Here is a 262,111-nt window from a genome sequence, read left to right as displayed (position 1 = left end):
CCTGGCGGCGCTTTGAGACAATACCACAAACACAAGCACAATAGGCGAGCTCTCCTCTATTGTTATTCATCCCTTTGCAGGGCCAACGGATTAGCAAGCGCTCCAGCACCACTGCTCTCTGTGTGCTGTGACAACACAGGACGGCATCACTGGGGCGTGCTTTCTGCTGCCTGCCACTAACGCAGTGGTGCCCACGCCAGAGTTGGAACTGAGGCCAGTTACTTCAGGGGAAGAGTCAGTTACTTCAGGAGAGAAGAGTCCCCAGTTATGTCAACTGCACAGTGCCTGACCAACACCACAGATCAGCACATTTCTCTGGAGCAGAGGACACCTGACAAGTCCTGTGTCAACAGAAAACCAATTGTTTGGCATAGCAGGGTTTAAAGTAAGAGAGGAAAAGTAACCACTCCTCAGTATGTTTCTCTCAATAACTTAAGATTGTCATTCAAAAATCGGATGATTTCAAATCCATACCAACCCATACATATATCTGTTCACATACAACAGTCTACTTAAAAAGCTCATAGCATGGTAGTTTGCACAATATCTGCCATTGTAGATTCCATCTATCAATCTATGCATGCTTGTTTCAGGTCTTTTAATTGCATTTTTGAAGCAACAATTACAATTGTCAATGAAAACAAGAACCACGAATTATTAAGGAATCCTTGGTTAACATTCACTGCCCCTTCCACCAGCGCATTGCACATCTAAATTGCATGGTCTCTCTAAACACAGCTTCTGTTGTGTGGGTAAGGAGGTCTAAGCAACTGTAATGTTGAGTTCAATAAGACAGGAACGTATTGTCACTTTGGAGCATCCAGTGGGAATGCATAATTTGTAATCACACACCACTTTCTCAAGTAGTAAGTACAACCAAAGGCACTGATAATGACCACAAAGCTCTGTGATGTATAGGTTACAGCAAGCTACAAGATTTGTAACAGACGCATGCGATGCTGAAACATTGTAGAGTTGTGTGTAGCCTACAAAACTCAGCGGTACACTGTAGCGAAATAATGAAACAATTTTGGCTGTCCACAGCGTTAATGCTGGTTAGGGATAATTAGTCACATGTGAGCTGTGAAGTCCTGACGTGACTGTTGAAATATTAACACATCGTGTTTATCGTAGGCTATGAAAGTATTAGGTTCGCCTACTTAAGCTGCGTAATACTACTTTGGACTACTTGGTTTAACAGGCTACATGGAAGGCAAATTGAACGTAGCCTACTTTTTAATGATAAATAACACTGTTGCATTGAAACGTGCAACTTCTCTTGTCGTTCACTTACAATGCTAGCTTGTTGTGCTAACTAGCTCCAGTTACTTACCCGATTTCTCGCCACATACAATCCTGGAAAGTGAGGAATAAATCAGGATAATTCCATAAAGTTTGCCGTTTCCGTACATCTCAGCTTTTAGCCGCGGCGGAACAGCAATTTGTTTGATCCGTTCGGTTTCATGGGACCTTCTTTGCCTGTGCCGATGGCTTGTTCTGAGAGTGAGTCGAAACGCGCTCCTACAGCTCTCATACTAAATTCCTTGAATGAACTCTTCCGTGTTTTCACCCACAGGCGGCACCCAGCGGTCACTAAACCAGTCCAACGGCTTCTGGTGTCAAGTGATATGTCCAGATTTACGTAAAGGCCTACCAGCAAGTCTTCAATATTTGTTTGTCTTGCCCTTCTGTTTGGCGCTGCTGAATAGACCGCGTTGAACGCAGTTAATTTGTCAAGTAGGCCAATTGGAGAGGATTGTGAAAGTAAACTTAGGCGATTTTACTTGGGAAGCACCAACCTGTGAAAAGCTCACTGGCTCACAGCTTCAACCACAAAACAAAAATGGAAAAAGAATGGAAAACTGCAGCCTACCCCTATCATCCCCTGAATTTCAATTCTTCTTACCCCTGTAATTCAGTGTCACACAGCCTACCATCATCAACATATTCTGAATGCCTTTTTAAAAAAATCCGAAACCGCTAAGCGCAGTCCACCTTACCGTGATCACAGAATTCATAGTTCACCCACCTCTTATTTTACCACTACACCCCCGCTTATATTATAATAAGACATGCTATATTGACAATGGATGTCAGACTCAATAGGCTACTATAGGTGAACCCATGTTAAATTGTTTGTAAATGCTTTGCAGGTTAGTCTGGAAAGGTCCTATGCCCGTTTCCAAACTTCCCATTTTAGGATTTGCAGTGAAGTAGGCCCCTCTAACTAGTGGTTAAAGGGACACCAGGCAACGTTTTCGTGTTAATTAATCATCTTTGTATGTCAGTATATGGTTAAATGACTCATTACGGGCGAATGAAGGCTCTCTCGCCCACCCCTACTGCCTGTAGAAAGAATATCCCACTTGCAAGTTCGGTGTATCCTACCCGCCGACCGAAGCAGGATCAGTTTACAGCACAGAGGCAGGCTAACGAAAGGCTAAGGCTAAGAAAAGGAAAAGAGCTTCAGACCTGCCAAATCCCACTTTAAAGGGACACCAGGCAAGCCTGATGCTTTTTCTCTACGAAACTCCCCCTCGCTCGGTCTGAAGCTCTTTTCCTTTTCTTTGCGTCTTCCGTCAAGGGTTTTCGCTGCTTCTTCACTGCTCTGCCATTATACACACGCTTGCAACAATCTCTAGCGTTTTGTTAGCCTGCCTCTGTGCTGTAAACTGATCCTGCTTCGGGTCGGGCGGGTAGGATACAATCAACTTGCAAGTGGGATATTCTTCCTACAGGCAGTAGGTAGGGGCGGGAGAGAGAGCCTTCATTCGCCCCGTAATGAGTCATTTAACCATAGGCTATACCGACTTACGAAGATGATTAATTAACACGAAAATGTTGCCTGGTGTCCCTATAACATATTGAGTATGGTGGTGTAGCAATACTTTTTATTGACAAGAATGGCTAGTTTCTTGGTCACCCCTGTCAGTCAAAATAACCCCCATATTGATTTGTACCAGGGGTGTACAAATTAACAGGGGTAAAACATAACTCACCATTTATTTTAACAATACTATCGCGCTATATCGTTGGTATGAAGTAGCCTAATATATGTATTTATTAATTTATCTGATTATCTGGAAATGTATTTATTAATTTATTATCCCCCCACACTTTAACACCTGCCTACAATAATAACCACGTTTACATGGCCACTTTTAGGCTACGTTTATACGGTGAAGATGAAAAGAGAAGACGCAGAAGTCTCGTCTTCATTTTTTTATTCGCGTTTAGACGAGCATTCTCAGGGGGAAATCTTTGTTTATATGAAGAGGCAAGAGTATGTGATATTCGATTGGATATGCATTCCAGACCGCTGGGTGGTGGTGTGATAGAACCCCGGTACGTCACGCGCAGACATTCTAATTTGACAATTTAGCCAGAGAGGTAATCAAGGATCTTTGGTTTAGCTGTTTAGACGGAGACGCAACCCGGGTCGTCTTCAAAACTCTACACTCTGGAAGCAGTCTTCAGATTTTTGCGTCTTCAAGCCCTGATGGCGGGGTCGCCGTGTAAACGAAAGGCACTTATGATAAAATATTTTGTCGTCTTCCTTCGCAATTGTCCTCGTATAAACGGCCCCTAAATCCGATTAGAAACGGAATAACGGCTCAATCGGAATAAAAAAAAATCTCATATAGGCCTAAACACCTCAATCGGAATAAAAATGCCTGATCCGATCAGAATTTTAATCGGAATGAAAGAGGTGGTGTATGTAGGCAGGTCCATTCCTATTCCGATTGAACAAATACGGTCAATCGGATAGTCTGCTGTATCCTCTCAAGAAAAAGTAGGCAACAAGGTTAATGTAACCATTACAACCTCAAAGACCAAGCATAGAACATCCAAGTGCTTGGACTCACTCTGCTATTGCTTGTCATCTCAATAACATATAGGCCAAAGAGTCCAGTCCATTCTGATTTCTTGGTGCCAAAATGTCTGCTTAAGGTGAAAGAGAAGCACTTGTGTCTTGTCTGAACTAAGGCCATTGATATACTGATAAATAGGCTACAGGGTCAGATCCCAAAGAGGAAACATTAGTATTCATTTGATACTAGAATATCATGCCATTTTTACCTTTTTAGCAAAGAAAGCCCTTTACCCTGTCGAAGTATCCTTGAGAAAGACACTTAACCCCAGTGCTCCTGATAAGCAGGTTGGCGCCTTGCATGGCAGCCTCCGCCATTGGTGTGTGAGTGAGTGTGTGTGTGTGAATGGGTGAATGTACGGCATGACAATGTGAAGCGCTTTGGGTGCTCGCAGGAGTTGAAAAAAGCGCTATGTGCAAGTCCATTTACCATTCTAACCATTTTATAGATGCTTCAGGCAAATAAAACATGTAACATCAAGATGTAAACTCTAGGCTGTCATACATTAAAGATTTGGTGAATTTGTTGAGAAAGAAGAAAAAATAGAAGAGATACTATAGACCCTTTCAACAAGGTAAACAAAAACAATGCTTGAACGTTCTATTTGGGCCCCAATCTACTTCCTCTGCATTAAGATAACATATGGAATGTTAAAACGGAAGTCTTGTGGGGCCAACTATGATGCTGATAATGGAACTCTCTTGAAAGGGTCCATAAGCTCAACTCAAGACAACTCATGTTAATAAACAGGATGAAAAAGAGAAACAGACGCCATATGAAAAGTGCTCTCTAATTATGGGGGGCATTTTATTTTTTCGTTATCTTCATTAACATTCACATTCTCAGTTTGGTCAACACAAAAATATTTTTGCACCTCAGTAGGCCATTGTCAAAATCTAAGGATATTTACATATGGCCTACAGTTTTTTTTAATCCTGGCTAATGGCATATTTGAGGTTGTTGCTCCCTCTTGTGGTGATATCAGGGTAGATGGAAACGTCCTTGCGTGATAGAAACTCCTGAAGTCAGGCCATTCTGGCCCTTAACTGATTAATAAAATATAAATGATATAAATAGGCTTGGAATTTATCATCTAACTGTGAAGTGTTAAAATGTTGCCTATGCATTGCAGTATCCTTATTGGGAGACTACCTGTAACTGTGTTTGGGAATCATTATAACAGCAGAGAGCACTGTTGTCCATCTTTTGGGCTTCTGAGAATCCTGTCATGGATCGACATTTCTTCATACAGTATATTAGGTATAATCATACCTCCATTGACCACATTATCATTGTCTGTGTTAATATTTCAACTGAGGTGGCTTTATGAAAATATGCTGAATTTTACATCCAGACTGATTTTACTGCAGTTAACAATTATTCAATTGTCCAGAGCTTGGTATAGCCACCTGCAAAATACATAAACCAACAACACAGATTATTTAATCTACACATCAACACAAAAAACACATAAATAACTGACATATCAATCCACCTACACTAATACGATTCACTGTTCTGTTCAATCCAGTCGCAACGTTTAAATGAAAAATAATGGATTTTTAGTCTCATTGTATTTTCATGAAAACCAGTTAATACTGGCATAATCAACACAAATGGTGAAATAACATTACTGTGAATGAATGAAAAAGGCCTATGTCACACCCACATAATGAGTCTGATCTCTCTATGACATGTATTAAGGTTTATAACTCAAGGACACATTAGAGGTTTCTGACTGAACAGATAAACCCATAGACCCAATAAAATAGGCAATACAATAGTAAGTAAAGGAAAATACAAAGAAGACAAGGTTCATTATCCTGATTTTTAAGTCCTCCATTGAATGTTTTATCTTCATATTTTCACAAAATCTATAAAGGATTCAAGGCAGGATCGGTGGTTGTGTGCCCGTATCCATTTTCTATTATCACCACTTACCTTCTTGAATCAGCTGAACCTTGATGGTCTTTAAAGAGGACTTTTATTTATCCCTTGCATGCCCCTAACAGGACAATATCACCGCTGTGCCATAAAGAGTTTAATTGGTGAGTTGAGGACATAGTATGACCACCGCAAGACTGGTCTTACATCAATAATATGATTGCCTGTGCCCTACAATATTCCCTCTCAATATAAAGAGATCTTGAGACTTTCATCATGAATGTCATCAATATGAAAATGAAAACACATAACCTTCTTCAACCCTCCATAAGTAATGCTATCTATGCCTTTTCATTTTATATTCATTTTCAGATTTTCATGAAATTTGAAGGTGCGGTGAAGCATTTTAGATTTTATTTGGCACTTAATACCATTGCGATAGATGTTGATGTCCTTGTTCACTATATTGTTTTGCTTTTAAGGTGTGCCTTTTCCGTAAGTTCCCCACGTTCAATCACAATACAGCTTTGTGTTACCATACTTTTACTTTTACTTTCACATACATTTAATTATATCAAATATCAAATATGCATACCTTCAAATAAGTTGAATAAGTAAGACTTCTGTGAGTCAAATAAACTGAATTTATTTGACTTCAATTCAATTTGAATCAAATCAAATAAACTGAATCCACCTCAGACTGAAGCAGAGATTTGCTGCAGTGAGAACGTTACTTTAAAAAAGTAATTAGTTATAGTTAGCCTACTCACTACTTGTTCCAAAAAGTAACTGAGTTAGTAACGGAATTACTCTATGATAAGTGTAACTCGTTACCAGGGAAAGTAACTATTTGCGTTACTGTTACAAAAAAAAGTTGCTATGTCAAAGAATTTGGATTTTTTTTTAGCAGTTTTGAGCAGCCAGTTGAGTAGAACAGACAGGTGTTTGTAGGCTACATAACTTTCGATATGTATTAGATAGATAGAAAGATAGATAGATACTTTATTGATCCCCAAGGGGAAATTCAAGATATTGCACATCAACAGACCTACGGTTGACTTAGGCCTGTGTCATAGGTTTTTGTTGTGAAGCAGAAATCTAGCTTTTGCTGCTTGGAGGACTTCTTTGCTAGTGGATGGCGAGCTATCATCTGTGGTGGAGGTATCGGTGATTTTGGCCACTAGCTTTAGATTAGAGTTGCTTACAACGGATGTCCACAGTCTTCGCTCCTGGACATAATGTACACCTTACATGCACGTTCTTGCCTTGATGAATTTAAAGTAGCCTATATCTCCACCTTGAAAATGCCAACTTTTCGGATTGCTCCTGACTTCTGCTGTTTCGTCGAATCTCTATTTTAGCTGTTGCGTGTGTGTGTGGCACGTGTGCTGGCAAGTGTGTAAAACACTGGCTCTGATTGGCTATCATGAAACAGGACTCTGCCTTAGCCAATCATAATCGCTTACGTCGTTATTAACCCACCTCCTCACTAGCTGGGTGAGGAGGGTGCGTTCGGATTACAAATTCAATCAATGCATAGTAGCGCACGGCATTTAACGTCCAGTAACGTTAACGGCGTTGTAACGACGGGAAAAGTAATTGGTTAGATTACCGCGTTAGTGAAAAAATAACGTCGTTCCTTAACGCCGTTCTTTTAAACGGCGTTATTCCAAACACTGTATGTAACACGCTGGGATACCGCAGCACTCATGGATCCTGTTAACCAATCTCTTTCAGGTCTCCAATCTGCACCAAACCCCTTCCTCTTTATGGCACGCTAATATCCCACCAATATTTAATTACCTGCACGTTCCTGTACCATCCAGTTGTTACACTAAGACGGTAGCAAATGGTGATAAAATGGATATTATATTATATTATATTATATTGTATTATATTATATTATATAACTTGGCTTTCCCATTTAAACAAATCTAATCAAAATGTGGGACATAGTTAGGATCATTAAGTGTTCAAGTGTTGTGAGTGGTGAATTGCAAAGCTACAACTCCATTCTGATTTTCTTGTAAGTGCAGTGTAAATTCCATGAGGGCCACTAATAGACAAAGTATGAGAAAGGTCATGTCTGCAGAACAAATGGATGTTTTATTCATAGGGAAGGCTACACAGATCACAGATATCACCTGATAGCAAAGAGCATGTTGTTTAGAATTCAGCATGAGGCGATCACAAAAATGGTTTACAATTAACAACACACTTCCTCCCTTGCCTGGAAACTATGGGTCAAGTTTGAAGTCCACACTTTGTTGTTACTTCTGCGAAGGTGGTTATGGTTTTCAGCTTGGTTTGTTTGCCTGTTTGTCCATTTGTTTTTCTGTCACCAAAACGAACTGCCCACTTTTCATGAAACTTGTTGGAGGCAGCGAGGGCCAAGGAAGAAGACATTCAATTCTGAATTGGATCCGAATCCTGGGCCAGACCCAAAAATTATTTTCCACTTTCGTTAACATTGCAAGATAGGGCGTATGGCCTTGGCGGTCTCCGAGTGCCCTTCTAGTTGTCGGTGTGTTCACTTATTGGGTACATTTTTCCTTTATTAGCAACAGACTCACACACATTGCTGTGAAATGTCATTTTTCAGAGAACAACAGGGGGAATGTTGCTGAGACCTTGGTAGCCTTGGTAAATGTACCCTTTAAAAAATGAATATCTTTTCACCCTGTTTGTGATTGAGAGGTCTCCCTGCAAATCTCTTCATCTTAGTAGCAGAGTTAGTTTTTCCAAGGTTGCAAACCAAGTTTTGCAGCGTATTTCATCAGATCATCATGATCTAATACAAGTCACATACTCATGTATATATGTATGCATTTGGGTTATTTACTAAAGGTATCCATACAATTTCTATTACCTCTTATCTCCTCAATGTACCCCTTTCTCCGCGTACCCCATGATGCTGCGCATTCAAATCAATGTCCTTGACTCAGTGTGTAAAAATTAACACTGTCTGCCTGAGCTATTTAGCACTGGTGCCGCACATCTATGGCACTGTGTGTCCTTGTTGAGCTACAAAGCGCAAGGTTGACATCATGACTCACAGGGGAGTAGGGGAGTCTTTCAGACAATAAGAGACTGGTGAGAGCATGAAGCATTCTCCATGTTTTTGAGCTTTACAGACTGCTCTCCTCTAATGGACATTCAGAGCAGGCTTTACAGAAATCTTTGTTATGGTCAGAAGATAAAAACAGGCTCAGTGTGTGTTTTTCTGGACCTCATACCAGATTGCCTTTCATGTTTGTGAGGTATTGCAGCCACAATAGCATGTATAGATGGGATATGGCTGGCTTCATAGATCTTTTTTTTTGCCCCCCCCCCTTGGAGGACAACTTTATTTTTAATAAAGCATTATATTTTTAATAACATACACAATCTAGTTTAGATTCACATTCAGTGCATTTACTGTTGTCCTACCAAACCATTCACCCTGTTTTAGTGAGACCCTGGATCCATAAGGGAGGGGGGAGATTACAGCACCACGTGCAGATTACATAGCACGTAGCACATAAAACATGACAAGGTGACAGACAGACAACAGAGGGAAGTGACACGGGACGACAGACAGAACTGATAAGACAGAACTGGACAGGGCGGTTGACAAACACAGGGACGTATTACTAGTGATTGGGTAGAATGATCTGTAATTCACATTGGGTGGTCACGGTTGCGGTGTTGAAAGGGCTTGGCAAACATGTTATGCATGAGTGTGGACAGTGTGTGCCTGTGCGTATGTGTGGTAGCTGCAGGTGCAAGAAAAAAGGGGAAAAGAAAAAAGATCCTAATAAATAGGCAATGATAGATAGATAGATAGATAGATAGATAGATAGATAGATACTTTATTGATCCCCAAGGGGAAATTCAAGTGTTCAGGGATCTCAGCATTACGAAACCATGCAGCATGCAGAACATAAACCTAAGTCTATCATTTATATTTGGTTTCTCCATTATTTATTATCAGCTTTATGGTTTCTCTGTAAAGGTAGAAACTCTTCTTAAGGATCGTGATTTTGAGTCTGAATGGCTTTCTCTACCTATGTCTGTCTGCATCTGACCATGCATATGATATTCTTACATTCAATTTTGTTGATCGGTGAATGTTCCAGAAGATTCAGGAATGTTTGTATTAATGTCACCCTTATAGAAGCTCAGCAATTACTCTGTCTAATGCTGGGAAGCCAGGTTCAAAGGCCTTTGCTATTGTTGGGCTATAAGTGGATTTTTCACAAGCAACCTGACAGAGTTGGCTTTGTGGTTTGCCTTTGTGAGAATAATTAAAGTGTAGCCGTGTCAACGTAACCGAGAGGAGAGGGTCGTGGGAGTATCTCAGCTGTGCTGACACACCTGAATATGATCCACACCTGAAGCTATACAGCATAACTCCAGCCGTTTGATTTGTGCTGTGAAGAATTTTCATTTATTCTGTCTTGCCGCACTGTGTAAAGAAAGGTATTTCTTCAATTATCTGGGATCAAATTAGTGAGCTACTGTAACTGAATGGCTCTGCATTGTTAGATGTCCAACCTGAAAAGCACACACATCTTGGATCTTGACTTCACATCAGGGTCCTGAGTGGGCCTCAGTATGGTACAGGATGAAATACTTTTCTCAGATTCAGGGTTTTATTAATGCTATTTCATGACAGTGACTCTTATTCAACGTCAGTGGTATCAGCTTCAAAACAATTTATTTAATATAATATTTAGCCATGTTGCCTTGGCTCTATCTCGCTTAGCCTCAATATTTTCACGTGATATGTTAGTAATATATAATAGCAACTATGTCAGAGTTCTATTAAATAATAGACCTTTTTGAATCCCTAATACCTATAAAAACAGCTCAGAATTGATTACTGTGACTGTATGATGAGTCTTTATCATCACGTTCAACAGAAAAGTAAATGTTTATTGTTCTGCAAACAAGCCTATGCATGGCACAACCACCCTCTCCACATGTCACGTGCCCTTGAGTTGCGTCCAGTGTGTGGACGGCTCCAATGTGTCCCGTTGTTGTAAAAGACAACACTGCTCCTCAGCCTGTGGCCACAGCTGTCTGTGCTGTAAGAGTATCCCCAGAAGTGCTGTAACACAGAGCATCAATCTCCGCCCGGCTGACAGGCGCTATGGCCACCTGTTCCCCCAGTGCCGCTCGGCCGGCCAGGGCCCTGCCACGGCTTCGTGTGTGACAGCCAGTAGCGTGTCCGTGCGCGCTACCGTCCTCCTTCATCTGCGCGCCAAATGTGTGCCCACTTTCATCACCAGCGACAACCTGCACCATTGTTTCATGGCACCGACAGTGTATATCACGCTACTCTCAGATAGGTCACCTCCTGGCATTTGTCTTCGCCATCACGAGATCAAGAACCAGTTGTGCATTCTTCATTGCTGGAGATGGTAAACAATGGCCTTTGTCTCTTTCCACTTGCATTTGAGTATTTGAGATTACCATCTCATATATCTCATAACGTCCCGACAAGTCTCACAAAAGATGCATTGAGGTATCTTGTCAGCGTTGGATCTTATTTTCCGCACGGTGTTCACCCATCATGGCGCTGGGCCGCTCTGGAGCATTTCTCCCACTCATGGCTGTTAAATGTAATATCAGACAGCAGCGTGTAGGCACACGGGCCATGATGGGCCACATTGTTGGGTGCAGTGGAAATGACAGCATAAATGATGATGAAGAAACAGCTGACCCAGAGAGTGCCACTGGGCAGCCTGGCTGGGGTCGATTTAAAACCACATTCAATCAACAGCCCTGACCCATGACCATGTGTCATAAAATCTGTATACATGAAAGAACATTTAAGCACATGCCTGCTATACCGATTCAAGTACAGTATGTGCTGAGCCGATATTCAGTTACATTAGCCTTTTAGTGAAACACACGCTTGGCCGTGGGCTTAAAGCATCAGGAAACCACGACACTGTGAACTATAAGCACTTCAATGATAGGGCTTTTCTTCTAATTTCCATGCTCACTTTCCGGGTAAAATGCTACAAATGGATTGTGGAAGTAATTCATCTCATAAGAATCAAAGAGTTTGGGTCCCAAAAGCTATATCTCTATTTTTGAAAACATTAATAAGTCATGTTTAATTGTGTATTTCAGGTAATATCAATAAAATTGCAGTTGTTTTTTTGATTGAGTAAAGATAAATTAAATAACAATAACTCAATTACAGTTCCACTAAAATTACTTGGAGAACAACATTCTATTAAACTAAACAACTAAACAACATTAAACTGGAGGATATAGCATTTTGGAACCAAACCCTTCATGTTAATAAAAATAGGAGTTGTGGGTTCTAAAGGGCTGCATGATATTTCATTGGACAGACAGCATATACAGTACCTCAACTGAGTATTGCATTGTTTCTCCCCTCTCCCAAAAAGGTTGACAAAGTCAGGTCTCTGGTTTGTTGTAACATTTTAGAACACTATCATTTTAGTCCTTGTATTTGGCTTTACCACTCCTCTCATAGCTTCAGCAAAAGGACACTTAGCTTTTGACTAAGATCAAAAAGGTATGGATTTTTCTGCCCTCTGCAACCTTGAGCATAGTCTTCCGACTTAATGATGTACGTTCGGCCTCTACTTCAAATTCTCCTTTTTTAAAACACATTTCTCAAATCATCTTCTCTTTATACGAAAGCTGCCTTATGTTTTATATCTCTTACTATTTGTCTTTTATCAATATTTGTCTCATTTGTTTTGTTTTAATGTATTTCATGATTTTGAACAATGGCATTCATTCACTTATAATTGATATCATGGTTCACAGTTCACAATCTCTATTGTATCAATCTTTTTGGTGGGAAGCACATCTGCTACCAAATCTGGTGCTCCCACCTATCCGATCACCTGTCATCCTTTCTGTTTCACCCTCATCCCCATTTATCTCCTTTGTCTGTTCTTCTCAGTTCTGACTTCCTGGTCATACCCCCCCACCCTGTTCACAGACCCTTATACCCCAGGGCACAGGCCTAATGGCAAGGCTGTTTTGGAGCTGCCTCTTAAGGGCTCCTCAGCAGGAAGCTTAAGGTTCTCATGTTACCTGGCCAGGTAAGACCATGTTTGTTTACCATGATCAGAGTCAGTCCGGAGGTCACAGCACGTGAAAAAGTGACTTTGGGAGAGTGCAGGACTGTTGACATTTCGAATGGCTGATACTTAATCCCAGCATTGTGTGAGATCGAGCAATCGACTTACCATGCCCCAAATATTCCTTCACTAAAGCAGAGGTCCACAAAAGCATATGTGCATGAGCAGAGAAACTCTTTCTCTGTAATTAGTATTTTGTCTTCCCTGTGAGAGTTGACAACCTGAATTCCCTTGTTCTGTCCCTCCTTTTCCATGCTAGCTCCGTGTTGTGACTTCACAAGGACAGTGACAGATGTAAACATTGTGCTAAACATTACAAATGACACAAACAGATACCCCAGCGAGATGATGAAAGAGATGACAGAGGAAAGCCAGCACTGGCAGAGAGACCGTGCCTCTTTTAAAAGGAAGATATACCACCCTTACCCACCGCTCACTTTCAAGAATCTGGTGGCAGTTAAGATCTGCCGTACATCATCTTAAAAATAGTGATTGCTCCAGTAGGAACAATTTATGTTACAGACACAACGTGACATTGAAATGTTGGCACAGGAAGCTTATTCAGTAGCCAAGCTCTTCCTGCCTTGGAGTGCCTTTAAGACAGCTGGGGTGTGGGGTGAATGTGTAGTGGTGGTTAAGGGGGGTGGGGTGTGTGTGTGTGTGCGGGGAGGGCACTCCTGTTCTGACCGGAACAGACTTTTTGAGACTTTGCATTTCATAAATCAGATGAACCAGCCGCCGCTGGCACCAGCGTCCACTTGTCCAGTGTGGCCTGTCTGAGCCAGAGCTCCCGTCGTTTATCACCTCTGCAGCTTGGAGGTCAATGCCACCGGACCAGTAGCAGCAACCCTACTGAGACTTTCAGCCTTAAGTGGAGGGCCTAGTTAGTGCTCCCCCAGATCTTGGTGCCTGGGAGCGAGTATGTGCTTGTATCCGGTTTGAGAGGGTGTTCCCGAAATTGGATTCCAGCACCCTGCACATATTTCTGTACTCGCATTTAGGTTTTCAATCTCTCACTGCATTATGCTGTGGACCTCTAATCGTCGAGCTCAATGTGTGGCACTTCAATTTAAATGCAGCCGTCAATTAGCCTAAGTACTGGCATGCACAGCCTGCATAGCTGGAAATCTTAGGGGGGAAATCAATCTAGACCTCAACCACAGAGACGTAGAGATGTAAAAAATATATAAAAACAAACACAGCATTGAATGTCTGATCATGTTCGTTGCCAAAATCACATCTGAAATAGCAAGTGCTACTCATGGATAGTTACTGAATAACTGACTGTAAAGCACATTGGCATGTTTGACATGCAGTCGGTCCCCGGTCTGACAAAGCACTCAGTCAAGTCCAGCTGTGGGCACAAGCTTTGTGTCTTTATATGCATAACCATGACAGTTTTCTCAGTTGCCACCACAGACTCCCCATACGTGCACAATTCTGTTAACTGCATTGTTAACAATTTCAAGTCTGTGGTTGGCAGAGTTGTAAATCTTTCATGGGGTCCATAAACAAAAAATCAATGCAATGCACTGATTTCCAGTATACAGGAGTATACAGTGTCGGACCACTCTGGCAGTGTGGGGAGTGTGTTCAACAGCTGCTTTTCCATTGACTAATTCCTTCTGTGGTTCTTTTTTATAAGACACACTTTTAGTCAGTAATTGCAATCCTGACAACATCTATTCTTACATTCTGTGATTTGTTCATATGGCCCGTCAATGAATTTGTTGACGCATGTATTTCACTGGTATGCCATGTGCCCTGAAAATTCAGCGTGTTTACGAGTGTGTTCACATTCACTTAAGCTGTCTCTGCACCCCACACACTTTCAAAAGGTGATTTCAGCTACACGGCAAAAGATGATAAATTCCTTGTGTTGTTAGTCAACTGATCGGCATCCAAGCCCAATTAATATATGACGCAGGATACAACAGAAATGCACAATTCACTGGAGAGAGCCACAACACACTCTGCATCCTATTCTCAAAGGCACTCCATCACAATACAACATGCACTGTACAACAAAGGTTACTCTCGCAGCTACTCTTGCTTGACATATGACATATTTCCATAATAGTAATATAATCATAATAGAAGCTGTTCACAATCAAGAGCATAAGTAGCTGTTTGTTCAGTCTCTCAAGTTTCAAATCGCTATGCTGCCTGTTAAAGCACCCATAGTGTTTAACAAATATTCCCTTTTCAGTATGTTCTTTCAGGGAATAAATGCCTCATTCTACCTATTCCTTTTATCTGACATTTTTGTCAATTGTTTATATTGAATGACTGTTTCTTTTATGTTGTACACTGTAGCAAAGTGTTTTAGCTATGCGAGGAATTCCCAGTACAAGACCTGATGATTCTGTTCTATTGTATGGAGTGTTCTGCCCCAGTTAAAATGCAAACAATGTGCTGTGAGGTGAAACCAGATATCCTCACTTAACACGGCCTCTCTCTCAGCCCACTACATCAGCCTGGAGAAGGGAGAAGAAGATGATATTCCAGAAAGGAAAAGTCATCACCTCATTCTCTTCCCTGTCCATTAGATGCAGAAGAGGAGCAGAGTTGTTGTCGAAGTTGTTGTCAGTCGGCTGTGTAAATGATAAAAGAAAAAAGGCCATGATAGGTTTTTAATGTACTGGCCATTGTTATTGTAGACCTATAGCCTATTTTGCATACATAATATGTCTGTAGAAATAAATACAGTACCCAACTTCTGTAAGAAATAGCAGGTATTTGACTATCAGGCCTTCTATTCATGACTGAGCTGACTGTGTGCTACTCATCAGAGTTCAGAGCTGGCAAAAAATGCTGCATCGGTCGTTGAGCCTGTGATGGTATGGTATGTATGATTTTGAGTAGAAAAAATAAACAGAAAAAGTAAATTGTTTTTTACTTAATTGTCAAAGAATGTAAAATATTTTTGACACTGTGAATAATAAAAATATGAATATTCTGCTACAGCTTTGCCTTGGGAACATGTTAGCGTTCTGATTCATTTATATTCATTCATTTATCTGTTTTCTTCTTTAAAACAAATACATAAATTCCTGAAGCAAATAAAAAAGATTAGAGGAGTAGCCTACAAGAAAGGCATGACTAAACATGTGACACAAGTAGATAAGTGGCCACGTTTCGGTTTGGTTCATGTTATGCTCAATATTATGCACAGCTTGATCCAAATAATAGCCTGCAAAAGCTAAATTAACACCTTCAAGGTGAAACAATCTTCCCGACGTAAAATGGTCCTAATGAGAGAAAACAGCCGCCCATGCCTCAACAATGTACCTCTGAGTCCCTCAACTCTAATGCATTCGCGTTAGCTCTCTTCGCTCCAGGGGAGTTTGGAGTGATTATGTTAACTAATGTGAAAAATGCCAGCGCCGGGGATGTGAGAATCTTTAGCCATGCGGCACATGTGGATGGTCTGAATGTCACACAGAGCTGCCGTACAGCTTCCGCATTAGCGAGGCTTGCATTCCTCAACCCGAGTTAGTGAAGCAACCTAACTCACGTAAGGCCATTGATGCGTCCGCCAGAGACCACGGGCCTGGGTGAGTAACTTTACTGGACGCCAAAACTCTCCGGGGATGCATCAGCACCAACGCGTTCGCCCTATATTCCCTCACAACATTACATCTGTTGTTAACGGCTGCGAGTGCGGGATCACATTGAATTAACAATCGACTTCACTCAAAACAGGGCGGGATAGGCGGTAGGTCCAATGCATACACATGTCAACGAATATGGATCTCAGGTATGACTGAGCGGTGGCACCATGCCTTAAATTGAGTGCATCCTGCAAGCAACCATGGCACAGACACCTTTCCACCTTTCACACAGTTACTTTGGCCGATCAATGCCGCTGCGTTCTGGAGCATTTATTCATTGAAACAATACGCCCATACTTGCTTGCTGTTTGCAGTCACATATTCTGTAACAAAGCAAGATCAACACTAAATGTGTGAGGGAATATCATTGATGTTCCAGTGTATTTTTTGGCCTAGCAGTAAGGAACGTGCATCCTCTGTTCCTGGTAACATTCACAATATGAGTGCGCTGTTTAGGATGTTGAGACTATGCTAGAAAATCTAATAATGTAGCCTAAAGCAATGGGTCGACAGTGGTCCGCCACCCTATTCCTACCCTATCTGGACGTCTTCCTAAATGTATGATTCCATAATGGTCCGTTCATTCATCAATGAAAACTCAATATTACAAAGACATGGCTATTAGACACGTGGCTTTCACCTTTTGCAACAACTGATTAGGCTACCTGAAGCCTGGCGTCAGTCATATTGATCAAATCAATTAATAAAGCAAATCAATTATCGCATATTGATTGTACCCAATTAGACCAATGTGCTTGATATATAAGATACATGCTGATTAAAATTCCTCTGAACAGTTTACCCGTGTATTAAAGTGCACTGGAGCTGCCCTGCAGAACGCCTGGTTGTCCCACTAGTGAAGGGCACGCATAGTGACAACTGGCCTGAGATCCCTCGCTCTCTCTCCAAATAAGGAAAGGGGTCTCTGTGTTTCGGGTCTAATGTGATTGACAGCTCGGCTCTTGCTCCAATTAGCACCCAACAATTTATGAGCTCCTGGTTTAAGATTATGCGTTAACTTCACAAATATTCAAGCCACGAGAACTGCAGCTATCGGGTATCCTGTTTCATGTTTCTTCGGGCTGGCCGTTTAAGAAACACAGGACTGAGTGTGGTGATATGTGCCTCGCGCTCACCAGCCTCCAAATGACCCCTTCCAAAGCGCGCTGTTACAAATAGTGCCGTCATGCTAAAATTGGTACAGTAACTGGGAAGGGTATCTCAGAATTTACACCTTAATATGTCAGTAACAATCTGTAAATGTTTTCATCATAAAGTTTCTACACTTACAACAGTACAACATTTACTCCACTAAAAATACAGGCCAACTAAAATGACCAAAATCGGCAATAAATTGCTCCTGGCCAACAGCCTTAGTGGATTTGTTTAATCTTTGCATAATTATATTAAAGCCCACATTAAATATCAATCCTGTCGGTTGGGAAGTTGGGTAATGACCATGTTCCACAAGTTTTGTCCAGGAAAATTAGGTCTTTGTTTTACCCACAGTAGCATGACAAGAGAAGCACTCTTGCTTCCTTGTCCTTCCTCACTTTTGTCAGAAGTTTATATTAATCTACAGGCAGCTGTCCAGTATTAAATGATGGAACAAAACAAAAGACCTTAGAGATATGACATATGGTGGCATACTAAAACCCCTTTTGTTTTCAGCCCTGGCAATCATATTTGTACCAGGTTGTGTTTCTGGCTGTCTAATGAACATGTTATGGAGACTGCATTAGTTCTGGGATTTTTGCAGGACTTTCTTGATGAAAGAAGAGTCTTGTGAATATACTGACAGAGAGCTATTGAAACTCCATACAACACTTGCTTGGTTCAAGCAATACTGTATGTCCCTTAAAGTACTTCACTTAATGTAAAATGCAATGGCAGAGTTTAGTGTCTGCTAAACCACTGAAGGCAACAATAGCACAGAACATGTTGACCGTGAAGAGAAAATAAATGGGTTGAAGCGTGAAAGTAATTTGTTGAAACATTATGCTTGCATTTCTTTGAAGTACTTGAGAGGTTTCGTCTATTCAAATCTGCCAGTTATGAACTTGAAATAACATCAAAGTATGTACAATATATTTAATGGACATGCGCTCAGGAAGATTGATGGTTCTCAAAAAAAAATGAAAATTCTAACCTTTTTCCAAACTGACCATACAGAAAACATTTAGTATGTCTACGAATGCTACTGAAACAACACAATGTTTAGGGGTAATGCCAATATCTACAGTCTGTTTTTTTTATTACACAGGTCCATTTGTTATAATCAAAACAAACACAATTGTGACTTTACTTTAGGACTGAAGGAAAACAAAACTTTTCAAGGTAAATATATTAATGCATTTTACATATCAGGACAAACCTGAATAGTTTTGCCAGTGTCTGGAAAAAAAAAACACTGCTGACCTATCAACATCTTAAATGGAACAATTTTCAAAGCTACCTCAATCCACACATGGGATCTGCCTTGAGGCAAGGTTTACACACTCATGTACATACATGTATATATACATACACACACTGCTTTTTTGACCCAATGTGTGTGTGTGTGTGTGTGTGTGTGTGTGTGTGTGTGTGTGTGTGTGTGTGTATGTGTGTGTGTGTCTATCCAGTGTTGGCTCCCCCATCCCCCTCGTGTCGATCCTGAATCCAAAGCCCGACCAGTTGTTCCCTGTGGGTGGAGGTCCAGATTTCACAAAATAGTCCTTTTATGAAATCCAGAGCCTATGCTTGGTCAAACGCTACTCAGCGTGTGTGTGTCTGTCCAGTTTCAAAACAGTTGTCATTGACAGCTGCTGTGAGCAATATAGATAGAGTCCAGTGGCTTCAAATAGCCTGTGCTTTCTTCAGTCCAGTCAGGGAATGCTCTGCTCTCATCCTAGTCTTTTTTCCAGCATCGTGAATATTGATTAAAAACTTGTCAAAAAAGACAGTCAAGTCTGTTTTCCTTGATAAGGAAACAAAAAAAAAATGTAGGTGTCCTTTCCCAAACTGTGTATTTCCTCCAAAAGAAAATGTCTGTGTATTTCCTCCAAAAGAAAATGATTTTTTTGTGTGTTTTCTCTCCCTCTCTTTTGCTCTGCCTTTGGAGTGCCAAGTGTCCTCTTATTTGTATATGTTTAAAGCATTCAGCTGTCAGTCATACCACTGTCCACTTCTGGCAAGCTTTTCCTCCAGGATCATAGAGCCCCCTTCCCTCCTCCCATAACCCCCTCTCAAACTCTTGCTCTTAGGCCATTGAGGCTCAGTAGGGGTTTTTTGTTGCTCGCGCTAGTCCGATCGAGGGTTCCTGGTAAGGGGTTTAGCTGAAGATTTGCCCTCCTCTGTGGTATAAGATCAGCTCAGGATGGTCCCGCCACAGAAGGTGTAGCGTCGAGCTGCAAGTGAGATCAAAATCGGTTACAGAAAAAGCCTGTCAAAGTCTACAAGGCAGAGAGAGAGAGAGAGAGACACTAAGGCCAGTGGAGACAGGAAGGGCAGCTGGGCTCTAAAACCAGTATAAGTCCTTGCTCTTATCTTGTGTTGGAATACCTGTGAGGCGAAAGAAAAGAAAAGAGAAAGAGGAGGAAGAGAGGGCAAGAAAAGGAAATTAGGAAGAAGAAATACAGCCGGCGTTTCATAGTAGAAATTAGAGGCCTGAAGCAGAGAGCATGAAAGTGTGAACTGCAGGTAAAAGCACCTTGACGACCTTGATAACTTCAAAGTCGCTACTGGGTCTATTCTCCTCCACACAAAGGTTCAGCATCACGGTCATACTAAAGAAGTCTCTCTAAGCCGAATGACTGCTTTAGAGCATCCTGTTCAGACCTTTAAACATTTTACAACTGTCTCCAAGCTCAAAGATTAGTTAGTTTCAGAGCCAGATAGCCTTCAAGATTGATAAAATATTGCAAATGAGAAACCGTCGCCTATCTCTGAGTCTTTTGAGCCTGACAGGGGGCCATTTAGATTTTTCAAGCACCTCCATAAGGTTGAAGCGAATTGTTACTACCCCAAACTATTGTTCATTTTAAATGGTCCTGGGCTTTTAACCAGGGACTGTCAGCCAGCTGGTGGGCCTCAGTCTTACCTGCGTCCACATTGAGGCCGAGGCTCTGGCCCATCTCGGAGCCCGTGCTCGTGAACGCAGCCGTCCAGCTGGAGCTGGTTGGCTCGCTCTTGCTGATGTCACACGGCGACGAGCCCGGCGCCGGAACAGAGGCCGGAGGCAGTCTGTGCGGTCGCACGGACGGCACCAGGAGCGAGCCGTAGCGCGGGTCGAAGTGCGTCCCATAGACGTCGTGCATGCCGGGCCGTGGGTACGCCGAGCCCTGGGTGCTGATGGCGCCACCGAGCGAGTATGGGTGGTGGTGGTGGTGCGATGGGTGCCAGGGCTCCTGGGTCGCCTGGTGCAGGTGACTGTGCAGCGAGGCGGGTGAGTAGGGGTCGGCGGGGAAGGGCAGCTCGGAGTGGGAGGCACTCAGGGCGCTGCTGAGAGATGCGCTGACTGACGGCTGGTAGGCGCTATTCCAGAACGAGGGAGGGAAGCTTCTCTGGTTCATAGGAAATGATCCATCTGTGGGGGAAAAAAAGTCTCTTGAAATCAGGGGCACTGAAAAATGCTTATGGCATATTGTAGCATCCCTTCATACTGCTGAGGTTTGGAACACAAATATTCTTTCAACCCTTAGAATAAACTGCAGCTTTTTCCGACACAGGTGTGCCATAAATTAACATACTGTAACTGATTTACTCAGAAACTGATTTCAACGACATTAACAATATTAATGTTAATATTACATTACATTACATTAATGTTAATATTACATTACATTACATTTGGCTGACGCATTTACCCAAAGTGACTAACAACATGGTTAACAGTTTAAGCTTTTTAAAGCAATTCTCTCAACAATTCTAGGATCATTTAAAAAAGGTAGAGTACAATAAGAAAAATGCAGCATTGCATGAAAGGGCATCAGGGTTTGACTTTTTCTACATTGCACCTTTGTGGTTCTTAGACGAACCACAACAGGATACACAGTATTGTGTACCATAATTACTGTTTGCTCAAATCAACATTTAGCTTAGTCCACTACAGTAGTGTTAAGGAATTTAGTTCAGTTGGACTTGAGCACCACTGAGCTTGCTGTAAATCTTTAGCGCCAGTGATGGACATTTTTTTCGCACCTGAAGTTCCTCGTCATAACACATGTGCGGTGAAAGATTATGCAGACATGACACAGTGCGTATACGGGCCAAGTATTTCGGGTGTTAGTGCGATTCCCACCTCTCCAAAAAGAAGTACCTCGAGCAGACTTGTTACTGGTAGAGCTTGGGACGTAACTGCTGGACTGGCTGAGAGCGCGACTGAAGTGCTCATCCACCACCGAACTGATGTCCCCCTGGAAGTAGGTGAATAGCACACATCGCGAGTTGATGTATTCTGCTTCGGGAGGATGATCCTTCTCTCTTGCACAATCCTCCTCCTTTATCGATGCCCCGGGCAGGTTGGAGAAAGAACTGCCACCGCTGACGCCTTCCTGCGCTTCTTGCATTTTGGAATAAAACGCCAACTTCTGCACACAGACGAAGATTAAAATTCAGACGGTGAAATATTTGGTGTTGGATATTCATGATACACTCCTAAAGACGAGGCTGTTTTAAAAAAAATAATAATAGGAGTTTTAAGGTCTGACATCTATGAAGATGGATATTTCTGTTGAGTCAGCGTCTGTCCTGTTTTATCGGTGTTATGCATTCTCGTTGGCAATTAAAGAATAACCACATGAAAGATGAGAGGAGCGCGTCACGCAGATAGCAATCTGGAGAGGGGTTTAACACGTCAGGGTAGAAAAAACAATGATAACAAGTCATATGATTTACTGTGTGTAAACTAGAACTTACATTTCCGAATCCTTTAGATTGCAGTTCACTTAATTTCTAGAGGACATTTGCAGTATTTGAAATATAGGCTATACAGCTAACGGTCTTAGTCTCAAACAGGGATTTGTATATTGACTGTGAGAGGTTTAAGGGAAGTGGCAAAACCTTAAGAGGACTTTAACGCTGCACGTCTTTCATGGACCAAGACGTCTTCTCCAGTCACATTGTTTAAACAAACTGAGATTTCAAAAATCTTTGCTATTGAAGTGGGTTGTTCTTGTGAAAGTGGAATCATTCTAATGTTCATATTTTAAATTATGACAAAACACTGTAATAAAAAACGTATTTCCACAAGTAATAAAACAACTTAAACTAGCGAACTTGGTTGGCCAAAATATGCTACGCAGACCTGACTTTGAAAAAGTTTGGATTATTTTTAATAATATAAAACGCAGTCATACCCCGTAGTTACAGTTGCGCTACCAATTAGACATATACGAGAATATAACAAGCATGATGGAAGTGATTCAAACTAAAGCTAAATAATAATGACACATCTGTTTCACCACGCAGAGTATCCTAACAACTTTAGTGCAGGCGCTCTCATACTGCAAAATTATTCTCTCTCACACACACACGCACGCACGGACATACACACAAACACACACATACACACAATATTTCCTTTTGGGATGCAGAAGCATTAGTTAATTATGATTGTTAATTATGATAAACTTCTTATTTAAATATCCACACCATATTCGCACAATTTAGTGTATCATCATTCAATGAACACTTTTCATGTTTTTCTTAAATGCCGAATGGCCTATACTACCTATTCCAATTATCTATTCCAAATATTTTCCATAGGCCTACCTGGTGATGGTAAGGGCTGTAAGCTGCTGCAAAGTAGGGCTGGGGTGGACCATACACTTGATACATAACATCCAAGCAGCTCATGGCGAAAAGACAGCGAAATCTCATGTGTAATAACCAATCGAAAGGAGATGAATATTCATTTAGAGAATAAAACTTAGCTTCCTGCTAATTCAAAGAAAAAACTAAAAAGTTTCAACTGCCGCAAAGGCGCGTTAACGTCCGAAACAACAGCTACCGTTACTCACGACCAGTGTCAAAGCGGGACCGAACTGAAGTGAGGAGGTAAACCAACTGTGTCTTGACGTCTCTCTGCATGAGTGTTCAGTCCACCAGTAGTCCCCCCTCCCTCCCTTCCCCAGCCCACCCCAACAGCATGTCTCATACAGTTTAATTAGGTTACCAGTTTTCCTTTATTTTTTGGAACTTTTGACTTTTCCCAAATTTATCCAGCAAATTATAAGTTGAAAATTGAAGTAGGCTATATAGTTAGTGTACACTGCACATTATGCTTCTTGGTGGAGATAAGATTATTTTTCTGTTTTATTCACAATTTCAGTACTGCAGTGTCAGAGAAAAAATTAACATGTTACTGGTCCTCCAAAAATGAGAAAAGGAGAAAAAACATCCTCTGGAAAAAGGACTTTATGGCAATTCATGTCTGGCATTCATTAGCTCACATCTTAATGTAGCCTGCAAACACAATATGTCACATAAACACAATTATAATTACCTTGCCTCTTTTAACTGGAGTTGATAGGAATTTTATGTATTTTTTAGGTATTTTAGGAAGCCACTCAACACATAAAAATGACACCAAGTGAACGGAAACACACATTGGCTTTTTTGACCTTGAATTGACCTATTACAATTGTGAATCTATACATAGGTATCCAGGCATATATCATTGACCAAAACTATTCAGAAGGTTGAAATTAACTCATACAGAAACAAATAAATATGATAAGAAAACATGGCTGTGTGACTGTTCTGTTTAAAATGCCATGGTACTTTGGTACCCTGTCACCCAGAGTTCCTTAGATTCCAAAGTCAAAGGTCAGATAGTTTCTTCCCAGTTGGTGCCAGGGTCAAAGTGCAATATATCAGTCATTAGAGTTTTTAATTGTCAAGAGAAGACTTGTGCATTTTGAGTACATTCAAACAAAAACACCACAAAAAAGTACCCATATTGCTGGGCTTGGGAAGAGCATTTTATTATTTTATTTGGAATTTCACAGGAATGCTTGGCATTCTTCCACTCAATAAACACTCCATGGATTCAGTCACCCATCTTATCAGAACACTGTCCCGAGAGCTGCAGTTTAAACCTTTAGGCAACTGTACAAGAAATGTTGACAATGATGTTATGACTATAACAGAGGGTAGTTATTTAATATCTGGGAAGTGCTCTCATAGCAAGCGGCAAGCATCATGATGGATATATACATCCAAATGATTGTCTATATGTGGATTATTAAACATAGGGCCAATTATCATTGCAGAATGAAGATAATAGGATGATGATTTTGGAAATACTGCCTCACATCCAATTAGTAGGATCCAGAAATCATTCTTAAAGAGTGAGCACAACGGCTGCACTTCTTAAATTGCAAAATGTCAAACAGTTAGTCCAACATGAAACACAAGCTCTTCACTATGTCAATATCAATTATAATGTGGCTGACACCACAAGAGACTTGTAATTTGATTAGGATTTCTGTAGTCTCCTGTACTCTCCTGTGGTTGTTCAGTTTATGTTTTTCTAACATTCGGTGTTTCCTTTGGTCACTATAAACCAAAGTGGTGGGGTTGGCTGAAACATGACCATAGTGAAAATCAACCAACCATTCAAACAATACAGTTGACCTGAGTGGCCCACACCCCCTTCTCTCTTTAACACACAATTAACATCTCTGAATTTTCACTTGGACACTGACTGGTCCTACTGAGTTGGAAGTAACACAAAGGTTCGAGTCCTGGAATGCAGCCGATACGCTGTTCCCCTGTCTTCTCTACATACTGATGACATTGTCACAGGCCTTCAACATACCTCCTTGAGCCGTTTACACTCACACTCTAGAAGCCTAACACCCAAATGAACCACAATGGTATATCATAACTATTCATTTAAAAGACAAGCCAGTCAGTATTGCTGATTGATTACAACATAAGGACATGCTACCATTTGTTTCAACAACACAATAGCCAAGCAAAGAGTAATGATTCAAGTTGCGTAAGTTTGAGGTTGGCCTGTTTTTGAACATTGACATACGTGTGAAAAACATGAAGACATAATGGCATTCCACCACCACCATCATCTGCTTATACATGTGTTGTGTGTAAGTGTATTGCAGAAACTAATACTAAAAATATTGCACTCAAAGTCTATGGGAGATAGTTAAAATGATGCTAGTCCAAGGTAAACACAACTGCTTGACTATAATAGGTCCTCTCACACGTTGTCCGGAGTGCTGTCACACCTGTTGGTAGGATTGTATTACCACTCACCATAACTCTCCATTTCTGATGTGACAGCTCTGAAACAATAGGAGGTTCTTTGGCCTGTGTAACCTGACAAGGTTTCTATTTCTACCCAAACAGTTTTAAGACAAGAAGTCTCTAAGTGTTAACACCCAGTTAATAGGACCTAACTCTCTGAGGCAACATGGCATTCAACACATTTAATAGAAGGCAGGGCAAGATCTGAGATGTGTACGTGTGTGAGAGTGAGAGAGAGAGAGAGAGAGAGAGAGAGAGAGAGAGATAGACAGAGGGAGATATATTTTTTTCTCCAAAACCATCCTCTGTACTCTAAACTGTCTTAAGAGGAAGGGTCCCCTGGCTTTCTGCCGTCCATCGCCTGAAGGGGCCTTTGGCCTCGGCCACCCATTTACAGGTAATCTGTCTGGGTGCATCCAAGGAAGAGGGGTGCAGTGGGGGGGGGGGCAGATGAAAGGGATAATAGACAGAAGCTTTGCTGGAGCAGGTCTGCCATGAGGAAAGAATGTAAACATGTACTTCAGAGAGAGAGCGAGTGAAGAAGAAAAAACACCTGCATTGTGTTATATCTACAAAATCCATTTCCCTATGCCAAAGTGCTTATGAAGACGCTTTTTAATCTAGCTTTCTTTGTTAATTCTTATTAACTATTTAATGTTAAGCATATTATATATATTGCAGTGTGTAGTCCACAGCAGTGCAAGAACTCACATACTAGTGTGACACAAGGCTGAACCCAGTCTTACTCACTGTGACCACAACAACTGTTGGGGAATGAGGGGGGTTCCAGTATGAAACACGAAACAGAGAGGGTTCTGTTTCAGATGGGATATTGTGACACCTGTCTCTGACCAACAGGCCTTGGCATATGCCGAAGACATTATTGCACACAAGAGTGTGGCACCGACTTCTCTGGGCAAACACACAAATCAGGGGTGGCACGGAATGAAGGGTCATCACACTGCTTTGTAAGTGACCTAAGGTCAGAGTTAACCATTTTGTCCGAGGTGGTATATGGCTCCACAACCACCTGCAGTTTTTACCACTTATCCTGGCTGGTACTTATTTTACTTTTGCCCAGGCCCCTGCAAATGTGACTTTTAACTTACAGTCCATCACATCCTATTAAAGCCTATAGCTGAACTGAGGATAGTGTTAGGCTAGACCGCCAAACAATGCCAGTGTACTGTAGTCTTCAGCAATAAGCCCCTAGTAGGTGCCAGTGTAGTCTTCAGCAATAAGCCCCTAGTAGGTGCCAGTGATTTTAGAGCAGCTAAGGGACGTTGTAAAACCCCTCTTAGCAGTTTGAAAATCACTGGAATCTACGGAGTGGCTTACGTCGATTCAGCCAATCATAATTCAGGACCGGAACTATCCTTTTTTATCAATAATCAAACTATCCTTTTACTCAATAATCAAGCCAGTTCAGTCTTCTGTTCTAGTTAGTCCGCAACTGCTGAGTCTATCTGTCAAGATCACCTTTCTATACAGACATAAAATGCATGGCCTGGTTTCACAGGAGTTAGGACGATTCTAAGGGCCCAGCACTGACAGGCTGATGCACGCCACCGTAGGAGGTACGTTTGACTCCTCAAATTTGTGGTAGACACACACCTGTTGCTGCTACTGTGCCATGATGTCATCACTGACAGCACGGCGGAAATCAGGAAATCCAAACACAGGGCCGACACACAGGACTTCAGCTGTGTGTGACTCTGCTGCTGCTACACACACACGACAGACAGGCTCTCTCACACACACACACACACATTATGCTCTCTCTCTCTCCTCCTTCTCCAATACTTTGGATATGCTCAACAGACATGTTAGAGAATGTGCTGCTAGGAGACAGGAGGGCAATAAATCACACAGAAAGTACAGTCAACTATTGTGCTAAAGGATGGCTTTTTGGTTACTGGAATTTATCCATACTGTGTTAATATAAAAGGTTTATTTTATTGTATTATATCATTACATTACATTACATTTAGCAGACCCTTTTGGACCAAAGTGACTTACATATGTCAGCTATATTACAAGGGATTACATTGTCCCCGGAGCAACTTGGGGTTAAGTGCCTTGCTCAAGGGCACAACGGTGGAAGCCAGGAATTGAACCGACAACTTTCAGGTTACTGCATGCCAGCCCAGCTCCTTAACCACTACACTACCATCACTACCATTTGATGATAATAATTCAGCCACAAATGAATGGAGAAAATTGTTAAGGAAGGACACCTTTTTGTTGTTCAATGTTTTAGGCCAAACTTTTGTCAACTTTTTTCCCCAGGTTAATCCCCTTTCAGTGGGTTATTTGGTTATTTTGAATCCATTGGGTCAAGTCATAAAGTGCTTTCAGATATAACCTCCGGAGTATATGCTGAGGTTTGTCAAACGGAGGTCCTACCCTTCGGATGATTCAGATATGATGCTAACCTGCAGACCTTATACTGACCTTATACGGACGTATGTGTGAACGACATACACGCACATTACAGAATCTCCATGTGGTTGTCGAAGTGAGGGGTGGGGGCTTGCAGAGTTCACAAGATGCGAGATATGACAAAATATATGCGACCGCTGCCTGTCACAGCTGCTTTTTGTTTACAAGGTATGCATTATGTCACATAAGTGCGCACTTGAAATTGACCTACAGTATTTGTATGTGTGCTTCGAATAAACACATTTATCTGTTTTCAACATTATGTACCAACCAGAATTACTTGGCTATAGAACCCCAAATCTGGTCTGCTTTGGGGAGAGAGAGCATGCACAAACTCTATGGTAGGCTACCAGCCAATTCAGTAGGCTAACTCAAGACTTCAAGGCCATCATACAACGTTTTTAAGCAACAAACAAAATACTAACATAACAGTGAAGTTGTTCGTTTTTTCATGGTTTATTTTTTCCAAAAGCATCCTCTCCCCATGTGTCTACTGCATTTACATAAGGAGCTTGGAACAAAGTTGAGTTTTCTTCGTTTTCATTTTCTCTAGGCATATATGCTCAACAAATAGCTAGCTCAGCAGGTCATGAGAAGGCTATCAATGAACAGAAAACCGTGTTGGCTAACAATTGATTAAATACTCCTGTTATTGTCGTCAACGATGTCGCTGTAGGCTACTGCCTTTTCAGCGCCTTCTGCATATTATGATTCAGTCTTTTGAATTCGTTTGGCCTTGCCATGCAGTTGTAGGCTACAACGTGCCGTTCCCTTCATGTGTTCTATCAAAATGTTGTATGCCCTCATGGACAGTAACTTCGTGATGTCTGCATCTTTCCAGGTCGGAGATTTTCTGAACAGCACTATGCCACTCCATCATAACACTGGCATTTCAGTTAGATCTAACCACATGGACGCACGAAAGAAATGTCACCAACAAGCCCTCTCACTAGGTGTGAATTTTAACCGCATGTTCTACGCCTCGTTCAGACACAGCACATTTACATAATGTCCGGAGGAAATACTAGGGGGGAGTAGTGGAACAACCGGCTAAATTCGGACTTCCATATGACCGGTTATGTCGTTCAGATATACGGCCCCACCGTTTAACATCGGCAGAACCTCCGGTCTTACACGTATGTCTGAAATCGCTTATAGAGGCAGGCATTAAGGGCCTGCCCTTTTACTTACAAGAATGGCAAGGCTAACATTTCCAACACACAGTCAGGCTGTTTTCTTTAGAAACTCATTCACCATTTCCCTCAAGAAACCTTAAAAAGGTCAGGGACTGGTGTGCTTTTGGTTGAGCCTACATACTTACTCAGACACTTTTTAAAAGGGACAATACATGTTCATTGTGGAGTAATATCTATTATCATGATTGAATTAGACATCCTTTACAATACATTCAAGATTAATCTGTTATATCAACTTTCTAAAGCTCTTTCTGAACGCCATCAAAAAAGGAGTTTGAATTTGTATTTGTATGTAGCCTACTTAAATGGAAATAAAAAGAACTTTCTGAAAAAGTAGCTGCAAGCAGCAATGATGGGGCCAAGCAGTGTAAATCAGAAGAAATGAATGTTCGTAGCCAGATAGATTGTAATGCACAAATTGAAATTGAAGTTTGAAAATAAAAGTTGGTTAAATAATGTTCACTGTGCACTGGGCTTCTGTCCGCCCCGTTGGGACTTATTTTCCAAAAATGACTGGCGGACAACTCATTATCCCTTACTTAGGCTACGTTCTGCATACAGCCCTGCGACCATCTCCACACCCCTTTGTCTTGATGGAATATCTCACACACCTTACCAATTACCCTACAAAGACACAAATAAAGCATTCCACCGTACAATTAGCTGTTCTTGAGTAAACCGGTTTAGATATTGCAGATTGCAGATTTAGATATTGCACATTTCTACGTTGTCTCCAACATTGGGCTGAAAATTGAATGTCACCCCAAAATGTGCCTTCCATGGTCACGGTATAAGGCACATTCTTCATCCAATGGTTCAGTTAAGACTTCAGTGAATAGAACAATTTATGTCGGTACATATATTTCTGTAAATTGCTAAGCCATCCCACCATCATAATTCTTATATTGCTACAGTGCAACCGGAAAGCTGGTTACCAGTCAGACTAAGGCCCTTTGTCTCTGACTACTCAGTTTGGCTGGCAGGAAGGCTGTTGGCTGATCTAAACCGTTCCATTTTAGAATGATGGAGACTACCGTGCTCTTGGGCACTTTCAATGCTCCAGAAAGTTTTTTGTATCCTTCCCCAGATCTGTGTCTTGACACAACCCTGTCTCACAGTTGTGGAGTCTTGGAGCACTGTGTGTAGATTGATGAGCAAAAAATGAATTGAATCCATTAAGATTGAGTGTGAAACATGACAAAATGTGGAGAACTTGAAAGGGTCTGAAAACCTTCCGGTTGCATACCACGTACACAAATATAAATACATATTTCTACTGGCCTGCTTCCTGGTTATATGTATGCAAAAACATGAAAAACTTTGTGAGACACAAATTGTTTTTTGGCTGATATAAGAAATATGCAAACAATATCACATAGTGCATACCAAGATATCCGTAGCCTAGACATGCATGTATAGATGGCCCCTACAATGACCAAGAACTTAAAAGTAAAGGTAGTAAAATTAAACTGAAAATTGCCCAGGTCCCAAAGGGGTAAATAGTGTGCACTTTATAAGACCAACATCCAGGGGATCCATAAGGTTGATATCAATACGCTAATACTGACAAAACTGACAGTGAAGGGAGGGGGTTAGGTGTGCGTCCCCTAACATGTATTCCCTCCTCAAACACCCCTGCAATGCAGTGTATCGAGTCAACATGTTGCTGGCATCAAATTCAAAATTAACATATATTTTCCATGAAATACCGGTAGTCCAAATTTTCATTTTCAACGTTTGATATGTTGATATGTATGTCCTTTTTGCTGCTAAATATGGGTTTAAGAGACTTGTATATTATCACATTCTGTTTTCATTTGCATTTTACACAACATCCCAATGTTTGTTTTGGGGTTGGAATTGTGATTGTCATTTGTAACTCACTGTGCTCAAAGTTACAATACATTTTTTAGTTTGAATTTATTTATTTATTTATTTATTAAAGACGGAGGGATTATCCCCATCCCTCCGTCTGTTGAAGATTCTCTCTAGGAACTTATGTACCAGTTTAGCAACTTCTGCAGCTCTGAGAGCAAGGTAATGTTTCCCTGTGATAATTTGGGACACTTATGTTATTCACAGGCAGAAGTGACAGGCAGGCACGCTGCTTGGCTGCCCCCTGCATTCCTCAGATGTATTCACTCTGTGCAGAGGCAGACTACAGCCCTCCTGGGCGGCCCTCAGTGCACGCTTGGCACCTGCTAATGAAATAGCATTGTAAGGTAAAGTGCATCAAAATGTCTCCTTGCCATCCAGATGGTTGTGTGCCAAGTTGGCCCTGGCCTTGGTGACTGGCCCCACCGTGGATTCCCCTGATATAACCAATCACACATCGCTCATCTCCTGTTGCATTCTGAGGTCATATTTTCCTCCTGCCAAGTTTATTGAGGTGAAAGGGGCATTTATAACTGGGGTGAGGGTGAGGTGAAAGGCTAGGAGGGTACTGTTGAACTGGGGCATGCGTGGCACCACGCGATGAATATCGAAAGGAAAGATATTTGTGCCACATTTTCACAGGGGCAAGAAATTCCATCCAGCTCAAATGTGTTTTGACTGGCGGCCTGGCTCCTCGTCAAACCCATGACTGTCACCCCCGGGCTCCTATTTCTGGCCACAGACCTGGCCATGGAGAGGAGCGAGCCCATTAGCAGTTAAAATTAGGGCGGCCCTGCCTGTAACAACACACGCTCACTTCCAACAAAGGAGAGACGTGTAGACGACGGAGGAGCTGGGGGACTCAGTGTCATGGTAATGCGCCATCCATCACCAGGGGGTCCTGTGGAGGGGGAGACAGCTGGGTAGGGTGCATGGGGGACTGGGGTGGGGGTGTTAGGGTTCTGATGGGAGAGAACTCAGCACTCATAGCAGTGTTTGTTAGGTGTATCACATTAAGACGAAGCTGGGTATTAACTGACATGCGAAGGCAGACAATGGCAGGGATATGGGCTAGCTTTAAGATCAGTGTCTCATTGCAACCACGCAATCCAGTCAGTTGACAACAGACCCAGATCTAATCCTAAATTAGGAACTGGATTGTTGATCAAAGGATCGCCATGGGGCATAACAACATCAACTTATTCTGAAATCAGTTAAGGTTTAAAATGTTGAAAGCAAATTCGGTGCAATTGTAATGTCAGTCCATATTTTTTGCTCTCTGAATCTATCAGAGAGTACGTGTTTATTCATCTCTACATCCACTAAATCCATCACACTAGATGAAAAAAATCACTATGCTAGAAACCTTAAGGGGCTCGACAGCCACGCAAACAATCCTGCGCAATATAAAGTGATTTGCTTGAGTATATGAAAGCCTGAGCAGACCAAAATGGCCCTGCACGTCCTTGCACTCTAAACCCTCCATTGTGGACTTCATTTCAACACCTCTTTTATCTGGCACTATTGGACCCAACAAAAAGCATAGCCCAGAGAAAATGAACACAATTTGTTATTGTACAAGTCAGAACCACCTATGCTCTACATGAGAGGGGGGGGGGGGGGTGTACAGAGGAAAGAGAAGCAATGAATAATACTTGTCCCACCACATTTTACAGTATAAAAACATGGAGCTGCCGATAAACTGGACACTAGTTAAATAAGAGCTCATGGTTGTGTTAAAGCACAAATAAGGAGAAAACTATTTATTAGAAAGCAACAATAAGGATATTGGCAGAATGTGCACTCCAAGTGTATTCTGCTAATGTGTCATGGTTGGAATTTGGACTTGGTGGATGAGACCAGTTTCAGTTGCCCCTTATTCATAGGGGCCTTCATAGACAGATGTGCTAAATCAGTTGGGGCTGTCTACTCACCCTGTTCTCGCATGACTTAGCTGCTGACATGGGTAACTGAATGTGAATGTGTGTTTGGCTGAGGCGATCCCTTCTCCCACACCGTCTTTGCAACCCTGGCCCCAACAACCTCCTGGACAAACAGCTCATCTTACACACCATGTGCCCCCCCCCATCACAAAGGTAAAGGTGGCCCCGAGAATGCCTCTTCGCACCACTGGAGTGGAGGGTGCACACCGGCTGCCCACTCCCTGCGAGGGACGGAGGGAGTGATTGAGATGGGTGTGGTGTGGAGTGGAGTGGGCGGGGGTTCATATCTCCCCTGTGTCCCAGGGAAGTGGCGAGGGAAAATGTGAAAATATGACAGCCATCCTGCGGCAGAGAAATGAGCTTAACAGACAAGCAAATGTGAGTGGACGGCACACACACACACACACACACACACACACACAGACAAAATGTGTTGGAGCTCCTGGCCGCGTGCGCCACTCTGCGACCTGGTAGTGACTGAGGCAGCTGTCCTGTCGTTTTTGCCCTTCTCTGTCACTCATTAATTTTCCACAAAGTCTCCCAGTGACAGTGCCCTCATAGTCGCCATACTTGGACACAAGGTGCACGGCATATGCCGCAAGGATGAAATACAGAAGTTGTCACGTTCTTGTGTCTCTGACAAGTTGCCACAACAACTTAGTGTGACAACCAAATGTTCATGGATTGCTAACATAGAGCATTTTTTTTTTTTTTTAAAAAAAAGCATTTTTTGATTTCTATTGGTTATTTATAGAATGCTCTGCTTTTTAATGTACACTGAGTTGATCAAGTTACGAATTCCAAATCAATAAGATGTTACTGTTAAAACACAGCGATCAGACATGATCAATCAAAGATATTTCTAATTAGCACCTTTCAGCTTTCAGGTAGCATGACAGTTCTCGCAATGGTAAAATGATATGCACAGTATAACAGCATAGATATCAATTAAGAAAATAAGAGCAGAAAATGTATCATACCACAGCAAAGCCAGAAAGTTTTAGTGTTTGCATTAAATAATTGTACACATCAAAATAATAAAACAAGATCAGGCCACAAGACCACAAACCAGTCCATGATAATTAATGCAGAGGCTCATCGAACTCTGGCTTCTGCCAAATTCCCCGAAAACATTTTCTGAATATAAGCAGGGAGGCTTTGCTGGCGTCCCTGTTTGATTAATCACAGCCTACTCTTTGGGATTCTGAAACTGTCTCTGAGCTATGTAAATGAGATATGTTAATGAATAGTGTCTTTCATTACATGTAGTGTGAAGCAACTATTCCATGTATGTCTACCTAGGCTTCTGTTTATGATCAGAGTGTGCCAAGCATCCAGACTAAATGAAAATATACACTAGAGAAACTATCCCAGGCATCTCCCATAACAAGCTGCAGAAACTCTCTAAAGCATTGCTGCTATGTTGCAGGGGAATCTTGAGAATCTTAAGCTTAAACCACCATGCCTTCCAGCCTTCAACAGGACCTGGGACGAGAAGAAGGGGGTGCAAGGGGGTGTGTGGGGGGACGAGAAGGAGGGGGTGCAAGGGGGTGTGTGGGGGGAGTTGGGTGGCAGAGCTGTGAGTGTGTGAGGGGGGCTTGGGGCTGAGTGAGAGATGCGGTGGTCATGGGGATTCGAATAGTCCGCTCTCACGATTATAACTTTTCCAGCGTTGTGTCTGCTGGCACTTTCCACTTGACAAGTTGAGAAGTGATTTGCTGGTACTGTGCTGGTGTGCAATACTAGGCATTTCCTCGATTAATGCCTACTTTGTCTACTGGTGTGGTCCTCTGGCCCTAGTGCCTGCCTCCACTGCTCTGTTTAAGGTGATGCCCAGAGATCACTAATGACAGAAAGCATGCGAGGCTGGGGAGTAACAAACGTACAAGCCACCTCCACAGACCTGTGCTGATTGGCCGATTGTCCAATGTGTCTGTTCTCTCAGAAATATGTTGGGGGCAGTTCTGCCTTGAGTGTTAAATAGTGTTGCATGTGCATTCACAGGATCATATTCCGCATGACCAGAATTCCTGATTCCTTTGGCGTCTCAATAAAAGTGGACACAACTTGTAAACGAGGAAATGCATATCGTGTGTATCCTCTCTGCCGTTGATGATGGCCATGTTAATGACATTGCTGTAGCATCTGGGCGACACATAAACACATTTCGGCGATATTCGGGCCATTTGTGTCACACAGAGTGATTTATCAGTTAAAAACATAATCACAAGTCGGTCCGTTGTTTTGAAGCCAGAATCTGTTGATGTTTCCTAGAACTTCCCCAATGTGAAAAATGTTGGAATGGAACAGAAAACACATTTGTTTCCTTTGACAGCGCACTGTCCCTCCTTACTGTCAGTTACTCACTGATGATGACACGTCATAACTCTTGATATGAACTCTGTGGTGACTCGATCAGGTTTCATTTCAGTACTTGGAAAAGACCTTTTATGTCGGTTGCAGAGGTCCTGTGACTGGCGTGGCCATCATCTTGCAGTATTTCAGGATGAGGTCAGAATCTTTTTCTTTGCTCAGGCGGTCTGCCAATTTCTCGACACCTGCCTTGAAAGTGACAGCTCTATGGGCACCCCCATGAATCACCAGTCATGTGGTCAGTCCTCAATGGTCCTGGACAGGCCCCAAGTTAGAAACAGCCCTGAAACCCTAGTAGGACAGCTGAAAAAGAAAACGAAGAAACACGAAGGGCCAAGCGCACGGACCATGGGGACACGTGCTTATGCTAGCGTTTGTATGCATGTACGTGTGTTTGTGAGGTGTGTAAATATGAGGCAACTGTTATTACTGTAGATCAAAGGTCACCAAAGGGTCTTTAGGTGGGTTATGAGATTTCAACGTCTTACATGTCCCCAAACTTGGACGGTTCTAGGAAAACGCTGTAGGTACAATACAGGTTCTCAACTCAAACATCGCTCAGTAATTGTTTTGTAAAGCACAAAAGGTTGTTATAAAAGAAAATAAAAACAGAAATATCAGAATGACATTACATATATATATATATATAGAGAGAGAGAGGGAGTATATATATATTTGCAAGTTCACTATAGGCTGTAAAAGTGATGCTGTTGTTGACAGGAATAGCGATTGAAAATTCCGGTTTCCTGGGCACATCAGCCGATGCTTTATGAATCTACGGTGCAGTTGCTGAGGGGCTGCCCAGGCATTCGTCAGTCAGAAGTCACACAGGTCATTCATGCTGCTGCTTTAAAATGCATAATTATGCAGACCTAAACACAGCATTTGAAAAACATTTCTCACATTTGAGCTTTTTTTTGGATAACTGGAGTGTTTGTGAACCAGTGCTTCGTTAGTAGAGTATCTCCCTAATTACACATCAAGAGACATCTCCTAATTAAGAGTGATTTTATGTCCTTTCATTCTTCTTTGGGAAGAAAAGGACCCCCCCCCCTCCCCGACACCTCTTTTCCCCCGACAACATTTTTTTAGGATCTCCAGAGACTTTAATTGAATACTCATATAATGCTATCGCCTTTAGGTGACACAAGGAACACAAGAGGCAGGCGAGGGGGCGGTGCACTGAAAAGGAGCGTGCCAGCCGAGAGAGACATTTAGAAATGGGTTCAATAAGCGCAGACAGATCAGTGTGCAGCACGCTACTCATTCAAGATGAAACAGGTGCAAATCAAAAATGATCGCATCTATGCGCTGTTGACTTCATTTTGTGTTTGTTGGGACAACATGCAAGCCCCGTTGTCTGTCAATGTCTGAGAGCTCCTTAGCCGTGGAGACTGGTGACTTGCAAGGAAAGGCCCTCACTCCTTGTCCAGATGCAAGGCATGAAAAGGAAAAGAAATGCCAATGAACAAAGGGACGTGTTTGTTGTTGAAGACAAAGCCTTTTATAAAAAAATGTATGAAAATATTTGGACAATTTGAAAGTCTGAAGGCCTTAATTAATTTTCATTTCAACAATTATGTTGGTCATCATCCCCACACAAAGCAAGAAAAAGCAATAACTCATGAATGTGAGGCAAGGTAAGAACAGGCTATAGCCATGTGTAAGGCAAATCACACCCAGCACCACCACCAAGTGAAGACATTACAAAGGGTTTGAAGTCTCTGTTTTTTCCCCCCATGGGTTTCTAAGCAACTTATAATAGAAGGTCAAGCTAGACAAGGTAAAGGGATAAGTCAATAAACATGTGGCTTTTGAGCAAAAGGCAAGATCACTGAAAATCTGGTAGGTGTAAAGAAAGCGGATAATGACACTGAGGGGAATAAAGTGTAAATACATCTCAATCAGCAGTATATATAGGAAATATTAAACAGAATGCTTCATCAGGTATGTCTGAGGTCTCTCGGTTCCATTAGTCATGATGCGTCTATGGAAATGAATATTTCGAGCGGTCTTGTCTCCCATCAAAATGAAATAAAAAGAAATAAAAACATGGCTGTGCCTTGGGCAGCCATAGATCCACCAGGGACAATGTCACAGAACTTCTCTACCCATTCAAGGAGAGTACACAAGTGAGTGGGTGTTTTTTTCCCCCTTCCCTTTTTGCACTTATTCATTGAAGCTCAAAGAGGCTGTTCCTAAATGACAGGGCCACTAGTCCACCCTTAGTGTGGATGCTGCACAGACTTGTGCATTGTTGGACTAAGGACACGCAGCAGAATGAGCCCAGGGGATGAGAGAATATATACAGTAAACTCAGCATCAGTGGACAGCAATGTAAGAATTGCACTGCACAGAGAAAACCTGTTTTCCTTGTGGTATATGACAATAAACACTTTGAACCTTGAACCTTGAGTGTATGGAATAGTGCTGCAGACCTTTGGAGATTTTCTGGGGAAGCATCAGTCCACCGGGTATAAATGCATTTTAAGTACAGTACACACCATGGCCATTCAAAAGGACACTATTAGAATACATTAACCTTCTCTTGAACTGTGTTGTCATTCTTAAATAAACTTATTAAAAAAAATACATACCACACCAAAAAAAAACAGAATGATTTATGAAATGTATAAGCTGCATAGAATACTCTATTAATATACAGTATAATATACGTGTGACGGTTGGTGCTGTGTAAAGATCATCCCCATGTAAACTAAATACCTTTCCTATATCCTTGAGAGGCACTTTTGACCACATCACCACAATGGATACAACGGGCCTTTTCCCTCATCTACCCAACAAAGCCCCAATGCACCTGGCCATTTCTCCTGACACCACATGTCCTGCAGCCACTGAACCTCATCTGGGCTGCCATAGAGACCAGTGGGGGCTCACAAAAGCAACACATTGAAATGGATCAGCCAGGCTCAGGGTATGCGGCACAAAAAAGACATAAAGAAAAGCCACACGTTTGTTTGCCTTCACACCTCACCAAAGCCACGTGCAAGATGGAGATGAAGCGGAAGGAAGACTGTTGAAGAAGGACAGCGCCGAGATTCTGAGAATGAAGGCTCAAGGGGCCATAAGACATAAAGATAAATAAAGACATGTGTACACAGTAAATTATTTTTAATATTAACTTTTAACAATATAAAGAAAACTATTTTTAATTGTGCAAAAATGTCATTTCTTTTATTGTATCTTAAATACAATTAATTTTACTGTAGCTTATAAAAAATAATGTGACCAATGCATTATTGCTCAGTATTATGACAAAACATTTATGTACCGTTGGCTGACAGAAAAAGCCTTACCCTAATATTTCTAAAGCTAAAGATTAAAAAAAAAAAAAAATGATACAAATTGAGATAAAATGACATCTGTGGGGGATTTGATAAGGCAGCAAATCCCTGACCAGACAATTGGAATCGGGATGCAAAATCAAGGCCACCCGTAGACCTTCATGGAGACGAGGAGGGCGACAGAGGGAGTTTGGAACACTCTTCAGATTTAGAAACTGGAAAAGCTCATTGTTCTGAAAGAAGAAAGGTGGGCAGTTACCTTCCCCTCGGCCTTGACCTACACATCATGGATTTAAAAAATCCTACTTCAGCTCATCTTGTCTCATCTGCATATTGTGCAATGAAGAGTTTAAACTACCAGCTTATTATTAACAAATTGATTTGTAAAATGTATTTTGTATCTTATTTCAGTAAAAAAAAATAATATAGATTCATAATGGTATAATAAAACTGAGAGAAAGATTAAATCATCTGAATTACAATAAATAGCAATGTTCAGATTTGTCAGGTTACAATATCATATATTATGATATAATGACATTACCTGAATTATGAAAATATGTCATTCTTAATACACTACTAATTCTCTGAAATAAATGCATCTGAAACCTGATCAATTTCAATGTCCTCATCAGTGCGTGTTTTCCTGTATGTTTTATTTTAATTTTATTTTTATCATATTTGGGTTAAGCTAAATTATTTTGCTAGTTGGAATAACCTCAGATTTATTTTAGAAATGGTGCCACAGTGGTCCACTGAGCTGATAACAGTCATAAGACTGTGTTCAGCAATTCTGTCACTGCATGTTCACAGATCATACACATACAAGCATCACATCACATTGTCCAATGAAAGAACAGACACGTCACATCTTTTCACAGCTATTCTCCATAAAGATCAAAAGCCTTTATGTATACAAATGTGATAATACAAGCATCTATATGTTTGCCCCCACCCTAACCCAAGGAGAGCCTAATCAAGTATAATAAGTGCTATGCTGCTGAAGAAAGACATACTTATTGACATCTGCAGTTCATCCCGACTAAAGACTTGTTTTCCCTGGATGCTATTCAAGCACTCCCTGCTTTGTAGAGAAGGAGAGATTGGAAGCCCAGAGAGATCCACTATAATCTGCTCGTGTCATGCTAAATCTGTTGCCTATTCTCAGGATCGAAACAATATAACAAGGAAAGCTGTTTAACCCTAAATTAATTTATGCAATCATTACAAACAAAACAGTAATGAGGAAAACATACCAGAGATGTATTTCACATATTTGGACAAAAATGAAGGTAAATGATACAGCAACATTTAAGTTCCTTTCACAGCTTAATTTTTCAATAATCTTGCCCGGTCTTCAAGCAGAGAAATGATCTTGTGTATACATATATCAATAAACACGTGAACAGAAAAGCAGATTTTCCACTTTTGTCTATTTGTAGTAGTCTTTTTGTTAACAATACAAAGCCATTAAAAATGTCTCCATGTCACACTGTTACGATCTGACACCTCTGTCCAGTCCATAAAAGCTCCCCCGTGTGTGTTTGTGTGTGTGTGTGTGTGGGCGATTCTGAGCTCCTTTTTCCTTGCTGCCAATGAGTTATTGGGTCCAAGAAATTCAGTGCCAGAGCAGAGAGTGCTGTGAGAGTGAGATTCCCCCAGACATTTACCACCAATGAGAGAAATGCCTGCCATGTCTGCTACTGCCCTCGGCAGGCACTTACACTGCCCCGCTGCTCGCTTCAGGTTAGGGGCCACACCGCTATGGAATTCCTGACTACTTCATGTTAGTCACAACCTATAAACTGATAGACAGGGGCTTGCCACAGCACCGGGGGCACACTCACAAACAGCTCCAGCCCATTGGTGTAATCATGATCTGATGATGATGATGATGATGATGATGATGAATGATGATGTACTTCTGGTACCCTGCATTATTAAATGAGAATGCCAAGAGTTCCATCCATTTCTGGCATACAGGCTTGTTTGTACCTGATAGGACATTTTGAAACATGCGATGGAACTGGTATAAGGGGTATAGCAGTGATGTATAAACATATGTCAAATAGTGAGAGAGCTTCAGGGTCAACAATATCCCCTTAGTCAAAGTGAACACTCCATTGTTCCAAAATATTATTAATATTATATTAAATATATGACACAATACTGCTTTTAGTCTGTCTTTTAAAAGTTTTAGATGGAACATTTTCCTTTGCCATTAAGCATTTTCATTCTTATTTGCCAATTGAAATTATCATAATTTATTAATGCAGTGTGCCATTTGTACCTGCCAACATGACAACAACAAATAAATATTGGTGTAGCCTGTGTAGTTCTGTGGAGACCTGTCAATGAAACTGGTTACAAGATTGAATGGGAATTCTAGTAATGTACTGCCACCTAGTGGAGAGTCTGGTGAAGGGTCGGGTGTAAGCAAGTGGCAGAGGAATATTTGTATTTCATCTGTACCAAAGACATTTTGTATTATTGACATATGCTCTAATGTTATTTATGTCAATTTAGGACAATTGAGAGGTGAGCAAGTCGTCATCTGCCTAATAGAGAAACTGATCAACACACACACACACACACGCACACACACGCACGCACACACACACACACACACACACACTCCACTGCTGGGTTTTACATTGCAGTGTTGCTAACAGTGGCAGGGTGCTTCTCCTCTCGACACAGACATCTCAAGTGGACAGGAAACATAAACACAGACATCAGCGTGGATATTGTGATAAATATCCAGGGGCTTCGTAATCCACACACCATCTGAGAGACCACTGACAACCTTTTATTGCTGATAAAAAATGTTTCCAATGTTTGGGTTCAAACAAATTACACACAGATATGTGCTCTGTGTGACATGAAGGCTGGGTATAGAGCTTTCAATTTTTCATCTCAACTCAGTTTTAACATGAATAATTATTTAACATGCTAAACCTCACAAGATTTATAATTGCTAATTCCAGTTAGTAAAGTGCCACATCTTAATTGATTGGATGCATCCTGGCTATTGGTTTCTGTATTTCCATTTTGAATCGATCGATATACCAAGGATGTCTTTGTCAAATGAATGACATTAAATAAAACCATTATAACATTGTACGCATATTACATAATTAATTCATAAACTGTTATGACATGAAGTGCTGTACCACAAATTAACTGATTTGGATTTACAGAGAGAACATGTTTTTAATGTTTTTGTTACGTTAAGAGAAATAAAACCAACACAACAGTTGTTATTGTCTGTGACAATAAGTTGAGCACCAGCAGATGTGTGCTAACACACAGTAATGCAAGCCCATATACCAGTATAAATGTAATGTTTAGCGCCTGCTAGAGGATCAAGCACCAAACCTACCCCTAGGATAAATAGCAAACAGCAAAACATACTGTAGTTTATTTGAAGGGCACTCAGAAAGTGTAGACCTCCACCAAGGCCAAAGTTTTAGGTTTTAAAAAGTCCTGGAGATAGATCTGCTTCAAAATGTAATGGGTTCTTCCAAGGCCAGTGCTACTTCTCTCCACCATGTTTCATCGGCATTACATCGGCTAAGTGGCTTTGTTGACAGATAAACAGACAAAGAACACACAAAAAGCAAGGAAAACATAACTGCCTTGGCAGAGGTAAATAACCTTAAAGGTAACTAAGGTGAGACAAAACTGACAGATAGGCATATTCTTCTTAAAATTCAGAATGATAACCTAACAATCTAACAAAATAGCAATAAATATATTTTCCTTACTTATGTGCCATGACTGAACCAACAGAGAAGTACATCTGATGAATTAAGTTTAGACCAAAACAAAGACAGAGAGGTGTAACTTATTCTTTTAAACTTCAGAATGACAAACTAAGAAGTATCTAACAGACATCAGTCATACATTTTCCTTATTTTTGTGTTATGACTGAACCAACTGAAATATTTTAAATTAATTTTAGAACCATTTAAAATCAAGTGTGGTTGGTTGTATCTTTACCAATAAAGCATTTAATTTTAAAATAATCGGACAGTATGGTCATTATATCCTCCATGTCCTCAGCTGCAGGCACAGACCGTGGGTCCATTAAGTGTGCTGTCTAGTGCCTGGGAGCCCAACTGAGCTGTTGATCTTTGGCCTGAGTGTTGTACATATGGAGCCTCTGTGGCCTAATGCAAAGTTCTGGTTAAACATTGTCCCAAAGTTTGCATTCGGCCTTCTGTTGTTTTTACACTAAAGGCCTGGCAATTGTTGGGGGCATTATTGACTTTGTAATTAAACTATTTTAACGTCGGGATTTTGTAATCATTACATTTCTAGCCATCTGTTCCAGTCCAAGGGCTGAAATGGATTTTCCCCAAGAGCAGATAAAGGATAGCACAATGTGGCCAATTTTATCATTAAATTTGTGCTGTTTGTTGGACAGGCTGAAACCTTCATGTCACCCTACAGTGAGCAAGTATCAAATTAATACATTTAGATGGTAAGTGTTGCCTTGAAATTACATAATTTCTGCATACAAATGTCTTTTCCAATCTAATGGCACTGATTATGGTTTTATTAGTTTCCATCTGCTCAAAGACTAACAAACCTCAATTTAGAGGACACAAGGAAGAATACAACGCTGCTCTCCTCCAATAGTCACAATGTATAAACAGCTTGCTAACGCGGTGGGATTAAACATCTCTTATTGGTTCTGTTTTTTTTGGTCAACAAATTTATCAGCCCATATCTTCACCCATTGTACAACGGTGAAATCAAATAATCTCTCTGCTGGCAGATAAAGCTAAACTTTGATCCAGGGCTTCTTCAATGGGGCTTCCGGACTGTAATCTCTGGCTTGACCTGCATGGGGCTGGGCTATCTATTAAGGACCTGTGTGGTCTGGGCTTCAGAGTGGATAGATAAGGAAGGTGTGCTACTGATGGACCACATCACTGACCTCAGTAACTCCCATTAGAGACCACGGTGCTTGTGTGAATCTGTGAAGTCTTGCTGTCTTTCCATCTCACTCTTTGACAAAATTGTTGCTTTTTACATTCATGACACAGTAGCTACAAACCACTAACACTACATGAATGGATAAAATCTTATATTTATTTAATTCAAACAATATCAACTTAGTATATATTTCAGACCCATTCAGTCAAAAAATTAAATAACAAAAAACAAGTTCTCAGCAAAGTGAGTACAAATCTTACCAACCTATTTACATGATGCTACAGACACACCTCTGAAATAATATAGCCTAGTGATTAAATATATAACAGCCAGTTCATGTGCTACACACTTCCAATCTCCCATTTCCATTCTTGCATTGCAAAGAAAATCCTCTGTAACCTCCAACAGTGACAGGCTACAGTTTATCTACTAACAAATATTTGACTGCAGCATCTCTGTAGAGCAGGGTCTCACCTGCATGCACTGATAGAAGTGTTTCAGTTGGGTGGTCTCTGTGGGTCAATTACGCAGGGCCTCCCGTTGAGCCCATAAACACAGTGTTGATGGGGGGGAGTGAGGACACTATTTGCCGGACATCAGACGAGCCCTGGTGGGAGAGCAGTGCATCCTGGGAATGGTACTGTGAGGACGTTCCATACATGCAGGGAGTGGAGACAGAGGATGGGAGGGGTGGGACCACAGATGAACCTTTGATGGAAGCAAAGAAGAATAAGATGGAAACATTTTGAAACAAATGAAAACTGGTAAGCAATCAATGGCTGATGATGCACATGGAGCATCATCAGAAAATAGCAAGGTATGTTTTAGATTCTTACAAAAGATTGAGCAGATAATATTAAAACCATATTATAGGAAGACTGCACTGAAGGTACTACATCTTTATGTAGCCAATAAGTAAGCTCTGAATAGCTGTAGGTCTCCTCGTGGTCCTCCTGCAGTCTGTTGTATGTGTGTGCTCTAAAACGCTAGTGTTTGTACACAGCCCTGGAGCTATAATGGGTAAACAAACAAAGGCCTCTGACCAAGCCAGGAGCATGGCGGTGAGTAGGCTCATCTAACTGGCTCGTAAACAACCTTTTTCCAGAATAGTGACTGAGCCTTTAAAGTCATCTAAAGTGAGCCTACTGTACCTCCAGAGGAGCGGCTGACCAGGGAGGGCTGCTCATTGTAATAGGAGCCAGCAGGCTTTCGGATGGCGTCATCCAGGATGTTGAGCGGGTCGTGGACATCAGCGTACGTTGGGACGGAACGTATGGTGCTGACGCTACTGATGACAGACACATGCTGGTCAATCATGGAGCCCATCCTCTGGGCATCATGGTAATTGCCGCTGCCATAGTAACCTAAAAGGCAGCGAGATTTGGATGTTGAAAGGAAATCTGGATTGTGTACTTTCTGTTGTCAAATAAAAAGAGACCTGGGTCTATAGCAACATTCCTCATCTAGTAGAAACAGTATGTGTCAAAAGTCTTGGCATATTTATAAACAAATCTGGTATGCTGTGGTTGACCTTCAAAAGAGGTTGCATTTCATAAAAGATGACAAACTGCTTTAGAAAAATAATAGTGCTAAGCGACTGATAGACTCTTTCAACAAACCAACATCTAAATCTACACATACATAAACGGTTCATCCATCAGTCTCTCTCACCACTTGATCCTGTGCTGGTGTAGGTCAGACCCTGGCAGGCTCCTCCATTCAGACCGCTGCTCACAAAGCTGTACCCTCCAGAGTCCAGGAGCTGCACCCCCTGGGCCTCCACCGCTGCGTCCGGCGTAGCACTGTAACCCACTGCCCCCCGGGGGTTATACGAAGACACCACACAACTGGTGTTGAAGCAGTCCTTCGCCACTGGCTGCTCGCCAAAGGGGGTGTAGCGGCCTCCGTCTGAACGCATTGAGTACGCTGGCATTTGGCTGTGGGCCTGGGGCCTGAATGCAGGCTGGTATGTGGTGGAGGGTGGGTAGAAGCCGGAGTTGGCCAGAGCCAGGCCCTGGTACACGGCATCTGGGCAGGCCTGGCAGGGGAGGTGGGGCTGAGGCGCCATGGGGCCCTGGTTGATGACACTGCCTCTGTTCACGAGGGCCGGGGACACTGGAGGGGTCATGAGAGGACCACTGCCCTGAGAGAAGTCCAGCTGACCTGTGGTGCAGAGGATGTATGAAAGAACTCCTTATGCACTGCTAACTTTGTCTACAGAAACATGTAAAGCATTTTAATAAGGGCAATTTCGAAGTATGCAGATATGAAAATATTATCAAATTATTTTTTGTGTAGTTCTGATCAAGGACCAAAGTGGATCATCAGTACCAGAGAGGGGAAAGCCATCCGAGTCTGTGCCTTGGAACACCACCATATTTGCTCCTACGACCTGCTGACTGCCACTGAGAGACATGTACGGGTTATCTATGTGTGACTCATTCTTAACAGACGAATCGCCGGAGAGAACACTGGATTTATTACGATTGGCCAGGAAGCAGGAGCTAGGAGATGCAGTGAAGGCTGCTTTGCTGGCATCTGAAATATTTTGAGAAAGGACATTTTTACTACATTTTAATACATACATGTTTAATATAACATAACATAACATAACATAACATAACATAACATAACATAACATAACATAACATAACATCACATACCTGCATTTTTCATGTATTTTTCCAAGAGATTCTGAAGATCTTGCTCCTTGTCATTGTTGAATTGTGTCTCAATAGCCAAGAGAATATATTCATCTAAGAGCATTCGAATGAGGTGAAAAGAGCCTAGAAAAAAGTCAGAAAAAACATGAGACACTAGAAACAATATAGTTTGATTCATCTTCAAATACCAGTGAAATGCCATTGTATTACAGGTCTTTTAACCATGTGTCTAGCTTTGCATGGTTATGTTGCGTTGAGGATTGGTTACTTGGACAAAGCTGATTGTGAATCAGACCAATGACTGTGCTTATCTGGGAAGGGTCATACAATTCTATGGCTATAGTGTTTGGACCGTAATTTCCCGACTATTTGCCACGGATTATACATTGACTTTGCAAAATTTCTTCAGCTTCACAATGGGGCTAATACACAGGAAATTACTGTAGACCAACAAGTAAGACAATTCTTTTGTGTTTTAGCCGTTCTGTGCATGTCCTAATATTATGTCACACAAGGCACAAAAAAAGTAAAATATTATAAAACAAAAAACTAGTTACACTAGTTACTAGAATAACAGTCTTACCAAAACTTGTAGCATTGTTCAGTGTGAGACTATGCATGATTCGAGCTCCAAAGAAACTCCACTTGAGAAGGAAGTCCTGTGCTCTCTTTTTCACTGACCGCCCATTTTGCTTGCTAGGCTGGAGAGGGAAGTCAGTGTTTATCAAAAAAAGAGTTTTGAAGCTGTGAAAACATCTATAGTGAAAACCTATGGAATGACAAACCTTGATCACTTTTTGTTCAACTACAGTGTCCAGCCATTCAATGAAAGACTCAACTGTGGCATTTTTCTTCAGGAGGTCTTTCAAATCTTGGAACACAGCGACAGAATCATCTGAAAAATGTGAAGACATCACAACATGGACAAAAGCTCTCCAAGCTCATGTCAGAAGAGTTATTTTCAGTTTCCACTCAAAAGTATTTTGTTAAAATTCTCACACTCTGAGTACAGCTCGGAGTCTTTGTCACCAGTTGATATGGTAAGGAATGCCTGGGACCCAATGCTGTTCAAATCCACCTTGTCAATATCTGCAACCATGGAGTTAACCACATTTTGGTCAAATAATGCTGGTCTGGCAATCTGGTAGAAATCAAAAAACAAAATGGCAATAAGAAACACTAGCAGCCAATGGCACATGTACAGTAGACTGTACACAGTAATTAGAAATGAGCTACAATATGCACCTGGGCAAGATGAAGGAATGACGTCTGCCTCTTCAGAGAGGACACAAACTGTCGTGCAATGGGCAGCTTTTTTTCTGATAGCAGCTCTGGAAGATTTTCTAAAGATGACACCATCCAGTTTTCCCAGTTTTTGGCAAAGTTCCGTATATCTGCCAAGAGACTAACAGGCCATTTCACCGATTAGAAAAATACGTGCAGATGGAGAAACCCCCCCCCTCAAGTCAAATTTCATGAATTCAAATTAAGCACAAATTTTCCTTCATTGAGTGTATAGTATATCTATTGGCAATGGAAACACACCTCTCAGGCATTTCCTGCATTGTGGCGGGGATAAGGACATCGGTGAGAACCTGAGGAAGAGAGGAAAACAGTATTGTTACTGATTCACTGGCGATATGTCAATGTGAGGTCTATGTCAAGCTGTGTTTGTGCTCGAGAATAGAGGGGAGGGCACCTTGTAAAGGATGGAATCACACACACAGAAAATATCAACTATGATGGGGTTCTCCAGGAGGGGCAGGAGATGGTCGGGCATTCCCTGCCAGAAATGCAGCAGGAAGTTTTGGATCTGCCGGCGGGGGACAACAGTGAACACAGCATAAGAACACAGAACGTTGAGGGGAAAGTACAATCCTCTGAATCAGACTGAAAGTACCTCTTCAAAGTTCACATTGATGGCATTGTCCAAGATGCACTGGCAGTGTGTTTTGTACATCATAATTAAGGTATCTACCTATAAAGTGACAAAGGCACAGACATGTATTGAATTGATGAACAAAAAAATAAAATATAATCACATAATGTATGAAAGCATTCAAGCTGCAAGATTAATGCCAACAGTTAAACACACAAACCTTCTCTTTTGATATTGAACCATGAAGCACTAAATGTTGTGCACTTGGAAATTCTGGCAGCAAAGTTCCGGTTTTTGAGCTCAGAGAATATTTACGCGTGAATCCTCCCTTTGGACATATACAAAATACAATAAATAAGCACTGGACCCAAAACAAATTCCCCATGAATATAAATTCCCAATTTCCCACATAGCAATTCTATTATAGATGATATAGATTTACCTCATTTTTGAGTTTGCTTCCAGAAAATCTGAAAGTTGGTTAGAAATAATTAATTTGTAAATCTTAAAAAGCAAGTCGTATTACAAATTGAAGAAAGACCATATGTTATAACGTTTACCTGGTTAGGCCTTTTCCCGAGTATACTGAATGATAATAGGCACTGCTCTCTTTAATGCCAATCCCATAATAATGATACCTGTAACAAAGAATGAATCATGAGATGATGCTTGGAGATCAAAATAAATAAACATATAAATAAAAATAAACTTAATTTACAGACATGGCTACCAGCTTTATAAGCATTCAACTGAAAACATTCTCTGCAATGTTGCAAATAAATGTTTTAATCATGTAAATTATAAAATAGTGCCAGTGTTGTGTAGTGCATTACATGACAGTACATTACTCTTGGAACACTGTAAACAACAGAATGATCAGAAGCAATGTGATCTGCTGTGTTTTTGTATTCTTACTTTGAATGGCCCCGTGTGCCAAGCCTTCTGGTTGTTAACAGTGGAAATTTTTGTCGTATTGTCTGCAAATAGTACAGACAAGGTCAATACTCACACACATTAAGTTAATATTTTGTAAAAAGTGATGTTTCTACAACATGCGTAGAAGGACATTTTTGCAAGACATATATTCATCTTAACCTTCCCAAAAGTGGCAGCACAGGCAGGATCCAACTTCTCCTTGCGGCAGAAATCTAAGTAATGGGCATATAGGATGCATCGTGGCAAACAGACACCCTCACATACAATGTAGTTTTCCTCAAGCCTGGAAAACACAACAGTATTACATTATCTATAGTCATAATTAATTCAGTCAATCATATTTTAACATTAGAAATGAAGTTAAAAGGAGTAATGAAAAACACTCTTCTACATCTACATCAATGAAAAGACTTTGGGTTAGTATACCTCGAAAATGTTTGATTCAAAGAAAATAGAAAGCTAAGCATGAAAAGTCTTTCAGAATTAAAAGTCTCTCATATAATTTTAAAAGCACACATATAGGTAGAAAATATGACAAAAAAATGAAATTAGTACACCACTCTAAATAGATGTAGGCCTGACCTGCAGCACAGAGAGTAAAACTCTTACCATTGCAAGGTCAGCTGAGTCTGTTTCTTTTTGTCTTTGATGATTTGACTGATGCTTTTCTTGGGCACAGACTCTTTGAAAGCTAGAGTCTTGGCATACTCTAAGGTGTCCAGGTCTTCCTCAGATGATATAGATCCATTGCTATCATCAGCTTCTGCAAAGACGAGTGTGTCAGTCAGACACAGAATAACAAACCGTTTGACTATTTTTGTTTATTTGTGTGTGTGTGTGTGTGTGTGTGTGTGTGTGCGTGCGTGTGTGCGTGCGCGCGCGCACGCGTGTGCGTATGTGTAACCTTTGCATTCCCAAAATGGAATTGTCTAAGCCTATTTCAGTGGCTGGCAATTAATAGGCTAGCTTGTCAACTTCACAAGCCATGGTCGTCATCTTGTTAAAAATAAACGTCACCTGATTTAATTCCCGAATCTTCCTCCTCATCAAACCTGGAAAATGAATTACTGCGCAAATCATGACCACACAGTGATTGAACACATCCAGTTGTGAGATCCAGTGTGAGATCCTCGGCCGCACAGCAGATCTTCTTGGAAGCAAGTGGTTGTAACAGATGGCAAGTAGCATCTCTTGTTGGGCTGCAACTTGTTCTCTTCATTGGCATGTTAATCATTTAATACTGACAATGTATTCGTTAAACTGTGCCTCTTGATCACTCCATCAAGAATTACACTAAAATGAACTACCTGTGCTTATTGAATCCCCACCATCCATACGCTGTGTGATAACCTCGGACACTTTCTTAGTACAAAAATAGTATCCTAAAGTGAGAGAACCAATAGCCTACGTTGTCAACAGGCCTGGTGAAGCCTATTTCTTAATCCCAAAATCATCCAAAAAGTCAAAGCGTAAGGTCATTCTAGGTAGTAAAATGGTAGTTTTGCTTCCGAAAGTACAGCCTGTCTTGCACCACACTGAAAGCTCAAAAAGCCACCCACCAGCGTTAATTAAACCTCCGCGGATACCCCACGTCACAGAGGTGAGTGCCTTAGGTTCATTTATCATATTTGCAGAAGACGGAGAGTAGATTCGGTTTATTAATGATTAACTAGAAAGGCCATCATCTCCCCACAGCTTCGCCTCGCCACTCGCCATCTCAACAGAGCCTCGTTCTGTTAATAATACAAACAACCACAATTTAAGGTAGGCTACTTACTAATATAAATGTATCCCACACAGTCTAATTAAACAAAGACCAACATGTCAAGCGTATTGACCTAATCTCGTTCAACAGACCTAGGCCGCTATTTCTGAACTCTGTATCTAAGACCTTAAAAATAAAAACAGTATCAATGTCTGAGAAAGCAAGGGGAAATGTCCCCCTCCAGTGTCCAAATGCAAATCTGCATCCCGAATCGGTTGAGAGGTTCATATCATCAACTATCTACACGAACATTGTTGGCTGAATCTGCTTGTAAAACTGTTGAGTTGCTTACTTAAAGTATGACACATCAATATCTTTACTCAAAATCTTCAACAGATTCGATTCAACTTTTGAATAACACAGCACCTGCTGGATCCCCTGCAGTTTGCTTACATACTCGATGAGTCAATGAACGAAATGCGCGCATAACATGAGAACAAAAATCAGAGTGAGCACAGAAATAACTAGGAAAAAATGTCCGGTTGAAGAAAGCATCTGAGTGGGCCAAAACAGAAAGTGAAAGGATCTAAAGGATGAGAGAAGATTAGAATTACTAAATAACGCACCAAAATTAACAAATATGTGGAGTGCTTCCACGAAGTTCAGCAAAAAGTTAGGCCTAGGCTATTGTGTGCACTTCCCACCTTCTGGCAGGTGCAGGACAAAAAAAAAACTTACTCGAATGAAAAAATATATAATGTCCGCAAGTAGGCTAACACATGCTTTTCACTCCATATATTTAATGCACAAAAGGCAACCTTTCGACCCTGCTGGGTCTTCTTGAAGAATACCCAGCGGGGTCGAAACATTGCCTTTTGTGCATTAAAGAGCTTTAATTCGTGCAAGCACTCAAATGAAAAAATATATAATGTCACACTGATTTTGACTCCCATATAGGCTATTTAATGCACAAAAGGCAACGTTTCGACCCTGCTTGGTCTTCTTCAGGCAAGGGTGGAAAGGTTGCCTTTTGTGCATTACAGTACATAGGCTATGGGAGTCAAAAGCAGTGTTGCGGACATTATATATTTTTTCATTTGAGCTGCTTCCACGAATCACGCCGGTGATCCACTAGCATGCGATGCGAACTCCCCAAATCGCGACACTACCCTCCATGAAGACGCTTTGATGGGCGTTCCCTTTTGTAGATGGGTGGAAACGGCAGGGCAAGAGCAGGTAGCCTAGTAAACAACCAAACAAAAAATTTCCCTCCACTATTTTGAAATTACCGAAGGAAAGTCACATCTATAAATTAGTTTGCAAGTTGGGCGGTCATTTCAATCATGACGTTGTCCCTGTAGGATTCTAGCCACACATCATACAAACACGGAAATGTAGACACTGCTATGATTAATTTCTCTCATCTGCCATGTTTCTGTACGTTGGCGTTAACCACACTACTAGTAGGGGGCCTATGGGATTCACATGTTCATTTTTGGAGAGTATTATATCTTTGTTCTAGGGGTTCTTAAGAGTAAGAAAAAACATGTCTCCATTTTTTTTGAAGGTTTTGAAGGACCCAAATCAAAGGTCAAATTCAGAAAAGGTCCAATATGGTTTTTTGTCCATAAACCTCACATTGCTGGTATTATAGCATAGGGTTGGGTGCCTACAAGGTGTGCAAAAGTGGGCCACATAAACAATACAACATTATAAAACATTTTTAGGCTGATAATTGATCTCTTTAACAAGAAATTGTGCCTAAAATTCTCAAAATTGTCCGCTAAAAAAATAATACTTCAATATCAATACAATCAATTCATGCCTATTAGTGTGCTTGAGTGTAGGCCTAGCCTGCTCTGTCAGTTCTTGTCTACACCCATTCAGAGCACAAAGTGCAGACTGCAGAGATCTCTGTTAAATCAAGTTTAATAGACTTAAAGGTCCAGTATGTAGGAAATAATGGAAAATAAACTGTAACCATTCCAAAAATTATCACCATATGTTGTCAGAGAGTAAGGAAACACGATGAATTGAAGTAATGGCTTATTTGACAACATTACTCTAACTCAGAAAAACCCCGTAAAACCCATGAAAAAAATGAGTTACGGGGCGGAATCTCTTGGAATTTTCGTTTATGTTTTGAACGATTAATTCTAGAATAGCGTATTAATAATGGGCTAGCGCATCCTCCTATTTGGGTTGCCAAATTAGAAAAGGCCAACTGTCAACAGTTGTCAGTTGTAGTCATGAACGCCTATGAGAGGCAGGCAAATTTCCAAAATATGTTACGTTGGTTAGAGAGGTATTTTTTGTTTTCACAGACTTTTACATAGTACCAGCTGAAGTCTGTAAGGTCTTCCGTAGCTTATGTAAGTGTGATGAAAAGAAAGGGTAAAGGATCAGATTGACAGACAGGTGTGTGTGTGTGTGTGTGTGTGTGTGCGTGTGTAACAGAGAGAAAGAGAAAGAGAGACACTACCAGCATGGATGGATTATGAACTTTCAGGCCCCTGGGCCCAGTGCATTTTGGGGATGGCCAATACTTTAATTCAATCAGATTCATAGCCTATATGTTGATATGATGTGTTGATATTGAGGCAATGATTCCATGGCTTGGGCCCCCTGACTCCTTGTCTCCCCTGGGCTTGGGCCCGGTAGGCCCATGCAGTAATCCATCTTTGACTACCATTGACAGTTGGCTGATGATAGCTGGCAGTGATAGAATTTAGAATATCGAATAACCTGAAGCACATAGTGCTCTGTTCTTCATGGTTGGTGATATTAGTGACCTTCTAGCCTTCTACATTTGAGCAAGCACATTTTCATAGTCCATGGTGGAACAGTCTAGTTAGGTTATATTCTGAGCTGTGTCTTTCTGTTAGTCAGGTGATGGCACACATATTCTAAAAGAAACAGATTTTGGGCTATGTATCCAGTGGCAGATATGTGTGGACTGGTGAATGAACCATCACTAGAGACCAGGGTAGGAATTTCACGGCGGCCACGACGGCCATGGCCCTTGCGTTTGCCGTGACGCCCCTTTGAAAATCAGAGGTTTACAGGCCACGGTGGCCTTGGTGCCCCCTTCTTTCAATATTCTGCTTTGCGTCCTACTAATAGCGATATATATTTAGCCTATGGCCTGTCAAAACAATCTTAGCATTCACAGCGCAAATTACGCAGTGGAGGAAGTTAGCGCAAGAAAGAAAGTGCGTCCAAATTCATCCATTCTTCTCAGTTGAACTACTTGCGAAGTAGCCTACTCATCACACAGACATCACAAGTATCACACGAAAGAGCTTTTCTCAGCTTTTAAACGATGTCAGCCGCTAATTGCTGTGATGAACGGTTCGCGAGAAAAGTAAATAATATCATTCAATTTAATCATAAATTCTACTTAAGGTTTTGCGTCCATCTCCCTACCCATTCATCTCGGCGGAATACTTCACGAATCCCTCGTTTAACACATGACAAACCATATATCAGAATAAACAGCAGACCTTACCGAACACAAATGTTTAAAGCAGTCCCCTGTACAGTTAGCCGTTCCAGAGGAATTTGCAGTAAATTTCAACATACATGGATGTCTCCAAATGTGGGCTTTAAGTTTTACACTGTGTTTAAATTGTTCCATATCATTTCATAACGGGCCAAATACAAAATAAATATTACAAATGTCGCCTAGATATCGGTAAATCAGAGGACAGCTGACTAAGAGTTTGTGAAAGTAGCCTTAATGATCACAAACTGCTAAGCATGCATCTAGGCTATTTGACTTTCTTAAAGCTGAGCTGTGCTTAAATTGTTCAATACATGATTTCATAACAGGCCAAATATCAAATAAATGTTAAATATAGCCTAGATATCTGTAAATATTAGATGATCAGATGATTTACAGTTATATGTAATGTGTCATGTTTCATGTTTTTGTAATGTTTCATACAGTGATGCAGGTCTATTGCAGTGAATAGGCTAAATACAACTTTTATAGCCTACTACTGTATAGTTAACGTTGGCCTTAGTGCCCTGACATGTGGCCTTTGTGCCCTCCACCAAATATGCCCAACTGAAGGCCAAGTGGCCTTGCCCCCAGAATGTTGAAATTCCAAGCCTGCTAGAGACATATGCCAAATTTCTTGTTTTTGTCCATGAGAGAGTATAGAGATGGGGATCATAGATCAGCCAACGATTACATTGTTACAGTGCAGTTATCTTACAAGAGAACAAAGCAGTTTGGCACAGGAACTGCTACAAATCCACCTGTAACAGTGAGCATCTGCAGCATGCTAAGATTCGCCACTAGAAATCATGTGAAGCAGGCAGGACTCAGTGTCTTCAGAAAAGAAGTGGTAGACCATCTTCTGAACCTGCAGCAACACCTGCAACTGCATCAAGTCCATCTAGAGGGACTTTGTACACTTGTTCAGCAGCATCTGCTGCCTGCATAGATAAGTGCTTCTTCTGTCAGAAGCAGACAAAAGAGCGTCTTCATGAGGTGTCCTCTTTCAATGCAGGCAACCAACCAAGAACTATAAGTAATATTTTGAAGTCAATGACTTTTAACACGTAGCCAGTGTAAAGATGCTAGGATGGGGAAAATATGTTCATATTTTGTGTGTGTGTGAGCAGCTGCATTTTGAATAAACTGTTAGATCTTTAGACAGGTATTATTACAGCCAGCATAATAGCATTGCAATAGCATTGCAATAGTCTATCCTTGAGATGACAAAACATTAATTTCTTGGCATCTGGTAAGGAGAAGGACTTCCTTATCTTTGAAATGTTCCTTCAATGGTAAAATTAAGTTTTGGTGATCTGCCACAAGTGTTAAAAACCTGGGAGTTATAATTGACCAGGACCTAGCACTGAGTAATCACTACTTAGTGCTAGGTCCTGGTCAATTATAACTCCCAGGTTTTTAACACTTGTGGATGAGGTCAGTGGAAGATCACTATATGTAGCCTGTGATGTGGATAGGATATCCCTCATCTTTTTGAACTAAAACCGTGATTTCTGTTTTATCTGAGTTCAAAAGCAGGAAATTATTCGTCATCCATGTCTTTATAGCTCTTATACATGTGTCAAGTTTGGCTAACAGGGTTAATTCATCAGGTTTTATGGAGAGGTATAGTTATGTATCATCTGCTAAACAACAGGGGCCCCAGTACTGAGCCTTGAGGTACTCCATATTTTACCATAATCTGGGTAGATGGTTTATTATGGACCTGTACAAATTGTTGACGGTTAGGAAGGTATGATCTAAACCAAGCGAGTGCTGAGTCTTTGATGCCTATCAAATTTTCAAGCCTAAGTAGTATGTCATGGTCTATGCTGTCAAAGGCAGCGCTGAGGTCCAGGAGGAACAGTATAGATACAAGGCTAGGTTTTTTGTGGGTGAGCTTAATAACAGATGTCTTAAACGACTGCGGTAATAATCTAGAGCAAAACATTATCCAGGAAGGGGAGACCAGTCTTAAGAAGGTGAGTACAAATAGGGTTTAGTAGACTAGTTGTAGATTTTGATGAGGACATTGTGGAGGTGAGATCTAATATGTTGTGTATATGTAAATTAATTAAATGTTGTTTGAGGTCTCATCTGTGATTCAGTGATTTTGCTATCTTTCAGCAATGGAGTATGTGTATTTGGTGAAACTGATTGGTTATTGATCTTATCTCTAATTGTTTGACATACAATCATACTGTTGAAAATAATAAAATAACTGTTTTGTGAACTTTATTCAACATAGCCAGTGATTTAGGCAATATTTATGGTGTTAATTATAGTGAAATATACAATTTCACAAAAATAGGGTTAAAACAGGTAAAAAAAATGGAGACATCATTTTTCTCCATGTTCAATGACCTCTAAAAACAGTCCAACCACTCTCCGAAAATTAACATTTCAATCCCACAGAAACCACATAGGCCCCCTGACTATACCGGAAAATTAGGTTTTGTTTAGGCTACGTGATGATGGACCTCCCCTGCGTATTGTTCTGCTATTGGATACTCGCCTCGCGATGGACGGATTCATTTGCATAAAGTTAGGGATTACTTTTTGACGCGCCGCAGCCACAGCACTCGTCACACCGCATACCCAGAATCCTATGCGGGTGCGGAATTCGCTTCTCATAGAAATGAATAGGGATACTGCGTCGCGGAGTTTGCATCGCATGCTAGTGGATCACCGGTGTCGCTAGTGTTCATTCAATGCATGCGTGTGCGCGTCTGCGCGAGAAACTGAAACCACTCCATAACGTTGGTAGCAAAGCTCCCTTCAACCTGTTGAAAGGGTTAATTAACTTAGGGTAACTAACAACCTAGGGTAACTAACAACATTTAATAGAACGACGTGGATTCTTGCAACTTCCATAAAAACAGAGCAGAGACTATTTAATACACTGTCTAGCATTGAGTATGCCTATAGTATAGTCACATTTGAATATAAGTGGCCAAAAGCTATTGTAATAATTAGTCTTCCTGTCCAGATCAGTGATTTACGCCTATCTGCACCGCCATTTGCCATACACAAAAGCTGGTATTGTTTTTCCTGAATCCTTACATTCGTAAGGCATTAGAATGAAATTTCACTGAAAAGCATGTCATATTTTCCTTTTGCCAACCATGCTTCTCATGCAAGCATCATACAGTACTTCAGCATACTACAATTATGTTTTACATTAGTAAAGCTGTCCTCTGATGTGCATGTTTTCACAAACTTTTTGTGAACAATGTTAGCACTTTTTTTCACAATTTGACTGCTTTGAAGTACATAACAATGTAGCATAACAATAATAATTGTGATAATGATAATCATAATGATAATTTGATTTGGAGGGTCTATGACCCCAGAGTCTGCCATGACCGGGCCTTAGGTCAAAGAAGTTTGAGAAAGGCTGGTATAGGCGATACAGGGCCTCCTCCTGGCACATAGCCCCGGGCCCACAACTCCTTAATACGGCACTGCTGCCCAGGGACCCTTGCAATGATCCTGTTTATATTAGGGCTGTCAATCGATTAAAAAAATTAATCTAATTAATTACATACTCTGTGATTAACCTAAATTAATCGCATATATAATTTTTGCTGTGAAAGTATTTTAAATATTTAAATTCAAATGAATCATTGAATAATCGGCATTAGTGACATTAAAGTTCAAAGACTCTTTTATTATTATTTTCACTGTTCAAATAATTGCCATAATAATCTATGATATGAGCTAATATGCTGAGGAAATAAATTCATAAGTGCTTCGGTAAGAAGTTTTTTTTTTTCACATACAAGGCATTTCAGGCCACAGATATAACCTAGGGGACACAATGAAAATAAATTAACACTCCCCTCAATGTCAACACTTATTTCTTTGCATTGATGTGCGACTATAGAGTTGATGAACTCCGGCAAATTCCTTGCTGCAGGACTTTATTTTGAACACTTAATTTTTTATCAACACCATCAGGCCGTTTTTTTTAAAGTAAATGTTCCAATCAATGATCCAGGCAGCACGTTTTCTTCTCTCTCCTTCATTTTACAGTCTAATTTTTACTGACTAGAACGGCTTGGGGTCAAAGGTCACACGGAATCGATTAATCTGCACAATTTTTTTAATCAGTTATTTTTTCTGAAATTAATTAATTGAAATTAATCAGTTATTTTGACAGCCTTAGTTTGTATATTTGTATATTTAAAAAGACAAAATAAAAGACGGTAGAATAATTTAAAGACAAGCACTGGAAACAATCTCCATTGTGCTCACGATTGAACATCCCTTCTGATATGTGACCCTGCCTTATGTAAGAAGCACCTTATGCAGACCTCACAGGCATGTAAAGAAATCCTGTACTTGTGAAGTACATGATTTGTCCGGCAGGTGGCAGATTAATAATACTTCAGTATTAAATGTGAAAATCTATTGCTCATTAACTCCACCCACCTAACTCAAATTCAACTTGTGCATGCTTTTCTATCAGTGTGGCATCTTCTGTGACTGGAATTCCTTCGAAGAGGTATCTATGTGTTGTCTTTTGGATAAACCTTAACTTCAGACAAAATGTGTATTCTCAGTTTGTTCTGCTCATGAGTTAAGAGTAGCCCGCAGTTGAGCTTGCAACTTTTAACGAGCACATGTGCCTTTACATTTGCTAGCAAGCTAGTAACATTAACTAATGCAAAACAGTGTTGGTAACTTATTTTCTGTAAGTTAATGGCAGTGAAACGAATGCTAAACTCGTTTTACTTGTACTTGAGAATGGCATATTTTAAACTGTTCACTCACTACTCCACTGTGTTAGGCATTATCTAATGTTAGCCTTAACATTAAGCTAGTTTAGTATAAATGGCTAACGTTAGCATATATCACGTGCACCACACAGGTTTGATGCTAACATTGCAGCTAGCACTGTCATACCTCTGTAATGAGAACATGATTGTGATAAGTGATAATGTATTATTTTATGTTTGTTTTTAGCCTTAATTGAGAATGGGATTGGGAAGAGTTGATTTGCTCTGTATCCAGCACGTGTGCATCTCAATGTCACCAGGTCAGGTGACGGACATGTGAGTAAAGGTTAATGTTAATATCAGCAACTTCAGTTTAACCAGAGAATGTCTAATAGGAGACGGGCTCTGGTTTAACGTTAGCAGTCAGGTCAGATTAGCTACATTGTCATGTGCGTTTTGTTGGAGAGTCCGTTGAGGCTAGGCTAAAATGTTAACAAAAGGCTTATTCGCAAGGATGTGTATTGTTCGTCTGACATAGTGATATTATGTTGGATATTTCAATTAACAGCCAGATGCTATTGTAAAATACCTGGGTGGTCTGACATTACAGCTATCCCATGTTTGAATATCACAGGCTGACAAGAGGATTTCGTAACTAAAGTGAGCAGCCATTGCGAGTTTTTCATGCCACGTGATATTGTGCCCAACATTATATCTGCAAAGAAGCAGCAATTAGGGTCCTGTCTTCCCTAAAACTCAACCAGTCATCTCAGTCAGTTGTTAGTCATATGCAGCATATTTGAGGAACTTTAATCCCTGAAAAGTGCGATGATTGACCAAACTAATTGCATGCAAATGCGTTTTTTTTAGATGACGTGCGTTGGTGATTGATACCCAATTTGACTCACGAAAGGTAATGACGGTGCAAAAGTCTATCATGTTTTATCCAACATTCACAGTTAAGAACAAAATGATTCATTCCCCCTGGCAAATATTGATTTAAATGTTTATTTTCTCTTGACCAGTATGTTTGTTCTGACTGGAAGTTGCACTGCCACATACCAAACTGTTGTAAGACAATGTGGTGAAAAATTACCAAAAATTGTCATTATTCATACCCTTTTTAAATAATCAATGCAAACATCGTTATTTGCATTCACAGCTCTCAAAATGGTTCTTATCATACCTACCAAGCCTCTCCATGTTTCCACAATGATTCTAGACCGCACCTGTTTAGCAGCAATCTGGGCTTTGAACCAGGAACGATTCTTTGCCATCACTCTGGCCTTGTGTTGACTTTTTTTTTTAACAGATTGAGGTCTGGAGTCTGGCTAGGCGACTCTAAAATGTTGATATTGTTCTCTGTTAACCATTTCTTGCCTTGTTTGGCTGTATGTTTTGGATCATTGTGTGGTTTAATGGTCCAATTCACCTTATTCTGCGCGCAAGCATGGGGGGCGCTAGCTTTGCCCACATTGTCTCCGAACTTCCGATTGAGCAGTAGCATCCATTGCGATACATTGAGATAGCAGAGCTCTATCGAGATGACTGGCACCATATGTTATAGGTCATCCTAAAGTTAGGGACGTTTATTTAGGATTTTGGTGACTTAAGACATTTGTTATACACCTTTCCTATCTGAAGTTAGGAAAACACTGACTTTGGAGCGGCTGTTCTGTAATGACTTTCTAAACTAGTTACAATAGATGCCAAACAGATAAGGATTTGCGAGTTTCTCCATACGATACAGCGGCCACTGCCGCATATCGTCTACCCACTCCGTAGAGGTGAATAGCCTTGGGTAGCGAAGTACAATATTGCAATCTGACGTCCTGATGCCATTTGTCATTTTCCTCCTAAGTTATCCTCTCCGTCCTCTTCTGCCGTGTTATCCCATTGAAGCTAACTAGACATAGCTAACCGACCGGAAGTTTAAAGACAAAGTGGAAGACGAGACATTTTTTAAAAATGGGTGGGGCTGAATAAGGTGAATTGGGGTAGGTCTCTCGGCAGACTGCCTGATCTTTTTTGCCAAAAATCTTAATGTAGCCTTTTGTTTTAGTGTTACCATTTTTGAGAAGGTCACCAGGTCCCATTGTCTGAGAAACACCCAAAACTAATACATTTGTATAGCTTTTCTCCACTGTGGGTATGGCAGAGTCCTGCACGGGTCCGATTTTGTAAATCTGCACCCGCTTGTACCCGCAGTCATTGAAACTGCATCCGATCCGTTTTCCGACAGCAGCACTAATTAAAATCTGCACCCGACCCGCTTAAAATAGAACTGACACCCGACCCGCACCCGAAATAAAATCAGTTTAGCCTGCCACATTTTAGACACACTTACAAAAATGTTTATTGCCAGGTCATACAGAAGTTATCACACGACCATTAACACAATGACAACAGCCTAAGCTGTCAAAAGAGCTAGGCTACCCTATAGGCTATATGAAGAACATGGCTATCAAAACACTGAGTGATAACATTTTAGGCTACCAACCGGCCTGTGCATTAGGCTACTTAACTATAGCCTACAATTAGGTGGTTGAGATGTGGTTTCAATATCTAATGAGGGCAATTTTGGCCTGTACCTTTTCCTGAGGGGATTAGATCCTGTTTGTGGCGTGGTGTTTTAAATTGCTGTGTAAAAAAAGCACATCGTCCACGGTTGACTGTTTCAGCTGACTCCTCCGCTCCTGGATATAACGTATCCAGCACAAGAGAAGTCTTGCTCACTTGCAGCGCTGGATGCAGGGATGGCGAGGATAGACCTCGCAATCTGGGCAATATTAAGGAAAAGGCGAGCATGATCTTGCCACCATGACAAAACGTCAAAAGGGTCATCTTTTGGCGTTTTGTGATCGATGTAAGCAGCCACTTCGTCCTGGTAATGCAGGGCCTCGTCACTGGAGTCTTCTACGTCTGATAAAGTCCGCCGACACTCGAACTCGCTTCTCCGGTGGGGGGCGGTGGCACTGCTGTTCAGGACTTCCACACTTATCCTTGAGGTCTATGATAAATGTAAACAAACATTGCAGTGCAAAATAACGTTATATATTGTATAGGCAGGTGTAGGTAACGCTAAGTTTGGCTATGTCTAATAATGGAACCTAGGCTGTGTAGCCTACTTTGCATTAACACTGACCTTTCACAAGGCGCCGCAACTCGCTGTGCACGCTTGTCACTTCACTACTGTCAGCAAGTGGCTTCAAACTTTTCAGTTTAGGATGCAGGAACATTGCAAGTCTATGTAAAAGATGAATGAATGGAGCGTCAGGGTTTTCGATGCCTCTAAAGCTTTAGTGGCTTCCTTAAATCGCTCCAGGAATGCAACAAAGTCGGAGAGAACCTCTTCATCCAAGTTTGTGAGGCGGTCAACTTCCCCTTGCTCTTCCAGAAGTGTGCGGATGTCTTTATATTGACTGCTGATAGACTCTAGCATTGTATGCAGGGAATTCCACCGAGTCTCTACAGAGTTTTTAAGAGTCTTTTTCAGGCGAGCCTGAAGGTTGGTCTGCTTGCAATAGGTCACCAGTGACTTGGCCGACTCAATCATAGCTGCTACTTCTTCTCCATACGTATCCTCCTGGGATGGTTTGAATGTAGTGTACAGGATAGTGTTGAAAATATGGGCAGCACAGCTCAATCTGGTCACTGTACGCAGGGCCGTAACTATATTTGCACCCCTGTCTGTCACGTAGACCAGTTTGGAGTAGAATTCATCAATGCCAAATTTACGCAATACGCTGACGATGGCTGGTTCAATGTTGTCGTCCGTTTTACGCAGTGAACTGTCCCACTCGGGTACAGAGCACTCGTTCAATCAGCTCCCACTTATTGTTTATTTAGTGCAGAGTAACACACAGGTAGCCGATTTTTCTGTAGTCGTCATGTCCACATGTCCAAGGTTACAGCTTCATTACTCCTCCCTAACTGCATTTTAAGTTCTGGGATTATTTTTTGGTGAATCTCCTCTGCATATTTATTAACTCCACGAGAAACCGTAGTAGGGTCAGGCAGTAGTTGTTTAGCATCCACACGACCAGCTCGAGCACCAACAAAGGGTCTAATGTCATTGCATACAAAGTTCACAGACAGTCTGGTTATGGTGTCCTTATCATCTCTATGAGGCACCTTAAGTTCTGTTCCCTTTGAAAAAATACTGTTCGATAGAACTGCTTGGTTTGCTACCACAGTTGTCTGCGTGTTTCCTTAGCGATGAAGTTCCACATTTTCGGCTATCAAACCCAAAAACCTTAAGGCAGGTTTTGCATGCAGCGAAGCCTTTCACAATATTATTTTCTAGGGATGCACAATATATCGGCGGCCGATATATTATTAGCCGATAAGTGAAAAAATGAAAATATTATTATCGGTCCGATAACAGAATTCTGGCCGATAATTTGCGCCGATATTTTTCAAAGTCCTAGGCCTACATAAGGTCCGTCTGGCTACACTGAGCTACTTGGTTGGTTCTACTTTTTCCTCAATATAATGTCAGCGGTGTGAATGTATTTCACCACTTTAACAAAATCTGTGGATATGCGTTCATTTGGGAATCTGTGCATCTCAAAATCCTCTCGTGAATGATCCGCCATTTAACCTTAACAGAGCGGAGCTCAGCCCTATCTAGAGCCGTCTTGTGCTGGTGTGTTTGCACTTTACCGCGCTGGTCGGGGAAACAAATAAACAAACTTGTTAGTGGGACGAGTACATAAGTAGGCCTAGTTCTAAGTTGTGTTTTAGTATTATATTTGCATTACTTTAACTTGGGTTTTGTATTATTACCTAGAAATATGCTAACCATTCGTGCTTCAGTTCCAGACAGGTCATCATAATAAGTTATTAAAACCTTCGGGGCTAACTCCTTTCATTTCTGCTGCAGCAATTTGTGCGCAACAGAGTAGACGGACATAAGAGACAGTCTGAGGAGTTGCAGTTTATTCAGTTACCCGCAGTTGAAACTAAACTTAAGTTTAGTCTCAAACTCTGATTTGGTCGCTATACTGTAGCTTATTCCAAGCTGAGCCGTTTATGAGCGTTTAGTCCTAAATCAAAACGATTCAAACTCTCTAGCCACTCACTCGCAATTCACTGACGTCAGGTTCACTTAAAAGAGCCACACATACTGTAGGGCTAGGCTACTGTTATGTTGTTGACTGCCGTACTATTGAGGACTATTATGAGTTCTGTCCATCATTTGGTGGTAGGTAAAATTACTGCAATAAAATTATGCTTATTAAATGCTTTCCCCAAATCACTTTTCACAATTTTTTTTTCAAGAGTAATATTATCGGTTATCGTATCGGCCTAAGTGAAAGTAGGCCTAGAGAGTTCTGGGAAGGCGCAGGCATAAATAAACTGATATGGATTTTAAATTATTTTATCAACTTGAAATACAGACATATTCTTGTGGATGTATTAAAATATGCGTTTGAACGTGACTGTTTTAAAACCGTCTTTAGACCCGTGTTTCCCCCTTGTTCCCACCCGACCCGCACCCGTATCCGGCACAGTTGGATATTTTTCACCCGTTCTAACAAAATTTGCAGGTCACCCGTCGCGGGTACCCAAACTCGTGCAGGACAGGAGCAGTTGAAATTTTCACCCCATCCCAAAATGGATCATTTGGTCATCATGCATGCTGATCATGGATCACACTTCTCCAAACATGCACAACACAGCTTAACCTTTATAAGGGCACACCTGGATAAAGAATTTAGCTTTCGCTGGCATTTTTTTGACCCAGGGACGTGGCCTGAGTTTGCCATAAAAAAAAGAAGCATTAAACCCCAATGACACCATGTCCATTTTAAGTGTGGGGGTGAGAAAATTATTATTTTGGGATGTTTTCCAACCAGTGGGACCTGAGGGGTATTCCTTCAATGTCGCTAAAGGCCAAACCTCGCTTATTTCAATAAGACTCGCTAATTTTATTGAGTTCCGTTCCATCAGTGTTGTTTATGTGAATCCCAGCTTGGTAACTATGGGAATTTATGCCACAGAACTAACCTGGGGCTCGTTTCTAGAAAACGTTGTTGGCTAACTTGCATTGCAACCTTGGTAGTTTGCTCCATCGTTCTTGGATTTGGTGTTTCTAGAAAGGGTAGTTCGAACTCTCAATCGCAAGCAAGGACGCAAAGTTTGGTCGTTTGAACTACTGCCTCTGGGCAGTCGCACTTGTGTCGTTCCTTGGTAGTTCCAGTTGGTGTCCGGAGTGCCAAAATCCAACCGCCTAACCAAAAATTACGAAGTGGATGTTTATCTCATGACTCAATGATTATAAGTATATGTATATATATATATACTCTTTTGATCCTGTGAGGGGAAATTTGGTCTCTGCATTAATCCCAATCCGTGAATTAGTAAAACACTCAGCACACAGTGAACACACAGTGAGGTAAAGCACACACTAATCCCGGCGCAGTGAGCTGCCTGCAATAACAGCGGGGAGCTCGGGGAGCAGTGAGGGGTTAGGTGCCTTGCTCAAGGGCATTTTAGCCGTACCTACTGGTCGGGGTTCGAACCAGCAAACCTCTGGTTCCAAGTCCGAAGCGCTAACCAGTAGGCCACGGCTGCCCAATTGATCTATCCTGTAGCTTAATTATAGTGCATGAAAATGCACTGTTCTGTTATCCGAAGTCTTCTTCTTCTTCTTCTTCTTCTTCTTACCAAATTTCTGCGTCTAATTCAGCTTTAACCGTTTAACGTAGAAACTTCGTTCAAACTTTGTAACGTAGGTCTTGAAAAGGACACGCGGGGAATGTATTTTTCACTTTTGTAAACTTTATATTTTTTTAGATATTAATAAAAAACAAGCTTATTTTTCCCCATAGACTTTATATTAGCACTATGACATCACAATGGACTAATTAACTTGATTTGCACCTGTATCAACTTCCAGCTGCTCACTACTAGGACCCATCAAAGGGCCAGTTAAACTGATTGCACCTGTATCAACTGCTTTCTGCTTAACCCTTAGAACCCGATTGACGCAAAGTGCGTCAAAAAACACACCCTTTCTTCTCTGTTACATTGCTCCGCGACTGTTCATCACAACGAGATAAAACCTTTATTTTATGACAGAGAAGAAGTGAGGCTTTCCAAAGAGACTACGCACTTGTCTGTACGATCAAGTATGAAAATAAAAAAAAATCATGAAATTAAATAAAATTGCATCATATTTAAAGTCTATACTTCTCGGCGTTCACCTGCGCACCCATTACTCTCGTTTGAATTACTCGCAAACCCGTAATCGCATAGATATGGCAAGCATATCAGATGAAAGAGGAGAAACAGGGCTATCCATTGGTACCACGGATATCGATCTTTCTGGCTTATAAAAACAGACGAAGTGATTGCAAAATATTAACGATGATCGGATATATATGCCACGTATGTTAGATGAAAGAGGAGACACAGAGCTATCATTTGATACCAAATACATCCTTCTGGGTTATAAAACAGACGAAGTGACAGCAAAATAATAACTTCATATAGCTCAACTTACCCCACGTTTTTGTCTGTTTTTGTGGCAAAGCATGTTTATAATCCAACGCTATCGTGTGTTTCTCTATGGCAAAACATGTTCATAATCCGTTTTTGAGATCCTAGCAAATTCCTGCATGGCATCCAAATCAAGGCTCACATTGCATCCCAATTTGTTCAACAGAGAAACACCTTTTTTGCCTTTACTTTGTTCATGGCAATGCAGTTAAAAGTTGAGAATCATCATGAGTGCATACACCATAGTCACACATGCTAACAGGCAAACTTGGGTCAAGTCAGGTCAGATCAGTTCGTTGTCACGGATATGGAGCTGCAGAATGGTCATTTTTCATCGCTAAATAAAAATGGCATTTATTTCCGTAAATCACACACCACATATTTCTGTAAATTGCTCAGCCCCAGAGTATCCCTCCAACATGGCAATTATATTGCCCGTTTCAGGACAGTCTGCCCTACACACACATGAAATGCATGTAGAGCTATGAGCTTGCTGTGGTGAGATACAGGTCAAAATATAAGAATTTTTATAATATGATTTTTATATTTTAATTCTTTAAAAATCCAAATAAAATCAATGCTAGTACTAATACATGAAATGATCTGGATAGCCTAGACTCTGCTGAAAAAAACAATATATAATATGTGTGTGTGGCACTTACAATGACCAGAATAAATCCTTATGAATAAAGGTAGTGAAAATGCCCTAAAAACAGCTTAGGGTTCTAAGGGTTAACTAGGCCAACTCTCTCTGTCTCTCCATTCTACAAGGATATAAGGCACATTCCATCCAACTTTCTATCCATTCATCCTCTTAAAACCATTCACTCATCCACCCATTAAACTATACATCAACATCCATTAAACAATCTGCCTATCAACATCCATTCAACTTTCTGTCTATCAACATCCATTACATTATCTACATTCAACTTTTAAACTATATACTCTGTCTCAGGCTTTAAGCATACAATCTGGCTCTCTTAAGACTATTTCCTCTGCCCACAACTGTTTCAAAATACATGTCCTCACTACAATAATTCACTATTAAATAATTTAACTATTTAAACTACTCAACTATTTAACTGTTCAGCCATTTCAACTGTCAGTTGTTATCAACTATGACTCCTGACAACTGTTTCCCAATAAAAGTTTGTTTGGCATTTTATGTTAATATACAGTATGTTATGCTTTTTTCATATATATTATATATATATATTTTCATGCACTGGTAATTTCCTCGAAATTACATTTTCTAGTTTTCATTAAGAGACTGTCTCCCCGACCGGGCTCATTCTTGCTATTTTGTTAATTTGAGTATTGACTTGCTTTTTGATAAGATAGTATTATAATCTTCAGACTCTTAAAATCAGCACAGTGATAAATGGTGTAGTGGCTAAAGCAGGTGACTTATTGTCTCAGTGTTGTAGGTTCGATTTTCTTATGAAGTGAGATTGTCCTCTTGCTTCTCGCTACCTGCAGGTGAACTAGTGTGACACGTGGATTCAATTGTTTTTGACTGATGTCATGTACCTATTGGTCTCTCGATATAGAGTAACTATATGCATAAATATTTATGGTCAAAACCTATCGTCTCGTAGGCCTACTCTTACTCAGAAGTGAAAAGGAGAGCTAGAATGCAAACTTCGGTGGAGTGCGCAAAGCGCTGCCGTTAAGCCACGAGATGGTGAACAAAATTTGCTATACCTTCAAATTCGTGCAGGCTATATATTTTTTCCAACATACCGGTAGATATTTAACACAAATAATGACTCATTGGTTGGCTTAAGTTAACTGTTTTATATGCTTGCAATAGGTTTAGGTTTTTGCTGATGGCAATGACAATGCCAGCATCAATCACTCGGTCTAAATTAGAATTTAATGTCGACAGGCCGTAGTAAAAATTTCTAGGGGGTGGGGTAAAACCCCAATCAGTCGGAAAACGAGTCCAAAAAGATGGTTCCGTCAACCTGTGCTTTCATCACCTGTAGCCTACAACTTCAAAAATAGAAGTAGAAACTTTTTTTCCAACAGTGTCACCAAGCATGGATTTACATATTCACTAGCTCCAAATAATTAATGGAAATTATGCGACTTCAAATGTTTTGACTGGATGTGTGTGGTTCTAGGAATCTTGCTACTCGGTGTCATTTGCGTTCTGTGATGGTGTAACGCGTAGTGAGACGGCATAGTAAAGGAATCTTTCGTGTGTGTGCAGGTTTGCTTCCCACATAAAGCATTTAGGCTACACAGCTTATCATGATCAAGGCATTTTTAGTTATACTCTTTAATGAAAGACATGTCCTAGTATTGATAAAGTGTCATGCACATTTGGTAGCCTGTTCAGTGACAGTAAATAGGCTATGCCAGTGGGCTACATTATATCTTATGCAAGCCAAATGTAGGCCTATAATTCTGTAGCCTGTACAGGCTGCTAATAATTAAAACCGCTTCATGTGTCGACGACTGTTCATGAATGTCAAATAAACTGTGTGCTACACAGATTAAATGACTAATTGAAAGCCATTGCATTTCAGATAATTATATTTCACTAATTATAGTATATAATTATATTTATACTTTGGCAGAACTATGAGACTTATGGGAGACATTTAATTTATGACCACCTCTAGACAATAATTTGGAGTTAGTTACCCTTAGGCTATGTCTATAATTTTGAATAGCCTATGTCAAAGTTGTTTTTTGAGTTAATAGCCTACTATTTATTCATTCACTCATTTTGTTCAAGACTGAAGTCAATGAAACTTGCCATTCATTTCAAACCATGATCATTGTTGTTTAAATGTATGCTTACATTATCGGTATTTTCCAATTTATGTAGTCCTAGGCTGTCTAGACTATCTAATTTTTTTCTGTCTCTGTTCAATTTGATGGATTTCGATGAAAAACCTGTGTTTGCCGCTTGTAAATCGAACAGAAATCCTCTAGTATTGCCTTCATGGTACGACATATATCCTCTTTTCGTCAATCTACTGTTTTGGTCTACTTTTCTACCTTGCGCATGAGCCGAGATGAAGCTTACCTACACCTCGCTTGAATAAACGAGGCCAAGATGCCGCTAACTTGAGTTAATGGAACGGCTTCAGCCCCAACTGAAAGTCTACGCTAGTTCAAGCCAGGCTATTTCTGTTAAGCGCTGCCTTCATTAGCGAGGTTGACGCCTCAGGTGACCTCAAAGTAAATGATAACACTAAAGCAAGGGGCTACATTAAGATTCTGGGGGAACCGATCAGGCTGTCTGCTGAGACCTGCCCCAATAGGCGGCATTGGACCACCGTAAACTGCAACCTCATCTCTCAGTCCCAGCTAGAGGTGGGTCGGTCGCGAACGAATGAGTTATCGAATTAGCCAATGAGGGGCATGAAAGCATAGCAACCGTTTCCATGAAAAAAACAAATGGGCTAATGAGACTAGTGGGAGAGCATACGATAAAAAATAACGATAATGGTTTAAATTAACAATTCCATTTTGCATTTCAATATTGGCATTTATATTTAAATATCTGTCTAATGGTAAATACATGCTGTCTTTGTATTTTCTGTGTCATGCCAGGTTAATAAATGTCTCTTCAATCTGTCTCGTTCGTTCATTCGTTCTCACGCCAAGACCCCCCACCTGTTTCACTTCGGTCTGTCGTTCTCGTTGAGTCAGTCACTCGTTCTTGGCTAGAAGCAGAGTGATTATGGCTCTGTAGCCTAGGCAAAATGGGGACTTGGGTCTTTGTTCCTTTATGAATGAACACATTTTTAAAAAAGAAATTAGCTGATCTAGCCGTAGTCTACTCCATTTACCTTCAATATGTCGATTTAATGTCGAGGTGAATGAAGTTGCAGCTCGTTTTGCACAAACGAGAAGCTAAGAACCTGCATTCCATGATTCACCGCTGAACTACGTTGTACCCGAAATGCGACTGAACGAACGAACTAACTATTCAGAACGAATCATCTTGGCGAACTGAACGACGCAAACTGTTTCATGAGAACGAACGATAAAATCCATCTCTAGCCCCATCTAGATAACTGCACACATCTAGGAAACTATATGAGAGACAGTAATGTCCGCTAGTTGGTAAATATCAGCAACCAAAGTCTGAGGTATAATCAAAGACGTCAATGCTACCGACCATTCACTTTTCTTCTTTCTTGTCAAGTATGTAGCCATAGCCTTTCCACAGCAGTGACACCCTTGTTCAGGAGAAGACTGCAACCAGTGACGTGACCACTATGCGCGAGTATAAATGGTTTTGCCACTTTGTGAGGTCACAACTGGTGCGCACAGTGACCAATGCGTTGAGTATAACAGTATAATGGTACGTTCAGACTAAGCGTCTTTTTCGCAGCTGCCAGCGTCCGTTTTACGTTATAATCTTATTGAGTAGACAGTGTTTTCAAAAAAGTCGTCGGCTTCTTTTAAAACGCGACTGCAACCGTCTTTCTTCAGCTCAGAAGTTGAGAAATATTCAACTTCTAGCGGAAAAACACGCATACATCATGCTGTCTTTTTTACAGCTGACCAATCACAAGCGGATAACCGAGACCTTTGGTTTCCCATGACAACAAGTAAAAAATGGAGAAGGTGACCGAGAACACCGGTCGAGAGACTTGTGTCTGAGCATAGGGAATTGTTTGACATGACTTCACAAGTTTACCATAACATACCAAAAGCAATAGCCAACCCCAATTTTTCCTTCCACGATATTTTGTATTAACACGTAACGTTACTCACTTTGCCTATCGCAAAAAACGCTTCCGGCTGCTTTTTGGAACAAGAATGCTGGCAGATTTTTTTTTTTTTCAAACTAAAAAAGTGGTCTGTATAACTTCTTTTGTCAGAAAAAGACGCTTAGTCTGAACGTACCCTAAGGCTTTTAGGCTATCAGCTAGTTCAAAAGTTTGACTTCTTAATGAAGATATATAGGGGTCTTCATGTCTCGACTGATGTTGAAGTTGATGTTGCATATGAACAACTAGAAAATGTAATTTTGAGGAAATTTACAGTGCATGAAAATGCAAAACATATATTAACATAAATGCAAAATAAACTTTTATTTGGAAACAGTTTTGGGCAGAGGAAACAGTTGGCGGCAGTCATAGTAGATGACAACTGGCAGTTGAAATGGCTGAACAGTTAAATAGTTGAGTAGTTTAAATAGTTAAATTATTTAATAGTGAATTATTGTAGTGAGGACATTTATTTTGAAACAGTTATGGCCAGAGGAAATAGTTGAACAGGATCTGTAGTTTAATGAGTCAGATTGTATGCCTGAGGCAGAGTATACAGGTGCTGGTCATATAATTAGAATATCATCAAAAAGTTGATTTATGTCAGTAATTCCATTCAAAAAGTGAAACTTGTATAATGTATATTCATTCCACACAGACTGATGTATTTCAAGTGTTTAATTCTTTTAATTTTGATGATTATAACTGACAACTAATGAAAACCCCAAATTCAGTATCGCAGAAAATTAGAATATTGGGAAAAGGTTCAATATTGAATACACCTGGTGCCAAACTTATCAGCTAATTAACTCAAAACACCTGCAAAGACAATTGAATGGATGTTGATAGGCAGGTTGTTTAATGTATGTTGATAGATAGTTTATTGGGTGGATGAGTGAATGGTTTGAAGAGGATGAATGGATAGAAAGTTGGATGGAATGTGCCTTATATCTTTGTAGAATGGAGAGACACAGAGAGAGTTGGCCTAGTTGAGCAGAAAGCAGTTGATACAGGTGCAATCAGTTTAACTGGCTCTTTGATGGGACCTAGTTGAGCAGCTGGTCGTTGATACAGGTGCAAATCAATTTAATTAGCCCATTGTGATGTCATAGTGCCAATGCAAAGTCTATAGGGGAAAATTGTTTTTTGTTAATATCTCAAAGTATAAAGTTTACAAAAGTGAAAAATACATTGCTCAAGTGTCCTTTTCAAGACCTATGTTACAAAGTTTGAAAAAAAGTTTCTACCAGAGAGGGTTCAAGCGGAGCGAGAGGTGCAAACGTTCGACAATTTCCGCGTTCGATTATTGCAAGGGAGGGGGGAAATCCCTCTTTATGCAGACCAGAGTAAGCCCTCGCTGCACTAATGTCAATGGAGAATAAATGGGCCATTATGTCTTTATGGATTTGTTGAGGGTTTTTTGGGAAATTTTGTCATAATCTAGTGTTTGGGATCATTTCAAGCCTAATAGTGTAATTTTTTTAGTGTTTGGATTTGTTCACATGACTAATTAAATTATTCATATCATGTCCTAAAGAATGATTCATTGGTATCATACATGATTATAGACAATAATATTTTGAACGCAATTATGGTTATCTGTTCTGATTGCTTATTATGAGAGAAAGTTTATTTAGTGACGAAAGGTGACACTCCCACTTATGCAGACCGGAACTGTCCCATTTTGCTCCCATAGTAACGAATTACGTTGCTCTATCTTGCTAGTAATCAAGGATCTTTGTTTCTACGTTAAATGGTTGACGCTGAATTAGATGCAGACATTTTGGTTAGGAGAAGAAGAAGAAGACTTTGGATAACAGAACAGTGCATTTCATTCACTGTAATAATATATTCATAGAAGCAACAAGGTCGCCAAGACATCATATTTTTGTTTTCATGCTAACACAACATGTAGCCTACTGTGGGCAGTGCTTCGACTTGGCCAGCTTCACTCGCGGGCCGCGCGTGAGATCACGCGACTTTAATTTCTATTTTCCCAGTGAGACGCTGCAACAACCCAAACAACCGGTAGATGGCTCAAGTGAGCAGGGTGTCTCATAAAAAGAAATGGAGCCTGGAAAACCCTACACAGAGTTTACTACAGACTTTAGCAGACTGGTTTAGAAATAATTTAATAGCCAGAAATATGCCTGCCCTGCCCTAATAATGAAATATTTGGTTAACTGCGAGTGAATCCCGTTTGCAGCCGTAGAAGAAACGCAGGACAAATTAAACATTCTGGTTTTCTCAGAGTGCAACGATGATAGACAGACATCATTTGGACAAAATATAGAGCATATTAACCTCCGTTGCTCAGCCAAATGCCTTCCTGTTACGTCCTGTTATCACGGAGTTACATGATTTTTGATGGTCACAAGTTTACTTCATTAGCGGTTTATTTTTTTTGATTATTAAAGAGTGTTTTTCATTTAAAGGTTTGACTTTGTGCTTATTCAGTAGAGCATTTAGTGCTCTTCCCAATCCCAGACGTTCACATTGCATGTTTGTTTGTAATGGATGCAACCGCAAGATAGGCTACGCGTTTGACGGCAATGAGTTGTTAACAGACATGAACCAAGACATATAGCCCAGCAGCAATCTAGGGACTGTTCATTATTTATTGAAGGGGCCACCGGAGGAATTTTGAGTGCTTCAGTCAAAAGTTGCATGACCCTCCCTTGCCTGCTAGAAATTGTTCAATGACCCTCCGACAGAATTGTTAAAAAAGACATGACCCTCCCCTGCCAATTGTCGCTGTCTTCCGCCCGCGCTGCTTTGCGCCACAGCCACACACTGTGATAACGTTCTTAAATCAATCTTTCACGTGAGCTTGCATGCTACCAATTCTTCCTTTTCAAATGTGTTTCGCCTGTTTGCACAATTTCACAAATAATCATGTGATTAATAATAGGCTATGACAAATAATCCCTGTGCACGGGGACCGAAACAACGCATGCCAACTTTTTCCGTGTTTCTCACATATTTTAACTTTCCCCCCTCTGTCTTGCCGTTTTAATGTTTTCCCGTAGAATATCCCATATTTTAATACTCTCATAACAGCCCTGCATTGGGCCTGTCTCTGTGTTGCCCTGTTGCTACCCCTTGCCCTTCCAACAAAACAGATGTCTTCAAATCATCGTTTTCCTTGCTTGAAGGCGAACTTAGAGTGATGTTAACCTATTTAAGTTTAACGGCGTGATTGTCGTGAGAGCATGATTCATTGGCGCCTGCATGTTCGGCCTTATGTCTACGTGCGCACCTGAGGCTACTCGGCTACTAGAGAAAGAATTTCCCTGTTTGTATGTTCACTTCAAGTTGGCCTACCATAACTTACCAACTCTGCATTGTAGACCCTAACTGGCTGTTTAAATTTTTCTGTGAAATAAGCAAATGTATTTGTTCAACTTTATGAAGCAGAATTACGCACTAGGCTACTTGGAACATAACACATTTGACAAAGGACAGATGTATGTTATAGTGACAAAATATTAACTTGTTTTCCCCATGCATTTATTCTAGGCTACTGTCAGTGACTGCCGTGAGAGAAGCGGGTTCTGTGTTTCGTTCATGTCAGTGACTGACGTGAGAGAAGCGGGGTCTGTGTTGCGTTGCGTTAATTTATTTTCAATTGGGCATGCCGTGCCGTGTCGTCCACAGCTCAGTTCTGACAAAGCCAAATTTACTCCTTTTGAAACAATGAGTGCGCGCGTTTGTATGGTTATATTGCTTGACAGGGGGGATCCCAAGCAGCTTTCAGCCATAAGGCTACTTTGAGAACATTTCCTAATTCACCCGACACTAATATTCAAAATGTTGAAAACTATTTCGGTGCAGCCTATTAACTGACCACCCGATTCACGTTGACAGGGGGGCCATCAGACATTTGTGCCCAGTTAATCCAGCCCTGTCCCCAACAAATCACACCTTCCCACCAGCTGTGACCGCTTAAAAGAAGTCAAGAGAACTCCTAACTCACAGACCTATTCACAAACCGGTTTTGTGGCATTTCGCCTGTTTTGAAATCCTATGCGGCTACAGGAGCTTCCAATCGTGAGGAAGCAATTTTGCATTGTAGGCATAACTAACATGCAATAACGCCACCAACAACAACCAAAACTAGGCTACTCATTGTCAACATGTAAATCAAATCAAATCAAATTAAAATGTTCTCTTTTGCAAACGTAGGCATAGGCATAGTAACAGATTAATTTAATAGTGTTACAAAGAACTACATCAATCCGTATGTTTCATTAGGCTACTAGGCTATTTGTTTTGCCTTACTCTTGATTCATTTAGGCTAGGCCTTTTTATTCAGTTATTAATCATCTTCTGTCCTTGTGTAGCGCACGCATTCTCAGACCTGTCACCTGCCACTCATCGTAAGGGAGGTGTGTGGAATCATTCCCGCGTTACAATCATCAGCCAATCCGGTGGTCACTTCAGTCAAGCTCGAGCATGAGTAATAACGTCATCCATGGCAACGAAGACTCACTCACTCTTAGACTGTTAGTCAAAGATTCTAGAGCGCTCAGCTCGAGAATCTGTTCAGGAGTTGTCATTTTCCCTTACTAAGAGTAGCCTAGGTCTGAAAGGCTTTGTGAATAACTTAAGAGAAACTCCTATAGCTAAAATCTTTTATTGCTATTTAGGCGTAGCCTACTCCTAGTGGTAAGATAAAAGGCTTTGTGAATACGGCCACTGGTGTCTAACCCAATGCATAGCCCATTTACACAAAATAATGGTCGAATATTAGGCTACTGATGATCATTCTTATTTAAGAACATGCAGAGCACCAAAAACATCTTGCTCGTAAAAAATCATCATACCGCACATTGTGGCGGGTCTGTTATTTAACCTACTTACTGTAGGCTGCGCAAACAACAGGCCTTTATTTTGGGCAAGCCTGCATCCGAGGCAGGCCTTCTGTTGAAGAATTTTATATAAAGCCTGCGCTAACAGTAATCCTCCCGCCCCCGATACCACAGCTGTGGATAGTGTGGAATGCAAGTAATAACACAATCCAATGTGTATCTCAATTGTCCCCAGCTGACCACCTCACACATTTCTCTAGATTTTGCAACGACCTTACATGACACAATGCCATAAAATGCCAGTGTTTAGGACACCGAATAATGTTTGTAATGATTAGGGTTGCAAAGGTGCGGAAAATTTCCGGAAAATTTCCGGAAACTTTCTATGGGAAGTTAAGATGGGGAATTTTGGGAATATTCCAAATTGGAAACTTTCATGGAATTAAAGGAAATTATGGGAATTTACGGGAATTAACTGGGAATTTTTGGTAATTCATACAAACATTAATATTTTGTTTCGTAATAAGCAATATGATTTGTTTGTTCGTATTTTCGCTTAGCTTAGCATACAAAGCTAGCTACCATGCTAGCGGGAATCCCATTCTCTACCTATGGTTTACTAGCGTGCTAAGATAGCAACACTGAAACCACTGAACTGCCCAAGATAAACCACGCCACTCAACAACAAAATCCGATTGGTTGGAACATTAACTGACTATCAGTTTGTTCAGTTAAAATCCCAGAAAATGGTAAAAAAAAAAAAAATATATATATAATGACACAACATACCACCCTAACCAAACCTTATAGATCATTTAAGTTATATTTAAGTTGTCAAGCTTAATCAGACAGATTAATCATCCCATTACAGTTTATGCAAAATTATGTACACCCATTTGAATGAGGACAAAAGTGACGACAAACCAATAACTGGGCAACTCTGTTTGCAAACTTCCCCCAGTTTCACATCAGTTATTCCCACATGAGATGACATTTTCACTGGGAATTTATTTTCCCCATGCACATGAACACACCATAGGTTTCCTTTATGTCTAGTAGCCTATGCTGATTGCTGTGTGCATGGGATTGACGTATGTGCAGGGTAGAAATTTGACTGAAATTGCATGAAATCAGGTTGTTTTAACTAATATTATGCTGCAAGATGGGGTTTCCAATACATTTCCACTACATTTAAGTTCCCTGTTATAGACTAACTTGCCATATTAAAAATTCCCAGTTTATTCCCATTATTTCTCGTTTATTCCCGTTCATTTCCATATATTCCCGTTAATTCCCATGGAAAGTTTCCAACTTTAAAAATTCCCGGAATTTTGCAACCCTAGTAATGATACCAGTTAGGCCTACGTTCAACAGTAACATAAGTGTAATGAGCTATTCATTGTCGAAGGTGCACGGTGAAGTGTAATTCTTACTTTGGAAAACAAACATTTGCCGATATCATTGGATAGGGAATAGGCCTTGTTTATTTTTTACGTAGCCTACAATGGCCAGTTCAGACAAAGCCGAAATTACTCATTTTGAAACATTTGTATGGTTATATTGCTTGACTAAATCCCAGAGAGTAGGCTAGGCTACCGCACCCCACAGTGATGGGCCTAGCGGTCTTACGCGTTCAGTGTGGGGTATAAACAAGCTGAGAATTTAGCGGTGTCACGTCTGCCTGTCACAGACGTGGGGAGCTGAAGCTTGGGATACAGTTACTACAGTAACAGTATTTTATTTTACTTCTTATGGAATATATATTTTTTTACTTTTATAAAGGCTTTGTTTGAATGCTGTTGGAACAAATAGTAGTTGATTATAAAGGCAACTTTCTGTTGCAATATTCTGTGTGTTCTGGACTGCAGGTAACTTGTTAAGCCAGTGGTTCTCAAACTTTTTCTTTCATTCCCCACTTTGATCAAGGAGGCATTGACTGATGATAGGGGAGATAACGTGTTATCCCGAGGCCTTTGCAAGTCAGCATCTCCGACGGTAGTCTACCCTATTAAAAATATAAGTTTTCGATGTCCCAAACGGAGAGCCATACTTTATTGTTTTAACGATCTCTATGCTACTAAATTATTGTGATTACGAGCCAGTGGTTTTCAAACATAATGCGTGACTCGGACATCTATGCAACAGACTCGTATCGTCCTCGCATTCGAGAGCTTCGTGCAAAGTAATAAGCGTTGAGTCGAGATGTTTGTGTGAATGAAACGAAGCGTATAGGCCATAGTGTGACATGCGTAAACCAATGGTGTAGAGATGACGCCACAGGGTTTTATTTAAGAGAGCCTACGTTTGTATGTAGGCAATTTATATTCACAATACTTAGGCCTACTAAAATAAATAGTATTTTATTTGTATTGGTTGTTTAGAGTAAAAAAAATCGGTCAGTCTTAAAGCAAGTTTACAACCGGCAAGTCGGTCGGACTAAAAAGGGAAAAAAATAAATATTTGGGGTGGTTCTAAATTGACAGGGTTGGTCGGGTTACGGCAAACAAAATTATTTTTAAGGAAGGCCTGACAGTGTTTTTTTGCGCGTCTGCAGAAGTCAGCCAAATATGAATGTAATTCTGCAGCATAAAGCAGATGTATTTGTTTATTGTACAGAAAAATAAAAATGACATGTCAAGCAGTCAATTGACTACATTGCAGTCAAGAAGTAGGGCAAATTAATTCTGAAACCAAAGCGTGGGTCATAGTTGTCTAAGCCTCTATTAAGCCTGTTAAAACGCCGCCAGATAGTATCGGCAACAACATTGTTTTCTGCAGAAGCCTACCCAAGGCTACAGATTAATTCTGAACAGTTATTTCTCTACTGGCTCAATTATCACACCACTGTTTTGATTACCCCCAACACTGACAATAATGTAGACAGCAAATTTCGATTTCGATTTTCGTTACCACCGTGTAGTCAAGCCTTAAGACATACCCAAGTAGCCTAAATCGAGGTAATGTTTAATTATGCATGATTTATTTTGTTATTGAATTTGTAGGCTGGGATTACTCTCGGCAAGTCTCCTGCTTTTTCAGTAGGGGCGGCAGGCAGAGCGATGTACAGTGGCAGAGCGACGCATAGTGGCTGAAAGTGGTACTAAAGCTTCACGCAGCTTTACGCCTCGTAATGCGCGACTGAAGTGGTCATTTGAAAGCGATGCCCACTGTAGCTGCCTGGTGAGGCTTACAAAGAAATGTACCGTCTAAAAATGTGATTCAAACTATTGGCCTGTTGATTAGCTGTTAAGTTTGGGTGTTTAAGGTTGCCTTCACACTTGATCCGTTTAACTGGACCGAACCCGAGTGCAGTTACTCCCCCCTAGCTGGTCACTGATCACATTTCTTTTTTGTTTGTGCACCCGGGTCCGTTTGTGTCATAAATACAAGCTTCTTTATGAATATTGCTTGGTGATGCCACTGTTTATTTTCTTGTTTTGGAACGGATAGCATTCACACCTAAGTATTGATAGCATATTTTTACTACCATTTTTCCTTAAGACTCAGTCAGGACGATGGAATATCAGGATCCAGGCTTTTATTCTTTTCAATGAGGGGCCAGTGTCCCTCAAGGGAGAGGTACAAGCTTGTGTCACCCCATCATGGGTTTCACCAGTATTCTCTAACTATACAGAAACAAGTCTACCATATTTAAGTTACACACAAAGAGAAGGAGTGACCTACTTTGAATATGCAATGTAAAGGTGTGGTGGAAGAGGATGTGGCCTTTTGGTGCCATCAAGTCTGGTCAGCTTGTATTGTCTTTTAATTAAAAACTACCCCCTTTTCTGGGAAGTTCTTCAGAGGCCTGACCCCTCACTGTTTCTACAAACATTAACATTTCACACCTGGTGATAGGCAAAGGGCCAAAGGGACAGGCTTTTATTGAATTTAAGGATAAGCAAAGGATACTCTGAATATACAGACCAAAGACACAAGAGATACACATGTATACAAGAGATACACATGTATACAAAAATCACAAATGACCATAAGAAGTACACAGTATATACCTTTACAGAAATGATTCTGATTCACAACACTGTCAGTATTCAAATCTCACCAGTGTTCTAGCGAACCGTACCCCAGACCACTGTTTTCTGGTGGACTGAGGTTCAGCCTCAGGTCTGCACCCAAGTTCAGTAGACTGTTCATATTATTAAAATTAACCGTATCAACTGTCCAAATGAACTCTGGTTTGATTGTGCCCTTAATTAACATCTACAGTGGTCTATTCTAAGTTTGTGGGGCAAATAAACAACAAATTATGTTTGTGTAAACACCAATATTTGTCTAGAAAACTTATCATATAAATATTTTTATGTTATGCCCGTAGCCCCTGCCATCTTGGTCAGACTTTTTTGGTAATGTCACAAAACGTAACGTGGCCTACTGGTTAGCGCTTCGGACTTGTTACCGGAGGGTTGCCGGTTCAAACCCCAATAGGCACGGCTGAAGTGCCCTTGAGCAAGGCACTTAACCCCTCACTGCTCCCCGAGCTGTTGTAGCAGGCAGCTCACTGCGCCGGGATTAGTGTGTGCTTTCACTGTGTGCTGAGTGTGTTTCACTAATTCACGGATTGGGATACGTATATATACTTATACTTATACTTATACTCATACCAAACACACAACCACTGAACTGATTGGTTCTCCAATTTGGTTTTCATTGGCATAAAGTTAAGGATTCCCCAACACTGTTTCGCTTTCCTTAGTCAACTCTCTCTCTTTCATTTTGGCCAATCAGAGCAAATTTCACACAAATTCAACCTGAATGAAAGTTAAGCAAAATATGCTACAGTGGAAACCTACCGTTAGTGTGTGTGTGTGCACTTGAATGAAATATTTAAAAAGATTTTGCATATGACAATCATGAAAGAATTATTTTTGACATGCCTTTACTAGTTTGTCCAATACTGTTTGGAGTATTACTATAACAGAGAATGTTTGTTACTTTTTCCAGAAACGTACGGCTTCTCTACCATGTTCTCTGTTCCTTCTCCAGACAAAAGGTAAAAACTGTTTTACATTGAACTAGGCTAGCAACCACTGTGAAATTATGGTGAAGGTTTTATAACAATATGGTGAATATACACTACTAGTCTAAAGTTTTGGAACTCTTTTATGTGTCTCTTTCATAATATTTTTACAGTGTAGAACACAACTGAAAACTCAACAATGAAATAACACACTTGGGAGTTATAGAGAAAATAAAAAATTGTACAGAAAGCTAGGTTAAATGTTCCATATTTAAGGTTCTTCAAACCAGCCTGGTGTAACATTTCGGAACACCATCTTCCTTTTACTTACTATTTTTACACTGCAGAACAAAATGAGAAATTCAGCGTTTCTCTAACTACTGGTACGCTTAGTCGAACTAGATGTACCGCATAGCAGTACAAAATATGACCGACTGTGTATGCTTGTGTGTGTGTGTGTGTGTGCTTATGTGCTTGCCTGTGTGTGTGTCTAATTGTGTGGATGTGTGTGCATGCGTGTGTGTGTCAATTTGTCTCCATCTCCTATAGAGCCTGACCAATATGGGATTTTGAAGGCTGATAACCTATTTTTGATTTTGATATTTGAGTTATTCAAAAACTGCTAACTGATATATCGGCCGCTAGTCATTTTTAATACAAATTTTAACATGTAGAAATGTTCTCCCATAACAAGGTTCTAATCAATGTGGGGCATTATGTATTTGAATAGGCATAACTGTCTAGATTCCTAATGAAAGGCTCTTCATATACAGTAATTTATTTGTTTAAGAAATAAAAGAGTGTATAAAATAGAAAGAATAAGAATAAAATAGGTCTTTGTTCTGTGATAACCACATTGCCATAAACTACATTGTGAGCAGTTTATTCTTGCAGTGCCCGTTCAAACATGCTATTCCTGTAGAAAACACATAGCCCAATTGCATGCCTGCAGGTAGGCATGCTTTAAAAATAAGATGATGGAAAAGCATAATTCCAGCTAAGCATTCAATAAATGTGCAGTGAGCAGAATTTAGGCATGGCTGCATGTGACATTTTTTTATAGATCAAAATGATAAGCCTAATTTTGAGTTAAGGCTATATGTCTATTGTTAAGCTTATTGAATAACTTTATGATAGAGAAGACAAACCATTTTGTGGAATGATTCATCATCATATGAAATTTGCAACGATGTGAATTAAAAACATTCTCTGGTAGGCAGCATAAGTGACATCTCACTGTCTGCCAATCGTTGTCTGTAGCTGTGGCATTCTGAAACGTCCTTAAATTCGGGCCATTAGCATATCGCTCGTTTTAATTTGGGACCTTGCAGTTGGAATTGTCTTTTGTTTATTCAAAGTCCAAAATAGGCTGGGCTATTCCAATTGTAAGTTTATTCCACATAATTTTTTCGTTGTTTTGAACAGACACTGTATGCCCATGTTTGTTGGCGTGTTTTTGCAAAATTCGCGGAATCATTTTATGCAAGCAAACTGCATACTTAATTGTTGATGTCTGACATGATAGTCATCCAAACATCCTACATTTGGACCCGTGATTCAGTGCTGCTAAAACTCCCCAGTCTCTGGTCTCACCCTGGTCTTGCGCTTAGCTGTAGGGGTAGTAGAGCGGAGAAAGCCAATGTATGCTACTTTTACTGATATATTTAATGGAGATGCACCGATTGCAATTTTTTGGGCTGATTCTGATTTTTCAGAGAGTTTAACCTGCTGATACCTGATACCGATTTTAGCCGATTCAGATTTCATTTCTTCTAACCATTTTCTATCTTTTCTTTATGTTAATATAGAAATGTAATCAACTTATCAATAATTAAATGGCTGTTAAAAAAAAGGAACCGGTGAGCAGACAGATTCTTTTTCAAGTCTAACTTCAGCTGCAGTATCAAACTATAATGCTTCCCAGTGTGGGACATTCATTTCACACACTACTAATATTAATGCACTGTTATGGAAGACCCATTTTCTCACATCCAATATCCAACTAAAAATACAAAAACAATTTTCATGATGCATTTGAACATGCTATCATCGAACATATTTTCATATGCATTGATGCATTTATGGGAGGGCGAGGGAGTAGGCCATCACGTAAACACAAGGGAGGAGAAGTGCTAATAGCGATTATGTGTTCCACCATATATGAAAACAGCGCACGTCTGTTTTGCGGTGAAAAACTTAAACTTAAATCCAAATTCCGGTTAAATGCATCAATTAGGCTATATAAACTTTCAGAGACAGCTGATTCAGTATTCAGAGCGTCAGTTTTCTACATTGTAGGCTACTATGTCAAAAGCAACTTTAACTTTTGTTTGCCTTTCTAATAGGCTACGTTTGTTCACTTTCACAACATCCACTTCTCAATCTGCTAGACTAGGCCTAGTCTACGTGCAGTAAATAGTTTGAGTATTTTTTAAGTAGAGTACTACTAAGGCTACTGTATGTCGCTGCTTGTTGACATCTTATTATCATGTAGCCTATGATCGCTAAACTTTGATTCTTTTTAATGTCGCAATCGGTTATCTCCGTTCAGCTGCGCTTGTGGTTCAGCTGTGGGCACGCAATTAGCGGCAGGATCGGGCAGTGATGAGCGATGTTTACGTAGCCTAATGAAGTGACAGCTTAGTAAATTTCACGCAATATGGCAAAGCACAGTGTTCTACATCCAGCCCTTAGTGTTGGCTTGGTTGCTAGCTTCTTCAAACTTTGCAAACTCAGCTGGGTGTTGTTACAATTGTGGTGCGCAAGTGCATTTGACCGGCATAAAATCAGCATGTCTCAGACTGACCGGCCGGTCGCTGGTCATGGCCGATCACGTGAAAATAGGCCAATTCCGGTCACCAGCCGATCAATTGGTGCATCTAATATTTAACAATGCATGCATTAGGCCTACGTAACAAAAACAACCTCAAACTTGGCACTGCACGTAGTCTAGCGTGTGAGGGAATGAAAGCTCACATTTATTTCGTGTAGACTTTTTGTGGTCTTAATGCAACATTTTACAAAGCAGCTGACATGGCCACCATGGACTGTGAGCGAGTCAACAACAGAAATATATTATCACATTCTGTTCTTATTTGCATTTTACACAACATCCCAACTTTTTCTGATTTGGGGTTGTATATGTTATTTTTAACACAAAATTAACCCTCTAACCGCCCATGTCGCAATATTGCGACAAGCGTCATTAATGAATAAAACAGACGATAGACGTGAGTACAGTGTAAAATCTCATTTGTACTCTTGACCACTAGTTGACAGACACCCAGAGCTTCGATTCAAGCTCAACCTTTTTTACCAAAGTTTTCAGGAAGTTCGCGAAAACACGTGAGAAACACACGAAGAAGACGTGCATTTCCTCCATAACGCGGAAGCGATGCGGGCCTTAGTTTTGCACAAATTGAAGCAGAAATACACCAAAAATTCACGTGTGATGAAGTCTTGGGTCTGTTATTCACCTATTCTGATTCTGAAGGAGAATATCTGCCTTTTGGAGAATATGATCGATCGTCTATTGACTGATAGTCACGGAGCGTCTGTGAATGGAGGTGCGTCTTTTTCGACAGTGTCCACTAAGTATACCATGCTTATTTCGACCCTCTGCCCAACATGGCTGGATGTGCCAGTGACAGTAGTGATGATAGTGTCCGTAATGGACGTGGTATAGACAGCAGGGGTTGTAGAAATAGGGCTCTGAAGAACTTCAAAGTCACCCGCGATATGGAACTGATTTGACCAGGCTACTTTATTGTATAGTAGCATAGGGTTTGTGATTATAGTAATAGTTTACTATTGTTGGTTTACATGTGACTGTTTTCCTGTTCATTTGGTATGTCGGTGAAATCACAAAAAAAGAAAGTAAAACTGCTCAAATATGTTCAACATCTAGTATTTACTGAAATGTGCATATTCACGGTGGTTTCCATCCAGTGACGTCATAATATGCAAATTAGATGAGTAAATTTACCCCCTTCATAAACTTCTGGTCATACTCAATGATTTTCACATTTACAGTAGGACTATCTCTGACCACTTGCAAGCCATGGCCTTTTGAAATTTTGATGTAAAAATCTAATTTATATTTTTTAAACCCTGGTGGCTAAAGGGTTAAATGCAAGTCAGCACAATGTATTTTGTAAGCAGTTTATTTAGCCTAACTGTAATGTCTACCACCATGCTAACTTCACTGTTAAGTGGCGTGACTGATCTGGCTTGTGATGTAAAATGACCTGTACCTCATGCATTGATTTGCATACTGTTTTAATTGAAATAGCCAGACATACAATAGAAGACAGAAGTAAAGCTTGATCCTGTAAACAGAAATGGAGAAGAGACTGAGTTTTTTTTTTTTTTTTTTTTTTTTTTTTATATGGCTTGTTAGATGGTGTAAACATTGAATGCTACCTGCCATGGCAAATATTTCTCGCCAAATATAAAATCTACCCGCTTGGCGGATGTTAATTTTATATCCTGCACGCAAACCAATGATTGCTGTAGTTCCAGACCAGACCACCTTACCTTGCCCTGGTTTGCTGTGATGGTTTATATTTTACTTATGAGACTGAATCAATACACTACAAGGATATTGTACAAGGCTGACTTTGTGATTGTATTTATTTAACAAAAAGCAGGAAGAACTTAATGTGAAATCTTTTGTTATTTGTCTTTCTAGGTCACAGGACAGTCCTGAGGTTACTGCTCCAAGTGCTGAATGGTCTGTGGAAATCAAATTAACACATGTTGACTGCAACCCCGCAGACATTTTAGTGCACTTCCAGGGTCAGTATGTGTCAACTTGTGAGTTAGACTACAACATACTGAGAGTAGAGATTCAGAATGCAGAGAAAGTCAGGGGGCCTGTGGATGTGGGAAGACTTTGTTTGGTGGAGGATGACCTTACTGGTCGTTGGTACAGAGGAAGAGTTCAAAACAAGCAAAAAGATCTCTTTGATGTTTTTCTCATTGATCATGGAAATGTTCTGTCAATAAGTGACAACCATTTGGCCTGTGCCTCAGAGGAGTTACTCATGCTTCCCCCTAAGATTGTCTGTGGGTTTTTTGCCAATGTGTTACCAGTGGGTGAATGTTGGACACCACAGACCGGAAAGTATTTCTCCTCATTGATGGGCAGTTTCATAAATGGTTACATCCATGCCCTACTGCCGCACAAGGTCCTCATACTCGAATCACCTACTATCACTAATGATTTATCCAAACTTAACTTCGGGAGATCTGTTGATACAGGCACTTTTCTGTTGTTTGTGGAAATGCTGACTGAAGTTCCAATTAGACCAGACTGTGAACAAATCCCTGATCTGTTGATCAAGAATCAAATAGGACAAGGACTATCTTTCAAACCTCCATGTGTTCAGGGTGTTGAGAACATTCTCTCATGTTGTGGTCCCAAGCAGACAGTTGGAGAAATGGTAAAGGTGCGACTAAGTGCAGCAGTTAACCCTAGTGCATTTTACTGCCAGATGATCTGTGTGGAAGAAGAACTGAAGTTAATGTCTGAGAAATTGGCACTCTTGTGTGACTCAAAGACTGAAAACATCAGGGATGCACCAGAGGGAAACCTAGGTCTGCTCTGTGCTGTTAAAGGCAAAGATGAAAAATGGCACAGAGGCTATGTGCAATTTCTGCCAGTAAATTCACAAGTTAGAGTTCTGTTTGTTGACTATGGATACTGTGAGTTGATTAAGGTCAAAAATATCTGTCCACTTCCTTCTGATTTCCTGATGAAACCAATCTTGGCTTTCCCATGTGCATTGTCCAGTGTCACTCAGGAAAATGAGGATTTGAAGAAAGAACAGCGTGATTTGCTCATGAAGGGACTTCTTGGCAGTGCTTTGAGTGTCAAAATCAATGACTTTGACAAGGAACACAATTTCTATCATGTGACACTGTGCAGTGTTGAAGTTGACCCAGAGGTCAAAACAGAGGTAACGCCTGACATTGTTGCACAGACAAGTAAAGTGCATGATCACAACATGACCATTCCTTTACGGTGCACAAATGAGACACGGATCATACCAAGCAATATCCCAAAGGAAGACTTTGAAGTAGGTGCAGTGTTTGAAGGTTATGTGGAACATGTTCTCAGCCCTGGCAACTTCTGGATAAGAACTGCAAAGCGAAATCAAGACTTTGAACACTTGATGAACACATTGGCTGATTACATTAGTACATTACAACAGGAAGAGGACCTTCTTGAAAATCCAGTGCCTGGCACACTTTGCTTAGCAATGTATGAGAAGGATCTACACTATTATCGTGCCATAGTCACTGACATTCTGGAAAATGGAGCTGAAGTATTTTTTGCAGACTTTGGCAATACTGAAAAGGTGCCAAGTTGGCTTATTAAAAAACTGCCTGAGAGTTTCACCACTGAACCGGAATTTGTTTTGAGCTGTGCTTTGGCTCATGTCCTTCCAGTGGAAGATGTTTGGACTGAAACTGCAACAAAATACTTCAGGCGTACAGTGTCAAACAAAGCCCTTGAAATACACATCATCCACAAAACAAATGATCGATATCTTGTGGACCTGCATGAGATCGGCACACTTAACAAAGAGAGCCTGGGACTCCGCATGACAAACGAAAATATAGCACTGTATTGGAAATACACACCAACAACTGTGTACTCTGTTTCTGTGGGAGAAGATTCGAAAAAGTGTAAGACAAAAGCCCTGAAGCCAAAAGCTTTGAATAAAAAAATCAAAGAAAGAACACAGGAAAAAGTCACAGAGAAAGAATGCACAATTAAGGAAAAGGCAGAGAATCAAAAGCCTGGCATACCAAACAAATTGAAGATGCAGAGATTCAAGCCTGGAGAGGAATTAACTGTGCGGTGCTGTAACCTTGCTTCCCCTTCAGATTTTTGGTGCCAGCGTGAGAGCCAGATTAGCAATTTGACCAAACTGATGGAAGAGATGCAGGTGTTTTACCAGACACATGAGATGCCGTTGATGCCAGGTGAAGTCCTTTGTGCAGTGAAGCTAGTAGAGGATGGCAAGTGGTACAGGGGCTGCCTCCTTTCAAGAAAACTGATTCAGTGTCAAGTGGCCTTGGTGGATTATGGCCTTGTCATACAAGAGCAGATGACTAACCTTCAGACACTTCCTCCAGAATTCAATCAGTTGGAAGGGCAGTCATTCAGATGCAGCCTGTACAATTTGATTGAACCTACGGATGGAAAATCCTGGAGCAATGAAGCAAGTCATTCACTTAAAGAGTTTGTTTTTGAGAAGTCTGTGAGTTTGAAGTGTACCATTCATGCTGAGCTATATGTGAAGAATATAGGCTTGTGCAATGTTGTTGACCTTCACACAACTTCAGAACAAGCAACGACATTCCTTGTGAAGCAAGGGCTTGCAGTGAAGGTCCAGCCACTGAAACCTCTTATCCCAACAGCTTACCCAGTTTCCTTTATGTACTCTTCCTTCGGCCTCACACCTGGAAGCAAAGAGAAAATTTATGTCACTCATGTGGCAAGTCCATGGGAGATATATTGCCAACTGTGCAGAAATGAGGAGGCTATCGAAAAACTCATGGAAACCATTGCAAAAGAGAGTGGTGAAACACTGTGTTCGAAGTCCGCTGTCAAACCAGGAAGCCTTTGTCTTGCAAAATACTCTGAGGATGGGAAATGGTACCGAGGGATCAGTAAGCCTGTCCTGTCTAATGAACTTCTGAATGTGTTTTTTGTTGATTATGGAAACAAGCAAATAGTTGAGAAAAGCAATGTTAAGCCTCTAGAGCACAGCACAACAGATTTGTTGATGGCTCCTATGCAAGCCTTGAAGTGTAGCCTTGCAAATAATCCCAAAGGTGAAACCCTGGCAGAGGTGAATACCTGGCTAGAGAACATAAGTTTAAATAAGCCAGTTCAAGCTACATTCATGGCCAAAGACAAAGATGGAACGTTCAGTGTTGACATGTTCGATGGTGACACCCACATCAATGAAAAAATCAGAGAGGTCATTTCTGCCCATGAAGTAAGAGAGAAGGGTTCTGCTACTGATAATGCAAATACTGAAAGAGTGCCACCTCAGAACCAGAGAACTGTCAGAGCAGTACATGATCCTGGACACAACAAAAGGTCGCCAGACAAGCCAGAGCTCAAAAAGGTCTTTAATAGGGATCATAAGTCCTTCAAACACCCAGAAAGTAGAAGTCCAACAACCCCCAGAAAACAGCCAGAAAATAAAACAACTGGAAGTAAAAAACGGGACTGTGAACAGCTCCTCCAAAGTCAAGACTGTGACTTGGCGCTTCCAAAACTTGACTCTCTCCCTGAAATCAAAGTGAAGTCTGGTTTTATGGGTGTTGGGTTTGCTTCCCATGTAAATTCAATCAACAGTTTCTTTATCCAAATGCAAGAGGATGAAGCAAACATACTTAAAATGGGCGAGGATCTCAATTGCTCATCATTTAAAGAGAAGGCTCAAAATGTCAAATCAGAACTACACAATGGTGATCTTATTGCTGCTGAATTTGAAGAAGATGGTGCTCTTTACCGTGCAGTTGTTACTGATGCCTCGAAGAGACATTTTTCCATTGAGTTCATTGACTATGGAAATGTAGCTACTGTTGATCAGAGCAAAGTTTATAGACTAACCAGTGAGTTTTTGTCTCAGCCCAGACTATGCATACCATGCTCTCTTGTTAAGACACATTCACTTGTGAATCATCCCTCCTTTGAAGCTGTGCTAAAAGACAAACCTTTTGAGGTGGAATTTATCAGACTGACTGGGACACATTGGGAAGTTAAAATGGATCTGAAAGAATTCAAGCAATCGGAGCATGATACTGAAATGGGAAAAGAAGTGACCCAAGCCTCAAATGAAAGCTCCAGTTCTTGCCAGTCTGAAAGTGGAAATAAGCATGAGACAGAATTCAGAGAACCCAATGAAAGTATGGTGGTCCAAGAAAAGAGTCAGTTGAACCGGCAACCCATTTCAGGACGGACCAGACGCAGGAGAACCACCTATGTCAAACGACATGGATATGTTTTGATGCAAAGAAAAACAAAGAAACAACACCAGAAATTACCAAGCAATGTGTACACCAATCCCACTGCATTGCAAGTTAATCCTCCTGATTTGGTGACCTCAATGAGTCTTGGGACACATTTGCCTGAGAGAGCCCCCTCTGTCTTGGATATTGTTCCCAATAAGAAAGGGCCATTTTCTATCTCCCCTGCAAAGAACAGAGAAATCCCACAGCTGATTGCTAGAGAGGGACAGACTGAGGAAGGAAATCTTCTGACAGTTTTAGAGAATGGAGAGCTTTACATCCAACTTAAGAGTAGTGTTGCACAACTTGTTGCCCTTGAAAATCTAATTGATGAAAGTGAGCCAGAATGCCACTTTGTCCCAGTGAAAGACGTGGCAGAAGGTCTAAAGTGTTTGACTAAATCAGTCAATGATCAGTGGCGCCGAGCAGTTGTGCGTCATGTTTGGATTGAACAGAAAAAATGTACAGTTCAGTTCCTCGATTATGGTAGCACAGAGGAGATATCAGTGGGATGTCTCAAACATCTTCGTGATGATGTCAGTCAGATGCCAGAACAAGCAATTTATTGTAAATGGAATGGATGTGGTGCACCCATCACAATGTTAAAAGAAATTCTCAGCCCTTTAGTTGGTCAAACTATCAAATTGATGTTTGTATCCTACTCAGAAGCCCTTGAGCTTTGGAGTGTTGAGATCTTCATGAATGAGCTTCTCATTCAGCAAAAAAGAACACAGTATTATGATCATGGCGAAGAGCAAAGGTCACATGACTCCTCATCTCATAAACATCTTGCACAGACAAAAGAATCTGCAACTGAACAAGAAAATCAGCCCCGAGAACTGTTCATGGATCCTGTTACAATAGGGCAAGAGTACTCAGGTTTTGTGGCTGCTGTAACCAACCCAGGAGAATTTTACATTGCTCTTGAGGATCAAGACCACAATGTGATTACAACTGCTGTGTCAGACGCATTAGAGAGCTTACCAGATCTTCTAAGCACACTACCCGATGCACACCTTATTCCTGGAGCTGCCTGCCTGATCAGGCATAAAGATACAAAGAAATGGTGCCGGGCAGAGATACTTCATGTTGACGGTGCATCCGTGGTGATGAATCTTGTAGATTATGGAGTTTGTACACATATTCTACAAGAGCACAGAGGCAAACTGAAAATTCTGCCTGCTGAATTGGCCAGGCTGCCAAAAGTAATCTATCCATGTTTACTGCGAGGAATAAAGCCAGCCGATGATGGACAGTGGTCAGATTGTGCTGTTATCTTTTTCCAAGAATTCATATGTCATAGAAATCTTAAGATTTTCTTCAGACAGTGTATCTCAGAGATGCAGTGGGAAGTAGATATTCTGATGGATGGAGTCTGTCTTGCCAAAGCACTTGTTGATGCTGACCATGCCTTGTACATTGACCTTATGCTTGGACTTAGATTTGAACAAGAGCACTCTCAGAATCTCAGAAGTTCTCCTGAAAGACAAGTCACAAGCCATTTGGCTGACACTCCTGACTCAAAAAATCTGGGTACCAACGATGAGCTTACAGTAGAGATACCTGAATTGACGCCCGAGGGAGCAGACCTGTTAGCTGATCAGAAAGAGATGGAGGGGAATGCACTTGCTCTCTGGAGATCTGAAAAAAATGGAAGCATCTCCAACAGTACGAAGGAATCCACTGAAACAAACACTGGTGTCAAACAATGTAAGTATAAGCCAGTTAATACGTAAATATTGTAATTGGGGATGCTCCGATCGATTGGTTGAGATTTGAACCAATATCGGTACTGGTGCTTGAGGTTCGGTGTCGGTATTCAGCGGTACTTGTTTTTGGTACCTTACCCTTACTGAATCTGTAACACCTTGTTTGTAACAACTACAGCATTTAATTTAAGTTAAGGAAGCAACTTTTTTTAAGCAAAAAAACTCCATTTATACATTGAGAACATTTTTAACACAATACAAACCCCTCTCATCCACCCTCTTCCCTCTTAAAGTATGAACATATGAACAGTGGATAGTAAACATTGTTTTTAAACAGACTCAATCAAACTCAAACATAGAACAAATAATTAGTCTATTGGGGTTATGTGATGATAAGGCTGTTTTAGGCCATGCTCATGAAAAAAGCAATCCAATGTGTTTTATGCAATTTAACAGTAGGTTATCATCCCCTCCTTCCTATTTCTATCTTTAAGTTACTTAGTTTCAGTCAGTCTTTAACAGGGGTGTGTAGGCTAGTTTAAATGAGTGTGGTCGTTCGGTTATTCTTTGACAAATAAAATCTTCCATGCCAACGTGAATTTAAACTTAGCTCGTTTTAATGCAAAGCATTGTCCCACCTTGACACGCTAACGTTACGCATAGCCTATCAGGTTATCCGCATGTGTAGGCTAACCAGCAAACTGTAGCCTACAAAATGAACGGTACACTGAACGGTACCGGTAGAAGTACAGTGTTCGGTACACAGCCCTAATACTCAGTCATAATAGTTTGGTCAGAGTACTCTGAAGGCCAATCAGAAGAGCAGATCAGATGAAAACAGCCTCCCGTCATACTCCCGTTTTCATACTCCAGTAGAGCGCTACTGATGACTTCCATTCATGCTTGTTTACACTGAATAGCCTACAAGCTAAAGTTGAAAACGAAAGTAACATTATTGCCCCCATCAAATGCAGATCCCTGTATTGTAGGCTAGTGACGTAGTCGTTACTGCTGATATTCTTACTGTTTATTTGCCTGTCTTTCAAAATCAAGTAGGATCTAATAACACCGTTTACACATTAGCGCCTCGTACAGGTGCTAAAGCTGTTACACTGTTACGTTACAATGAACTTCCTTCTCTGAACGAGCATTGGCAGACTCAAAAAACAAAAACAAATCTCATGATGGCCTGTTCCAAATGAAAAGCCCCTCACCCCTTAATACATAAAGGCATAAGGCCTCTTCAGTCATGAACTAATAAACAAAGGTCAGGCCTACATGATGAAGAATATGATTTATAAACAGATAAATTGCCTTGATTTAAATAACCTATTATGGGGTCATTTACAATAAATTTCCTAGGCTGTGGCAAGTTGTGGAAGGGAAATGGGCTGTTTGTTTTAGTAGTAGTAGGCCTGCAGTATGGAGTTAGATATCACCATTTGGATTTGCAACAGATGGATTCACAAATAAATTACATTTTGCAGGATACTTGATATACAGGCTAAATGGAAATATGACTATGCATGATTTTATAAAAACAAAATAGAAAAATAAAACAGACCAGCAGTAAAGCAGGCACTAATATTCTTTACATTTAGTTTCCCCTAAATGTTGTCAGTCATTAATCTTTGGAACTGGTGCCTTGGCACGTGTAACTGTTGGCTTTATCCCTTTAGCCGTCAGGGTTTTAAAAAAACACTGGATTTTTACATCAAAATTTCAAAAGGCCATGGCTTGAAAGTGATCAGAGCTAAAGTCCTACTGTAAATGTGAAAATCATTGAGTATGAACAAAAGTTTATGAAGGGGGTAAATGTACTTATCTAATTTGCATATTATGATGTCACTGGATGGCAACCACCTCGAATTATGCACATTCAGTAAATACTAGATTAGCAGTTTAGTTAGTTTACTAGTTTACCAGTAAATACCAGATTAGCAGTTTTACTTTGTCATTTCACCCACATAACAAATGAATAGGAGAACGGTCACATGTAAACCAACAATAGTAAACTATTAGTATAACCACAAACCCTATGCTACTATACAATAAAGTACCCTGGTCAAATCAGTTCCTATCGCGGGTGACCTATTTTTGTACCCTGCTGTCTGTACCACGTCCATTACGGACACCATCATCACTATTACCACTGGCACCTCCAGCTATGTTGGGCAGAGGGTTGAAAAAAGCATGGTATGCTTAGTGGACACTGACGCAAAGATGCACCTTCATTCACAGACGCACCATTACTATCACTGTCATTAGACGATCGATCATATTCTCCTTCAGAATCAGAATGGGTGAATAACAGACCCAAGACTTTATCACACGTGCACTTTTTTTTCAACATTTGGTGTATTTCTGCTTCAATTTGTGCAAAACTATGGCCCACATCGCTTACGCGTTATGGAGGAAATGCAAGTCGTCTTTGAGTGTTTCTCGCGTGTAATAAGAAAACTTTCACAATCAAATCTGAGCTTGAATCGAAGCTCTGGATGTCTGCCAGCTAGTGGTAAAGAGTTCAAATGATATTTTACACTGTAGTCGGGTCTATCGTCTGTGTTATTCAGTAATGTCGCTTGTAGCAATAATGCGACTTGAGTGGATAGAGGGTTAAACAGTTAAAAAGTTAGTGTAGAGCCCTTCACTTTCTTTCAATGCCCATCCTGTGATCAGTATCGGCAGATACTAATTTCAATGATTTCAATGATCAGTAATTAGTGATTGGCCCCAGAAAGCATCCCTAATTTTAATCTAATTAGTAAGCAATATTATATCCTGAGTTTTTAAAAAAAAAAAAATTATTGTTTACATGCCATTGAATTAACAAAAGTATGTGTCTACATTTTCTCCACAGGTATTCTGCAATGAAGAACGTCCATGTGAAGGTACCATGGGTTTCAGACACATAAACAACAACACAAAAGTCGCCAATATAGATCTGATATACTATTGCTTTAATCATTCTTAGGCATATGTCACTAATGATTAACAATAATTTTAGTTAACTTAAATGGTAGTCATCTGAGATGAATCATTTTGCAGAGCAATACAATTTAGACTTGTGTATTATAAATGATACAATACTTTGACAAAGGTGTATATCTTGAAAACACTTTGCTTTTATAGACCGTTTGCTTTTATTTCACCATGTTGAGTCCTACTGTTAGTATTTTTTTATGATGAGACCAGCAAATTAAGATCACCCCTTTTCCATATTTCATGTGCATTGTCCTCTGGTTCAAGTTTTTTTTAATATATAATTTTTTTTTTTTTTTTTTTTAAAAGCACAACTAATTTTGTTACTGAAATGTGCCATTTTTGTTGGAATGTAATAATTGAAGTTTATCTTGAGCTTGTTCAGTTTAAAACATTTACTTATTCCTGAAATATATTATGGTTGGACAGTTTATTAAATGTTCATTAAAATCAAGTCTGAAACAGTGTTAAAGCCTTTCAATGGAAATGGCAGAAGTAATGCATGTCTGCAGGTAATAATTTGAAGCTACAAATTAAAACTGGTGTGTAAGAAATTGAAAAGTGATGTCAGAAGTGGGATTCGAACCCACGCCTCCAGGGGAGACTGCGACCTGAACGCAGCGCCTTAGACCGCTCGGCCATCCTGACTACGGATCAAGAAAAATTAGTATTTTAAAAAAATATTTATGAATATATGTGTGATATTACGTGTGTAAATAACTCGTTTTGCTGTTGTATGTATGTAGTCTGTTGCTACTTAATCGTAGTGATGAGGGATACATCGGCGAGTTTTCACATAGATCGCCGAGTACTGTCGGTGCAGGGAAAAAATTAAAACCGTTTCGTAAATTTCGTTTTCGTTTTTTTCCGGTAGTTAGTTTATTCGGTGACTTCGAGGAACGGAGATCTATGTGTGAACTGGATTTCTCCTTTAAAATTATTTAAATATAAGCAAGTTAGTCATTTTGTTTTAAAGACTAACGTAAGTATTGCCAGGGCTCTGGTATTGTTAGTGTGTAAGAGAGTGAGCAAAGCACTACGGTACAGGTTCAGTACAGGATGAGTCACGTAAGTCGCGCTTCTACCACGTGACCAGTTTCTATCAAGTGTCATGCACGTCATGTGATGCGACTGGTTCCTGCTACAGCTGCCGGAGGAGTTGCTGTATCATGTCGGATACGTCGTAATATTTTGTTCCGGAACAAAACATGGGGTCTCTATATAAAATATATACGGTGGTATCTTGTAAATTATCAAGTGCTTTATGCATTTTAACAGTATTGGCATATGTCTCTGTCACTGAGGGATCCAGTGACGGTCGCTGGTTCCAAGATCTGTGCAGGTGAGGACTGGTTAGCCCGCGCACTAACGTTATTTATTATAAATAGCCATGTCTTAGTCTGTCCCGTAATGTGTATGGAGTCTTGCATGCTTGGTTATTCTCTGGTTCTTTCAACTTGCATGTTTGAGTTGTGTGTCACTAGTTAGCCCCATTATCAGTTGGCTAATGTGACCATGGCATGAACCGTTTGACGTTAGCTAGCTCTGAGTGAAGGGTCAACATTATTACAAACCACTGCTGACAATTTGTACATTACTATGTTGAGAACCTACGAGGTAAATCTTGTCGTTAACAACTGAATAACGACAACCAAAATGACCGACCTTTACCTAGCTAGTCTGTGTTATGTCAGTATGAGAAGGGAATCTCCAAGTGCTTGCTCCAACAAACTGGGAACCAAGCTAAGCAAACTTTCAGGTTACGTTTCATAAACTGACACAACATTAGTTCCTTCAAGTGGTTGTAATTGGCACAATAGTTTTAACGAAACATTTTAGCCATGGAAATTGCTCGCATGCATGACGTGTATATAGCTTATTGTTATTCCTCAACGTCCATCTCTGCTCTCACCTAACCTTGTCCGCCTGGCAGACGTTTCTGAAAGTCTCGATACTGTTTCCCCTCCAATCCAGTTACAAATGGGAGGCCATCGACCAGGACAGTCAAATGAAGTACACAATGAAATTGTGTGATAACTCTCCGGACACACAATGCGGGGAGGGGTCGGCAGTCTGTGCCCACAGTATTGCCAGCAAAATGGACACAACTGTGGGTGAGTTAAAGGAAGCCACAGACAACTGAGGATGTGGTTTTTTTAAACAGCCGGTTTTAGGTAATTTGTGGTCTGATGATTTTGTAAGAGTCAAGGTATTTTGGGACTTTTTATAATGCATCACTGACTACAGTAATTTTGAACTTTTATATAAGATCAAAGTATCTATAAAGCCATCATGCATATGTCATTTAAAGTGTCTAAATGTAGACATAAAATAACGTGTTGATACCTCTGCTGTCACAATAGCCGTCATCATGCCAGACATAAGATTAAAAGGAATGTTGACCATTTCACATGCATACAGTGCGATATTTAACAGCATGGTTGTAAACATGGCCTTTGGCCCCTCTAGAGGATCTGTTAAATGTTGGAACACAGGGCTTGGTGTTAGTCAGGTGACCACAGTTAAATTCAGCACAACTCAAAATTGTGGAAGTTGGAAGACTTATGTCGGCTGTCACATGATGTATTTATCATGTCATGTCCAGTTGCCCCGGTTAGAGAAGAGGCCTAAAGGGTCAGTCGGCTGCTTGGACACTTAATGATACAACAAACCGTACAACCGACATTAACTAAATACCTGTGTATAAGAAGGAATGACTGTTTTTACAGATATTGGTTTGTTACAGTAAATGAAGTACTGGAGCTGAAATGTTCACTCTGTTGTATCTGTTCACTCTTTGCGACTGAAAGCTAGTTTTTCAGTGCTTGTCAGCTTTGACATGACTTGATGAAAGGCTTTTGTGAGTGTAGAACATTTATGTTACTGAAGTAGAGATATTATGGTTTGTTAGGCCTGCCTGGACACACCAGTCAACAAGCCAGGAACTAGGTCACTGCAGTGAGACTGAATGTTTGCTCATGTGATTACAATAGACAAACAATGAGCATACATGTTTCGGTGGTTGGGTGGTGGGACGCATTTAATTTTGGATGATACACAGAATGATATGACGTCAAATGTGGAACTTTGAATGCAAATTGTTAAACAGACTCTCTGTATTGGTGTAATTGCAGGGTCAGAAACCGTAATAAGGATATGAAATTGCTTGCTCAGTTCAGTACATTAAATGGGGGAATCGTATTGCTTCTCTGTGTGCTATATTTGTTTTCTCTTTCTAGATTTAGCTGTCAGGCTGTATTAGTTTTACTGTTTTGTAGTCTTGCAGGTCAAATTCTCAGGCGGTGAATTCCCCTGAGCATAAACCTCAATGTTAACTATCTTGTCAGGAAGGGGAAAAGTTCTGCAAGATTTTGACCTTTACTCAAATGCGTATGCTTTACCCAAAGAGTAAAAACAAAAAAACAAACCGGTATGAAAGATTTTGGTTGATGGATTTATTTGCAGAAACAAAAGTTTGTCCAAACTATGTCCGTAAATGTTCAAAATGTTTTGTGTTTGTGAAACATGTCTCTTGGTTTCCCCTCATAGGTGAGCTGGGCTTGAGTACTATATCGCCGACTGTATTAGATTTCAACAGCACACAGAAGTGTGAGGGCGGCAGCGGTAACATGCAGACCAGCATCTCTTTCCTTTGCGGGAAGACCATGGTAGGTGGCAGAACAGGCAGAGCCGTGTAATAATGAAACTCTGTAGCTGAGCCACTTGATGAATGGGTGAATAACCTCATGATGCAGACAGTTGCATTTAAATAACCATGTGTAAGATTACACTTCAGCCAACACAAGTTCAGTATCTAAAACCAACAACAGTTTCCGTTCTTGTGGTAAATTGGTTTCCAAAGGAAGCCATACGTGTCTGTACGAGGCGTCAGGCACACAACAAACCATCCAGCGTAACTTCTTCAAAGCAGCTGAACTGTTTTGAACAGTTATCTTGAGCAGTTGCATACAGTCCTGGTGCCGTGCTGTGATAATGACGATTAAAGTGTGGCACAGTCCCACATTTTGAAGTTATCAGAAGTAATAATAATAATATAATAAGCTTAATTTGTATAGCACCTTTCATACACAGAATGCAGCTCAAAGTGCTTTACATTTGAAGCATGTAACACAATAATAGTCAGTCAGTCATTATCAATCACTATAAGTAGTATAACCTGCAGCTAAGCAAACAAAAGCCTTCTGTGAAACCACACTATGTACAGTAGTGTCATAGCGCTAATGATTCATATTTGCTTTTTTATTCTCTTTGCTTTCTTGTTATAGGGAACTCCAGAATTGGTCACTGTATCAGAGTGTGTTCATTACTTTGAATGGAGGACATATGTTGCTTGTAAAATAGACAAGTTCAAGCCCCACAAAGAGGTGAGTGAAACTGATTGTGTGTATTTTCAAATAAATGCCTTACCTATGGGGGGTTTTCTATTGAACTGAGGGATTGTTTCTGTGGCAAATCTGTAGCTGTTAGGCCTATCTGATAGGATAGTCATCAGCATTAAATATGTTAAATGAGTTATATTATGTCTATACCATTGAACAACATGTTACTAATAAACCAAGCAACCAAAAACCAAACGAATGAATTAAGTGATTTGGATGTATGGTCTGTGTAGGTCACTGCAGATACTGTCAATATGCATGACTGTCCACCAAACAGAATGCCTGTGTAAATGGTGTTTCCTTTATCAGTGCAATTAAAATGTTCTCTAACGCCTGGAAAATGTCGGCCTGACTAAGCCCTCAGGGTTTTGGTTGGGTGATGGGGATGGGGAGTCTGACTAATCTAATCCACAGTTTGGTGTACCACACCATCTCCTACACTCATTTAGCGATTTCTAAACTATACAGTGTAATGAATTGTAATTTTCTGCCTTTGTAGATTTATGTGTACATTCATCTGTAAGCATTATTCTAGGAAGACCAGCACTGATTGTGTTTGCTTGGTACAAATGTGTTTTTAAGGTGCCCTGCTATGCATTTGACTCCGATGGGAAGAAGCACGACCTGAATCCCCTCATCAAGATCACTGACGGATACCTGGTTGATGACTCCGATGATGACATAGACTTCTACATTAACATTTGCCGCAGTTTGAGTGAGTTTCTTTTTCTGCTGTCATCTTATGTGCTCAGCAGTAATATCAGTGTTTTGAGAAGAAGTACAAGGAAGAAAGGCAAGGTCCACAAAGTTTGGTTAATGCAACCTGGATTATATGTTTTGTGTTTACCATGTGTCGGGAGGTCAAAGTATAGACAGGAAACCTATAAGCAGAAAGCTTGCCATACTCATCTCTATTGATCCGTCCACAACTTTCAATCTATGCAGTCTCATAGGGCCAGATGTGTATTGCATGCCTGAAGGTCGTCTGGCTGAATTACAACAGTTTGTGAAGCAGAGTTCAAAGTAGGAGCAGTGATTCAGACGTTGAAAGCACATTGTAGTGTTAATTTCGTCAGACGAGACGAGAGGAAATATGTTCGTCAACGACCTTTTTTTTCATGACTGAGACGAGACGATGACGAGACGGCAGTAATGTCCTGAAACACTGACTAAGACTATCTTAAGATGCATTATTGTTGTGAAAAAAACGAGACTAAAATGCTTTGCATGAAATAAAAACTAAGATAAAATCTCTTCATTTTAGCCTACAAAAATGAGAAGACAGAATATCTAGCTGTTACGTTTTCAAAATATTCAGAATGAGTTCATACGCAACAGCTTTCCTGTAGGCTAGTCTACGTGCTGTTGCTGCAACCCTGTGGCTGCAACACGAAACTACATGGAACAAGAACACTGGAGATTTCTGCCAGAGTTAGCAACCTAAGCTTTATGCCACAATGCTACATACCCAGAAGTTGAAGCTTCTCTCATACAAATTAACATCCCCCAGATGTCCATACGAAAATGTTCATCATGTAATGTCAACTATTTAACTAGTTAGACTGATGATGCAAAGTTTGCTAGCAAGTAAGCTAATATGGAAAGTTAAGCTAGCAAGTTAGCTATGGCTAAGATGGAGAGTCTGTTTGGGGAATGTGTTGTGTTTGGGCGCATATCGCCATCTAGCGAGGCGGAGTAAAACATTAATACTTTGGTCTACTACAGTGTTTCTCAAACTTTTTCAGTTTCAGGACCACTTAACTAACCCTAGCAAAAAAAAAAAAAAATTAGATTAGACCTACTTCAACAGTAGTCTATAATTAGTCTACACTACAGGCCTACTCACTGAACCACCTTGCTTATTGTCTTTGCACTTTGCTTATTGTGTGGATTCATACAGTATGATTTAAACTGGCATATCTTACATAGACAGTGTTGCAGAACTGTTTTTACATACAAGTTGGTTCAATATTGCAAACAACTCATCTATATTATATTTTTCCACGTCTGCTCGCGGACCACTTGGGATAGCTTGCGGACTACCAGTGATTCCCCTGACCACACTTTGAGAAACACTGGTCTACTTAATATGACAGTGGTCCAGTCAAATCTTTTACTGTCTATGGTCAAATCCCAGCCGAGCTATAACTGTAGCTCGACTTACCTATGCATGTAAACATACTGACTGACAAAAAATCAGAATGAGTAATTATAACAGATGAGTAGTCCTGTGGACACACAATATTGTTGGAAAATTGAGATGTGTAAAAAACACTATTTGACTCAAATGGTAATCAGAAATAATTTGTTATGAAAAAAAAAAGACTAAAATGTGTTGACTAAAACTGACTAAGACTAAGATACCTTTAGTTTTCTTTTGACTAAAACTAGACTAAAATGACGAGACTTTTAGTCGACTAAAACTTGACTAACAAAAATGATATTTGAATGACTAAATATGACAGACTAAAAAGGACATTTCATCACAAGACTAAGACTAAGACTAAATTAAAAATAGGTGACAAAATTAACACTAGCACATTGATGGTTCTTTCAAGAGAGGATGAGTTTTGGAAGGAAGTGCTACATGCATAAGAGTTCAAGGGTGCAGCACGCACATCCAAATCGTTGACTACTGGGTGCTGGGCAGGAAAGCACAAGCATGTGAAAGAACGTAAAGTCCGCACACCAGAATCTGCTCCTTAGCGTTGTTTAATGGTAGGCTATATCACCACATGTGACATTTCGGGCCCCAGCCCTTCTCGTTGTGTGTTAGTAGCTATTGTCTGATGAAGTGCTACAGGCATAGTCTTGTGTATTCTGCCATCATCTGGTCACTATCTAACCTTGTGCTGTTCCATGCATCTCACTGCTAAACTGATGGTCACTCAGGATTTTGTTTTTGTATGTCTCCTTTCCTCAGACCGTCCACAGGCATGCCCAGAGGACTCAGCTGCCTGTTTGACTACCAAAGGAGCCTCCTATAACATGGGCATCCCCTCCAAGCAGCTGGAGCTGCTGTCCAATGACAGGTACCGACACTGTGGAGCTCTTGGCTCTCATAGGAATGTGCATGCTGGATGATACTGATACTGAATGGCCTGCCTTTCTGTCTGCAATATCATATCAGTTATTAATCTAACATTCTATTTGTGTGTGTTCTATACATCTAAATTTATACTACCAGACCTGAGGCCTCATGTACAAATACTTCTGTGGAATTCATAAACCTGGGAAGTAGCCTACGTACAAAAAAATAATGTATGAAACTGTGTACACAGCATTCCACCCAGCCTTTAATCCCAATTAATGTGAAATTAAGTGCACATGCATGAGCACTACACTCCACCCTAAATCATGCTCATTTTAATATGCTAACTAGAAGGCCACTTGAGAGTGCAGACCTCTGGTCAGTGTGCAAGTAGGTGACCGGATTTGCATAACAGGGTTTGATGGGGATTTCGAAACAATTTTGCATAACTGCATTAATTAAAAAGTCATCAAATCAGTTGTGTTCAAGTAAGAGACCACATATCACGCACCCAAAGTAGAATAAACAAAGTTGATCGTGGCCATCTTGCCACAACATTGCGATTTCTGGATCATGTTCCTATAATTTGCCCAAAAGTGTGACAATAATGCAAATGCTTACTCCAGGAAAGTCAAAAGTATGCAGTCAATCACACTAAGTCAAATAGCTGCAACTCGAGCTTATTAGTCAGGCCATAGCTAAGTATATACTTGGATGATCCTGTCCCATAGGCTACTGCCATTTCTCGCTGGAATAGGATACCCTGTTGACAATACATGTAAATTCCCTGTGGTAAGTAGCCTACTTAGTTTTTATAAAAAAAAATCGGAGATATGAAGGGGAAACACGTCTGGCAACATGTTCTCATGTCAATAAACTATTGATACATCCAACCGTGAGCGTGAAAGATGGCGTACACACACGCAAGTTTTGTACATGAGGCCCCTGGTACCTTGCTGATAATGTTTGTGTCCATGTATGCTCTGAGTGTCCACTGCTTTCCATACTGCATATCTTCCACATGTCCATTTAGAGTTCTTTTTGGTTTGGTGGAACAAATGAAACTTTTTTTTTTATATGTGTGCAAAAAGTGCACTTATTTTTGTTCTTCAGAGTTAGCAGTCTGTTGATTTATCGATCCTAACTGTTGCTTTCAGATTGAAGCTCAGATATGAAGACTCACACATTATCCCGGAGTTCTGTGATGGACATAAGCCTGCTGTCACCATCACTTTCATCTGTCCATCAGGCAGGCAGGAGGTAATTGCATTATGCTTTCTGTTTTATGTACGAATCAAATCCCTAATTGTTGTCTAAAAGTACGTTTCATAATAACACTCAGAATGAGTTTTCTGACTACTGCAAACATCCACAAATGTAACTAGAAATGAGTTTGTAAAAGATTATTTGTACAGATTATCATTTATTCTCTGGACCTCAGGAGCAGGAAGGTAGATCAGATAAACAGGAAAATCTTTAAGGGGTTCACTCGGCAGGCATGGGAGGCTGTTAGATAAGTGTTACAGTAGTCAAGGTGTGAGAACAATGGCCTGGACAAGGAGTTGCGTAATGTGTACAAGGAGTTGCGTAATGTGTATTGCTTAATCATTTGTGTTTCCCTTTTCTCATTGGATTGTCTCTGCTTGCTCTTCCAGGGCAGTGTTCCAAAGATGACTGCCAAAACCAACTGCCGCTATGAGATTGAGTGGGTGACTGAGTATGCCTGCCACAGGGACTACCTGGAGAGTCACTCATGCAAACTGACCAATGAACAGCACGACATCTCCATCGACCTCACCCACCTTACCCTTGGCCGTGAGTCCTACTGACCGCCACCAGTCGGCATTGCTAATCAACCAACCAGTCAGCCAAGATTCCAAAACCTTCACCAGAATGAGCTCACACATGTTAACAGGCTGATGATGTAAACTAAATGTCAAATTATGATGGTGGGAGTTATAAACTATTATTATACAGCTCTTCACAATGCTAGTAGAACGCTCCATTGATTTGAATGGGATTTCCTAACGTTCTACGGTAAAATATTTTCATGTAATTACCGCTGCAAACATATAATTACCGCTGTCAATGGCAACGGGTTTTGTGCTGCTGATTTAAGTTTTTCATATCACTCCGCAAGTAGTCTGGTCACTTCTTGCATTGAAACTTCATTCAAAAGTGAAAGCAGACGGTTGATCAGCTGTGTTCTAAAGAATGTTTGATTCAAGTTCAGCGTGTGTTGCAAACTATTTGTTTCTCAGCAAAAGCCACGACGAAACGGTAACAAATAAGTGTAAAGAGACATCGTGGAGTTTATTTTTTCGTTTTGGCAAGTAGCCGTATAATAAGCGGGATAATGTATAGAACACCGGTCATTATTGGGAAAATAAGTCCCTTCAGGGTGAAGCAAGACCCCTCCGCTGGCGCGTCGGGGTCCGGTTCGCCCTGTCGGGACTTATTTTCCCAATAATGACCGGCGTTTTATACATTATCCCTACGTAAAGTCTACTAGCTTAAGAATGTCTTCTGTAACTATTGTTTTTCTTAGAATCCTTACTAGAAAGCATTACCCACCCATGTTGTGCAGTCCATCTCCTCCCACCCAATTAAATATTAGGACCCCTGTCTTGGAGCTCATGTTAACATGACATCTTTCCTGGACAGATGCGGACGACCCGTACCACACTAAGAGCAGCGAGGGCCGAGATGGCTACATCTACTACCTGAACGTGTGTGGGGAGATCAGCGCTGGGATCTGTAAGGACGAGAAAGGCTTCATTTCTGCCTGCCAGGTGAAGGAGAACGCAGACATGAAGAAGGTCGCTGGGAGATACAAAAACCAAACCCTCAGGTGCTCCTTTCTCTCCTCATGGTGTTTTAAGGGCAGCAGTGGCCTACTGGTTAGCGCTTCGGACTTGTGACCGGAGGGTTGCCGGTTCGAACCCCGACCAGTAGAAAGCGGCTGAAGTGCCCTTGAGCAAGGCACCTAACCCCTCACTGCTCACCGAGCGCCGCTGTTGTTGCTATTGCAGGCAGCTCACTGCGCCGGGATTAGTGTGCTGAGTGTGTTTCACTAATTCACGGATTGGGATAAAATGCAGAGACCAAATTTCCCTCACGGGATCAAAAGAGTATATATACTTATATACTATATATACATGTTCTACCTGAAGGCCGTGTGCCCATGGCTAGGCTAATTGGACACTGTCTTTTCTGACTTTTCCAAAGCTAGTATTTTTCTCAGCCTCTCTGTTACGGTTACCAAAGCAATTGTCATGGCTGATACAGCTGTTATTGCTTAACAGTCTTGGATGTTACAGCTATCCACTACAGTTTTATCAAATTACACTGTACTCATTTCTGTGTGTGTGTGTTTGTGATGTACTGTAGATACTCAGATGGTGACCTCACATTAACCTACCCGGGGGGCAACAGGTGTACCTCTGGCTTTCAGAGAATGACCATCATCAACTTTGAGTGCAATGAAACCGCAGGTGTGTTGGTTTGTGTTGTCTATTTCTTTCTACTAAACAGATAAAAAATGTCTATTCTAACAAATCCATTGCAGGTAGAGAATTTTTTTGTCTGTATGTTGTCAGAGTAAATTTGATTGATGGCGAGTTGTTGCCCTTTTGTAGAAAATGATGGCAAAGGCTTCCCGGTGTTCACTGGAGAGACTGACTGCACATATTATTTTGAGTGGTACACTGCTTATGCCTGCGTCAAGGAGAAAGAAGACCTTCTCTGCCGCGTCACATCGGGCAAGAAGCGATATGACCTCTCTCCCCTCACTCGATTCCCTGGTAAGACTATTAGAAGAAGAAATTGTGTGTTTTGTGTTTACGTGCTTGTTTCAATGGCATTTTGTGAGTGTCATAGTTTTAGAATAAATCATTAGACTGATGCTCTTGGTCACGTGTGTTTTAATGGTGAGTGTCATTCCAGAATCAGAAACTCTTCAGAACTGGGAGGCAGTGGACGCCAGTGCTGCGGGGTCTGACCGGAAGCGCATTTACCTCAACATGTGTCACAAAGTCCTCCAGCAGGGGGCGCTGACAGGCTGCCCAGATGAGGCTGCAGTCTGTGCCATCGGTGAGTGCACCCAACAATGTAGCCTTGTCCTGTGAGACCATCTGAACAGGAAGGCTCTTTCTGCGATGGAAGCGCGCTGATACTGTATAAGCAGGGATCCCAACCGTCATGGAATTTCTGGAATATCATGGAGTTTTAGAAAGTCTATTCCAGACATGGAAAGTCAGGGAATTTTATCATTTTTGGGGCAAAGTCATTGAATACCAGGAAATTTTGTTGTAGCAGTTTAAACTTTTCTTGTCAAAATACATTAATGCAAATATATTTCCACACAGAATTGGTGTAAATATGCTTTATTAACTTTACTGCTTGCTTGAGTAGCCCAACTGTGTTTATTCAATGCCCATTTATTCATCTCCCACTCTAAAAAAGTAAAATATTTTTGAACGCTATATGGGTGCTCTGAAATCATTGGTCGGTATATTGTACCATTCAATATATAGTAGGTTATGGAAATTCAGGGTTTTTGTCAAGTCATGGAATTTTACATTTGACTTGAGTGGTATAAGTGTGTTTTGGGCAATGAAACCATATTTCCTGGCTGTCCAAGAGTGCTGATTTTTTCTTTGTGTTCCGTCTATCTCAGGCAAAGATGGCAAACCCAAAAGCCTGGGCAGCTTCTTGTCTGCACCTCAGATGGATGGCAACAGCATTCGCCTCATCTACACCGAGGGAGATGTCTGCAGGAAGAACATCAAGACGAGGACCATCATCTCCCTGAAATGCAAGCCAGGTTCAAGATGATTTTAACTTCATATCAGATTAATTATCAAGGGTTTATGGCCGTCTGAGCATTGCTATGATAAGATTATAGACCCTTTCCTTTCAAGAGTTCAATTATCAGCATCATAGTTGGCCCCACAAGACTTCCTTTTTAACATTCCATATGTTATGTTAATGCAGAGGAAGTAGATTGATTGCCCAAATAGAATGTTCAAGCATTGTTTTTGTTTTTATTGTTGAAAGGGTCTATAGTACACGGGGGGGCGCTGTGGCACAACAGGCTACAGCGCTCATACCATATATGGTAGGGTTTCTCAACGGGGCCGGTACCGCCCCCTGGGGGGTGTTCATACAACCTAGGGGGCGCTAGGAATTGTTTTTTTTGTTTTTTTACATTTTAAACTTCCATGGTTTTCACATATTTTTGGTGCAAAAATAGGCTATTTTCATTCATGGGTTTCTAACCCCTCTACCATCCTAGCTGCATTTTACTGTTTATCTATGCTCAGTGGTCATACAGTGCAGAATTTGTTTTGTGATTGGTTGGATTGTTGCGATGTGCATATGTTGTTCACGTGATTATTATTTTTTTTTTTTTTAAATTGTGGGTTGGGGGGGGAAGCGGGTGCCAGAGGATCAAAGTAAGGTCAGGGGGGCGTTTGCTCAAAAAAGGTTGAGAACCACTGATATACGGGTCTAAGTGCCCACGGGGACCCAGGTTTGAATATCCCGGTCCCACCCCATCTCTCTCTCCCACTTACTTCCTGTCTCACTCTTCACTGTCCTATACAAATAAAGGCAAAAAGCCCAAACTATATATATATATATATATAAATATATATAAATGTTCTAGTTGTACCTGTTAGAAGTTCTAGACGTTTATGTGGTTGTTGTTGTGGTGGTGTGTGTGTCCGTAGGAGATTTGGAGAGCGCCCCCGTTGTGCGGAGTGTGTCGAGCGATGAGTGTATTTATGAGCTGGAGTGGCACACCGCGGCAGCCTGCGTCCTCTCCAAGACTGAGGGAGAGGGCTGCAAGGTGTCCGACCCACAAGCAGGTCAGCTCTTTGTCACGTGAAACGGCAAACAATTGACAATGTATTTTTAAATAACTCAAAATATCTCATACATAATTCAAATTACTCAACAAATATTTTATTTTTCAGCAGTAACATATTGAACGATTTTTGAGTTCTGTTAGCCATGATGGCTGGTTTGCGCCCCTTGAATTTCTTCTATCCTTTCTCCATCTCGCTCAGGCTTCTCCTTTGATTTAACACCTCTGCGCAAGGCCAATAAAGAGCAATACAGCGTGACTGGGGAGAAGTATAATTACCTCATCAATGTATGTGAGGTCGTCACTCATGAGAAGTGTCCTTCCAAGTCAGGGGCCTGTCAGTTGGAAAAAAGGTGAAGTCCTGTTCCTCATTTTCATAAAGCTGTCGATTCTGCTGCAGTGCTATGGTGCAATGTCTGACCAGATCTAATGTACGTCACCACCACTTTTACAACACACAGGTCTCACTGGACATCACTAAATTGATCTGGCTCAGTTCAGAGCCATCAGTGATGTCTGCAGAAGATTTTGAGATTTGCGTGTGTGTGTGTGCGTACGTGGCATGAATCATGAACGCATGTGTGGGCGTGTGTGTGTGTGTGCGTGCGTGTGTGAGTACTCGCACTCAGCTGAAAGTAGATTACTGGCAATAATTCTGATCTCATGCCTCTTACGTTTGTTTACAGTGCTAAAAGCGGCTGGAGTCTGGGCGAGTTCAATAGCAAGCTGTCTTACTACGACGGCATGATCCAGCTTGTGTACAAGAACGGCTCCACCTACAACAACCCCCAGCACACCCGCCGCTCCACCCTCGTCTCCTTCCTGTGTGACCGGCAGGCAGGCATGGGCAAACCAGAGTTCCAGGTAAACCATCTGGCGCATGAGCGTCATGCAGTTCACACTCACCTCCCCTCAAAGACCTCCTCCTAAAACCCTTGCGTCACGGGTAGATCTACGTTTAACTTTGTATTACCACACTGTTACTATTATACGAGCTGTTTTTCTCTTGAACATTTTGGCAGAAATGTATCACATTGCCTAATGCTTTAGTCTGAGATCAGTTTTGCTTTAGCAAATCAGTAAGTAAGACCAGATGCTATTGCTTTAGCAAACATACTGGCTCATGAAAATGTAACATTTGCAAGTTCGAGGCCAAACGCATACTACTCTGAAGGACAGGTGTCCTTTTGAATGTTTAGAAGTTAGGTTAGTTGCTTCTGTATAGTTTTCTCATGGTCAGCATCTTTTGACCTTAACAGGCGGAGGACGAGTTCACCTACAACTTCAGGTGGTACACTTCCCTGGCATGCCCGGAGAGGCCCGGGGAGTGTCTGGTAACAGACCCCATCACCCTCCAGCAGTATGACCTGTCCAGGTAAGCCTCTCAGCCACTGCTCTTTACTGACAAACACTCAAATTGGGAAGGAAAAACAAAGTTTGTTACAACATAGAGAGGCTGAAAATTGTTCACACATTGTGACTTGGAACATGTGCTCCAGAATAGTTGAATGTTTGCCTTGACTCATAAATCACTCTGCTATTTATTGCAGTTTTGCTAAGCTAAGCAGGCATCTGAAAATAAATGTGCTGCTCTGCACATGTTGAATCACGGTGTAGTGAGCTGCAGAGTTCTCTATTGGTTTGAACTTTGACCCCAAGCTTGTTCTCTCTTTCCCACAGTCTGTCCAAGTCTGGCCCGAACTGGGAGGGCATGGATCTCTTGAACCGCAGGAAGTACTATATCAACGTGTGCCGTCCACTGCGAGGCGTGCCAGGCTGTGACCGTGCTGCCTCTGTCTGTGAGATGACTTACGAGACGGTCAGTCACCCTTCCCCACCCCCAACACTCACACAGGGTTCCCACAGGTCTTGTCATTTCTGGAATATCATGGCATTTTGATAATGTCTATTCATATTTGGGGTAAAATCATGGAATATCAGAAAATTTCTTTTTGTAGCAGTTTAAAATGTACTTGCTGCAATACAAATATCTTTCCTCACAGAATTGCTGTGTAGCCTATTTATTAGCTTCACTGCTTGCTTGAGTGGTTGTGGTTAGCCCAGCTTTGTTTATTCAATCCCTAGTTATTCATCTTCAGTTCTAAAAAAGTCAAAGCTTTTTGAACACTTCGCGGCTGCTCTGAAATCTCTGGTCAGTATATTGTACCATTCATCATGTGTCGTGGAAATTCAGGTTTTTTTGTCAGGGGAAAGTCATGGAATTTTACATTTGACTCATGAGTGGGAACCCTGAAAAACAGTGCAGTAGAGTTTAAAGGGCAGAAAGAAACCATTCTGTATGTAATTAGGATATTGCTCACAGTGATTGGTTGTCAAGTTTGGTTTTATTTATTTTTTTTCCATTTAGGGGACTGAGAAAGTATCCATCAGCAATATGGGTGTTGCCAAGAAAGGCCCGACCATCCTACAGACGGGCCACCTGCTTCTGGAGTACACGGATGGCTCTGTGTGCGAATCAGACGGCTTGAAAACCACGTACACCACCCGCATCCGCCTGGTCTGCGCCTGGGGAGCCCTGGTGAGGAGCAGGGCCACAACTTTTAATGAGCCACTCCGTACTGGTCGGCCGATGCTGAGATCTCACTGATTCGTTTCTTCTTTTGTTTTTGTTACAGTCCTCGGGCCCCCGCTTCCTCTCCAACAAGAACTGCACAGCTGACTTCATATGGCACACCAAAGCAGCCTGTGCCATTGAGAGTGCCAAAGACTCAAACCAGGTGACTAATTCTGCCCCCCAGCCCAACAGCCAGTGCTTTGGTAGTTAAGTGTTTGTTTCCACTGAAATAAAAGACTGCAGCTATCAGTGTGCTAAAGCTCCCCCTTTTCATCTTAGTCAGTGCTTTGTTGACTTCTCATAGTCTTTGGTCTCCTCTCACCCAGTCGGTGCCGTTGTGCTGCTCTGTGCTCAGGTATTGTGTTTTTTGTGGTTGGCAGACATGTACCATCACAGACCCAAACACAGACTTTGTATTTGACCTACACCCTTTGGCCACTAAAACGGGTTACAAAGCAGAAGGCATTGGCAGAACTTTCTTGGTAAGACTGATAGCGCCTGCTCTCAATCACAGATTCTGCTACTATATCTACTTCCTTATTTTCCCATTTTCCCTGTGAACAGAAAGTTGTAAGTGTGTGTGTGTGTACTGTATGTGTGTGTCGGGGGTGATCTTGTGGCCGTTGTCCCCTCAGCTGAATATCTGTGGTGCGGCCCCTGACTGTGGGACTGAGGAAGGTGCTGAGGCTGCCGGGTGTGAGCTGGACGAAGGCAAGCCGATGGGACAGGTGGGCGTGGAGAAGACCCTGGAGTTCTCCACCGAGGGCCAACTCAAACTCACCTACAAAGGAGACATGGATGAAAGCACAGGTGAGGTGAACACAGGTCTTCGGTCTAATTAAATTACCTGGATAAAGATGCTTTGATGTTTTTTTAGATGTTTTGATAGCTGGTGGCAGCAAACATTCATGTTCAGAGGAATCCAATACAACAACAGTTTGACCTTGTTGGTCCCTGTTCTGAAGTGTTCTTGTGTCTCTGTTCTCTGTTTGGCCTGTAGGCATCAGGAACGCCTTCACCATTAGTTTTGTGTGTGATGCGGACTCCGCGGGCTCCCTGAAGTTGGTGAAGGCGGAGATGGGCACGGGCGCCCACCATGTGTTCTTTGAGTTCGCCACCCCCCTGGCCTGCGCGCCCGCCACGGTCGACTGCCAGGTCATCGGTGAGCTCCCCACACTGCTCGCTCCCCACACTGCTCGTTCCCTCTCCCTTCGATGGCAAGAGTTGTCGTGTCTGACAAGGTTCTCGTCTCTGACCGCTCTCTTTGTTTTTCTCAGATTCCCATGGAAACGAGTATGACCTGAGTGACCTGAGCCAGGACAACACGCCGTACAAGCCCATCGACACCTCTGACCAGGCCAAGTCTCAGAAGTTCTTCCTCAGTGTGTGCAAGCCTCTACCTCGTGTGGAGGGTTGCCCTGGTGAGAAGGACCTTCTCTAGTGATCTCAGTTGAAAACGTACCAGTGTGCAAACAACTGCACTGCTAACCAGATAGGTCAGATACCACAAGTATCTGACAAGTGTACTGAAATCTATTGCTAATGGATTCTAATGGAGTTCTTTCATTACCTAGTCAGTTTTTTTGTGTACCATTGGTTATGATGTTTACTCATCTATGGCTTTAGTCTGTCTCAATTAGTGAGTCTTCAAGCAGAAAAAAAAAGGTTCTATGTGTGATCACCTCTGACTGCTGCTGCTGTGGTTGGCAGGTGGAGCATTGGGTGCGTGTGCCATCATTAATGGCCGAGGGCTGAACCTGGGCTACGTGCAGTCCAGCCCTCAACCAGCGTCCGATGGCTCCGTCAGCATTGTCTACCGGGGGGGAGACCCCTGCAGCACAAAGGGACGCCACTCTACACGCATCATCTTCATCTGTGATGACAGCCTCGTGAGTGCACATCTAAAACACACACACACACACACACACACACACACACACACACAGCACTGATCACGATTGGAAGATTTTCCTTTTTTATGAAATGCTGTCCATTATGCATGAATTTTACATGAAATCAAGCTTAGTTTGATTTATAGACCTTCTTGAATTTCCCCTGGGGATCAATAAAGTATCTCTCTATCTCTCTATCTCTCTATCTAATCACCTTAGATACCCAAGCTAAGTACCATTAGAAAGGATATTAATATTTTTTCTGGATTTTAAAAAGTATGTCCTTCAGATACAGAACAATTATGATTCTATGACCTAAAACCTTTGATATATATCAAAGGTTTATAAATATATTTATAACACGGCTCTTCAGAGTGCTGCAGAATGCTCCATTCACTTGAATGGGCCTTCCCAACGTTCGGTGGTCTGCTAATTCTCAATAACAGACCGTTGCTAAGTATAACTTACTTCCGCTGTCAAGGAAAATGGGCTTTGTGCTTCTAATTTGCGTCTTTCATATTACTGCACAAGGACTGGAACTTCATTCAAAAGTGAAAGGAGATGGTTGATCAGCTGTGTTCTAAAGAATGTTTGATTCAAATTCAGCATGTGTTGTTGCAAACTATTTGTTACTCATCAAAAGCCACGACGAAACGGTAACAAATAGGCTATAGCAGGGGTGGGCAACTAATTTCCCCAAGGGGCCACATGACAAACTGGGACTGTTGAGTAGGGCCGGACCCAAAATACCCAACTCAAGTCTGAACTCAATTCTGTTCAATTATATTCTGTTCTTGTATAACATTAAGTAAATCATATGGTTTTGATTACTACTCGTAAGAACAGATGAAAATGTGAGGGAGACTAAGGAAAAACGGCAATATTTAATATATGTCCAGTATTTAATCCTCATTCTCGAAAATGATTTTTTGACATTGACATATTTTTTTTTTTTTTTTTTCAGTTTTCAAAAACTGATATAAAAAAGTAGTACGATATCTATATAATTAGGATAGGCCATGAAAATGTGAAGGAGTCAGTACAACCATAGGCCTGTGCCACCATTTCATCAACACTCAGCAATATTTCATCATTAAATCATTATCATCATTAAATTAACTCTATGCAGAATCAGACTATGAAAATGTGGAGCAGACAATAGTAGGCTGTCATTAGTTAATCAACATGCACAAAGAAAACTATTTTGAAAATGTAGGCTATGTTTTTGCTTTAACTTTATACACAAAACTGTGATTGGTCAACCCGCCCTGTGTGTTGAGCCGGCTGCTTGTGCAACCTGTGGGTAGTAGCATCATACTAGTTCGCCGACATAAGCTCTGCAAATAAACTCATAGACATATTTTGGTTATAATGACGGGTTATCCGATTGTAAACTGTCTATCTGTCAGTAACGTTTTGAAATGAACACTTCGTATCGCCAACGAGCAGCAGTAGGAGTTCGACATTCTAACAACCGTTGTGGTGGTGAGCGACGCAGACACAGGTGACACAAAACTTTGAAATGTTTATGCCGACGCGTAAAGGCAACTGCATTGTGTCGACGCAGAAGCATAAATTCTATTCACCAGCACATTAGTGAGGGTGTTTACAGTACGTCGTATGTATCCACGCACAAATGTATGGGCGTACAAATAGCAGTCGCTTTCAAAGTAAAAGCAACGATATTGATTTGCGTGCGTTATCTTTATGCTAGGCTCTTGACTACTGTTTTTTTCACGGACCTCACGCGGGCCGGTCAGGGAAAGCCCACGGGCCGGATGTGGCCCGCAGGCCGTATGTTGCCCATGTGTGGGCTATAGGCTATGTACAGTAGGCTAAAGAGTCAGTTTATTGTTTCGTTTTGGCAAGTAGCCGTGTAATAAGCGGAATAATGTATAGAACGCCGGTCATTATTGGGAAAATAAGTCCCTTCAAGGAGGAACAAGACTGGTTCGCCCTGTCAGGACTTATTTTCCCAATAATGACCGGCGTTCTATACATTATCCCTTATATATATATTAGGGCTGTCAATCGATTAAAAAAAATAATCTAATTAATTACATACTCTGATTAATTAATCTAAATTAATCGCATATATAATTTTTGCTGTGAAAGTATTTTAAATATTTAAATTCAAATGAATCATTGAATAATCAGCATTAGTGACATTAAAGTTCAAAACTCTTTTATTATTATTTTTTCACTGTTCAAATAATTGCCACAATAATCTATGATATGACCTAATATGCTGAGGAAATAAATTCAAAAGTGCTTCGGGAAGTTTTTTTTCACATACAAGGCATTTCAGGCCACAGATATAACCTAGTAGACACAATGAAAATAAATTAACACTCCCCTCAATGTCAACACTTATTTCTTTGCATTGATGTGCGACTATAGAGTTGATGAACTCCGGTGATATGCAAATTCCTTGCTGCAGACATTGCAGAGGACTCTATTTTCAGCGCTTTTTTTTTATCAACACCATCAGGCCGTTTTTTAAAAGTAAATGTTCCAATCAATGATCCAGGCAGCACGTTTTCTTCTCTCTCCTTCATTTTACAGTCTAATTTTTACTGACTATAACGGCTCGGGGTCAAAGGTCATACGGAATCGATTAATCTGCACTAATTTAATCTAAAATTTAGTCAGTTATTTTTTCTCAAATTAATTTATTTTGACAGAATATATATATATATATATATATATATATATATATATATATATATTATTTTATATATATATATATATATATATATATATATATATATATATATATATATATATATATATATATATATATATATATATATATATATATATATATATATATATATATATATATATATATAAATATAAATATAAATTGATTTATTCTGGAAAAGTATGTCCTTCAGATACAGAACAATTATGATTTCTCCCTTTTTAATGGCTTTCCTATGACTACAGAGCTTGGCTGGTTTTAGGTAACTTATTAGTATGTAGTAAAGTGTTATTGCAGCAAGATGCCAGCAGGAGGCAGAATTCTCTTACTAACTGGATTGTTTTCATTTTCTCTCAATGCCTATAGGGTTCACCCATTTTTGAACACAAGATTGGCTGTGAATATGTGTTCATCTGGAGAACATCTGAGGCTTGTCCTGTCCAGAGAGTACAGGGTATGGCACCACCGTTTTAACAAACATTTCACATCACCACATTTCAGGCCAGGCCCATCAGCCAGACCAACGGAGACTCTGTCTCTGAATTACTGGAGCTAAGCAGGTGTGGGCTGGGTTAGTACCTGGATGGGAAACGGTCTTGGAAAATTAAGTTGCTGCTGGAAGTGGTGTTGGTGGGGGGCTCGTAGGTGGCACTCTTCCCTCTGGCCAGAATTCGGCCACAATGCCCCAGTGCCCCACAGTGCCGACCCTCAGAGGAGATGTTAAACCGAGGTCCTGACTCATTGTGGTCACCAAAGATCCCATGGCAGTGATGGCACTTATTGCAAAGAGTAGGGAGTTCCCCAGTGTTCTGGCTAAACTATGGCCCACTTATCATCCCCAGTATAATTGACTCATTCATTCATTCCCTCACGTTCCACCTTAAGCTGGTGTGTGGTGAGCGTTCTGGTGCACAATGGCTTCCGTGCACCACCCAGATGGGTGCTACACATTGGTGGTGGTGGTTAGTGAGCTTCTGCCTTTCCTGTAAAAGCAATTTTGTTGTGTAGATAAAGCACTGCATGCATGTTGTTGTTGTTGTTGTTGTTGTTGTTGTTGTTGTTTTGTGGATGTAAAACTTTTTTGTGTTGCACTACACGCTTTCAGGTGAAAACTGTAAAGTCCAGGATCCAAGAAGTAGCCACGTGTTTGACTTGAGCTCCCTGAGTGGACAGGACTACGAAGTGAAGATTGACAAGTATGAGTATCACTTTGCCGTGTGTGGTGGTCTGAAGACTGGGGTGTGCAAGCACAAAGAGGCAGGAGGTGCGGTTGCTTCCTGTCAAGTTGAAGGGTCCTCCCACAGAATTGCTGGTAAGTAAGACCTTCCACTTCCTGTGTGGTGGCATTCGTTTTCCCTTCACTAGCGGTTGTAATGGTTTCAGTTTGATCAATAATTTCGTTTTAGGTTTCAACAATGACATTTGTGCAAAATATTTTAACTTTACTTATACCCACAGCCTATGCCCCCCCCCCCCCGCTTCTGTTATTGAAGTTACACTTTGTACTTTGGCCCAGGCCTTGCTACGCAAAACCTGACATATGAGGACGGACTCATCATGATCAACTATACCCAGGGGGAGAAGTGCCACAAGATTTATGAGCGATCCACTGCCATCATTTTTACTTGTGACCACAGCGAGGCCGTGGTGAGTCACTATTATACCCAGCCAACTCATGACGGGGAAACTCAGTTGTCTCAAAGCAAACGCTGTGCGAATTATGACTCAGTTTACGCTCAACATTTCTATCAACACCGCTGACCTTGGTATTTGAATCCGGGCTACGGCCTTCCTCATGTCTCAAACTTCAGCTCAGTTTTGTGGTTTAATGCTAGCCATTTAATTATAGGCCCTACAAGTGGAAAGGGCACTGTGCATATGTCTGTCGTGCCGTGCCATTTGGCAAGAAGTTAAATTTGTCAAGTTATATGAAAACTCAGTCACCTTCACGTCACCCAACGTCACATCTCCGCATTGCTAGCCTACTGGTTGGTAGCTCATGATAACAGATGTAGGCCTGTCTGCATGCCGTTGTAGGCAAGGAAGAGACATAATCAGTCTGACCATTGACCTTGAAAGTGCTTGAATTTGATCTTGGAATAGGCGCACAGTGTCTGCCCAGCTTGAGTCAGTTATGCACTTCATTGCTCCCCTTCACACACACACCTACACACACAAATACTGAAAATAGGACGATGGTCTTCCATTAATCAATATGTACTAGTGGTGCCCAGTTGTTGCTTCTGCAGGTTATTTATTGACCCAGAATTCTTGCCGTGATTGTGATTGTCTGTGTGATTCTCTTGCCTCTGCAGGGGAAGCCAGAGTACATGAAGGAGACCCCTGACTGCACATACATGTTTGAATGGCACACGGCTCTGGCCTGTCCACCTTTCAAAACAATCACCTGCACCTACAGGTGAAGTTCCAGCACAGCACTGCTCTGATGGAGAATGTATTGCTCTTTTTTTACATGACAAGTAAAGACTTGTACTACAGCACATGACTATAGTACTAATCAGGTAGCATCCTGCATGTGTCTCTGTGTTCCTAAACATGTCATGCCAATTTTGCAAAACGCCCCTTTCAGTGAGACATATTTTGATATGTTGCCCTGCCTTGAAAACCTAAAGACAACAATTTTATCATCAAAATTCTATAGCTGATGTTTTTAGTAAGTTCCCACCGTTTTAGAATATCTTATTAGGATAGATTTTAAGAAACATATTTAAGTTTCTATAACACACAGTGCTCTGGCCATTAAATAGCCTTAGTTGCGGAAATGGCCTTAAATTAAACAAACAAACAAACAATCCTAAACCTGTCCGCATGTCTCTAACGGCGTGTTCCCCTCTGTTCCCCAACAGTGACGGCAACGGCAACTTCTACGACCTGTCCTCCCTGTCGCGCTCCTCCCTCGCCATGTCCAGCAGCAACTGGAGGGTTGTGGCTCATTCTGGCTCTAACGCAACTCGGAGCTACTACCTCAATGTCTGCAAGTCCCTGGTGCCACAGAGTGGTAAGCACTTATGCTAGTGCATACTTGCACCTTGAGATCTGGCATAGAGATTGTTTGGCAGGCAGCACAGATGTAAAACTGATTGGTGTCATATGAAAGCCCCTGGAGGTTTTTGCTGCAGTACAACGCGGTAGTGATTACTAATAGGAAAGCAAACACATGTTATGTACAGTAGGTTGTATCGTTGGACTTGTTCTCTCTTGATGAGGAAGCAATCTCTCAATTGCTTCAGCGAAGTCATCCAACAACATGCCCATTGGATCCTGTCCTGTCCACTCTTCTACAGTCCTATCACACCCGCTGTTCTACCAGCAGTCACACATGTGTTTTTAATGCTTCACTCAGTTCTGAAATAGTTCCTTATTCTTTTAAACAGGCTAGGGTTAAAAGTACACTTAATCCAACTCATGTGAAGAACTACAGACCTGTCTCCCTTCCTTTCTTGTCAAAGGTTTTGGAGAAAGTGGTCTTCAAGCATTCACATACTTATGTGACTTTCTTTATCAGAATAATCTACTAGACCATATGCAGTCTGGTTTCAAGAGTGGTCATTCTACTGAAACTGCTCTTCTGTCTTTGACTGACTCATTGAGAGTAGCTAAGGCCTATGCTCAGTCATCAGTATTAATTCTACTAGATTTAGCTACAGCCTTTGATACTGTTAACCATGACATTCTCCTTTCTATACTATCTGAACTGGGAATTTCTGGGAAAGCTTTTGACTGGTTTGAATCTTACCTTAAAGGGCATTCTTTCAACGTGTCTTGGCAGGGACAAGTATCAAAGTCTCATGGGCTCTGCTTACACCACTTCCTTACTCAAATCCATGGGAGCGAATGGTCTCGCCGATCACTGTTATGCAGACGACACTCAAAAACTGAGCTTTTGGTGTTTAAAGCTAAAACAGCTATTCCCCAACAGATTAACATCCAGCTTAACTCAACTTCACTGACCCCAACTAGATCGGCACATAACTTGGACGTTGTAATTGATGACTGACTTAACTTCTCTGAGCGTAGCTTCAATTGCAAAATCATGTTGGTTTATGCTTTGCAACATTAGGAAGATCAGACCTTATCTTACACAAGATTCCACACAACTACTTGTTCAGACCATGGTCATCTCCAAGCTGGACTATTGTAATTCACTATTAGCTGGCTTAACCTGCTTGTGTAATAAGATCATTACAGCTGATTCAGAATGCTGGAGCACGCCTGGTCTTCAATCAGCCAAAGAGGACACATGTCCTCCACAATTCCTCTCCTAGTTACTCTCCATTGGCTCCCTTTAGTAGTAAACTGTAGTAATTAAATTTAAATCTCTCACTTTGGCCTATAGACACTGACTGGATCTGCTCCTTGTTATTTGGGGTTGTTATATCTCAGGGTCCTGGGCCTGTCCGTCCTCGGCCGCGGCCTGCCTGAGGACCGCAGATGACCAGTACGTCAGCCTGGGCGAGGCCAAGACGGAGCTGCAGTGGGACAAAACCATGCTGGTCTTGAGGTACACCGACGGCCAACTGTGTCCCAACAGTGTGCGCAAACGGACCACCATCATCCGTTTCAAGTGTGACAAAACAAAAGAGGTAGGTGACTCACACACACACACACAAGCCACTCACATTTGAGAACACAGACACAGCCATGTTCTCACTCTCCCTCTCAGGCCATGTCCACACTATCTCGGATTCGTTTCTATCCGACACACTTTTGTCAAGATTTGCCGATGCTATGCGCTTGTTTTTCAAGAAGTAAACATTTACATTTATTCATTTGACGAGTAGCCTACAGTGAATGAATTAGGTTGCATAGGCTATTAATCCATTGCCAAAGACACTGTATACTGTAACTGAGTAATGATCAAGATGGATTTGTTTGTCACATAGAAGCACTGTGTAATGTTCTACAATGTCCATCACATGAGGGACACTATTTTGTTTGTTTGTTCGCTTAGCTTAGCACACAAAGCTACCTGGCATTATATTGGGAATTCCTATAAGTAAGTAGCATACGAGCTGTCCATTGCACCCTGGCAGTAAACTTGGCAAACATTGCCTATTTTGGCCCAGTTTGCAGATTTTATCTGGTGGTTATTGCTTCCCGTAATCCATCCCTGACTGTACGTTTGTAATGATTCAGAAGAATCAGAATTACAGTACAGGGTTTTTAACGCTGTATGGCCATTGTTTATCTGGCCTAGCAACAGTAACATAGGGATGCGGGACTTGACAAAGGGGATGGTCATGAGATTTACGTATCAGGGGTAATAACGTGGATGCACATCGTGTCTACTTCGAAACTGACACTGTGTTTGTGGATGCGGAACAGATTTGTTTCTGAAATTCGTAAAACTGATCCGGCCTAGTGTGGACGTAGTCTCTCTCTCACTCATTCGCTCGCTCTCTCTCTCACGCTCTCTCTCTCTCACGCTCTCTCTCTCTCACGCTCTCTCTCACTTTCTCTTTCACTTTCTCCAGGTTCATTGACATGGCCATTTAAATGGAAATAGTGTTGGCAAAACATAAAACATATACTGTAGTATGCTAATATAGAAAACATAATAACACTGCATCATGCAATACGTGTGTGTGTGTGGTTACAGCATAAACACACACACACACACACACACACTGTTTTGGGGCATTTTCACACACTCATATGAAGCATGTACGGGTACGTGCACATAGACTCTCTTCCTAGTGCTCAGTGTTAAGCTGCTTAATGTGCCGCTGCTGAATGCTGAATGTGCCCCTGTGGCTGCAGGACTCGGAGCCCACACTCACCGCGGCCCAGGAGGACTGCAGCTACACCTTCTGGTGGCCCACGGCCGCCGCCTGCCCGCTCAGCGCCAGTCACCACGGCGACTGCCGCGTCACCAACCCAGCCACCGGTTAGTCACCCGCCACGTCACTCAGACAAGCGCACGTCCTCGTCCTCTGGGCACTCCCATCAGCACGGTCATGTCATGTCTCATTTCCTGTCACTCCTAGGCTCCGGCTCCTCATGGCCTTCCCAGACTTTTGCCCTGTAGATTTATCATGATCAGGAGCCAGTTTTTGACACTCAACACAAGACCACAAATGTAAATGACTTTAGCCATATTTAGAAACACATTTACTTAAGGCAGAATTAGAAGTGTAAACGGGGGTGAAGTAGCAGGTCCATAAAAGTGGGAGAAAGAATTTTAACAGTGTATCTGCTGAGCGTTATCTGATTTGACAAGCAGCAGGGACATGACAGAATTTGATTAAACTCTTTTGGAATGGCTGAAAGCTTTTTGACCGAGGAAGAAAAATGCAGTGGAAAGCAGGCCGAGACAGATCGATGGTGCAACTTATTCAGGCACAGGCGACAGAAGCCCCAGAAAATGAAATGACCTGCATAGCAGTTGTCAGACAGAAGTTACTACAGCCTCTGTAAGGCTTGTAGAGTGCCTTAGGCTCTAGTGACGGTGAACAATGGCATTTCCAATCTCGATAATTAGTACAGCAGTACAGTATTAGTACAGTATGCCTTAAATAAGTTGGCCTAGAGTACCATTCTCCATGAACATCAACATCTATGCCCCAAAACCTGTTCGTCTGATATACGACCAAGAAGAGGAAATTACTTCCAGTTACACTTTCTATATTATGTCATTTGTTTTGCCTAGATGAAGTGCACAATGCTTAAGATTATTGCTGTTGTAATGCTGTTCATTTTTTAGCAAAAGACACAGTTAGGCCATCCTTAAAAATATTTTTGTTTGCAGTAACAGCCAAAAAAAATTAAAAATGGGTCGGTAGGTAGGTCAATATTTTTTTTTTCAAGATTCAAAGTAAAAAAAAAAAGTACAATTTTGGTCATGGTGATTACGTAGGAATGAATTTACACAAATGTGCATATCGTGACGTAACTGACTGGGTCTTCAACCCGTGCCTTCAGGCGCACCATTGCAAACCTCATTCTGATGCAGGTTATATAGACCAGCCTTTCTCAAACTTCTTTGACCTGAGGCCCAGTCATGGCAGACTTTTGGGTCATAAGGCTCATCCACATGTACCCAGAAAGAAGGCTACAATAGCTCTTGGCCACGTTATATTGAAATTTGACTATACAATACTCAATGCTATACAGTGTATTATACAGTCTCTGCTCTGTGTCTAAGGAAGTTCTAAAAAACAACGTCGTTCTATTAAGTTTCGTTAAATAAATAAATAGCCTTCCAACAGGTTGAAGCGGAGCTTTGATACCAACGTTATCGATTAGTTTCAGTTCCTCTCGCAGAGACGCCAAGATTGAATGAATGCTCATACCACCACTTAATTGTAGGGCTCCATGTTTAATGACATCGATAGCAGAAACGTTTGTTTTCTTTTTTTTTCGCCGATCCGCGGTTTCTTGATCAACTGCGCAGCAAATTATCAGATGAAGCACCGGGCCTAATTTCACTCCACGACTCCATGGACCAGCAGTCTCCATGTTGCGGACCCATATTTTGAGAAATGCTGAATAGACCACAACCAATTTCAATACTCCGACACGGTCACCGTTAGACTAGGGGGAGAAGGGATGAGAAAAGATCTGGCCACAGTTCTTCCAGAACTTCGTGCCAAGTAAAAGCGTTATCAGTTTGTGTGAATGAAACGAAGCGTAAAACCAATGGTATAGAGATGACGCCACAGGTTTTTTTTAAGTGAGCCACGTTTGCATGTAGGCAATTTATATTCACAATACTTGGGCCTACTAAAAGAAATATTATTTTATTGCGTTTGTATTGGTTGTTTAGAGGGAAAAAAAACAATCGGTCGGTATTAACGCAAGTTTACAACCGGCAAGTCGGTCGGACTAAAAGGGGAAAAAAAAAAATATTTGGGTCGGTTCTAAATTGACAGGGTCGGTCGGGTTACGGCAAACGAAAATATTTTTAAGGATGGCCTTATGTTGTGGATGTTGAAATGGTAGGAATTGACATTCACACCCTGTGTGTGTGTGTGTGTGTGTGTGTGTGTGTGTACTGTACCCCCTCCCAGGTCACGTGTTTGATCTGAACAGCCTGAACCAAGACGGCGGATACATTGTGTATGACAACGAGGACCCCAAAAAGATGATCCGGCTCAACATGTGCTCAGAGATGAAAAACGCCGGCTGCACAGAAGGAGCCGGTCAGTTGGCCTACACACTGTGACTTGTGTTGAGCAGGCAACACGCTCCTTTCACACTCTGCTTGCCTGGGATTCCTGTGTGATCTGTTCAGACGCCGCTGGGTTGGGATCACTGGAATATGTTAGGGGTTTGTGGTTAAGATTAAACCAATTTGGTTTAGTGCTTTCCAGAATGTGTTACCGTGTAAGATTGTTTCACGTCAGCACGAGGCTCTGATGGCATGGGTGTCGTATGTTGTGTGTTTGGGTGACTGATTACTGGGGGGGGGGCGTGCTTAGATGAGCTGCATTCAGTGCAATCATTTACACCATTCACGTTTACACAAAATGTTGAACTGAATGTTCATAGAAGATTGGACATTTCTGAAACGTTTGCTGGAGGTTTAGTGGTACTATCAGCCTCTGTAAAAAAGGATGTTTGCGAGGATAGATGATTGCTAGGAAATAATTTGTTGTTGATTGATTGATTGATTGAGTGTGTGTGTGTGTTTCTGTACAGCTGTGTGCATCAAAGACAACAAGTCTGCTGTGAACGGGGGGATGGTCAGCAAGAAGTTGTCCTACCTGGACCAGGTGGTGCTGCTGACCTATGAGGGTGGAGATGAGTGCGCAGCCAACCGCGTGCTCAAGCACAAGAGTGTCGTCAGTTTTGTGTGCAAAGACGGGGTGGACGCGGGCAAGCCTGTGCTGGTAGGCACGGACAAGGACACGTGCGTTCACTATTTCTCCTGGCACACCTCCCTCGTCTGTGAAAAGCAGGTAAACGCATGGGACTGTGTGTGACTCGTTGTTCTCTCGAGATTATCGTCATGCAAAGAAACACATCTCCTACCTCTGCCAAGTTTTGATTATCAAATAGGACAAGCACCCCACAGAATCTCTCTGAATCAACACGGCTGGGCTTTCTTGCTCAGGAAATAGAAAGACTAAATTTCACTAGGTGCTTCTGCCTTGTATTCCTACCATGACTGTGGAGGTTAAATCCACTCTCCATTTCTATCACTCCTTTAGAACTAGTTCCTGACTGAATTTGTGAAAGGAGAGAACTGTAGTAAATGGTTGTCAAATACTCTCTATTTTATTCCATGGGGTTAGTTACTGGATTATGGTACAACATTATTTCCATTAGCCTTGTATGCGATTGCATACGACAGCATTTGCATTAATCCAAATAAACAAATATATTTCATTTGTGTTCCCAGTGTTGAGTGTTGAACCCTGTTGACCGTAGTGGTGTTTCAGTGGCCACTTCCTCGTCAACTTGAGAAACACAAACACATAATAGATCTTAATCAGAAATGAAGTGCCTGAGGCACTGATGCCTATTACTGATTACACATGCTAACCGAGCCTGACTCTGTGTTCACTAACCAGTCTGCGTAGCTCACATGTGCTTCATCTACGCATGCATACTGTAATTACTGATTTGGGACAGGTGGCATCGAGTTAACACACGTGAGGCCTCTGGAATGTGGAGTTACTGAGTAGTATTCTTTTCCCTAAATGGAACATCTGTCAAGAAGCCATCGTGTGCCATCGTGTGCCATGTGCTCTTTGTTTACAGTGGGCAACAACCAAGTCTAGGTTTTCATTTGAGTTTAATGAGAGTTTTTAAATTAATATATTATTGGTTTCTGTACCTTAAGACCGGCCATCCAAGCAACAAAAGTAGTAATATCAAATGTCACTTTGAATGTTGATAACAATTCATATTTTGAATGATAAATTATTCTAAAATCAGCACCAACCTCCTTGCTGTTAAAATGATCAGTTCCTCATGATGTTGCCAATCTGCAAATCATAAATATAATCTGTATGCCACCTTGAGATCACACACCGATGTATGCTTGTCCATGTTTTCCCATCATTAATACCATGTTTTGTGTAGAAAGCGCACAGCACAATCTTAAGTGTGAATGTATTATTGGCACCAGAGGCCCATAGTATAGTAGAAGTTCTCTCCTGTTATTTAAAAGTGAAGTCCGAAGGAAGCTTGTGCTAACTCAGGCAGCCTTGTGCTGACGTAAGGTCTGATGTGGTCCTGTGTTACCTGTACAGGTAAGGTGCTCCGTGTGGACAGGCATGGACCTGATCGACCTGCGGCCTCTGATTCACACCACTGGATCCTACCTGGCCACGGACGAGGACGTCGACAAGGAGAACTCGCCTGACTTCTACATCAACATCTGCCAGCCCCTCAACCCCATCCCCGGAGTCCTCTGTCCCCCAGGAGCGGCCGTGTGCATGGACCCTGACAAAGGCCAGCCCATTGTGAGTTACCTGCCCTTACTCTGCATGCATATTCATGTAGACATCATAAAGTTATGTTACATTTTCAGGCCTGTACCAGAATAGTGTTTCCGTCAGTACATAAAACACATTATACTCTTCTTGCACAGACCAAGCCCACTTCAAAAGCACTAGCTGTGATGCTGACTGACTGTTGAGTCGCCCCAGAATTAGATAAGGGCAGGGTTCCCACGGGTCATGGAATTGCTGGAATATCATGGAATTCTGTCTATTCCAGAAAGTCAGGGAATTTGATTATGGCAATTATTTAGGGCAAAGTCATGGAATATCATCAAATATCACCAAAATATATTAATACAAATATGTCCAGTGTTTTAGTGTATATCTGGTTATTAGCTTTACTGCTTGCTTGAGTAACCCAACTTTATTTACTTAGTTTGCATTTGTAACAATCAGTAGCATGTGTCAAATGTCAAAGTTTGACCAGTGTGTTTACACCTGTCCTGTATTTGTCCTGGTTAGGATATTGGGCGAATCACATCCCAATCCACTCCAGAGTACAACAGCAACACGGGCAATGTGGAGATGGTCTTCCAGAGCACCACCCCCTGCAGCCAGAACACCTCCCTGAACTACACGTCCAAAGTCATCTTCAGCTGCCAGTCAGGCACTGATCTGGTAAGATGCACACCTGAGACTCTGCAGTCTGTGCCAGCGCCACTGGTGTAATGGAAAGGTGTATATTCATGGCACTATTTAGTCAGAGTGATAAATGTGTGTGTATGGGTGTGTGTGTCTGTCAGGGTACTCCTCAGATGATCCGACAGCAGCAGTGTCTGTACGTGTTTGAGTGGGCCACTCCTGTTGTCTGCCCAGAGATCTTGACCACCAGTGGCTGCTCTCTCCATGTCTCCCAGCTGCAGTATACCTTCAACCTGACCTCTCTGTCAGGGCTCGTGCAGGTATGTGTTCTTACCCCCCCCCCTAAACGTACACACACACACACAAATGCACGCACACACAACTCCCAATGGCGTATTACACATGTGGTTGGGAAAATCAGTGATTTCCTGCTGTCCGCCAGGTGCCCGCCAGCTCCTACAAGATAAACGTGTGTGATTCCATCCCTGACTCGGCCTGTAACAACAGCCCAGGGTGTCAGATGGACGGGCCTCGGCGCCTCTTTCGCCACAGCAAAGCCATGAGTCTGGACTACAAGCGCCAGGACCAGACCGTCATCATGACCCACGAGGGGGGATCCGTGGTCCTCCAGGTCAGGCATTTCCCACTGTGACCCTCACTGTAACTCTGACCTCCGGTGCCAAATAGTCTGTTCACAGTGTGGTTTTGCACCATTCCCAGGACCTGACTAAACATGCAACAAGTTCTGCTGACTTATGTGAAGTGACTGTGTTTTCCTCTACAGTAACAGACAAGGGGGATATGTGCGTTTTCCCCTCGCAATACCTGAAGAAGACCTTAACAGAATGCACCACTGAAGGCATGACTGAACAGCGGCTATGGTGCCCCATCACCAGTGACTGGAACAAGGACCACCAATGGGGTAACTGGGCTTACAGGTGAGACTTGCTCACACATCAGGCAAAGCAATGGAAAACGGCTCAGTTAAATGGATTCAATGAAGCACTACTACCTAAACGTTATCAAACATGCCTAGACTTCCACATTTCCACAGGCAATGACTATTAAAACACATAAGGGGTCGAGAGCAGACACACACAGCGGCTGTCAAGGGAGGTTGCAAATAGATAGATAGATAGATAGATAGATAGATACTTTATTGATCCCTAGGGGAAATTCAACAATTCAAATGGTGTTTCATGAGCTTTATCATAACCTGTATGGGCAACTAGTCCAAAGCCCTTTGTTACACTCTCTGATGGACGGCATGGCGCTGTACTTGTTTCGTGGCAGAGAGCACGAAGCGTCAGTCCACTATCTTGTTCATGTGCAACCGGACGGCGGGGCGGGGCAGCCCGGAGCTTCTGAGCGAGACGAAGGGCTGCTCCAGCACCTTCCGGTGGAACACCAGCGCCGTCTGCACCCCTAAGAAGATGGAGTGCCAGCTGGTGAGCCTCCACAAGACCTACGACCTGCGCACCCTCTCCTCCCTCACCGAGCCCTGGAAGTTCAGCAGCGGCACTGACCAGTGAGTCCCCCTTTCTCTCTGATTGTAACGTGTGCGTGTGTACTATATACAGTATATATGTATATACATTAAGGGTGTCACGATTTCAATTTTATATTGAAATTGATCGAAATTACATCTTAATCTCGAACTTCGAACTTAAAAGTAGAATCGACGATGCAGCCACACCCCCAATGTCACGTCCAGCATGTATGCCAAGAAGACGCACAAACACACATGCACGTGCTGAACTGCAGTACACTACACTAACCTTGGGTCTCTTCGGAGTGTGCTGAAACAATCAAATTATCATTCTGTGTAGTTTCATTTCACTATGTTCACGTCTCTGTTTTAGCCTAATGTTAGTTCTGTTTACATTACAACCTCGCGGGTGGAACGGTTTCAAAATGAAAGCCCCCCGAAACAGAAAAGGAAAAGGCCAAAAAAGAGTGAATAACATAAGGAATGCATTAATAGTAATATTAAAAAAAGATCGAAAATCGAAACGTGACTTTAAAATCGAAAATTACATCGAATCGAGGATTTGGAGAATCGTGACACCCATAATATACATGCACACGGTTTGCTGTCCTTCTTTACATGTGTTTCTGTTGCCTATTGTTTCTCCCTCACTCCTGTTGTCATGGCGAGTGGAAAATGCCCCCCATGTTCCATCTCTGGTGTCTTCTGCAGGTATTACATTAATCTGTGTCAAAGCGTCCACGGGGGGCTCACTGACTGTCCAGAGGGGGCCACTGTGTGTCGCAAGAACAAAGGCCAGACCCAGACCCTGGGCCTAGTCCATACCCAGACCCTGGAGTACCGCTGGTGAGTGCAGGATCAGGTCTCAAGAGATCCTTCATCATAACCTGTATGGGTTACCTTTCACCTTCCCATGTCTAACCATGACCTTGGGGACCTATTTGCAATTATTTCATCATACAGTAGTCTGAACCATGGGAGAGCTTTGAACATTAAAGGGTTTGAGCGTGAGAAATAAGGGTTCTATGGCTTTGTAGAATTGTTGTATTACTGTCACTCCAAACTGTAATGTGTAAAATATAAACCAGTACTCTCTCTCTTCACAATACTAGAGGGGAAGATTCTGGTTAACTACACAATGGGAGATGCCGTGTGTGGGAGTGACCTTCGTGCCAAAACTATAATTCAGTTGACATGTAGCACCATAACTGGCCATCCGAAACTCCAGAGGTAAGTGTCCCTAAGTGTCACTGCACATTGGCTGTTCTGCATAAACATTTCAAGGAAATCTGGTTTCCTCATGTCAAATGCATATGGCTTGAATTAGGCACACTAAAGACTGGGCATCACATTGAAATAAATAACTCTGGTATTTGGAAGTCTAGGCCACGTCCATATAAATGTGCAGGGGTTTGCAAAAATAGAAGGCAAAAAGATTTGCACAATTCTGCTCTGTCTCGGCTATCATAGGGAGCAGGCAAATATGACTGGGACGAAGATGTTTTGTTTATCCTTAAATGTTATGAATGTTGTCTTAAGTGTTATAAATTGAAGGACCAGTAACAGTATGTAAGCCATGACCTGTCACCTTGTAAATGGCTCTTCCCAGAGTATTTGGATCTTGTTTATCGTTGTGTGTGCGTGTGTGTGTGTGTGTGTGTGTGTGTGTGTGTGTGTAGTGTGTCTTGTGGGCGCACAGAGAGGATCCTGTCGCTGCGTGAGTTCTGGTTGGAGTGGGAGACACGAGCAGCCTGTGCTGTTGAGCAGCAGGAGGTGGAAATGGTCAATGGCACCATCACCCTCCCGGACACCGGAGCCCGAATTAACCTGGGGGACCTGTACACCAGGTAACACACACACACACACACATACACAGACACACACATGTTATGAAATTAAAATCCTGGTCACGTATCTACCCAGTCTTGGTCTTGCACATTGAAGCTCAATATAGTTACGTATTACTGTGATGTGCATTGCAAATGTCCATCCAAGGCTGATCTGTAGCATTAGAACGAGTGATGCCTTTTAGATGAGACTTGCATGGGTTTATGAGCCTGTCCTACAATGACTTGTCTATTGGTCCTCAGATTGCACCAGGCCACAGGAGACATCAGATCCAATGGAGACCGCTACGTCTACGACATCCAGCTGTCCGGCATCACCAACAGCTCGGTCACCAACTGCATGGGGGCCTACATCTGCCAGGTGAAGGTGAACGGTAATTGGCACCGTAAGATTGGCTCCTCCAGCAAGGCCAAGTACTACATCAAAGGTGAGCCCACTCTCTCATGGAGCCATCTTATTCTGCTGAGTAGCAATCAAAGATGGACCTCCCTAATCTTGGGGATCTTGTAATGACCTCATCGGGCATAATGAAGTGGTTTTGTCCTTCTCCCGCAGGAGGGAACCTGGACGTGTTGGTGCCGTCCGTGTCGACCTGTGGACGGGACAGGAAGCACACGGTCTCGTCGGCTATCCTGTTCCACTGCAACCCCGAGGCCGGCGAGGGCATCCCAGAGTTCCTGCTGGAGACGGACCTGTGCCAGTACCTGTTTGTGTGGCACACCTCCAGAATGTGTGACTTTTTGTGAGTGGCCCTCTGCACTCTACTGTTTTCAGTAGTCAGTCTACTCTAGTGAACAGTTATGTGTGTGCCAGCATGGATGGTGGTGTTCAGGTAGGCCTACCTAGAAAGAGAAGGGAGATTCTGGTTCAGGTGTCAAAAGGAAGTGCATTTCATGTGCTCCATATGATCAATCTCGAACACTCACATCTCCTCCCAAATCACATTGGGCCATTCTGCAGCAGCGGATTATTTGAAGCTGCCGCCACAGATGGAGAGAACTTGTCCTTGTGCCAACATCTAGTCGGAGGCAGCCCAGTTTATAATAAATGTTATGCTCATTGCTATCTGCCCAGGAACAGCATGTGTATGTGTATAATGTGTATAATATAATGTATATGTGTACAGTAGGGTGAGGGTGTTGAAGTGTTTACTGTGCTTTCAACAGCTCTAAAGACAAAGTCATCGATGGCACAGGGACAGACTCGGAGGCCGATGGTTTGTCCAGCAGGAGCCGAGCTCTGGGGGCAGTGCTCAGCTTGTTACTCATTGGACTGACCGTGTGTCTACTCGTCCTGCTTCTGCATAAGCGAGAGAGGAGGTACACACGCACACACACACGTATACATTTATCTTCAAATAGGGATGTAACGGTATGAAAATTTAACCTCACGGTTATAGTGACCAAAATTATCACGGTTTTCGATATTATCGTGGTATTTTTTAAAAGTGTGTTCAATATGTTTAGAAAGCACTAATAGGCCTACACAAGCTGAAATAGTTTCAAAAAGTGTGACAGCATTTACTATATTACAAAATATAGGCAAAACCTTATCAAAAGTGCAACATTTAACCAGGGACGCTGAAACTCGTTTTCAGAGGGAGGGTAAAAAATTGTTACTGAGTAGATTCTTTTATTCTGGTGCATTTTAAGATGGCCTATTGCTACTGAAAGGGCATATTTTCCTTCACATTCCTAGGCCTACATCCTGACTGCACAAACAAACCTGGCTGAGCTGAGCATTCTTAATTCATAGCATAGCGTTGTGTGTTGTCCCATTCACTTTTTCCTTGGTCATGTTTAATTGGCTTTGTGCCACAGTTAAATCCATTAAGTAGATAACAGAATCAGTAGGGTACCAGTTTTGTTTCATTGTACCAGGCCTACTGTATGTCAAAAGCAGGCTTGGATGAAGCTGGGAAGGATTAAACACACGGTTTCCACACTGTGGTAATCATCCGTGATGATCATGATATTTGAAATGAAAACGGTAATTGTTATCGTCAACATTTTTATCGCAGTTTAACATTATACCGGTAATCGTTACATCCCTATCTCCAAATGAATGTGTTGGAATTTCTGATTATCATCAGTTCCTAGCTTGTAGGAAATGGTGGAAGGTGGTGAATGTTTTCAATTTGAATGGTGATCGTATCAACGTATTGCATGGCAAATTGAAATCACTCACACACACACACACACACACACCTCATTTGGAACATGCCATTAATAGTGCAGTGTGTTTTGAATATAGCCTTATTTGCAATATGGTATTAACTGAACAGTATGCAGTATGTTCCAACACCTCCCACACACACACACGGAAACACAGATATTGATCTTGAAGGGAGACTTGGTGTGGGCATGTACTTTTCCAGTGCACGCACATGTTGTGTGTGATCGTTATCTGGGTGGGGGCATTTTTTCTTGCTTGCTGCAATTCTCTTGTGGTCTGTGTGTCTGCAGGGATCTTGTGATTAAGAAAGTCACTGGCTGCTGCAAGAGAGGAAACCCAGTGGCCTACAAGTACTCAAAGGTACTCGCACTTCATACACACTTCCATTATTGCCTCATGACCAGACAAGCAGTGTCCATTCCAAACTCTAATGGCCTGTTCTTGTTCTAAACACACTCACATTGTTCTTGTTCCAAACACTCACCACACCCATCTCTCTCTCTCTCTCTCTCTCTCCTCTCTCTCTCTCTCTCTTCTCTCTCTCTTCCTCTCCTCCTCTCCTCTCTCTCTCTCTCTCTCCTCTTAATCCCTCCCTAAAGTAAAATAGTAAAATATTATTAATATTAATATTATTAAAAAATATGTGTATGTGTAATAATAATAATATTAATAATAGTAAAAATATTAATAATAATAATATGGATGGTAAAAAATATGACTCTAAGTAAAAATATTAACCGCGTAATATTAATAATAATAAAATAATCCCGCATTAAAAATAATATTATTAATAATAATAATAACAAAGGCAGAAATAATAATATTAATATGATTATTAAAATAATAATAAAATATGTAAAAAGAAAATAACCAATAATAGCCAATAAAATGTCCGGATATTAATAATAAATATAAAAATATATATAATAAAATAAAATATATGTAAAAATAAAAATAATAATAATAATAATAATATAATAAAAATAATATGTATATAATATTAAATTAATAGTAAAAATAACCGCGCGCGGCAATATTAATAATATAATAAAAATAATAATAATATATGCAGGTATTAATAATAATAGCAATAATAATAATCTATAATAATTCTCTCTCTCTCTCTCTCTCTCTCTCTCTCTCTCTTCTCTCTCTCTCTCGTCTCTCTGGATTAATGGGTTGAACGGTCTGGTCAGTGAACCGCGGGAGGAGAACGGCGAGGAGGACGAGATGGAGTGGCTGATGGAGGAGCTGGAGTCGCCGGGCAAGGTGGGCATGCCAACGGCCACATCACCACTCACCGGGAGCGAGGGCGATAGCTGGTGGGCGCCTCCGCTGGACGCCGGGCCGAGAAGCCGGGCGAGGTGCTGGCAGACGGGGTACATCCAGGCGGCTGCCCGCGCCAAGCCCCGCGCCCGCCCCCTGCCCGCCCTGCTCCGGGCAGAGAGCGATGAGGACCTGGTGGGGCTCCTGGAGGAGCGGGAGCGGCGCCGAGGCCGACCGCAGCACCGGCCGCACAGGAGCCAGCCGGAGCCCACCACGGACGACAGCGATGAGGACCTGCTCAAAGTGTGAGGGGCTGTCCCTCCGCACCGAATGTCTCCACACACACACACACACACACACACACACACACACACACACACACACACACACACACACGCCAACAAACACACACAATGATACACACACACACACGTGCGCACACACACATTCAGAAGAAAGAGAATATGTACGTGCATCTACAGAGAGCTTTATGATTCCCCTTGCTCTTTTGTTTTGTTTGTTTTGTCCTCTCAAAGGGAACTGTATTTCTCTCTTCACTGCTTCAAGCAGTGGCTACATTTTATATTGCTTTCGTCCTTTAAGAAATGATGCCTTCCTGATGAAAATTGCTTTCATCAAATTGTAATGATAACTGTTTATAATGCTTGAAAATGAACATCAATGGACAGAATGTTATTGTTTGTTTAATTTGGTCACGTATATCCTTCTAGTCCCCTCTTGGTTTTAGTTTTCAACTTTATGGTAATTTATGTTTTTTGTTGTTTTTTTTTTTTTCTTTGTTTGTTTGGTTGTTTTTTTTTTGCAACTGGAATTTTCCTACAGCACAAACTCTCTTTGTCAGGTCTATAGATAGAGCATGGGCCTCCAGTTTGTACAGATGATGACGCTAATGGAAATGTTTCAGTGTATGGATCCGATGCTGTGTAGCAGTGTATTTTGCATATCCGGCGTCACTTTGGTACTCCATTTTGGTCCTGCTGAGTGACCTCAGACTCCTATTTATCATCCTGCCACCGTGTGACTCCTTTTGCATTTGTACCCCATTGGCCATAGCACAGAACTTAACTATTTCCGCGTCATCCATCTAGCATGTTGGGAGTTTCTTCACCATGAAATGTTCCTGAAGAGAGGGATTTGGCCCTGTGCTTCAGCTCCGCCTTTGATGCCAAAAAAGCATGAGAAAGCCAGAACAGCAGTATCCACATGGAGCGCTTCAGTGCCATGGTAGCCAATGCATTCTCCTTTAATGTGGCAGGATACCAGAGCCTTGGGTTGCCATAGACTTTTTTTTTTTAGTTGTTTTGAATTTGCGTTTTTTTAGTTGTTTTGAATTTGCTTACAATCACAGTGTGATGGAAATTATTATTCAATAATTGTTGTGTTCTTTTATTTTATACATTTATATTTATACTGAGTTAAGCAAGTTAGAACACAAGCGGGCACATGCAATTAGGCTATTGAAGTTTGGTCTCACAGTGGGCAGGGCTAAGTTGAGCTTTTTCACCTACATGTTTATAAGATTGTGAAAAAAAATATGTGAAAGAGTGAAATGAGCTTGTTCTGGCAAAGTAATTAAAAGGTCTCAACTAACCAGCTGTGCCTCATTATAATGGCACAACATTTTGCCACCTAAAGTTGGGATTTTTAGCTACTGGTACATTATGTTTATGATTTTTGATATTGTTTTTTTTTTTTTATGTGGCTGTCTCTGCTCAATCACTCCAACAGTGTTTCATGTGGGATTGTACGTTCTAATGTGAAGTGATCTTTGTGTTCAGTCACTTCTCTTCCTTTTGCTCCTATTCCAAGACCAGTAACGTAAACATCTGTCCTTTATTTGCCAAAAGCAACAGAAAAGATTTGAAAGCGTTAGAACATCAGTATATTTGTCAAAGACCTTAACGATTTCAGTATGAATTGGGGTCCAAGAGGGTGAATGGAAAGGCATGAGCTACTTGGACTTCCAAGTCTTGCTCACAACATGGCCAAGTTAACGATATCGCATCTGCTGCACCGTATGAGCAGCTTTTGGCTAACTGCGTAGGAGAAGAGACTCCCTGACTGACTGTGGTTGTGTTAGTCAGGTGGTTTATTAGCTGACGGCACTTTATGGTGGACGAACGCCCCTTCTCCCCCCCCCCAGAGCTCCTGGGTCTGCCAGCTCTCAGGTCGTCAGGCAGGCTGGACATGAGGGGGTGGAGGGTGGCCTCTACCACATGGACTCTTCTCTTGTAGTTCTGGAGTGAAACGTCTGTCACTGCTGTATGCTTCAGAGCACCTCGGCTCGCTCGGTACGTCCATTAGTCATGAAGCATGATGAGAAGGCCCGGAGCCTCCGACTGGTGTGTTTTTTTTTCCTCTCTCTTGTGAGAGGCTCTGGTACTTCTTGGGCTTATTTTTGTTTGGTGTCCTGCATTCGTCTGTCTTTTTGTATTTATAAACTGTTTGCGTGAACACATTGCATTAAATCAGTAATAAAACAACAGCTGTTCAGACCATTATTCTAGCCTTCTGCTTGGTGTATTGGAGCTTGGTGTATTCTATTGTGCTTGGCTCAAACTGTAGAAATCAGGAGGCCCTACAGAAATATTGAATGAATTTAGAATTGAATTGAGTATAGAACCCCCTTTTATACCCTTTGGCACAACTTACATTTTTCTGCATTTTTTAAGTCACTGCTGATCCCATTTGAAGTGATCCTAATATGAATTACAACATATTTCATAATTTTAAAATAATCTATATCTCAATATTAAACACTTGAAGTGAGATTGAATTCCCTGCTCCGTACACTTGCTTGCGTCATCCAGCACCGTTCAAATTGCCCATACTGTAGCAGCAAAATGACTTATTCAGTTTCATGTATAGTCATCTTGATTCCCCAAGACTTGATACGCCCTGGAAATAACCATTATTCACAGAAACCTCGAGGAAGACCATGACTCAAGAAGCAAGGCTTATCATAGTTGCAAGATGCATACAGACAGACGATGAAAATGGGGAAATGCATGGTTGTGACGGCATATCTATTTTAAGCCTGTCTCACACATTTAAATATACATACAGTACACTACCGCTCAAAAGTTTGAAGTTACTTAGAAATTTCCATTCCACTCCATTCTAGACAGAATACCAGCTGAGATCAGTTGCATTTTTTTTTTTTTTTTTTTTTTTTTTTTTCAGATTACATGATGCCTTTTGCAATTATGCAAGCACATCTCAACTGTTGTAAAAAGAAATGGCTGATCTTTAATGCAATATCTACATTGGCCATTAACAGCAACCATTCATCCAATGTTGCAAAGGCACATGCTGTTTAATCTAATCTGATCTAATTTTAAAAGGCTAACTGAGAAACATTGGAGAACCCTTTTGCAATTATGTAAACACATAATGTAGTCTGAAACTACTGCCCTGATTTAAAAAAACGATGCAACTGATCTCAGCTGGTATTCTGTCTATAATGGAGTGGAATGTAAATGTGACTCTTGACCGGTAGTGTAGGTGGCTTCTGTCTCTAGTCTCAGTGACTTGTATATGAATGAGGTAAAGCCTGCATTGAATTATAATTCCAGTGCAGCACTGCATTGGAGGAGTTTATTTGAATTGGCAGCCCATCAGATCTAGCGAGGGCTCGTGAGATTACATAACCTCAGTGACATCTGAAAGAGCTGCCTCATTAAAGAGTAACACAAGAGTTTTGACGTGCTCTCAACGCCTGGCTGGTCTATCACAACATGGCCGAGGCCCAAGGTCATCCTCCTCACTGGACTTTTGATCACATCTTCCCCTGTAAATACCCTGGCCGCAGCCCTCGCCAGACACACGACTGCCTCTGACCCCCGACGTGCTGCAGCCATGACCACTTTCGACGACGTCCTCGAGGAGGCCGGCAAGTTCGGCCGCTGCCAGAAGCGGATCTTCGCTCTCCTGTGCATGGTGTCCATACCCTGGGCTGGCATTTATGTGGGCATCGTCTTTCAGGGCTTCACCCCGGAGCACTGGTGTCGCGATCCCGCCGTCAGCCAGCAGAGGGAGAGCTGTGGCTGGACTCTGCACAACACACGCAACTATGCCCCCCTGGTCAACAAGTCGTCGGGCCTGGAGCGCAGCCAGTGCCAGAGGTACGATCTGGACTGGAACGCCACAGGCCTCATCTGCGACCACCCCGCACCTCACCTGACTGACGAGCAGCTGAGCACAGTGCCAACCACCACCTGCAAGGACGGCTGGGAGTACGACTATGAGGGCAGAAGATCCTTCGTCACAGAGGTGAGACCTTACATGCACAGTGTGTACAGTTATGTGCAGAATAATATGCAGAAAAGTGTGTTTTAAAAAAAATAATAAAGCTCAAAATCCTTAGTATAGCTGTTAATTCCATAATATCAATGCATTGGGAACACTGCACATTCCATTTCAAATCAAAACATGACCAAAATTGATCAAGTTTGTGTTATACCTTTACAGAAAGTGAAGAAAAAGGATTGTTAGGCTATTCAAAAAAATAGCAATGTTTGATTTTTTCTTTACAAACTCAAACATTTATTGTATAAACTGAAAAATGTCTCAAGATTTTATTTTACTTTGAATCACTGCACTAATATCTAGTTGCATTACCATTATTTCTGAGAATTGCTTCACATCTGTGTTGCATGGAGTCGACCAACTACTGGCACCTGTGAACAGGTATTCCAGCCCAGGACGATTGAACTACATTCCACAATTCCTCTGCATTTTTTTCAGATTGACGTTATGGAGTAACCAGCCTGATCCCCAGACCTCAGTCCTATAGAAAACTTGTGGGGGAACATCAAAAATGCTGTTTCTGAGGCAAAACTCAGGAATGTAGTTCAATCTACCTGGGATGGAATACCTGTTCGCAGGTGCCAGTAGTTGGTCGACTCCATGCAACACAGATGTGTTTTTGAGCTTTATTAAATTTTTTAAAACACACTGCTATTATTCTACACACAACTGTAGATATGGCACCAGAACAGCACAACTGTAAGATGTATTCAATCTGTCTCAATAGTGTTCATGTGACAGGAGCCTAGATCTGGTACAGCAGGAGCAGAGGTGATGCAATTGCCATGTAAAACCACAGATTTTGTCTACTCAGTGTAGCACTTTACCGGGCGGAAACTTGATGTGAGGTGTTATGTTGATAAGAGTAGGTTGTGTAGGCCAGTGTTTTTCAACCACTGTGCCGGGGCACACTAGTGTGCCGTGAGAGATCATCAGGTGTGCCGCAAAAAAATGACCCAAATGTCACTCACTGGTCCAGAAAAGCAACTGTTGCATCAAAGAATTTAAAACAACATGCTCTCATTTATTGTATGATTGCACTATTTGTGGTATGCAGGCATTGTACAACGGGGGCCCCATATCCAGTATTCACAGAATCATCACATATCCAGTTCATAACAACAATTAGATATAGTCACCTACAAATGAAACAGAGGGTGCTTGTTTTATTGAGCAGGTCTTGCATAGAAGCCATAATAATGCCAAATCTGTGTATTATTTGAAATTTTAGGCTATGGTATGTTTATTTTTTCTTCACACAGGATGTTAGTGTGTCCCGTGGGACATTTTAAGTGTCAAAAGTGTGCCGTGGCACACAAAAGGTTGAAAAACACTGGTGTAGGCGGGTACTGATGTGTGACTTCTCTGGTTGCAGTTTGACCTGGTGTGTGCGGATGCCTGGCTGGTGGACATGTACCAGGCTACTCTCAATGTGGGCTTTCTGGTGGGTAGCATTGCCATCGGATACCTAGCTGACAGGTAAGGCTGATCATAACAGAAAAGTATGGGATACTTTTCCGTTGTATTCTTAAAGGAAAGAGTGACAACATTTTGTTCCCCCACCATTTGATCAGATTTGGCCGGAAATTAAGCTTTTTGATGTCCAACCTCTTGAATGGGATTGCTGGAATTCTAGTGGCAGTCGCTCCAAACTACGTGTCTCTGTTAGTGTTCCGGACGCTGTACGGCTTCGGAGTGAAAGGAGGCTGGGTGGCTGGATATGTGCTGAGTAAGAAATGACCCCTCTGCCCTATCAATCAATCTGGAGCACAATGCATGCGATTTGTGCTTTATATAATAATTAGGAATAAAAAAAAAGAGATATTGTAGAATATCTCAATCAGCTTTTCAACAACAGCTGTGGTTAGCCTCATTATAATGATTATTATGATGATGAGTTGATTGTTGTCAGATGACTGTCTGCCTGCACTTCCTGCTTTAGTCACAGAGCTGGTTGGTGTGGAGTACCGCAGGACGGTCGGGGTTCTTTACCAGATGTTCTTCAGTGTGGGCATTCTAATCCTCCCCCTCATTGCTTACTTCATCACCGACTGGCGCTGGTTACAAGTGGTCATCACAGTTCCCTACATCGTCTTCCTGTCCTATTACTGGTAACTTCTACTTTAAGTGACTTCTCTTGTAATTGTGGCCACTGCATCCTTCCCTTATTTGCTATCTTGTATAACCATAGCTTGGAAAGCATCTGCGTAACAAGCTAATGGGCAATTTTACTGTTTTAGTTCACTGAAGCCTATTCACAGGGCTGCCAACTTTGAGTGAGATTTGGTGGGCCAACCAAACTTGCTGCGGACACAGCTCATTCAGCATTATTACCGTACAGCCCAAAAAAAAAAAAAAAAAAAATATATATATATATATATATACCATTTACCATACTGCCCAAACAAAATATATATATATATAATTTACCATACATCAGTGGTTCTCAGTGTAGTGGTCAGGGGTACCAAAGGGATCTACTACCAGTGGGGACTACTACACCAGAGGGGACTGGTGGCCAAAGAGCAAAGAGGCATCCTCAGCCTGAACATTTAAATGCATTCATCTGGTGCAAGTAGGAGGTTAGACTTGCTTATTTTTTATATCTATGGATGGACATATTTGTGCTGTAGCCTAAACTATTTTGCACTTGAGAATTTTAACCATGCACACACAGGTGGAATAGGTATGATGATACTGCAATAAGTTAACAACCACAAAGCATAGGCTATTTGCTGAGTTTCAAAGTTCAGAAATGGTCAAAAAAAGTGTACATTTCAGCACTCCATGAAATTATACAGAAGCCTGTGTTGTTCAGCTAGTTAATCTAAGATAAGCTGTCTTGGTCATTGTAATGTCCATCTATACATGCTATATCTTCCTTTTTCAAGACAGTCTGGTCTACCCATATCTGGGAAAGTATGTTGTGCTAATCTTTGCATGTTTTATGTCAGGCTTTATATCAAGAAAAAATCATTGCATCTCTTTATTTTTTTTCTTCATATTTTTGCATTACTGTCACTTGGAAGCATGCCAGCAAAAATATGAATATCTGTGTAAGTAGGATTGTGTGGAATCTGGTAATATAAGAACCATGATGGTGGAATAATATATGGATAAGCAATTTACAAAAATGTTTGTACTGATAATTCACAGAGAGTAATGGGTGTGCAGAGCTGTGTGCAGAATACAAATATGATTACATTTCATGTCAGCTCAATGTTCATTTTCTCACAAACCATTTATTACAGCAACTAATTGAAAGCTTCGATTCCACTGACATGCGATGCGATGCGATGCGATACAGTGATATGCTGTGTGATATATGTGTGACGAGTACCCCGTGAGCAATTTAGTTGAACCTGAACTTGAGATTTTACTGGGGCACAGCAGTTCCGTATTGGGGCTACCGGGCTGACACTTCACCGTGAGAAATCAAGGGGTGTGGTGTGAGAGAGCATGTGAAGCTAATGAAATGAGTGAGTCTCGCAGCCAATGCGTGAGAGTGAGGCAACCCTGTATTCACTCGAGTACACAGTGGAGACTGATCATAGATCAGTTGTTGGCAAGCTCATACACCTTGGATAGCACACAGAACATTAAAGATGTTTAGGTGATTTCTTCTTTCTCCAGGTTTATTCCTGAATCTCCAAGATGGCTGCTCTCTCAGAACAAATCCAGCAGAGCTGTAGAGATAACAGAGGCAATGGCCAAAGAGAACAAGAAAACTCTCTCCAAAAACATTGAGGTGTGAAATGAGTGATATTCCATACATACTTTCTTAATTGAAAAGAAAATAGTCTTAATCTCATACGCAATGTGGTGATGGCATGTGCTATTCTGTTACAGAATCTCAGGGATGATTCTGCAGAGACACCTTCCTCAGCCAGCTTCATGGACTTAGTCAGGACTCCGAAAATGAGAAAACACACCTTCATCCTCTCCTTCAACTGGTGAGTTACATCCCTGCCAACCAGTCAACCACACCGTATGCATTTGTGTTTTGAGTTGCCCATTTGCGTCACTCTGATCTTCCTTCCTTCAGGTTTACAAGTGCTGTGGTGTACCAAGGTCTGATCATGCGTCTGGGCATCCTTGGAGGAGATGTCTACATCGACTTCCTCATTTCCGGCTTGGTGGAGTTCCCGGCAGCATTCCTGATCCTCTTCACCATCGAGCGCATTGGCCGACGGCTTCCCTTCGCCGCGGCCAACATCGTTGCAGGAGCTGCTTGTTTCATCACAGCCTTCATCCCAGAGAGTGAGCTCACGCCTGGGGCCTGGTGGTGCAGCCATGGCTGAGCTTGTGCTAAGAGCATGTTCTTAATGTTCTATGTTCTTAATGTTCTGTGTTTTTCATGTTCTGTTCTTCATGTTCTATGTTCTCTTCCTGGCGCTCTCACAGGTATGTTCTGGGAGAGGACAGTGGTGGCTTGTGTGGGCCGACTGGGTATCACCATGGCCTTTGAGATGGTGGTGTTTGTGAACACGGAGTTGTATCCTACTTTTGTTAGGTAAGGGGAGATAGTCAAGTCAAGTCAAGTCATTTTTATTTCTATAGCACACTTAACAAACAACAGCAGTTGACCCAAGGTGCTTCCCAGTAAAATGATTACAGTACAAATATACAAATATACAAAGACTCAGTGCCTCACAATTAAAATAAATCAATACATAAAAAAGGGTGGACTAGCAAACAATCAAATATTATTTAATACATAGACCTAGTTAGGCTAAGGAGTAAAAACACATAGCAGTAAACACAAAACAAAATAAAATAAAGAACAGTAAGGCTAAAGGGGTGAAATACATAGCAGTAAAACGAGGTGAGGCAATAAAAACATGTAATAAAAAAGAAAGTTAAAAATAAATAAATAATAAAATTAGTAGCTAGTGAGATTAGATGATGAAGCAGAAATTGTGGGAAATTGTGGGAAAGGGTGGGCTAAGAGGGGGTGTAGTCTTAACTTGGGGTGAAAGCAAGAGTAAAAAGATGATTTAAAGCTGGCAATAGTGGAGCTGGACTTGATCTGAAGGGGGAGGTTGTTCCAAAGCCTAGGGGCAATGACAGAGAACGCTCTGCCATCTTTTGTCTTAAGGCGTGTGTGAAGAATGGAGAAGAGCTGTTGAGATGATGACCTGAGTGACCAAGATGTGGAGTATGGTGTCAGCAGATCAGTAATATAAGATGGTGCAAACCCATGTAGGGCTTTAAAAACAAAAAGTAACATTTTAAAGTAAATTCTGAATTTAACAGGTAGCCAATGAAAATGAGCAAGGATGGGGTGATGTGTTCTTTTTTCTTGGTACCTGTTAAAAGTCGTGCAGCCGCATTTTGCACCAGCTGTACAGTAGTCTGGCCATGCTGGATTGGGTTAAAAAAGAGAAAAGTGAGTTGCAATAGTCTAGCCTAGATGTGATAAAAGCATGGATTATTTTCTCTACATCACTTTGGGATAAAACTGGTTTCACCTTAGCAACATTTTTTCAGATGATAAAAACTCCCACTCACAACACTGCTGACCTGTTTGTTAAAATTTAGAGAGCTGTCTAGCCAAACCTCCAGGTTGTTTATAACCCGATGGAGGTTGTCAGCCAGAGGTCCAAGTGCTTCCTACAGTACCTACAGTATTTCAGTATTTCAGACCTACACTATCCATAAGGCGGTGTAAAAGAGTGCTGTGGTTGATCGTGTCGAACGCTGCACTGAGATCAATAGGACTAAAAGAGCCAATACAGAGCAGAATGTAATTTAGAACTTTCAGCAGGGCTGATTCTGTGCTATGTAATGCTGTAAAACCAGATTTGAATTTGTCAAATGCTATGGGTATTCAGGTAGGAGGATAATTGTGAAGACATTTTTTTTCCAGGATTTTAGAGACAAAGGGTAGTTTAGAGATGGGCCTATAGTTTTTATGATCAATTGGATTGAGGCTGGGCTTCTTAAGAAGGGGTTGTGCAATGGCGTGCTTGAAAGAGGAGGGGACAGTGCCATTTAGCAAAGAGCAATTTATCATGGCCAATATGAGGGGGCTGATTGCAGGAAAAACATCTTTAAAAATGTGTGATGGAATGACATCAGAGGGACAACATGTTGCTTTCATCATTGCCACAACTTCAAACAGCTGGGAGAGTGACACCTCAGCGAAGTATTGGAGATGGCTTTGTGAAAGAGGTTGCATCTCCGGGTGAACAGAAACTAGAGAAGGGATGTTAGCTCTTATCAAATCAATCTTTTCAATGAAAAAATGTAAAAACTTCTCACACAGTTCCGTTGAGGGAGCAAAGGTCACAGAAGTCGAAGGATTTATTATAGAGATGACAAACAACACCAACAACAATGTATCAAACAACACCTTTGGTCTATGGGCATTTCTGTTGATGATATTTGAGTAATAATCGGGGGACAAGACCCAGAGGATTCAAACATAATCAAAAAGTGGTCTGACAGCAATATCAACAGTAGCAGTAACAGAGAGAGGGAAACCAGATGACAAAACAAGATCTAAGGTGTGACCCTTTTGATGAGTTGGGCCAGTTACAGTACAGACTGTGTTAGGTTAAATGATTCAATAAGGCTTATAAACTCATTGACCAGCGATTTGTTAGGGCAACAGATGTGAATATTAAAGTCTCCAAAAATCAACAGTTTATCATATCTAGAAGCCATGGAGGACAGAAGGTCAGAGAAATCTTGAATAAAACCACTGGAGACTTTAGGAGGCCTATAGATCAGTGACTTTAGGAGGCTAGGAGGCCTATAGATCAGTGACTTTAGGAGGCCTATAGATCAGTGCGCATAAAAGAGACAAAATAGTGAAGGGGAGCCAATGAAGTCCCTTTATATCCCTGTCACGCAAATGTTTACATTTACTCTTCAAGGATCTATGCACACGGTGATTCTCAGTCAATCCTCTTGATCCAGAAGTATCTTGCAGTCTATCAGATAGTCACTGAGTAAAGCCAAAGTCCTTTTAGGCAAGTCCCTCCACTCGGCGGCCATATGACAACGCTTTTTGGGCACTCGTCGGGCATCCATTTCGGCAGAAATGCGCGTGCGCAAGGCTCACGACACCAATCTTGCTCCAGCAGCGAGATCAGAACGCATGATTGGCACGATGTCTTCACAACACACCATATGATTGGCTCAATGTATTCACATCACACCACATGATTGACTCAATCTATTCACATGTCGACGTTTTGCCGAGGTAGGGGTGGGATATGTGTAGACAACGGCCATATTGGCGTTACAAACTAGCCCCATGCATTTCTATGGAGGGTTTTTTGAGTGCTGTCTCCTCATTAGAAAGTCTCTGGTAAAGCTCAACATATTGTATTCTGCAGCACTGTATGAAGTCCAATGGTATGTTGTGTTGTTCTTATAGGAACTTCGGGGTGTCGGTGTGCTCCACACTGTGTGACGTGGGTGGTATTGTGGCTCCATTCCTGCTCTACCGATTGGCTGTAATCTGGCTAGAACTCCCACTGATTATATTTGGTTAGTTTTGCACTGAATTATCTAGTCACTGAATTGTGACAGATTGTGACAGAACAAAATATGTGTTTGAAGTGAATTCTGTCTGGTAACACTTTACTGTGATAATCTGTCCACAAAGACCAGATTCAAGTTTAGTAGGCCTATGTGAAATTACCAGTGAACAATTACTGAGCATCACCTCTACTGAGCATCAGTCAACAGTGTCAACAGATAGTTTGTTGTAATCTGAGCATAGAGTTGTAATCTGAGCAGAGAGTTTAGTATTATGTGGTGGCTACTCCAAGCACTTTCAGTCAACTCACATCCACCTGGTTGTGCCATGTTGTCACAGGGACAATTGCATTTATTGCTGGGGGTCTGGTCCTACTGCTGCCTGAGACAAGAGGTGTTCCACTTCCTGAAACTATTGATGACATTGAAAACCCTCAGAAGTAAGTTTTAGCTCTAAATCATTGTTTACAGTTAATTCATTTTAACACACATTCCCATCAGTATATATCCCCATATACCTTAAACACATTTTTTTAAATAAATTCTCATGCACACATACAGTACAAGAGACATATTGGCCTTCTATTGTTCTTTTGTGTCTGATGGCTGTGGTGTGCTCATGACTGGCATCCTTCTTTATTTTGCAGACATAAGGAAAACGCCCTGACGAGTCACCAGCTGGAGAATCTCATCCCATCAGACGTAACAACCCAGAAAGAACCCGTGGATGTCTGAGTCCATGGCTCCAGTCATGTGGTCTGGAAGTGGGACCTATCTTTCACATCATAGGAAAGCCACCACATCATAATTTATACCTTACATTTTTACCTGTTTTTGTTTGTTTGAATTTTTGTAGACTTTGATTATTGTGTAATTTATTTAAGGTAGTTATTGTGTGTGCTGTTAGAATGGCAGTCTCATACATTGACTATCAATGATTTTGAAACATTTATTAAAATAGTAAAATTCTATTCTGACACAAGAGTACAGAGGATTACCTTCATTCTCACAGTTCATTCTATCCATTGAATATAATGTATTTTTCAGTTGTTTCAGTTTCAACCTAAAGATATCATGCATGAATTCATTCATGTACCCTTGCCGTAAAATGTTACCAAAATATCATATATTCTCTTAAAATTAACATTAAGGTGGCAGTCCCTTGCACAGAAATAATGTAACAGCCTTGGTTGTTACTCCCTACACAATACAAGTACAGACATAAGTGACACTAGGGTATTTCAGCAGAACAGCATTTCATCAAAAAAATACATTTATACTTAAACTTAACTAGTTCTTTTTCATTTCACTATTAATCCAGTCAGTAAATTTGGACACTCTGGCATACACCCCTGGTTTCATTGGATTAGCGCAGCCAAGGCCCCATGATGTGACCCCTTGGAGGATGAAGGTGTTCTGAGAGTGGCAGACAAGTGGTCCTCCACTGTCCCCCTGGAACAGACAACATGGATGTTAACCAGTAGTCATTAGAACGCATGGATGTTAACAAATAGTCATTGGAACGCATGGATGTTAACAAAGTCATTAGAACGCATGGATGTTAACGAATAGTCATTGGAATGCATGGATGTTAACGAATAGTCATTGGAACACATGGATGTTAACGAATAGTCATTGGAACGCGTGGATGTTAACGAATAGTCATTGGAACGCGTGGATGTTAACCAATAGTCATTAGAACGCATGGATGTTAACGAATAGTCAATAGAACGCATGGATGTTAACAAATAGTCATTGGAACGTATGGACGTTACGAATAGTCATTAGAAAGCATGGGAAAAGCCATGGTGTTGATGACAGAACTCTGCTAGAATAATCCCTATAACAAACCCACCTGACAACTGTCTGTGCCTCCCTCAATGTTCCCAGCGCACATTTCATGGTCCTTCACCCTCCCGTTTAGATATGCAGGTCGGTTACAAATCTTATTTTCAATGACTGGAAATCCTGTTTCTTTCAGTTTCCCCTCTCCACCCGTTCCTGTAAAGGCAAGGGAATGTATGTTTAGTACAAAAGTATAAATCTCTTGACATGGTAAAAAACATGATCTAAAATAGGTTACTAATTATAGATATTTTACCTTGTGTCTCTCCCCATCCGGTCACATAGCATTCTGTGTTGCCTGGAACAATGTAATCCTTGTCTGGTAAGCATGCTGGCAAAACCTTATCATTTAAGACAGCGGGCCTGCAAATTAAAAAGTGCCATGTAAAGTTGGAGTAGGCAATGGGTTTTTTATATTAAAACTAACTGACTCAGACAAACAGAATCTCTGAGTGTCTGTGACTTGAGATCTTTAAGCAGCAATTCCAGTTTAAACCAACCAAAAGCCTAGCATCACTACATCACTATACTGATTTTCTGTGCACACTTAAATCCTTTGGTGACTAGGGGGCCATTACCAAAACATCCAATTCCTCATCTAGGAATTTAGAGTATTTTACAATACACAAGTTATCCAGTCTTAGTCAAAATGGTCATGTGGAATGACTGTCACTAGCCATCTTAACTGAAAACAAACAAACCTTTTCAAATAATTGACATAAACATGTTAGACAATTTTATGATAAAAAATTGTACATACGTTGAAAGCTTGAGAAGAGCAATGTCTTTTCCGGTTGGCTCAAGAATCAGTTTCTCAACATCCCTCGCTTGCTTGGATGGTTCAGTCCCTCTCTCTGTGTGGGTTCCTAGAAATATCTTGTAAGCAGATGGCCGTTTAGACCTGTAAAAAATGAACATGGATCCCATGTCAGTGATTAGAGGATTATCACATCAAAAGCAAAGTATATGGATCAAAGTGCATCATTGGGGTAAACCTGGAAAAGAGTACCTCTCTAGACAATGGGCAGCCGTGAGGACCCACTGGGCATCTATCAGTGTTCCTCCACAGAAGTGAATTCCAGAGCTAAAAGAGAGAATGGGACAAAACGCGTCATGGTATCATCACCATGGCTCAGCCATTCATTCACTCTCAACGCACATACATTGGCACTGCTGTTAGGAAAAATGAAACTAGAAAACTGGCAGTCGGGTGCATACCTGGTTCGTAAACTGATTTGCCATGGCCAGGAGTGAGGTTTGGACACGCAGCCTCCCACAATACGTCCAAAGCATCGCATGGGCTTTACACGAGGTTGTCCACATTTCTGTTCAGCTGGTGGCACATATCAAAGTCATCATAATTTAGTTGTTCACTTATTAATGGGGCTAAGACTGTTGCCTGGCCACAAAAGCTAGACTTGATATGTTTTCTTTGCTACCAACGGTGTACAGGGGAGATGAGAGACATACAGCAGTCTGGAATCTGGCAGTAGTCCCACTTCTTGGTTCTATCTGTGGTGTAGCACCAGGGCCCATTCACATCATTGTCTGGGTTCCTGCATTGCTAACACCAATGAAAAAGAAAGCAAGATCAACCTTTACCTAAAAACATTACTGTAACCTTGTAGTTCTGACGTTCATGCTCAAGTACTGTGCAAGACCTTTAGTCCACACACCCTCCAAATTATTGCCTTAACATGATTAAATCTGACAGAACTTGTGACAGAAATCTTACTCACATTTCCCTCTAAACCTTTATCAGGGTGTGATTCAGGAGTGAAGCTGGCATGCTGATGGGGTGTCATGGAGCGCCAGGCTTGGCAGGTGACACCCATTATAGTCTTAGATGTAGGACCCCTGTAGGTCACCCCGTTTTCAACCTTGCAGTCTGAACACAAATTGAGCGTGGTGTCATCACAAAACCATGCCAGCAGAATTGAAAAATCCCTGAATGTGCATAAAGGTGTTCTAAGCGATGTTGGGTAACTTCTGTTGAAGTTCAAACAAAACAGAGAACTAGCTCGCTACTCCCACCCCCTCCCTCGCGTGCAATTGAAACTCTCCTAAACACGCATCATCAGTGAATGGCTGGAACAGTTTGTTATGTTTTTATGTCCAGGCTGGACCAGGTTGTTATTGTTGCCGTTTTAGGAGCCTGGGCTGTCACAGAGACCGCATTTTTTTACAGTGCATTCAGGGCACAGGCAGCTAGCGCCTGGTAAAGTGATGTTTGCTGTATGTGACAAAAAATGTTTTAGCTTAGAAACCGCATCATATCACTTAGAGCACCTTTAATGGTCAGAAGAGGCAACCTTCCCACCTTCTGCAGTTGGAGCAATGGTGGCCAATGGGCCGGGGGGCTTGGGGCCTGGGACAGGTTTGGGGCCCAACACTGGTTTCTCTGTTGGTTTGGTGGTAGTGCACTTCTCCAGTTTGCAGTACTCCCAGCGAGTCGAGGGGTCAGTGGTGTAGCACCAGGGAGCACGGTCACCATCTGGGTTCCTACACAGGTTCCTCCGCAGGTCTCTGACATAGCAGGGGTGAGGAAATATACTTAATGTATAACACAAAACACATTTATTTACAGTAAGCTTACAAGTGAATTCTATAGCCTACAATCAGTCTATAGCCTAATGTACAAATATTTTTGGTAGAACCAATACTTTTGATTATGTGCAAAACAATGAATGTAGCCTCTGACTGGTGCTGACTTAGTAATTTGCCCAGAGTTGTGTGGGTTGCTCACACACACAATACACTCCCTCACACCAACCTCAAGTATCTTGAGAACTTTAGTAATCAGTTTCTTGAGAATTGTAATCATCCTGTCGGACACATGAACTGGTTATGTGTTTGCCCTGTAACATTGCTCAAAAAGTTGCCCCATGTATCGCCTAAAGCAACACGATGAAAAATTCATATTTATGCATCTTGGCATCAATATAACACCATTTAGAGCTTGGTGCCCAGTTAGTTAAAAACCAACTAAAAGGTTAATGATCCTTCCTCAACAGCATTACACAGTGGAATATCAAGCAATCTGAGCATGCTGAGACTTGTCTCCACTTCGTACCACTTGACAAGTTAAGTTGTGACATTTTGAGCACATCTCTGATATCACACATACATATATGATATACAGTATTTAGGCTACGAGATGTTACAGGCCAGTCAGCATAGTCAGTCTGTTGACTGTTTGTAGGTTTATGGCATGTGTCTACGTAGAAAAATCAACAGAGTCAGTGTACTGATGAAGGAATAGATTAAATAGACAGATGTGGAAGGTTTGCAAAGTCATTTACAAAAATACAGTATTTTATTCTGATACATGGTGTGGCTACTGTATTTTGTAGTTTATTTTGATAGCCTACAATTAAAATAAGGGTATTTCATATTTTACTTTTGAAATACATTTTGATGTATTTTTGCCCATCCCAGCCCCAAATACAAACATGAATGTGACTTGTGTAAACAACTTAACATACGCTGCCAGCTATGGCTGTCTATTAACCAACTAATAACAATTGATTGAAACTAATTGCAATGTGTAAAAAAACTAAATGTGCTATTCAAGGAAAGAGGCTTTCCACTCCAGTGGCACACATGCAATGAGCTATATTCTTCTCTCATGTATTTGTGTAATCATAAGGTCATTATTAAATCATTATGCACTACTGTGAAAGGATTGTTTTGTGTCTTTGTGGTCTTACGCTTGGGGAAAGTCCTGTGGTGTCTTTTGATGGCGATGAGGATCCATGGATGACCAGATCTGGCATTTTTTCCCACTAATTGTCTCTGACATGGCCCCCCTGTATGAGCTCCCATCACCAGTGTAGCAGTCCTCCATTTCAGGGATAACAGGCTCCTCTGTGGGGGGATACATCAAACTGTACTCATCAGCAACCAGCTCATTTGAAAGCCTTTCACATTATTTTCCTTAACTTTCTAACTATTCATTTCTTACTATTAAGATGAACTGGCTCCCAAGAACCTTACACGTTCCACACCAAAAGCTTAAATACATCATCTGACTTCACATGGAAACAAATTGCTTTATATAATTATTAATATAATGATTGATTTCATACTGTTGAAATGCCCTATTCCCAATATAAGTGTCATGTCTAATGATTGGTTCTACACTGACCAGGTCCTGGTTGATTTCCACAGCTGGGCACCTTGCAGTACTCCCATCTAGTTTCAGAGTCTGTTGTGTAGCACCAGGGACTTCTCTCACTGTCAGGATTTCTGCAGTAGTTTCCTTCAAGGCCTCTGAAAGAGCATAATGGATACTCTCAAGCAGGGATGAATATTTCTAAAGCACACTGAATCCTGGGAAATAAGTACATACAGTAACTCAAGTGAAGCTCCAAACAGGTCTTACTTGCATGGGTAGTTATCTGGAGTTCGAGAGTGTTTATGTGGAAACTGCGAAGACCACATCTGACAAGCCTTCCCTGATATTGTCACGGATGCTAGTCCTCGATAAGCGCTGCCATCGCCAGTAGCACAAGTGAGCTCTGGCACTATAGTTGGGGGCTCAGAGGCTGAGAGAGCGACAGAAAAAAAGAGTTCAAAACAACAGTTGTAAAACAGTCAAAAGTCAAAATCCCTGTGTACAGCCCTTCTTGCTCCAGGTGCTGATGGTGTGCAGTATAACTATTGAAAAGTCAAAGAGTAGTATACATTGCACGATGGTGTGCGATGTGTACTACTTTTTGACTTTTCAATAGTTGTAAAACAGTCTCGAGGATATCAAAAACACGCAGAGAAAGGTGACTCACTACATCGAGGGATGTTACAGAAGTCCCAGCGCTTTTTGGGGTCAGTGGTGAAACACCAGGGCTTTGGCTCCCCGTCTGGGTTCCTGCAGTAGTTCTCCTCTAGGTATTTATCAGGAAGTCTGTACAGGACCACACACACACACACACACACACACACACACACACGTCACATGTATATATAGACACAATAATCTTAAATATGTTAACCTCTTCAGTAAATGAGATTGAGGGTGCATGTGCATGTTTATGAAAGGTGCATACGCAGAGGGAAGGTAGCCATGGTTTTGTGGCTTTTGGGAATCCCAACGCTGACAGGTATAGCCACCCTCTGTTACTGAGATCTTGCCTCTGTAGTCTTCCCCACTGCAGTGCATGCACTCCACTGCAGATGCAAACATACATGACGTTTTGTAAAAATAATAATAATAATAATAATAAATTTAGCTGAAAGCAGCAATGAGGGGGCCAAGAAGTTGAGCAGGAGTTGTCCTGGCAACGCAATGTTGTTACATTATACACACACCCAATTAACCCCCCCACAAACCCCCCCACACACATATACACAGATAAAACCCCCCCACACATAAGCACACCTCAAACATCACCAAATTTATTGTGTGTCCTCAGGTTGTAGTCACGAGTCCACATATCAAGTTTGGTGTCGATACTAAAAGTGTTGATAATTATAGCGCTCGATGTGAGTGGTTGAAGTAGCACGTCAATAGATGACGGACAAGTGGCTTATTCAATCATATGCAAGCATTTTTTGATTAGGCCCAGCCTTCTGAAGCAACACTTCAATGGATCGGTTCCAGATGGATGAGTGGAGCTAGGCGGAGCGAAATTCATCTGGCTATTGCCAGGTTACCAAGTTTGGTGTCGATACGAGAAAGTGTTGCAAATTATAGCACCCCTAGTGGTCAAAGGTTGTTAAAATTATTGTGTGCCCTCAGGATGTGGTCCTGAGTCCATGAACCAAGTTTGGTTTCAATATGTGAAAGCATTGCTGAAATATGAGCCGACTTCCTGTGATTATAGCGCCCCCCCCTAGTGGTCAAAGGTTATAAAATTTATTGAGCCTCCTCCTTATTGGGTCCTGACCCCATGTACTGACTTTGGTTTTTATATGTCAAAGGGTTGCTGAAATATGACTATACTTCCTGTGATTATAGCGCCACACAGTGGTCAAAATGTACCAAATTTCTTGAGCCTCCTCCTAATTGGGTCCTGAGACCATGTACTGAGTTTGGTTTTGATACGTGAAAGCCTTGCTGAGATATCACTTCACTTCACTTTGGCTTCGCCGCCAAACTTGATTGGTCACGACGGGCGATGGGTTTTGAATATGTCTCCAAAAAGCAATGCATTTATGAGTCATGGTCGGAAGATCATCTGTGCTAAGTTTCGTGAAAATCGGACAGACTTTGTGACCTTTGATGCCTTTTAAGTGTTTTTGATTAAATCCAATATGGCGGTCAGATCAATTATGTTGACGTCACATGTTGGCATGTTTCGGCCTAAAGACCTCTCAAAGTATTAACAGACATCACTAATATGTTTTTTGATGAACTCCAATATGGCGGAAGGTTTAACATGGTGGAAATTGACGTCATGGGGTGCATTGGTTCAGGCATAACACTTGGTCAAATTAGTTATTATACTGTCCCGAATCAATGTGCCAAATTTCACAACTTTTTACTGTACGATTCTATGGGCTGCCATAGACTTCCATTGGAGAATAATAATAATAATAGGAAAAGGTACAAACACAATGGGTGCCTTCACAGCTTCGCTGCTTGGCCCCCAATAATCAGAGGTATGGATTCACTTCTCATCATTCATTGTGGAGGTTAATAAAAATTGGACTTCAAGGCAAAGACATTACTGGCATGAGTTGTGACGGTGTGAAAGCTGATTGTCATCTGAAATGTGAACTAGTCAAGCACATTGACTAGAACTTATGCACATTATACCCTAGAACCTATGCACATTGGGGCAGCCGTGGCCCACTGGTTAGCACTCTGGACTTGTAACCGGAGGGTTGCCGGTTCGAGCCCCGACCAGTGGGCTGCGGCTGAAGTGCCCTTGAGCAAGGCACCTAACCCCTCACTGCTCCCCGAGTGCCGCCGTTGAAGCAGACAGCTCACTGTGCCGGGATTAGTGTGTGTGCTTCACCTCACTGTGTGTTCACTGTGTGTTCACTGTGTGCTGTTTGTGTTTCACTAATTCACCGATTGGGTTAAATGCAGAGACCAAATTTCCCTCACGGGATCAAAAAAGTATATATACTTATACTTATACTATACATTATACCCTAGAACCTATGCACATTATACCCTAGAACCTATGCAATACCAGTGCAGTCTTCAATGTTACAGGACTCCCATCTCGTCTGTGGATCCGTGGTGTAGCACCAGGGTCCACCAGCATCATTGTCTGGATTTCTGCAGTAGTTGGACTCCAGGTCAGCATTAGGGTATTTCTCTGGAGTCATGCTTCAAGAGAGAAGATTGCAGACTTCATACAATGGAAGCCACTGAGCAGATGCAGGACACAGTGAAACATTTCTAGAGTTTTTGTAGCACATAAGCGTTATGAGCAAGTGTGGTTTTGAGGGATGTACTAACTTGGGTACATGGGGAGATTTGGAGGCCCATCGCTGGCATGTTTTTCCTGATTTGGTTCTGGATTTTGTTCCCCTGTAGCTACTCCCATTACCAGTGATGCATTCTTTTAAAAACTCTATTATGGAAAATGGGAAAAAGGTGATCTGTTGCTGATCTTATATCAAGGCAGTTTGTGTGACTGGATTAGAACTCTTTAGTGTGATCCAGTTATATAAACGTATGTGGATACAGTATCTACAATACTGCTGTTAGAAGGTCAAAATATTAATTTTGCTAGTTTCCACAGTAATCTTGAGATCAGTCAAAAATATTTCCAACATCAAAATATTTAACAATATGTCTCCCATTCCCTTTTCAGAATGCAAAATCAGAGTCTAAGCCATTGTGATTTGGTCAGGCTAGTTAAATATTCCCACTGACTCAATGAGGCCTAGAAATGAACTGTTTATCTAATCCTTTCGCCCCAGCCACTTGTTTACTGATGGAAGGGTACACATTAGACTTGTAACACAGATTAAACATTAACTCCACTGAATGTATGCTGAAACAAATTCAAATTTTAACCATAGCTTCTTGTTTTAATGTCCAAAATAAGTCAAATGCTATGTTCTAGTTAGGCTAATGTAGTTTTATCAGGCCATGTACACATCATGTATCATCTTTTGTCTGCAGTACCTTTCTTTTCATAAAATGCTGAGCTCATCCTCCGCAGCAGCAACTCCATCTTTGAGTTTGCTGGAACCGTCACACAGTCCTGATCCTTTTCTATGTAAACAAAGGCCCTGCAGAGAGAAACACTTCATGAATGCAGGCTCATTTGCACAGAATAGGTAGCAGGCCCGCAATATGAGCTGATCATTACCTGCATTGGAAGGCTGTTTCTGCATTACATTTCACTGCACACTCGGCTGCCGTGTTCACTGAATATGCTCGTTTGACAATAGTGACCACCCAGGCCCCATCAGTTTTAGTGTAATCATCAAGGACATTTGAAAGCACTTCAGTGACTAAAGAGAGAGGCGAAAACATGGATTACTATGCCCCCATTGTCTGAAAATCAAATAAGAGCTTGCATAGTTTGAATGTTTGTTAACATACTGTACAATTGGGAAAGCAATGGTATAATGATTTTATCAAACTGCCAAATCTCATTGTAACTGGCAGACTTCTTTTACAAAGATGTATGGATTAACAGATTGCTTAATTGACATTTCTGTGACAATATATGAAACAGAATCACTTCGCTAGTCAAACCCTATATGGAACACCTCTAATGATCCCGGTATAAAAGTAGTCATCACATTTTACATTACTACATTACTTTGTGGTTGCAGTATATGTGTAACTATATTGAAAAACATTTTTGATTAAAACAATGTACAACATGACTTCTCCAGTGTAAGACACATACAAACTGTATTGGAAAAACAATTACATCATGAGATGAACTCCAAATACAGATGGAAAATGAAATGGCAAATATCAGTTTCCAGATGTACATGTAAATGTAAAGTGGATTTATTGATTTGTCTTACCCGTACAGAGCAGCGCACATGTTAAAAGAAATTTGGATGTGTCCATGTTGTGGCAGGAAGAGCCACCGCAACCAGGCCCTTACATGGATTTGGAGTCTTTTAAACCATGTCAGTAAGACAAATAGATAGATCTCACTCATCTGTCAATCATTGTCCTGACAAGAACAGGGTGCAGAGGTCAATATTTGGGCCAATTTGCCATAGAGGTCTCAACCCAGATTTCTGTCTATCTCAGCAATGAGATTGTGATGTAAATAAATGTTGTTAATGGAGCCAAAAGTATATTTTCGACACATACTTAGTGTTTCACTTTTTCTTAATCGATTTACACACTTCACAATTAAGCATAAAGACATCAGGCATAAAGGATCAGCATTATTTTTCTTAAATGATTATGGGAATGTTAAAGGAAATAACCTTGAAATACATTAGTTCATTAATCTACTTGAGCATTAATAAAAAGCCAAGTATTTTTGCAATGTATTTTCTGCATCTTGCATTTCATCAACTGTTGTCATCAATCAATAGGAGTTAATATTTAACAAAAATAGACCAATGTCCTCTTTAGCAAACAGAATTCACCAAACAACCTAATTTGGTGACTGTGGACATTTCGTACATTACAGTGTTACTATGTAATGGGATATGACCACATCATAACCGCACATAAAAACAACTCCCCCTTTCACAAGGCAGATTGCAAGCCCAAAACTCTCAAGTAATACATACAGCTTTCTAATAAACTACAAATATGTCATTTTTAAATAAATAAAGCACTACCATATGTGGATCCTACCATCAAAAAAGCTTTGAGTTTTAAAGTTGCTTTGTCATCAACAATATTTTTCTTGTTGGAGATTCAGTTGTATGTTCCCCATACTTTAGATATCATTGTAAACCTTAAAAATAGCCTGATGTTGTCCATTTCCCACATACGTACTGCTTCAATAAAACATATTGTGTGCATTGGCAAGGGAGATGACACTGTATCAGACCAATCATAATGGGGCAGTTAACTGCAAAATCATTCAGCTGGTATGACATTTGACATACATTTCACCTGACAGGCTTTCAGAAAATGTACAGTTTGGTGAATATGTTTTTCCTTTGTGTTGTAGCTTGAAACGTGTCATATAGCTTACATATGCTTTATACAGTTATAGCTTAATTCATATCTATACACTACATGATGATCTATGCTTATATTTCACCCTAAAAACTACCAGTGCTCAAAAGTATCTCACTCAGGACAGTGATCTCATCCTAGCATATGATATTCTCAAGCACACAGAAGAGTGGAATATAACTTATTATAGCTTAAATCACATCTACACACTACAAGAATTCCAAAATATATCATTTAGGCTACTTAAGATGATATTTCCGTATATTTAAGTGTGCTTGCAAAGCAGCACACTTATTGTTCTTCTTAAGTTTTATTTTTCCCGTCTCCCTAATTTTTTGTCAGCTCTAGCGCCTAGGCCCTTTGAGACAGAGACACCGTTCCAACTTTAAAACGTCCGGTCAGTACCAGTGTAAGTTGCTCGCGAAGATGACGTCAGGTGGGCGTGTTGTTCGTCCGCCATATTGGATTGAAAAGAAAGCGAAACTAAATTTTCACAGGTCACAAATTTGGTCCGAACGCCACGAAACTTGACGTACATTATCCTTGGACCAAGCCACACAAAAGTTACCAGAAGGATTTTTGATTTTCAAAAGCGTTTGCCCGTCACAGCCAAATGAAATTGGTGGCGAAGCTCCTAAACAGGAAGTCGTCCATATCTCAGGAACACTGTCACATATCGATACCAAATTTTGTATTTGAACTCGGGACTCCAATGTGAGGGTGCATAAGCTAAAAAAAAAAGAAAACATTCCAAAAGTTTCCAGCATTTGGCAAACCACCCACCCGTATTTGGTAACTATCACCTTCCACATTTGCAGTTGTACATCTATTACAATGCCTTCCAAGTAGTCACAATGTCTCTAGGCAGCCACAATGTCTCCAGTTAACCTTGCCCAATCATGAAATCCTTGCTCAGCCATGGGATAGTATGGACTTATGAACTGAAATGGTAAGGAGAACATTAGCTATTTATTGCTGACATAGTACAGTTATTTTCACATTGACGGTATTCAAATTAAATTTTTCATTATTGTTAAATATCATGATGGGAGAGTATTATTAAAAATGTTACAAGTATGCAAATGCATATGTTTACGGGCATTTAGGTTTTACTGTGTTGTTTTGTTGTAAAGACATGCAAGGCATTCTGGGCCATGTAATGAACAATGGTCGGCAGCACTCCATACATATTAATATGAATAGGTGTTTCTGTAAACCTAGGGATAATAAACAGCTATCTCTGTTACAAAAACGAGCTGGTAATCGCTCATTGAAGAGGGAACTATGATAAAATGATTGTTTTCCTAAAAGCATGGAGTTGACGAAAGAATAAGCAGGAAATGTCACGTTAATGTTAAATAGCCTACATCTGAACGCTAGGTGGCAACGTTGTATTACATTTCACTAAATGCGGTGGAATTAGTGTGAGCTTCACAAGGAAGGAAGGTGCAAATATTATGTAATTTATCATGGGAAATTATTGGAAATGTTATTTCTTGTTTATTCTAATTGCAAACCACACACATCCATTCGTAATCACACGTACACATTTAATTAGGGGTTTGCACCGACGTCACGTTCTGGCCGGTAACTATGGTAACCCAGCACGCGTGGCCATATTGGCGATACTCAGTGAATGAAGTACAATGGAGTATTATGCACTTTGGATATCTGACGTGATTGTAGCCGTGTCTAACCAACAGAAAAGCTCATCAAAATGCGTCTAAGATGCAAAGGCATATAGGGCAGGACTTGTACCACAAGAAAAGGCGCGATATTTCGAGAAATTACGGATTATTGGCAGCGCAGATCCATACGAGTTGGGTGAGGGAGACAAGTACCAAGTTCAACCAAAAGCGCCCCCCTTCCTCTGATAACTTCTGGCATTATTGTCCCTTCTCCCTGGTTTTTTAATAACTTATGGAAGTCGATACCTACACCAGATGTTTTTCTCAGTCTGACCTATTGGTACAACCTAAAACACGGCAATAATTAACCATTTTCCTTGACGATGTTAGGGATTTACTTCTGTGCCTAATGCTTTCTAATGAGACGAGTATCTGTTTCGACTTCACTCTGACCATCACTACGGTCTAAAAAAGGAATGATCACTTTCGTTCTGCCTATCACCGAGACCATATGTCAACAAAGTCATGCCCATGACCTCCGGAAGCAAAAGCGACTTCGAGCTTGTAAATGGCGGAGATTGCTCCCGTTCAGTCTCTCACCTTGATCGCCTCATCTGAGACCTGTGATAATGTGAGTACTTACTTTCACTGCTTTCTTGCTTGACTGTGTTTGTTAGTCTGCATGTGGCAGTAACCTGTGTTTTTTTCAGGAAACTTTGTTAACTTTGTTTAACTTTGTTTAACTTTGTTTAACTTGTTGACGCCTTTCCTGAGTTCACCCCATACCGCACGGTGGAGGGGCTAGTGTGAGCCTGCTGCCTGCGTTCGCGCACTGCTGCGGGCCGCCGTTTCAGTGGTAATTTGCCTTTTGTGTGCCAGGTTTCCGGGTTGTTGTTTGTTAACTACTGTGTACCTTATCTGGCTGTTCGCGGCTAGTTGGGCTTGGTGTGAGCCTGCTGGGTGCGTTCACACACCGGCGTGGGCCACCATTATTATTTCTGTTTACTGCTCTGGCAGCCGGAACCTGTGTGGGCCTGATCAGCGCGTATGTGTTCAGTCGCTTAGGCGCTAATGTTACTGTGTGCTTCTTGTTAGCTTTGCTGTTGTGTGCTAGGCTACTTGCAAAAGGTAAGTTTAGCTGTTTGGCTTCAGTGAGGGCAGTACACGTTCCAAGCATGGAGAACAGGGCGGCCGACATTCTCTCCAGGACCGACTCCCGGGGGAATGGAGATTGAACCCAGAGGTGGTCAGCCAGGTCTGGGCTCAGTATGGTACTGCACAAGTGGACCTGTTTGCGTCGGCGGAAACGACTCACTGCCCAGAGTGGTACTCTGCCGGGCGGATCTTCTGTCACAAGCAGACGGGCAGATCTGGCATCCGAACCCAGGTGCCCTGCGCCTGTGGGTTTGGCCCCTGCAGAGTCCCTCATTGAACAGCTAGCTGAGTCTGTGTAGGAGACTCTGAACAACGCCAGGGCTCCTTCTACTAGAGCTTGCTATGCACTCAGGTGGAGGATCTTTTCGGATTGGTGTGCCAGCTTGGGTCTTGAGCCAGCGGTTTGCCCTGTGCCACAAGTTTTGCGCTTCTTGCAGTCCTATTTGGATCAAAGCAAGGCGGTCAGTACTGTTAAGGTTTATGCCTCGGCCATTTCAGCCTTTCACCAGGGTGCGGATAACAGGCCCTTGGGTAGGCATCCACTGATTGGTCAGTTTTTTAAAAGGGGCCCCGGGTTCGTCCAGTTAGCACTTTGCGGGCACCAAACTGGGATTTGCCCACTGTTTTAATGTCACTTACTGAAGGCCCGTATGAGTCCATTTTAGATGCAGATCTGCGATCTTTGTCTCTGAAAACTAGCTTTCTCCTGGCTCTTTGTTCGCCCAGGCGGCGTCAGCGAACTGCCTGAGGTGGCAGGCAGGGGCACTGGCGTGTCACTTTGGCCTAATCCAGCCTTCCTGCCTAAGGTTCTAAGTCAGCAGTCTATCAACCAGGTTCTGGAGCTGACCCAATTCCAGCCGCCTGCTGCCTCACAGGCAGAGCGCGACAAGTTGCTCACTCTGTGCCCAGTCAGGGCTTTGAGAGCTTATCTGGCCTGTCACGCAGTCGTTGAGGAGGAACACATTCAACTTTTTGTCTGTTATGGGGGCGTGAAGCAGGGACTACCGGCTTTCAAACAGCAGCTGTCGCGTTGGCTGGTTGAGGTTATTTCCCATGCCTACGGGCCCTGGGAATGCCCGGTCCCTTGGGTACAAGGGCTCACTCCACCATGAGTCTGGCTCGCCTTGGGCTGCCCTTAAGGGGGGGTACCAGCAGCGATATTTGTGCAGCGGCTTCATGGGCGGCCTTGCACTTTTACCAGGTTTTATAGGGTGGGCGTCACTCGCCCAGCTCGGTTGGCGACGCTGCCCTCATGTCCGTGACGGCGAGGTTTTAATGGTTAGCTTAGAGCTCCCGACTTTTTTTTTGGTATGTGTCATCCCTTTTTTTGACCGTGGTAACGGTCAGAGTGAAAGTCGAAACAGATCGTAAAAGTTACGCATGTAACTATGGATCTGTGAGACCCCGAAGGGATGACCGTCACTATCCTTGTCACGGACCATCCTGAGGCTCAAGGTAGGAGACTGAACCGGGGAGCAATCTCCGCTATTTACAAGCTCGAAATCGTTCTGCTTCCGGAGGTCATGGGCATGACTTTGTTGACATATGGTCTCGGTGATAGGCAGAACGAAGGTGATCATTCCTTTTTTAGACCGTAGTGACGGTCATCCCTCGGTCTCGCAGATCCATAGTTACATGCGTAACTTACGATCTCCAATATGGCGATGTCCAGATCTGATGACACACTGTGCAAACCCCTAATACTGGAAGACTCTCGTTTCGTTTATTTGACAGACTTCAGAGCAAAGATTCTAGAACAGAGCTTCTAGAATCACGTTTTTCTAGAGACACGTTTTGAGTTTGTGGCCAAGAACCTAAAATATCGGTTTCCATGTGTATGTGCTGGATGGTGTGCGTCCTTTATGAAAGTAAGTGTTTTATAGAGTTACAGACATAATGAGTCATGTTGTAGTGGTCCACATAAATGTGCCCCTTCTGTTATTAGAATGCTAAGCGGAGATTTAACATCATTCATTTCTTGTGTGGCTAGAAGCTAGCTAGCTATGTCATAGCAGAGCCCGTCTATGGAGAGCCTTGCCACTCCCTTTGTCGGCGGTCGGCCTGTCGCTTTGTGGATGCAGAGGTGTCGTTCTCGTTTTCCGGATGCCCATGCGCTGGCAAACCTCAGCAAACACCTCTGCCTCGAAATTCCGCCCTTGGTCGCTGTGGAGCTCTTCCGGTGCCCCGAACCGGCAGAACATCTCAGTGACCAGTCTGTCCGCTGTCGTCTGGGCGCTCTGATCTGGCACTGCATACGCCTCCGGCCACTTAGTGAAATAGTCCATAGCTCTTCGAGCACGTAGCGATTTCCCAACTCTGTGACTGGCAGTGGGCCCATGATATCGATGGCTACCCGGCTCCATGGGAGCCCGACTGCTGCGTATTGCTGCAGCGGGAGTCGCGAACGTCGTGTGGGCCCTTCTTAGCTGTGCAGGCGTCACAGCAGTGAACATGCAGTTCAACGTCCAGCCTGCATCCCGGCCAATAGAAGTGGCTTCTCAGCCGGCGAAGAGTTTTGCAATGCGAAATGAGGCAGCCCCACTGCCCCATGTACCTGTTCCAGTACACGGCTCAGAATCCAGCAGGAACCAGCAACTAGAAAATGTCAGATTGTCTATCGGAGCTCGCCAGTGTCTACACAACAGTCCTTGACGTGCTACTATTCCGGCCACTGTGAATAAATTGCTTTTGGTCTCTGGATCGAAAAGCTGTCGTCAGTCCATGGCGGTCGCTGACGGCTTCGATCCATGACCACACTTTCGGGCAGTGTGGCGTCTTCGATTAAACGCTTCGGATCTCCTCCCTTGACATCCGTCCACCCGGCGACCCTGCGGCGTCCATGGCCCCAGCTGCGGCTCTGCAGTGCTGCGTTGTGGCGTTGGGCTGCGGTGCGTTGTCTCCGGTCTCTCGATCACTGTAGCTGGTAGCGGAAGCTGGCGAGCGTTGGCCCCCTCACTGGCATGCTGTTGGCGAGCGTTGAAAACAGCGACTCTCTCTCTCTCTGCCAGCGGTGATGCAGTCTGTAGCCGACGAGCGGGCTCCGGTTAAGCCGCGACCAGTCTCCTCTCCTCCCTCCGGTGGCAGTGCTGGCACTGGTCTGCTGCGTTGCCGTGAAGGCGACCCGCCCGGTGTCGAATCTCCATGTCGTAGTCCTGGAGCGCCTCCAGCCAGCAACCCAGCTGGCCCTCTGGTTCTTTGAAGTTCAGCAGCCAGGTGAGCGATGCATGGTCCGTTCTCAGCAGGAACCGTTTGCCGTAGAGGTAGGTTCGAAATGAAAGCACTGCCACCACCACAGCCAACAGTTCTCTCTGCGGGTCACGCGGTAATTCTTCTCGCCGGGTCCAATGAGCTGAAGTATCACCACCACCTGCTTGCCCTGCTCGCCTGCTTGAGAGAGGACGGCGCCGATGCCCACGTCGCTGGCGTCGGTGTCCAGGATGAACGGCAGTTGGGCACTGGGGCCTCACATAGCGCCCTCCACAGCCGCAGGAATGCCGCGTCGCACTCTCGCGTCCACTCAAAGAGCTGGCCTTTGTGCGTCAAACGATGCAGCGGGCTGGCGACTGTAGCAAAGTCCCGGATGAAATTGCCGGTAATATGGCCATGCCAGGCCCAGGAAGCTCCGCAGCTCAGCACCATCGTCAGCGGAACAGGCCAAGCGTCTCACCGTCTCCACCTTAGCTGGGTCGGTGGCCACTCCGGCGGCCCCCACGACATGGCCCAGGAATCCGGTTTGCCTCCGGAACAGGTGGCACTGAAGGAGAAATTTTGGATTACTAACATTTTTTTAGATTATTTGTATGCTTTCTATACATTCAATACTGTGCATCAATTTTGCTTTGTCTGTCATTTGCTCTCTCCATGTCATGATTTTCTAATAAAGGTCATGCGACCCCCTTTGTCACGAGTTAAGGGTATTCTGCCTGAGGCAGTAATATTAGGAATATCCCGACAGGAACTAGACTATGGCAAGAGAATGCTGAAGGATGTACATGTACTGTATTGACCAATTATCTACTTACTTGGAGTAGCCCCATGACTTGCATATGGTGCATGGATCACATGCTATGTCCAAGAAGTGTATATGTATTGTTGTATTTCTGCATGTATGAGGATCTTTGGAAAAGACCATTGTACTCATGTGATTTGTATTACCAATGTAATTAACATGTATAAGATGGGGCTTCGCCCTAGAGAACTTTGAGTTGTGTTACTGGAACATGCTGTTGCTAGTGACCTGCTCTCGGTATCGTGAATAAACCTGCAGTGGTTCCTCACACCTGAGTGTTGCCTGGATATTTTTGACCACAGCACTTTTTCGGGTGCAGTTTGAGCACAAAGCGAGATGGTGGAGCCAGTATCGATCAAGGCGCGACACCGAGTCCCGTCTAGCGTGCAGTCAACATACATACACACATACTCTGGTTTGGCCCAGCCGGCCCAGCCGTATGCAATCCATAGCCCCTCCCGCCGTGCCACCTTCTTCTAGTAACTGGGGCGCGAGCGTGAGGGGTGCCGGGGCTGGGCAGTACCACGCGATGTGTCCCGGCTCGCCACACCGGTGGCATCCGTCTCCGCTGGCCGGCCTCTTCCATTCGCGTGGGCGGCGTTGTGTCGTGGTCTGCCGCCTCACTTCCAGTTCCTCGTCGTCTTCCTCCATCGATGTCTGGCGTACGCAATGCCTCGACTCTGTTGTGCGGAAGATGTTTTCCACCCGTTCGGCTTCCGCGAGGGCCGTGGACAGCGAGCTGGGGGCGCTCAGGCGTAGGTGTTCTTTTAGCCGCTCTGGGTGGATGCCTTGCACGAACGCTTCCAGTGCCATCTCTTCATGTAGACCCTGGCTGTACGTTGGGTAGCCCCGCCGGGTATACAGCTGCAGGTCAGCCGCGAACTTGCCCAGTCTCTACGTCCTTGTGTGCCCGTCTGGGCGAGTTGTTCTCTGGCATCGCTGATGAAGATTCTCTGTCGTCGTTGCAGAGCTGCTTCGATTCTTGGTTCAGCTTACTTGCTCCGCCCGGTGGCAGGTCTTCTAATACTTGTAGCGCTTCCCCCTCCAGAGCCAACGCCACCTGTACGGCCGTTCTCTCCGCCGACCAGCCATTCAGCTCGGCTGCCAGCCTTACCTGTACCAGGTATGTCGCCAGCGGCCTTTCACCATTGTAGTGGGGCAACTTTACGCTGGGCCGCCCTTCTGCCGCCGCCGTCGCACCGGGGACCGGTCGGTTTCCATCGCTCCCGTGTGGAGCGGGTTCAAGTGGCGGGATGCTGCCATCAACCCGGTTCGTTTCCTCCTGTTGCCGGGGGCGGGTCTCTTCGTCACGGTCACGCTGCAGGCTGGCTCCGTCTGCTGGGCCCAGCAGGTGGCCATGGGCGAACGCGCTGTCGAAGAGCCGGTTTGGCAGGAAACTCATCATCGCCAGGGCGTCAGTTGCAGCTATCTCCTCCCGTCCAGTAGGGGTCGTCATCCCACTTCTGACACCAATGTAACAATCTTGCAAAGTTGTCTCAGAATGGTTTTATTGGTTACGCACCAAAACACACGGACGTCCTTACACAGGCAACACAAAGGAGGTCAATTAAACAAGCATGATACACAAACAGGGTAGTCACATACAGTACACGGGGTAAACACATGAGGTACAACATAAAGAAAGACTATACCAGCTAACACATACATGACAAGGTAAACGCAATTACTCATACTAAAACCAACATCAACACACACACACATACACTGCACAGCATTATGGGAGTTCAGTCATGAACCAGCTAGGCTCAGTTCACTACAGTAGTATACAGTTGATTTACAGAAGGTGGTTTAGAGTAATATGAATTAAATATAAATATGTGCAGTGTATTAGCAGTTATCTCATACAATAAGTAGAATAATGTATGTAGATGTAGCAGTAACATTATAATAGTAGAAATAATAATATAGATATATGCAGTGTATTAACAGAATATAATAAAACAGAATAAATATGGATATTCAATATGACAAATATATAACAGATATGTACATAACATACAGCTATGTGCAGTGTGGAAACAGTGTCATTGTAGTGCAGAAACAACATGAGTAGTAAGAATAAGTCTATGTGCAGGATGAATACTGTGAAGATCAGTAGAATAACTATGTATAAATGTAATTGCAGTAGGCCTATGTACATTTGTAAATAAATAGAAAACTATGGGTACGCAAAAAGTACAACCAAAGCTGAGCTTGATCAACTAGAACGTCTAAAGAACCAGAACTTGAGTGTAGTTTTTTTTGCTGGGTCCCAGGCCATGTTGGTCTGAGGGGAAATGAGAAAGCGGACAGTGCTGCTAAGCAAGCCCTCAATGAAGAAGTCACAGAATGTCAAATCCCTGCCCCAGACCTTAAACCTATACTGAACTCTTACATCACAGATAAGTGGCAATCTGAATGGGATTAATGTACCAACAACAAGCAAGGAATGTGAATTTTGGCACATTTTCATGATCCACTGGGTCGTTATGGGCCACACAAAATACGGTGTTGCTAAAATTACTCCTATTGTGGCTATTAGAGACATGCGTTCATGAGTATCCAGCTACATTTAATGAGCTAAGTAAAATACATTCACACACACACAAAAAACATCACTAATGTTGTGGACATTCCTTTATTCTGAGATACATCAATAGGCTCTCAAAACAATCCCAAACAGACATAAGGTCTTCATAGAGCAAATCCATATAGATTATTTGTCAAATAAACCAGTAAAACAGAATTAGGGGATGGAATATATAACATTCACTCATAGCTCATATTTTTAAAATAAATCAGTGAAAAGTATCCTGACAAACAAGCAGCATTTTAATGCCTTGGTCATATTTCATAATTTCAATTCTTCTCTAGGTTACCTGATAGCCCAGTTTGAGAGGTGCAAGACGCGTGACAACGACAAGACAACGAACCGCATTCACCCCGCAAGCCAATAGTTGAATAGCCCTCTCCTAGAGCTTTAGAGGTATTGCCACTGCTCCAACACTGAAAGGCACTGTTAGAATGCTTGGATTAAGCCAGGTTCAGCATAGCGTATGCCACTGTCTGTGCACGTTGGTGACCGGACCAGGGCAAGCACACTTTCGCAGTTCCCGCGGGAAATGCAGTCTAGTTTCATATTAGATTTGTACATACAAAATAGAACCATGTACAAATGTATGTCCTCCAAAGTTTGCAGGAAGGTGGGATATGTCCCAATGTATGTTAAATCACATCTACAAGTGAAAAGCTTTCAGAAAATATGTGGTTTGGTTAGGTGAAATTGCTTTGCCTTTGAGTTGGAGCTTAAAACGTATCATATGTGCCTTTCATTCGCCAATATACAAAATAGAACCATGTACAGATCTATGTCTGCCAAAGTTTTCAGGAAGGTGGGATATGTCCTAATGTATGTTAAATCACATCTACTAGTGAAAAGCCTTCAGAAAATATATGGTTTGGTTAGGTAAAATTGCTTTGCCTTCAAGTTGGAGCTTAAAACGTATCATATGTGCCTTTCGTTCGGCCAAAATATACAAAATAGAACCATGTATAAATTTGTCCTAATGTTTTCTACACCTATTTTAACAGATCCTTGCTCCTGATATCCTGATGTTTGGGTTGCATTACATTATACGACTCCAACAGAACACCTACAGAAATAAGTGTTCCAGTACTAATTTCTGCTCATCTATGGTTCTCCTGACTCTGGCATGTTTGGAGAGCAAGGATTCCAATGAATGACTGCTCATCAGTTGCACCATTAAAGCCCGTGGTGCAGGTTTTTTTTTTCTTTTCTGGCAATTTTCTAGTTGGTAATAAACATTTAAACAATTATCCATTGTATTTGATGTTGTAAGGTATCACAAAAAAGAAATATAATAAGGAAAAGTAGGTGATATTTTAGCGGTTAGCAACAGGTTTCCGATGATTCTTATTTCTCCCACAATGCATTCCATGACGTCACATGAGGTACAGTACTCGCTTTGGGATGACAGACGAAAGCCCGCCTTGACATCATTGAGAGAGAGACGATGAGTAGTGAGATTGGCAGCTAGTGAGACAGTAAGTGTCAGATAGATAAGTAAATATATAGATATAGATAGATAGATAGATAGTGAGAGAGATAGCATAGTATAACATAGCATAGATAGATAGTGAGAGATAGCATAGCATAACATAACATAGATAGCTGAGAGAGAGAGAGAGTAGATATAAATAGATAAAATGGTACTACTGTGTTTGTGCCGGGTGCAAGAACTCTAGCAAAACTGGACATAGGGTCCATTGCTTCCCCAAGGACAAAGGGATCTTCCGAAGCTGGGTGCAATTTGTCAAGGTTAGGCGGGCAGATTTGTGAGCTAGCTCTTTCACCGCCTTCTCTAGAATATGCAGCGAGATATTGCCATGGTAAGCATCATGCTAATGTTTACAAGCTGCGCGTTAGCTAGCTCTGTGTGTATTTTGCATACCGTGTTCCCTTTGACAAAGTTGTAAATATGGGATCCGAGTGAAATTACCTCACACACCCAGGAAGCTACAGCAACACACAATCAGATTCAAGTCTCAAATACAGTTTATTCCCCTAAATCAATTTGTGCCGCATGTTGTTATTGGTGTAACTTTATCTGACCTGTCTGACCTTTGCCATTCATAGACATGTACACACTGGGTTGTCATTTCTAACTAACTTGTAACATCCTTGGATGACACAAAATATGTGTGTCACATATTCACAGACTCTAGTACCCCCTTCATATGAACCTCACATATGCACAGACTAGTACCCCCTACAAATATAGAATTTTTTTTTCTATAGTGCCCTCTAGAAATCTAGATTTTTCAATCTTTGGCTCTGCCTCCTGTCAACACACAAGCAGTCAGAGGTCTCAAATTTGACAAACAAATTTGTTATCATATCCTGTATCAAAATATGTGCCACATGCCAACATTTCATGAAATAATGAGTGTGACACTAACCTAGACCCCTCTGGCCAATATGGGTGTCTGAATTGTAGTTTCTGAATATGTCCAATGCATCAAACTTGTCAAGGCGGGTAAGGTCAGTGAAATTTGGTTTATTTCAGTACAGCACACCTAATACAGAGCAGCACTAGAGGGAGTAAATAACAATAATAATAATAATAATAATAATAATACATTTAATTTTCATAGCGCTTTTCAAGAACATAGAGAATGTGGTTGCAGTAGTCCAGTCTGGGGGGGGTGAGGGCATGGATGAGAATGATGCGTTGTTCAGCCGTGCGGTCACAGTGGGTCACACTGACCCATCCTGAAGACTAGACTAGAGGAACAGTCCCGCCACCAGAATTATGTAGAGGACTCTGAGACAGCCATGTGGTGCCTTTGACCAGTGGTCACAATACGGAAGACCCCTGACCAGTCAATGGGCAGTGCTTGACAAGCATCATGCGTAATATATATATATATTAGAGAGACCAATTTTGTAGACACCCATCTATTCTCAGGAGCAGTCCATCTATAACTGGCAGGAACAGCTGCAGAAAATACAGGGTACACCTGATACATTTAAACAATATAAACTTTATATTTTCTAAAAGCCTTTACTCTCTAGATATTATTTAACATGAATTGAGACATGTCACACCTTCCTCCACAGTTGTGTCCAAATAGAGAAAAGGCCAGGAGCTTCTTTCCACAGGAGCAATCCAGCTCTCAGCAGTCAAGTGTCTTTCTGCTTTGGGATGAGCCTATCAACCTGGAAATCTGAATCAGAAAGAACATTTTAAATGTAGAGTACCAAGAAAGAAACTACAATCTCAGTGTTTCTTTTGACATGTTCAAACATACTGATGACTAAAGTTCACCTATACAACACAGGCCTATGTCTTGAAAATAGTGCACTATAGCAGGGTTGCCAACTTTGGGTGTTTGGCTGGAGTGAGATTTTGTGAAGTCATAGTGCGTGTGCGTTAAATCTTTCCCTAAACCTAATTTTAAAATTGTCTGTCCCTTGACTTTTTTGCTATGTACAATATAATCCCTGATCCCATGTTTAAAAAAAAAAAAACTAATAGAATGGAAAAGTTTCTTCAAAATGTACAATTAAATTATTGATTGCACTTGAAGACCAGTGTTTTAACCCCGTGGCATGGAAGGATTATGAGCCACTGGGCCCCTGGGCACAGACATGAAAAGGCCCCCCTGCCCACCTGAAAAAGTTAGTAGCTCAGTAGAAAAAAATTAAAAATAACCCCTTAAATGCTGACTTCTCGCGAGTTTTGTGGAAAGAAATGGACAGATTGAGACTTATGAATGTGTGTATGAGTGTACATATGTATCAGGGATGGAACAGTTTTTCCACCTACCATTGTGGCTGGTGGATTCCAAAGTCTACCAGCCACCAGAGATATAGTATGAACATTTGATGAAAAATCATGACCAAAATGATCACGGTTATTGGTATTATTGCGATATGATTAAAATGTGCTGACTTTTTTTCTAAACCTACCATCAATGTTGGACAGAACTCATAATTGGCCTGCCCTTCATGCCCAGTAGCAACAAATCTAAAAGTCAAAAGAACAGCTATAGTGTCATAAAAGTGGTGTGGCTCCTTTAAGACCCAATCCACTGGTGTGAGTTCTGAAGCCATCCAACTTTATCTAAGTCTATACTAGCCTACATCATCTGATTTTAATATTATGTCTAGGCTATATTTAACACATACCTGTCAACACTCCCGTTTTTCCCGGGTTTCTCCCGTATTTCAAGGTCATCTCCCAGCACCCTCCTGTTTTGTTATTTCTCCCGGAAAACTCCTAACCTGACCCTAGCCAGATGAATTTCGTTCCGCTTAGCCCCGCCTAGCTTCACTCACATCCATCTGGGACCTCTTCCATTGAGAGTGATTTCTGCAACCGACTTTATGGTTCAGCCAATCAAGACACAGGGCGGGAGTTTCATAGATGTGATATAGCGTAGAAGCGACTGTGACACTGTTATTAGCATCACGGGTTGGCTTAGATGTGAGTGGTTGAAGTAGCACGTCAATAGATGACGGACAAGTGGCTTATTCAATCATATGCAAGCATTTTTTGATTAGGCCCAGCCTTCTGAAGCAACACTTCAATGGATCGGTTCCAGATGGATGAGTGGAGCTAGGCGGAGCGAAATTCATCTGGCTAGGGTCAGGTTAGGAAACTCCCGTAATTTGCATGGCCATCAAACTTCATTTTAAAATCATTGATCCATTCAGGTTGCCAGATTGTGTATGAAACACACCCTACACATACACGATCACTTAGTTTCAATTTCAACCGTTTTGTCATAGGCTAAAACCTGGCAACCCAAAACCCAAATAAGAAAGCGGGTGCCGACTGCGCAGGCTGAGTCTCGTCGTAAGCAAGCGGGCTGGTTGAATGGCCTACTCCATAGCTGTTGTGAAATTGTTGGGAATTTAATTGATTAACACATCACATAAACTGTTATTGAGTGTTGTTGATACACTGAACTTGTGCCCTCGGAACCAAATCTGACAGCAAGCAGCTTTGGAGTTTTGGAAGTAGGCTGCAGGCAGGCGGATACATAACTGTCATGCGTAAGGTAATGGTAAGGTAAAAGCAACGACCGAAATGCAGTGTTGAAACACGTGTATGAAACTTATTAAATATGCAAACACAGACCACCCCCGAAAAAAAAAAAAAATCTCCCGTTTTTGGAAAGCTAAATGTTGATTATGTATTATTTAACATTTAACATTTATTTTCTATTTCACCTGTTATGAAATTATGCGTTGACCAATATAAGCACACTTTTTTAAGACACTTAAATACATGCATGCTTAGCATTTTGTGAAAACAAATCATTATGGCTACATCACAAACTCTTAGCCATGAGCTGTATATCCTCTGATTTTTAATATTTACACATATGTAGGTATTTAAGCACAGCTCAGTTTTAAGACACTTAAAACCCAAAATTGGAGAACATATAGAAATTGGCTACAATTTCAAAACCGGATTACTCTGGAACGGCTTATTGTACAGGGGAGCGCATTACACATTTGTGTTCGGTAAGGTCTGCTGTTTATTCTGGTTTACGGTTTGTCATGTGTGGAACGAAAAGTTTGTGAGATATTCCACCTATATAAATTGAAATGAGCGCAGAGCTATAGTAGCCTAATATGATTATTTCTTGAAAGTTAATTTTCTCGCGAACCGTTTATCGCAGCAAATAGCGGCTATAGCACCTTATAAAAGACCTCTAGAGGCTATGGGCTTTCAGAAAATATATGGTTTATGTGGTCAATTCAGCTGTCCCTTAATAGTGTAGGCCAAAATGTATCAGCTGAACAATTTGCTTCTCAATCTACAATATGAGCCTATATACACCTTATGATACTCCAAAGTAAGTAGGAAGGTGAGACATGTCTTAATTCATATTCATTGACATCTACAGGCTATAGGCTTTCAGAAAATATATGGTGGAACTCTGAATCTCATTCATAGTGACCATTGGGTCCTTGGTTACCTGTCCGACCAAAGCCCTTTGTCCCAGATTACTCAGTTTGGCTGAGCGGCCAGGTCTAGGAAGACTGTTAGTTGTTCCAAAGTTTTCCAGTTCAGAATAATGGAGGCTACCGTGCTCTTCAGCACTTTCAATGCTGCAGAATTTCTTTTGTTTCCTTGACCAGATCTGTGTCTTCTCACAACCCTGTCTCGCAGGTCTACGGACAATTGGCTCGACTTTGTGGCTTGGTTTTCACTCAGACATACACCATCAACTGTGAGACCTTATACAAAGAGATGTCTGCCTGTCCTAATAATGGCCAATGAATTAATTTAGGCACAGGTGGACTCTAATCAAGTTGTAGAAGCATCTCAAGGACCATTGATAGAAGTAGGATGCACCAGAGCTCATATCAATTGCAAGTGTCATAACAAAGGGTCAGACTTTTATTTTTTATAAATTTACAGCATTGTGTGTAAATTGATGAGAAAAAAAAACCAAACCCATATGTACAAGGTCTTATGTACAAGGTCTTATGTGAGGTACAAGGTCTTATGTGAGATACAAGGTCTTTCTTAGGTCTTCTGTGAGATACAAGGTCTTATGTGAGGTACAAGGTCTTATGTGAGGTACAAGGTCTTATGTACAAGGTCTTTTGTGACGTACAAGGCCTGATGTGAGATACAAGGTCTTATGTGAGGTATAAGGTCTTATGTGGTGAGGCACATGGTCTGATGTGAGGTACAAGGTCTTATGTGAGATACAAGGTCTTATGTGAGGTACAAGATCTTAATGTGGTGAGGTAAATGGTATTATGTGAGGTACATGGTCTTAATGTGATGATTGTGGACATCCTGCAGACATTGTGATTCCATCTGGTTACTTGAAATATTCTTGAAACGTAATGTAATTTCACACCAGTTGAGCAGGAAAGGTTCAGCAAAAAAAAAAGATGCTATGAAACTATTTGATTGGTAATCACAATGGGGAGAAGATGCAAAAATGAAGTGATTTGTGCTACAGGCTCCCCCTGTTTCCCTTTGGGCTTGTCCATAGTCATGAGGTGACAACTTTGATATCAGATGAGATTAAAGGTAGGGTTTATGATGAATGACATTGCATTTGTTATTGTTTTAGGGGCAGGCCACAGTAAACACTTCAACACCCTCACCTACTGTACACATACTGTACACATTATATACACATGTGTGTACACATACACACATTCATACATGCACAAAACTTCCCTGGGCAGTTATCAATGAGAATAACAATTATTATAAACTGGGCGGCAGCTTCAAATGATCTGTTGCTGCAGAATGACCCAATGTGATTTGGGAGGAGATGTGAGTGTTGATCATATGGAGCACATGAAATGCACTTTCTTTTGACACCTGAACCAGAATCTCCCTTCTCTTTCTAGGTAGGCCTACGTGAACACCACCATCCATGCTGGCACACACATAACTGTTCACTAGAGTAGACTGACTACTGAAATCAGTAGAGTGCAGAGGGCCACTCACAAAAAGTCACACATTCTGGAGGTGTGCCACACAAACAGATACTGGCACAGGTCCGTCTCCAGCAGGAACTCTGGGATGCCCTCGCCGGCCTCGGGGTTGCAGTGGAACAGGATAGCCGACGAGGCCGTGTGCTTCCTGTCCCGTCCACAGGTCGACACGGACGGCACCAACACGTCCAGGTTCCCTCCTGCGGGAGGAGAAGGACAAAACCACTTCATTATGTCCGATGAGGTCATTACAAGATCCCCAAGATTAGGGAGGTCCATCTTTGATTGCTACTCAGCAGAATAAGATGGCTCCATGAGAGAGTGGGCTCACCTTTGATGTAGTACTTGGCCTTGCTGGAGGAGCCAATCTTACGGTGCCAATTACCGTTCACCTTCACCTGGCAGATGTAGGCCCCCATGCAGTTGGTGACCGAGCTGTTGGTGATGCCGGACAGCTGGATGTCGTAGACGTAGAGGTCTCCATTGGGTCTGATGTCCCCTGTGGCCTGGTGCAATCTGAGGACCAATAGACAAGTCATTCTAGGACAGTCTCATAAACCCTTGCAAGTCTCGTCTAAAAGGCATCACTCGTTCTAATGCTACAGATCAGCCTTGGATGGACATTTGCAATGCACATCACAGTAATACGTAACTATATTGAGCTTCAATGTGCAAGACCAAGACTGGGTGGATATGTGACCAGGATTTTAATTTCATAACATGTGTGTGTCTGTGTATGTGTGTGTGTGTGTGTTACCTGGTGTACAGGTCCCCCAGGTTAATTCGGGCTCCGGTGTCCGGGAGGGTGATGGTGCCATTGACCATTTCCACCTCCTGCTGCTCAACAGCACAGGCTGCTCGTGTCTCCCACTCCAACCAGAACTCACACGCGACAGGATCCTCTCTGTGCGCACACACACACACACACACACACACACACACACACACACACACACACGCACACACAACGATAAACAAGATCCAAATACTCTGGGAAGAGCCATTTACAAGGTGACAGGTCATGGTTACTGGTCCTTCAATTTATAACACTTAAGACAACATTCATAACATTTAAGGATAAACAAAACATCTTCGTCCCAGTCATATTTGCCTGCTCCCTATGATAGCCAAGACAGAGCAGAATTGTGCAAATCTTTTTGCCTTCTATTTTTGCAAACCCCTGCACATTTATATGGACGTGGCCTAGACTTCCAAATACCAGAGTTATTTATTTCAATGTGATGCCCAGTCTTTAGTGTGCCTAATTCAAGCCATATGCATTTGACATGAGGAAACCAGATTTCCTTGAAATGTTTATGCAGAACAGCCAATGTGCAGTGACACTTAGGGAGACTTACCTCTGGAGTTTTGGATGGCCAGTTATGGTGCTACATGTCAACTGAATTATAGTTTTGGCACGAAGGTCACTCCCACACACGGCATCTCCCATTGTGTAGTTAACCAGAATCTTCCCCTCTAGTATTGTGAAGAGAGAGAGTACTGGTTTATATTTTACACATTACAGTTTGGAGTGACAGTAATATAACAATTCTACAAAGCCACAGAACCCTTATTTCTCACACTCAAACCCTTTAATGTTCAAAGCTCTCCCATGGTTCAGACTACTGTATGATGAAATAATTGCAAATAGGTCCCCAAGGTCATGGTTAGACATGGGAAGGTGAAAGGTAACCCATACAGGTTATGATGAAGGATCTCAGCGAGACCTGATCCTGCACTCACCGCGGTACTCCAGGGTCTGGGTATGGACTAGGCCCAGGGTCTGGGTCTGGCCTTTGTTCTTGCGACACACAGTGGCCCCCTCTGGACAGTCAGTGAGCCCCCCGTGGATGCTTTGACACAGATTTATGTAATACCTGCAGAAGACACCAGAGATGGAACATGGGGGGCATTTTCCACTCGCCATGACAACAGGAGTGAGGGAGAAACAATAGGCAACAGAAACACATGTAAAGAAGGACAGCAAACCGTGTGCATGTATATTATGGGTGTCACGATTCTCCAAATCCTCGATTCGATGTAATTTTCGATTTTAAAGTCACGCGCCGATTTTTTTTTAGATCTTTTTAAATATTACTATTAATGCATTCCTTATGTTATTTACTCTTTTTGGCCTTTTCCTTTTCTGTTTCGGGGGGCTTTTATTTTGAAAACCGCTTTTTATTTTGAAACCGTTCCACCCGCGAGGTTGTAATGCAAACAGAACTAACATTAGGCTAAAACAGAGACGTGAACATAGTGAAATGAAACTACACAGAATGATAATTTGATTGTTTCAGCACACTCCGAAGAGACACTACACAAGGTTAGTGTAGTGTACTGCAGTTCAGCACGTGCATGTGTGTTTGTGCGTCTTCTTGGCATACATGCTGGACGTGAAATTGGGGGTGTGGCTGCATCATCGATTCTACTTTTAAGTTCGAAGTTCGAGATTAAGATGTAATTTCGATCGATTTCAATATAAAATCGAAATCGTGACACCCTTAATGTATATACATATATACTGTATATAGTACACACCAGACATGTGGACTCGAGTCACATGACTTGGACTCGAGTCAGACTCGAGTCATGATTTTAATGACTTCAGACTGGACTTGGTAAAATTCGGCATGACTTGCGACTCGACTTGGACTTGAATACTATTCACTCGAGACTTGACTCGGACTTTGCTTGAGTCAAACAATACATTTCCTGATCGTGGACCAGTCACCTCAAAGATGCTTTCACTTCCGCGACGAAAAAAACAAAACACGTAGTGGACACAACGGCAGAGCAGTGATCAGGGGCCTGTACTACGAAGCGGGGTTTCTGGCCTGTAACTTCGAGAGTAACTTGATCACGTGTGGCGTAACTTCCCGATTAACCCGTACTACGAAATGTGGATAGGTTTTAACCGAGGTATGCTGCCATGGCAATTTACGCTGCATCTCAAACCTGCTCTGACCAGGTTATGTTCTTGGTTAACCGGAGGTTTCCGTTAACCACACCCTTTATAAGTACCACCCCTCCACTAACAATTTCTCCCGAGACATGTCGGCGTGCCTGGATGATCCATACGACATTGGAGCGCAAATCATGAGGGACTCTCTTCGCAGGGCAAGGGGTTTTAGAGACCGCCAGAAAATATATATAGCCTACCCGGACGATATTCTCTATGAAGATATAGATTGTCAGCCGAGGGAATTCGTTATCTTTGTCAGATGATCTAGGAAGACGTCTCATAGCAATGCCCGTACGTGGACATTCATGTATTCAATCGGTGATGCAAGAATACTGTGTGTCCGAAAATAAATCAGACATAGGCCTACAGAATGCTGAACATCCGAGCAAGAATAGCCTAAAATAAATCGGACATAGCCTACAGTAGGCCTAATAAATAAAAATCACCATTTTAACAAACTTGTTGAATTGAATGTCATATTACTGTACCCTGCACATAAAGGCAACACATTTCCACAGCACCAGAATCCGACCGAATGCCTCCCTCAACCCCCTCCATAATCGGCCTTCCACTATTATTTGCGATGGCCAACTCCTCTGCTACTGTAAAACACTCTGGTGCCTTTCCTCCTACAGTAGTGTTCGAAGACACCTGTTTCTTGTTAGCTGTAAAACAGAGGCAAAGTGAAGGCTATAAGCTAGGCCTACATGTTTTCATAATTAAGAAATATTAATGCAAGCTATAACTATATAAACCTGCTATTCTGAATAATGTTTTTGTGTTTCATTTTCACCTGCTGCCATGTGCGTTTGGCAATGGTGTTGCATCTGAAATGTTCACAGGATTAGGCATACACTAAATCAGTCAATGGGGGCTACTTAAACATTCAATTATCCTTATTACTGTAATCTATATGCCCACTTCTGAATTGGGTTGCATCTGTAGGCCTTTCTATGAACTCAAATTAGGCTATTTAATTATTTCAACTCATTTCAGACATTCCGTAAGCTACTAATCCTCCGTAACACATATTTGAAGAACATGTGGGAATAAAACTTTACTTTTAGGCATTTAGGCTACCCAATCTGTAATACGTTGCCAACAGCCTTGCTTTGCTCACTGCCGACGTATTTGATTTTTGTCGTAGAGCGGGTTTAATTCCTCATAACTTGTTATAATAATTGTGCATTCCTCATCCGTAAAATAAGGTGATCGCGTCATCATTGAAAGTGGTGACTTGCGCTGCAACCCGCCCCTTTTTATGTGAACGCCATTGGTGGTTAACCCCCGCTCAACAAATCAACTTCATAATCAGCGTCGTGAGTACCGATTAACACCACTTCAGATAACCAGGTTTTGTCAACCCTGGTTTAACAAAGTAACCCTGGGTTACATCTGGGTAGGTTAAGCTCCCTTCGTAGTACAGGCCCCAGTGCTGCTGTTACCACCAAGCATCACGCACTGTGTGTAGGGCACCAAGAGACAGAGAAAGGACCAACATTAAATAAATAGTAGCTTTACTGCAAACTGGTTTGCACTCTTGTTAGAGAACGTTTACAATATCAAAATGCACCATCAGCATGTTACATAAAGATGATACTTTTCCGGTCCTCTCCATTAAGAATCAAATTGAACGTATGCTAGCCTACTCCATTTAATTGAGAACGCGTCTCAGTGCGCACGAAAGGGAGAGAAAATGAGTGGAAGGTTCCTGCTGGGCTGGCTTGTCATTGTTGATGATGATTGATATCTCCTTTTAAATATAAGAAACGTATAAAAGGAAATCATGAAGGCAACAAAGACGAGATTAGAGGAAATTGCGGATTTATTCGGTCCTCACTACTGTTATAAACTGTGAGAGCCAGGGCACTTTGACATAGGCTGCACTCACTGTGATTGGGAAAATGGAAAAGAATATAAAGTTGTCTTTGCCTTTGTGTAATGGAACTGGTGAGTCTTGAAGTCTTCAATAATTCGTTTACATGAAGCACATGATATTGTGCCGATTGAAACGAATTCCACTTGGTGGCTACTGGCTACCATGCAGGCTCACTTTGAAGATACAGGCTGTTGGTATACCTGCTGGGCATTGCTGCCTGACGCACCTCCACCAGTGCACTCTATGCAAGTGTGTTCCCCTATACACCTATGGGCAGGAACGGGTCATCAGCTGGGGACCACCAGTCACTGATGTTTAAACTCCTTTAACCCCAGTACATCTCTTGGTGGCGGAGCGATGGCTGGTATCTCTACCTGCCACCCCCTGCTGATGCCCTAGGTGTTCTGCCCCCACCCTCTATCTCTCCTCCTCAGCCACAGCCAGAAGCTGCCCCTCTCTGCCTCCTCCGGCAGTTCCTTGATGGCTTTCCCTGCTCCCTGCTCCTGTGCAGCCAATGTCTCGCGGCAGGCTTAACTGTTGAGGCGCCCACAAAGCCCCCTACACCCCACCTCAACAGGGCGTGTAATGGCTTTCCAGCCAGCCTCCTGACACTCTGCTGCCAGGTCTGCATACTTGGAACGCTTATGCTCATTGGCAGCCTCTATGCCTTGTTCCCACGGGACAGTAAATTCCACCATCAGGATGGTCTTGTCTGGAACTGACCACAAGATCAGATCTGGCCGGAGCGATGTTTCCACTATCTCCCTTGGAAAATGGAGCTGTCTCCCCAGGTCAACCCTCATGGTCCAATCACCACCGGGTGAGAGGACTCTTGGTGTTGCTGTCTGGTGGGTGGGTTTGGGATCTTCCCCAGCTCTAGCAAAGGAGATGTGCCGTCTCACTGGGGCAGGAGGTAGGCTGTTGGCCTGTTGTCTGCCTGCCTCTGCCACCTCTGCCAGCTTTTTCAGCACCAGGTCATGCCGCCACCTGTAGCGCCTTGTGACAGTGCCGTCTTGCATCCAGAGAGGATGTGCTGGAGGCTTCGCTTGATGGTGTTGCACAGGGGACAGCTTTCTTCAGCCCAAACCATAGGTTGAGGTTTCGGGGGCAAGGCAGAGTGTCATAGGTGGACTTGATTAAGAAGCTGAGTCTGGCTTGGGGGGTCTTCCACAGATTTGCCCATGACATGGGCCTGCCTGTGACGCCTTCCCAAGACATCCAGCCTCCCTGCCGCTTTGAGACACCGCTTGGACACGTGACGGTCTTGTTCCGCCCTTGCCACTTCTGCCACCACCATGGCTCTTCTCTGTTCCTTGGAGGCCTTGGACCAGAAGAGGGGGTCTCGCCCTCCCCAACCCTGCTCGACCCTCCTGGACTCTTCCCAGTGACCTCCTGGTGTTTTAACCTGCTGATGGCCATGTCAACCTCCTCCTGGGCTTTCCACTTCCTCCCTGTTATTACTTGGGCCAGCTGCTCTCACTAGCTGGTCAGTGGATTCCCTCAGCTCAAGCACCATTCGGAGCCTTTTTCCCTGCCTGTATCCCTGGCTGACGGACTGCAATGGCAGTTGGAGAATGTTCCTCCCGAATAGCCCCACATCTGACAGGCATCTTGGCAGTCCCAGCCACGCCTTGATGAACCCGCTTTGCTAACCTGTCCATCTTATCTGCCACTGAGGGGGGACCTCGCAGACATTTTCAGTGGCCACATCACCCTTTGGGTACAGTATGAATTGGTAAGTCCATACTTTGTACTTGCCAGGGAGCTGGCTCTCGCTGATCCTTGCCAAGCCTTCTGCAAGCTGCTTCCTCACTGCTTCCCCCATCTGCTTGTCGGAGAGGTCTGCCGCGTAGGTCCGACCGAGGCTACGGACGGCTTGACTAGCCAGCAACGGAATCTCCTCGCCACCTGCAATGAGGGTGGTGTGGTCGCTCCTGACCCCTTTCCTAAGGGACAGGCTGCGTGACTTTGCAGGTTTAATTCTCATCCTTGCCCAGGTCACAAGCTCGTCAATCCTCTTCAGCAGTCTCGCTGTGCATGCTGCTGTCTGGAGGATGGTGGTGATGTCGTCCATGTAGCCTCTCACTGGTGGCAGCCTTGGTCCAGATGGTAGCTGCCCCCCTCCTGCCATCTTCCTTGCTCCTATGAGGATGACCTCAAATGCTGCTACGAACAGGATGGGAGAGATAGAACATCCCATGGCAATGCCAACTTCCTGTCGTTGCCAGCTCGTGGTGAAGTCTTGATGTGTGCAGCACATCTGGAGGTCTGCGAAGTAGCTTGACACCAGGGCGCGAATGCAGACAGGGATATGGAAGAAGTCCAGGGCATACTCAATTAGCTGGTGGGGAACTGACCCAAGATGCATTGGCGCAGGTCTAGCCACACCACATGCAGGTCGCTTTTTCTCTTTTTTTGCTCGCTGGATCTGCTCCCATATCACTGCAGAGTGTTCCACGCACCCTGGGAAGCCTGGCACCCCAGCCTTCTGGCAGCTGGTGTCGATGTACCCGTTGTTTGTGAGGTAGCTGGTCAACCTCCTGGCTAGGATGGCAAAGAAGATCTTGCCTTCGACGTTCAGGAGCGCAATACTCCTAAACTGACCGATGGTGGTGGAGTTAGCCTCCTTCGGGATGAAGACAGTGGCTGCTCTTTGCCACTCTGTCGGGATGACTTGGTTCTTCCAGGCCACTCTCAAGAGCTTCCATAGATGTTTCAGGACCCCTGGGCAATACTTGTACAGCTTATAGGGTATACCGTTGGGGCCTGGTGCTGAGGCTGCCCTTGCTTTCCGAACAACCTCTGCTGCCTCACTGAGCTTGGGCAGAGCAGTGTCGAATAGGTGAGCTGGCGGAGCTGGGCGAGGAACATACCCTGGTGGTCCTAGCGGGGTTTGTCTTGCTGGGTCGCTGTAGAGCTCCTTGAGGTAGTTCTCCAGCTCTGACTGACTGATCTCCAGCTTCCCACTCCTCTTATCCTCAAGCAGCCGTCTTGCATGCTGGTAGGGGTTCCTGAAGAAGCTACTTCTCTCCTTCTCCTTCCGCCTTCTGCGCCTGCGGATGCGCTCCGCCCTCCGTAGGCTGGCGATGCTCTTTTTCACCTCCTCCCACAGTGGCTTCAGGCCCTCCTTCTCCTCTGGACTCCCCTTCCTCCACTGTTTTCGAAGATGACGCCGCCTCTTCACCAGTGCCTCAATCTCCCTCTCCCTCCTCCCCTTCTGCTTTGGGCCGGTGCTCCGCTTTGCTGCCAGTGTCCCAAACCTGCCTCTGCATTCTTCATACAGTATGTCCCCAATGTTGTTCAGCTTGGTCTCCACCTGCCCGCGTAGTGAGTGTTCTAGGATGATGCTGAGGTCCTTGTCCAGCTGCTGCCAAACTGCGGTCTCATTCGCTTTTGGCCATTTCACTGGTTGCCTCCTCCCTGGTTCTTTCCTTTCAGTCCTCGGTCCTGGTTCTTGGGTGTCTGAACGTGAAGGTGTTCTGGGGTCCGTTGGTGTCCTAGTGGTGTTATCAGTGCCACCTTCATAGGAATCAGTGTTCACCAAGGTCCCTCCTGCCTCTGCCACTTGCCTTCCCTCTGCAACGTTGGATCCCTCAGCTCTGTGGTTTGCGACCTGGCTCTGGTGTCCTAAGCCCCCTGAAAGTGGTCACCTTCTCCCATCCACACATGCATCTTCTCATAATCCTACAATCATTGCCTTGGTCCGTTCCGGTCGTTGCCATAGAGTCTGTCTGGTTTGGCCCTTCTTCCACCCCGCCTCTCGGAGGGCCTTCGAGTTGTTTTCATAATTCACTTTTAATTGCAAACAGAAAATGTCTAGCAAGCATCATGTCATTACATGCTTTTATTTCCAAAGGAATGAAAGCTGTTTGTGCCAACCTAATATCATGCTTATCATTGTTAATATTGTGCTATACATGTGGCACAAACAATGTTACAGTTTGTGGACTAGCCATAGCTAGGCTATATTTGAACGGAGCTAAAAAGATCATTAGGAGAACGTGTGGACAGTGGCACACAATGGGCTTAAAGTGCATCATTTACAAATAAGGTAAACAGCATCACATACTTTAAAACAAAATTACTGTGTCATTATTATCATTTAAATAATATAGAAGTGTTTTATTTTTACCTTTGTGGTTACTCAGTAATTTTGTGATTTATGCTGTATTTAATATGCCATAAGAAGCTTTAGTATTTAGGGAGAAAATGTAGGCTACTTTTTAACCGCAATTAATCTAGATTAATTCATTTCAAAATATGAGGTTAATTAGTTATTTTTTAATCGTTTGACAGCCCTAATAAAAACGTAAAATATTTAACCGCAGCAATTTACTAATGTAGCCTATGTGACGATTCTTCTCGTCACCATTTATTGTAATTGTTCTGCCCAAATAAGTTGTGTGTGCTAAAAAATGACTAAGTTGTATTTTCTCTATGTTAAGGTCATTTATGTAGTTGTATTGTTGCTATTGTGGGGCTTTTGTTCTGACACTGATTGCTATTGGGTAGATCGGAACGTTAGAAGGAAGTGGTAAGAAAGCAGGAAGAATAAGAACGTAAACAAATGCATGGTTGCTACTATTTTACCTCGTGTGTAAAATCTCTTTTAATCCGTTGGATTGAGCCTTCAGAAAGCAATGACTGTAAGTGCTATGAGTTTTGTACATGTTTAGAGTTTTTGTATGAATGCTTTCGAGGAATTTTGATTATTAGATTACCTGCGTGTGTGTGATTATGATCGCGTTAGCATGTTAACTTGTAGGCTAAGCGTCAATAACGTCATACTATGCTACTGTTGCTATATATAGCATACTAAGTGTATTTTCCGTTTTTCTCTTCTTTTTTGTAGTTTCACTCCAATTCAATGTTGTCAAATTGACTTTATGCTGCAAACGAAGTCAATAAAAGGAGCAAGCACGCTCAGTTTCCTGGCTCTTGAAAAGGAGTTTGGCTGCCTGTTTAATCTATGTTAACACTGAGGAAGTACAACACATAGTGAGAGCAGAACAGTGAAAAGTCATACCGTCAGAAGGACTTGACAGCTACAGATATGGAGACCCACACAGCAGATAAAGATGAAAAGGCACCATCAGTGGCTGGCTCTAAGCATTCATCCTCCTCCAAGTGTTCAGTGGCTAGCGCTGCCGCCAGAGCCAGGGCTACAGCTGAAGCGGCGAACCAGGGCTACATTTGTACGAAAGGAGCTAGAAATGAAAAAGCAGAGAGCCAGATTAGATCTGGAAAAGGCTACACTAGAAGCGAACCTAGAAGCCCTAGAAATAGAAAAGACAGCGGCTGCCGCCAATGCAGAGGCTGAAGGAATGTGAGGACATATGCAACAGGAGTGGCGTCGAACCACAGGAGACTATGAGGCGGACAGTGGCATATGTGGAACAACAGGCTCAGGTCAGCTTTAACCCCCACGCACCCCCTCCAGATACATCACCTCCTCTCCGTATTAAAGTGTCACCACCAACAAGACAGGTAGCCCCCGTGTTAAGCTCTGCATATCCCCACGACGCACCATCTGCATATTCATCCACACCACAGAGTGAGTACCTACCTGCATCAGAGCACCAGCCACACCTGCCTCACCACCGCAGCTCATACCCTCACTCTGCATATAAAGCTCGTCAGCAGCAAGGCTATTCTTCATTCAAGCAGGCCAGTTATCCCTACCATTCACCTAGGAACGACATACAGGACCCTCCTGTCACTCCAGCTGCTGACATGATAGACTTTGCTAAGTATCTGGCCCGCAGGGAGTTAGTAACTACAGGGCTCACTAAATTTGATGATCGGCCTGAGAGCTTCAGAGCGTGGCAGTCCTCTTTCCTTAACGCCACTCAGGGTCTAGAGTTAACTGCCAGCGAAGAGCTAGATTTGCTGGTAAAATGGCTCGGAAAGGAGTCCTCTGAACATGTTAAGAGAATTCGAGTAGTCCACGTCACAAACCCTCAAGCTGCTCTACATTTGTATTGGTCAAGACTCCAAGAGTGCTATGCCACCCCCGAAGTGATAGAGAGCACGCTATTCAAGCGGCTGGACAGTTTTCCTCGTCTCACTTCAAAAGATAGCACGAAGCTAAGAGAACTTAGTGACCTGCTCATGGAGCTACTCTCAGCTAAAGCGGATGGCTACTTACCTGGCCTTAGTTACCTCGACACGCCACGGGGCATTAATCCCATCGTTGAAAAGTTGCCACAAAACCTACAAGAGAAATGGCTTTCTACCGGTTCAAGATATAAAGAACAACAAAGAGTTTTCTATCCTCCATTTGCTTTCTTTGTTGACTTTGTTCGCAGTCAGGCAAAGGCCAGAAACGACCCCAGCTTTATCTTGACCAGCAACAGCCATAGCCATAACCGCAGTGAAAGGCCCATAGCGAAGCATGATGGCGTTAGGACTGCTATATCTGTCCACAAAACAGATGTGTTCACAACAGTGGATTCAAACTCAACCCATAAAGCAGAGACAGATAGTAATAGTGATCCAGCTAAGCACTGTCCACTCCAAAATAAGCCACATCCTCTGGAGAAATGTAGAGCCTTTAAAATGAAGCCGTTGACAGAACGCAAAAAGCTCCTAAAAGAACACAGACGATGTTTCAGGTGCTGCTCTGCTGTCCACATGGCAAAGGAGTGTCCAGTGGAGCTGAAATGCAACGAGTGGGAAAGTGACAAGCACTGTACGGTTATGCATCCAGACACTGACCTCTCACGAACGACATCTCCTGTGGTGGAGCCAGACAGAGAACAGCGAAACTCTCCTCCAGAGGTAACTTCAAGGTGCACTGAAGTCTCTTGGAGATGGTCTCCGGCTTTCGGTCATGCGCAAAAATATGCTTGGTGCAGGTCTTCCCACGAGGCAAAAGGGAACGTGCAGTCAAGATGTACGCCATCCTTGATGACCAGAGCAACCGCTCGCTGGCCAGGAATGAGTTTTTCCAGCTCTTCGGCATCCAAGGTAGCCTTTCACCTTATCTTATGAAGACCTGTGCAGGCACCACTGAAATGATCGGAAGGAAGGCAGTCGGTTTCCAGATAGAAGCAATGAACGGTGAAGTGTGTTTGGATTTGCCTCCACTCATCGAATGTAATGAGATCATGAGCAACAGATCAGAAATCCCTTCACCAGAGGTCGCTCTTTCCCATGCTCATTTGAAACCTGTAGCTCCTTACATCCCAGAGCTTGATCCTGAAGCACAGATTTTGATCTTATTGGGTAGAGACATTATTCGTGTGCACAAGGTGAGGCAGCAGATTAATGGGCCTAACAATGCACCTTTTGCCCAACGTTTGGATTTGGGGTGGGTCATAGTTGGGGAAGTTTGCATCGACAGCGCCCGTAAGCCCACCGTAGCTGTGTACAAGACTAACGTCCTGCAGAACGGACGTCCATCTTTCTTGACGCCATGTCAAAATCACATCCATGTTAAAGAAAAGGCAAGCTACGGCGGGGAGCACAGGCATGGTCCCTCCACTCATCTCTCCAGCCATTCAGTCAATCAGACAGCCAGTTTGCCTGCTGAAGACAAACTTGGACTTCATGTGTTCATGAGAACAGCTAATGACAACAAACCTGCTTTGTCCTTTGAAGATGAGACGTTTCTGGAGACCATGCACAAAGAGTTCAACAGAGACGAACAAAACAGCTGGATCGCTCCCCTGCCATTCAGGTCACCCAGACCACAGCTTCCAAATAACCGTGCTCAAGCCCTCTCTCGGTTCCACTCCTTGCAGCGCACGCTGAACAAAAACCCTGACATGAAAGAACAGTTCGTAGGCTTTATGGAGAAACTCTTTGAGAATGGACACGCAGAAGAAGCACCCTCTCTCCACAACAATACAGAGTGTTGGTACTTACCCATTTTTGGCGTGTACCACCCCCAAAAGCCGGGCCAGATTAGAGTTGTGTTCGACTCGAGTGCACAAGAAGACGGCGTCTCTCTGAACAGTGTCCTGCTCTCAGGCCCCGACTTAAATAACTCCCTCCTTGGAGTACTGTTAAGGTTCAGAAAGGAACTCATTGCGTTGACAGCTGACATCCAACAAATGTTCTATGGCTTCTTAGTGAGAGAAGACCACAGAAATTATTTAAGATTCCTCTGGCACAAGGACAACGATTCGACGAAAGAGGTAACGGAGTACCGCATGCGAGTGCATGTGTTTGGGAATAGCCCTTCACCTTCAGTGGCTATATATGGGCTACGGAGAGCCGCTCAAGTGGGTGAAAAGAAGTATGGATCCGACTCACGCCACTTCGTCGAGAGACACTTTTACGTGGATGATGGGCTCATCTCCCTCCCGACTGAAGCTGAGGCCATTGATTTGCTCAAACGCAAGCCTTCCCCCCTGAAGAACTGGCTGCGGGCCTAAAAGACTTAGGCCTGGATGAAGAAGCTCTGCCCATACAAAGAAGCCTTGGTTTGTACTGGGACATTGACTCTGATACTTTTACATTCAGAGTGTCAGTCAGTGACAAGCCGTTTACCCGCCGTGGAGTTCTTTCCATAGTCAACAGCCTCTTCGACCCGTTGGGTTTCGTTGCACCAGTGACCATTCAGGGACGAGCACTGCTGAGAGAACTCTCCAGTGAAGTCCATGACTGGGATGCCGAACTTCCTGTGGACAAGCTGAACAAGTGGGAAACATGGAAAAGGTCACTACAAGATCTGAGTAGCCTCCATCTCCCACGCTCATACATACAGCAGTCCCTCTCCAGCAACACGTACACTGAGCTTTGTCTCTTTTCAGATGCCTCAAACTGGGCCATAGGAGCAGTGGCTTACCTGAGGGTCATCACAACAGATGGTCAGTGTAGAGTGGGCTTTGTGCTGGGGAAAGCAAAGTTATCTCCCCAGCCAGAGCCAACTATCCCTCGCCTTGAACTATGTGGGGCTGTGCTGGCCGTGGAAATGGCTGAACTGATCCTGGAGGAGCTCGACCACAAGCCAGATGCAGTGAAGTTTTACTGTGACAGCAAAGTGGTGTTAGGATATATACACAATGAGTCTAAGCGATTCTTTGTATATGTACATAATCGTGTTCACCGCATACGACAAACAACCTCTCCTCAGCAGTGGAACTATGTGCCTACAGACCAAAATCCAGCTGATCTGGCAACCAGGTCTGTGCCTGCATCACAGCTCACCAACACCATGTGGTTTACAGGACCAGACTTCCTTTACAAGCCACAGCAGTCTGAAACACCCAAGTCTTTCCAGTTAGTAGATCCTGAATCAGATGTAGATGTGAGGTGTCAGCTGACCACCCTTGCTACTCATATAAGTGAAGGTAAACTCACCTCAGAGAGGTTCCAGCGCTTCTCCACTTGGGAGTCTTTGCTGAGAGCAATTTCTTTCTTGATCCATCAAGCTTCGTCGTTTAGGTCAGGCCTTTCAGATGCATGTAAAGGATGGCACCTGTGCAAAAAGCCCCGTACTCCCAAAGAGCTAGCCGCAGCAAAGCAGGTCATACTCAAGTCTGTCCAGCGGGATGCTTATCCAGAAGAGTATGCAGCACTGCAAGAGAAAAGAGCAATTTCAAAGTCAAGTGTGCTCCTAAACCTTGATCCTTTCGTGTGCAACGGCCTCTTGAAGATGGGAGGACGTCTGAGACATGCATGTGTTGAGCTTGAAGAGAGACATCCAATCATTCTCCCTAAGCAAAGTCATGTCACAAAGTTAATGGTGAGTCATCTCCACACAAAAGTGCAACATCAAGGGCGACAGTTTACGGAGGGGGCCGTGAGAGCTGCGGGCCTATGGATTGTTGCCGGCAAGAGGCTTATAGGCTCAGTCATCCACCACTGTATCACCTGCCGTAAGCTGAGAGGGAAGCTCGAGGTCCAAAAGATGGCTGACCTCCCACCAGAGCATCTAAGCTCATCCCCACCATTCACACATGTAGGGTTAGATGTTTTTGGGCCCTGGAATGTGATCACCAGACGTACCAGAGGTGGCGCAGCTCAGAGCAAGCGGTGGGCTATACTCTTTACATGCATGAGCACCAGAGCTGTGCATATAGAGATCATAGAATCCATGGACTCGGCCAGCTGCATCAACGCTTTGAGAAGGTTTTTTGCTTTAAGAGGGCCAGCAAAGCAGCTGAGATCAGATCGAGGTACAAACTTTGTTGGAGCCAGTTCTGAACTGGGTATGAGACAGAATGACCCATGCCAAGTTAGCATTCTAAAATACCTTCATGAAAATGGGTGTACATGGGAGTTCAACCCTCCGCATGCATCTCACATGGGTGGCGTATGGGAGCGCATGATTGGCGTAACCCGCAGGATACTTGACTCCATGCTGCTACAAACTAAGCATACTTACCTGACTCATGAAGTGCTGTGTACCTTAATGGCAGAGGTATCTGCTATAATCAATGCAAGACCATTGGTTCCTGTCTCCTCCGATCCCTCCTCACCATGGCTGCTGACTCCTGCAATGCTTTTAACCCAAAAACCAGGGGTGCCTGCTCCAGCTGGCATTTTCACTGAAAAAGATCTCTTCAAGTCTCAGTGGAGGCAAGTGCAGGCACTAGCAAGTGAGTTCTGGTCGAGATGGAGAAAAGAATATCTCCACACTCTTCAACCAAGGCGGAAATGGCGCACAGCATACCGAGATCTGCAGGCTGGGGATGTTGTGTTACTTAAAGAGAGCCAGTCCCCCCGCAACGAGTGGCCTATGGGTCTGGTCACCTCCACCTTTCCAAGCTGTGACGGGAAGGTCAGAAAGATAGAAATCAAGACTGCATCACATGACAAAGCAAAGACATTCTTAAGGCCTGTCTCAGAGGTTGTGTTGCTCTTGCCGAAGGAAAGTCAACGCTCAAGTGAGGACGGTTAAGTCTTTAGGTGGCATATATGCATGCCAGACGGGGAGTGTTCTGCCCAAATAAGTTGTGTGTGCTAAAAAATGACATGAAATGAAAAGTTGTATTTTTTCTATGTTAAGGTCATTTATGTAGTTGTATTGTTGCTATTGTGGGGCTTTTGTTCTGACACTGATTGCTATTGGGTAGATCGGAACGTTAGAAGGAAGTGGTAAGAAAGCAGGAAGAATAAGAACGTAAACAAATGCATGGTTGCTACTATTTTACCTCGTGTGTAAAATCTCTTTTAATCCGTTGGATTGAGCCTTCAGAAAGCAATGACTGTAAGTGCTATGAGTTTTGTACATGTTTAGAGTTTTTGTATGAATGCTTTCGAGGAATTTTGATTATTAGATTACCTGCGTGTGTGTGATTATGATCGCGTTAGCATGTTAACTTGTAGGCTAAGCGTCAATAACGTCATACTATGCTACTGTTGCTATATATAGCATACTAAGTGTATTTTCCGTTTTTCTCTTCTTTTTTGTAGTTTCACTCCAATTCAATGTTGTCAAATTGACTTTATGCTGCAAACGAAGTCAATAAAAGGAGCAAGCACGCTCAGTTTCCTGGCTCTTGAAAAGGAGTTTGGCTGCCTGTTTAATCTATGTTAACACTGAGGAAGTACAACACATAGTGAGAGCAGAACAGTAGTCATTAACCATGACCTTGGGTTCCCTTATGAGTTGCCACTGGCAGACAGTCTAATAATTGTTTGCAGGCAAATCTGTGGCCTATCGCAGTGAAATGCCATCAGTAAAATTATTACTCATCCTTACAGTGGATGCCGCAATTTGGAAAAAACAATATATATTTGCTGCTGTGCTGAGTGTCATGTAGCTATCCATTTCGTACAGATTACTCCACGATGCTCATGCGATATTTCACAGGTATGCACATGCATATATCGCAAAAGATTTCAAGACAGAACCATTGAACATATTTTAATCTGTATTTATAAAAAAAATACTGTAGATTAGATTGATGTGTTAAAATTATGATCGATAGTCTAATAATGCCATTATTAAGTGAAGAGTACCTGATGACTTGTTCAGGACTTGAAAAAGATTGGGACTTGGACTTGGACACGACTTGGCTTTGATGTGACTTGGACTTGCTCTTCTCTGTCTTTACTTGGGACTTACTTGTGACTTGCCAAACAGTGACTTGGTCCCACCTCTGGTACACACGCACACGTTACAATCAGAGAGAAAGGGGGACTCACTGGTCAGTGCCGCTGCTGAACTTCCAGGGCTCGGTGAGGGAGGAGAGGGTGCGCAGGTCGTAGGTCTTGTGGAGGCTCACCAGCTGGCACTCCATCTTCTTAGGGGTGCAGACGGCGCTGGTGATCCACCGGAAGGTGCTGGAGCAGCCCTTCGTCTCGCTCAGAAGCTCCGGGCTGCCCCGCCCCGCCGTCCGGTTGCACGTGAACAAGATAGTGGACTGACGCTTCGTGCTCTCTGCCAACGAAACAAGTACAGCGCCATGCCGTCCATCAGAGAGTGTAACAAAGGGCTTTGGACTAGTTGCTCATACAGGTTATGATAAAGCTCATGAAACACCATTTGAATTGTTGAATTTCCCCTAGGGATCAATAAAGTATCTATCTATCTATCTATCTATCTATCTATCTATCTATTTGCAACCTCCCTTGACAGCCGCTGTGTGTGTCTGCTCTCGACCCCTTATGTGTTTTAATAGTCATTGCCTGTGGAAATGTGGAAGTCTAGGCATGTTTGATAACGTTTAGGTAGTAGTGCTTCATTGAATCCATTTAACTGAGCCGTTTTCCATTGCTTTGCCTGATGTGTGAGCAAGTCTCACCTGTAGCGCAGTTACCCCATTGGTGGTCCTTGTTCCAGTCACTGGTGATGGGGCACCATAGCCGCTGTTCAGTCATGCCTTCAGTGGTGCATTCTGTTAAGGTCTTCTTCAGGTATTGCGAGGGGAAAACGCACATATCCCCCTTGTCTGTTACTGTAGAGGAAAACACAGTCACTTCACATAAGTCAGCAGAACTTGTTGCATGTTTAGTCAGGTCCTGGGAATGGTGCAAAACCACACTGTGAACAGACTATTTGGCACCGGAGGTCAGAGTTACAGTGAGGGTCACAGTGGGAAATGCCTGACCTGGAGGACACGGATCCCCGCCTGCGTAGGTCATGATGACGGTCTGGTCCTGGCGCTTGTAGTCCAGACTCATGGCTTTGCTGTGGCCGAAAGAGACGCCCGAGGCCCCGTCCATCTGACACACGGCGCTGTTGTTACAGGCCGAGTCAGGGATGGAATCACACACGTTTATCTTGTAGGAGCTGGCGGGCACCTGGAGGACAGCAGGAAATCACTGATTTTCCCAACCACATGTGTAATACGCCATTGGGAGTTGTGTGTGCATGCATTTGTGTGTGTGTGTGTGTACGTTTAGGGGGAGGGGGGGGGGGGTGTTAAGAACACATACCTGCACGAGCCCTGACAGAGAGGTCAGGTTGAAGGTATACTGCAGCTGGGAGACATGGAGAGAGCAGCCACTGGTGGTCAAGATCTCTGGGCAGACAACAGGAGTGGCCCACTCAAACACGTACAGACACTGCTGCTGTCGGATCATCTGAGGAGTACCCTGACAGACACACACACCCATACACACACATTTATCACTCTGACTAAATAGTGCCATGAATATACACCTTTCCATTACACCAGTGGCGTTGGCACAGACTGCAGAGTCTCAGGTGTGCATCTTACCAGATCAGTGCCTGACTGGCAGCTGAAGATGACTTTGGACGTGTAGTTCAGGGAGGTGTTCTGGCTGCAGGGGGTGGTGCTCTGGAAGACCATCTCCACGTTGCCCGTGTTGCTGTTGTACTCTGGAGTGGATTGGGATGTGATTCGCCCAATATCCTAACCAGGACAAATACAGGACAGGTGTAAACACACTGGTCAAACTTTGACATTTGACACATGCTACTGATTGTTACAAATGCAAACTAAGTAAATAAAGTTGGGTTACTCAAGCAAGCAGTAAAGCTAATAACCAGATATTAGTACAAGAAGTGTCTGCTAAATGTAATGTAATGTAAAACACTGGACATATTTGTATTAATATATTTTGGTGATATTTGATGATATTCCATGACTTTGCCCTATAAATAAGCAAATTCCCTGACTTTCTGGAATAGACAGAATTCCATGATATTCCAGCAATTCCATGACCCGTGGGAACCCTGCTCTTTTCTAACTCTGGGGCGACTCAACAGTCAGTCAGCATCACAGCTAGTGCTTTTGAAGTGGGCTTGGTCTGTGCAAGAAGAGTATAAGTATATATACTTTTTTGATCCCGTGAGGGAAACTTGGTCTCTGCATTTAACCCAATCGGTAAATTAGTGAAACACAAACAGCACACAGTGAACACACAGTGAGGTGAAGCACACACTAATCCCGGCGCAGTGAGCTGCCTGCTTCAACGGCGGCGCTCGGGGAGCAGTGAGGGGTTAGGTGCCTTGCTCAAGGGCACTTCAGCCACGGCCCACTGGTCGGGGCTCGAACCGGCAACCCTCCGATTACAAGTCCAGAGTGCTAACCAGTGGGCCACGGCTGCCCACAATAATGTGGTTTATATACTGACTGAAACACTATTCTGGTACAGGCCTGAAAATGTAACATAACTTTATGATGTCTACATGAATATGCATGCAGAGTAAGGGCAGGTAACTCACAATGGGCTGGCCTTTGTCAGGGTTCATGCACACGGCCGCTCCTGGGGGACAGAGGACTCCGGGGATGGGGTTGAGGGGCTGGCAGATGTTGATGTAGAAGTCAGGCGAGTTCTCATTGTCCTTGTCCGTGGCCAGGTAGGATCCAGTGGTGTGAATCAGAGGACGCAGGTCGATCAGGTCCTTGCCTGTCCACACGGAGCACCTCACCTGTACAGGTAACACAGGACCACATCAGACCTTACGTCAGCACAAGGCTGCCTGAGTTAGCACAAGCTTCCTTTGGACTTCACTTTTAAATAACAAGAGAGGAGAGAATTTCTACTATACTATACTATGGGCCTCTGGTGCCAATAATACATTCACACTTAAGATTGTGCTGTGCACTTTCTACACGAAACATGGTATTAATGATGGGAAAACATGGACAAGCATACCTCTGTGTGTGATCTCAAGGTGGCATTCAGATTATATTTATGATTTGCAGATTGGCAACATCATGAGGAACTGATCATTTTAACAGCAAGGAGGTTGGTGCTGATTTTAGAATAATTTATCATTCAAAATATGAATTGTTATCAACATTCAAAGTGACATTTGATATTACTACTTTTGTTGCTTGGATGGCCGGTCTTAAGGTACAGAAACCAATAATATATTAATTTAAAAACTCTCATTAAACTCAAATGAAAACCTAGACTTGGTTGTTGCCCACTGTAAACAAAGAGCACATGGCACACGATGGCACACGATGGCTTCTTGACAGATGTTCCATTTAGGGAAAAGAATACTACTCAGTAACTCCACATTCCAGAGGCCTCACGTGTGTTAACTCGATGCCACCTGTCCCAAATCAGTAATTACAGTATGCATGCGTAGATGAAGCACATGTGAGCTACGCAGACTGGTTAGTGAACACAGAGTCAGGCTCGGTTAGCATGTGTAATCAGTAATAGGCATCAGTGCCTCAGGCACTTCATTTCTGATTAAGATCTATTATGTGTTTGTGTTTCTCAAGTTGACGAGGAAGTGGCCACTGAAACACCACTACGGTCAACAGGGTTCAACACTCAACACTGGGAACACAAATGAAATATATTTGTTTATTTGGATTAATGCAAATGCTGTCGTATGCAATCACATACAAGGCTAAAGGAAATAATGTTGTACCATAATCCAGTAACTAAGCCCATGGAATAAAATAGAGAGTATTTGACAACCATTTACTACAATCCTCTCCTTTCACAAATTCAGTCAGGAACTAGTTCTAAAGGAGTGATAGAAATGGAGAGTGGATTTAACCTCCACGGCTGCCGTGTTCACTGAATATGCCCCATCAGTTTTAGTGTAATCATCAAGGACATTTGAAAGCACTTCAGTGACTAAAGAGACAGAGGAGAAAACATTGATTACTATGCCCCTATTGTCTGAAAATCAAATAAGAGCTTGCACAGTTTGAATGTTTGCTAACATACTGTACAATTGGGAAAGCAATGGTATAATGATTTTATCAAACTGCCAAATCTCATTGTAACTGGCAGACTTCTTTTACAAAGATGTACGGATTAACAGATTGCTTAATTGACATTTCTGTGACAATATATGAAACAGAATCACTTGGCTAGTCAAACCCTATATGGAACACCTCTAATGATCCCAGTATAAAAGTAGTCATCACATTTTACATTACTACATTACTTTGTGGTTGCAGTATATGTGTAACTATATTGAGAAAACATTTTTGATGAAAACTATCAATGTGCAACATGACTTCTCCAGTGTAAGACACATAGTATTGGAAAAACAATTACATCATGAGATGAACTCCAAATACAGATGGAAAATGAAATGGCAAATATCAGTTTCCAGATGTACATGTAAATGTAAAGTGGATTTATTGATTTATCTTACCTGTACAGAGCAGCGCACATGTTAAAAGAAATTTGGATGTGTCCATGTTGTGGCAGGAAGAGCCACCGCAACCAGGCCCTTACATGGATTTGGAGTCTTTTAAACCATGTCAGTAAGACAAATAGATAGATCTCACTCATCTGTCAATCATTGTCCTGACAAGAACAGGGTGCAGAGGTCAATATTTGGGCCAATTTGCTATAGAGGTCTCAACCCAGATTTCTGTCTATCTCAGGAATGACATTGTGATGTAAATAAATGTTGTTAATAGAGCCAAAAGTATATTTTCGACACATACTTAGTGTTTCACTTTTTCTTAATCGATGTACACACTTCACAATTGAGCATAAACACATCAGGCATAAAGGATCAGCATTATTTTTCTTAAATGATTATGGGAATGTTGAAGGAAATAGCTATGAAATACATTAGTTCATTCATCTACTAAAAACACATGAGCATCAATAAAAAGCCAAGTATTTTGCAATGTATTTTCTGCATCTTGCATCAATCAATAGGAGTTAATATTTCACAAAAATAGACCAATGTCCTCTTTAGCAAACAGAATTCACCAAACAACCTAATTTGGTGACTGGACATTGCATACATTACAGTGTTAATTTATAATGGGATATGACCACATCATAGCATAACAACTCTCCCTTTCACAAGGCAAAGATTGCAAGCCCAAAACTATAAACTACAAATATGTCATTTTTAAATAAATAAATAAATAAAGCACTACCATATGTGGATCCTACCATCAAAAAGGCTTTGTGTGTTAAAGTTGCTATGTCATCAACAATATTTTTCTAAAGATAGAGAATTGTTGGAGATTCAGTTGTATGTTAATACTAGATGTCATTGTACCCCTCAAAAATAGCTTGATGTTGTCCATTTCCCACATATGTACTGCTTCAATAAAACATATTGTGTGCATTGGCAAGGGAGATGACACTACATCAGACCAATCATAATGGGACAATTAACTGCAAAATCATTCAGCTGGTATGACATTTGACATATATTTCATATATTTCACCTAAAACTATTTTTACCCACAAACGAAGCGCTTCAGTTGTGGACCCACAGTAGCCTGGGTGTAAAAAATTGTGGTTTGTCAAATGAAAATCCATGATCCGTTTTTCAAGATGGGTGCTAATTATCTTCATCCAACTGTCAGTTCATATGTTTTTAAACATCCAATGTCTGGACGGAGGGATTGCTCAGCAAGGGTGCCTAACGTCAATCTGCAAGAGATCTGCAGCTGCCACGACCACCGAGCTGCGGCTGACATGCGAGCTGCCATGCTAGCATCTACCGGTGCCTGGAGTCTGGATTGAGTGCTAAGAAACTCTGATGACAGTGTCAACCATGAACAACAAACAACAAACGGTCACTGTCTAGGACCACCGAGCTGATAATCAGCAGGGTTTCCCATCACAAATTTGGACTGTCTAGTCCTTCCAGTGCTCTCCAGACCGCCAGTGAATTCTCTGGGTTGGTCAGTTATAAAGTTGGTGTTGCATCGTGAAGACACAGCTGTGCGCAGTTTTCACGCGGGTCATCTTTGCCCTTGGACATTTTCAGCCGGTTGGAAATTGGACTAATTTTATTTTTAATTTTTATTTATTTTATTTATTTATTAGTTTGTTATTAGAGTGCATGAAAATGCAATCTACTGTTATCCGATTTCTTCTTATTACTGCACTGTACTGTTCTTCCTAGGCAACAACTTTTTCTTCTTATTACAGTGCATGAAAATGCACTGTACTGTTCTTCCTAGGCAACTTCTTCTTACTAGCTGTCGATCAACAATTTTTAAACTATCTACTGTCTATCAACAACTTTTAAACTATCTACATTCAGCTTTTAAACAGTCTACTTTTAAACTATCAACTTTTATGAAGCTATGCAACCACCATGTCTATCCTAGCATCACCGTAGTAACCATCTCTGTATTATCTGTTTTAACTATACATGATATTTTACATCACAACTTTAGCATTTTCATGCACTGGTAATTCCTTGGAATTGCATTTCTAGTTATTATTATTCCGCTTACCACTTTTTTGTTACGCAATTTCTCTTGAACAGTTTAACTTAGAAACTTCATTCAAACTTTGTAACGTAGGTCTTCAAACAGATCGGGTTGGTATGTCTTTTCAACTTTGAAACTTTTATACTTTTTAAACTATTAAAGAAAAACTTTTTAAAAATCCCCATAGACTTAACATTGCCGATTATGACATCATAATACGGCCATTAAGCAATTAGAATCCTATGGCAGGTGTTCAGGCCACCTGCAGCCTCAGGCTTTAAGCATACAATCTGGGTCAATTAAGACTACACATCCTATTCAACTGTTTCCTCTGCCCAAAACTGTTTCAAAATAAAAGTCCTCACTACAATAATCCACTGTTAAACAATGTAACCCATTAAACTACTGAACTTTTTACATTCAACTTTTAAACGGTCTACTTTTAAACTATCATTAAACTATCTATCTATTAAACTAGCTGTCTATCAACAACTTTTAAACTATCTAAATTCAACTTTTAAACTATATAGATTCAACTTTTAAACAGTCTACTTTTAAACTATTATTAAACGATCTATTAAACTAGTCTATCAACAACTTTTAACTTGTCATCAACTATGTCAACACTTGTCATCAACTATGACTCCTACCCAGTAGCTAGTTAGCATGTTAGCATTGCTAACATTATTAGCATTTTTAGCAAAACTGCTAAAAATGATTAGCTAGGTTAGCTAAGTCACATGGTTAGCATAGTTAGCATTTTAGCATGCTAGTTAGCATAGTTAGCATAACAACTAAAAACGATTAGCTAGGTTAGCTAAGTCACATGGTTAGCATAGTTAGCATTGTTAACATGCTAGTTAGCATAGTTAGCATAGCTACTAAAATGATTAGCTAGGTTTGCTAACTCACATGGTTAGCATAGTTAGCATGTTAGCATTGTTAGCATTCTAGTTAGTATAGTTAACCTAACTACTAAAAATGATTAGCTAGGTTAGCTAAGTCACATAGTTAATATAGTTATCATGTTAGCATTGCTAACATAGTTAGCATGTTTAGCAAAAACTGCTAGAAACTTTAGTTAAGTTAGCTAAGTAGCATGGTTAGCATAGTTAACATTGCTAGCATAGTTAGCATGTTTAAATAAACTGCTAGAAAACATTAGCTAAGTAACATGGTTAGCATAGTTAAAAATCTTAGCATAACTGCTAGCAAACATTAGAGCCATTCCAACTTTCAGTTATCGTCAAATATCTACCTATACACAGGCATTAAACTATTTGAATATCAACATTCATTAAACTGCTAGAAAAGGTTAGCTAAGTTAACTAAGTAACATGGTTAGCATGTTAGCATTGCCAGCACTGCTATAAAACATTAGCTAAGTAACATGGTTAGCATAGTTAAAAATCTTAGCATAACTGCTAGCAAACATTAGAGCCATTCCAACTTTTAGTTATTGTCAAATATCTACCTATACACAGCCATTAAACTATTTGAATATCAACATTCATTAAACTTCCAGTCTGTCAACAACTTTTAAACTATTTACCTTCAACTTTTAAACGCTTTTAATCATTAAACTATCTATTAAACTAGCTGTCGATCAACAATTTTTAAACTATCTACTGTCTATCAACAACTTTTAAACTATCTACATTCAGCTTTTAAACAGTCTACTTTTAAACTATCAACTTTTATGAAGCTATGCAACCACCATGTCTATCCTAGCATCACCGTAGTAACCATCTCTGTATTATCTGTTTTAACTATACATGATATTTTACATCACAACTTTAGCATTTTCATGCACTGGTAATTCCTTGGAATTGCATTTCTAGTTATTATTCTTCTTCTAACGCTTTTTCCGCGTTTAATGCGGCTTCAACCGTTTAATGTAGACTTCATTCAAACTGTGTTACGTAGGTCTTACTTAGGACAGGTGTGGAATGTATTTTTCATATTTGTAACTTTTATACTTTTTGAACTATTAATTAAAAACTATTAAAAATTTCCCCATAGACTTAACATTGGCGATTATGGCATCACAATAGGGCACTTAGAATCCTATGCCAAGTGTTCCGGCCAGAGCCATATGGTTCCGGCCACCTCCAGCAACTGTCTGGGTGTGTTCAAGTTCAAGTACTTCAAGTACCCTAGCAACAGCCTAGCAACCACATTCCATTAAAACCTAGCAACCAACATCATTAACCTAGCTACCAGCATAGCAACCACCATAACTACTCTAGCAACAGTCAGTTGTCATCAACTTTGACTCCAGTCAACTGTTTCCTGTCCCCACAACTGTTTCAAAATAAAAGTATTCACTGCTATAATCCCCTATTAAATTATTTAACCATTTAAACTATCCAACTTTTTAACTGTTCAACTATTCCAACTGTCAGTTGTCATCAACTGTGACTCCCGTCAACTGTTTCCTCTGCCCAACGCTGTTTCAAAATAAAAGTCCTCACTACAATAATTCCCTATGAAATATTTGAACCATTTAAACTATCCAACTATTTAACTGTTCAGCCAATCCAACTGTCGTCATCAGCTATGAGTCCCGCCAATTGTGTCCTCTGCCCACAACTGTTTGGCAGCCTGGGCTTTTCAGTCAACTAGTGTGATCAACTCCCAATCTACATTCAACTTTTAAACTGTATACTTTTAAACTATCAACTTTTATTAAGCTGTGCAACCACCATGTCTGTCCTAGCGTCATTTTCATGCACTCGTAATTCCCTGGAATTACATTCTCTAGTTTCTTAAATGTATGTCTTGGTGTCACGGGTACGCTGGCGACTACGCCGCTCCGTCCGGCATCTATTGTCTTTGTTAGTCTGTGTCAATGACAATGTCTTATATGTGGAGTGCTTTGGGTTGCACTCTGTGCATGTTAAATGCGCTATACAAATAAATCTGACTTGACTTGACTTGACTTAAACATGGATATTTAATGTATTGTAACATCGGGCATTGTGACATTATGACACAGGCATTATTATTATGGATCCTGAAATGGTACTGTCAGTTACTGTTACTGATTGAACACTACATGCAGGTCATTGTAGGAGTGCAGTAGTCTACAGTGCAGTTCTGTGTGGTCAGTAGTTGAATTGAATAGCATGTCCAGATGATAATTACTACAGTGAAGTGGCCAGATTAGGCTGGACCTTCTCCCCAGCCTCCCGATCACGCATGGTCAACCAAAGTGGCCTGGTTCTCAAGGTGATAATTTCTCTTCCCTTCTCGCCAATATTGGTCTATTGTTGTCCAAATACCCTCCCTAAAATGCGTGGTCAACCAAAAGTGCCCAGCTCTATGTGGGAATGTTTCTCTTCCTTTCTCTCCAATATCGGCCTCTATTGTTGTCCAGATCCTTCCTAACACTCATGGTAAACCAGAGGTTCTCACTGGTGATGGTTCCTCTTTATTGCTGTCCAAACCAAGGCATCTGACATTTGGCCTATTTTTATTGCTCAAGCTCTGATTTCCACAAGGATCTGGTCATAAGTGTTTTCATTCATGAGGACTCAGGTTTGGTCATCGGTAAGGTGTAACAAATGGATGGCAGAATTCCTTTCAAAAGAGACACAGGATTTTCAGTTTTGAATATTGTGTCTAATAGAGAACTGAGTCTAATGTTTTAGAATTGCAAAATGTGAGTATAGTGGGCAATGTGCTTTAGCAGACCAGCTCAATAATCTACCTGAGTAGTTTCAATGTCTGTTAAAAAACTGGAAAAAAAAGCTTTGTGTCTGTCCATCTTATGAATAAATTTCTAGTTAACCATGTCAGATAGATCTCTCCCCTCAGTTAGCCATTGTCCTGATGCTAAGCGGCGCTATAGAGACAGAGTTGAAGCTGATTTCTTGGAGGGTGATCCAGCACGAGTGTGGAAAGGACTCCGAACCATCACTGGCTTTGAAAGAAAGTCCCCTCCTATGATGAATGTGAGTAAAGCCCTCCCTGATGAACTTAATGCTTTTATGCTCGCTTTGACATGAAAAAACACAGACTATATTGGACTAGCTGCAGCATGTGAAGCAAATGAGGATGCACCTTTCTGTGTCTCTGAGGTCGATGTGAGCAATGCCTTTAGGAGGGTAAATTGTAGAAAAGCTACTGGACCGGATGGAATTTCTAACAGGGTTTTGAAATCCCAAGGTGCTCAGTTAGCTCCTGTGTTCACTTATATCTTTAACACATCATTGGCTCAAGAGACAGTTCCTACTTGCCTCAAGCAGTCTGTTATTGTTCCAGTACCGAAAAACAAAAGTCCATCATGTCTGAATGACTACCGTAGTAGCCCTGACGCCTACAGTGATGAAGTGTTTTGAGAAGCTTGTGAAAAAACATTATCTGCTCATCCCTCCCTGCCTCCTTGACCCCTCAATTTGCTTACAGAGCCAACAGGTCTACAGAGGATGCCATCTCAAACCTCATGCACACCACCTTAACTCACCTGGAGGAGGGGAATGGGAATTATGTGAGGATGCTGTTCATTGACTTTAGTTCAGCATTCAACACGATAGTACCTCTCACCTTGGTCACAAAGATGAAGGCCTTAGGACTGAACACCACCCTGTGTCACTGGATATTTGACTTCCTCACCAACCGTTCACAAGTGGTTAGAGTGGGGGTCTGACATCTGACTCATTAACCATCAGCACTGGTGTTCCCCAAGGCTGTGTTTTGAGTCCACTGCTGTACAACATCTACACACATGACTGCAAAGCCAACAGTAGTCATACCTCCATCATCAAGTTTGCAGATGACACAGTGATCTTGGGCCTGATTAGTAACAACAGTGAACAGTTCTACTTGGATCAGGTTGATGAGGGTGGCACAGTGGTGTCAATCTAACAGCTTGACACTGAATATCAATAAAACCAAGGAAATGATAGTGGATTACAGAAGGCAGCAGCAGAACTACAGTTACACCCCACTAATGATCAGCGGGCAACCTGTAGAGAGAGTCACAAGTTTTAAATACCTTGGTGTCCACATTACTGAAGACTTAACATGGACTGTTAACACTCAATATGTTCTGAAGAAGTCCAGACAACGACTCTACTTCCTTCGTCAGCTAAGGAAATTCAAAGTTTCTACATCCATCATGAAGGCCTTCTACACTTCAACGGTTGAGAGTGTTCTAACTGGTAGCATCATCACCTGGTATGGGAACTCCACAGTTAGAGATTGTAGTACTCTGCAGAGAGTAGTGCTCAGCTGAACGTATCTATAAGAACTCAACTCCCTGCTCTACAAGATATCTATTCCAGAAGAGTACTCCTAAGAGCCCAAAAGATTCTGAAGGACTCTTCTCATCCTAACAATGGATTATTCCTACCGCTGAAATCAAGAAGACGCCTATGTAGTCACAAAGCCAGAACTGAGAGACTCAGGAGAAGTTTTTATCCCCAGGCCATCCGAACTCTGAACTCACACTATACTGACTTTGCACACATTCACTCCTCAGCACTCTCAAACATTTCCCAACTCTGAACTCACACTATACTGACTTTGCACTCATTCACTCCTCAGCACTCATGACCCCCCACACACACACACACACACACCCACACACACCTACAAGACTTTTAGCACTTTTACATCCCTCTCCCTATGCTACAGACCTTTTATTTATTTTCTTATTTCATCACACATCAAAACACACACACACACACACATATCTGACTTTCTCCAACTTTTGCACACTTTTTATTTATTATTTTTGATTTCTCCTCCATCTACCCATGTCCTTGATTGCCTAGCCTTTCTGCCCCCCCCCCCCCACCCCCCCCCCCATCCCCAACACACACACTTACATCATCACTGTCATCACTTCACATACATACAGCACACTGCTTGCTACAGTAAGCCTCCTCTACATACTTGCTGCACACTGCCCCCCCACCCCCCCACATACACAGCACATTGTCTTCAGGATCTTCTCCAACACACATCCTCTACATACTTACAGCACACTGCCCCCACCTACCCACACACACACACACACTACACACACACACACAGTCACTGCTCCACTCCCCCCCCGCCCACACACACATCTTCACTGTCATCACTCACATACATTACATACAGTACTCTGCTTGCAATAGTAAGTCCCTGACCCCAACACACACACACTTACATCATCACTGTCATCACTTCACATACATACAGCACACTGCTTGCTACAGTAAGCCTCCTCTACATACTTGCTGCACACTGCCCCCCCACATACACAGCACATTGTCTTCTTGTGGATCTTCTCCAACACACATCCTCTACATACTTACAGCACACTGCCCCCACCTACCCACCTACACACTACACACACACACACACACACACAGTCACTGCTCCACTCCTCCCCACACACACATCTTCACTGTCATCACTCACATACATTACATACAGTACTCTGCTTGCAATAGTAAGTCCCTGCCCCCCCTATACATACACAGCACAATATTTCATCAGGAAGCTTCTCCAACACACATCCCCAACATACTTACAGCACACTGCCCCCAATACACACAGCACATTGTCTAATGAGGAAGCTTCTCCAACACACATATTGCACACTGCCCTCTCCCCACATACACAGCACACTATCCCATCTCCCCTGTCATCCCCCCAACACACACACCAAGACCCCTGGCAGTTGGGTTAGCCCCTTGAGCCGTGGATCTGCCCAAGGTTTCTTCCTTGGTAAGGGAGTTTTTCCTTGCCCCTGTTGCTCTTGGGTGCTCCTTGTTGGTGCCCCCCACCCAATCCCAATCCTCCCCCACCTTTTTTATGCAGCCCTTGCCACTTAATCTACTAAACCCCTCTTCTACTGCACTTTTAACCCCCCCCCCCCATTAATGCACAAATAGGCTGACACCAGACATAATTTCACTGCATTTCTTACTTCCAGTAACTATATGCATGTGACAATAAACTTCCTTGTATCCTTGTATCCTTGTATCCAGGGTGAAAAGGTCAGTAGTTACTTGTCATATTTTAGCTATAATACGAACATTCATTTCAATTGACACATTGTTTGCAAAGACACCTTGACATATCACAAGTTTTGATGTCAGACATAATAACCCGAGAGATGTTGAAGAAGGTTGAAGAATTGGAGGGGTTGTTTCTCATTCATGTCCTTCCCTTTTAAAGGTCAGGTATAAGCGATTCTAAGCTATTTCTAACAGTTTTTGTAACACTCAGCAAATATCTGCTCACGATTCGCTATCTCTCCACTCTCTGTAAAACACACTTCTTACACAGCCCTGGCTCTGTGAATGGGAGACAAAGTGGGGGCAGCCTGCCCCTAAAACAATAACAAACCACTGTGTGGGGTTTCAGGGAGCACTGAAGGAAGGGGTGAGCTACTTTGTGTGCCCTTTGGTTCAAATGTAATGTAAGTAGCTTTGGTCAAATTCATCTGCTAAGGAACATCATAAGTGCACAAATGCAATGTCATTCAGCATTGCAAACAAAGTTGTCACCTCATGACTATGGACAAGCCCAAAGGGAAACAGGGGGAGCCTGTAGCACAAATCACTTCATTTTTGCATTTTCTCCCCATTGTGATTACCAATCAAATAGGTTCATAGCATCTTTTTTTTTTTCTGAACCTTTCCTGCTCAACTGGTGTGCAATCTCAGTGAATTGTACGGTGAGTAATTGGCGGACCACAAAAGGCCATATGTTCTGCGCAGCCATTTGAGGAAGCCTCCTTGAATGAACATCAGAACACTATGTCCTTACATGGCAGATGACGTAACCGATGTCCACCACCAGAGATGAGAGCGGTAGGTTGCTCATGAGACCCCTATTATGAGACAACTGGTAATGACTATTTCCACATCCATGTCAAAATGTCAAAACAAGCATGTAGTCAAAAACATACAGTAGTATGATAAACTATGTATGTATATTGACTAGATTGAAGCTTGTTATTTATTTTTCTTTGTCCACATATTGGGGGAGTCATTATGGTCATATTTGAATATTGGACACAGGGACGTGCAAAGGGAAGGGCTAAAGTTGCCCGGGCAACTGCCCGTCTGTCCTCTTTGACTGAGATGCCCCTTGCTTTGACAAATATCCATCAACTTATTTTAGATTACTTGAAATGTAATCCATTACAGAGTACAGACTACACACCAATTTTTGTAATCAGTAACGTAATCCATTGGATTACAAAAATAATGTAACGTAATTTGAATACTTTTGGATTACTTCAAAATAAAAAACTAAAAAATGAAATACATTGAATAAAAAAGACAGAGCTTACGAATACATTGAATAAAAAAGACAGGGCTTACAGATAGCAAGCGGCACTTGTTGCACTTGCTACAAGGTTGTGCTAGGTTGAGTGAATGGCCCAAAGATTTGTGTTGTGGTGCTATTTCTGCTACTTTATAGTACACATGTAGCCCCCACTTCCCCTTCGGCGTGTTCATGTCTAAACCTCACTCCTGATCTGGGTCAGGGCACCAATGCCTTGTGCTGATTTGCACGGCTCAGCCCTGCACTCGCTCGGACTCGAACCCACAAACAGCAGCAGAGTCAAGCGTGCTAACAATCAAACTAAACGTTGGGGGGTGTCCTCATTTTGGCCAATTTGTCCTCACTTTATAGATAACTTGTCCTCCTTTTCAGAGTCTGGTTGGTGGTCACCCTAGTTCTGCTACATTATAGCACGCATGTATGTAGCCTTATATGGTACAGATTTTGTCTTTGCTTTAAGCTCTGAACAATGTCCAAACCAAAATGTCAAAAAGAAAGAAGAAAACTAAAAAGATAGCAAACACCCAAATTATCTCACTGTAGTGAAAATAGCAATATGTATTTGCTTCGACCTGAAGGGACTTATTTTCTGATAATTACCGGCGGACAGTACATTATCCCGCTTATTACACGGCTACTTGCCAAAACGAGAAAAGAAACCTAACACAATGAATCTTTAAAATGATTTTGCTACCGTTTAGGTGTCTTCGCTGACAAAAATAAATAGTTCGCCACACAGATAGAACTTGACAGTTTCAGGTGTTATGCGTGGCAACGCCTTACTACCCTTTCAATGAAATTCCATTGCGCCGAACGAATTCTTGCAGAGGGATATGAAAGACGTTAATCAACCCATTGCCATTGACAGCGGTGATTATATAGGCCTACTTTGCCAGTGATTTATATATATTTAACATAGGACCGAACGTATTATATATTTAACATAGGACCCCCCACACACAAAAGGAAAGAGCAATGGCCCCTCAAAATGTCTGTGCACGTCCCTGGAAGGACATGTCGTTCCCCCCCCCCAAAATGTCTATGGTGACTACGGCCCTGCGTCATCGTGTTCTTTGCCACTTTAATTGTCATTTTGGATGTTTGGATGTTACAGTAGAATAACACTTTAAGTTTCCTTACTTTTAACATCAATGAATCAAGGTGACCCAGGGAGAATCATGTCCAAATACAAAGTGAAATTTATTTGATCATATGTGCTTCTTATTTGTTTTTTAGCATTTCTTCTCCAATCCAGTTGACAAATTTGGACACTCTGACGTATACCCCTGGAGAATTTGGTCTTGCACAGCCAAGCCCCCATGATGTCACTCCTTGAAGAATGAAAGTCGTCTGATGGACGCATACAAGCGGCCCTCCACTGTCCCCCTGAAACAGAGATCAAATAGGAGTTACACTGACCCCTGTCACACCTCACCATTAAATCAAGGAAAAGGTCACAATGATCTTAAGAGTTGAAAGAGGAGTTAATTTGCAAAAACAGATAGGCCTACCTCCATTTTTATAGATATTCGTAAAGCATGTTTGTATTGCACATTTCAGGTAACATCAATCAAATGTCTGTTTGCTTGTTTTGATTATGCAAAAATGAACAAATGCAATTACAGAAAATAATTACAAATTAACTCATTTAAATGAACTTCGTATTCGATACACATTTAATATATCTGGAAGACAATTCCTCCAAAGAACCTTGCAACTGTCTGTTCCTCCTTCAATATTTCCACCACACATTTCATAGTCTTTCACTTGACCATTCAGGTAAAGAGGTTGGTTACAAATTCTGTTTTCAATGACTGGGAAGCCAGTTTCCTTCAGAAACCCATCTCCTCCAGTACCTGTGAAACCAAGTCAATACACTGAATTTACATAAGGGATAACTTCAGGTTTGTAAATGATATGAAATCAAGGCAAACATTGGAAACTTTACCTTGTGTGTCACCCCATCCAGTTATATAGCATTCAGTTTTGGCTGGAACGATGTAATCCTTCTCTGGTAAGCATGCTGGCAAAACCTTATCATTAAGGACAGCTGGTCTGAGAGCATCAAAACACAACCAAAGGTGTTGTGCGACATAAATTATGGGTATATGGAGACAAGCTCTTGTGTTCTGATGTCAACAACAAAGAAACCAGGAGAAGAATTCTCTGAAACTCGACCCACTCCATAGCAAGCAACTAAACTTTCACTGATTTTTAATTGTATTGGCTAATCAAGATCCCTCTTTGCTCATGGCTAAGTGGATGTAAGCTTGACAGATTACACCAAGGCTGTATTTGCTTAAATTGTGAGTACATCATTTGAGGTCAGTGGTGCAATATTAACTTGCTGATATAAATCAGGTATAAATATTTGAAGCATTTTTTTAGAAATAAGTGTACACACTAAGATGTGAAATTACATTACGTTTCAAGAATATTTCAAGTAGCCAGATGGAATCACAATGTCTACAGGATGTCCACAATCACCACATTAAGACCTTGTACCTCACATAATACCATTTACCACACTACATTAAGACCTTGTACCTCACATAAGACCATATACCTCACATAAGACCATGTACCTCACCACATTAAGACCTTGTACCTCACATAAGACCTTGTACCTCACATAAGACCATGTATCTCACCACATTTAGACCTTGTATCTGGCATAAGACCATGCACCTCACCACATTTAGACCTTGTGCCTAAAATCTTATCACCACATTAAGACCTTGTACCTCACTGTCTCTAATCATTCAGTCAATCAATCATGCAATCAGTCCGTCAGTCAAACACCACACAAATACTGGAAACTAAAGACATTTTGGTCAAAAATAGAAATATTACCAATACCATACTTTTCAAGCTTGAGAAGAGCAATGTCTTTTCCTCCTGGTTCAAGAATCAGTTTCTCAACCTCCCTTACTTGCTTTGATGGTTCAGTCCCTCTCTCTGAATGGATTCCCAAATATACCCTGTATGCAGATGGCCCACTCGTTTTAGGCCTGTAAAAAAATGAACATGCAGTGTATGTCAGAGACTAGATCACCACATTAAAAGCAAAGTCTGAGGAAGAATTGGATGAACTACTGAATCTCTCACCTAAGACAATGTTCAGCTGTCAGAACCCATTGTGCCTCTATCAAAGTTCCTCCACAGATATGACTTCCAGAGCTGTCAAAATTTGTAAGTTGTCAACAGATATTGCATGGACTGCAAGGCAAGGCCGTAATCACAATATACTCTGAGGGGGGCTCTTTTAAATCAGGCTAGTGCTTAACTACGGTACTAGCCACACAAATACATACCCAGAAAGCATACCAGACCTGCACATATTACACAACCAGGTTTTTAAATATTTGCTACATTTTGGCCACAATATAAGGACTTATTTTTCCATACCAATGCAAACATTTATATTCATTTGATTATGGCTGTAATTTGTTAAATCCTCAAGATAGAATGGTACATTGAAATGAGTATTATAAGCCATTAGTGCTAAAACAAAACATATAAACATACAGTATATCACCCCATGTGTTCATGAATTATATTTGTATATGTGTACCTGGTCCGTATGCTGACTTGCCATGGCCAAGAGTGAGGTTTGGCTACACACTCTCCTACTATGCGGCCAAAGCATTGTGTTGGAGACTCCTGTGGATGTCCACATTTGTGCTCAGCTGGTGAAACACCACAATCATCATATTTTAAGATTATTTTATCATTTCCATACAAATCTCACCACTAATAGTGATCCAGGCTGTCTAAACCCTGACAAATCACTGGATCATTTTCTTCCTCATTTAGCAGGTTAAAAGTGCACAAACTGTCTACCCTTGGTCTTAGCTTTTTTGTAAAAACGTAAGGAAATGAAGAGATACATACAGCAGTCTGGGATCTGGCAGTAGTCCCACTTCTTTTTCTCATCCATAGTATAGCACCATGGTCCATTTACATCATTGTCTGGGTTCCGACATTCCTACGATGAAATATACATGATCTACATTTCATGAGGTTCTAAAAGAGGAATTCTGAAATTCTCTGTGCACCCCAATTCAAACTATCGATTAGCTCAATGCATGGCAATTCCATCGATATCTTATTTGGTCTTCAGCGGAGAGAATTTAGCTAGCTATATTTACATAAGACAAATTCAGTTTCAAAACTTAGCATTACATTACATTACATTACATTTGGCTGACGCTTTTTAACCAAAGCGACTAACAACATGGTAAACAGTAAGTTTTAGAACAATTCTCACAATTTTAGGACAGTTTAAAAAAAACATTAGAGTACAGTAAGAATAAGTAAGGCCGGTGAGTGCTGTTTTTAACAGTTACTTGTCAGTTTAAAACGGCTGGTGAGTGCTAGGATCAGTTAGACTTGTTGTAAGTGTTGCTATGAGAGTAGATGTTCTCTAAAGAGCTGGGTCTTCAGGAGTTTTTTGAAAGTGGAAAAGGATGTCCCTGCCCTTGTAGGAACTGGCAGTGTGTTCCACCAACGAGGGAACAACAGATGAGAAAAGTTTGATTGGCTTGAGCGCACCGGGTGGTAGAGAGCTAGACGTGGATTCGTCAGAGGAGCGAGCGATCTGGAGGTAGTGTAAGTCTGTATGAGGGCATTCAAGTAGGTGGGAGCAGAACCGGAGACTACTTTGTAGGCAAGCGTTAGAGACTTGAATTTGATGCGGGCCGCCATAGGTAGCTATGATTACCATTAGCCATAGATTAGCAGGTGATATTGTACAATGTGTCTAATAAGCATGCAGATATAGTCAATGACTTACGTTTCCCTCTAATCCTTTATCAGGGTGTGATTCTGAGGTAAAGCTTGCATGGGGATGGGGCTCCATGGAACTCCAAGCCTGGCAGGTAGTGCCCGTCAGAGTGGTAGATGTCTGACCCCTGTAATCTTTCCCGTTCCCTACCTTGCAGTCTAAAGGGAGAATGTGGTGTAAGCAATCAAGAAAGTTATATGAAGTAATATAGTTATGTGTGAGCAGTCAAAATGTAATATGACAACCACAGCTGTATAAAGTATCCGAAACCCACGCTTAAGTAGAAGTACAGATATTTGATTAGAAAGTGACTTAAGTCAAAGTAAAAGTAATCTATAAGCATACCACTTAAGTAAAAGTCCTAATGTATGTATTATTTACAGTACTTAAGTATGACAAGTACCCCATTATAAAACATACTTAAGTACTGAATGTAAAAGTACTAGTAAAAGCTTTCAAGGACAGGTGGGGTGACAGCCTCCTTTCTTTGCTATGCTTTTAATAAAAAAGAAAGCAGTCAGAACTTTGAATAGGCTATTAAGTTAATGCAGCACCTTGAAACTTGGTGCCTACACTTCATACACAATGTCTTTGAAGCCTGAACAAAGGTATGGCTGCCATTTTTCACTTTCATTTTCACTGCTGCTTCCTTTTATAGACCAATAATGAAGTTTATCCAACATGTTTAGAAAGGCAGCTACATCACACTCCATAAACACTTTGAAAGCCTACATACAAGTGCTATTAATAAAAAGCAAACTGTTAGAATTTTAATTTAATTCAACTCCACAACAGCCTACATATGTAAGGCCTTTGTGTGCTATGTCTTAGCTATATTTGCTAAGCCTTAAGTCTGTCACTATCTCTTCATTCACCTGATGTCCCGTGGTGACATCAGGTCAGAAAATCTTGAGGTTTCAAATATCTAACATACTGAATGGAAACTGGTTTTGTTTTCATTAGTTCAGTTTGGGAATGTGCGCACATCCAAATTAAGGTGCAGGAGCCAAAAGTCCAAGATCCAACGTAACAAATTGAACTCAAATAAAATGTAAAAAAAACAACAGCAAGTGTGCGGACCTTCTCTGTTTTGTTTTCATTAGCACATTATTTCAGCCTACCTTCAACTTGAAATGAAAATGTAGTGGAGTAAAAGTATAGATTTACCGGTAATCTAAAAATGTAGTGAAGTAAAAGTAGGAAGAAAAATAAAAACTCAAGTAAGCATCCACTTAGCCATTCATACTTAAGTACTGTACTTAAGTACTTACTTACTAGCCATTCATGCTTAATTACTGTACTTAAGTACTTACTTACTAGCCATTCATACTTAAGTACTGTACTTAAGTACTTACTTACTAGCCATTCATACTTAAGTACTGTACTTAAGTATTTCTACTTAGTTACTTTACATCTCTGATGACAACAAATGATCCGGTGGGAAAGAGTGTCTTTGATGACCCTCTCACTTTTGACTGGGAGTTCGAACACAGCTGGTTCAGTGGGTTTCTCTTCTGGACCTAGCGCTCGTCCAGTAAACTGGACTGTTCTGGCGGTGGGACACTTCTCCAGTTTGCAGTACTCCCAGCGAACTGAGGGGTCAGTGGTGTAGCACCAGGGAGCAAGGTCACCTTCTGGGTTCCTACACAGGTTCCTCTGCAGATCTCTGACATAGCAGGGGGAGACCAAAACAACATTTAATTGTGGTGTTTTCGGAGTAGGTATGGAGGCCATACATAATCTGTTCTTTGCTGTTGGTACTCTACAAAGTGTTTGACTTACACTAAGTTAAAATAAAATAACTTGAGCTGTTACCTAGTGAGAAACACACTAAACACCCATACATTGACTTTTTTGTGGCGGCCCACCACAATATCAACATTGACCACCACACAATGATTTTCTATGTTGTACTAATTTATACAGTATAGGATGAAATCCTTTCATTTCATCTCTCTCTCACTCTCTCTCTAATTAAGTTATGTGCAAACATATAAGAAGCACTATCCCTACGCTAATGTTGAATACTGTTGGGTTGTCGAGGTTAGCACACTATAACATTACAGCTACTTGTCAATATCGACTTCTTGTGCAGGGCAAGTATAATTATGGGGTATTCATTTTATTGACTCCGACACAGAATGTTTGCTCAACACCCCACCTTTCACCTACCACCACAAATACAATTCAATTCTGTGGGAAACACTGGACTGCTCTGCAACACATTGCCATGTCAGCATATTCTCTGGCATGATTATCATCAGGGTAGGGAAATAGAGAATGCAAATAAGGCATTGGTGGTTGCTGTCTTACGCATGCGGAAAGGCCTGAGGTGTTTTCATGTGGCGGTGAGGAACCATGGATGACCAGGCCTGGCATGTCTTCCCAGTAACAGTCTCTGCTGTCGTTCCTCTATACGAGCCACCATTATCAACATAGCAGTCCACTACTTCACTGGCAACAGGCTCTTCTGTGGGATACATAGATTTGCATGATGCGGTCCTCAACATTGAGGGTTAGTTAGCTTTTCTTTGTCAGATTTCAGTCATTTGCAATTTTAATAAAGATTTTGATTCATTCATTCATTCACTCATTCAGCGTAGCTGTTCCACTATGATATGGAGAGAGCATTATGTTGTTTGCAGGCATTTTGTGACTGACCCTCTCCACATCTGGTCACCTTGCAGTACTCCCATCTTGTTCCAGGGTCTGATGTGTAGCACCAGGGACTTCTCTCATTGTTGGGGTTTCTGCAGTGATTTGCCTCAAGTCCTCTAATAAAGAAAGTTCAACATTACACCCCAGTGTTGTCTAAATGTACGTTAAGTATATTCAATAGAGAAAAGACATTTTGTGGATTGGAAATTGTACTAAAGGAACAAGTAAGATTAAATGATGACAACACCCCGACCCTCTTACTTGCATGGGTGGTTTTCTGGTGTGAATGAGTGTTTATGCGGAGCCTGAGATGACCATGTCTGACAGGCTCTCCCAGAGACTGTTATAGACACGGTTCCGCGGTAGGCCGAGCCCTCACCAGTGATGCAGGTGATCTCATCCTCAGTGACTGGAGGATCAGAGGCTTCATGAACAACACAAGTCAGGTTAGTATTCCTGCACCTCAACAGTGAATATGAAATGGGAAGTAGTCAGGAGTCACCTAGGGTTCCCTCAGCAGAGGTACGTCAGCTTATCTGACTGTAAGAGCCAGAGTGAGTGGATAGTGCTGAGTATGTGTAGTACTTATGGGCCCATGCTATCACAGAAGGCATAGGACATAAATGGCTAGGACAGTAGAAGTGGGCCTCACCACACTGAGGGATGTTACAGATGTCCCAGCGCTTTCTGGGGTCAGTGGTGAAACACCAGGGCTTTGGCTCCCCGTCTGGGTTCCTGCAGTAGTTCTCCTCTAGGTATTTATCAGGAAGTCTGTACAGGACCACACACACACACACACACACACACACACATTATATTACATAAGTATTCTCAATATGTGAGAAAATGGCATTGATAATGTTTGTGCTTATAGATCCCATACTCACAGAGAGGCAATGTAACTATGACTGTGGGGAGTCTGCGAGTCCCATCGTTGACAGGTATATCCTGATACCGTTCTTGAGATGTTGCCTCTGTAATCTTCCCCACTGCAGTGCATGCAGTCTTCTGAGGAGTCTGATACACACGAGAGCACATTTACCGTGAAGACAAGTCAAAAGACGACATAAGCTGGCCAAGACCAATACAACTTTAAACCACAGCTTTGATTGATGGTTTGCAAAACCAAAGCTCATTCAGAGGCATGAAAATAAAGCTATAGTTCTTCAGATATTCATCACCTTGGTAGAAATATTTAGAGGTGTATCTCTGAAACCTCGAACCCTAGAAAATTGTTGTTTTTGTAATGACAGTTTGCCAATGCCTACCTGCACTAGAGCAGTCCTGAATATCACAGGACTCCCATCTCTTCTGTGGATCCATAGTGTAGCACCAGGGTCCACCAGCATCATTGTCTGGATTTCTGCAGTAGTTGTACTCCAGGTCAGCCTTTGGATATCTCTGAGGAGTCATACTGTGAAGAGCAGATCACAAGTTCCACTCAAAGAAAGCCATTCAAATGAGAGTTTGCTCACTGCTAGTGTGTTTAATTACTACCGCCAGGGTGCGATTTGTGGGGGGGATGGTGAGGATTTCCCCCCCCCCCTCTGGTTTTCCTATCCCTACCTCAGCTAAATTATTTTTATCGTTGGGGGGGACTACATTTATCCCCCTCTGCCCCTCATATTGATTAATGCTACTTCATATAAGTAAAGCGCTGCAACGTGAGAACAGTCTAGTAGGCTAGCTAGCCTACTTAATTTGGCCTTGATCGTGCAGGACATTTCAGAATGTCGAGTGTGTAATCCATCATAAATGGCTAGGTTCAATGGAAAAGTTAGCTGGACAAATGAAAGAAAACGAGAAGGATTCAGTGAAGCATAATAATGTTTTAGAACCTTCAATATTAGAAAACTGATGCAACTGAGATGGAGGACAACTGCACGTAGAGTAGAACGTAGGCCTATTGTCCTTAGGAACTTACATTAAATGAGGAGATATTTGCTGAATGTCACAAAAAGTATTACAGAAATTGCTTGGCATCGCTTATTCAATGGCTCTCTACCGAAACACCTGTAGTTTGCGGAGGACGAACGAGAAAGCACTCGTTTGATAAATCAGCCAGTAGTAGACAAATAATTAAATAATAAATAATCAAATAATAGAAATAATCTGTACTGCAAAAACGAATGTTGGTGGGTATTTAAACTCTCTAGAGGGTGTTTTAACAGCTGCAAGAAATAGAAGCTTCATGGTCTTTATGTTCTGGTTCGTAAATTATTTTCATAAAACTTCAAGTTGCCCTAACTTTACTCTCCAAACTCTTCACTGCACTGTAGGCAATTAACTGACAGTATGATAGGCTATTTATTTTCTGTAGGCTACAATAAACACATTTATTTTTTCAGCTTTTGCAATATTACGCACTTGGCTACTGAACGCAAATCAGCAGGAGAGAGAATGCACGTAGCCTACACAGCGTGTAGCGCAATGTGTAGGCTATTTGATTACCAACTAACACTGTTAGCCAATTCACTTCAGTGCCATCATATACATATACATATACAGAAAGGATGGAGGCAGCAAAAGTAGAGAAGTCATTTCTACGACGGAGTATTAGGGCCACACATGAAGAGAAAAAATATTTTTGCCATGGCGAGATTAAACTCGACATGTTGACTTTAAAGTCGACATGTCGACATTAAACTCGACATTTCGAGAATAAAGTTGAAATTTAATGTCGACTTTAATCTCGACGTGTCGACTTTAAAGTCGACATGCTGACATTAAACTCGCAATAGGCCCTACTGTTTAAACATAGCCTACACAGTTTAAGCTACGTAGCCTACACTAATACACAATATGTTACATGAAAAATGGGCTTCAAATAGGTGTTATTTCAGATAGATTGCAGATATTCAGATAGATTGCGTCTTGTCTGTTGACAATCATATTATAGGCCCTACACAATGCTGGCAATGCTGAGAACAATTAGCATCCTCGTTTATCTTACTTACATTGAGTTGACTGTGTAGCTTAATCCACAGATGTGGTGAAGCACTGTTTCGTTATGGTTTGCTAAGGAGTAACCCATTGCTTAAAATAGTGGAGAGCTGGGATGAGAAGTCAAATCTTCGCATTGTATCGCGGAGTGATTTATTATTAGCTGTGCAAAGTCTGAGTTGAAATGTCCAGGGATATTCCAACTCATGGAATGTCTCTCGGCCAATCAGAAACAAATATATAGTTCCATAGAACCCAATTGTTGTATAATAACTATCATTGCCGTCATCGTGAAGTGCTGTCTCGGGTTAATGGAAATACTATGCCGTTTAGGCTAAATAGCTATAAAAATATATGTATCCAATGATATAATGTTTCTATACAAAATGTTATTTTACTCTGTTTTACGTGGTTAAGGCTACTGCACACCCAAATAACTGCCCTTCATGACCCACGGGCGTCACTCTCCATAGGATAACATGGCAAAACTCATTTTTCTAAAACTGCTTTTCCATGTCTCACCTGCAATACGTAGCCTATAGGAGGCTAGAAACACAGGTATAGCCTAAGCATATATACTATTTTAATCCCGTGAGAGAATATGTGTCGATGCACTTTATTTATGCACTTTGTTTGCATATGTGTGCAAGTAGGCTACTAGCCTACATGGGGTGGTCGGGAGGACAGCTTCATTCGTCCCTCCATAGACATTCAGCAATGGGCTGTTTTGCATCCATTACAAACAAGCAACGTGAAAGTCTAGGATTGGGGAGAGCGCCTAGTATGCCTCTAGTGCATAAGCATGAAGTTGAACAGTTAGATGCAACAACTAAATGTTTAGAACAACACTTTAATAATAGGCCTACAATAAATAAATAAACCGCTATGACGTTTAGGCTACTTTTGACCATCGCATTTATCGCCTGTAACTCCGTGATAAGGACCTAACAGCAAAGTATTTGGCTGAGCAACGTAGGTTAATATGTTCTATGTTTTGTCCACATGATATAGGCCTATGTCTAGTCATTGTTGCACTCGAACACTCTGAATCATTGTTGCACTTGTTGCATTGTTTCATTCGCCCTCCCTTTCAATCGTCCCGAAGGTCGCTCTCTCCAAACTAACTTTATTCTCAAAATGTTGAGTTTAATGTCGACACGTCGAGATTAAAGTCGACATGATATTTCAACTTTATTCTCGAAATGTTGAGTTTAATGTCGACATGGCCACATTAAAGTCGATACGTCAAGATTAAAGTCGATATTACATTTCAACTTTATTCTCGAAATGTCGAGTTTAATGTTGACATGGCGACTTTAAAGTCGACATGTCGACTTTAATCTCGTCATGGCAAAAATATTTTTTTCCTTCATTTGTGGCCCTAATACTCCGTCGTACAGTTGTACATTTCAGATGGGGCAAGAACAAGGTGAATTTGTATGCTTGTCAAAACGTAGTCCTACCCTGCATTAGAGGAGCTGATCATCATACCAAGCACACTTGCTGTTTAAAATCATACACCATGGTAAACTAAAACTAAAATGTTACAAAGGTGGCAAAAATAATATAGGGTATTATTAGCCATGACATTACTAGGCTATGAATCGTTCATTCATTTATTTATTTATTTTTTTGGGGGGGGTTTACAAACTTATTCAAAATCATCCCCCCCTCTGGTTTTTACACAAATCGCACCCTGACTACCGCTACTAGCGTGGAATGGAAGTTTTCCTGGACCCCGGAACACCTGGGCACATGAAACACAGTGGGCATGTAGCTCCTCTAGACTGATAAGGAATGGAAGATTTGGTTCTCGGTGTGCGTGGGCCCTCGAAAGCCGGGAAAGCCTAAAGTAGTTTTCGCGGAATCACTCACTCAACTGTTGTGCTCAACACATTTTTGGCGAGAAGGTGTGGATCTTGTGGCAGGAATGGGTTAATCATGCACATTTTAAATATAGGATCACTACTGCCACACACACACCTGTACTACTCAGACATACTGCCACAGTGACACTGACAATAGACCGTTTCAAGAGAGTTCCATTATCAGCATCATATTTGACCCCACAAGGCTTCCGTTTTAACATTCCATATGTTATCTTAATGCAGAGGAAGTAGATTGGGAACCAAATAGAACGTTCAAGCATTGTTTTTGTTTTTCCTGTTGAAAGGGTCTATACACAAATTTGTACAGACACACATGCTACATACACACAGGTACAACTAACACACACACACACAGAAACATATATCATACTGACATGTGTTAGGGTGTCAGCAAAGTACAAACACACTTGCCCTCTCTCTTTCTCTCTCTCTCTCTCTCACACACACACACACACACATTTGAACTCGATGTTAAAGCACTTCAAGCAGATAAGCCTTGTATATTGTTGTCTTGAAATGTTAAATGCTGATTGAGTAACCAAAGAGTTACAAGAGTAGGATGGAGATCCAAGCGTGACTTTCAGTTAACTAGGAGTTGCAGGAGTATAGTAAGCCATGGAGAGAACATAATAAGTTTCATTTTCTTTGCATAGCAGGTGGCGATACCATGCTGCGGTATCATGTTCCACTATGCAGTACAACTAGTAGATAGTGATATCAGGTTGTCAAAGAGAATATACCAACTTGGGTGCCTGTGGAGATCTTGAGGTCCAATGCTGGCATATTATTCCTGATTTAGTTGTGGATTTGGTACCTCTGTAATCAGCTCCAATACCATTGACACATTCCTTTAAATACTCTAAGAAAAGGGAAATTATTTCAGTTTCTTTTAGGTGACTAAACTGCATACACATACATCACAAGGACAAATGCATCACATTTCAGTGAAACCAAAGTGCTTTAGTTTTTATTGAAGTTAAATATCTCACCTTTCTTCTCATAGAGTGTTGCACTTGGTCTCCAGTATAAAGACTGGACTTTTGAGTTAGCTGGGATAGTCTGACAGTCTTGATATTCTGTTTCATATACAAATGATCTGTGGAAAGTGTGAAGTGATTAATAATCATTCAGTCCTAGCTGGACAGCAGAAGAGCAAGACACCTGGATCTGATGTACCTGCAGGTGAAGGTTGTCTCTGCGTCACACCTGGCTGCACAATCAGTGGCTGTTCTCACAGAGTACATCCTTTTCACCGGTGACAGAATCAAAGCCCCATCAGTCTTAACATATGCACGCAGACCTTGTGTGAATACTCCAGTGACTTCAGTGATGTAAAATAATGGAATTAATGAATTAATAAGATACATTTTACAATAAATTAATATGTGCCCTTTGCACATAAAGTAGCCTGCATGACGTTTTAGGTTCAAAGTTACATTAGCAGTCATTAACATACATATACCATCTACCCTACTCTTTTTTCAAATTCTATATTGAACTTGAATAACATTAAGTTAACATTACGTTTCCCCTAAACAACAGGCTACAAGCTAAGTACTAACAATATTTCTGGATAACTACATAACAGAAAACAAGACAGCATAAGTAATCAAACATGTCGGACAGAATCTCAGATATCTTTGCTTAATTTTGCTATAACATCTGTATGTTTTTGTCTGTCCTACCTGTACAAAGGAGTGCACATATAAGGAGAGCTTTGTGTGCTTCCATGTTGTGACGGATGAAGCCTCTGCAAACAGGCCTTGTAAACTTTTTTTATTTAACAAAGCAACAACTCAGTCAATCATTGTCCTCACAAGGACAGACCATAGGTCATCTGTTTCCCGTTAGGGCCTGCCTGATCCCAGTGCATATGTGTCTCTCACTTTCAAGTTCATGTGTAGTAAAAAATAATTATCTAAGTTATTTTCAAATGCTTCAAATACCCAAAACAACAACCCTTACAAGGTCTGCTCACAAAGCAGTTCATTATACACTATACACATCAGATATACAATGTTCAATCTAGTACCTAAAACTATTTTCGTATGCCAGGCTAATTTCATAGATCAGAAAAATAAAATTGTTTTCCAAATATCCAACACATTACACTGTGCTCATGGTCAAAAGAACAAAACAAGAGAATAGACCTAGTGGTTCAAACGTTATAAACATCAGATCATCTTTGACCTGGGGGTGGTGCTAGAAAAGTTGGACAGAAGCTGTCAGCGTATGATACTATCCTGACCCAATTACCTGCTGTGCCAAATTTCACAATGTATGTGTCTTGGGGCTAGTAGGCTACCATACACACTGCAGTTATGTAACACAAAACTGCTGTTTTTCTGAATGACAATGCAGTTTCATGTTCAAAATACTGCATTCCTGCATGTGAATGGCAAGGATTCTTAAAAACTGCAGTTCTGTACTTTATCTGAAATTTTTTTTTTAGAAGGGTATCCTTTGACAGATAAATATGACAACAACGACCAGGAGGATGGATGATGAGAAAACAATGAGGAAGGCTAGGCTATTATGATTAAGTTATTCTTAATTAACGTTGTAACTTTTGTGTTGCCCTGATGGCGAGGAAGTTGAGATCAGTTTTCAGTGTAGGCGAGCTTTTTATCTCTTTTCTCCCGAACTTAATCAGTTCAGTGTATCTAGGAACAGGAGCGTCATGGCAGAGTCAGTGCCCCCAAAAAGGAAAATGTAAGACCCATTTCAAAGTGTACCCTTGTCTCATAATCATAAGAGTAAAAAAGAATGATAGGCCTAGTCTTGCACGCTGCACTGTTTGTAACAGTGACTTTAGCCGCATGTCGTGAGATACAGTAGCCTATGTGCCCTTTTTGTTTTTTCGACCCTGCCCTGTCCGCCACTGCTGAGGATGAAATATCAAAAAGATTTGGCTATGTCAGCATTTTCATGCGACATATGCCAAATCCCATAACCATATTGCTAGGCTAGTCTATATAACGCTGTTCTGGCAAGTCATGGCATTATATTGAACAGAAACTAGCATTGACAGATGATCGATGAATTTGCAGGTTTGGATATGCTGTTTTGTCTTCGCGCTCTAAACGCGCGCATTAGTGTGTGTCTCTGTGTGTGTGTATGTGTGTGTGTGTCGCAAAATCTATTTGAAATGAAATCTCACCAAAGCACAGTTGAGACGCTTTGCGTTGCCGTGGCATAACCCCACACACCACCGATAAAGTCTGTTTACTGTTACTACTGACTACTAGATTAAACAGCCGTGTGCACATCAGTGAGAAGCACATGAAGACGAAACTCTGGTTAAATGTGGAGATGAGGTAAAAGCATTTTAAATGATGTATTGCACTTTGGGTGGGTATTTAAATTAGCCCATCACCTTTATATTCACGTTATTCGAGACTTCATAGGCTAGCCCACTCACAGGAAAGTTTTTAGGTTGTTAATTATGTGAAGTGGTGTGTGTGAAACGATGTCCTCATGTCAATAATGGCCTACCCCTGAAATGTTTCCTTTCAGGTTGGATACCCATGTCTGCACAGATTAACAGAGACAACCCTGAGACCAGTGTGTGTGAAGCTCAGGTGTATAATGTACTATTTAACTCAAGGCAATGTCCTACAAAAGTGACATCTCATACCTCATCTGGAGATTGTACAAGACACATCTTGCCTGGCATGCATGGCATTGGAATAGCAAGTGATGTGAAGAGAGCCATACTCCAGAATTCTCGTAATGTGGAGTCAAGCAAAGTCCTGCTCTCTCAAGACCAAGAGATGAAATGTGGAGCTGGAACAGGAGGTTGCCAACAGACTTCACCTACTCTGCACATGCCAGAACTTTCACAGAAGGTCAGTACTATCTTCCCTTACAGTAAACAATACAACACATGGGCACCCAGAGCACTTGGGATATCTTCACCTTTTCACCCTGATGGCAGGAGGCGTGTTCCCATTGCCACAAAGATAAAGGTCAATGTAGTGGAGGCTAGAAGCTACAGTTTGGGCTCTTTTCCAATTCTTGTGTGTTCAAGAAAATAAACCTGACTGTTCACAGATGTGTGACCAGGTAGGGGGCGCTCTTTGGCCATACCCTCAACCTACTACCCTGAGGAGCAGACTACACCCGCCAATAAGGTTCAGAGGCCCACGATACAAGTTTAAAACAGTTTATTGTTTATTGTTATTTATTAAAAGTGTCTCTAAGATTAAGGCAGTCGTCCATGGCCACGGTCGTCTCTGGGCCTGGCTAGTTCGATTCTGAATATGGCGCACACGTTTCTCCCACACTACCCCACTCAGTGAGTATCACGACCTGGCTGAAAAGGTCCCGGCAGATGAACTGGAAGGGTGAGACCATAAGTTACTTCGGTACAGCCCTGGCTGCCAATGATATAAATACAGCAGTACACTACATAAACACTACAACGGCTATTACCTGGCGGTGAGGTGTTCCGGCTCACTCCCAGACACTTAAGTTAACCGCTCAGTCTGGTACAGCCCTGTCAACGGGGCCTGGAAGGGTCCACTACAAACGTGGGGCACACTTAGGGAAAACACCGCAGCACAAAGTGCAAAGGAAGTCTCACCGCAGTCTTTATACAAACAGTCAGCAGGCACTTGACTCGGAACAGTGGCAAGCAGGCTGCGTCGTCAGTGCTGGGGTGCGATACTCGGTAGGGTACTCGGCCAGCGGGAAGGCAAGTTGTACGGTGGGGTTGCACTTATTGGGAATGGGCTGGAAATGGAGAGCTGTGGGTCCCCGGGCTGTGATGCAGACTCGTGGTGGCAAGGCACAATTGTGCAGAGGCTTGATAGGACAGTGCAACAAGGCTTGTGGAAGTTGGCTATAACACAGACAAGGCAGCAATGATGTAAATCCAGTATGAGAGTCCCTTTAACAGAACTGAGGGGCTGACGCGGCGTTGGCTATAACACAAGTAAGGCAGCAGTAAGGCATGTTCAGTATGGAAGTCACTATAACAGTGCAGTAGGGCTGGGAGTTGTTGGCTATACACAGGCAAGGTACCATATTGTACATCCAGTGTGGAGGTCACTATAATTTATTTTTTATTTTTTTCTTTTTCGCATGCCCAAATTTCCGTCAATGATTCCCGGGACACTGAAAGACCGGGGTACACGAAACTTGGTGGACATGTAACCCCACATGGATAGCATGGAACCATCGTTTTTCGTTTTGATCTGTAGCCCCCCCCGCTGAATTGGACCCCCGAAAGGAGGGTAGGGCAGACAGTTTTCTGTGAATATCTCGAAAACCGTAGGGTTTAGGAGGACCATTTTTTTTTGTATGTTGATCTCAAGGGGCCATGTCAACCCATTCCATAACCACTCATTTCATGTATAAAGCCACCTAGTTAAACACAAAAAGTAAAAATGAGGTGGTGTAATTGAAGGTATCTGTGACCTAACATAGTCAAAACTGCACGAAATGGAAGTGTAGGATCATTATGACACCCTCTGTATGCACGCCAAGTTTTGTGGAATTCCGTTCATGGGGGCCACACAATAAATTAATTTATGTTACTATACACCAACTGGCCTGTAGGTGGCCGGAGACAGTTTTCTGTGAATATCTCGAGAACCGTGGGGCCTAGGAGGTCCACCTTTTTTGTATGTTGGTCTTAAGGGGCATGCCAACCCATCCCATTACCACTTATTTCATGTATAGCCACCTAGTTAAAAAAATTAAAAGCAAAAATTAGGTGTTTTCATCTCAATATCTCTGGCTGACAAGGTCAAAACTGCACGAAATTAAAAGTGTAGGATCATTATGACACCCTCTGAATGCATGCCAAGTTTTGTGTACTTTCGTTCATGGGGGCCTTACAATAAAATAATTTATGTGTACATTTAGTGACGTACACCAACAAGGATTCCCTGGACACTGAAAGACGGGGTACACAAACTTGGTGAGCATGTACCCCCACATGGATAGCATGGAACCGTCATTTTTCGTTTTCATCTGCAGCCCCCGCTGCTGGACTGGACCCCGAAAGGAGGTAGGACAGACACAGTTCTCTGTGAATATTAAAAGTAAAAAATGAGGTGGTGTAATTGAAGGTATCTGTGACCTAACATAGTCAAAACTGCACGAGGAAATGGAAGTGTAGGATCATTATGACACCCTCTGTATGCATAAGTTTTGTGGAATTCCGTTCATGGGGGCCACACAATAAATTAATTTATGTTACTATACACCAACTGGCCTGTAGGTGGCCGGAGACAGTTTTCTGTGAATATCTCGAGAACCGTAGGGCCTAGGAGGTCCACCTTTTTTTTGTATGTTGGTCTTAAGGGGCATGCCAGCCCATCCCATTACCACTTATTTCATGTATAGCGCCACCTAGTTAAAAATTAAAAACAAAAATTAGGTGTTTTTCATCTCAATATCTCTGGCTGACAAGGTCAAAACTGCACGAAATTAAAAAGTGTAGGATCATTATGACACCCTCTGAATGCATGCCAAGTTTTGTGTACTTTCGTTCATGGGGGCCTTACAATAAAATAATTTATGTGTACATTTAGTGGCGTACACCAACAAGGATTCGGGACACTGAAAGACCGGGGTACACAAAACTTGGTGAGCATGTACCCCATGGATAGCATGGAACCGTCATTTTTTTTAGTTTTCATCTGCAGCCCCCGCTGGACTGGACCCCCGAAAGGAGGGTAGGACAGACACAGTTCTCTGTGAATATTTTATGGTATGTTGGTCTCAAGGGCCCACATCAACCTGGCTCATAATCACTCATTTGTGATTTGCCCCGGTAAAAATGAAAATCAGTAGGATTAAAAGAAAGCCAAAATAAATATTCATCATCATCATCATCATGGCTGCATTTTCAGTATTGGCGAAGTTTCGTTTGTCCACTAGATGGCGCGCTCGTTGCAGTGAGGCGTAATTTTGTTGGAAGTTAAAAGTGGGTTGGAAAAACAATGGGCGCTTCATACAAAGGACTGTAATTTACAGCGAACATCTAATGAGGATAGGGCGATGTTCACATGAAGTGTAATTCCCATTTCTTCTTGAAGCCGAAATAAATCTGAGGATGTTTATCGGACATGCTTGGTTTTTACTGCAGGTACGTTAATCTTGTAATATCAATAAGGACCTAGGTAATGTTACCGTTAGCGTTGGTTGAGTGATTATACCAAGCGGTTATACCAAGCAAATGTATAGCAGCACTGTTTGTATCTTTCGACTGTCATTTATTGCACGTGCTACAAAATCATTCTGTGCAATGGAAGATTTACCAACGTTACACGGTCTGATACAGTTTTGCCTAAACATGCGTGAGACTGAGGGCGCCTGTTTATTTTGTTTTAAGTGCGTGCAGGGTGTGAGAGGGGAATCGATGTGCTTTGATTACAGCTTGGTAGTTGTAGTCTGTGAAATTAAAAAGCACGTGTGTGTGAAGTATCCAAACAATGACACCTTCATTTCATTATGGCTGCTTTAGCAAAACACCTTAAGCTACTGTGTAGTGGGTCCCATTTAGAAGTGGCTACTTCATTCGCGCTTTCCTTGACTCATGGAGCTGCGTGAATGTTATTACAACTTTAGCCCGCGATATGACAGTTTAAGTCCGCTTGATACTGTAAAGGCGTAAGCCATTGGTTTCAAAGGAGATTTTATTTGTGTGCGCCAGCATAGCCTATTGACAATTTATGTTGTCAATAGGCCTACTATATAATCCTACCTGTAGCTTAGGGAAGCTAACAACTTTCTATTAGGATCTAGTTTGTTAGTTACCGTTTTGTCATAACTCCCCTGATGCATTTTTGCATTTAGAATAGCCAAGCGTGTATATCTCAATCGGAAAATTAAACAATATCGGGTGCCTATGGACTAGGCTGGGTGAACCCAGCCTGATCTGCCCCACTATTTATTTTTGATTTCTTAAAAGATTGAGCTTGGTCTGATGAAAGCCAGACTAGCCATGGACCTCAGTTAAATAATGCAAGGGAACATGAATCAGCCTATATTTGCACTAACAATAACGGACAAAAGCTCTTCAACTTTGGCCCGTTAAAATGTGTATGAACAGTCTAGCGGCGCATTTCATCAAGGCCCATTTGGACATGTCAGTTATTTGCACCACTGGTTAGATGTAAAACAGCATTTTGTTTCAGACTAGGCTACTGTTACTTAATTTGTGCATTAACAATAACGTTTCAGACTACTGTTACTTAATTTGTGCATTGACAATAAAGTATTACATGAACTAAAGATGACTAAAATCTTATGTAGAAGAAGAAACATTCACAAAAATCCATCCATCCAAAATGACCTTTGTTTTTGATAGCTGTTGAAAACGGCATGGAACTGACAGAGATGTTTTTGTTTATAAATACATAAAAAATAAATAAATAAATAGCATTATGCTGATACCTTTTGCTTTTCCCAAATACAATGTAGCCTACAGGTGTAAGTGACCTTTCATCAATCCAGTTGCAATGGATGAACTGTGATGAACTGCCCTACTTGTGATTGTTTAGAGATTTTAAAGGTTTTATAACAATTCTAGATCTTCATTGGCTATTCTACAATCTATTCACCTTTTCAGCACCAGTAGGGTACTTTCTGTGCAGCCGCACACACACACTCAGGCATGCCAAACAAGCATACACAAAAGTTTCAAGAGTGGGGGATGGAGTTAAATATGGAGACAAATTGAAGTGTGATTTATTTTCGCGGAACGGATGTACAGGACTGAGCGGCGGTCATATTTTGTACCGCTATGCGGTACATCTAGTATTACAATAAGGTTGATGGGTCGTTAGCTGTAACACAAACAGAGTCACTAACTCACTCTTTAAAAATGTTTAAATGACCGTAAACTAGTTAAAAAAAGAAATGGTGAACGTGAATTTATTCATTTTAATCTCTATCTGAATGTTCAGCTATTTCCTATGAAGTGTGAACTGACCACCACTGAAACCATCAGCAGAACCATGCTTGCAGTATGCTACCAGAACACAAACTCCCATCTCAACACATTTCATAAGTCATCTGTCACAAGGTGACGACAAGTAGGAGGGTGGAACTAATTTTCCGTAGTGTATGTTCGTACAGGTGTGCAGCGGGAATGTGTGGGTTTAATGATTGGTTAACAAGGCATGGGCGATGTATTTTTTTGTGACTTTTTGTCTTTAGGACACCTTGCTTTCAATTACAAAATAGTATTTTGTAATTTGTATTTTATTTTGCGTTCGTATTTAGTATCAAAATATTTAATCGGTATATTTTTAGTTTAAAAATAAATACTGCCAGATATTTTGGGTAGAACAAATAGCCTGCTTTTGGTGATGTCATGACATCATAAAAGTGCAAAACACTTTTAGTTCCACCAGCTCACCGGGATAATCGGTTGTCCCATGTGTTTTCCCACCAGCGGAGCTAGTTGGCTAGTTCAAACTTTTGCCAACTTAAAAAAAGCTTTACTTGTGTCATGCTCTTCGCCAACAGCAACATCTATCTTCTTTGTTTTTAAGTAGCAGGGAATTCAAGCCAAACCATTGGAACTCCATTGGAACGCCATCAATCATTATGTTAAGCCCGGATAACGTCTCTACACGATGTGATTGGCCCTATCGAAGTTTAATTTTTCCAGCTTGCAAGCCAACGGAGAGTTGCTAGACTAGCCTGGGCAGCAAATTATATTTGCAACAACACATCATCAGTAGGGTAAAACTAACCTGTCTCACGTCACGACGGGCTAACCTAGCTCATGTTCCATATTAGTGGGTGAACAATCCAATGCTTGGTGAATTCTGCTTCACAATGATACTAGGGTGTGTCTAGATTTCTAGGCTGACTGGTGTTGACTTTGAGAAATTGATATTGAGATTCAGGAAGATGATCCAGTGCAAAATTAGCAATTTAAAGGTTTCTCACACACACAATACACTCCCTCTCATACCAACCTCAAGTTTCTTGAAAATGTTAATTATCCAATCGGAACACGGAACCGGTTATGTGGTTACTCTGCAACAGTGCTCAATCTGGGCATGCATTGACAATGTCAGAGACTTGTCTCCACTTTGTACCGTTTGACAAGTTCAGTTGTGACTTTTTGAGTGCATCTCTGATACAGTATTTAGGCTATGAGATGTAACAGGCAGGGGTGCGTTTCCCAAAACCATAGTTGCTAACCTGTTAGCAACTTAGTTGATTGGCAATTGGAAATTGCATTGCAACCATCAAAGTTGCTTACTTAGTTAGCAACTATGGTTTTGGGAAACGCACCCCTGGTTAGCATAGTTGATATGTTGACTGTTTGCAGGTTAGCCTATGGTATGTCTCTTAGGCAGAGAAAAGCTGTTCCTCTCAAACACTGTCCACTTAATCAACAGAGTCAGTGTACAGATGAAGAAATAGAATAGACAGATATGGAAGGTTTGCAAAGTGATATCATGCTCTTAGGGTATTTGATATTTTATTTGTATTGTATTGCCAACAGCTAGAGCAGCCAGGCAGCTAACAGTGCTACACTCTGGGGGCATCTTTAAAATCATGCCCCCTAGAATGTAGCACTGTAGCTGCCTGGCTACTCTAGCTGTTGGCTGCAGCAACTCGAGCTAGTTAGCACCAATTGTTTGCTTTTTTTCCCCTCATACTGACAGAAGGCTACTCAGTGACTTCAAGTTTTTTTATTTTATCAGGAGGGTGGTTTTACCCAACACACATACATAGGCCTACTACACAGCTGTAAACCAGCTAACGACCATTAAACTCAACACCAACTCATCTACATCCAAGCAGGGTTTGAGGCGGCACATTGGGCATATGCACCACTGAAAAAAACTTGACTTTGTTTTGGGGGGAGGGGGACACAATGCTTGGGTGGGCGTAGCCCATTTTGACCCCTGCCTAGAGACGGCCCTGGCCTACCCTAAAAAATGGCGAACCCCTCTTACATGTTACACACAAGGTTTTGTTTTGGTCACAAGTAGTACTGGGTTGTGGACATGCACATGTAAAACTGCACTGTTGTTTTGATTGGGACTCTTGGGCATGCTTAACTTGGAAGGGTAGGCTATAATAAGAACAGTGATGAATGATCATGAAACATGCCTTGTCAAGCTACATCTGTCAAAAAATGAAAAACAAAATCATATGAGACAATGGACTTTATCTTACAATAATCACATTAAGTTTGTTCAAGTTCAAGTTTATTTATATAGCACATTATCATACATAGAATGTCACTCAATGTGCTTAAATTAAAATAAAAAAGAAATAAAAAAAGAATAACAGTAATAATAATAGTAATTAATAAAATAAAATAATAAAATAGATCAAGGGGGAAAATAAGACTGAATAAATAGGAGATAAAATAAAAATAAATAAATAAATAAATAAATAAACCTAAAAACGAATCAATAAATGCAAAATAAAAAAGTTCAGTTTTTAGTTTCTTTTTAAACCACTGTATTGTTGGGTAAAATCTAATATCTATTGGAAGCTGATTCCAGCGCTGTGTGGCACAATAGGTAAATGCCATTTCTCCTTGCTTGGTTTCAGTAGATCTAAGCTCTCTACCAGGTGTATATTGGGGAAGCATTTCAGAAAAATATTTGGGGCCAAGTCCATTCAGTGACTTATATACTAGGAGTAGAACCTTGAAATCAATTCTGAAATTAACTGGGAGCCCATGTTATGATTTAAGAATGGGTGTAATGTGATCTCTCTTTTTAGTCTTGGTTAACAGTCTAGCAGCAGTGTTTTGAATTAATTTAATCTGTCTAATGGACTTCTTTGGGGGGCCAGTTAGGAGACTATTACAATAATCTACCCTACAGGATATGAAAGCATGAATAAGCTTTTCTAAATCCTGTCTAGAAACAAAATCTCTGATCTTAGCTATGTTTCTGAGATTCCAGAATGCTGATTTAGCCATGCTTTTGATGTGATCAGTCATAGTCAGGTCCCCATCTAAGATGACTCCCAAGTTTTTTTTTACTTGAGTCCTAGTTGTAAGTGCTGATTAAGTTGTAAAAAAAGTCTGCTGCATCCAGGTATGTACTTTTTCAAGGCAAAGACATAAGGAGTCAATAGGACTCAATTCGTTTGGTGACAATGCAAGGTGACCTGTGTAGACCTGTGTGTCATCTGCAATCTTGTACTCTTGAAATATTTCACCAAGGGGTAGCATGTACAAGTTAAATAAGAGTGGCCCAAGAATGGATCCCTGTGGCACCCTATATGGCATAGTATGTTCTCAGATACATAGGTACCAATAGAAACAGAATACTCTCTGTGATCTAAATAAGACTTAAACCATCTAAGGACAGTATCAGAAAGCCCTACAGAGCATTCTAGTCGGTTGAGAAGTAACACATGATCAACCGTATCGAAAGCTGCATAAAGGTCTAACATTACCAGGGCAGTTGTTTTACCTGAGTCTGTATTCAGGAGGATATAACTAATGTGGAGCTAATGTGTTTTCTAATATTTTCAATTTTGGAAGAAGGAAGCAAACTCACTGCATTTATCATATGACATAAACTCTTGATGTAGATGTACAGGAGGATGTACTATGTGGGGGGAAAGTGTTAATAGTGTATAAAAACACAGTGCTTCAATGTTGTTAACAGTGTTTAATGAAGGGTTTCATACACTGTAGAATTGTGTTTCACTGTAGCCTACTCAACCTTCTATTGTTCTACTCATAGAAATGAATAGTTCTGCATATGGAGAGATACAGATATTTTTCATTGCTTACTGTAATAAAACATTCCATTTAAGTCAAGTGGTGCAGAGTATAGCTCTCCACTGAATTCATGTATTTCAAAATAATTAGCTCCATTTACACTTGGGCCAAACCTGGTCTGGCATACAGAGTTACACTGGGTTAGCCTTAAGGCCTCCGCCCTCTGTATATAGATGCCGCCATAAGTACTGTGCACTCCACTTTCGATGTTTGATTCCATTAGATTCCATTGTTTACCATACAACCCTGCACACCGCAGTGAAAAATTTCGCCACCGCTAAGAGGATTACAATTCAGTTCTATTTTTGCGGGCATAGATCAATAAATAATCATAATAAAAGAATAAAAAGAAAAAAATTCCATTCAAAAATGTGTATATTGCTCTTGGGTGCTCCTTGCTCTTGGGTGCTCCTTGTTGGTGCCCCCCCCCAATCCCAATCCTCCCTTAATCTACTAAACCCCTCTTCTACTGCACTTTTACCCCATAAATGCACAAATAGGCTGACACCAGACATAATTTCACTGCATTTCTTACTTCCAGTAACTATATGCATGTGACAATAAACTTCCTTGTATCCTTGTATCCTTGTATTGATTGCTTATCGGTTAAAAATATCAGTGCTGGTGTGATTGGGCAGGTGACAGAAAGTGTCGGTGCTGGTGTGCAGAGGCCATTAAAAAGGGTTTAACCAGGAACATGAGCTCGGGTCACCAGCCAGGGTTGCATCGCGCCTGACCAGAGTTTGCATTCTCTCCAAAAACGTAGTTTAGTTCCTTCAGCTGGTGAGAAGTGGAAGGTGGTGGCACAGGGCCCAACCACATTTCAATAACTTTCATGCCTTGTAGAGCAAACTTGAACACATTGTATATGACTTCCTTTTTCCCAGAAACGAAAAGCAATAGGGTTGAGCACTCCAGAGCAATGTATAATACAGCAATGTATAATACATGCAATGTATACATGCAATGTATACATGCAATGTATAATACAGTTGATTTGTTATCACACGATTGCTCTTATCTTGATGATTTTTGTTATGTCTTGACTACGTCTGACTCCACAGGACATCAAAATGTAAAATATAACTTTGAACACAGAACAGCCTGAAAGGAGCCTCTGTACTGATATTTGCAATTGTGGTATTTGCAAACTTTGCATGCATCACTTTATTATCAGTACATCACACATTCTCTGGGCCATACCACAGTTTGCTAGCCTGACGCTGTCATGCTCAACATTCTAGTCAGTGTATGAGTCTGATACTGCCCCATTGGAACGTAATTATGGGGCATGTTTCAACCGATACAGGGGGGGGGGGGTGCTTCTGCACTCAATTGGATAGACCTAACCAATCAGAGCAACGGAATAGCTTACCGTGAGCTGTAGGGAGAACACACAAACCATCCTTCTTCTCCACAATTGCCTTAGCATTGTATTCTGGTCTTTTGTAAAGGTTATTGTGCCGTCAATATCTCCTACAACACCCCTTAGTGCAGGGGTGGGCAACTAATTTCCCCAAAAGGGCCACATGACAAACTGGGACTGTTGAGGAGGGCCGGACCCAAAATACCGAACTCAAGTCTGAACTCAATTCTGTTCAATTCTATTCTGTTCTTTTATAACATTAAGTAAATCATATGGTTTTGTTTACTAGTCGTAAGAACAGATGAAAATGTGAGGGAGACAAAGGAAAAACAGCAATATTTAATCTATGTCCAGTATTTAATCCTCATTGTCGAAAATGATTTCTTGACATTGACATTTTTTTTCAGTTTTCAAAGACTGATATAAAAAAGTACTACAATATCTATATAATTAGGCTAGGTCATGAAAATGTGAAGGAGTCAGTACAACCAATAGGCCTGTGCCACCATTTCGTCAACACTCAGCAATATTTCATCAATAAATCATTACCATCATTAAATTAACTCTATGCAGAATTAGACTACGAAAATGTGGAGCAGACAATAGTAGGCTGTCATTAGTTAATCAACATGCACAAAGAAAACTATTTTAAAAATGTAGGCTATGTTTTTGCTTTAACTTTATGCACATAACTGTGATTGGTCAACTCGCTCTGTGTGTTGAGCCCACTGGCGCCTTAATGCAGGGGCTTACCTAGGCTTCAGCCCAGGGGCCTCGACCAATGAGGGGCCTCCTAATAATAATAATGATAATCAATAATATTAAACGGCCGTGTCCGTATTCGCGGCGTCAGTCATAGCCTACTCTGGAGCTAGCCTAATTGAGCTCATCGTACTGCTCTACAATGACATCCATGCAGAGGCCCCCTTTGTCATCTCTTCTAAAGTGTAACAAAATGTAACAAAACTTAATAAATTCCAATGGGTGTGTAGAGGAGCTAGAGGAGAGGCATATATAAAAACATATAGCCCAGGGGCCTCAGGTGGTATTAAGGCGCCCCTGGTTGAGCCGGCTGCTTCAAGCAACCTGTGGGTAGTAGCATCATACTAGTTCGCTAACGTTTTGAAATGAACACTTCGTATCACCAACGAGCAGCAGTAGGAGTTCGTTCTAACAACCTTTGCGGTGGTGAGCGACGCAGACATAAGAGACACAAAACTTTGAAAGGTTTACGCCGACGTAAAGGCAACTGCATTGTGTCGACGCAGAAGCATAAATTCTATTCACCAGCACATCAGTGAGGGTGTTTACGTCGTATGCATCCACGCACAAATGTATGGTCGTACAAATAGCAGTCGCTTTCAAAATAAAAACAACGATATTGATTTGCATGCATTATCTCTATGCTAGGCTCTTGACTATTGTTCTTTCACGGACCTTACGCGGGCCGGTCAGGGAAAGCCCACGGACCGGATGTGGCCCGCGGGCCGTATGTTGCCCATGTATGCCTTAGCGAAATCTAAGATATACGTACAGTAGCAGGGTAGGCTATTAGGAAAAACGGATATTTCCCCTTCGTTTTCAAAACTAATTCCACACTGATGCTACAAACATGTTATAGCCTAAACAGCTGGGAAAGGGTGTCGCCTCGAGCAAACAGGTCACCAATCAGAGAGAAACGAACGAGGGAACCACCATGTCACAATGCAACACGCTGTTTTCCCTTGATGAAAGTGAAACCATGAGTTTTCCCACATCTCAACTTTGGCCAAAGTTTTCAGAAATAATCGTTTTCAATGACAAAACCTCATTGAAATAAAATGCACTTTTCCATATGGGGTCTTAGAAGCCATCTGTCTCCTTCTAGCCACAACGTTTTTGTTGCAAACAAAATCAACCTAAGCGTGCTCAGATGATGTGATAGACGAGGCACTGTTGCTCACCTGTCCATCATCGTAAAGCCCAATTTGATTGGTCCAAACAGCTCTAGTTTGAGCATAGTTGCTCCACAATGGAGCAATACCAGACTGAACTTTCCGACCTCAAATGTTGTGGCCGGGGCTAAGTTCGGCTGGCACCCATGCAATTGAAACTCCTAAACGCGCATCTTGTCGGTTATTGGTTGAAACACTTTATTTTGCCTTTGAGTGGTTGCCAACCCTATTTGGTAGTAATTGTTTTTGTGTACAGATCTCGGAGCCTAACCTGTCTACAGAGATGCGTTTTTTTGAAGGCCTGCTTATGGGGCAGGCAGCTAGCGGATCGTTATAAAAGATTAGATGAATGTGATCATTTATGTTTGGGCCTTTTTTGGGCCTGAAATCGCTGATACAACCTTTAAAATTAGTTGTAGGGATGCTGTGTAGGCTGTCATGTATAGAACACAAAACAATTTCCCTGATAATAGGACTGGGTGAAATTGTAGTACTATCTAGGTATACCATAACACTTTAGTAAACTCATAATAAATGTAATGCAAATGAGTGCAAATACTGTGTCATGAACTGCCAAAACACTCCACTGCAACGAGCCTTAATGACTTCCATCCAGTTGCAATAACCCCCATCATCATGAAGTGCTTCAGGACATTGGTCCTGACCCACCTCAATACCTGTTTATCACCCTCACTGGACCCCTTCCAATTTACCTACCATCAGGACAGGAGCACAGAGCATTTAACACCATCATCCACTCCAAAGTGATCACCAAATTAAGTGAATTGCATCAATGCCTCCCTCTGTGTCACACACTGTTCTCACCCCTACCGCAGACTGTTCACCCCACTCTCCTCCGGGAAGCGTTACGGGTTTCTCTGCACCTGAACCAGCAGGTTCAGAGGAAGCTTCTTCCCTGCAGCTGTCACCTTACTGAACTCTAGATCTGTACCCCGGTGACAACAAACAATAGTAATATTTATATTTAATTTATATTACTGTAAACCATACAACTTTCTTAACTGTATACTACTGTCTACACTGCACTATGTCTTATACTGTTTATACTGCACCACCTGCCTATACTGTGTATATCACATTGCTTTTTTGCACTTCTGGTTAGATGCAAACTGCATTTCATTGTCTCTGTACTTGTACTCTGCACAATGACAATAAAGTTGAATCTAATCTATTTAATCTAATCTAAAGGAGTTTCTGTTGTCTGTGTTCATCATAATCACACCAAAACAATCTCAGCCAATTTGTGCCAACACAACACAATTATTTGTAGTTACAGTAGATAATGACAAAATGCAGATGCCTTATGTACAGATATATAGATGACCACCTGACATTTTGTAAAAAAATCTGTGACCAGTCTGACTTTAACACGTGTGTGTGTGTGTGTATGTGTTTCTGTGTGTGTCGTCTCTCAGAGCAGTGACCAGAGGGAGGCGCTGCTCCACCTGCATGTGGAGAAGCTGCAGAGGGTCCTGGAGGAACAGGCCAGACTGCTGTCGCTCCTCAGGCCAGGTAGGTGACCGACTGTCAACAAACCCTGAGGTCAGCAAAAACACCCCACGATAAGTGTCAACAGAGAGGAGGACTTCAGCACATTTTAACCCAATATGGAAGCGCTGTGTTTATCTGTTGTCAGGCTGAATGGAATGCACAGATGGTTTCTAGATTATTCCTACACATATTGTGGGGACTCCCCTAGAATTTAGATTTTTGTGTTACAGAACATAATTTGAAGCTTTAATTAATCTGTCTTTTAAAACATCACATTTATTTACAGAAGATGATGTCAGGGAGCAGCATGACATACACATTGTTAGTCTTGATAAACAAACTTGATAATGTTTTATGCAAATGCAGTAGCTGGAATGGAATGAATATAATCCCTTTTTCTTACATTTATGAATGATACATTTATGATTTATAATAATAATAATAATAATAATAACAACAACTAGAGAATGTAATTCCAGGGAATTACGAGTGCATAAAAATGTAAAAATGGCTGCTGAATGAAATATTGTTGAATATTGTCTAAAATATAATCTAGGTAAAAAGATGGAGGTCAGATAGAGAAAAAAGCTGGCGGGGAGTCATAGTTGATGACAACTGACAGTTGGAATGGCCCAACAGTTAAATAGTTGAGTAGTTTAAATAGTTAAATTATTTTATAGCGAATTATTGTAGTGAGGACTTTTATTTTGAAACAGCGTTGGGCAGACGAAACAGTTGGCGGGAGTCATAGTTGATGACGACTGACAGTTGGAATAGTTGAACAGTTAAAAAGTTGGATAGTTAAAATGGTTAAATTATTTAAAAAGGAATTATTGTAGTGAGGAGTTTTATTTCGAAACAGTTGTGGGTAGAGGAAACAGTTGACGGGAGTCAAAGTTATTGACAACTGACTGTTGCTAGAGTAGTTATGGTGGTTGCTATGCTGGTTGCTAGGTTAATGATGTTGGTTGCTAGGTTTTAACTGTGAATGTGGTTGCTAGGTTGTTGCTAGGGTGTCCATGGTGGCTACTATCAGAAATAAAGGAGTTACTACAGTGGTTTGCTAGTATAATCATCTTGGTTGCTATGGAAACTGACATAGAGGCTTAATTTCAATGGTTGCTAAATTGGTTGCTAGGTAGGTGGTGGTTCAATATAGTAGGCTAGAGGCATAGATGATAATAACTGACAGTTGGAATAGTTGAACAGTTAAATAGTTGGATAGTTTAAATGGTTAAATTATTTAATATGGAATTATTGTAGTGGAGACTTTTATTTTGAAACAGTTGTGGGCAGAGGAAACAGTTGAACAGGATCTGTAGTCTTAAGAGAGCCAGATTGTATGCTTAAAGCCTGAGACAGACAGTTGCTGGAGGTGGCCGGAACCATATGGCTCTGGCTGGAACACTTGGCATAGGATTCCAAGTTCCCTATTGTGATGCCATAATCGCCAGTGTTAAGTCTATGAGGAAAATTTTAATCGTTTTTAATTAATAGTTCAAAAAGTATAAAAGTTACAAATATGAAAAATACATTCCACACCTGTCCTAAGTGAGACCTATGTAACGCAGTTAAACGGTTGAAGCCGCATTAAACGCGGAAAAAGCGTTAGAAGAAGAAGAAGAAGAAGAAATCGGATAACAGTAGATTGCATTTTCATGCACTCTAATAATAATAATAATAATAATAATAATAATAATAATAATAAGCTTTATTTGTATAGCACATTTCATACACAAAATGCAGCTCAAAGTGCTTTACACTTGGAACATGTAACACAATAATAAAGAAAAATCAATCCTTCCTCTTCATTGCTGTGGCCGTTTATGATCCAATCAGCAACAAAATCTAGTATAATGTAGCCTTAATTATGATTTACTGCTTAATGTGCAGAACATGTGCTATACATGTGTCAGAGATTGTATTCTCAAGATATGAAATGCTAATTATTTAAAGTTTTTTCCTGATACAATTTATGTACAGACATTTGCAGCAATATAGGAACCAATGATATGTATAACAAAAGCACTGCCATACAAGTAACTATTATAGCATTTTCTTATTACGGTTCAGACACAGATTTATGTGAGCTCAAAGGTATAGAGGAGTTCGCCAAGTCTCGGGAAACACTTCTCTCGCCCTCATGCGTTTGCCTCTTGACCCTTGAAGGCAAAACAGAGGACAAGTACACTTCTTTGAATTTTGAACGGCAGAAGCAATACACCAGAGGGTCCAGCAGACAGTCACTGTACGAGAGGCACATGAGGGCATCATAGATCTGTACAACCACTTTCTCTGCCACCGCATCTTCACGGACTCTGACTATCAGCAGAATCATCCTCGATACAGCCAGGGGCAGAAAACAGACGGTAAAGACTAGCATCACAGACGCCATTAGAAATACAGCTCTGCGCAATTTGGTCTTGTCCCCAACTGTCTTTCTCCTCAGTCTGTTGTTAATCTGAACAGTACAGAACACTAGCACACTGAAAGGTATGAGAATCTGAGTGAAAAATACAGTCTCTCTTAAGAAGTCCGCCACTTGGGTCATTAGTGTGTGGTTCTCTGCACGACCAAAGCTGTTGCAGCATTCAAAGGTTTCCAGCATGGTAGGGATGGTCAAAGGGAGCAGCAGTAGCCAGATGAGAATGGAAATATGAGGTGACTTTTTAAGAATCTTCAGAAAGTTTTTCCTGCCAGAGTGAACCACATTAAAGTAGCGATCCACAGAGATGACGGTGAGAAAAGCAATACTGGCTCCCCGGTTCAGAAATAACATAAAGAGCATGGCTTTGCAGATGATGTTGTCATCACTTTTTCGCATCCCAGTCACAAAGTTACATACTTTAAATGGCAGGCATATCAGAAGCAGCAAGTCCGCCAATACCAGGTTGAAGAGCAAGAGGCTGTTATTCTTCCAGAATTTGAATTTAAAAATGAAGACATACAAAACAGACAGATTTAAAGGCAGTGCTAAAATGAATTCAGCTGACATTACCACAGAGAGGAATATATAAAGCTTACTCTCAGTATTGCAGTGATCTGTGCCGTTATTCGTTCCATTCACTTCCATTTCTCTCTGTGAGCCTGCGGTGTTGGCGCTCAGCTAGTAATGGTTTGGGTAAGTGTTGTGCACTTGCATCAGAGCCACAGGATTTATGTGTGAAACAGAGGAAGTGAGACGTAGTAGGCTTGACGAGCCTGAAAACGTACTTCATGTTTACGCTCTGGAACAACACCATATCAGGAAGAGGGCTCAACTACACATGATGTGCATTACTGAACATGTACTGAAGTACAGATAGGTATGAAAATTCCCACGTTTGAATAAAACTGTAAATGAGGCGCTAGAGTGAGAAATGAGGTTTATCCACACAATGTGGGTGTTCAACAGTCCACTCTAAACAAGTGCAGTCAGGGTCCTGCAGACCCTCTCCCCTTTACATTTGTCACTGTGAAAGGAAGTTAAAAAGATTCCAGAATCCACATCCTCATTCAGGTCCGGATTATCATGTAGGAGAACTGAGATATGGTGACCCTCAGCCCGTTAAACATTTGCAAACCAGTGTTTTTTACCTTACATGAGAGGACTCACACACACACACACAGATGGACGAACCAGATTACAAACCCTCAGTGGTGAATATTTAAAGTTGTTGAATTTGAACTGGAACCTTGTTTTGGTGATATTCTTAGTCACCCTTCAGACTGAAAACAAAGGAAAGAAGAAACAAGTCTGATTGTGAGAAATCAGTGGTAAGGTTTTTTATTAGTAGTAATTCTGAAAGCAGACCTCTCCCATATTCTGCTGAATTCCATTTCTGCTCTGATCCCAAAGAGTCTGCATTATTGATTTATTTTTGACTCAAATATCTCCTTTTTCTCTCTAAGATTTTGTTTGTAACTGAGGTGCATTTCATTTTCCCCTGCAGGGCCGAGCCTGGCTCCTGTTCTCTCTGCACAGTGGCTAAATCCAGCACCTGCACTGATTGCTGCTAATCATGCGGATACCAAGAACGGCTCTCCCAGCGCAACACTTCCTAGTGGAGCTAGACCTTCCCATGCAATGACATGGCGCTTGGTTACAGCCAATCACAACTCAGGTCAGAAACAGGAAACTGCCTTGCCATTAATAAAACCTCATGATACATACATAGTGTACAAAGACACTTATTTCAACTGATGTTAGCAATAATATGAATATGAAAGTACAAACTGATCTATAAATAATCTTAAAAAACCAACAGGCTCAGATTTGGTAGAATGAAGTAAGTTGTACAGAAAGCTACCTCATGTGAGGAACAAGGATCCGTGGCAATTACACTGTCAGAGAAACCAAACTTACAGTAGCAATGCAGTGGTATTTCAGTTTTCCCCCTCAATCCTGGAGGTCAGGAAGATAGTCAGTCATTTCGCAAGATAACAGAATCAGAAATCAGGTCTTCAAACCTGAACTGAGCTGACTCTACACCTGTCTCTGTGCCATGATTGCGTAACAGCGTGACTAAATTGTTTTTTCAAATTGCCATTGTGTACACAGCATGTGTAATACAACCTGTAGTGTACATTAACCCTTAGAACCCGATTTACGCAAAGTGCCCTTTTATTGCATGACAGAGCAGAAGTGGGGCTTTCCAAAGAGACTACACACTTGTCTGTACAAGTTAAAAATAAAAAAAATCATGAAATTAAATCAAATTGCATCATATTTACAGTCTCTGCATTCACCTGCGCACCCATTACTCTCGTTTCAATTACTCGCGAACCCGTGATCACATCGATATGGCAAGCAGATCTCAGATTTCAGATTTCATCTCATATCAGATGAAAGAGGGGGCACAGGGCTATCCATTGGTACCATGTTCATCGATCTTCTGGCTTATAAAAACAGACGAAGTGACTGCAAAATAATAACGTCATGTACACAAACCAAGCTGTGCACCCATTACTCTCGTTTGAATTACTCGCGGACAGATCGGATAGATATGCCACGCATGTCAGATGAAAGAGGAGACTCAGAGCTATCATTTGATACCAAGTACATCCTTCTGGGTTATAAAACAGATGAAGTGACAGCAAAATAATAACTTCATATAGCTGGACTTACCCCACGTTTTTGTCTGTTCTTGTGGTAAAGCATGTTTATAATCCAACGCTATCGTGTGTTTCTCTATGGCAAAGCATGTTCATAATCCGGTTTTGAGATCCTAGCAAATTCCTGCATGGCATCCAATTCAAGGCTCACATTGCATCCCAATTTGTTCAACAAAGAAACCTTTTTTGCCTTTACTTTGTTCATGGCAATGCAGTAAAAAGTTGAGAATCATGAGTGCATTCACCATAGACACGCAGGCTAACACGCAACCTCGGGTCAAATCAGGTCAGATCAGTTCGTGTCTCAGATATGGAGCGCAGAAAGGTCATTTTTCATCACTAAATAAAAAATAGCATTTATTTCCGTAAATTACACACCACATATTTCTGTAAATTGCTCAGCCCCAGAGTATCCCTCCAACATGGCGATTATATTTCCCGATTCAGGACAGTCTGCCCTACACACACATGAAATGCATGTAGAGCTATGAGCTTGCTGTGGTGAGATACATGTTGAAATATAAGAATTTTTATAATACGCTTTTTATATTTTAATTCTTTAAAAATCAAAATAAAATCAATGCTAGTAATAATACATGAAATTATGGGGAAAAAAACAGTATATAATATGTGTGTGTGGCACTTACAATGACCAGAATAAATCCTTATGAATAAAGGTAGTGAAAATGAATTTCTATACATGCAGTGGTGAGATTGGGCGACTAAAAATGACTCCAAACGAGTTCCTTACACATCACACACAACATACAAGTATAACATTTGTACAGTTTTTACACAATATGGCATATACAAAATAATGTTTTCATCTTGCTGCGCAGTCTATTGCTTTTCATGATGCAGATGAAGTCCCTTGTGTGGCCATGTTCTCCCTCTGAGCATGCTTTAAAGGGGCTGTATTGGAATTGTTTCCTGTTGAGTGACTGCTGTCACTCGGTTGTCCATCTTTTCCAATGAGAAATGGGAGGTAGTGTTCTAGATAAAGGGTTTGGAACTTTGTGCTGCTTAAACAATACACTAAGGGATCGAGCAGACAGTCCAAGTAGGACAAACACATGAGCCCATCGTAAACCTGAACAGCAATCGCCTCAGCCTCTGGATACTCCTTGACACGCACCAGTAAGAGAACCATTCTTGATATGGTACACGGTAAGAAGCACAGAGAAAAGACCAGCATGACAGATGTGACCAGAAAAACAGCTCGGCGCAACTTGGTCCTGTCTCCAACAGTCTTCTTTTTTAGACGGTTAACAATCTGTGCTGTACAAAACACCAGGACAATGAAAGGGATGAGAATCTGGGTGAAAAAGACAATTTCCCTGAAAATGTCAGTCGTCAAATTTTCATCCTCACGACCTAAGCTGTTGCAACACTCAAAGGTCTTCAGCATAGTTGGAATAGTCAAAGGGAGCAGCAGGAGCCAGATAAGGATGGAGATGTGTGGTGATTTTTTCAGTATCTTCAGGAAATTCTTCTTCCGAGGATGCACCACGTTGAAGTAGCGATCTATGGAGATGACTGTGAGGAAGGCAATGCTGGCGCCCCGGTTCAGGAACAGCATGAAGAGCATAGCTTTGCAAACCACCTCATTCTGACTCCTCCGTTCGCCCATCTGGAAGCTGTAAGCCTTCACAGGCAAACAGATGAGCAGCAAAATATCAGCCAAGACGAGGTTGAAGAGAAATATGTTGTTGGTGTTGGTCTTCCAGAATTTCAGTTTGAAAATGAAAAGGTAGATCACAGTGAGGTTCAGTGGGAGAGCCAAAACAAACTCCACAATCACAACAACGGAGTAGAACACATACAGAGGCTTTGTCTCTACTGTGCAGTTATCACTCGGGTGCATAGTACTTTCCATCGCAAAAAGAGGGAAAGTACTCTTATCAGTGGGCAGTTGTAGATATCGTCAACAGAAGACCAGAGACAGCAGATCTCCAGTTGCTCTTCCTCACGCTCCGTAACAAATTCCAGTGCTCTGTGGAAAGGTTGTGCCTCTGTGATCGGCAGTGCGGTCTGGGAGTAATTTATTTCCTTCAAGCTCGCAGCTCCTGTAAAACTGCTATGACTTGTTGGCCAAGCACCGCCCAAGCCTGGGGAAGCAAGTCACTACAGGCTGAGTAGATAAGCAGCTGAGCCCATGAGAATACCGCACTGAGATGTAGGATGGAAAAGATCATCATCTCATACTAAACACCAAGAGTTCCTTATTTGTCATTTTGGGGGGGAGGTGACAGTTGACTTCTTTTTTCATTTATTTTCTCTCTCTTTTCCTTGTTGCTTCTTTGGGGGATTTCAGTATGAAGTAACCTGAGCTGGGTAGAGCATTAAATGTTGCACAACCTGTCTGGGAGTAAAAGCTTTCAGTCACTCCTCAGAAGGTTTACTAATGGTCCAATGCACGAGAGCTATGGAAACCAACAGGAATACTTGGGCATAAAAAAAATAAGTGGCCATAAAAAGACATAACTGTGAGCGGGGCAGTGTCCATGCAGTTAGGGTGTGCCTAGGGATCACTGAATGGGTTTGAAAGTGCAAGACGGCAAGGCATGTCTTTTTTTACCACAGTGTATGTCAGACCAAACAAACAACAGAGGAATTTCATGTCCAATGAGAACTTGGAATATGGAATCCCTTGAGTCCATAAGAGCGGCTGGTCCAGACATGTCAGAGCTGGCTGACTGCCTGGTTTTAAGGAAATGTTGGAATTAGGGCTGTCAAAATAACTGATTAATTTTGATTAATTAATTTGAGAAAAAATAACTGATTAAAAAAACTGATTAATCGATTCCCTATGACCTTTGACCCCGAGCCGTTCTAGTCAGTAAAAATTAGACTGTAAAATGAAGGAGAGAGAAGAAAACGTGCTGCCTGGGTCATTGATTGGAACATTTACTTTTAAAAAATGGCCTGATGGTGTTGATAAAAATAAAGTGTTGAAAATAAAGTCCACTGCAATGTCTGCAGCAAGGAATTTGCATATCACCGGAGTTCATCAACTCTATAGTCGCACATTAATGCAAAGAAATAAGTGTTGACATTGAGGGGAGTGTTAATTTATTTTCATTGTGTCCCCTAAGTTATATCTGTGGCTTGAAATTCCTTGTATGTGCAAAAAAAAAACTTCTTCCCGAAGCACTTTTGAATTTATTTCCTCAGCATATTAGGTCATTATTTGAACAGTGAAAATAATAAGAGTTTTTTAACTTTAATGTCACTAATGCTGATTATTCAATGATTCATTTGAATTTAAATATTTAAAACACTTTCACAGCAACAATTATATATGCGATTAATTTAGATTAATTAATCACAGAGTATGTAATTTAATCGATTGACAGCCCTAGTTGGAATACAAAGAAAGAGGACATGACCCATTCAACAGTCAATTAATTACTTTTTCCAGGAGTTTAAAAAAAGTAACAAATTCAATTTAATTTTTGCCATTTGTTAAAAGGAAGTTAACAGTTCACTTATACAGTAGCCCTGTTGCTATGCATGTCTGTCTGTGTGTGTGTGTGTGTGTGTGTGTGTGTGTGTGTGTGTGTGTGTGTGTGCTTTCCCACCGCCAGGATTTTTGCAGTTCCTAGAACATAATGTTATAACCCTTCTTTCTGGTGTTCCGACCGGACAAATTTGGGTTAAGATAAGTTCCTATGGCCACAGTTCCTGTAACTCTTTTAGCTCCTGCTTCAGGGCAGGGCCTTGTGACCTAGGTCTGTGTTGATTGGTCCAACTTATAAGTCACCCCACTGTCAACCCAAGTCGAATGGCCAATTTGCAATTAAATGGGCAACCAGCCCATACCGACCTGGTATCAGTATCCTTTATGAAGGGGCTATTTGTGTTATTCCTGCATGGCTAAACTAACAAATGTATTGATTTTTGTGTGGTTTTATGTTTATGATATGAATCAGGTGAACATCTTGAGAAAGGTAGGGCAGAACAGAGGAACCTTTCTCCTATTCGAGAGGAACCCGCGGAGGAGCCCCATCCCGTCAGTCCTTTCGGAATAAGAGGGATACGCCAGGTGAACCCTGAGGACAGGTATTGATGACCATCAGAAATAGGAAACCTGTCTCTCCAGTTGGGCTTTTAAAAGGTGTTGTGTGATAATGGGCTGCTGTGTACTAATCAAAGCTGCACAATTCCAGGCCAATAAGACCTGCGGTGGGAGAAAGACAAAAAACATTTGAAGATTTTCTCGAGGAGCAGCTCAAAGTCGAGGGAAACTCTCTGTCAGAGGCAAATCAGGTTGGAGGAAATAACACCAACACTATATTGCACATTTTTGCTCTGAACATCTGTTTTAACATCACTTTTCTTTTGAACAGAGCGATAAAGACACCCAGATGCATCCAAAGAAGTTCTTGAGAAAAGGGGATGGTGTGACCAGCATTGGCAAGATCAAAGTCAGAATTTCCGATTTGCTTAAGTCACCCAGTGAAGTAGTAGATCGGTGGGAAGATACTGCTGCTCAGAATGTGGGCCAAATATTTGTAGATAAGAAAGCAAAAACTACCAAGCAAAATGCCACGAAATCGATCACGGCTGCTGCAGGACACCTTCGCTGCACTGTTGAGAATGACGCAAGTCCAGTATCCCAGTGTCAGACTTCAGTTAGTTACATAAGTGCATCACATGCATCTGAGAATAAAAGGACAGACTCTCATGATCACATCCAGTACAGCAACTTAAGGACAAACAGCCTCCATCAGACCTCTGCAACTTCATCAGACAGAAAGGTCACCTTTGGGGCAACACCACAGACTGCAGGCGGTGTTGCCTTTAAAAAGGTAAATGACCAGATTGTGCGTGTGTGCCAGAGAGCTCCTCGTGGCACAGACAGGGTCCAGTCCAGCATCGAGCCTGCCGTGCCAGACATGCTTAGCCTAGCCACAGAGCTTACGCAGTCTCTGCACTGCGCTACCTCAGGTGAGAGCAGCGGCAGTGAGGATGACCCTGAGTCACAGTGTCACAGGGACCCCATGCCCCCAACCCCACCTGCCCCTTGTCAGGAGTACCATAACCTGGACCTATCAGATGGAGACTATGCCAGCGATGCCCCCAGTGAGGCTGGGCCTTGTCGCCCTGTTCAAACCCGGACCTGTAGCATCAACAGTCCCCAGCTCCCCTACTCCAGTGACGACAGTGACTCAGAACTAACACACTTGAGCTGGAACAGGACAGACCATTCAAAGAAACCAGCAGAGGTCAAAATGATGTCTGCTTCACAGCTGCTCGCCAGCATTTTCCCCCAGATTGAGCCTGCTGACAAAAAGACTGTCAATGACAAACTGAAAGAGAAATTTGTGAGCGCAAAGAACAATAGGCATGGTGAGTAATACTAATGTGTGCTTGAGTTAGTCCATTAGCTTTGTGTTTGAGTGTGTCCATTAGTGCTTTCTTTACATGGGTGGTGACTCTTAACTGTTGTGTAGTCAACAGAGCTTGCTATTGTATCCCCTGGCACAGCACTTACTCGAGGCCAGTTAAGCTAATCATTAATTCTTTCAACTCTTGCAGGTGATCGGGCACCAGCACAAACACAGAGAGATCTTACTCAAGCCATTAAGGCTGAAGTGAAACATGACACATTGTTGGATGAATTAAAAAACAAGCAGGACAAGGCTATGCAGTTTCTCAGGTTGTCCTTGCGGTCGCTGTTTGAAATGGGTTCAATGATGCTTGAAAATACTGTCCTTGTAATCAATTTCATATTCAGTTTGAGAATTAAATAACCTGTACTTATTTTAAGCAAAGAGTAGTTATGGATAGAATGAATTATAAAGATATTTTGTATTTCCTGTTGAAATTAATTAAATTGGGATTTAATTTTCAAATTTTTAAATAGTGGTGAAAGGTGGTCACTCATCAGTGCCAAACCAAAAAGACAGATCAAGTATGGCGAGTAATTGGTTGTAAAATGAAAATGTGTGCTAATGTGCAACATGGAAAAATAAACTGATTGGTTTGTAGATTATGCTGTTTTCACTCTGGTACACTGGTTGCCACAATCAGATTACAAACATCCTGTTCTCGTATTCCTCTTTCGTAGAAAAAACACGTTTGCTATCATTTATCACCTCTGAAGGCGAGTGTGTTTCGTGCCATGATGTTCAATCTTTGACAAGCATTAATTAATATGCTTTTGTGTTGACAGAGATAGCAGGAGAAATGATGAAAAATCCACAAGGGGCGAAATGGATAATGGCGTTGCCCTGGTAGGATACTTTTTGTTTTTGTTATTCTAAGCATTCAACAGTATGTTTATTGTAGTGACAATTATTTTGTTTTCTTCACCGAATTGCATCTTTTCTACTTTTCTATACAGAGTATTTATATTGTATGTGCCCCCCCCCCCCCCTCTCTATGCATGTTTCTGGGTGGCCAAGCTCCATCAGCAGATCCAGGCTATGCAGGAGCTTGTCCAGCAGAAGGACAAGGAGTGGTCCAGGGCTCATGGGCACCTGCAGAGCCGTATGGACTTGCTAATAAGGGAGAACCAGGAACTGAGAGGCAGGCTCACCAGGGCCGGCCCTGCCACTCAAACACCTCCCCCACTTCACCAACCTCTCGTTAACGTAAGAATACATGACCGTTAATCAGAGTTTCAATATATGACCATTGCCCTTTCACAACACTGACTCAACTTAGAGTAAGAAAACAAAGGTGACTGTTGGGTTGCTACGTAATGTAGCCTGTCTAGACTTGTTAGTCACGTTTATGTTAGTCAGTGGACTGATGGCACAGACAGGATAAGTAGGCTAAAGATAATGTCGTCATGGCCAAATTGGGGCTCAGACCAGACTTGTTTAGGTATGTCACCGACAGTACAACTCATTAAACAAGTGGTATCTGAACTATTTACATATCCAGATACTAGTGAATTACAGATAACATCTTCATAACAAATGTACATGTAGCCTAGATACAGTGGTTTGCCACTATACTTTCATGCCATGTTTACAATTATAAATGTTTAAAATGTATGTAATTGCATACGATCAGGATGCTGACTTGAGTTTCATGCCATATCTTTAAAAAATACCAAATTCTTCGGTTTAAATCCTCAGGTGTTAGTTTGAAGTATAGATAAGTATATATCTATACTTCATAAGAGTATGAAGCAAAGGCAAAATAAGACTAGCTTCACAAATACACCAGAAAAACCAGAGGGGGATTCATAGTCAGTCAGATCAGCCACACACAAATGACCAAAGTTGGTTCCTCACCCAGGGTCTGTGCACGAGGACATTCTAGCTGGAGATTTTACTGTTACATTCCTAACCAATTGGGAAAAGCGGTCATAGATAGATAGATAGATAGATAGATAGATAGATACTTTATTGATCCCCAGGGGAAATTCAAGGTCTCAGCAGCATACATACAACACAAACACATTCTTTAACAGCAGAAGAGTAATTAAAGTATATAATATAAAAACACAACTAAGCAGTAAGGACAGTAGAAGATAAAGGATATGCTAAATATACTAAAATACAAATTATACTAACACTTAATACAATATATAAAAATATACTAAAATACAAATAACAAAATTACAAATTATACTAACACTTAATCTAAATCAATTCTAAAAACAGTATCCACATAGTGGTGATTAATAAATCAGAGGCGCTTGCAATGACTGAGGCAGGGACTGAGCCTGTGATTCTCATCGTCACTGTCATGGAAAAAAATTCTTATCTACTATTTTGTTTTATTTTTTAGTTAAGAATAATTGCATTCCAACAAAAAGCAGGAGAGAGAGAATCAGAAGCATCTCCAAAAAAAAAAGATACCGAGGTGCTAACTGCCTCGAAGAAAAAATAAGTAGCCTAGGTTACCACTTCTCATTAGACCACTTTCACACAAGCATTGTTGGTCAGAGACACAGCATTGTCAGCATTTGCAGCATCTAGGCTACCAATAAGAAAACCTTGTTGACAACTGCTCTTTGATCAACATTGGCAAAGCATTTCATTTGCCATTAAAGTTATTTACTTCGTCCATTCTAAGATGGGGAAATGAAGAGAGAAGGGCATGTAGAGTGAGGGGTAGCTAGTGGGAGTAGCCCTAGGCAACCACATGCCCATAGACCCCATAGGGGTGTGCACGGTAGTGTAACATTTATTCACCATCAAGTTGAAGTAGCTCTGCAATGTAGGCTATGTTTCTGTTTCTGCAATGTAGGCTATGTTTCTGTTTCTGCAATGTAGGCTATGTTTCTGTTTCTGCAATGTAGGCTATGTTTCTGTTTCTGCAATGTAGGCTATTTGCAGTGCCATGTTCCTTACACGACATGACCCAGTGCCCTTGTAGTATGCATGCAAGTCTATCTAGCACAGCTAATATTAATATCAGTAAATCACACTCGCTTCCCGTTTGTCACCCAACAAAGCCAGATATGATTTTTTATGCATGTGTTTCCATGTCATTAGTCTTGCGACGGATTGTAAATGAAATCAGGTCCGTGGCTCTATTTTACACTTTCCAGCACAACATAAAAATATAAAAAATGGAAAGTACAGTAGGCATACTTTATCTACAACATGCTTTATTACTTTTACTTAAGTACATTTCTCAAAAAGTAATTTTTACTTTTACTTGAGTACATTTTTAAGGGAGCAATTGTACTTTTACTTGAGTATAGATTTTCAGTACTCTACCCACCACTGACAAAAAGTATGTTTCAAGCAAAAAGCATGCTTGATTGAAATTACAGCTGTATAAACACGCCACCTAGTGGTTAGCTGCTTGAAAGTCTGTAACACATTCAGGCTAACTTTATGAAGATGACTGCTAATTCTTCACTCGCTTAAATTTAGGCTACAGAACAGCAGAAGTCCTCCAAGCAAATTAGTGTGGGCCACCACTCCAGAATTCCTACTCCTGCTTTTGATAACACTCAGGACCCTCATAAAGCAGCTCAATCAAGGATGTTTGTGGTTAGTATGCAGCCTATCCTGTCTAATAATAACACGTAAGTTAAAGAGTAAAGGATGGCACAGGGTAAAGAATGAGATGATTTTTCCCTCCTCGAGTGCTGTTCACTAGTTTTTGCCATTTTTTTTTTTTATTATTCTTAAAATCAGGTAGATTTGTGATTCTGTTCTGGTTGTGGACATGTTCACTGTTGAAAACATGTTTCTGGTTTGGATTGAGGTAATTAAGCCTGATCAAACTACTTTTGTAGTTATTACTTTTTTATCCTTGAATTACAGCCAAATCAAACCTTTCATACCAGTGTCCAGAAAGCCAAAGACCAAAGACCAAGCACACCCTTCAGTAAGTGGATATCATATAATTCTTCCTTGTAACAGTTTCCATTATAACATTGACCATGTTCTTCATGTTATTGTTATCCTCATGCTATGTATATGTCTTATTGTATTTACAATCACTCAGGAATGTCCTCCGCAAACTCAGGAAGCCTTGAGGGCACACAGAGCCAGGTCACACACCACAGGTCGCACGTCAATAATGGCAGAAAGGTATTCAGTTGACATGGTAACATGCTAGTTCCACTTCAGTCATAGGGGTAGACGTTCCAGATGTCAAATTAATAAGAACACTGTACCAGAACACTTAACACAAAATGTAGTTGAGAACATTGTATAATGCAAAGAAAGTAATAGCAAGTTCAGGGCCTGTGAGTGAAAAGAAGTCTAAAGCTGTCGTATTGCTGCTCATGTTAATTCAGGCATCATGGGTGTCCGAAGACAGCCCGAGGAAGCTATTAGACCGGCCATATAAGACCTGGACCCCCAGAGGCAGACGGACACCACCGGTCACCCAGACAACCTCCTCTGATTCTGATCACATGGTAATGTGTGTTGTGTGCATGAATATAGTGGTTCATGGCCTAAATAAAACACTATCCCTTTTATAAGTGTACAAATTAATCCCTGAAATGTGTTACATCCTCAATCAAGCATGCCACACATGGCTATTAGTAAACTATTTTTTTGGGCTCATCTGAATTAATATTGCATTGTGCGCTGGTGTGAGGTGTAGGTTCTGTTCACTAAACAATTTTCTGACTAAATGGCCATATTCCAAAACCAAATAGGACAATAATAAACCATCAGCACTGCAGGGCACGGAGAATGACGTGAGAGAGGAAATACTCTACCCAGATGGAAAGGTGACATTTACTTTAGAATCCTTTCATCATTAGTCACTGTCATTAGCACTGACATTTCACATAGTATTTGGAGCACATTTATATATCCTGTAGGAATTAATTCATTCACATTTTCTGTGCAGGTTGAACAAATTCTTTCCTCTGGTTGCCGAATTGTTATATATCGAAATGGTACCAAAAAGGAAGTATCCGCAGATGAGAAATCAGTGACGATTACATTCTTCAATGGTGATGTCAAACAAATATTAGCTGATGGTAAAGTGGTATGTCAAAATGAAGACATTAAGTTGTCCTGCAGAAACACTTCTTTGGTTGGTATGCATTTATTAGAGAAATGAGGGCATGCATTTTGTCTCTCACAGGTGTACTACTATCATGATTCTCAGGCATCACACACCACATTCCCCTCTGGCCTGGAGGTCCTGCACTTTGCAAATAACCAAACAGGTAGTGAGTCAGAAATGAAGGGGTTGGTCTCGAGCACTGAATATATCAAATGACAAGACAGACAGAACAGATAATATTTTGTTTGATACAGTATGTTTGACAACAAAACTCTTTATTTTGAGATACTGAAAATGGAAATGTATATTGGAAAAACAAGACTAGTGAAAATAGGGCTATGGAATAGGGTTTTTGTCCAACTGACTCAGTATAGTAATTGTTACATTTCCTCATTCATTCTTTATGGGTTATTGTAGAAGAACATCATCCTGATGGTAGCAGAAATATTATTTTCCCTGATGGCACAATCAAGCACATTTTCCCTGATGGTCGAGAGGAAAGCACCTTTCCCGATGGCACTGTGGTTAAGTTAACAGAGTAAGAATGTTTGTCTGTTGAGATCATCTATCCATCAAATATATCCTCCATCTGATCAAGCTGTATTGCTATGTATTGGACCTGTAGGAATGGGGAAAAGTCTGTGGACTTCACGAATGGACAGCGCGAGATTCACACTTCACTGTACAAGAGGAGGGAGTACCCAGATGGAACTGTGAAGACAGTGTATTGGAATGGAAGACAAAAGACACGTTCAACAGGGAAGGTCGGCATCAGGCACAATGAGATGACTAGGGTTAAAAAATAAGGATTCCTTTCAACTATTGTTTATTTTGTTTTATCAAAATGTGCATACCTTATATTCCATCACATCTAATGCTAATAATACAATGCTGTCATTTTGTCATTTTGTAGAAAATGTATTTCAAATATGTAACCTATGTGTGGAGTGTAGTCTGCTTTATTTTTTTTTACTAGACTTGGATGAATTGCATAACCTATACTCAGTAATAGGCCTAATGTCCAATACACCCAGAAAGTAAGCAAATACGCCACCTTCATCTCAACAAACCAGGCTTAGTGCAGTCATTCTCACAATCACCAAATAAGCTATGACAGATTTAGCATATAGGACTACTATTATGTCAAACTGACCTGTTTATTTGATAACCTGGTTTTTTTTTATTTATTTTTTTTAATCAGATTTTCCTGGTTAATGTGGAAACGGTGGCCATTAAGCATAAAGTGATTAAAAAGTCCTGATGAGAAGATTAACAGGATCTTTCATTATGGTTTTTCTTCAATTTACCCATCAGCCCCTTCGATAGCTCAGTTGGTAGAGCGGAGGACTGTAGCGGAAACACTGAGATCCTTAGGTCGCTGGTTCGAATCCGGCTCGAAGGAGGACACATTTTCTCTCATCACACACATTTGCTGTCGTAAAAATTAAGAGGGAAAAATAAACCCTTTACCCTAAACCATAAAAATCCCAAACAGTGTCTTAGCCCATGGGCAGTGCATGGTTTAGAAAGGGCAAAATGGAAAATAGGCTACACCCGACATGACTCAGCGAAATCGGAGGCTGGCTCTTAAAACTGATAACAATGTGCTCTTTATGTTTCTATCAACCTAAATGCCTTCAAATGTTAACGGTCTAGAAACTCCAGCAGACGCATTATATTTTTGCAAAATAGGTCCGATTTAGATTTTTGTATAGTTTTTTCTATGTGAGAGGGGGATTAACTCAAATGGTAGAGCGCTCGCTGCGCAAAAGAAGGGAGCCAATCTTTTCGCGCAAAAAAAGACCCTTCACGCAAGTGAAAAAATACTGAATAATGAAATAACAGATATATTTTCCCCTGCAAAAATATTCAGGTGGTATCCCTGTGCGTTATGGATATCGACCGATTTCGAGTTCTACCTTGGGTTGGCGCCAGAGAGCAACAGACCATGAGCACTGACAGGGAGGGCACCTCACGTGGCTTTAATATTTTGTTTCATTTTTCCAAAATTGGCATATAATAAAAAAAAAAACATCCTTTAAAAACAATATGATCATAAGGGAAAATAGTGCAAGAACATAGCGGTCATAGCCCAGCGTTTAATAGACTACTAGCCTACAGCGTTTAATAGAATAGCGTTGCACAGGCTACAATACAGTAGGCTATAACAGACTCGCCACTAACAGGCCTGGCTGTGCAAAATGATGAAGAAAAATGCTAGAGTGCAAAATCTCATTATCACTGTATCTTTCCATTAATTTCGAAATCTTCTTGTAAAATCCTGCTCAAAAGCAAATTGCACTGATAATATCGCAACATTGACCGCTCAAAACGTCTTTCTCCGTTCGTTGCTCGAGTTTATTATTAGCACTGGACAATATTGGAAAATATAGAAAATGCGACGTGTCAGTTTGGCCCTTTATTTACTTTATTTGTTTAGAGTCTGCCATTTAGAGCAACAGCTCATGCATTCAGTGCTTGCTTGCTCATCCTGCGGAAAAGCGAAAAACCTTGTGTGTGTTGGCTTCCCAGATCACCAGCCGTAGCTGGATTCGAACCTGCGATCTGCCAGACAAGGTAAGTCAATAAGCCTATTTCACAGTGTCCAGGTGTCCGGTCTCGTTGTAAGTAAACTTTATTTATATAGCGCATTTCATACTCAGAGGTCATTCAATGTGCTTTACATAAACAGAAGCAAACAGGAATGGCTGATAAAAGCATAGAAGGGCAATAGTCAAAGAATAATTTAAAAATAAAGAATAATAATAAAATAATAATAATAATAGCCTAATATAATAGCCGAAAACATAAAACACACAAGGTGATAGTAGGCTACATAAAAGCATAAAAGGGCAATATTTTAAAAGTGTTTAAAAAGTAATAATTAAAACATAAGAAAACAACAACATAGAAACTATTAGAATTTTAGCAGAAAGACTTTCCCAGATCTAGAAATGTAAAAAATAAGTTAGCAGAAAGCATCTGAGAAAAGTTTGGTCTTAAGTTTAGATTTGAAATGGGCTACAGTTGGGGCAACTTTGATCTCATCTGAAGAGCTGAACTGCATGGAAACTTAACGCTGCTTCACCATGTTTAGTCCTAACAGTAGGTTTTACTAACACTGACAGCGTTAAGGTAAGCGTTCTAAATTTAAATCCCTAAGCTATGATGCCCCCTAGCGATCAGAAATCTCTTAGTTATTTCACGTATTGATTAAAAGGCTACTTAGGCTATTAATATTGTGTGTATTATGTTTATATTCATCGATTTATAGGCCTAATAATAGCTTTGAGTTTAAGATCATATGACTTATATAATTATTTATGCTCTGACCCCCAGAATATGTTATATTTGTTGAAAAAACATTATTTGCAAAGTTCTATGAGTTTTGGAAAATATTTAGAGGTAGGCCTAGCTCAGTTGACAAAGTTAGTTAATAAAAGTCCATGGCATTTTCATGGGCAACATCAAAAATGTCATAGTCTGAGGTAAACATGCTTTTTGTCTTCTGCTGTTTTTGACCTTCTTTTGGCGCTCTTTTTCAAAGCCACGGCTGCCCCTTATTGCTGTATGATACGAGACAAACGTAAATACATTTTCAGTGAGTTTAAACACCATTAACTAACCAGGCAACATTCAGAAATTACCCGGCTTATTTTTTAGTTTTTATTGATAGCTCTTATCAAAACAAAATTATAGTCATTGAGACTTGTGGGGTAGGCTATACTACGAAGCACGTTATAGACATATTTAGGCTAAAGCCTTCACTCAGGGGTATACGTTAAGTGATAGGCTACTACGATAGCATATATGATATATTTGTCAAACTAGGCCTTTAGCTCAGATCTGTGCGCGTTCTCTGTGTTGGAATGATGTTGGCCAATCGTGAAACGTGGAGACGCACAAGACCGCCTCTATTTAAAAACTGTTAGCCTACTTCCGCATTTATGAGCGATAGCGTAATCTACACTGCAGTCATTTCAGTGTGTAGCCTATAACATCAAATAAATCGATTGTCGTCATTTGTTGTATGGTATGCACGTCCATAGTGGCATATTTGCACGCACAACACTTAAAGCGCATGCGATATCCAAAATGTTTGTAGAGGCGGAGCTCCACTATATGACAGAATCCTACAAGTGAGATAACTTCGTTTTTCATGATAATTGATTGGTCAGTGGGCGCTAGTTTTACACGAATTTAACTATAAGGACATAACCTACTCCCGACCAGGTTTGGAAATAAATAAAAAATAAGACTTCAGAAACTACAACCTTTTAAAATAAGGACCACCCTAATGTATAATGACTTGTGATGTTTATTTCTGTTTCTGTTAACATAATGATCATAATAACAGTACAATGTGCCTTCAAAGACTGGGACAATATGGATGATGCACACAGGCGGAGTCTTAAATGTTGGTATGTTCAGATTTATTGAAATGAACACACACACACACACACTTAAGAAAATGGTGACTGACATTCAACAGGAAAACAGAAATCCTGCTGAGGATATTCCATAATAATCATGTTAGATGCAGTACACCAAGACAATGTTCAGCATCATGTTTTTAAATCAACAAACTAGATGGGCAACCCAGCATGTTGGCAAAATGGAGTTCTCCACTGGCCCATACAACACCTTTCTATCAGGTTACATGAAAATCATTTGTTGCATAAAAGACAAACTGTATGAAAACACAACTGACTTTGTGGCAGTAATGAGCACTGCTTTCAAATCCTAATGGTTTCCCTGGGCCTAAACAAATTATTTTTAGCCTAGCACAATTACAATGTGATGCTGTCCCTGTAGAGACTTTTGTGCTGTGCTTTAACCTCTTATCTCCATCCTAATGTGAGCCTGCTGAAATCATAGACTTTTATAAAGTGAATACAAAAATATAAACAATTTGCATTTACAATTGCAATATCGTTTTAGAGTGGACTGTGTAACAGTAATTACTGTGATCAGAGAGTCAAAGTATCTTGAAAGGTTTCCCATCTTTACTTGAGCCCACCCCCTATTTGAGACCAGCAAAACAAGACTCCTCCATCTTTACCCTCTGTTGATCTCTGTTCTCGATTCTTAGCAAAGAGAAGACAGTGCGGCGTCCCTGCTGAGCAAAGGCCTTGGGTCGTTACGGGAACTTAAAGCCCAGTACGTGTGGACCCTCAAAAAACTCTTAACAAGCGCCGACCTGACCTATCCCAACTACTGCTCCGGCCTTCAAGAACCAAGAACTCCAGTCACAAACTGACAGAAGTGGGTGTGAGGAAAATTTTGCATGCATGTTGTGCTTGTCCTCTGTACTCTACAGAGTGGATAATTACGGCGTAGCCTTATGCACATGGCCTCAACCAAGCGGCTGGTGCTGGGCCACTAAGATGGCCCGCCAGGATGTCCTATCAAGTAGCGCTTAACACTTTCCACACCCGGTGTGACTCCAGACCGCGTGGGAGCCTTAAAACGGCCAGTCGTCAGTCGCTGCTGATGACGTGGCTGGTAGTCGACCCGCTCATTGTCGCCTTCAGGGAGAGATGTCCACAGCTGGATGATCTGGTTCACCTGCAGCTCAGTGAGGTAAGACGCCTCACAGAGACCCACCAAGCAAGCAGCGAGATCCTGGACCTTGTCCCACCCAGCGATCCCATCCGGTCCAATGACTGCTCCCTAATAAATGGATTGATTAATAGTAATACATGGGAAATAAAACGTCATTAAGATTGGACTGAAATAGCTGTTAGAGTGTCTTACCTGAGCCTCGTCAGACAGTGCAGCCTCAGAGGTGCCTGGCAGCACTGAAGGGGCAGTGGCAGGATGTTGTCCTCCATCACGTGACGTGGACGGCAGATCAGCAGGTGATGCAGGGGCCTGAGGTGGAGAGGCCTGAGGACTCGACATCAACTGTGAGGGCCTGTTCTCCACCAGATCACGGCAGGGGTCATCCTCATAGAGCACAGGAACTGTGATGTCCTCTGTGAGCTCTTCTTCAAATCCCTCATCTTGTATGTCCTCATCATTGACTTGCTCCACCAGCCTGTCCTCCTCCTCTGGGTTCTGGAGCACTGCAGTCAGTGTTTTGCCGTTCTGGTTGTACAAGTACTCCATTCCCAGCAATTCACCTACAAAAACAAAACAGAAAAAAGAAAAAAAATGCTTAATATTTCTAAGCAATATAGCACTCGTTGAATGAATAGTTTTATTAAAAAACAATCTAAGTTATTTCTCATGTTGGATGAGGGATAATTTCTTGCCCGTGTACGCTCCAGGGGTGTGATACCGCTCATCCCAGCATCTCCCTAGCACCTTCCGGCTGAGCTGGTCCACTGCCTCTCTCAGAGCGCTGCCATAAGAGCGGATGGAAGATGCTCCTTTTACGGCGTCCTCCATTCGGTCATCATTCCAGCGCATCAGCCCTTCAAGAAGATACACCTGGAAATGCGCATCACTGGCACTGGTTCCTGAAGGTTAAATAAACAAAGAAGCTTTTGTCACATGAAACAAGATATTCAGTACGTATGGGATGCTATGAAGAATCTGTAACATGTAATAGGACTGTAATATTAGAAATATAAGTAGATATGTATGCAATACCTGGAATAAATCTGTTCAAGTGGAGATGGAAGGACTCTAGGGAGGTAGAGCCACGAGCACACCTGTAGCAGCACAGCTCCACACCGCGTTTCTTCAGGGTGCCGGTCTTCATGTACAGCGGGAAGTCCTCTGGGTCTTGGATACAGCCCACGTGTTTCTCCTGCTCCTGCCAAATGTTCTGGATACGTTCGTGGTCCAGCAGAGGAACACCCAGAGTGTCCTTCCCACTCACACTGTCAAACAGACTGATCAGTGACCCAATCAGTCTGACTGTCTCCTCCACCCCTCTGGTCCTCCTCCTGCAGTGCAGCGCCAACTCCCTCTGGGTAATACGTGTAGTCACCGCCTCCTCAGAGATGTGGCCGACCCTCGTAGTCAGCTCACACTCTTTGGCACGGCGAAGAGCAGCAACATCCTCCGGATCCCACTCGAAAATGCACGTGGACAGGCGTGCCATGAAAACGCCATACAGGGGGTGAGCCTCCGTTGTGACGCCTGCAGCAAACCGCCGCATGAAATGCCATATATCAAGGCGCACTTGAAGCCCGTCCCACTCTGAAAACATGGCCTTCACCCGACAAGGGCCATGCTGACTACAACAGTCTCTGTCCACGTACAATATTTTAGGCGCTGCCTGCCCTGCCTCCCTGTACCGCCTCATTAGGCCAGCTGCCATAGCGTCCAGTGCTTGTCCCTCACCGACTGTCAGGACCGAAACTAAAACCCGACCATGCTCGTTTCCCACATTAGTGCACCAAGCGGCTGTACCTGCAGCAGCACCAGCAAGTTTCTTGGTGACCTTTTTTGTGGAGTCCATCTTGAGGACGGAGCCAAAGATGGATGTTATTTTGGCCTTCACGTCATGCAGTCGACCTAGTACATCTCTGGCATACACAGCCAACAGCCACTTGGGTTTGGGAAGAGCAGGCAAGGGGGGAGGCTCAGCGAATGCAGGGGGACGCACAGCAGACAATCTCGTAAAGGGCTCACAAGCTGTCAGGTACTGAAGATCACGCTGCATCCATGCTTCGCTGTGTTGTTCCAGCAGCTTTTTGTACAGCTGAGTCACACTGTTGCCCATTGTCCTCTCCCTCATCATTCTCAGCACCCTGATGTCACATGCGTATCTAAGGAAAGAAGAGTGAAGTGTAATGTCTTAAAAAAATAATAATAACACAAACACAAATAAAAGCAACTAACAAGTGACATCCATTATGAATTACCTGTATGTTAGCAAAGCTGGAAACTGGCTGCGGTGGCCCATATCCAGCTGTCTTAAGATGTCCTCAGACCAAGCAGGATACGTTTTTGAGCAGCGTTTGCACTCCAGGTACTCAGTTGCAAGATCATACCACCCGTCAATGTCCAACACCTTGCGCACTGTTCGGTACAGTCCTGCTGCTGTTAGTCGGTGCTTGCCACAGGCCAAGACAAAGACAGACAACAGGAAACAGCCACATCTTATGGGGCATCCATAAGAACAGCGGCCGACAGAAGAAGTGGTCAGGAGAGGCGGGAGGCTGGGTGTGAATAAGAAGGGGCTGAGGAGGATGCCACCAAAGCTTCAGCTGGGCCACTAGCTCTGGCTTGCCGGTTCGTGGGTTGGCCTTGAATAACGTGTGCCGAATCCACTCCTGCTGGAAAGGTGGAAGCTGATCCTTCCAGTGACTGGGAAGCTCAGCTGGTGGCTGATTAACAACAAGACCTGGCATCGCTACTGGAGGGAGATCAGCACAGGCCTCTAAATGCACAGTCGTTGCAAGAGCTAATCAAGGAGAAACAAAGCAAACAGGCAGCAAAACAATATTAGGATGACTGTTGCATTTCATAGTAATATGCCATAAATGCAGCCCACAAACAGGCACAGTGCAGAAATACTACAGAGAGAAACAGCAAGGAAATGGAGACGGCTTCTATTAAGAAGCAAAGAACCCAGTGTACACTTTTTTGAAGAAGTGCACTCAAAGAATGCCTTCCAGTTAATGTGATTTAATTCTGTTTTGTGAAGTAAAATATAAAATGAAGAATAGAAATTTTCCACAAAATAATATTGGCATTTGTGTCATATGCCACACCTGTATTTAGCTGTGCTTCACATTGCGATGCAGCAGATACCAGTTCTTCATCGTCCTCCTCAGAAGTCGCTGGAGAACAAATGTTAAAACTATTAAGACTTTTATTCTTTAAAGTGGAGCTGGCTCTTGAGCATAATAATTCCATTACTTATAATTCCTTTTATGAGTACATGACAATAAAACTACTGGAACTTGTTAATACACAGAGACAAATGTATGCAAGATGGTGCATACTTACCAGTAGGGAAAAGCTCCTGGTGGGCCAAGTGTTCGGTCGGGGTTTTGCAGCCGGAGTTAAGATGCACTGCGGTGCATATAGATGGCTATAGATCTCTTCAAGGTGCGTCTCTTCAAGACGTATGCCTTGAAAACTGCCATGTTGGTGTTGGGCCAGGCAGCTGCTGTAACCAGGTATTTGATGAGGGCCTGGGCCTACTTGCTCTGGTCCTCATAAACCTCCTTCATGGAGCGGCCTTGGAAATCTCCAAACTCCACCATTAAACAGCCCTGGTCTCCAGTTTCCCGCGCTTTAGCCTGCATTTCCTGCTTCTTACTATACTTCTCCAGTTCCTCTGTGAATTCTCTGATGTGAGAAGTGTACTGCTGGAACAGCTGTTTGTTTTCTGAAAGAGGGGTTGCCTGCGCCCTCTCCTTTGAAATACTATGCACCAAATACAGTGCATAGCCAAGACTATTCTCCAGGAGCCATCTAAATCTCTGGCCCTGGTACATGCCAAACTGAAACTGGCAGTGAGCCAGCACTAGAAATCGGTCAGTGGGGTCTCCACCATGGTCGGTGACATAAGTACTGGCCTCCGCCAACACCTCCTCTTTTGGCTTAGCCCTTTCAGCCCTTCCAGAACTTTTAACCAAATTTGCCTCCCCCGATGGCGCCATGAGAATTCTGGTCGACTTGGCTGACTGGCGGCGAAACACTGGATAGGCATACATGTTCTGAATGAAAAAAATAAGAACAAAAAGACTGTTATTCAAGTGTGTACATTCCACTGTAATGCAGTGTAACTAGTGCGATTTAACTGCACCAAAGGTGTAGTTCAGTATTCGTCAATTTCACAACATGGGTACCATTCATACAGCTAAAACAAATTACATTATTTAATGTAATTATGCTGCCCTCATACCTATTTTGCAGGACTAGACAGCTAGCTAACACTGGTCTCAATAATGTGAAGGAATTTCAATTCATGGGTTTCATCAGTTCCCTTTGCACAGGTGCATTAATCAAGCACCACGTGTAGTGCTGCCACTAACGACTTATCTTTAGGCTAATTGACTAGACAGTCATTGAACTTCTCAAGAGTTGATAACATCACAGTGAGCCGTTAGAGACTGGAAAAAAACGTTCCTGGTCGATTATGTCTACTAAGGGCTAACCTACACCAGTCACGATAAGAGAAAAAGTGAGCCGAGAAAAAAAAAAAAAAAAGACCATTCGTCTAAATGGATTTTACGCATCAGTTACGCGCCTGGTGTATCTTCCCTGAAAGTCTTAGTCAAACAAAAAAAGTGTTTTCAGTTGGAGGCTACGCCAATTACGTTGTATGAAGGAAAGATAAAGTTAACGTTACAGGAAAGACTTTTTTTACCCACTGCAATAACACTTTAGAACGACTCCCCCCTGAGCAGAAAAATAATATTTTGAAGTAATTTATCTATCTATCTGTGAATGCTGTGTTGGTCTGCGCTGCTGGAACACTGTAATTTCCCTTTGGGGAAGAATAAAGTATATCTATCTATTAATGGCGGCAACACTAAAGTTAACGTGCTTGATTGTACACCTGTTGAAAGGGACCTGATGAAACCCACGAATAATCTACAAGGAATGCTTTGTTCGTTCCTTTTACTCAAGTTTCAGCAATACAGGAGATTGAGGCTCGTTTTTGGTTGTAAAATTGCATAAAACAGATATAAAATACATGAATTTCTCTTAAAAGAAATATTACTCATCCACAACTAGACGCCATTATGCTCGCGCATGTGGCACCGAGACCTAGCATAGCTATAGCTGTTAATCTTTACATGCCCCAACACATTATTACTAAATATTAAGTTGGCGTAATTTTCAGTTTGCTTAACACATCAAAACGAGGAGTTCATTCATTGGTTATTATTCATTAGTTAGCATGTAATAATTGAGCCAAATGTGTCGAATACACTAACGTTAAAGCTGGTTGTATTTCTCATTATTCACGTTGGACTTAACGATTGCACCTCTACTGGCCGCTAATGCTATCGAACATTAACATTACTATCTGCATTGGCAACACCTAGAAATGTAGCCGAAAATGTCTCCAATAATGGTACATCATGTCTAAAAAAAGCATAATTACCTTGTAATTGATAAAGGACGATAACTATGAAAACCACGAAAAAGCGACTGGCCAATGCGATAGCTGACATTGAGAATAAGCGTGAGAACCGAACGCTGAAAAGTAAGCCACAGGGGAAGAACGTGATTGATCAAAATTAAGTCACAGGGGAGACACGTGATTGGTCAAAAGTAAGCCACAAGGGAAAAATGTGATTGGCTAATGTGGGCTTACTTTAGCGATGTTG

At 41.8% G+C, this 262,111-nt stretch overlaps 12 protein-coding genes and 2 non-coding genes across 20 annotated transcripts in view; 5 read left to right on the top strand and 9 right to left on the bottom strand.

Annotated features, from left to right (window-relative positions):
- dcbld1 (discoidin, CUB and LCCL domain containing 1) overlaps positions 1-1,594 on the bottom strand; it is a 27,346-nt gene extending 25,752 nt beyond the window's left edge. Inside the window, exon 1 of the mRNA XM_048251217.1 lies at positions 1,334-1,594. Coding sequence (XP_048107174.1) covers positions 1,334-1,412 — 79 coding nt within the window. The 5' untranslated portion in view covers positions 1,413-1,594. The remainder of the gene's footprint in view (positions 1-1,333) is intronic.
- Positions 1,595-18,722: 17,128 nt separating this feature from the next.
- On the bottom strand, positions 18,723-23,559 carry vgll2a (vestigial-like family member 2a). Of its 5 annotated transcripts, none has more exons than XM_048249778.1 (4): positions 23,239-23,559; positions 21,767-22,055; positions 20,567-21,052; positions 18,723-20,028 (listed from the first exon to the last, which is right to left on the bottom strand). In XM_048249778.1, exons 1-4 carry the CDS (start codon positions 23,344-23,346, stop codon positions 19,985-19,987), a joined length of 927 nt encoding a protein of 308 aa, XP_048105735.1. In that variant the 5' UTR covers positions 23,347-23,559; the 3' UTR covers positions 18,723-19,984. The 5 variants fall into 5 exon arrangements, with proteins under 5 accessions (XP_048105735.1, XP_048105738.1, XP_048105740.1 ...); XM_048249781.1 differs by having other exon boundaries at positions 18,723-19,874; XM_048249783.1 differs by having other exon boundaries at positions 21,785-22,055.
- A 20,478-nt stretch (positions 23,560-44,037) lies between these two features.
- Positions 44,038-50,518, bottom strand: rfx6 (regulatory factor X, 6). Its single transcript, XM_048250871.1, has 19 exons — positions 50,311-50,518; positions 49,903-50,056; positions 49,453-49,576; positions 49,273-49,334; positions 48,918-48,995; positions 48,800-48,827; positions 48,578-48,685; positions 48,379-48,456; positions 48,178-48,291; positions 48,024-48,073; positions 47,724-47,883; positions 47,478-47,619; positions 47,264-47,373; positions 47,062-47,179; positions 46,479-46,601; positions 46,147-46,353; positions 45,487-45,978; positions 44,967-45,179; positions 44,038-44,523 (listed from the first exon to the last, which is right to left on the bottom strand). Exons 1-19 carry the CDS (start codon positions 50,516-50,518, stop codon positions 44,339-44,341), a joined length of 2,754 nt encoding a protein of 917 aa, XP_048106828.1. The 3' UTR covers positions 44,038-44,338.
- An 8,414-nt stretch (positions 50,519-58,932) lies between these two features.
- On the top strand, positions 58,933-95,400 carry tdrd15 (tudor domain containing 15). The gene is made up of 6 exons (XM_048249658.1): positions 58,933-59,007; positions 59,469-59,557; positions 60,092-60,134; positions 81,243-81,291; positions 85,949-92,004; positions 94,864-95,400. The coding sequence occupies exons 4-6, from the start codon at positions 81,263-81,265 to the stop codon at positions 94,875-94,877; spliced, it is 6,099 nt and encodes a 2,032-aa protein (XP_048105615.1). The 5' UTR covers positions 58,933-59,007; positions 59,469-59,557; positions 60,092-60,134; positions 81,243-81,262; the 3' UTR covers positions 94,878-95,400.
- Positions 95,401-95,550: 150 nt separating this feature from the next.
- Positions 95,551-95,633, bottom strand: trnal-cag. The gene has a single exon. It is a non-coding gene; the product is annotated as a tRNA-Leu (tRNA).
- A 320-nt stretch (positions 95,634-95,953) lies between these two features.
- Positions 95,954-132,534, top strand: LOC125299117 (cation-independent mannose-6-phosphate receptor-like). The gene is given in 47 exon segments (XM_048250245.1): positions 95,954-96,327; positions 96,960-97,099; positions 98,535-98,653; positions 99,272-99,370; positions 99,968-100,100; positions 102,309-102,417; positions 103,574-103,676; positions 104,072-104,231; positions 105,081-105,267; positions 105,807-105,910; positions 106,055-106,219; positions 106,362-106,508; positions 107,095-107,241; positions 108,149-108,286; positions 108,488-108,638; positions 108,972-109,149; positions 109,545-109,660; positions 109,966-110,104; positions 110,654-110,824; positions 110,922-111,023; positions 111,241-111,342; positions 111,496-111,670; positions 111,861-112,022; positions 112,138-112,281; positions 112,571-112,749; positions 115,823-115,910; positions 116,562-116,768; positions 116,973-117,103; positions 117,772-117,875; positions 118,324-118,475; positions 119,861-120,060; positions 121,238-121,364; positions 123,487-123,618; positions 124,118-124,377; positions 125,677-125,889; positions 126,391-126,546; positions 126,672-126,830; positions 126,953-127,136; positions 127,289-127,448; positions 127,808-128,038; positions 128,711-128,861; positions 129,120-129,243; positions 129,699-129,846; positions 130,090-130,274; positions 130,403-130,589; positions 131,014-131,166; positions 132,313-132,534. Coding segments are annotated over 47 exon segments (7,116 nt in total). The 5' UTR covers positions 95,954-96,193; the 3' UTR covers positions 132,473-132,534.
- A 4,582-nt stretch (positions 132,535-137,116) lies between these two features.
- Positions 137,117-146,085, top strand: slc22a2 (solute carrier family 22 member 2). The gene is made up of 11 exons (XM_048251115.1): positions 137,117-137,581; positions 138,993-139,096; positions 139,192-139,346; positions 139,560-139,728; positions 141,251-141,365; positions 141,467-141,570; positions 141,663-141,877; positions 142,022-142,130; positions 145,005-145,117; positions 145,449-145,548; positions 145,756-146,085. Exons 1-11 carry the CDS (start codon positions 137,168-137,170, stop codon positions 145,841-145,843), a joined length of 1,686 nt encoding a protein of 561 aa, XP_048107072.1. The 5' UTR covers positions 137,117-137,167; the 3' UTR covers positions 145,844-146,085.
- LOC125299713 (plasminogen-like) lies at positions 146,044-156,002 on the bottom strand. The gene is made up of 19 exons (XM_048251110.1): positions 155,900-156,002; positions 155,227-155,371; positions 155,040-155,146; positions 154,365-154,479; positions 154,093-154,232; positions 151,999-152,119; positions 151,738-151,856; positions 151,338-151,500; positions 151,101-151,225; positions 150,664-150,820; positions 149,274-149,479; positions 148,693-148,841; positions 148,424-148,517; positions 148,172-148,286; positions 147,963-148,037; positions 147,714-147,854; positions 147,210-147,316; positions 146,964-147,109; positions 146,044-146,560 (listed from the first exon to the last, which is right to left on the bottom strand). The coding sequence occupies exons 1-19, from the start codon at positions 155,943-155,945 to the stop codon at positions 146,399-146,401; spliced, it is 2,433 nt and encodes an 810-aa protein (XP_048107067.1). The 5' UTR covers positions 155,946-156,002; the 3' UTR covers positions 146,044-146,398.
- A 16,720-nt stretch (positions 156,003-172,722) lies between these two features.
- LOC125299715 (cation-independent mannose-6-phosphate receptor-like) lies at positions 172,723-195,263 on the bottom strand. Of its 2 annotated transcripts, XM_048251113.1 has the most exons (13): positions 195,163-195,263; positions 194,554-194,633; positions 193,255-193,461; positions 192,284-192,439; positions 192,000-192,158; positions 191,672-191,864; positions 191,366-191,518; positions 190,767-191,001; positions 175,564-175,697; positions 175,179-175,296; positions 174,578-174,724; positions 174,152-174,336; positions 172,723-174,020 (listed from the first exon to the last, which is right to left on the bottom strand). In XM_048251113.1, exons 1-13 carry the CDS (start codon positions 195,206-195,208, stop codon positions 173,830-173,832), a joined length of 2,004 nt encoding a protein of 667 aa, XP_048107070.1. In that variant the 5' UTR covers positions 195,209-195,263; the 3' UTR covers positions 172,723-173,829. The 2 variants fall into 2 exon arrangements, with proteins under 2 accessions (XP_048107070.1, XP_048107071.1); XM_048251114.1 differs by lacking the exon at positions 194,554-194,633 and having other exon boundaries at positions 195,163-195,252.
- An 11,411-nt stretch (positions 195,264-206,674) lies between these two features.
- LOC125299714 (plasminogen-like) lies at positions 206,675-219,569 on the bottom strand. Of its 2 annotated transcripts, XM_048251111.1 has the most exons (19): positions 219,460-219,569; positions 218,951-219,095; positions 218,764-218,870; positions 218,519-218,633; positions 214,211-214,356; positions 213,830-213,959; positions 213,595-213,713; positions 213,204-213,366; positions 212,946-213,058; positions 212,598-212,754; positions 211,754-211,950; positions 210,294-210,442; positions 209,393-209,486; positions 209,073-209,187; positions 208,607-208,678; positions 208,363-208,509; positions 207,447-207,553; positions 207,209-207,354; positions 206,675-206,884 (listed from the first exon to the last, which is right to left on the bottom strand). In XM_048251111.1, the coding sequence occupies exons 1-19, from the start codon at positions 219,503-219,505 to the stop codon at positions 206,720-206,722; spliced, it is 2,433 nt and encodes an 810-aa protein (XP_048107068.1). In that variant the 5' UTR covers positions 219,506-219,569; the 3' UTR covers positions 206,675-206,719. The 2 variants fall into 2 exon arrangements, with proteins under 2 accessions (XP_048107068.1, XP_048107069.1); XM_048251112.1 differs by lacking the exons at positions 218,764-218,870; positions 218,951-219,095; positions 219,460-219,569 and having other exon boundaries at positions 218,515-218,604.
- A 17,556-nt stretch (positions 219,570-237,125) lies between these two features.
- On the bottom strand, positions 237,126-239,938 carry LOC125299712 (12-(S)-hydroxy-5,8,10,14-eicosatetraenoic acid receptor-like). The gene has a single exon (XM_048251109.1). The coding sequence runs from the start codon at positions 238,390-238,392 to the stop codon at positions 237,382-237,384; it is 1,011 nt and encodes a 336-aa protein (XP_048107066.1). The 5' UTR covers positions 238,393-239,938; the 3' UTR covers positions 237,126-237,381.
- Positions 239,318-252,135, top strand: si:ch211-140l13.3 (centromere protein J). Its single transcript, XM_048251106.1, has 16 exons — positions 239,318-239,422; positions 244,346-244,475; positions 244,583-244,682; positions 244,763-245,765; positions 245,955-246,075; positions 246,592-246,652; positions 246,824-247,012; positions 249,260-249,379; positions 249,656-249,719; positions 249,840-249,925; positions 250,135-250,257; positions 250,504-250,578; positions 250,701-250,841; positions 250,941-251,025; positions 251,280-251,400; positions 251,488-252,135. Exons 1-16 carry the CDS (start codon positions 239,386-239,388, stop codon positions 251,666-251,668), a joined length of 2,637 nt encoding a protein of 878 aa, XP_048107063.1. The 5' UTR covers positions 239,318-239,385; the 3' UTR covers positions 251,669-252,135.
- LOC125299711 (12-(S)-hydroxy-5,8,10,14-eicosatetraenoic acid receptor-like) lies at positions 241,002-242,528 on the bottom strand. The gene has a single exon (XM_048251107.1). It carries the CDS (start codon positions 242,287-242,289, stop codon positions 241,264-241,266), a length of 1,026 nt encoding a protein of 341 aa, XP_048107064.1. The 5' UTR covers positions 242,290-242,528; the 3' UTR covers positions 241,002-241,263.
- A 43-nt stretch (positions 252,136-252,178) lies between the features above and the next one.
- Positions 252,179-252,264, top strand: trnay-gua. Its single transcript is given in 2 exon segments — positions 252,179-252,215; positions 252,229-252,264. It is a non-coding gene; the product is annotated as a tRNA-Tyr (tRNA).
- The last annotated feature ends 9,847 nt before the right edge of the window (positions 252,265-262,111 follow it).

This window comes from Alosa alosa, chromosome 8 (assembly GCF_017589495.1).
Source record: "Alosa alosa isolate M-15738 ecotype Scorff River chromosome 8, AALO_Geno_1.1, whole genome shotgun sequence".
Classification (NCBI taxonomy): domain Eukaryota; kingdom Metazoa; phylum Chordata; class Actinopteri; order Clupeiformes; family Clupeidae; genus Alosa; species Alosa alosa.
The sequence above is the reverse complement of the archived record's forward strand: the minus strand, read 5'-3'. Positions and strand labels throughout refer to the sequence as shown.

Excerpts from the sequence above, each read along its gene's own strand:
- vgll2a (XM_048249778.1), bottom strand. The coding sequence starts at position 23,346 with ATGAGATTTCGCTGTCTTTTCGCCATGAGCTGCTTGGATGTTATGTAT. Across the intron at positions 21,053-21,766 it reads AGGTACTTCTTTTTGGAGAG|ATGGATCATTTCCTATGAAC; the intron begins GTGGGAATCGCA and ends TTTCCCCCACAG. Across the intron at positions 20,029-20,566 it reads CGGCCTCAATGTGGACGCAG|GTATTCCAACACAAGATAAG; the intron begins GTAAGACTGAGG and ends TTCGCCTCACAG.
- rfx6 (XM_048250871.1), bottom strand. The coding sequence starts at position 50,518 with ATGCCAATGAAGAGAACAAGTTGCAGCCCAACAAGAGATGCTACTTGC. Across the intron at positions 50,057-50,310 it reads AGATTCGGGAATTAAATCAG|AAGCTGATGATAGCAATGGA; the intron begins GTGACGTTTATT and ends TCGTCTTTGCAG. Across the intron at positions 48,074-48,177 it reads GTGATTCCATCCTTTACAAG|GTTCTCACCGATGTCCTTAT; the intron begins GTGCCCTCCCCT and ends TCTCTTCCTCAG.
- tdrd15 (XM_048249658.1), top strand. The coding sequence starts at position 81,263 with ATGTTCTCTGTTCCTTCTCCAGACAAAAG. Across the intron at positions 81,292-85,948 it reads GTTCCTTCTCCAGACAAAAG|GTCACAGGACAGTCCTGAGG; the intron begins GTAAAAACTGTT and ends TTGTCTTTCTAG.
- slc22a2 (XM_048251115.1), top strand. The coding sequence starts at position 137,168 with ATGACCACTTTCGACGACGTCCTCGAGGAGGCCGGCAAGTTCGGCCGC. Across the intron at positions 139,097-139,191 it reads ATCGGATACCTAGCTGACAG|ATTTGGCCGGAAATTAAGCT; the intron begins GTAAGGCTGATC and ends CCATTTGATCAG. Across the intron at positions 139,347-139,559 it reads GGTGGCTGGATATGTGCTGA|TCACAGAGCTGGTTGGTGTG; the intron begins GTAAGAAATGAC and ends TTCCTGCTTTAG.
- LOC125299713 (XM_048251110.1), bottom strand. The coding sequence starts at position 155,945 with ATGGACACATCCAAATTTCTTTTAACATGTGCGCTGCTCTGTACGG. Across the intron at positions 151,501-151,737 it reads CTGTAACATCCCTCGATGTA|CCTCTGAGCCCCCAACTATA; the intron begins GTGAGTCACCTT and ends TCGCTCTCTCAG. Across the intron at positions 151,226-151,337 it reads CCAGATAACTACCCATGCAA|AGGCCTTGAAGGAAACTACT; the intron begins GTAAGACCTGTT and ends ATGCTCTTTCAG.
- LOC125299715 (XM_048251113.1), bottom strand. The coding sequence starts at position 195,208 with ATGGACACATCCAAATTTCTTTTAACATGTGCGCTGCTCTGTACAG. Across the intron at positions 175,297-175,563 it reads CCAGACCCTGGAGTACCGCG|AGGGGAAGATTCTGGTTAAC; the intron begins GTGAGTGCAGGA and ends TCACAATACTAG. Across the intron at positions 174,021-174,151 it reads GGCCAAGTACTACATCAAAG|GAGGGAACCTGGACGTGTTG; the intron begins GTGAGCCCACTC and ends CTCCTCCCGCAG.
- LOC125299714 (XM_048251111.1), bottom strand. The coding sequence starts at position 219,505 with ATGGAAGCACACAAAGCTCTCCTTATATGTGCACTCCTTTGTACAG. Across the intron at positions 208,679-209,072 it reads CAAGTCAGCATACGGACCAG|CTCTGGAAGTCATATCTGTG; the intron begins GTACACATATAC and ends AAATTTTGACAG. Across the intron at positions 207,355-207,446 it reads TGGATGGGGTGACACACAAG|GTACTGGAGGAGATGGGTTT; the intron begins GTAAAGTTTCCA and ends TTGGTTTCACAG.
- LOC125299712 (XM_048251109.1), bottom strand. The coding sequence starts at position 238,392 with ATGGAAGTGAATGGAACGAATAACGGCACAGATCACTGCAATACTGAG.
- si:ch211-140l13.3 (XM_048251106.1), top strand. The coding sequence starts at position 239,386 with ATGACATGGCGCTTGGTTACAGCCAATCACAACTCAG. Across the intron at positions 239,423-244,345 it reads TACAGCCAATCACAACTCAG|GTGAACATCTTGAGAAAGGT; the intron begins GTCAGAAACAGG and ends GATATGAATCAG. Across the intron at positions 249,380-249,655 it reads CTCAATCAAGGATGTTTGTG|CCAAATCAAACCTTTCATAC; the intron begins GTTAGTATGCAG and ends CTTGAATTACAG.
- LOC125299711 (XM_048251107.1), bottom strand. The coding sequence starts at position 242,289 with ATGGAAAGTACTATGCACCCGAGTGATAACTGCACAGTAGAGACAAAG.